The 288,358-nt window shown below is 33.4% G+C and overlaps 1 protein-coding gene across 2 annotated transcripts; it reads left to right on the top strand.

The window, feature by feature from the left end:
* Positions 1-110,703: 110,703 nt before the first annotated feature.
* Positions 110,704-252,247, top strand: LOC149409757 (zinc finger protein castor homolog 1-like). 2 transcript variants are annotated; one of them, XM_089649124.1, is made up of 27 exons: positions 110,704-110,751; positions 150,513-150,550; positions 204,489-204,658; positions 205,014-206,021; positions 206,956-207,085; positions 209,154-209,247; positions 211,513-211,611; positions 212,064-212,145; positions 230,915-231,123; positions 231,578-231,718; positions 232,106-232,307; positions 232,825-232,921; positions 234,864-234,989; positions 235,528-235,747; positions 236,339-236,481; positions 237,787-237,937; positions 238,204-238,737; positions 239,172-239,264; positions 239,915-240,395; positions 241,047-241,228; positions 241,668-241,784; positions 241,972-242,141; positions 243,273-243,413; positions 249,482-249,598; positions 249,991-250,175; positions 250,874-251,023; positions 251,558-252,247. In XM_089649124.1, exons 4-27 carry the CDS (start codon positions 205,061-205,063, stop codon positions 251,713-251,715), a joined length of 4,983 nt encoding a protein of 1,660 aa, XP_089505250.1. In that variant the 5' UTR covers positions 110,704-110,751; positions 150,513-150,550; positions 204,489-204,658; positions 205,014-205,060; the 3' UTR covers positions 251,716-252,247. The 2 variants fall into 2 exon arrangements, with proteins under 2 accessions (XP_089505250.1, XP_089505249.1); XM_089649123.1 differs by having other exon boundaries at positions 238,204-238,743.
* Positions 252,248-288,358: the final 36,111 nt, after the last annotated feature.

Here is a 288,358-nt window from a genome sequence, read left to right as displayed (position 1 = left end):
TTTAACCGGTGACGAATAATTTGAAGAAATTCTTAATCAATTAGCAATATTTTATATCGGTAAGTTTTCTGTTTCCCTTTGCTTCTTGCTTCCTGTTACCCGATTCTAGTTCTTCCTTCCGGAAGCTTCTTGCTTCCTGCTTCCTGCTTCCCACTTAGCGTTTCCAGTTTACCGCTGCTCCTTATTTCATGTTTACCACTGCGTCTTATGTATAAACTAAATAAATCTCAAGTCACTGGTTTTTACACGTATTCAAAATTAAGTAATTTATGCATTGAATTGGTCAATATCTATTTGTTTATGAAGTTGTATTTAAAAAAAACTAGGTTAATTCAGTAGCCGGTAGTCCCCGGTAAGAGGCGCGCCGTCAGGTTTTGTTTGACCCCGAGGTCACGAGTTCGACTACCGTGGAGATTTGGCCTGCTATTCGGTTCACTGGAGCACGTTTCGGACTTCTGTTATATTGCACATCTTCACAGACATTAATATCAGATGTTATCTCACGTTCATTATTTTATCTTTTTTGGTGGATTTAAAAAAATATGATATTTTCTTACGATTGTTTAAGATGCAGCAATAATATATATTTTTTAATGTTTGTTCGACAGATTATTTTTCCATTGACAGTACATTTGCCTATTAATTTATTGGACAGTTTGTATAGCGCCGATTTTGTGAGATATCACCTCAGGGGCGCTTTAAAGTTGATGCAGGTATTACAAAATAGAAGATGTAGACTCTGCAGCAAGAATCCTAGGCGGTGAAGAAACTGGACCAGCTGCTGCAGCGAGAGAGTCCACCGCGTCCATCAACAGTGCCAGCACGAGGTTCGACAACCGTCCAGGTACGTGTCTGCTGCTAATAAAGCGCTGACACAATATCCTCTCACAGATACCAGACCTTGGCAGAACCGCTGTGACGTTCGACGAAGATAGAAGATGGAAACTCTGCAGCAAGAATCCTAGGTGGTGAAGAAACTGGACCAGCTGCTGAAGCGAGAGAGTCAACCAACAGTGCCAGCACGAGGTTCGTCATCCGTCCAGGTATGTGCCTGCTGCTAATAAAGCGCTGACACAATATCCTCTCACAGATACCAGACCTTGGCAGCACCGCTGTGACGTTCGACGAAGATAGAAGATGGAGACTCTGAAGCAAGAATCCTAGGTGGTGAAGAAACTGGACCAGCTGCTGCAGCGAAAGAGTCCACCGCAGACTTAGCGTAAGGTTGTTGTCTAACACTTCAAATCCCCTAATTATGACGCAAAAAAGCCATCTCGAAAGTACTACTCGAAGTAACTATCAGAACTTGCTCAGACCAACTAACGAACTAACCATCACCCCGTTTCGGGTAGATAGAGAGGACGGACCGCCAAACAACTCGGTCTTGGCACACACTCCTTGCCTCATTCACATTCATACATACTCTTGACATGGCCCGACTGCGGTATCTGGTTTACTGGATCATGCCATGTCTACGCTTATATCAGCTTTTCATTATTAGCGGATCTCCACATTTCTCACATGATCTCCATGATGAATGGTTTTACCACATATACGCCTCGGGGATCTCATTTCTACAGCATTCAGTTTTCATTCATCCTTTCTGTACCAGTTCCATGCCTCACTGCCATACTTCAGGGTAGGTACCAGCTCTCCATTGTCGACTGCATTTTTTGTTAGCGCCAACTGCGTTCAGTCTTCCATTAATGGAGTTAACTGTATATACCCTTCTTTAAATTTTTCTGTCAGCCTTCCCATCTCTCGTAAACTTGCTCAGATCAAATTTTCATTAATCGTAAACATATCACTTCAATTCCATACCAAAACCATATTACTTATTTAGCCCAACAAAATTAATACACTTGATCTAAACGAACATACCTAATAAAAACACTATATCCTTCAATCAAAGGTGCATCCAACAAGCAAAAACGAACACAACATTTGGACGTAGAAATTTCATTTACTACAACATAAAACTTTACAACAGATTACTAATCTCCTACAAAAATCTTACAAATATCAATGTATTAAAAACATTCATAAAACAATGGATCTGGAACACAGGGAAACACGAAATTGATAGAATAATGCAACCAAACACAGAATGATTGAAGTAAAACAACTTGTGTAATATCCTAGTAATTAAGTTTTATCAAAACAAACTACGTTAGCGTTTAGATTTATATTGTAAAATTTAAAGTATGAAGAAACGCAAAAAAATTTTAGAACACATCCTAATTACGGTCTCCGTTGTCGAGGGGTAAGGTTCTCGACTCGCAGTCCTGAGGTCGCGGGTTCAAATCACAGCGTGTGCAAGTAAATTTTATTTGATTATTTTGTGTTATTTCACAATTTACCAATTTAAAATAATATATACTATATTTGCGGCACATTCCAGAGTTGAAGATGCTCTCAGTATCGCTCTGGTGTGAGACTCAAAATAATCCACAAAAAGCCTAATCTCTACATTTCATCAGAGATTACCAGTAAAACTAAATAGTTAGCTTCGTTTTTTAGTCACTTCCCATAAAAAGTATGCAAAAAAAAACCATTGTAACAAATAGGGAGTATTCCCAAAATGGACCAGTTTAGTTTTGGTTTGTGTTGGGGGTCATTCGGTAAAAGGGTGCAAGTCCCAGTGCAGGAATTCCGTCCCGACGAGTGGGTTGTCCCGTTTTTGCTGCGCTGCCAAATAATTTGTGCATCAGGAGCATATTTCAGATATCTTAAGTCTGAGCAATTTTTATTCTTTATGTCAGCTCTGTCGGCTGGAAATTGAGCTGCTAGGGTTGTCACAAAATAATTACAATAATTAATAATATATTGATAATACTTATATTTACAATTGTTGTGGGGGGTATTTTCATGGGGAAATTGAATCAACACGTGGCAGACTTAATAATAATGTAAGACTATTTTAAAACCAAATATATAAAGTATGATAGCAGAACAATATCAACACAATAAAATGTTGATGTTTATTTATGAAGGATAAATTGATTCAGTACAGTGTGGAAGAATTAAAAATAATAATACAAAAATTACTATTGTTTTTCACTGCTGTAATATCATCGAATTTCAGAGAAATGTACAGGGTTTTCCAATAAGAAGTGTTATTTTGAATAGCCCGTAATTTCGGTAGATGTTACTTTTAAAGCTGTCATTTTTTGACATTTGATAAGTAAAAACTACGCCATTAATAAAAATGGAATGATACACGCTTCAACAACACATTGAAATTATTAAAATTTACTTGAGTGAATCAAATGCAAATCATCTTGAGTGATGAGGCCCATTTCCACCTCGGTGGCTTTGTCAACAAGCAAAATTGTCGCATCTGGGGCTCGGAAAACTCAAGAGTTATTGTTGAAAAGCCTCTCTATCCTCAACGTGTGACTGTTTGGTGCGTTTTATGGTCCGGCGGAGTCATTAGACCTTACTTTTTCGAAAATGAGGCTGGAGCAACAGTTACGGTGAATGGATTGCGCTATCGAGAGATGATTAATGATTTTTTATGGCCAGAATTGGATGGTATTGATCTGGACAACGTTTACTTTCAACGAGACGGCGCTACGTGCCACACAACCAACGAAACCATTGATCTTTTACTGGAAAAGTTTCCGGACCGTGTTATCTCTCGAAGAGAAATCTCTTGTTTCATTAGGCACCGGCGCAAAATCAAAAAAGATCCCAATCGACCGCTCAATACATTTGTCGCATGTCAGCTCGACTGTGAAACGTTTCGCCGACCTCTGTGTTCTATTTCTCCAAGAACATGGTATCTTGTGGACCTGTTCAGGACCAATGTTCACTTTTTCCTCTCCTCAAAAAACCCTTCAAACAGGAAAATTATTATTAATTAACACAGATTTAGGAAATGAGATAAAAAGAATTTGGCATTCTCAGACTGTTAAAATATTACTATTTGTTTTTTCGGCTACTGGCATTATACCTAGCTCTCTCATTCAAAATTTAGGCGTATTAGATCTATCAAAAAATTTATACATGAAAATTCCAAAATCAGTCACTTTAAAAACATGTACGATAACGAAAGATTTTTTAAATATTTATATTGAGGGATCAGTAGGATTTATAGGCCCTGTTAGGAGTTCTACCGAGCCGAACCCTCTGATATGAAAATATCCGGAGTCGGTGAATTGTTTTCCCATTTGATCTCTGGTGAGTTGACGTGTTGATCTTGTATTGTTTTGTATTTATTTTGCTTATATAATGCACTTGCATAATGTTGATTGACTAGATGATCATTTGTGGAAAAGTGTGTGGAAGGGTTTAGTTTTTCCCATGGGGAAGATTTAACCCGAACATAAAGTCGGAAATTATATTAAAACAAATATTTTTCTCAGTGTCTGCTGCACGGAGAAAAATAATACTGTTAAAAAAGTGATAGCATGCTAATTTCCTGATAAAATATTGGTCATTCAGAATATACCGAGAACACGACAATATCAGTAGGTCAATATCAATATCAACACGTGCTCCGCCGTCCTTACAAAACATTCGCTTTTGACTGAAACTTTGTTATGAACTCTGTCAATTCATTTGTTATAGGCCTGCACTCCAGTTATTAGGAAAACGAATAATTTGACCAGATTTTTAATATATTAACAGCATTTCATATCAGTAAGTTTTCTCCGTGATAACGTTAGATATTGACAACCCTGCCATTGCCACATTCCCGCCAAATGGCCCATCTATGGCCGGAGGTTGAAATTGGCGGGAGAGTCTAACTAAATAAGTTTTTGCTTGACATTTTCCCGCGCGCGCGCTCCCCTCTCCACGGCCAATCATAATCGGGCATTTCGAATTTGGAATATTTCTTTATATCGCGACATTTCATCCGTCCTTTAGTCCCGATGCCGCCAGAGATGATTGCCCTACGAGACTTTTTGAAAATGGAATTCGGAATGAGTTCTTTAAATATTTTCGAATTCGGAATCCTCGCACAGCTTTTTAGTGGCGCAAGATAAACGCAGACATATGCAATCCAAGAGATTTTGCAACGAGAAAAACTAATCACAAAATATCACTTATTTATTTATAATTATAACAAATCACAAATAAACTTCTCAAAACAATACACATTTTCCTAAACATAAGAAACATATATAAAATAAAACAATTGAAAACAATATATTTTGCACTTTGCCAATCAATAATAAAATATGGAATTATTGCTTGGGGAGGAGCAACAAACTCGGCTATCAATTACATAGAAACCGCACAGTAAACGATCTTAAAGGTAATACTAAAAAAACATAGACTGACTGATACAGAACAAATATTCAACAGCTGTGACGTACTAGATATACGCCAATTATACGTTAAAACACTACTAAATTACATTTTTGACAAAAAAAAAATTTCAATATACAAAAATAACACTAACAGACCAGTTAGACAAGCGTACAAAGAAAACATAAAAACTCCGACAGTAAATTCAAGCTTTGGACAAAGACACTACCAATACCATGCTATAAAAGCTTTCAACAGTGACTTGAAATTAAAATTGAGGAAAATAAAAATAAATTCACACAAAAAATTACAAAATGGATTAAAGAACAAAAAAGACAATATTACCAAAATTTCATAGCCTAAAATAAAAATAAAACCTACACGTAACACACAAAACCAATATAAACACACATCACTCACAAACACACAAGATTATTTTCAATGTATTATTTTTTAATTTTAAATATATTGTTATGTATTTTTAATTTTAAATGTATTATTTTCTCTTTAAATGTATTATGTAGATTATATTTTCATATAATAAAATGAAGGCCTCAGCACGGGCAAGCCACCTAGTGAGGCCAACATTATTGGAAAATTTAAAATGTAAAAAATATTGTACCAAATAAATAATATATAATAATAATAATTAGTTATGGGATACACCTGTGTGTTACGGGCGTGTCTCTATGTCTCTTGAAAACTCAATTTATCGTTACTCCTGATGTAATTGATAGGAAATTATAATCAACTAGTGTACCCCGCTTTGCTAATGCGTTTCTAGGACGTCTCTGACTTCTTCTGCCATTCAATTCTGTATATCACAACATTACTGTTAAAAAACTACTTTACATCGATTTTAATTCGACACCGCATCTCATTCAGGTGCAGAGATATTGCAGACAAATGTCAACCGAGTAAAAATGTTGGTAGGCGACCATGCACCGGTGCCGAGGGGATCAATGACGCTAGTTCCTCGGAGCACCTTCCATTGAGATGCAGGTATAAGTGTTTCGCAAAGCCCAGGGTAATTTATTATCCCGACCGTCGCCTGTTATTGCGGGCAGAATGCACCACTTCAACAATCACCAGGAACTCCTGTTCAGGTCTCCTTTACATGGAGATGAATGATGGACTTGCCGAACGACACAGCAGTGCTGCCAGGGTCTCTTATCTATGTGAGTTGTCAGCGATTTATTAGCAGCAGACATATACATGGACGGATGACGAACCTCGTGCTGGCACTGTTGGTGGACTCTCTTTCTGCAGCAGCTGGACCAGTTTCTTCATCACCTAGGATTCTTGCTGCAGAGTCTCCATCTTCTATCTTCGTCGAACGTCACTGCGGTGCTGCCAAGGTCTGGTATTTGTGAGACGATACTGTGTCAGCGCTTTATTAGCAGCAGACACATACCTGGACGGATGACGAACCTCGTGCTGGCACTGTCGGTGGACGCGGTGGACTCTCTCTCTGCAGCAGCTGGTCCAGTATCTTCACCACCAGGGGATTCTTGCTGCAGATTCTCTATCTTCTATCTTCGTGTCACCTGTTCCTGTACTTCATTTAACTTAACTTCACTTTATTTTTGTAATATTTATATTTTTTGTAATACCTGCATCAACTATACAAATTGTCCAATAAATAATGTATTCCTCGGGCGTCTAAACCACTCTCTGAACACTCCCAGCACTAATGAACAAAACAGGCTGAATTTTTTTATATTTCATCGGTTTGCTCTATGTCAATACGATATTGTCGAAATCCGTTATCTGCGGTCAGTTAAGAATATTAAGGCGAAGCCGCTGCTTTTAGCGCGTCCTCCAAGGTGTCGGATAAGCTGTCGATATGCACAACTTTTTGGATAACGTCTTCCGTTATGCAAAATAACTGACTTATTAATTAATGGATGTGAACTAACTAAGCTCTTAAAATTGAAATAAATCGTATACACGATATATAGACTTAATTAAATCATCTAAGACGAGATCAATTGATTAAGTTCCAGCTTGAAGAAACAAAAGTTGTTATGATTATTGATTGTTTATGATTATGACTACAAACCTTATGAACTGATTAACTCCCTTTTTAATATAAAAAAGTAATGTCAAAGTCAATATTTTCGAAATTGTAAATTTATTAATATTTTTAGGAATGTCAATTCATAAAAAAATACCTCCAGTGTTACCAGCGTATATCCATTTGCATTATCAATATCGATCTGGCTATCAACAGCGCGATCGTGCTCGGCAAAGCGGTATAAAATCATCGATACTGTAAAGTTATCGATTTCACTCCCCTAGAACGTTCACTCCTTCCTAACAAAAATACTCTCCACACAGCATCCCCGACCACCACTCAGAATTGAAACGTTGTTTGAAATAGCTTTGGCCGTGTTTTATGACCAGATCTGAATAGCCATATACTTCCCCACCTTCCTCTTTCTCATCTCCTTACCCTCCACACTGCCTTCAGCTTCACTACATACCCCAATTGGGGATGCCAAAGCTTCACTGGTTTCAAACGATTGGGAGCAGCATAAAAATAACATATTTATAATTACTTCATATTATCCACACTACAAAATTGTTAGTTATTAATATGTAAATTAAATCCTCAGCTATCCTCATTTATCTATTTGTTAAAATATTCATTATTATTATTATTATTCATGCTTTCATAGTAACAATAGCTTCGCGCAGTTCGGAGGTCAGCGGTCATCAAGTCATAATACAATACTCATCAGAGGTTTATTAGTAAGTATTTATTACCTTCAAACTACCTGCTATCATTTGCCCCCCGCCTGCCCCTATGGAGACACCGCTCGACTGTTATTAATAATAATAATACATATTCAGATTCGTCGTTTCGATAAAGCGTTGGGGCAGATGAAAAGCCAATAATACCGAATATCAAAAATATGTATCATAACCGGTCCAGAAATGTATTCGTTCAATGGATTTTAGCATTGATTCATTGAAAGCTAGATGGCTCAAACACAGAACTAAAAAAAAAAAACAAAACGTAAAAATAATTTCATTAAATTTTATTTTATATTTTTCGAATAATTATTGAAGACAATATTAGCAATTCCTACACGAACATTTGACCAGAAAAAGTTCCGACTTGTAGATGAAGTCAATAGATGTCGCACATTAAAATAAAAATATGATATATTTATCTAAGACACTGTCTTGATTGCGTTCAGTTCGAGTTAAAGCTTGCGATCATACGTAAAGATAGCAGCCAATAAAAATGTGCGGTTAGTAAAATGAAGGCGATGTCGGTAGTTCTTATTCAAAGTATGATACAGTTAAATATGGCCGAAGGAGATAGGGTCCCATTAGCTCAGTTGGTAGAGCGGTGCCCCGGCAATGCAAGGGGCCTGGGCTCGAGTCCTAGATGTGACCGTATCCTTTTCTAATTTTTCTGTTTCAAATATTCGTTTAGGAATTGCTAATATTGTCTTCAATAATTAAATTTAAAAAAAAATTAGTGAAATAACTATTTTACTGCCGATATTTATTTTATTTATTTATTTGTTTTTATTTATTTTATTTATTGTTTATTTGCAAAAACAGTATGAACCAGAACATTGCAATATCGATAATTAACATTTACAAAAAAGTGAATAACAAATAGGTACATTTACAAGTGGGACAAAGAAAAAAGTTTCAAATTTAGATTTACAATTTTAAGTATTGAATAATAATATTTCACGTTTAAATACGTTGTAGGACATGTGGAAAATGTCCACATTTCCTGCGAGGCAGTTATTTAACCTAGTGATTCTTCCCAAGGGCATCACCATTGGTAAGTTAGTTCTGCACCTAGGAAGAATCAAAAGCCTGTGTTGGCGGCCTCGCGCGAAATTATCCGGGACATAAAATCCTATTTTAGCCAGAATGTCTGGTATTGATACTAAACCGTTTAGTAGCTTATACGCCATCAGGAGTAATGCAACATCCCTTCTGGAACTAAGGCTGCATATACCCAGCATTCCCGAGATAAATGCTGTTGGAAACAGCCATGGGTAATAACCAAACTCTCTCATGTAGAGGTATCGTAAAAACTTTTTTTGTATCTTCTCGACCATTAGTACATAGACAGTGTCCTCTGGCCCCCATACCTGAGATCCATTCTCGAGAATGCTACGCACTAAGCTAAAGTAAAGCAGCCTTATTACTGCAAGGTTGGTCAAGTCTTTCGAATTGTGTATGACAAAACCCAACATCTTAGTGGCTGATTTACAGATCTTTTCAATATGAGCGTGAAATGTTAAGCGAATGTCGTACACAATTCCCAAGTCCTTGCAAGTCACCATGTGCTTCAGTGACGTATCTTTCATTTTGTAATTAAAATATATGGTCTTGTGTGCCCTTGTAAAGCACATCACTGAACATTTTTGGAAGTTGAACCCAAGTTTGTTATCAATACTCCAGTCAATAATTGCATCGATATCTTCCTGGAGCTTTCTACAGTCTTCTATCGATCTTATTCTCAGAAAGAGTTTGATGTCATCGGCAAAAAGTAGAAAACGGACGAATTTAATCTTTCCCTGAATATTGTTTATAAAAATTAAAAACAATAGGGGTCCTAAATTGGATCCCTGCGGCACACCAGAATTTGTAGGATATGCATTAGAGTTGAACTCACCATAGGACACGAATTGTTCTCTTTCACTCAAATAGTTACAAAAGAGTTTCAATAAGTTTTCCGAAAAACCAATTTCTTCGAGCCTATTTAGAAGCACTAAGTGATCAACTCTATCGAAAGCCTTTGCAAAGTCATGGTAAGATGCGTCAACTTGCTCGTTGTTATCGAGTGCTCTCGACAAGTAATCTGTAAATACCATTAAATTTGTAGTGGTTGATCGGCCATGTCTAAATCCATGTTGTTGTTCGATCAAGAATGGTTCAACTTTGGTATAAACATATTTATGGATAATTATTTCCAATAGTTTAGCAGGTGCGGAGAGAATCGCTATAGGACGGTAGTTGGTTGTTTGATACTTGTCGCCATCTTTGTGTAAAGGGGTGACTTTCGACAGCTTCCATAATTTAGGAAGAATTCCGTTTTTAACCGTAAGATTAAATATATATAGAAGTGGCTTACATAATGGTTCAGAACATCCCTTAATAATAAAGGGTGGAATGAAATCAGGACCATACGATGTTTTTGGTTTCAATTTCTTTACTGCTAAAACAAAATCTACAATATCAACGCTATGAATAGATATATTTTGAGCTTTTGTTGATTCAGTCTGTCTTGGAACATAAGATTCAAAATCAACTTTTTTTGAATTATATATATTTTGTATGTTAACTGCTGAAATTTTTTAAAGTATAATTTTTTCGAGAGAAACAAATACGTCGGGGTGTGACATTATATATTAAATGAAAAAAAAACACACTTTGTAATACACCACTTTTATTGTATTAATAAATGACAACCAACCATTTTTCGAGTATCTCAAGCTTCGTCAGGGCTATTATATTAACCCAGTTAATATAAAATTAGATGAGATAAGCGAAACCAGGTTGGCTGTCATATTTTTTTAATTCAATAAAAGTGGTAAATTACAATGTGTGTTTTTTCATTATAATGTCATCCAATTTCATAAAAATGCACGTGTACGCGCGTGTGAGCAATAGTGTCACCAAAATAGTGTTAATTAAATGCATTGTCATTGACAACGAGTCTATCTGCTAAGTTTCAGCTCTATCGGATATCGGAAAGTGGGTTAAATTCCACTTTTGAGATTCCAGTCCATCCATTCAGATAAATCACTATTCCTTCTTTTCAGATCTGATAACAGGCAATGATGGAGAACACATCTAGCAGAGTGTTAAAGCAGAGATTGAAGATAGGGAACCTGACGCATTTATCCACCAGCTACTGACCAGTCAAGCCATGTCGGTTGGAGATGTCATCTAGACTGTCCAGCATCTCTGGTCCATTACCAATGCCTTGGTCCAGGTCCGGGGCGCAGTGATGGAGGATGTCTGTAGAGAGCTAAATGCAAGTCATCTTAAACAAAACCCTATTAATAACAATAATTCTAAACCACGGGAGTTTTCTGATATGTGTGCGAGGAGGCATTGGTGTACGGATTACTCATAAACGTGGGTAAATCATTAACGGTTAAGTTTTATTACTATATTAGCAGTTATAACCCGACTTCACTCTATTAAACACTTTTCCGTAATTTGAAAATTTTGGGAAAGCAATGTGACAAAATTAAAAAAAAAATGGTAAATGAACATTTCAAACCTTCATAACAAAATGAGCGAGCTTAACCAGCTTAGCGTTTACCTTGAAAATGCAAACAATTTTGCAGCTGTGCAAATTTATGTCATCAGAGCTTTGGCCGATTTTCAACCGAATCAATGTTGAATTACTGTTTTTACGTTGCGTGAATACCGTTACGAGAACAGTACCTCTTGTTAATAGGGTAAAGGTAGTTAATACAGTGATATTAGGAATTTTTTTAAATTTTGTAATATAAGGGTACAGCCGTAATTGACGTTTTAATTAAATGAAAAATTGATCATTTTTCTTTTCATTTATTAACAAACGAATAAAAATTAAACCGGAAGGAACTGTAGGGTAATATGATTGGAGAGAGGAGGAGGGGGTCAGGTCGATTGGGGGACTGCCGCGGAATATCATTTCTTTGTATGGGATCTGTCACCTTACATATGACATCCGCGTAATTGCGGCGCTCAGTAAATTGTTCTCACCCCTTCTCTTTCCGTAAGTAGGAGAGTTTCGCATAATTTTCTAATATAGCCTGGCTAGCAGATCACAGCGCATATCGTCGCCATGCTCACACATCATATTTTCACAACTTCACCCGTCATAGAAATAATGATTTGCTTTTCCTCAATAAATTATGGATACCATTCACCAATGTCCAGAATGGCCAGACTTGTCAACTAAAGTCAGGACTTTGAATTTTTTGGTGGAAGCTTAAAAGATTTTTGTCCAACTCCATTTTAACTCCATCAAAACCTTGTTCCTGTTTTTGTGTCCAATTTTTGTCATAGCTTTTGTCGAAGCATATTTTATTGTAACATTTCTCCCTGTAATTTCTTCGTGTAATATCTAATGTATTAATTAGACTTGTTCCTTTAATAAATAAATAAATTATATACTAACAGGATAAATGCAGCTGTCTGAACACATGTTCCGATATATTATGAAAGTACTAATAGTTTATTATGAAATGGCCTGCTATCACCTTTTTAATAGGATTTTAATACATCAGCAATACTCGTTTTTCTCTAAGGATAACACATTACAAGCTGTGATATATTTTTTTCCTTTCAGTGTGACGATTTTACATGGTCTCGTTAAATTTTCTTCACAATGTTAATTTTGTCTCTGAATTTAAAAATCGTTCGCACGCCCCTGTCCGCGGTTTAACTCTGTAAATGACTGTGCACTTTGATATGAAATGCTCCACACACAATATATATTTTTTAATCGATCAAATTTTGGATTCACGATAATAATAATATTCGGCGCTTTGTCAGAAAGACTCTAAGACCCGAACTCGTCTATACTTAATAACCATTCTGCTTCGGAGCCAATATGTATTTTTTATGATTTAACAATAATTAAAAGTACCAAGTTATAATAACCTCAAAATAAAACCCGTGTACAGCTTTTAGTTCTTTCATGGTTCTTTTAAATTCTTCGAACTCTTTCAAACCTTTTATTCCAGCATGTTTCGTTTCCTTCATGTATATTTTTTTTACATTAGCTCCACACAGAAGGCCCTGAGGAAAATAACTTCCCTCAGGGCCTATGTCATCTTTGGGGTTGCTTCGTGGAGGGTCTATTGAAGTATGGGTAGAGGTAGGGGTAGGAGGAGTGATGGACGTATGAATCCATCCCTCTCAGTGATGAGTCCTGCTGGATAGGTCAAAAGGTCTCCCTCGACCTGAGTCTCCTCGCCATAATAGGTGGGCAGACGTATCCGCCGCCAAAACCTAGACAAACCTCACCCCATGAACCCGGGCACCCTTGCTAAGTCACGAAACGTAGCGAATGGCAGAGGTGTTGGTTATCCAATAAATGGTCTGTAGATGTTTTCAGCAAAAACCTTCAGAAATATCGAACATAAATAAGGCGTACGATCGTAAATTATTAATACTAGAATGGAATGTATCAGGAGCATCCCCTTCCTTATCCTATATTCCTCTTCCTCTCCCCTTACCTAAAATTAGTTTTAAGACACAATAAAACTCCATCGTTAAGCAACATTAGCATAAGAAACCTTTTTGGCTTGACTTTAATTAACTTAATACGTGTGTATCATAAATATCTTTGTATTTTATACGGATAAGGTGTTGGTTTCTAACTAATAACCACTAGACAGTAGTGTCATCATCTGCATCGATTTGAAGTTATTTTTCTTTGTTTTCAAACCAATTTACATAACACCTGACTCTAGGCCATATAAATGTTGTGAGACTCAACAGATTGGGGGATGGAAGGAGATGTGAAAGAGGAAGGTTGGGAAAAGCATTTCCAGCAAAGTTTCTATTCTGAACGGTGTTTTTTCACAAGGGTGATACTGAGATTATTACAAACGATATTAATATTGCTAAACAAATCATTACATTTCAGAGTAATACTATCGCAGACCTGTGAAAAATCGCGGGATATTATCAATATTGTACGATTTGTGAAGCTGAAAGCATTTATTAAAAAGCTATTGCCTTTCAAAAAACTATCTAAAATTTACCTTTAGAATGAACAACTTGAAAAATTTAAACAAAAGAAACACAGTTTTCAAATAATGTATTAATTATAAAAATAAATAATTTCAGTAGTACCTACTTTACGCTTGTCTGAATCTCTCCCACGATCAATTTCAATTTTGAAAATCAAAGTAAAACCCAGTTCAAAGTTCATCGAACCCTAGTTACACATAGACACAAAAACTTGTGTAAAAATATATTAAAAAATAATAAATCATGTCAGTAGTAAGAATAACAAAAAAGGATGTACGATACGATGTATGAATGTGATTGAAGCAAGACTGGGTTCTGTGGCAGTCCATCCTCTCTGTCATTAACGCAAAACCTTCATAAAATTTTCAATTTAAAATAAAAGGTTTATTTCAGTTCAACGACCAAAGACATTAAGACGAAGATCGAGATTTGAATTTTAAAATAAGAACGCGAGCATTCCAATATTAATAAATCGAATGGAAGGGAACAATTCAAAACCAATTACGCGCGCATTCCATAAATCCGTTGATTCGATTTTCAAAAATACGCTCGAAGTTCGAACGCGAAGGGCCGAGACCATTTTTCAATTTTCGAACGAGCTTATTTTTATTTGTTCGAATCTTGTCCCGCCCTTTTTAAATTCATGTTTTATTCAAATTTATTATTTATTTTGTTTCGAATGATTTTGAAAAAAGAATAACATTATTTGAATGTCGGAGATTCGGTATTTTTGAAAGTAGAAATGATCTTTATAAAAATGCTGTTTATTTTTGATACGAAACCAATTTACTTATCAATGCAAAATATCTTCAAAATGAACATCTGAAACATTAAACAAAATGTATTGTCATTTTCGTCTCATACAAAATAAAAAAAAATTAAAATTATTTAAATGAAAATATATTATTTGTATATTGAGACAACATCTGCCCGGGGCTATTGGGAACATAGCATCCACAATTTATTGTGGATAGGATAGTATGTTGTCCGGCTGAGAGAGAAGGGAGTAGGAAGGGGAAGGAGATGAGTAGGATGAAGGTTGGTAAGTACCTGACTATTCAGATCTGCTCTCTACTGAGAGTATCTACCACCCTGCAACATGCCGAAAATACACAATAGCATGTGCAATATAATATTATGAATGTGAACAGATACCGCACGGCAGCACAGATGTTCTAGCACAAAACACTACTTAAGCCATTTCAAGCAACTGTTTCTTTCTGAATTTTGGTCAACACCTGGGCAAAACTGAGAGTATCCACTCTGAAACATGCTTACATGCATACACAATATTATGCACAATTTTATATTATGAATATGAGCAGATACCACACGGTAGCACAGATGTTCTAGCACAAAATACGAAGTAATTTCAAGAAATTATTTCTTTGTGAATTTTAGAGTATCAACCACTCTGAAACATTCCGCAAATACACAATGATATGTATAACTTTATATTATGACAATAGGAATGGTGCTATAGAATGCAATTAATCTAAAACAGTGGATATGTTTAATTACTCTTAAAATGACTTAACTTTTAATCTTCTAACATGTTAAGAATTAAATAATAGGAAATCTTGTACGTAAATCTGACGTACAATAATTTTGCTAAAATAAAAAAAATTATTATTACATTTGAAAAAACCCACAAAAAATAATTATTATAATATATATTTTTCTCGAAACCTGCATCTGGAGCCAGGGATTTTAACCGCTCAATTAGATCAATTTTGTGGGTAAAACGAATTGCGTGAAAATCGCTTCACAATGAATGAATGGAAAGTTTTAATCAAACATCCTAATCTCGACTGTCGGTGCGTGGGTGTATGCGTGAAGTGATGTGAAATATTATTGCGTAATGCGTAAATTTTTTATTTTCTGTTAATTTTGAAACTTGGTACCACTTATCATAAAAGACAAGCGAAAAAGAAGGAAAAAAATATTTTGGTTAAATGTTTGACAGATGTCATGATGTTCTAAGTTTATTAATCATAATTCGTACAATTACATTATCCCGTGATTTTTCACGTGAATCACCTTTGTTCTCGTGTAAATGGTACTTAACCATAATCGACACAATAAGTTCAGTATCACCCCGGCATCAGGCGATAAACAAATCAAATCCATCTCATTTTACATACGAAACATAACATGTTGGAGTTACAACATTTTGACTTCAAAACATTGATATAGTAATTACAAGAAAGGCCCCACATTAATTTTCTGTTTCCATAAAATAAAAAATGTGTACAAGTTGTAATGACAAAATGTACGTCGCTATTTATTTATTTTATACACAGACTACGGGAAACAAAATGTTTACTAATAACTGTAAAAAGTATGTCTGCTACTTCTGCATATTGGTTACCTAAGCTGTATATGAATGGTATAAGGGAGTTTATAAATTAATTATTGGTATTGACACGTGTTGGAAATAAGCCGACGTAGCTCAGTGGTCTAGAGCACCTGACCGGACATCAAAAGGTGCGGGTTCAATTCCCGCCGCACAGTGGGCTGAAAATCGCCTTTCATAGACATAGAGACTTGAATTTTCAATGGTATTTTTTTGGCTAGAAATGGATTCTGCTGATCATTAATATGCTATAAAATTTTGTACGAAGCAATTGCGTGTACAAATGAAGGAGTTATCATTTTTTAAAGAAAAATTTGTATGGCACTGACATTAAAAAAAGGCTATCTCTGGAAACATAAGGTTGGCCATTCTATCCTTACACACAGATATACTACTATTTATTTGTATTTTTTGACATACTTCGTATTGTGGCGCAACTTGCGATTTTTTTTTTTAAAAACCCTAAAGTTGAAAAAAACCCTTTTTAATGTTGATGATTCATTTTAATGCTTTTAGGCTTGCAGTGTAAATAAAATATTGTAAACTAGACAAAGCATACTCATATGTAAAGCATTTAAGCATTAAAATGGATCATCAACATAAAAAAGTTTTTTTTTCAACTTTGAGGATTTAAAAAAAAAAAAATCACAAATTGCGCCACAATACGAAGTATGTCAAAAAAATACAAATAAATAGTATTATATCTGTGTGTAAGGATATAATAGTCAACCTTATGATTCCAGAGATAGCCTCATTTTTAATGTCAGTTCCATACAATTTTTTCTTAAAAAAATGATGACTCCTTCATTTCTCTTATAATTTTCCTTGTCGGTTCGTGGGTGCGTGATTTGAAATTGTATTTCTGCGTATTGCGAAAAATTATTCAAGTTCAATGAACTTTTAATTTTCGTTTTCAAAATTGGAACTGGAGCCAGACGATAAAGTAGGTAAAAACATTATTTTTTTATAATGCTTTATTTGAAATTTGTATTTCTTTTGTTCAAATGTTTGACAGTGAATAGATGTATAATTTTTTGAGATTGTTCATGATTTCTTATTTTGACAGTCAATAATCCTGAAACCAATATTTTTTAAATTAAAATCTACAATTATAATATCCCGTGATTTTTCACGCGTTTGCGAAAATAATAATACAAAAATTCAGTAGTTTACAACTTACAACCAAGATTTATAACTAGTGACTTACAACTAATACTTATAGCTAGCAATTAACCACTAAGATTTATAACTACTGACTTACTACTTACAACTAAGGTCTATAACTAGTGACTCACAATTAAGATTAATGGCTAGCAAATACCTACTGAAACTTATAACTAGTAACTTACAACTAGTAACTTACAACTAATATCTAACACTAGTGACTTACAACTGAGACTTATAATAGCCAGCAACTAACTACTGAGTCTTGTAACTAGTGACTTAAATCTATGACTAGCTAGTGACTTACAACTAATGTTTATAACTAGTGACGTAATTAATGACGTACACTATCTATTTATTTATTTCGTTAGTTAGTTAGCGTAAGTCTAGTTTTATACTAACCAGACTGCTCGATATATAATATTCAAATTGAATACCATATAACACCTATCTCAATTAATCTCTTTCAATAATTACTATTGGACTTACGACATTCTGTCCGCGAAGCGAAATTAAACTCGCATTATTAAATAACAATAAGGTTAAAAAGTAAAGTAATTTATCCCTTATGATTTTCAAACATCGCGTACACACATCGAAAGACAAAGTAATGCGAAATATTTCCATCTCATTCTTAATAAACGATCGAAAAATACTCAGAAAACATTAAATTTAAAGAATTTCAAGCGAAACACAGCCTTAGCAATACAAAGAATCAAACGAATTTTAACTCAAATTGCTTGTATATAATTTGAAAGACTTGCGACGTTTTGTAAAACAGTTTTCGAGTTCAATTGAGTTTCGTCACATTTCAAACTGCGCTAAGTGATACAATCAGCGAATGGTATTTTAGGTGTTTTTCATATGAAGTTCTATAGAAATTAAGGGCGTGTTTGGCTTGTATGGGTCAGTGGCATTTGTGTGATGATGTTCTGAGTTAATTTTGGACAATTTAAGTTTTTAGAGACGTATGGATTCATCTCGATTTTACAATAGTAATAATTTCTGATATGCGCGAGGTGCAGGATAAAAGTGGTGGAATATAAAAGAATTATTATTTACTTTGTAATATTTTATTTATTTATAATTCGCTAATTCTTTACGTGATTCTTTTTCAATGTGTTATAGAGAACTTTTATTAATGTTTTTAGTGTAAATTATTGAACCAATTAAGTGAGGTAGAAAATTTAATTTCTGACCATAAGTAAAAATATATAACTATTTGGATGAGATAAGGGTCTAAACTTTACACGGTGTTCGGAAATTCGTAGTGTAAGCCGGAAGCAGGTGAATCTACATCACATAGAAAACCCAAAAAAATATATTTTTTAATTTATTTTTACTTTCATTTTTTCACAGCTAAAGGGCTTAAAAACTTTTGGAGACGGTTAAAATCTAACTTCGGAATCGATTTACTCGAAAAAAAAGTTATAAAATCGACTTCAAATGTGATGTAGATTGAACAGAGACTCGATTGTACTACGAGTTTCCAGACACCGCGTATAAACATTTTTAAGAAAGTAAATTAATGAAATCATAATTGGATCACTGATATAATGAAACACGTACGCACAAAAAGTTAATTAATGCTTTTTTTCCTTTTTTAATTCAGTATTTTAGCGTTTTGAAGATGCTCTTGTATTGCATTTTCAAAACAAAGTTAAAAAAATATATAATACATCAATTTTAAAATGTCTTATAAAACATAAAAAACAATATTTTTTCAGACAACTCTACCTACATACCTCACCAAATATCGATCGGATAAGACCGACGCTTATTTCGGATATTGCTCTAATGTCATCCGATTTCAGAGAATTAAATATATTATATAGTAAATATCAGCTTGTGTACCTACGTGATTACCACCAAAAGATAGGTTGATAGAATGCATTTTCAACGACAACGACTCTGTCTGCCGGGTTTCAGCTCGATCGGATGTCGGGAAGTGGATTAATTTTCATTCCAAGATTTTAATTATTAATTATCGAAAACAAATGTGACATTCTATTTTTATTTAAAAAAAAACATTGAAACATGTGGTTGGTTATGAATTGAAATATTAAGACCAAAAGTATTATCGTGATTAAATTTTGGGTTGTAATGCCGTGTAGTGCGTCCTCTTTCTTCAATCAACGTTTCGGTCAGGGTTTAAACCTCTTGATGGCCTCCGTGGTCAAGGGGTAAGGCCAATATCTGTGGGTAGTGCTCTCAACTAGCAATCCGAAGATAGCGGGTTCGAATCCCTACGTGCGCAAGTAAATTTTATTTGGTGAATTAGTGTTATTTCATAATTCATTAATTAAAAATAATATAAAGGATACTTACGGAACGTTGCAGAATGGAAGATACTCTCAGTATCGCCCTGCTGTAAGTCCACCATTCTGAATTGAAAAGTTGGTTGAAATGGCTTTAGCCTTGTTTAGTGACCATACCTGAATAGCCAGGTACTCCCCCACCTTCATCTACCCCATCTCCTCCCTCTCCCCACTATTTTCAGACTCACAACATACTTGAATTGGGGATGCCATAGTCTCACTGGTTTCAGACGATTGGGAGCATTTGAGACTCTTGTGCAGTACTCACTTAAAAAAGGGACTGGTATAATAATTAGTAGACTATAAAGATGTTCTAAATGTTGATCGGGTAAAGATGGAGGAAGTGTAACGCGGCATAATATCCCAAACATAATTTTTTTTTTGTTTCACAATCTCCTAATCTTAAGTTTTGTGTCAACTAAAACATGATTGTTCTAAGATTCGAAAATAAAGAATTGACTTAACCCATCTTTATGCTGCGCTTTTCCAATCGAAATAACACAAAAAGATGACGTTTCGAGTCAGTACGATCAATGTGTCTGTATTTTAAGGTGGGGGGGATTCAAGGGGGGAATTCCCCCCACCCACTCCCCCCACAAATAATGCAAACATCATACAACAGGCAGTGAGACGATCGAATAATAATTCGAATCTTTGAAAAAGGAAGGAGTTGTTGATATGAATGCGCGCGCCGCGGCTTTTCTGGGAAATATCAAATTTTTAATTTCTGTACTGTTCTTATTTTAAAATTTAAATCTTAATGTTTTCTTTGTTTGAATGTGTTTGACTTGTTCAAGTGTATTTAATTTCTTATTCTTATTTTGAATTTTGTTTGACTTGTTCAAGTGTATTTAATTTCTTATTCTTATTCTTATTTTGAATTTTGTTTGACTTGTTCAAGTGTATTTAATTTCTTATTCTTATTCTTATTTTGAATATTGTTTGACTTGTTCAAGTGTATTTAATTTCTTATTCTTATTTTGAAGTTTTCCATTTTTTACCTCGAGTTCAATTATTGAAAGTTTGGGCAAGTCACGCCGGTTAAATCCTCTACTAGCTAAACCATCCATTACTGCACAAGTAAAATTTTCCTTCTATAGTTAAATTTTGGTAGCAGAATGAAATCAAAAAAATGTTATTTTATTCGTAATCTGGAAATTTTTGTATTTCTTTAAAAAACGAAGGAGGAAAGAAATGTTAAGGAAAAAGATGTTAAAACGTTGTGATACATTTGTTATCAAATGACATGTCCTTACAAATCTCCTTTTTAATAGGAGGCAATGAGGAAAGTAATTTCACTCATGGCCTACGTCATCTTTGAGGATGCTATGTGGAGGGTCTTTTTGAGGAAATAAACGAAAGAAAGTTATGTAAAAGAAACAGGTGTAGGGGTGAGTTGGAATCTGGGTTCAGGAACCACATAGGTGTTGGAAATACAGTAGACGAATCCCGGGGCGGCTGTACCCATATAGGCCTCCCAAATTGTAGGATAATTACAATAAACGAACACTTAAAATAAAATAAAATATAAAATTGACTAATTAATGTCAAAACACGTGGATCATTTGCGTGGCGGAAGGTTTCGGGCGACATTGACAGCCGCCAAACCCCTCTTCCAACTTCCCGCACGGGAACAATATTTCACACTGATATTGCAAGGAATATAGAATCTATTAATATAAAACTTAATGATTACTAATGAATTTTGACTATGTAATACAATAAATTCCTTATTAATGAATAACTAGTAGGTAATACATATTAACAGAGTATTATAAACTTAATTTATTAAACCGTGGTTTCAACAATTCCCCCATTACTTCAAAAAAGAAATTTCCTCACTTATTCGAATGAGGATTGGGCACTGTTCCGTTCCTCCCCACCTTTTTTAAAATTCTCTTGCTACCCAAATTGTACCTTCTGTGGTCTAAAAGTGAGAACCTATTATTTTTTGTTGTCCCTCTCTAAACAAACATCCTCTCTTCTATCAAGCCTTATCTAAAATTGTCTTCCCTCTCTTCTCTCAAATCTCATTTCTTCAATGTCTGAATTCGACTCCAATCTTTCATATAATTTTGAAATTTGCCTTCCTTCTCTACACAATTTAAAAAGATGGCCTAGAACACCCTTGAAGTATGAAGTATTAAGTTTCGGAACAAAAAAATAGGTACCTACTTCATGTTCATCTGTGTAATTTTTCTAAGTCTTTTACCTAATATCATGCTTATTTGTATGACTTATGAAACTAATCAACCGACAATGTTAACCCCTAAACAAACCCTCTGCAAAGCATCCCCAAATGTGTCACCTTTCTTGACTGCCTCCGTTTTTGAGCAGTTACGGGTAACCGCACAACTCAACACGATGACAATTCGACACACCTTCAAAAAATGATGCAAAGTGATTTTTTTCATTTTTCATCACTTTTAATGACATTATATCAAAGGTGTGTGATTTGTTATTCTGTTGAGCTATCATGGAACCGAATAGTCAGGAACTTCCACATCTTCCTCTTTCTCATCTCCATCCCCATTACCTAACAACCCATTACTTAAATCCTCATGAGTTCTGGTTTTTTCCATCTAAGACAGATAAAATCAATCAGGAGAAGCCTTCCCTCTGATGGAGCAAAGTCACTCATAAATTCGTTCGTCGTCTCAAATATGGACTACTGCAATAGTGCATATGCTGGCCTCAATAAACAAATCAATAGAATCTAGTCAGTTTTTAATGCTGCTGTATTGCCGTATAACCCCACTTCTAAGGGATCGCCTTCACTGGCTTCGATGCCCTGAAAGAATAGAGTTTAAAATCTGCTTAATGACCTTCAAAGCATTGCAAGGAAAGGCGCCAGCCTATATATCGGAACTATGTATCCAACAAAACTTAAGCAAGAGACAGCTTACTTCTAAGGTCAGCAGATCTAGATGTTAGTAATCGTCTAATCGAACTTTCTAGGTCAAATCGAGCCGTTTACTATGATCGTTCTTTTAGTGTAACGGGCCCGCTCATCTGGAATAGACTTCCCTCAGCTCTTACTAATCTCCAGAATTTGGCTGAATTTAAACGGGCTTTAAAAACAAAATTATTTAAAAAATCTTACCATTCATAAATCTTAGCTTCTTTTCAATATTTTATAATAAGCCATATTCTAAAACTTCCGGTAATTGTTTGGTTTCGGTTGTCTCCTTATTGTACCTTTTAAAATGTCTGCTCAAAAGATTCTCATTTCTGAGCACAAACTGCCTCCTGTTTTATATTATGTTTTAGTTTTAATATTCATGTTTTTTCCTGTCTTTCTGTTATTGTTATTCTAAGTTTTGTCATCACTTTGTATAAACAGTATATTAAGTGTTATAATATTAGATCTGTATTGGGTAAGGCACACTGTAGAAATGATTCGACCACTAATACTAAATTACCGTTTTTAAGTTTGCTACAGTAAAGCGCACTTGAAGTGAAATGACACTAAACTGCGCTATATAAATGCCATGTTATTATAATATTAACACAATATTTCACCAGGTAGTACTGAACATAAGGTTCGTTATTACAATGTTCCCGGGATTATCGAGAGAAGGGCAGGAATTATCGCTTTGGTCCACCATTAGCCCTGTCTTATGCAAATATATGCAAATCACGCCGAGATTACTTGCAGACGAAACTCTTAGTTTGCGAACGCACTCCATTCGAATCGAGAAAAAAGGCGGCAAAACGAAACGCAAAAAGAAAGATGCCCAAAAACAAAAGATGTCCGCCCGTAAACAAAAGAAATTGAACAAAAAGAAGAAACGGAAAAATGGCGAACGCCCGCTCTCGATTTTGTTTAATGTATCCAATAAAAAAACGCGAAGAAAAAATTCACAATTCATTTGAAAATTTTATGCTCCGTGTTATTTGATTAAATTTTTGAGTTATTTTATTTATACTCGTACCTATTATACGCCCATAACATGTAATAAATTACATAATAATTTAGTGGATCAGTAATCATGAAGTAAAATTTGCTATTGAAATTATATAGAACCCATACAGAAGAATAGCATTATTAACAAAATTAGTTATGATTATTATTATTATTGAGGTGTGTTATTATAGCCTTCTTGTAACTATATTCCGTGCATTTGAACACATCTACTATTTCTGTATTGCCAACTGCATGCAATCTAAGGTACAAGCGAGTATCTAAATGTCTCAGTCATGATATATTATAGATTTTACCTAGACTCTAATTAACCGCCAGGCCGTTTCACCGCAGGGATATGCAGAGAGAATCAAACACCTCGGTTTCTTTGCACCTTGCCTCATTCACATTCGTACATCATGACACATTACCTTCTGTTATTCTGACTCTTCTTGACTCAAGTATTTGTTTACGTTGACTTTTCAGTGGTTTCTCCTTCGGATCAGATGAAACAATGTAATCGTCCAAATATGAGCAAAACCTTACCTAATATTATCTAACCTAACATTACCTAACCTAACCTAACCATACCTAACCTAATCTAACATAGCCTAGCGTAGCCTAACTCAAGCATACAACCTAGCCTAGCCTAACCTAACTAACTATCTGATAAACACGTTGTTTCCCCGAAGGAGTATGCAAAGAGAACGGACTACTCGGTCTTAGCACACAATCCTTGCTTCATTCACATTCATACATTGTCTCATGCATAACCTTATATTATTCTAACTTTCGACATAACCAGATTTATTTATTTATAGAGCTGAGACGGTTTAGACGTAGTTCCCGTGAGCACTTAGGCCATAGGCATAGGCCCATTGTGCTATCTCCCATTTTACCTCAATCCTTTAACAGTAATCCGGTTCCTTTAATAAAGTTCCCCAGGGTTGTCATTGGGTACGTGGCTATGTCTTCTGGTTCTACTGTATGTCTTCCCAGGTCTCATCTCTCCTCTCCAATACCCCTTGGTTCCATGAAGGCCCCACAAGGGAAGAGTTCACGGAGGTGGCCTCATCTCTCCTCTCCACTCCTCCTTGGTTCAATTGATCGTGCCACGTCTTCCTCGACTTTTTCTCCCATTCATATTCTTCGTTCATTTGATTAGCATGCCCAAACCATCTAAGCGTCCATTTATAATCTAACTTATTATGCTTACTGAACTATGTCAACCGGGCAAGTTCTGACCCACAACTAAATGCTCCAAAAAACTAATTACTGTCTTGGAAGATCGGAAAAAAAGAATATTAACACCAACCAAAACTAACAACCAAAACCAACCAACAAAAAGTCTCCCAATTCGGCTGGTCCCCGCGTGAGTTACAGACCACAACCCTCTAACAACAAGAAGAAACAAAATACTCAATATTGCAACTTTAAATACGAGAACCCTTAGAATCGAAGAAAGCCTACACGAGCTAGAAATAGCTCTCGAAGAAATAAAATGGGATATCCTGGGCATTAAACTCACGGCTGGATATCAATGGAGAAGAGTAGCGCGTGACAGGTCCCAATGGAAATTGTTAGAGGAGGCCTATGCCAAGAGGCAAACTGAGCTTCGGGATATATTATAACAAACAAAACATTTCTAATATTAATATACCTAACAGAAGTTCAGAATAAAAGGCTTATTATTATTATTATTATTATGCTTTCATCAGCCTTACATTACTTGCGAATATCTATATTTATCACGTGGTTTTACCACACATACGCCTCAGGGATCTCTTTTGTACAGCATTCAGACTAATCTCATCCTTCCTCTGCCACTTCCTTGCCTCACTGACATAAGTCAGTGTAAGTGAGTATCGGCACTCCATTGTGGACTGCTAGCTTCGCTTACCTAAGAATAATATTATGCAGGTACATAATTTCACTAGCGTAATGACATGTAACGATTGAGATTAAGAATGGGAGGCTTAGATAGTTTTGACATGAAAAAAACTTTGTCGGTGAGTGTCCTGGATGAACGATAAATAAAATAATGTGACACGATCACAATGGTAGAGTCGGGGTCATGTCTAGAGTTAGCATCGGAGAATGGTATGTGTATGACAATTTATGAATGTGAATGAAGCAAGGAACGTAAAAAACAGGATTGCAGACCTTTAACAAACGAATTGGTTTGATAGGTTTTAAGAAAACGTGATCCGAAATATTAGGAATGTATTAAAATTGAAACGCCCTACAATTCCGTTTTTATCAAATCTGCAATACTAATTTTTCTCCGTGCCTCATACATCTTTCTCAGCATGCCAATTGGGATTCCATAGTCCTATTGGCTTCGGTTCGAAAAAATATTAATAATTTTTATTCTATTGATTTTAACCATTAAAAATAACTTTTCTATTATTTAATTAATGTTAAAAATTTATATTCATATTATAACCATGTACGCGGTATCCGGAAACTAGTGGTGCAAGCAGGAAACTGGTGAACCAGAAAAAAGAGTTAAAAAAAACATTTGGAGAAGTATATAGGCTTCTAAGCTTTATAATAAAACACTATGCTATCCCCCATCACTGCACAACACCACTGTAACGAGGAACTGACCGTTAGATGGCTGAGTTGTAATCGGGCTTGGGTCCCACCATAGTATGTTAAATTCCTCAGCTGGCAAAGTCCTCCATCACAACACAAGCAACATTTTCCGCTTACTGTGGTGGTAGTAGGAGATTTTCAAATATTGTCAGGTGATTCGTAACCCGGGAATGTTCGTCTTAACATAAAAATATTGTGAGGTTATTCGTTATCTGATAAGTTTGTAATTAACCTAACCTAACCTACGCTCTTAAGTTAAGCCAACAGAGTTCAAAACAACGCAGTACCTACATATACCTACTTCAAACGACTCCAGATTCATTTACCGTAATGCATCTAAACATACGATCTATAAAGAAAAATTTTGATCATTTTCTAGTAAACCTAAATTTATTAAACAAATATCCTGACATAATCATACTGACTGAAGCACATTTAAACACCAACTCAATCATCCCAACTCTCCCCAATTACAACTACTTTCAGAGCTCACATTATATTAACAAAAATAGTGGTATTGTTATATACACGAAGACGATATTTAAAGACGTACTCTTTACTGAAACGAATATGACTAATGCAAACTGTATTATTATAAGACTGAGCATTAATAATAAACTACCTATACAAATAATATCAATATACAGGACACACTCTGCTGTTATATCCACTTTTATTGGAGAATTGAATAATATTATTTTAAATAATAAATGTACAAATAATTTTCTAATTGGCGATATTAATATTAACATTGCTGAAAATAATCACACTATTGAAAAGGACAATTATATTAACATGATGACCGCTTTAAATTTTAAACCCTGTATTAATAAATATACTAGAGAATTTAATAATCAAATACCATCATGTATTGATCACATATGGTGTAATTCCAACTACATTGATAATCTTCAAACAATAATATGGAGAAACAACATAACGGACCATCATACATGTATTCTTAACCTTAACATAGAAAAACAAAACATTAATAATAGTAATAAATCTAACATGCCTAAAATATCGATAAACCAACAAATACTTCATGAAAAACTGTCTCACGAAACATGGGAATCTATACTCTGCACAGAAGATGTAAATAATAGTGCTTTAAAATTTCATGACACCTTACAAAAGCATATAAAAGATTCAAGCTGTGAAATACACAAAAAAATATATAAAAAAAATTCAAAAAAATTAAACCATGGATTACCCATGGTCTAGTGGTTTCCATTAGAGAAAAAGAAAAATTATTTAAACTTACAAAAAAATTCCCACTAAATAATTCAATTATTTTACACTTTAAAAAATACAGAAATAAACTAACGGCACTAATTAAAATGACCAAAGAAGAATTCTACAAACAAAAGATGTTAAATTCAAGTAACAGTGGTAAAAAAATTTGGAAAACAATAAATGAAATAATTGATAAAAAAAGAAAGACAAGTGACATTTTAAAGCTGCACATTAACAATAATATGATGCAAGTTTCTGATAACCCAAAACTATGTGCGAACGCTTTAAATAATTTTTTTTCAAATGTCGGAAAAAATCTCGCAAACGAAATTACTAACAACATAGATAATACCACCACATCAGGAATTCCAGTAGCTTCATTAAATAAAACGGTAAAAACATTCGAAACGATAACCGAACAAGAAACTGTTGTTATAATACAAAACCTAAAAACTGAGTCCGCACCAGGTTTTGATGGGATAACCGTTGAAATTCTGAAAAAAAATCTTAACTTTTTGAAAAAACCTATTACACATATCATAAATAATAGTCTTAAAAAGGGAATCTTTCCATCTATTTACAAAAAAACTATTATTTCACCGATTTTTAAATCAGGTGATACTAAAGAAATTAATAACTACCGACCTATATCAGTATTATCAAATATCTCAAAAATTTTTGAAAAGGTAGCAAAAAAGCAACTGCTAAAATTTATTGAAACTAATAATATATTGAGTGACCAACAATTTGGATTTCGCGAAAAAATAAGCACACAGGACGCAATTATAGATTTAACAACAAAAATACATCAAGCACTAGACAAAGGCAAAAAATCTCTTCATAGACCTAAAGAAAGCCTTCGACAGCATAAGTCACAAAAAATTACTCTACAAGCTTAACAAAATAGGAATTATAGATAATGCCAAAATGTGGATAGAAAGTTTCCTGAACTCTAGAAGTCAATATGTAAAAATAAATAACACTCTCAGTGAACCGAACACAAGTGACTTTGGAATACCACAAGGCACCATATTGGGCCCTCTTCTATTCATATTATATGTTAATAATATCTTTAAATTACCATTAACAGGAAAACTCATTTCATATGCAGATGATACTGCAATTATATTTCAAGCGAATTCATTGAATGAACTTGAAATAATTGCTAACAATGATATCAATACGTTAAAAGAATGGTTTGATAAAAACTTATTAACATTAAATATTGAAAAAACATATTATATAATTTTTAGTATAAACAAAATAAACCCTTTTATTAAATTAAATATTAAAATACATTCAAAAAAATGCATATCAAAAAAATCTACTTGCCAAAATAATGACTGTTTATCCATAGGAAATAAAAATGAAATTAAATATTTAGGTGTAATAATAGATAGTCAACTTAAGTGGAAAACTCACATAAACAATATCATAAATAGATTAAGAAAACTCATTTACATATTTATTAGTCTAAGAAATATACTTAACTTAAAAATTCTTAAAAATATTTACTACGCTCTAGCCCATTCAATAATACAGTATGGTATCGTTGCGTGGGGGGGAGCTTACAAATCATCACTTTTACCGCTGGAAATCACTCAAAGGCTGTTAATAAAAATTTTAATAAAAAAACCATCAGACTACCCAACCTTACAACTTTTCCAAGATTTTCAAGTCCCATCACTAAAAAATACATATACGAAAAATACGCTACTTCAAATCCACAAAGATCTGTATAAGAAGTCACACCATGCCATGGTTCGTGTCGAGAGCAATAGGCAAAATACAATGGGTCGCTTATGGACTCCATTAATGCATACCAGTTTTGCACAACACTATTACACGTACACTGGAGTGGTATGGTTTAATAAATTAACGACTGAGTTGAGATTAGAACCGGATTTTAATAAATTTAAAAATAAAATTAACCTCACTACAATAAATAATTTAACGAATTAGAATGACGATGATATCTCACTAAATTATTTCATAAATTATTATATAAAAAAACTAAAATCTCTTCACTTTATATGTTTTTATGATTCTTTTTTTCTTCTATTTACATATGTATGTTAAGTTTTTATTATTTTCCCTTTACACACGAGTTTTAGACTCTTGTAAAGGTAAACATGTTAATTTTTATTGAAATATGTTCTTACTATGTAAATTTAAACATTATACTGTATTTTATAAAATAAATAAAAATATTAAAAAAAAAATATATTAAAACCACACTTAACCTATGCTTCATGTTATGGTTTATTATATTTTTTGTTGTCATGTTAATAATAAATATGGTATTTCCTTACAAAACCATTGAATTCATCTCACCCTAATATTAAAAGTAAGAAAGGGTAGTTTTTACCCTAATTCTGAATAAAAATAAACCTTAAAAAGCTCGCTATGACATTACGGAAGGGATGATGTTTTCGAGAAAACTGGCGATGTTCTGTTTTTTTTTTCTTCATACTGACATTTGACAAGTTATATTAAGCCCCCGCCATACCCAATTTCTACCGATTTATAACAAGTTTCTCGTTAACTCTTTGAGTTTTAAGTTCCAAAAAATAAAAAGTTAATTTTGAAGATAATATCCGAGTAATTTCCGAAAATTATTTAAAACACGTTTTGTTCTGTTATTTAATATGTAATAGGCACGAAAAAATTCACAGCGTATCTTTAAATGCAACTAAAACATTTTTTGATAGATTTTGCTCTATTTCAAACGAGTCATGTTTTATTAAATATTTTCACGATTGCTTACTTATTATCATTTTTTAATATTAGCGCGCTCCCTCTAACATTCGTATTTATATATTTCCCTTTCAAACCATCTTTGAACGCTTACTACGGGGTCTTAATTGATAGAGAGAAGTAGCATTGGACGTTAAAGAATAAGTTAATGTTAATTCGTGTAGGAATTAACCCCTCGGGTTTTGAAAACACAATACGATGTCATCAATTAACCGCTTGACATTCAATTTCAAATAGATTTGCTGTTTTTTAAAATGAAATATCTGCTGTTATCTAAAAGCAGACTCTTTCAGATTTTGATTTCGTAAATGGACATACGCAATTAAAAATATTAAAATTTTGTATGCAATTTCAGATTTTAATGTTACAATCGGTTTTGTGGAGAAAAATGAGTATTGCTAATTTATTTAGAATCTCTTCAAATTATTGCTAATTTATTAAGAAACTCTTCAAATTATTGCTAATTTATTAAGAAACTCTTCAAATTATTGCTAGTTTATTAAGAATTTCTTCAAATTATTGCTAATTTATTAAGAATCTCTTCAAATTATTGCTAGTTTATTAGGAATCTTTTTAAATGATTGCTAATTTATTAAGGACGGGTTGTTTCGGAGAATTTGAACAATTCATCAAATTTCAACGTTCATTTACGGGTTCTGTGGAAGTCATATTCAAGTTCTGTTATTATATCATTATAGGCTAGTTGCTTGCCAAAACTGAAATAATAACAGATTTTTTAAAAAATCTTTCACAGAACTTGATAAATAATATTGAAATTTGAAGAATTGTTCAAATTCTCGGAAACAACCCGTCCTTAGAATCTCTTAAAAATGATTGCTAATTTATTAAGAATCTCTTCAAATTATTGCTAATTTATTAATAATCTCTTCAAATTATTGCTAATTTATTAAGAATCTCTTCAAATTATTGCTAATTTATTAATAATCTCTTCAAATTATTGCTAATTTATTAATAATCTCTTCAAATTATTGATTTAAGGCTCTTAACTTGATTTAAGGCTCTTAACGAATGTATTGATAGGTTTCCTGATTTTATTAAATCAAAACGAATGTATTATCACGATGTCGGAACACATGTACTTTCGCAGTTCGTCATTATATATTATCAAGGCAAATGCAGGTGCATGAACACGTGTTCCGCTATATTATGAATTTACTAAAGTTTTATCAGAAAACGTCTTGTAATCCTGTTTTTAACCGGATTACCAACAATTTGCAGTACCAACAGTTTTCAAAATCACATGAAATACAGATTTTAATAATACAAACGGTTTTTAAAATCGTTTTGAGGTGTTGTCGTCTGGTAAACTGTTTTTGTAATAGGTAGTATAAAAAAGTCGCTATCCTCGTCCCACTGTTTGTGCGCTTAGTTCTTCTAAAATATTCGACGGATATTAATAGGGTTTTCACTCATTTAGAGAATACCTTCCTACTATGCATATCATATTTATAAAGGAGAGAAAAGTCGATGTTTTGTAATCAAGTCGTAAAAAATATTATCGGGCACTATATTGCTAATGCTGGCTAAACCTAATGAGATACATCAAAATAATGTACTACGGATTGTATATTTTTAAAGTGCCTTAAAACCTCAAAACTTTGCGCGAAACCATTTATAAGTAGTCCCCAGTATTATGTAACGTGAATTCTAGTCGGAATCAATGCTCGGATTCTGTTATGTTATTGGTTGGGAAGCGGCCCTCTGATTTCACTCAGATGCACAACTAGCATTGAGATATCTGCTTATTAACAATAACCAAATTACGCTTTATTGAAAGAGATAAAGAAAGGGACACTTTGATTGCGTGTACCTACCGATATTAAACGAGTTAGTCATGGTCAAGATTATGAATAACTGAAAAGTATGTCTGAATACGAATGAAACAAAGTAGGTGTACGTATCACGATACAACCTCTTTCGAATTGTCTCAATTTTTTGTCCGAAGCCTGTTGGACTATTGCAGCCCAATTTGAGGTATATGTTTAAGTGGGGAAGGAGATAGGAAAGGGGAAGGTCGGAAAGTCCCAACTGCTCACAATTGTCTGGAGCTAGTGAGATTATGGCATTCCCAATTAGGGTATGTTGTGAGTGGGTAGGAGATGGGAGAGAGGAAGGTGGGGAAGTACGTGTCTATTCAGATCTGGTCATCAAATACAAAAAAGCCATTTGTACAGGTATTATATATTTTTACATCAATGAGTTGTGAAATAACACAAATTAATCAAATATGATTTACTTGCGCACGCCGGTATGTGAACCTTCCATATTTTAGTATGGATTCGTGGTCAACGATCATAACCAATCAACCACGAAGGCCACCGAATCCTGGATATTAATATCCATATCTGGTCACTGAACACGGCTAAAGCCACTTCAAGCAAGAACTATTCGATTCTGATTAGACTGATTGGTGGTTAACCAAGACGACACCATTTTAAAATAACAAATTACAATTTGTATTTATTATTCATATTTTATTTATTTATTCATTAAATAACCCCATTTTTCGGGGATTTATATATTAATATTAAGAAATATACATTATTTGTTGTACATAACTGATTTGCTTCATTAATAACATTTTATATTTGTTTAAAGATAAATTGAAGATGTCCACTGACTTGGTATAATTGTTTCCCTCCATTATTATTCTGGGCAAATAGGAATACATATGGTAGTTAATCCCAGAATTTCTGCACTGAAATAAATCCTGACTTCTAGTATTATTACGTTGTCGAATCCGGAACCTTATCAATTCTAGCAATACCGGACTATTAACTAAATCATTTAGAATTTTATATAGAAATACCAAATCAATGAAAAATTTTCTGTTTGAAATATAAATATTATAACTTGAATTCACATAATTACGACATAATAAAACAAGTTCAAAATGGATACAATAAAGCCTCGATAACCCTAACTCACGATTCATCCAAAAACAATATTGAAATCAATAATAAATCATCAAAAGTTATTCTATTTATTATTACACAAAGTTCAAACGATGTAAATTTCCACGAAACGGATCAAAAATATAAAGCTCATCAAATTTATTCGCCATTTTGTTAAAAACATAACAAAAAATGTACAAATACATCTAAAAAAATTATAAATTTAAGTTTTGGAGGCAGTACCGTCTTCTTGACACCTAAAAACTAACATTAATTTTCCTCGAAACAAACAATTTAAATAGAATTTATAAAAGTGTTGTTTTGTTGGTATGAAAGCTTTGAGCTTTTCGAATGTTGGATCGGTGCTTTTTTGTGTGGAGCGAAAGCTTTTAGAGTGTTTTGACGTATGAGACGTGCGCGCGCATGTATGTGTTCCAATACAAAAAAATAGGTTGAAATATGCTCCTTCCGTCAGTTCTTAACGATTGTTTGAGGAGAGAGGTCGACGCGGAGAAGTTTTTCAATTTTTTTTTCATTTATCCACAATCATTACTATTATTTGTAAGACATATAATTTATTCAAAATTCGTCGGGAGTTTTTTTTCAACGCATTCGTGAATCGAACTGAATTTAAAAATCGAACGACATTTAAAAATTAAATATTTCAGTGTTCGAACTCATTTTATATATTTTCAGTGATTCGTTGTGAAAATAGAACCCTTTTAGTGCATTAAAAATTTGAAAATAGAACGATAACAAATATTTTCAGTGTTTTGTTTTAAAAATCGAACGATTTGAATTGTTTTTATTGTGATTCATTGTGCCAAAAGGATTATAATTATTTATTTATTTAAATTAAGAACGATTTTAAAGTGTGTTATAGTAATTTATTAATGTGCTTGAATTGATAATTTTATGCGCATTTGAATAGAGAACGAATTTTTGTGTCATATTTTAAAATAAGTGGATATTTTTGATTATTTGAAATCGGAACTTAAGTGATTTTGGAACCTTTATTTGAATTCAGTGTGGCCATAACATTAAAATTATTTTTGAATAATTTTGACTAGTCCCAAAGAGTGTATAGTTTTTTAGTGTTTTGACAATATTTTAAATAATATTATTTGTGTTATCAACTTGCTTCTAATCCAGATTTTAATTGACTGGTAGGTACCTACCTAATTAATTATATTATATGAAATTAATATACTGATGTAGTGCTTTAAAAAATAAATATAATTTCGACAGATGTTGAAGCTCGCCAAATTGTGGAAAAAAAATTCACTCGGCAATTAATTTTTTTTGGTTTATTTTTTAATTTTTGTAACATATCACTTGAAAGCTTTCGCAAGAAAAAATATATTTTGTTATTTAGTGAAAATTTTACTACCAAACTTAATTTTAAGATCAATACCTAATTATTAAATATTTTCATATCGTTAAGATACATACGCCTGTAGAAATAAATAGTTAAATTTTATAAAAATATATATTTATAATTATACCTATAGTATTTCTTTCACGACATATTTTGTTCGATGCGTCCATGCAAGAAAAGTTACATAATAATGTCATTGTAACTAATTTATAACGCTTTTGCAAATTGTAATTACATTTATAATTGATTGTATTGTTTAATGTTGGTTAACGCTATAATTTTTAATTTGTAGAACGTTTGCTTTTAGGTAAATACGGCTACTGATTCAATTCCCGCCAAAGCGCAACATTGTGTTGAATACCTAAAATAATTGAAATTATACAATGTTAGTTCAGTTGCTTAGGTATTTAGTATCAACAACGCGATAAACTATTGTTTTAATATAATTTATAGGGAAGGTTACGTAATGTTATACCTTCTTAGAGTTGCATTAAACAAAATAAGCACAAAAAACAACAAAAACACATACCTACCTAATTACAAAACGATCATTTTTGATTTAAAAATTACATTGATTGGATTTGAAAAATATTTATTTATTTATTTATATACTTGCTTACTTGTACCCGGCTTTGATGGGGGTTATCGTTAGGAGATAGACATATACCATCGCGTACTATTATTATTTTGATGTACCTCATAAGGTTTAGCCATCGTCCGAAAATTATTTTTTTAAGACTTGATTACAAAACATCGACTTTTCTCTGCTTTCTAAAAATGTAATATGCATGTATTATATATGCAAACCTTCCGGAAGAAATTCTCTAAATGATAGTGAAAACCCTATCAAAATCTGTTGCGTAGTTTAGAAGAACTAAGCGCACAAACAGACAGACGCGGATAGCGTCTTTGTTTTACACTATTTAAGTTTTACAAACTTTTTATATTCATAATAGTTTAGTGCAACATTCAATGCAGAAGAATAGTATTATGCTTAGCTTAGTTATTAATATTATTGAGGTATGCTATTATATCCTTCTTGTAACTATATTCCGTGCTGTTGGACACATTTGCTGCTCTTGACCATATTTTTATGTTTATTTTTGACAGATAGGTATTTTATTTGTTAATTGTTTTTTTGATAATATATATTAACATGTTTTGAAGTTTGTATTTGAAGTTAATGCTCCAGCTTAATGTCTCTCTACTTTCTCTCAGGGGTAGGCAGAGAGGATGTTATATACGCCATAAAGCTGTGTTATTTCTTACATTCCATCTTTCTACACAAGGGACACTTGCTCTTAAGAAAATCAGTCTTTACTTGTCAAGATTGACAATAAGAACATTTCAAATAAAGAATCAAAATAATTTTCAGGTAAAAAAATATTGTAATTATAGGTAGGTACTTTATCGCTTGTCTGAATTCATGACGTAAGTTCCTAATTTGAAAATGACACTTATTCAAAATCATTCGGAGTTCGTTGAACCAGAGTTACAATCACATATACACAGACCAAAAACCGATTTTAGTATGATGATGATGATGATAACAATATTAAAATAATCTTAATTTTAGTTATTATTAAGTTAGAAAAGATAAGTTAGAGAATATTACATACATACATAAAAGTAGCGAGATTTGTTGGTAAATATTATAAATACCTACTTAGCTTTTATTTTATTATCAAATTACTTGCTATAATGGAATCCACATTCAATCCTGCAGATTACAAGTTGTAAAAATCTACGAATTCAATTGAACCCTTAAGATTTAAAGTAACAAGTATACCAACAAATTATGCCAAATTATTCTGGTTCATCACCTCAAAAAGAAAAAAATGAAAACACTCCACAAAATCATAAAACCAAAGCAAAGCAAACAGACAACGTAAATATACCAAAGTGTAATCTTTGGACAAAGATGCTCTGAATTTTAGCTGTAAAATTATATAACAAACCGCCACCAAACATCAAACAATTAAAACAAAAAATAACTGCATGAAGTACATATTATAATCTTGGCTTAAGGATTTATTTTTTTAAATTCACGTGTTTGATTCCCCAGATGTACATTCTGTGGACTAGAAATGGGAACTTTGGATCACATATTTTTTGGTTGTCCCTCTCTAAACAAATATCCTCTCTTCTATCAAGCCTTATCTAAAATTACCTCCCTTCTATTAGACATCTCATCTCTTCTAAGTCTGAATTCAACTCCAATCTTCGTTATAATTTAGGAATATGCCAATTTAAACAAAATTAATGTATAAAATTCATCTTTCCTCTCTCCGTAATGTGTAATGATGGCCTATAACACCCTTGAAGGGTGAAAGCAAGAAATATTTGAAAAAAATTGACTAGTATTTAAAAAAATCATTACAGAATTCGCTGAAAACCTTATATCCGTAACCTATTCCCCCTCAGCACAGGTTCTCCTAGTGACGAGAACTATATATCTTTTAAGAAAATAGTCTATATCTCTTTTATATTTACATTTGTATGTAAATCTTCTTAGAATGTAAAATTAGAATGTAGTAATTAAATAAATTTAAAAAAGAAAAGTGAAGTTATAATATTTAATATCTATATAATATTTAATCTCCATATAATATTTAATATCTATATAATATTTAATATCTATATAATATTTCATCTCTAATATTTTCACTGGATTATCAGTTGGTGACCTTATATTTCATGCTCATCATGATGTGATAAAATATAACATATTTTTCTTGATTTTTTATCTTTAGCAGGTAATTTTACAATTTGAAGCTTTGCGGAAAATAAATTCTACATTTCATTCCCTAGAGGCAACAAAGCTCTATCAGACATTTTGAACAAAATTCACTTTTTTGCACTTTGTTTCTTTGATTTTTTTTTTCCATGTAAAATATGTCTAACTTCTATATAATTTCGCAAATAATAATGCAAAAAAAATCTAATTAAAAAAAAAATAATTTTAGAACAACAAAGTTCCATTTGCGAATTTTACGGACAACTTAGTTTCTATTACAGATGAAATATTTTTGGAGCAACGTGGTACCATTTGCATTTAACTTAGAGTTCATTCGATTTGGAACAAAATGATTCCATCTACCAATTATGTTAAACTCGAAAACAAATGAAAAATTACAATAACGTAAAAGTGAATATACTTATGCAGAACGTATTTTAATTGAATTATCTTTAGGTAAGACAATCTATGCAAAAAAGCATGACATTTAGCCAAAATGCTAATTAAAATAATCAGATAGAACCCTGTTCCACTGAGTTTAGCTGATTTTCAAAGCAACAAGGTTCTATTTGTTTGTTTTACTTAGTGTTTTAGCTAAATGCCACGTGTTTTTGCATAATATTACATTCACAAACACAATCAAAATTCAATTGCAATACATTGTTCATGCAAATTAAATTGCAATACCTACGTTCTTCATATAAATTCAATTGCAATACGTTCTTCATATAAACTTTTTCATAAATTTCAAAGTATTTAACTAAACTATACTTTTGATTGCTTATTCAGCAAACTATACCAGAATTCCTTATTATTCTTACTAGAATCTTCCTCTCGGAGCTTTTTCCAATATTCGAATAAAAACTCAAGAAACTTATTTCGTTTTTTTAAACTTTTTTAAACATATTTTCTTTCAATATCTGATAAGAATATTGCGTGCATACAATTCAACGCCTCTAATATCCAAGTAGATTAATTTTATTTATTTGAAGTAAATCAAATTATTGATTAGTATTTTTTAATTTTTTTATTATTGTGACAATTTTTTCAGGGTCAATGCCATTATCAAACTCATACAGACAGATATACAAACTAATAACAGAGTTTAGTCATGGCGTTGATTATCGAAACAGCTGTTACAATAAAAATAAATACTAAAATACTTTCAGAACTCAAATATAATATCAATAAATTGATTAGTTCCGCTAATTTTTCCGAGGAAAGTTGTTTGGCGGTTAATAATAATAACATGGCATTTATATAGCGCAGTTTAGTGTCATTTCACTTCAAGCGCGCTTTACTATACCAAACTTATAAACGGTAATTTAGTATTAGTGGTCATGTCGTTAAAATTATTCCTACAGTTTGCCTTACCCAATGTAGATGTTATATTATAACACTAAAAATACTGTTCATACAAAGTGATGACAAAACTTAGAATAACAATAACAGCAGGACAGGACAAAACAAGAACATTAAAACTAAAAAATAATATAAAACAGGAGGCAGTTTGTGCTCAGAAATGAGAATCTTCTGAGGAGAGATTTTAAAAAGGTACAATAAGGAGGCAACCGAAACCAAACAATTACCGGATGTTTTAGAATATGGCTTATTATAAAATATTAAAAAAAAGAAATTAAGATTTTTGAATCTCCTCTCTTACTGATCTCCGGAATTTGGCTGAATTTAAACGGGCTTTAAAAAATATATATTTAAAAAAATCTTAGTTAGTTGTATTGATGACGATGTTACCTGGCTATTCAGTTCTGTTCTCTAAACACGGCTATTGTCATTTCAAGCAACGTTTCACCAGGACGTTTCACTTATCGTATCTATCACTCTAGAACGTGTTGTTTTTTTGTTATTATAATTTGATTAAAAATACAATACAATGTTTATCGCTTGAATTTCGATAAAGCTTAATCAATTCATTGACGATATCATATTTTAAAATTCATTCTTATCAAAATAAGGACTCGATAAAATAATTTGAATCCTCCAAAGCGCCTATAATCGAATACCTTTCTCGGCGACAATAATTCTTGTATACGCGCTCGACAAAGCAAAGTTGCAAATTCTCGAGCTGTGAGTCATTACATTTCAATATCTAATTGCGAAATGAATAAACAATTATATTGTTTATTATAAACTATCATTGTCGTTGAACATGCGCCATTTTATTATGCCAATGTTGCCATGATTGTAAAAATGGAATAGCTTATTGTTATTATTTATTAAAAAAATGGTAAGGATATCGGTTTCTTTGGATTTGCCATTCAAATTTCAAATGATCAGGCGATGATGAAATGATGGCGTTATAGTGCCTACGTGAAGGAAATATATATTAATTTTAATATAACGTTTTATACCTAGCAATACTGTCGTTAAACCAGGGTTGAATTCGGCTAAACAAGGACAGTACTAAACAAGTTCAAAAAATCTTCTTAATTTTGATTAATTAATTTATTTTTAAAAATATGTGCTATTAACATATGTATAAAGTTACAAGTACAAAGCATAAAGAGTAAAAAATATATAAAAATACAAAAGTAAGAGAAAAAAACGTTAAAATGACTTATTAATGAAATATAATAAATTATTTTCCATTGATGCCAATCTGTACAAACCCACAAATAACCAAATTATTATAAAATTACTGGTGACTTAAGTAGCCTAGCTATAATAATCATAATATTTGGATGATTCGTAAAGCGCCGTTTTTGTGCAAAATCACCTCAAGTACATTTATATAATACATTTCTACAATGATCTATGTTATTACTAACTATTTATGGAGAATACAATACTTACCTGGTAGGTCACTCGAGATTAACACTTAATTAACATTAACTAATTGTTTATTAGCGAAATTTAGATACAGGATTTAGGACATAATTGGATATAACTGGACTTTCTCTCAGGAATGGTATATTTACTTTAAGGGTATGACAGCTTAAAAAGGTGAGTTTCTATTTGTTGTCAGAATAACCACTTATTTTTTACGGTTCAAGAAATATAATTGTAAGAAAATCAGTAATCTCTTAAGTGAGAACTTTAGTAAGGGACAATATAAATGTAATAATTATTGGATTATTTGTATAGCACCGTTTTCGTGAGAAAATCACCTCAAGTGCGCTTAACAATTTAATTTATGCATTCAATTTATTCCTATCACTTAGACATATAACTAATTACTTTTGGCTTATAACTAAGTTTCATAGATAGATACTTATAACTAGATTGTCCATACATGGAGAAAAATTAGAATGTTTCACAGAATTCGAACAATTCATCAAATTTCAACGTTCATTTTCGATTTCTGTGAAAGTCCTATTCAAGTTCTGTTATTGTATCATTATAGGCTAGTTGCTTGACAGAACTGAAATAATAACAGAACTTGAAAATTAACTTTGAATTTTCTGAAACAACACGTCCTTACAGATATTACTGAAACATTGCTAATTTATTAAAAATGTAGTCATTTTATTCGTATTCCTGTTAGAAACGGGACTGCAGGCTTTTAACGAATGAATTGACACATTTCCAATTGATGTGGATGTCGTGTTCATAAAAGTTCTAATATTGTAACATTTTTGAGAAGTACACGTGCTTGAACACTTGTTCCGATGTTTTCTGAATAGACTATTTTTTTTATTAGGAAATGGATTGCAATCACGTTTTTAAAAGAGGATTAATAAATCACCCATACCCATGTTCTCATTAGATAATTTTTAAAATTAAAAGTTTCGTAGGTTTATGATGTAGTACTGTGGATCGTTTATGTTTTAGAAATATAGAGTAAATAAACATGGTTATTAAATTGTTATAGATTTCCTTTGTTAGAAGTCAACTTGAGTACAATTCCCCCATCTGGAAGCCACATTACAATATTCACGTTCAAGCTATTGAAAGAATACTAATTAAATGATTACATTTTCTTACTCTTACTAAAATGGATATTCCGGCAATTTTATTGAACTGAATATGCTTAAATTGTCGGACGTAAGGATTTTCATTGCCTTGGTATTTCTATATAAAATTTTCTATATAGAATTGCTTGCATTGCTAAACTTTCAAATTCCACAACGTTATACTAAAAGTCGGGATATATTTTAGTGCACAAATTCTGATACTAACTACCATATGTATTCCCCATTGCCCAGAACGCTTATGGAGGGAAATAATTATACCGAGTCAGTGGACATCTTTAATTTATCACATAACAAAAAGAAAAAATTGTTACTGAGACAGTTTAATTATGTATCATAAATACTGTATTATTTTTACTATTAGTATGTAAAATCACCTTAATTAATTATTAATCTTTGTAACGAATTGGTGTACATTATGAATACCAAAAATATGCTTTAGATAAATTGAAGGTTTTCCTATCGTTTTGCTTGAGAAGAATACAAATAAAAAATAAATTATTCAATGAAAAATATAAATGTAAAATACTAAAAAATATATTTTTTCAATCGAAATGTATGAACGCGTAAAGGAAACAACTTTTAAAAAATACAGTATTATAGCTAAGATTATCTGTGACAGTTTCACTTGATTAACTTTTTGCTTTCTTATAAAATTATTTATAAAATAAATAAAAACCAGTTTTGTGCTTGAAATCGGACGTTTCTAGACTCCGTTTTTCAAGCGATTTTAATGCCTATTACCTACAATATAAGGTATACCAAGAATATACACATTTTTGGCTTGTAGCTTCCTCTTAAAATGATGTTAAAAAATAAATTTACTAATTTCGCTTGTGGGTCTGTCTGTCTGTTTGCATAACTCTGGTTCAATGAACTCATATTTACTTTTAATTTGAATTTAGTGTTGTTATTTCATTAGTGAGAATTTTATTTTAATTTATTTAATTAATATTGGTACCTACCTACTTCTATTTTTAGTCCATTTTATTTCAAGTAATTTTCTTTTTGATCGTAATTTTTCTTGTTTTTTAAACTTTTTGCTTTCTTATAAAATTATTTATAAAATAAATAAAAACCAGTTTTGTGCTTGAAATCGGACGTTTCTAGACTCCGTTTTTCAAGCGATTTTAATGCCTATTACCTACAATATAAGGTATACCAAGAATATACACATTTTTGGCTTGTAGCTTCCTCTTAAAATGATGTTAAAAAATAAATTTACTAATTTCGCTTGTGGGTCTGTCTGTCTGTTTGCATAACTCTGGTTCAATGAACTCATATTTACTTTTAATTTGAATTTAGTGTTGTTATTTCATTAGTGAGAATTTTATTTTAATTTATTTAATTAATATTGGTACCTACCTACTTCTATTTTTAGTCCATTTTATTTCAAGTAATTTTCTTTTTGATCGTAATTTTTCTTGTTTTTTAAATAACACTTTAACCATGTTGTGTTAAAAAAATATATTATTAATGTATTCTAATTGACGTAAACATCTAAGCCACTTGCAGTAGAATACACGAATAACCGGCAGAGTGAACCACATTATTAGATAAAAAATATAAATAAATTTATAACCTGTTAAAAATGGCTGCTAACAAGGCGGTTAAGCATTTTTTAAGCCCGTTATTTAATTACATATTAGTCCCAGTTTTCTTTGTTTAACGACGTTGTTTAAAACCATTTCTTTAATATATTAAATTGCCACTCACTATGCCATCATTTTATGGGTATTTCGTAGAACCATCATCTTGATAAGACTGCATAAAACTATTACTTGGCGCCGAATAATGTCAAAATTGAGAAATAATTTTTCTCACACGGAGAAATGACTATTGCTAATTTATTAAGAATCTCTTTAAATTATTGGTAAGGATTTCTGGATTGCTGGCAGTTTCCTGATAAACTTTTATTAAATTTCTAATTAATGCACCTGCGTTTGTCTTAATAATATATAATGACTAAATGGGTAATATTAAAAAGTTTATCAGGACCTTATAAGGGGCCTGCGATCTGCAATATAAAGGGTCTGCAATCTGCAATATAAAGGGCCTGCAATCTGCCATATAAAGGATCTGCAAACTGCAATTTAAAGGGCCCGCAATCTGCATTATAAAAGGTCTGCATTCTTCAATATAAATTGGGCCTGCAATCTGCAATATAAAGGTCCTGCAATCTGCAATATAAGGGTCCTGCAATCTGCAATATAAAGAGTCTGCAATCTGCAATAGAAAGGACCTGCAATCTGCAATATAAGGGTCCTCCAATCTGCAATATAAAGAGTCTGCAATCTGCAATAGAAAGGACCTGCAATCTGCAATATAAAGGGTCTGCAATCTGCAATATAAAGGATCTGTAATATAAAGGGCCTGCAATCTGCAATATAAAGGGTCTGCAATTTGCAATATAAAGGGTCTGCAATCTGCAATAATTTTTATTCTTAATAAATAAACATTACTCATATATCTCCGTGCATTCCTTTCAGCAATACAACATACATATTTTGTTTTCTTTTTTTTTCACACACATTCCCAATTCCCGTGTAATGAATAACTTGAGAATATATTAAATTCTGCTACTACTATCATTAGAGTGAGAAAATTCTGCTTGTGCAATGATGGAGGACTTAGCTAGCAGTGGATTGCACCTGCGACCCGCAGTAACCCGTAGCTTTGGACTACTCGACTAACTAAACTAACTGGTCAAGATTTATTTTGATATTTACATGACTACAAAACTAATTTAATAAATTATTTAAATTTACAAATACATATAAAAATAATTAATTAATTGCCAATTTAAGATTCGCAGCAAAACAAATTATGATAAAAATTGGCATCCGAAAAAATTGGCAAATCAACAATAATTTATTATTTAGAAACAAGTCAATAAAAATAATGTTATTTCTGTCGTCTATTTGGTATTTGCCCCGCTATATTGCTGAGTATTTGCAATGTCCAATAGCGTAGAAGTATTTTGAATTATTTGGAACGAACGTTCTATGTCAAAATTCAAAATGGCCACAATCCAATAAATGGATTATTTATAAACTTGCGTCTCATTTGAGGTTATGCTTTATTTTGATCAAATGACAAATCCATTGTAAGCTTTCAAATTTTGTTCAATTTAGAAAATATAAGGACGGGTTGTTTCACTGAATTTGAAAAATTCATCAAATTTCACAGTTAAGTTTGTTAAAGTCCTATTATTATATCATTACAGGCCAGTTGCTTCAAATAACTGAAATAATAACAGAACTTAAAAAATAACTTTGATATTTGAAGAATTGTTCAAATTCTGTGAAACAACGCGTCCTAAGTGTGTGTTTTGTATTTCAATAAAACGAATTTATGTTGGTTTGAAAACAAACATCTCGGTATTATTAATAGGTTAGTTGACAAAGCGTCGGGTGTCCATCCAGGCGTTGTAAGTTCAACTCAACTGTTAGCTAAGTCCTGCATCATTGCACAAGCAACATATTCCGCTTATCATGATGGTAGTAGGAGTTTCTATAATATTATGAGGCTATAGTAAACACGGGAATGTTTGTCTTGACCCCAAAAGCTAATTTGTTCGCTTTTGTGAACAGCTCATGTAATGATCATATTATTAATTAATTTGAGAATAATTTAGGCAACTTTAATTTTTTTATTGCAATCTATATAAATAAAAATGTTAATGTTTTTTTTGTTCAAATTGAAATTTTGACACAACGTTGAATTCGAATGCGTGTGTGTTTTCATATACATATTTTATATAGATGTTCCATGCGACAGGTAAAAAATGTTTTTTTAAACAGCGCCATCTTTTGGATTGAGTTATTGTTTCTCTATCTGCATAGACAGACTTAGCCATAGCTACGCGTGGCGGGATGTAGCTAGTTGTCTAATAAAATGTGTTTTTTTGTTATCAGTAATATTATTTCAGTGTTCAGATGAAACAATGAGTGAGTGAGTTATTTTGAAAACATTTTTTTTATGTTTGCGTTTAAAATTTAAGCATATAAAAAAAACATGTTTATTCCCAATAATAAAATTAAAGTATATAAAAAAAACATGTTTATTCCCAATAATAAAATTAAAGCATATAAAAAAACATGTTTATTTCCAATAATAAAATTAAAGCATATAAAAAAACTTGTTTATTTACAATAATAAAAAAATTAAAGCATTTAAAAAACATGTTTATTTCTAATAATAAAATTTTAAACGTATTTCATCACCTTACAAATACATTTTTAGCTTTCGGATACGTTGAGAAATATTCAAATTTATATTTAAAGAATATATATATTGCAAGGCGGAGTACTCCGACCTTCTGACAGAATATGCCAGAGGCCTGAGGGGTTATGTCAATGAATTCAATTATCTGCGAAAGAAATTCTGTCGTTTGATTTCCTTTCAATTTCAAGAGGTAGGGCAAATTTGATGTATTTCTGGCACACGGTCACGCCCACGATGTAATTCTACACATTCAGCAATTAAACAACAAACATTTTGTTTAATATATTTACAAGTTTTTTAAAGTACATATGTATAGCGTAAAAAAAGTTATACCACAAACGCCTACCATGATTTTCCTGTTTTTAAATTTCCAATTTTGAAGTGTTCAGTTTGACTTGATCGTGCCGTGTATTCACCACACATTTTTAATGTAATATCTAACACACCTTCCGTTTTTATTGAATTGTAATTACTAATTACTACACTCATATTTAATTAACTAATTACTTTAATTATTTGCATCCTCTGACCTTTGATGAACGGAGTTCACACGAAACCAGTTAGTTACCTGGCTATCGATGTCTAGTCGTTAAATCATTGAATACATCTGAATCTAGGCTTTAAACAAACGTGTTAACATGGATAATATTACCTAGTGAATATCACACCTAACAATACGATATTATTTAAACATTTTGTGCGTAATTTTTATAATGTTTTTTTTTTCATATAATTTTTTTTTTTGATGCAAAAAAAATGTCTGTTTCCAAATTCAACAGTTGAACTTACTTGAGATTTTTACAGGTTTAGCAGATGGTCTCTATTGAAGAATATATAGGGTTTTCCAATAAGAGGTGTTATTTTGAATAGTCCGCTATTTCGGTAGATGTTACTTTTGAAGCTGTCGTTTTTAATTTATATACATAATAAAATAAAATAAGTGATAAGAATGTGATAAGTGATAAGAAGTGATGTGTAATTTGTGGCAAGTGTGTGTTTATGTATATAAAATAAATACAAGTTTAATTTATATACATAATAAAATAACACCTCTTATTGGAAAACCCTACATATTCTTCCCTATACAAGACGATACAATAGTTTGTGAACGGCTCAGTACAAAATACAACACAAATTTTCTTGTAAACTATTAAAAATGGTTCCATGATAACTCAACACAGTGACAATTCAACACACTTTTAAAAAGTTATATAAAGTCATTAGAAACGATGAAAATATATTTTTTTAACCTAATCTATTTAACCCAGTTAATAAAGTTTTTGTTTCATCACTTTCCATGACTTTATATAACTTTTAGAGTTGTGATGAATTATCTTTGTGATGATTTATCCGGTCACCATTAAAAATATTGTCCAAAAACAGAGAAAAAGCACTGATAAAAAATACTGTTAATTTATTAAAAATCTGGTCAAATTAATCCTTATCCTGTTAAAAACGGGACCGCAGACATTTATCGAATTAATAGACAGAGTTCATAACAAAGTATCAGTTAAAAGGGCGTAAAAAGTCCATATAGAACGAAGGAAATTACTTAGAAAATAGTTGCATTGACCTAGAAATTCATTTCAGAAGAAGCTGTCCTAATTTCACAACGTTAGAGCTCACCTCTTTGGCCACCTCAGCACACAGATTTCTGCTTTACAAAAATGCAATAAAAAGAGTGTGTTTAATTTTGTAAGAATTCAACCTTTCCGTTGACAGGCGATATCTTAAGATATTTATAACAATAATATAGGACAATTCGCGTAGGAGTCAATCGGAAGTGACAGCATCATACATCTTCCATCTGCCACTCCCCATGCATCGTTTTCTTTTATACGCATACTCTTTTTCGTTATCCTACACAATATTAAATATTACTAAGAGTACAATCATTCTGTACCAACCTAATTTATACATATGCCAGCCCATGGAATGCTGTACATAGTGATCATTTTATATTGGTGACTAAAACTGTTCTTTTAGTCAGTGTCTAATATATTAATAATACTATTTTAAGTGTGTGCACCGCACAAGAGTCTCAATTGCCCGGGTCAGTGGAACTATAGCATTCTCAACAATATGGCAGTCGACTAAGTACCATAAATACGGGCGTGTGCCTTGTTTGGTAGACGAAAATCATGGAAAACAAAACTTTTGTACAATGAAATTACATGAAGATGAATAAAGAAAATAAAAAAATTCTCATAATAATATATGGCAGTAACAATAATATTATGGCATTATCAATAATATAGCATTCTCAAGAATATGCCTTTCTTAATAATAATATGGCATTCTCAATAATATGACATTCTCAATAATATGTCACTATAAATTATATGGCATTCTCGATAAAATGTCATTCCCAATAATATGTCATTCCCAATAATATGTCATTTTCAATAATATGGCATTCTTGATAATATTGCTTTCTCAATACATCAATGCTTTCTCAATAAGATGTCACTATTCATTATATGGCATTCTCAATAATATGTCATTTTCAATAATATGGCATTCTCAGTAATATGTCATTTTTAATAATATGACATTCTTAACAATATGGACAGCTCAATAAGATGGCATTATCGATAATACGGACAGCTCAATATCATGGCATTCCCAATCATATTCTCAATAATATGGAATGCTGAATAATATGACATTCTCAATAATATGGCATTCTCGAAATTATGATATTCTCAAAAAATGACATACTCGATAATATTGCATTTTCAATAATATGGCATTCTCGATAATATGACATTCTCAATAATATGGCATTCTCGATAATATGATATTCTCAATAATATGGCACTCTCAATAATATGTCATTCTCAATAATATGTCATTCTCAATAATATGACATTCTCAATAATATGGAATTCTCAATAATATGGCATTCTCAATAAAACGCTATTCTCAATAATATGGCATTTTCCATAATATGATACTCTCAATAATATGGCATTCTCAATAAAACTATATTCTCAATAATATGAAATTCTCAATAATATGACATTCTCAATAATATGACATTCTCAATAATATGACATTCTCAATAATATGGCACTCTCAATAATATGTCATATTCAATAATATGTCATTCTCAATAATATGACATTCTCAATAATATGGAAATCTCAATAATATGGCATTCTAAATAAAACGATATTCTCAATAATATGGCATTCTCAATAATATGACATTCTCAATAAAACGATATTCTCAATAATATGGCATTCTCAATAATATGGCATTCTCAATAATATGGCATTCTCAATAATATGACATTCTCAATAGTATGACATTCTCAATAATATGGCAAATTATTAGGTACATGCGTCGTTTAGCTAGGGAAAGTTAGGTACAATGGATCTATCAGCGGTATGCCTGTGATATTTTAAGTTCGTTCAATAATAATTTTAAAATAAAATTAGAAAGGTATGCAGTTACTTAATTACGATATGTTTTTTTACAGATTGCAGCCAAGAATGTAATTATCGTTCGCAGCCACAGCAGAGGTAACAGAGGTAAGCCGACTCACTTCACTTATTTATATTTCTGTGTTTTTTAATTCAGATGCATTATCAAATATTATTGTGATTGCATTATCAAATAAAAACTGTGTTGTTAAGAATTGGTCTTCATGTAAGTATGCATTTCGAAATAACCGAAAACTAATTAATATTCGAAATTATTAGATTGAGTAGATTTAAATACTCGTACATTTGATGAACAATCAATCAGTGCCATTTTAATTATCGATCTTTGAGCGATTCCTGTTTAACACAAATTGTTGGTACGTTTAATTTTTGATCAAATTGTGATCAATAAAGCTAAAAATTAATACAATTTTTCAGTTAAGCATGTATATTTTTTACATTACCCGGTTTTAATAGTATTTTTCAGGCATATATTTTGGAATTTTAGTGCATATTATAATCCTATGTCCGACTACGTAACCATCATGCCATCTTCCAGTAAGGGTAGGCAGTATAGACCAAAATTCCATCTCAACACACATTCCTTGCTTCGTTCACATTCATATATCGTATCATACATACTCTTGTGTTAATCTGTCAAGTATTTGATTCAATTGATCGTGTCATCTTTTTCCCGAGGGTCCCCGACTTCTTTTAGATACCTGATAGATGTTGGGTACCTATGATATGTTTCCTTGTAATGTCTGCTAAGTGGTATGTTTTTTTATTTATTTTATTTTATTTTATTTTTTATTTTTTATTTTTTATTTTTTATTCTTTAATATATTTGTTAAACAATGGTATAGTATATTGTCCTCCGCGCTAGGAGTTCACCTGTGTTGTGGAGGACTTTTTCAATTGTAAAGTTATATAATTCTAAAACAATACAGTGGAGTTGGTTACACAGAGAAACATTGAAAATTAAAATATAAAATCGATTTTTCCATAGTTATAACAGTAGTTTTTCCATAGTTATTCCAAAAAAGTGAAATATAAAAAATTAAATATTAACAGGATTGTAGCCAGTTCCATATGTGTTTTTTGTATTCTGTAAGATTAGATGTTTTATATTGTGTTGGAAGTGAATTGAATAGTTTTATAGCCTGGAATCTGTAGTGTTTTTGTCCAAAGGATGTGTTGGTTTTTGGTATTAGTAGTTGGTGTGCATGTCTTGTTCTGGTATTGCGAGAAGTTTGTGAAGTTTTAAATGTGTTTAGGTTCTTGTAAAGGAAAGTAAGTATTTGTTTTGAATATAGTTTTTGAATCTTTAACACTGGGAATTGTTTAAATATGGTTGAAGTGGGTGTTAGTATTGGTACTTTAAGTATTACTTTTATTAAGGTTTTCTGAGCTTTAAATAGTGTGTCTATGTATTTTTTACTGGCATAGCCCCAGGCAATAATGCCGTATTCCATTATAGATTGTGCTATTGCGAGGTATATATTCTTAATATCAAATATGTTCAGTATATTTCTCACGTTTTTGAAAAAGTAAATCAACTTGTTTATCTTTCCTTTAACCGATTCAATATGTCTGTCCCATTTTAAATATCGGTCGAAGTATATACCCAGATATTTGATATTTTCGGTTTGTGTGATTGGAGGACAATTGCATGGGGTGCTCGCTGAGTGACAGGAATGTATTTTAAGGTAGATGTTTTTGGCGGGTTGGCCTCTCGAGTTTATTCCTTGATTACCAGGTGACGTGTGTAGTTTATAGGTGTGTGTGTGAGACGTGTGTAATGTATGCGTGAGTGTTTGTGTGCGTGTGTGTCTGTATGTATGTATGTATGCGAAATGAATAGTTTAAATTATTGACATGATGCTATGTTTGAATTTGGGCAGTGAATCCAAAAAAAATATTTAGAGTATGAAGAGCTCGGTTAATTGTCGAATTATATGCTACATTTGTTTTATAATTTATCGTGTGGAATATATGTCGTGTACGTCTCAAAGGTGTGTTAAAGTTAATAAGGAACAGAAGTTCAGTACAGTCAATGTCATTGTTTCCATTACTAACTTCATGTAATCTATTTTGAAATGCTCAGTCTTGGCATTGTTACATTCAAACAGAATTTTGTAACGAGTAGCTCTCGTAGGTATATGAAATTCAATTAGGTTAAGTAAATCAAAACTGTCTATATACTACCTTTTACAATTTTAACATTTTTTATACTAAACGTATGCCTCAGTGACCTAATTTCTACAGCAATTAGTCTACAGCCATACATCAGGGTTGGTATTAACACTCTATTGCAGGCTGCTAGCTTCGCTTTAGGAAGCAAAATTCGCTATAACCAAACACGCTGAGCGTAACTAGTTTGCGCTAACTCTAATCAAAACACACGTTATTCTAAGTAAACAGATGAACTTACCATTTTTTAAATAATTTATATAATCCACGTTGCGTACGACGGTCTATGATCATCTAAAGGGAATGGATGCAGCAGTGGCATTCAAGCTTGTTTATTAGTTATGTTATCTTATGTTTAGTGTCTGTGTATTCCATTTTGAACCTATAGTTAAAATTGCGTGATTTCTTTTCAATCGATTAGAGTCCGAAGTCTTTCAAAAATCAGACCAGATTCTTAGAAATATGAGTTTGTTGGGAATCTAACACGAATCTCAAAATTTAATAGAAATGTAGTTAGACCACTCTTCCACTAATATTGACAGTGATCCTGCACATTTTCTAAAAATATTTGTAATGTTTTTGATATTAGTGTATGAACTCACCCATAGATGGCACTAGATTAGTCTATTAGGTTACCCATAGATGACGTTAGCTATCGAGAATAATAGGATAGTTAATAAGGTGAGAACCTCAAGGTCCAGATAATTCTAACCGAATGCTAAAATTAATCATAAAAAGGGTTTCATTGAATCCAGAGTTTCATTGATTAAGAGAGTTTGTGAAAACTTCGGAGATATAACAATATTAGCTGTTAATAATAAATTAACATGAAAAACAACAAGGCAGTTAGAAGGCAGTGAAAGGCAGTGAAAGGCAGTGAAAGGGAGTGTAAGGCAGTGACAACAGTAAAACTGCTGACAAATGATAGTAAAAAATCAGAAAAGTAGAATTGTAGCGATGACGAGCTTCGTGATTGAGTGCTTAGAATCCTTGGCTATGAATCCGGAGGTCGCGGGTTCATTTCACAATTTAAATAAAATTTGTAAATAACGTAGTTTCGATACGTGACACGTTTCGATACTTTCAGAGTCCAGTGGTAACGCATTGGACTGCCATTCCGAAGGTCGCGGGTTCGAACCCGGCGTGCGCAAATAAATTTTATTTGATTAATTTGTGTTATTTTCACAATTAATTAAAATAATATATAGTATATTTGCGGGACTTTCCAGAGTGGAAGATACTACCAGTATCGCCCTGGTGTAAGACCACCATTCAGAATTGAAACGTTGCTCCAAATGGCTTTAGCCGTGTTTAGTGACTAGATCTGAATAGCCAGGTACTTCCCCACCTTCCTCTTTCCCTTCCCCACTTACCTTCAGCCTCACAATATCCCCCAATTGGGGATGCCATAGTCTCACTGGCTCCAGACGGGAGCAGTTGGGACTCTTGTGAGGTATTCACTATAAAAAAAAAAGAGTCGCTCTGGTTAAAGACCACCATTTAGAATCATTAAAAAATGGTGTTTGGTGACCAGATCTGACTAACCAGGTACATCCCCATCTCCTTCATCTTTGGTCAGCATTTTAACAATCAAATAAACACGTATCACATCTTCTACAATTCTTCCATCCGTGATGCGCCATATTTGCCGTAAAAGGAGTTAATGTTTATGCTTTATTTTACGATGTTTGCCTTTTCATAAATACAAACTCTGTATCTTCTCGTTTCCTCACTAAAACACAGATTTAATAACTTAATTATCAGCTTCCAACGCAAGTAATCTATTTACCTTAAGACTTATTCCAAGATAGCGACAAAATCCAATGTTTACCAAAAATAATATTAAAATATCACAAAGCCAATGTACATAGATCGTCTTACATACTCTCGGTATAACCCTGGTAAAAATAATGCCATTTATAATAGAATCGTTAACATATTTGGCTGCATTTGGTGACCAGATAAAAATAAATACACAAAAATTAAGAACATGTTGAAGGAGTTAAACATCTTGTCATTTAAACAAATTATTTACTTTAATACCATATTTTTAATCTACAAGATAATCAATCCAGTCAGGCCATACGTCTAGTGAATTCCTAAGAAAAATTGATAAACTGCAGAACAAACACACACATGAGACCAGGAAAAGAAATGAATTGAGACTCCCCTTCAGGAAAAAAAAACAGAGTCAAAAGTCATTGATGTACGGAGCGTTGAAGATATTTGGAGAGCTACCAGAAGAAATAAAATCAGAAGAAAATATAAAAACATTTAAAATTAAATTAAGAAAATATGTGATTGATTCATTTTAAATGTGTTACCATAATTATATGTATATGTATATAAGGATTGTATTAGGACATAGATAACTATGTACCTACTTAAAATACCACAATAAACAATAAGATCTATACTTTAGTACTAAGCTCTACCATGAAATCCCACTCTCATTCAAAACTCACAGAACAATATTATCACACTAGCTGACGATACAACAGGCAACAGGCAACGAAGGGTACACCCTTCGTTGCCGGGGTTATAAAATATATTCCAACCAACCCTTAAAGAAAGAAAATTAGTTATGAAATATAAACTAATCTCTGCTAAGGTAAGTAGGATCCACATTTGAATGTGTAAAAATATAGTACGCACGGAAGTTATTCGAGGTTCATGAACCACAATATGGACTCACTTGAGGCGATGAAACGAGATCAATGATGCTGGTTCCTTGGTGCATCTTCCATTGAAATACCAGTTATGTTTGATTACAAATAAACTTTCAAACTTAATTATAAAGCATAAACCTTAAATATGAATGTCTACGTAGATATAAATTGTTTAAAAATCAACAAAAATGTTGTTTAAATTGGTAGTTCATTTATAAAATAACTGGCTGACGTGTACCCCGCGTTGATGGGAGCATATACCATCATGCACATTTCTGTAGGCCTGTTCAAGATATACAATTCCGTAGTACATTATTTTGATGTATCTCATAAGGTTTAGCCAGCGTTAGCAATGTAAACGCTCGAAAATATTTTGTTTACGACTTGATTACAAAACATCGCCTTCTTTGTACTTTCTATAAGTATAATATGCATGTATTATATATATAAACCTAGCGGAAGAAATTCTCTAAATGATAGTGAAAATTCTATCAAAATCCATTACGTAGTTTAGAAGAACTAAGCGCACAAACAGTGTAGTATAAAATCAAGTCGCTTTTTCCGCGTCTGTCTGTTTGTACGCTTAGTTCTTCTAAACTACACAACGGATTTTGATAGGGTTTTCACTATCATTTAGAAAATTTCTTTCTGAAGGTTTATATGTACAACACATGCATATTATATTTATAGAAAGTAGAGAAAAGACGATGTTTTGGAAACAAGTCGTAAAAAATATATTTTTGGGCGCTTACATTACTACGGAATTGTATGTCTTAAAATGGCCTCGCAACCTCAAAACTTTATTCCAAATCATTTTTAAGTCCCGAGCAATACCGGGTACAAGTCGGCTAGTATTATATAAAACACGTTATTTAATTTAAAGTTCTCATCACGCCATAAAGTCCAAAAAGGTCTGTCGATAAATTCATTCAATTTATCAAATATTACAAGTTATAGAAGCTTATGTTAATTTCTCGTATAAAAGCAGCATTTAATGCGACAATATAGTTTTTATAAGGCCATTTCATTATCGCATATCTCATAAATCTCACATTAACTTTGTCTGTTTTGGATGCTGTACAGATGATCGAATAACTTCAGATATTGTCAGATATGACTTGAGATTTTCTCGACCAAAAGTATTATAGTGGTTTATTTTGGGCTATTATGCCGTGTTGCGCTGTAATGCTGTCCGAAAGGTTAGCTAAAAAAGGAGGTACAGGACAGATATTGTTAAAACTGTTAAATTTCGTCGGATCGTAATTTTTTTAACAAATTATGTTTTGAATTTCATTTTTATAGATTCTACGTATTTTTTTTATTCAACATTCCCGGGTTAAGAATAACCTGACAATATTTGAAAATCTCCTACTACCACCACAGTAAGTAGAAAATGTTGCTTGTGTTGTGATGGAGGAGTTAGCCGAGGAATTGAACAACTACGCCTGGGTGTGGGACCCAAACGCGATGCCAACTCAGCCACTTACTGAATATTAAGATAAATTTTTTAAAAATAATTAATTAGCGCCATCTATGAACGAGCAGATTATACACTAAACTGAGTTATTTCTGTTTTAACCAGGCGGATATGTGCCACAGAATACCGCATAAAAAGTCAGTACATTATGTGTAAAATTTACTAGTGCCTCCCGCAATTTGAACCCGAGACCTCCGGATTGCTAATCGAGAGCCACATCCCACGACCAGGGATGCTGTAAAATTTTAATTTATTTCTCGATTCCATTTCGTGTCGATTATAATCTAACTCAATTGCAAGTATTGTTTCACAAAATATTACCATTACACTTTGTTGACCGTGTTGTGTAAAAAAATGACTAATTAATCCTGTTGCGTTGAGTTTGACTAAAAATACCAGAATAGCAGTTTTACGAGTTTAGCAGGCGGTATTGATAAAATATGTAATACAAGATCCTCTACAGTGATGTAATCATCATAGTTTTATGGTAATTCTTTGGTATTTATTGACTGTCCCATAGATTGTCGCCGATATGTGCCACTGAATTACGCTCCCATAGAAGTCAATTATTCTACGATATTTATAACCGTGTAAAAGTCACCGAAATTAATTCATATAAAAATTGTTATTTATTATTAAATTCATGTCACCGCGATAAAGCCACGGCGATTGACAACCATTCAGATTCAAAACTATGTTTGAAATGGCTTTAGACGTGTTAAGTGTTAAAATCTGAATAGCTAGGTACTTCCTAACCTTCCTCTATCTCATCTCTTTCTCTTCAGTCTTACAACATACCTCAGTTGCGGATGCCGTAGTCCTACTGTGCTTTTTTGTGCTGCTGCGTTATTTACCTGTAGGTAGGTACCTAATTTCTAACCACTGAAGAAATGTATGTAGTGTGCGTGTCATATATGCCCAAAGTAAGGGCAAATATGACAGTAATCAATCACCCTCCTATGTTAGTGCACTTTACTACCGGACACCCTGTATAAAAAAATAACTTTAACTATTAGTCGTTAGTTGTTGTGAAAATATTTAAAACTCGACTTATTTTAAAACAGGCGTGTAAGAATCTTATTAGTAACAGCCATACAGCCTTACTAAAAAACATGGTGCAAATATTACGCGACGTGTAAGGTCAGAACAGTGATAAACTTAACTTATCACCATGGCATTTGTTTGGTTAAAACGGTATTAAACAAGGCTAAAGGCCCGCTTTACCACACCAACGTTGAACAGGCGTGTAAGAATCTAATTAGTAAGACTTTTAGTGTTCAAGGGAAGTGTGTTATACTCATATATCGATACATTCACAATGCGCGGGTGTCACTGTATTATTTTTTAATATTTATAATCGAACCCGTAACTTCTCGATTACAAAGCGTGCGCTTTACCTCTTACCCGTAACATGAGATTACTCCCGTTTTAAAATCAATATTATTATTTAAGCATAATATCTTTGAGTTTCCAATTTTTTTCCGCTGTTTATTTTTACGTCAATGGAAATATGAATTGTTCGCAAGTCAACAATGCGGTCCATTGTTCATATTAATTGTTTGTATTTTCTTCATATTTTGTAAGGCTAATAAAAACATCATCAAAGTGCTCATTGAATACTGGAGAAAACGTATAATTACATTATTATATTGTCATATTAAAATAAATTCTTCGTACCATCACGTCATTTCTCCAGAGGGGCAGGCAGAGAGAATGGAACGCGTTGTATTGCTAGCGCAGATCCGTGAAAAATCACGGGATAATTGTAAGAGTTTTGTGGCTGGAAGCATTCAAATTCAATGATATTTAAATTTTCTAAATTATCATTTTTTTTAATAAATTATAATAATAATTCTATGTTTTCTTTTGTTTAAATTTTTGACAGATTTAAAAATCTTCATGGTAATACTATATATTGTGTATCCAGCTTTTTATTTGAGATTTAAATGTTATAATATTTTTCTTTAGTTGAATGAGAGTGGAATTTTGTTGTAGAGTTTAGTATCATTGTAAAGGAAGTTTTTTGCAAATGTTGTATTTATTTATTTATTCTCATATTCGTGTTAGTTGTTATTTTTTGTGTTTTGTATTTACGAATATATTGACAGAAATGAAAAATGATTTTTTAAGTTTACTAACGGTGTTCATTCAAATTATAAATTTCAGCGTCACAAATCCTGCATTTATAATATCCCGTGTTTTTTCACGGGTCTGTGCTATTATTTATGTTACCGTCTTTATGCAGTCGCCCATAAGTCTGGGACAAGTGTATTACATCGCATTATTCTATATACGGCGCGGTCAAAAGTCGTGGGCCGACTTTTAATAGCAAGAAGCTAGTTATATTTGTCATCTACGACCGGCCAGAAGTTATGTTGGTATCTTTACTACAAAACTAACAGGTACTTAGGTGATCTTACGAATATTCTTCCCAACAGATAGAGACATAAGATTCATCTTAAATTATTTATCGTTTATAAAGTATTAAGTTGTTATTGATTTTATTTGTCGTAAATGTTGGGAAGCTGTTATAATTTGTAGCATTTAAAAAAAAATCGAATTTTTTATTTGTTGAAAGACAATACGATTGAAGTTTTTTCGCTTTTTTTATGAAAATACAAATAATAATGGGTTTGAAATACTTTCATATTAGTTTTGTAAACAATCTTCCTCAGATTTCTTCATCTCTGGGGATGCTGTGTGGAGGGTTACTGGATAACCTAAACACTTATGACTTATAACGAAATGTTATTTTTTTAATGTGAATTTCTCACTAAAGCCCCAACTGTATTACATACCCTGTTTTTGTGGCTGTGGGGCCGGGAAGGGAAGGAGACGCGAAAGAGGAAGGTTGGGAAGTAGCTGGCTTTAGCCATATAAGGCATGTATGTACGACTGTAATTGAATATGTTACAGTCTGGCGGGTTGGGTGAAGTTGGGACTCTTGTGCGGTAACTTAAAAAATTCTTAAACGTTGCCATTAAGAGTATGAAATATTACCGAACGCTAAAAAAACATGGATCGAAACAACATGTAGGTATTTTTCCTTTGTCCACACGGAGAAAACTTACTTTTCCTGTTAAAAACGGGACTGCAGGCCTTCAACGAATAATTTGACAGGTTTCCTAACAAACTGTCGGGAAACACGAAATATTAGGATGCCGGAACTCGTTTTCATAAAAATTCTAATATTATAACATTTCGTCATTATATTCATCACGAAAAGGTCACCCGCGTGAACACGTGTTCCGACATATTCTGAATAAATTAATACTTTATTAGGAAATGGATTGAAATCACGTTTTTAACAGAATTTCAATAAATACTAACATCAGCCACACAAATTTTAAATATGAGTCGTTTGTTTCTCTAACGGACTTTAAATTATTTTTCATCGGAAATTGACTGTTGATAGTTTTATCCGTATTCCGTTGATAGTTTATTTATGTTATGCGACGCGCGTGATTATTATGATTGAGCCGAGGTTTCAAGACAGCCGGCAGTCGAGTGTGGCGGCTGGGAGAGAATTTTAATTGTTTGTTTATTTTTATATCCTTTCCAATCTTCGTATTTCAGAATTTCGAGAACCGATGGATTAGTTTTTGAATCGACAGAATCCTCCACAGTTTCTCAAACTCTCGGATTCTAAATTTCACTTTGTTATTTTTTTTTAAGAGTGACTAACGTGTTGAGATAATCCTTTTTTTAAAGTGACAAACATGTTAAGATAATCTTTTTTTTAAAGATTGATAAACATGTTAAGATAATCTTTTTTTCAGAGTGACAAACATGTTAAGATAATCTTTTTTTTAAGAGTGACAAACATGTTAAGCTAATCTTTTTTAAGAGTGACAAACATGTTGAGATAATCTTTTTTTTTAAGAGTGACAAACATGTTAAGCTAATCTTTTTTTAAGAGTGACAAACATGTTGAGATAATCTTTTTTTTTTAAGAGTGACAAACATGTTAAGATAATATTTTTTTAAGAGTGACAAACATGTTAACATAATCTTAATTATTTGATTTTTTCTACTTTCACTATTAAATGCGGAAAAGGTGGTTTTTTAAATTATTACTTAAATATCGCACAATCGTCCCAACTGCTCCCAACTATTCGCAACCTTTGGGGTATGTTGTGAGGCTGAAGGGAGTAGGAAAGGGAAGGAGATGAGGAAGGTGATGGTAAGGAAGTGCCTGGCTATTCAAATCTTGTAAAATTGAATTTTATTTACCGATATATAATGAATTTTTACATTTTTGACAAAGCGTAGAGAAGTTTTGTTTTATCTTGAAGATTTAACATTTCATCTGTCTCATTTGTTTGTTATGTTCCGGTTCAAGATGGCGACCTTATTGCATACTACATTTTTATCCCACATGATCGTGGTTTCCGCCACGAGCTGCCAAATCGAAATATTATGTATTATGGTACCTAACTTCTTGAGGAAAGTTTGAAAAAATATTGTTGGTGCAATGTTGACATTTCTTTGAAGAAATTGCATAATCCCCTGTATGAAATTAAAAAAACTTACATCAAACAAATATTGTTTTATAATTTTTTATGTAGGTAGGTACTTATATTTCTTATGTATTCAGAGAAAAAATTTAAAATCAGAAACATACATTTTTAAACAATTATGATAAATAAACAGTTTTATCGATGGGTTAAAATCCGTGCTAGACCTCCTGTAATCAGACATTTTAGTAATAATATTTGGATGATTTGTATAGCGCCATTTTTGTGTAAAATCACCTCAAGGGCGCTGTTACATGTTCCAATGTAGTTTAGATTCTTTTAGGAATCTATTATGAATAATCAAAATTTTTTCGTAAAGTTGAGGGATCCCATGAGTCAGTAATAATATGACGGGTTGGAGGGTTTATGACTGGAGACGGTCAGACCGAGTCGTAAAATGATGCAGGACTGGTTTTTGGGCTTTTCGGGGATAACAGCTTTAGAAGCTATAAATCCCACAGTACCATTCAACAATATAATATACCCAATCCCAACAAGTATAATGACCCTGAATATTGGAAACGCAATTAAATAAAGGACTCAATTATAATTATTTAAATACTAATTGCATCATCTAGATTGGAAAATACTCTCATTATCGCCCTGACAAAATAAATATCTGAATAGCCAGATACATCCTTACCTTCTGCTTGCTCATCTCCTTTCTCTTCGCAGTACTACATTCAGCCATATAACGTATCCAATTGAGGATGACATAATATCACTGGCTTCAAACAGTTGTGCGCAGTTTAGACTCCTGTGCAATAAAAAAGGATGATTCCATCATTGAATATTGATAGAATTAATCAAAAGTGAGATCCCTGAGGCATGTGTGTGGTAAAACAATGTATGATCGTGTGAGAAATGTCGCAAATAATTGCAAGGCGGAGCGTAAGCGGAATGAGTATGATTAAGAAAGGTTTGAAATAAATGTTCTGGGCATGTTAAACGAATGAAAGAGAGAAAAGAGTGTACGCAGAATATATGACGCGAATGTGAATGGTAGCAGAAGTCGGGGATACCGAGAAAAACATGGCACGATCAAGTAATGAATCAAATATATAAATCGGACAATGTCAAGAGTCAAAATAATGGAATGAAACAACGATTGTGAACCAAGGCAGCGTTGTTTGGCTGTCCATCCTTTCTGCCTACTCCTGTGCGGAAACGGCATGATGGTTAATTACTTAATAATTTTCACTGCGCTTTTATAATATTTTATCTTATTTTTTTACACAAAACAATGTTGTTACATAAGTACTTTGAAGCTAAAATTAGTTGCCTAATCTATAAATTCCAGTTAGAATCTGAGCCAATTGTTTGACGTCAGTGCTTATAGTTATTGCCGTTTCAGACAAATAAGTAGTTTTTCCGCTTTAAGGCTCCGTAGGAAGCAAACAAAGATGAACGAGATGGTGTGAAAGGGTGATTTAGGGTGACGAATAAAATCTGTTGAAGTTGCATTAGATAAACTGTGGATGGTTAAAGATGCATTAGATAAACTGTGGATTTTGAGGTTGCATTAGATATATTTTTGAAGTTGCATTAGATACACTGTGGATTGTTGAAGTTGCATCAGATACACTGTGGATTGTTGAAGTTGCATTAGATACACTGTGGATTGTTGAAGTTGCATTTGATACACTGTGGATTGTTGAAGTTGCATTAGATACACTGTGGATTGTTGAAGTTGCATTAGGAAAGCCAAACTGAAAATTCCTGAAAAATCTTCATACAAAAATCCGGATTTTCGGAAAAAAAAATCGTTTTGGACGAAACAACATCCAGAAAGAAATTCGAAATTTTTGAAAATAATTTTTGACCAATTTTAAGATCAGTGAAAAATGATGTTAGTTCGGTCACACTGACACGTCCATAGCACAATTCTACCGGTGTATCTTTCCGGTGGGTGTGTAGAATTATTATAGAATGTGGATGCATATGGAAGGAGCCAGGGATAATAATATAATGTATTCAAGGGTCCAAAACAATCGCCTTGGAATTCGGATCCCGGCCATGTATGTGAATGTTGGAGCCGGGGTCACGGAGGGGTCCTGCTGCCCTGCCCGGGCCCGCGTCCCCCGTCCCGTGTCCCGTGTCCCATAGCGCGTACACACCAACATGCATGACTGTGTATTCACGGAGAAGCGAATATTATATCGCTCATAAACTTTGGCGCGTGTTCAAATTTTTATGGAAAATATATAATTCACGAGGATTGAAAAATTTTATGTTCAGTGCTGGTGGTACGATGGAGTGGAGACGGAAAGGAGATAGGGTATGTGAGGCATAATGAAATGGGGAAGGGAAGTCAATCGGGTATATTAGGCTGAATAGAGTCGGAAAGGAAGGATATGAGGCGTAATGGGGAGGGGAAAGGAAGGCAATGGGGTACACGACGCAGAATATACTGGGGAAGGGAATGATATGAGGCGTAAGGGGGTAGGGGAGGGAAGGCAATGGGGTATATGAGGCTGAATATAGTTAAAAAGAAGATTCTCATTTCTGAGCACAAACTGCCTCATGTTTTATGTTATGTTTTAGTTTTAATGTTCTTCTTTTGTCCTGTCCTGCTGTTATTGTTATTCTAACTTTTGTCTATATTTAGTATTATAATATTAGATCTGTATTGGGTAAGGCTCACTGTAGGAATAATTTGAAGAATATGACCATACAATATTCCCTCTGCTCCCGTCAGTTAGTACTCTTGTGGGGTAGGTGAACATAAAAAAGTGGTAAAAAGCGAATACTTTGGAAATCACTGAAAGTAAGTCATCATTCTATTTGCATAAAACATATTTTCCAATACATTTTATACATAAATAATAAACCTACCTACAATTCAATGTTACGCATACCAATATCATATTATTCTCTACTGGGTAGGCCATTTACCATTTACCAGTAAGGGTAGGCAGATAGCATAGACCGCCACACACCTCTCTTCATTCATTTTATACACTCTATTTTCATAAAGTAATCGAGGAAATAAATATTATTGTTTTCACAATAAAGTTATTGAATTGAACTATGTGAGTTGAACTATGTAAATTGAACTATGTGAATTGAACTATGTGAATTGAACTATGTGAATTGAACTATGTGAATTTAACTATGTGAATTGAACTATGTGAATTTAACTATGTGAATTTAACTATGTGAATTGAACTATGGGTAAATGATATTATTTGAGATTTTCACGGCCAAAAGTATTACAGTGATTTATTTTTGGGGTGTTACGCCGTGTGTCTCATCTCCCCTGATGATAGACACTATAATGCTGTCCGAAACGTTGGATAAAGAAAGAAGTAGTGCAACCTGGCATAATACCCGAAAAAATAAATCACTGTAATATGTGGATATGTTTGTTTAGGTCAATACCTATTCGCATTTTCAGCTCAAAGTCATTTCCATCACTAGTTATGACGCTTTGAAATATCATATTTATAATTATTTATTTTTATTTGTAACATTATATCGAATACCACAGAATCTTCTACGCAAGTCCTTAAAAAATCCTGTTCGTATTGTGCTATGAAAATTTCAAAAAATCTCGTGTCACTCCGAGAATCAAGTGAGTTTGTTTTTTTTTGTTTATTTATTTTATTGACTTATCCCCGCTATTCCCGTGAGCCCTACCGCCCCTGACTTGATCCACTTGACTCCTCTGTCAAGTGTCTGACACTTAAAAACCAAAGAAGAAGTTATTTTTCATCCGGACCATAAATTCCACAGCCATTCCTCATCCAGTAAAACTTATTACATGGCTCGTGAGAAAATAACATTATTGATTCCAATAAAAAAATAAATCAACCAACTTCAAAGAAGCAAGCATTCTGAAGAAATCAATTTAAAGATGTTAGTTAATATTAAAAGATGTCGGGGACAACAAAGATATTGCACGATCACGTAAATTAAATTCTTGAGTCGAGCCTTGTCAAGAGTCAGAATAACAGAAGAGTGACCCATGAATGTGAATGAAGCATGGGATGTTTGTGAAGAGTTGTGTGGTGGTCCGTCTTCTCTGCCTACCCTTGCGGAAAAAGGCGTGATGGTTGATTTCATATTAGGATAGTTGTGAAAGCATTTTTTGAATGTTCTTTGTCAACCAAAATTGCTCCCAACCGTCTGCTGTTGTGGGGTTGAAGGAAGTGGGGAGGGCTATTCAGCTGACACCAAACACGTCTAAAGCCATTTCAAGCTGCGTTTCGATTCTCAGTTGTCTTTCATCAGGGCGGTGCATAAAGTATCTACTGCTCAGAAACGAGCCGCAAGAATACTAAAATAGTTTATAATAATTTTATATTAAATGAATTAAATTAAATTTATTTGTGTGTCATAAGATTTGAACCCTCGACCTGTGGATTCGTACCGAGAATAACTAATATTTAGTAGCCGAGAATAGAGAATAAAAATTAAAACATCTTTAAAAGAACTTTTTTCAGTTCAATGTTTCCAAAGTTCTAATTAAAGCTTTAAGTTCATTATAAAGCTTTTTTAACACTTTTTTTTATATTTCATCATATTTGACTAGTAGACATGAGAAAAACGGTATATTTTTAAATAATAACCATTAACTCACAAATATAGGCCGAAATTGTCTATAAATCGTGCAATGGCGTATATTTTATAATTATTTACACCAAAAATAAATAAAATATCAATCTGAGCAGTAGGTACTAGATATTTGTCATACCCTTTGATTAAAAAAAAGATCATTCATTATGTTTGGTGGATATTTCGGCCTCAAATCCTAAAGTTCATTCAGTTTAGTTGGATATGTTGTCCTCGAATCCTATAGTTCATTCAGTTTGGTTAGATTTGTTGTCCTCAAATTCTATAATTAATTCTGTTTGGTTGGAAATGTTGTCCTCAAATCCTAAAGATCATTTAATTTGGTTGGATATTTTGGCCCCAAATCCTAAAATAAATTCAGTTTAGTTGAATATTTTGGCTTCAAATCCTAAAGTTTTTAGTTATCAAAATCTTGTGACGAGTCAACCGGAGACTATGAGAGATGTTCCTGTATGGTAAATAGTACACGCATTACGAATAACATCAAGACATAGCGCATAACACATAAAACATCTGGAACTTTGATCCTTTTTCACAAAAGCTCTTGTAAGAGCGGACGTCTTTCAAATTATTCTCAAATGTGTAAAATTAATTACGATTTGCGCAGGGTTCGACAACCTTTTCAGATAACTTTTTGAAGTTATCTGAAAATGAAGTTGTCTTCTGCAACGAAAGGGTTTATTAAAAAATGTATCATATTAATTAGAGCACGCTGAGGGCATAATTTTTAGAAAATACCGAAGTTATTATAAGCCGCCAGAACATTGATTTTTGCAGCCGGCCAAATCTTGTGATATCACAGAATTATAATTTGTACTGAGTGTGTCATCAAAATCCACGATTGCATACATTTTACCGACATTCACTTTGAAAGCTCGTAACTTTGTCATTTTTGGAGACATCGACAAACTAATTTTGCTTTTTTTATGTGAATACCACACAAGAGTCCCAACTGCTCCCAACCGTTTGTAGCTAGTGAGATTATGGCATCCCCAGTAAGGGTATGTTGTGAAGCTAAAGATAGTGGAAGTGGGGAGGGGGAGGAGGCGGGGAAGAGGAAGATCTGGTCACCAAACACGGATAATGCCATTTAAAGCAACGTTTCAATCCTGAATGGTGGTCTTACACCAGGGCGATACTGAGAGTATCTACCGCTCTAGAACGTGCCGCAAATATGCTATATATTATTTTAAAGCGATGCACTACGTCGTGTAATATTTTAAATTGAGCCGCTATCAATAAAAACCCTTACGTAAATGGCGATAAGGTTTAAATTCCCGCTTGACACCATCCGCCTGTTTTGATTTATGCAAGAAAAAAACATGGCCAAAAAGTGCCTTTTATTTTATTTTGTGGATGTTCTGGCATAAATATTTTTTTTTCGATCATTTTATAAATAACTTAATTTGCCACATTATACAGTAAAATCGTAACCGAAAATGGGTTCGTAAGTAGGAGATTTTGAACTTTAAAGAAGTTTTCATAGGCCTTATACATTATTTTTTTCTGGGCTTATAAAAAGACTTATCTAAAAAATACTCGATTATTTCAAAGGCCAAGATGTATTCTACTCGCAGTATTTAATTGAGGCATTCTAAACATTTCTAGGCTACCAAATTTTCAAACCAAAAACACATGATTTTGCATTACTACGTATGGCATCGCCTTAAAGAATAACTTGCGAAATAATGCAAATTAATTTGAACTCGCGACCTTCGGATTGCTAGTCGAAAGCCTTACTCCCCGATCACAGAGGCCGTCTAGTTACCGTCGTAATTTATTCTTTAAATATGATACATTGTCATCAAAATAAAAAAAAATAATAATTTGCAGATAATTTCATTATAATTACTTTTAATTAAATCACTTAGAATAAAGAAGAAAACTAGAAGTGTCTTCCATACAAATTTGAATGGAAAAAAATTCCATTTATCTTTTCACTTACACTAACCTGACTAAGTGGATTACAATTCCTATTTGAACTTCGTCATTATGAAACACAGTTTTGTATAAGAAATTTAATGTCCGATTGGGAAATCATTTTGTTCTTCTTTACTATATTATTACATACTATATTATTATATAATCGGTTTAAAGACAGTTGTCGATCGCTGCTACTAAACCCTTTCAATTAAGAATCAGCATGCGTGAGTCGGTTCCAGTGAGACACTAACACATAGATACACACACTGACAAACGCATACAGATACTGACAAATACATAAAGGAATTAACAAACACATAAAAGAAACTGACAAACACAAGAATACTGACAAACATACAACACACACTAAATACACTGTCAATGTAATTTACATATGAAACAAATAAACACACACTATTCATATATCAATCACTAACATAAATAAACGTTAATATTATTCTGTTTTACTAGAAAGATTTTCAGTATGAACTATATTTTGAATAATTTTTCTGTCACAAAACAAAAACAAATTGTTTCAGAGCAAAAAACTAATCGACATTTTGTAAAAACTAATATTATAACTATTGGCAACTAATTTTTGACTTTGGAAAAATTAAATTTAGTTTTAGATTTCATAAATATTTCATAGATATAATTAACTTGATTTTGTGACCCAAGAGTTCACCGTTCGAGACATTTTGCTGCAAGAAAAAATCGACGATTTTCGCGTTTTAGTTAACTGTACTTTATTGTACTGTAAAGGTGTGAAATTAAATAGGTTTCGTATTTTTAAATTTCATATAGATAGTGACCTTCCTCTAGTTTTGAATGTCAAGTGTGCAATATTTCATCAATCTTAGAATGAATAACATCTCAAAATGACAATTCAACACACCTTTAAAGGGAGATATAAAGAATAACATCTCAAAATGACAATTCAACACACCTTTAAAGGGTGATATAAAGAATAACATCTCAAAATCACAATTCAACACACCTTTAAAGGGTGATATAAAGAATAACATCTCAAAATCACAATTCAACACACCTTTAAAGGGTGATATAAAGAATAACATCTCAAAATCACAATTCAACACACCTTTAAAGGGATCACCCTTTAAAGGTGTTTTCCTTTCTTATATCAATAAAGAATTCCATCTCAAAATCACAATTCAACACACCTTTAAAGGGTGATATAAATAATAACTCCTCAAAATTACATTTCAACACACCTTTAAAGGGTGATATAAAGAATAACACCTCAAAATGACAATTCAACACACCTTTAAAATGTGATATAAAGTCATTAAAAGTGTTATTTATGTAACCTATTTAAACTAGTTTTTGATTCATCACTTTTAATAACTTTATATCGTCCTTTAAAGGTGTGTTGAATTGTAATTTTGAGGTGTTATTCTTTATAATATGTAATAATATATATAAATAGATATTATGTAATTCTTTGCAATGTTGTTATATAAAAAAAATTGTTGAAAACCAAAAACGACTCTCAGAAAAACGAGAAGAAAAGTGAATAAAGTAGTTTATAACTGCTTTTTGATATTGTTCAATTTATTTGGAAATATAAGACTGAAGACTAAAGACTGTTATAAGTTAAAAAAAGGTTGGTATTAAAGATCTCGTCAATGAAAAGGCGTAGTTTCGGGTGCGCCCTAATGGACGGTTATGTTCACAAAAGTGGGGATAAATTAAACGTTTTAGACTTAGCTCGTTATTCCCACACATCAAGCTTAGGGACTATTCTACAAGTTAAAAAAACGGCAACTATTTTTTTGCTTTAACGATTATATTTTGCAAAAATTAATGAAAATTTTGGTTTGTTAAATAATATTTTTTGTAGGCTTTTTTAAGATATACAATTCCGTAGAACAATATTTTGATGTATCTTATAAGGTTTAGCTAGCATTAGCAATGTAAGCGCCCAAAAAATAGTTTTATGACTTGATTACAAAACATCGAATTTTCTCTACTTTCTATAAATATAATATGCATGTATTATATATGTAAACTTTCGGAAAGAAATTCTCTAAATGATAGTGAAAACCCTATCAAAATCCGTCGTGTAGTTTAGAAGAATTAAGCGCACAAACAGACAGCAACATTGTTTTAAACTATTTATTAGAAATAAATCACTGAAGAAAAAATAAATAAAAGTGTATTGTGGGCTTGTTCGTGTGCCGGAAGTAAAATATTTTCAAATATGGAAAATGGATCAACAGCTAACAATTTCATTGTCCTAAACCGGTCCTAGGAGTCGAAGATTCTTATATAAGTTGGTGAAATCAGCTTTCTTTCAAATCAGCACAGATAGCACAATGATTGCAGCAAAGTGGGTTTAATTTGTCTACATGCTTCACTCGCGTAGAAAGCGGAATCATGTTAAAAATGCTCATTTCGTATGACATAATATAATAAATTTATAATAAACATAATTTAAAATTTTATTTTTAAATCAGTATCGTAGTAGAATACCCCACCCATTTTAAAGAAGTTGGAAGCATAATGGGTCCTATACAATTAGAATGGAAGCTTTAAGATCACTCTTAAAAGAGATTTAATATTTAACATAAGCCCCAAGTCACATTCTAAGGTTCAAGTACACGTAACCGGCATAATATTATGTTCATATCAACTTAACTGAATACATTTTTTTAACGCCAGAATTTAAATATTTAATAATATTATGTATTAAAGTTATTAAATGGGGTAAGGAAAGAAAGGTACTTAAATTTTACACTACACACTGGTAACCAACTATTTACCCTACAACAATGGTTTTTTTTATCAGTTGTGTAAAATTTGAAATATGTTTATTAATAAGGCTTTTAATAATTTTGATTAATTTTTACATTTTAAAAATCTTTTTCCTTTTTCGAAACTTACATCTTATGTAGCAAGCGAAACATCTGTTTCTCATTCCAGAGTTAATATAGGTACTATCAGTATTTCCCTAGGGAAATACCAGGATTCAGAATCGAAACGATGCTTGAAATGGCTTTAGCCGTGTTTGCTGACCAGATTTGAATAGGCAGGAACTTATCCAACTTCCTATGCATCTCCTTCCCCTCCCCAATCCCTTCTGCATCACAACGTACCCCAATTTAGGATTCCATAGTCTCACTGGCTCCAGACGATCGGGACTCTTGCAGTTACTCACAATTTTTTTTTTTTTATCTCCGAAAATAAACAATTTACCTAGGCACGTCACAGAGCCAGTGGGACTAAGGCATCACCCATTAAGGTACGTAGTGGAAATAGGTAGGTACCTGGCCATTCAGATCTGGTCACTAAAAGCAACGATTCTGAATTGTGATCTTTCACCATGGCGAGACTGAGAGTATCATCCACTCTGATCCAAGGTCATTCCACGCAGCTAGTCCACATCTTCAAGAGTATGCTTCTGGGTTTAGTCAGGATTTCAGTGTCCTGTAATCTAGCACTCTTTTTGGGACCTACAGAATATATAGAAGAAATTTTTTTAACATATAAAAAATAATTCTTTAATTAAGTAATTTCATTATGAAGGGAATCGTGTACAATATATTTTGTATACGTACACAGAAAAAAAATTCTGTTAAAAAATTGATAGCATGCCAATTTTCTGATAAAATATTAGTCATTCAGAATATATCGAAAACACATGTTATTTTCCTAATGAATATCATAACTTACATGCACGTAGATACAGGGTTTTCCAATAAGAGGTGTTATTTTGAATAGCCCGCTATTTCGGTAGATGTTACTTTTGAAGCTGTCATTTTTTGACATTTTACAAGTAGAAACTACGCCATTAATAAAAAATGGAAAGATACACGCTTCAACAACGCATTGAAATTATTAAAATTCACTTGAGTGAATCAAATGCAAATCATCTTGAGTGATGAGGCCCATTTCTACCTCGGTGGATTCGTCAACAAGCAAAATTGTCGCATCTGGGGCTCGGAAAACCCAAGAGTTATTGTTGAAAAGCCTCTTTATCCTCAACGTGTGACTGTTTGGTGCGGTTTATGGTCCGGCGGAGTCATTTGACCTTACTTTTTCGAAAATGAGGCTGGAGCAACAGTTACGGTGAATGGATTGCGCTATCGAGAGATGATTAATGATGTTTTATGGTCGGAATTGGATGGTATTGATCTGGACAACGTTTACTTTCAACAAGACGGCGCTACGTGCCACACAAGCAACAAAACCATTGATCTTTTACGATTGAATATCAAAATAACACGTCTTATTGGAAAACCCTGTAGATACTTATGACTTATCAGTATTTGTATGAGGACGTATTCTGCCTTAGGAACTATGTCAATTCATTCGTTAAAGGCCTGCAGTCCCGTTTTTAACAGGAAAACGAATAATTTGACCAGGTTTTTTAATAAATTAACAGTATTTTATATCAGTGAGCTTTCTCCGTGGAGATTTGAAATTTTGACATCATGTTGTCTGTTTAATATTTTTAATACTTTACAAGAATACTAATTATCGTATCGACTTGTATAGGACTAGCAGAGTCTTCAGTGGTATTTTTCTCCGTGTATGTTCGTTGTGTCTGTTGGGATGGTACTGTGTTCCAGTATTGGTAAGTTAGTTGCTGGTTATGATTGTATTTCTTGAATTTGAATAGCGGAGCATTCTTCCAAAGATTTCAATTAACTTTAAATGATTGTTCAAATATGTGAAAACACGTGGTGCCAGGGGCGGCGCGTGGAACAATCCCTATTATTTAATTATTAGAAACATACTCGACTGAAAATTGTAAACTACTGTTCTCTCTGCCCATGACAAGTGATAAAGTAGGTACCTATAATAAACAGATTATTATTTCAATTTTTCAAAATTAAAATTATAATACCCCGTGATTTTTCACGTGTCTATCCTAGTTACTTCTAAAAAGGTAAAAAAACAAGCCACCGCAATATAAATTTCTACCGATTTATAATATATTGAACACTTTTAAAATCTAAAAACTCCTGGCAGTAATAAAAACAAACTTTAAAAATTTACTACTTTTCGAGTTTTGCGAGTGCAAACATACGCAGGCCAAGTGCTATTCAAGTTCTGTGATTACATCATTATAGGCTAGTTGCTTGACAGAACTGAAATAATAACAGAACTTGAAAAAAATTACTTTCAAATTTGAAGAATTGTACAAAATTCTCGGAAGCAATCCGTCTTTAGTTTTTAAGGTCCTGAAAAAAGAAATGTAATTTTTTATGGTAATATCTGTGCAATTATAGAGCCGAAACGGTAATTATATGAAATTTCCTTTACAGAAAAATATCCTAAAGTATGCTGTATTGTGAAAAAATCACACTGTATCTTCAAATGCAACTCAGGAATTTGTCGAGAGATTTTAAACGAGATTATTTTATTCAAAATATTTTAGTGAAAATATTTAACAAAACACGGCTCGTTTTAAATAGACCAAAAATCTCTCGTTAAATGCTTTAGCTGCATATAAAGATACACTGTGATTTTTTTTATGCCTATAACATACGAAATAACAGAACAAAAAATAATTTTCGGAGCTTACTTTGCGATTTTTTTCTATCGAGGGAATTTTAAATAATTAATGTTTCGGCATAAAAAATGTATAGATATTATCTTCAAAATAACATATATATTAAGGAACTGAAAAACTTAAATAGTCAACGATAAACTTGCTATAAATTGGGAATATGGTGGCTTAATTATTTTGGGGCTTACGTTTCCCTTTAAAACCATATTCTTCTTCTTTTGGATGCCTTCTACGGAGCTATTACTAATCAATAATATTCAATTTATTAAATAATATAGTATATCTCCACGCGCCGCTACTTTCTATCTATTAAAACCAATTTAAGTTTGGTGAGATACACGCGGCCAGCGCGGCTTCTGCCCTCTTCTCTCTTCTCTCGTCTCTCATCTCGGAATATGAGTATTGAGTTTATTTCATGAAAACTTTACGGCCGCCATCCTAAATTATATTTTTCCATAAATAATTCCCGCCATAAGTGCTCTTCTTAATAAAAATACCACCATTTGTCAATGATAAGACGGGAGATGGAATACGGAATACGATGGGTCTGTTTTTATTCATTCGCTTTTAGATTCTTGGAAATTGTTATGTTGTTTCTGTTTCTAACGAAGTTGTATTATTTTTATCCCGTGTACTCATGATTTGAAGTAGTTTATTACTAAAAACATCCGTTTAATTAACGATGAAATCCTCAATAAAATCATGAAGCCTTGACTTTGTTTGTAACAAATTTTGATGAAGGTTTTTCTATAATTATTGCAAAATCACTTTGTGGCGTCATTTTAATCAAAATATATAGTCAGCAAGGGTTATATGGTATGGTAGCCCTCTATCCCCCATCCATGAAGAAGGTTCCCGTTTTTACCTGAAGGGCATGCTTTTGTAGATACAAGGGCTGGAAGTTTCGCCCTCTAGAAATTTCCAGAACAGTCCAGAACATTTGAGAGCATTTCAGAACATCCTGGAACATTTTGGAGTGTTGTGGAATGTTGGGGAATAGTCTAGAACGTTCGGGAACATCCCAGAACATCCCAGTTCATTACCAACTAAAAACGGGATTACAGGCCGTTTCCTGATAAACTTTTAGTAAATTCGTAATCGTGACAATATACTTTCAACGTCAAGTGTGCGAAATTTCATCAAGAAGTATCAAAATTCTGCTTTAAGAGGTGGGAAAAGGAGATGAGGGTGTATTTTCGAAATCTCATGTATATAGTGACAGTCCTCTTGTTTCGTTTCTTTTAAAACAGTTGTGTGAAAAATTTCGCCAATCTCGGAATAAAACTGTAGATTTGTATAAAAAACAAATCACCCACAAACGGAAGATTATATCATCAAAAGTACTAATTTAGGTTGTCTGTGATGTGAGTTAGTTATCCCAGTGAAATCTGGTTCAATGAACTCAATTTTGCTTTGAATTTAAGGTGTAAGTTTCAAAATTGAAACTGATTGTTTGAAGAATTCAGGTACTTACCTACCGTCACGAAATTAATCTATTTTGATGATTTATTTGAAATGTGTATTTCTTTTGTTTAAATTTGTCAAAATTTGATGTGGTCTTTCACCGGGTATTCTTTCAACTGATTCAATTCATTATGATCTATGGAACTTTTAGAATAATGTAGTGACAAAATGACAATGTCAATTAATACACTTCAAATTATGAATGTGTTGGTACTGCCTAAAGGTGTTGACTGCCACAAAAATCATTTTATATACTGCTATTTCGTTATTTTATTTAGATTTCGTGCATAATTTTATAAAAAACCTTATATCCGTTTATTCTTAATACAGTGGTACGTACTACCCGGTTTTCACATAAAACCATACTAACTTCTCAAAATGTACCCCGTTTACAACATATTTTTTTATTATTCTTTCTTCAAAAACTGTTGAAATAATAATTTTGTCAGTGTCTCCTCTGAATGTCAAAGAGCATTCCAGACAATGCTTCAAACATCTCGGTTTAGTATTATTTAAATTACGATTCCCCCACAATGGGAATATTATTATAAATAGGTGCTTAAATATTAATGTTTAAATGTAAATATACACACACAACACGTACAACGCACACACCTCTGGAAAATTCACTTAAAACAAATACACTCGCATAGTTACCCGGGTAATTCAAGTACAGGGTTTTCAATAAGAGGTGTTATTTTGATATTCAATCGTAAAAGATCAATGGTTTCGTTGCTTGTGTGGCACGTAGCGCCGTCTTGTTGAAAGTAAACGTTGTCCAGATCAATACCATCCAATTCCGGCCATAAAAAATCATTAATCATTTCTCGATAGCGCAATCCATTCACCGTAACTGTTGCTCCAGCCTCATTTTCGAAATATTAAGGTCCAATGACTCCGCCGGACCATAAACCGCACCAAACAGTCACACGTTGAGGATAGAGAGGCTTTTCAACAATAACTCTTGGGTTTTCCGAGCCCTAGATGCGACAATTTTGCTTGTTGACGAAGCCACCGAGGTGGAAATGGGCCTCATCACTCAAGATGATTTGCATTTGATTCACTCAAGTGAATTTTAATAATTCCAATCCGTTGTTGAAGCGTGTATCGTTCCATTTTTATTAATGGCGTAGTTTCTACTTGTCAAATGTCAAAAAATTACAGCTTTAAAAGTAACATCTACCGAAATAGCGGTCTATTCAAAATAACACCTCTTATTGGAAAACCCTGTATATAGACGCTCTTCGGAAAATCGTAGTACAAGCGGGAAACTTACAAATTACATTACTTGGAGAACCCAAAAAACTTTTTCGAGCGAGGCCTACGACTCGACGTGTTTCGAAATTGACCAATTTTTTCCCATCTTCGTACCTACTCGATTTATTCGAAAACGAGAACTTAAATTGAAAAAAATTATTACACAAAATCATCTCCAAATGTGATGTAAATCCACCAGCTTCTGGCTTGTACTACTAGTTTCCGAACACCGTGTATGCATAGATTGGTGCGTTTTAAAGTCTCGTCGCATTTGATGACCATCAAATCAACGATCACTGCGGCTTGGATTCTTGGCCCGTTAAAGCTTTTGATCAAATGGTAACACAAATATTGACGCTAATTACACCACGGGAATAAATGGGGTACTTGAAAGATCAAGATTGTCTGGTTTACATGATCTTGTCACTAAACACGGCTAAAGCCATTTAAAGCATCGTTTCGACCAATCTGAATGGAGCTCTTTCACCAAGGTCAGACTTAGAACGGATTTGCGTCAGGGAATTTGAAAAATTCATCAAATTTCAAAGTTGATTTTCAAATTCTGTGAAGGTTCTATTCAAGTTCTATTATTATATAATTATTGGCTAGGGGCTTCACAAAAATGAAATAAAAACAAAACTTGTAAATTAACTTTGAAAAATGATGAATTGTTCAAATTCTTTGAAACAACCCGTCCTTAAGAGTCCCTACTTAAAATCATTAGGAAATTAACGACGTATTTATTAATCTTCGTCACCTTCTGTTTACAATAAAATTCTTCATCGTCATCATAGACATGTCACAGTCATTAAAAGAAACTTGACAAAATTCCATCTTTATTATAAACAAAATGAAGAAAAAATAATAAACTTAGCATTTGAACCACTTCACAAATTATAATACTGATGTTCAAAACCGATACACGCATACAATAATTTTCATAGCCGAGCGGGTAAGTACTAGGGATTATAGAACTACAGGATACAGCGTTGACATGAAAGAATGTTGATGATAACACAAATAAATCAAATATGATTTTAAAGTTGAAGATTTATTGCGCTGCATCAGTTTCAACTTGTTTAAAGGGTCGCAAACGTTACCCGAAAAAAACGTTCATCTATTTTTTTAAATATACATTTTTTGATTTAACTGAGGATTGAACCCTCCTCCCAAGGGACTGTAGGCAACCGCGCTTACAACTAAGCCAAATCCCAATTGGGTAGGACCCACGTTTATTTCGATAAGTAACTGCTGTAATGTCATCAAATTTAGGCGTGTGTAGCGTGATTGCCATAAAAATTTGCCAGAATTCATGTTCATCGGCAACGAGTCGATATGCCGATATTCAGCTCGGTCAAATTGAACCCTCCTCCCCAGGTACTTGAGGCCACCGCGCTTACACCTAAGCCAAATCCCAATTAGGTAGTACCCACATTTATTTCGTTTAGTAATTTCATCCAATTTAGTGCGTGTGTATTCTCATTAATTCATTCGTTCATTTATTTATTCACACATTCAAGAAAATAAATTGACATTTAAATATAAGCATTTATAAAGTGTTTTTTCATAACATAATTTAATTAACTCGATCTGCGCTTTGTATAGAATCTGATTGTTATGTCTATTTGTCTTTACCTATACTGATCAATATCATTAAAAACCCATAAAAATTGTATTTAAAAAAAGAATGGAATAATTTCTGAGATTCCTCTACCTGAGGGAGTATGGCTACTACGCGTGGCTCTATCCTACTGACTTTCTCTTGGGCATGCTCGGTATGAACCATCTACGGGTCAGAAGAGATGTGCATATTGTATCACACTTCTTCAAACTGATTCGTGGATGGTTAGTAAATCCGACATGGAGAGTATTAGTCTCTATGTTCCTGATGGTTATCTCCGTCACCGACAGCATAGACTGTTTTATCTCCCAGCCTGCAGGACTAACTTGCCTGCAGGTCATGCCGGTGGGGAGAGCAGTCTTGCTGTTGAACAGAATCAATTCGGATATCGACATATTTATCTGAAGGTGAAGCTGCCTTTAAAAGGCAAGCTCTATTGATGCTGGTATAGTTGATACACCGCTTACTTATTATGTAATACCATTTTACAAATGTACTTAAAAACGATATCAAATGTAATTTTGTAATGTTTTTAAAGGAATTGTCAAATTTTCATCAAATCATCAATGTAACGTATTCTCTTACACTAGCGACACATCTGAAGACTGTCGATGGATGGTACAAGACGTCTGTGGAATATATATGCATAGTGTGTACCTCAGTTTCTGTCTGTAGTCTGTAGTGTCTTCGGTGGCGTATTGGTGAGGGTGAGCGATGACTAGCATCGGCATTATCCCGCCGCGCCCCGGATTGTTCCGATGTTGTTATTAGTATTATTATCGTCATTTTACTCGCATCAGTAACTGTTGACTCCATGCATTGCGTTAACAAATTACTCGTAGACTTACGTACATACATATAAACATGCGCTGAATTGTTGTCTGTCATTGTCTTCATTATTTCTATTAAAATCATCAATAAAATGTGTTTTTTTATAACCGCCCGACGTAACACAATTAGGTAACGTTTTAGAGATGGTAAAGAGGTAAGCACAGCTGAAGTCTTTTGATAATTATTTTTTGTACTGCACAAGAATCGAGCCAAGAAAAGCCTAGATGAGCTTAAAAGGGACGAGAAGATGTAAGAAGTGCAAGAAGGGTCAAGGCGAGCCAATAAGATCGACAAAGATACAATAAGAGACAAAAAGAGCGAAAAAGAGACCATATGGTCCAAGAAGAGCCAACAAGAGCTAAAATGAGACATTAAGGTCCAAGAAGAGCCAAAAAAGACAATAAGGTTAAATAATGAGACAATAAGGTCTAAGAAGAGCTACGAAGAGTCAAAAAGAGACAATAAGGACCAATAAGAGCCACGAAGAGCCAACAAGAGACAAGAAGAGGCAAACAGAGACAAAAAAGAGGCTGAATGTAGTGGCGAAGAGAAGGAAATGGGGAAGAGGAAGGTGAGGAAGTACCTGACTATTGTTCTGAACTTATATTTTTTATATATCTTCTTTTATTCAGTATCGCTCTGGTTAAAGGTTATCACCATTTAGGATTGAAACGTTATTTAAAATTGCACTATTAGTTTTTAATGACTAGATCTGAATAGGCAACTACTCAACCTTCATCTTACCCATCTAATTCTCTTTCTAACTCCTTTCAGTCTTGGGCAGTTCTTGTGCGGTGCTTACAGACATATTTATAAACACCTTTAATGACATTAAATAGGACATTCAAAACATACCAGTTTATATTAAGTACGATATCCAAAAAGTTATGTTCATGATAAAAAATAACCCGTTCGAGTCGTGTAAACAGATCTTTATGTCGATGATTACAATAACCGACGGAAATCACTTTATAATATTTCTGACAGCCGACTTTCAAATTTGGAATGTCGCAGCCGCTTTAAATGTCAAAAATATTCGATTGTATTCCATATTTAAATTTCCATATCGCGTCTATGGGACGGGCAAAAGCGCGCGCGTTTCGATTATTATTCTCGGCTTTTTAGGTTGTCGTTTTTATGCCTTCCAGATTTCAACAGTGGCTTTTTTAACGGCAATATTTCTTATCGCTTGGATGAAAATATCAAATTTAATGCGACGAATTTTTACTTTATTTGTTTTAAATAAAAGAAACGATAGAGAAACATTCCCGATATACAAATAACCTGAAAATATTTTGAATCTGCTACTGTCATCATTATAGTGGGAAAACGTTGCTTGTGCAATGATGGAGGACTTGGACGGTGTTTGTTTTATCCCTTTTTCAACAATGACTCTTTTGCAATAATCGTAAAAAAATAATAAAACACGTAGGTACCTACGCCGGTGGTGTATGACATCCCCAATTAAGGCATGTTGTAAGGTTGAAAAGGGAGAGATCGGGGAAAGGTGATGGGGAAGAGGTATTTGGGAAGCACCTGGCTATTCTGATTTGGTCACCAAACACTGCTAAAGACACTTTAAACGTTTCGATTCTCAATTATGGTCTTTCATGGCGGTAATGACCACTGCCTACCGCTATCTACAACTATATACCACTATCTACCACTATTTGCCACTATATGCCACTATTTGCCACTATCTGCTACTTTATATCACTATCTGCTACTATCTGTCATTATCTACAACTATCTACCACTATTTGCCATTATTTGCCACTATCTGTCACTATATATCACTCTCTGCCACTATATATCACTCTCTGCCACTATATATCACTCTCTGCCACTATTTCGAATATCATGAACTATCTAGCACTATCTGCCATTATCTACAACAATATAAGACAATATAGCACTATCTAGCACTATCTGCTACTATCTGCCATTATATACAACTGTCTAGCACTATTTAGCACTATCTGCCACTATCTGCCACTATTTGCCATTATCTTCCACAATATAGCACCATCTAAGACAATATAGCACTATCTAGCGCTATCTGCCACTATCTGCCATTATCTACAACTATCTATCACTATCTAGCACTATCTGCCACTATCTGCCATTATCTACAACTATCTAGCACTATCTATCACTATCTGCCATTATCTTTATCATTATTAACTTGTTATTTTTATTTTTTATCGTTGGTTATATACGGGATACATTGGTTATATTTACACCATCTACTGTTATATTGCACTATCTACCACTGTCAACCAGTATCCACCAGTATCTAGAACTATGTTATTATTATTTTTTATCATTGGTTATTTGTAATTCGTAACTAGATGACGTTTATTTTTCTAAAAAAAAAATTGTCTTTGTAAATCTCTTCGTCGATCTGCCGAAGGCACACGATCGCCTCATGTAGTGTAGTTGGTAGGTACTTGTTTTTTCCGTGCCTTTAAAAGGCTGTCTCTTTATATATTTTTTCCACATTGCAACACACTCCGCACAACAATAATAATATTATTATCGCAGAGGAGCCACGATGCCTGGATATCGCCACAAAATATCATTTTTAAAACATCAACCATTTACGACATACCTACTAAAAATGATAGATATTTAATTTTTAAAAGTTGATTCGCCTTCGACACACGGAGAAAACTTACTGATCTGATATATTTGTTAATTTATTAAAAATGTTGTCAAATTATTCGTTTTGCTGTTAAAAGTGGGACTGGAGGACTATACCAAATGATTTCACAAACTATCAGTAAAGCACGAATATGTTATGAGGAAGTCGGAACACGTTTCTTCATAATAATAATAGTTTCGCATCTCGTACATTATATTTATTCGCACAAGCTTATCTGCGTTCAGATATATTCTGAATGACTACTATTTTTTTGGGAAATAATCTTGCAGTCACATTTTTAACAGTATCTGGATATAAAAAACTCTCATTTTTCTCAGTGCACTAATAAATTACTGAGTTAACTTGGAACGAAATTAAAGATTCTATCAAAGTACTTAGCAGCAATTAATCGTAAAAATTGACTTGGGTTAATTAGCTGTAATCCCAGGCGTTGTTCGGACCTTACACAGAGTTATACAGTAATTTTCCTTCTATGTTGAACGTCAAATTTGCAAAATTTCATCAAGAGGTATCAAAATTAGGTTTTAAGGGGTGGGAAAGGGCGGTGGAGTGGTTTTTCGGAAGCTCTTGTATATTTTGAACTACCTCTTGTTTTGAAGCTCAAGTGTGTAAAATTTCATCACTCTCGGAATAAAACTGTAGATTTCTATAAAAATTAAATCCACGCAAATCCATTTATATAAATAGAAGATAAATAGAAAAATATATATGCTATCTATAGAGTATGATGCCATATCGTTAATTCATTTTTAATTGATTGCGATAATTTACGATTTTTAATTATTGTAAAATGACATTGTCATCAAATTGCCATTTAGCACAATTAAATTCTGATTCTAGGCCCGTTTCTGCTTTTGAACAAATTGTGTTTAGCTGAAAAGCAAACTTGTGGTTATGCTTGTCAGCTGTCACAATCTGTAACGTACCTATAATCAGTGTTTAATCGGACTTTTCAATGTAAAAAAAAACAAAATAGCGTAGATTGATGACAATGTCATAAAATTTCTGTGAGACACTTCAACCTTAGACGTCTTCCGAAAAAATCAAATTCACCACATTAGCACTTCTTTGATTACTGTACAATTTGACATCCAATTTGATATTTTATCCATGGATAGTGAATTTATGCCCGATGGCATCCATTTACCCTAAAATCCCCGTTATAATGTGACTAGTGAAATTTAAAAATTAACATTGTAAGGAATCGGCGGGTAATTAATTCCTCTGTGTTTTTGAATCGAGAACTTTTGTCGTTCTTTTTTTAAAATTCAAATTAATATCTCCGCCCACTCATAGTTCTTGTTCTCAAATAGGAAGGCCGTAGAGCGGTGAGAATAGAGCCTGCACTGAGGACAATAAGGCCCGGTTGTTTCGCAGAAATTCACATGTGTTTTAGTCGGTGACCGGATAAATCATCACAGTTTTCAAAAGTTATATAAAGTCATGGAAAGTGATGAAACAGAAACATTATTAACTGGGTTAAGTAGGTTAGGTTAATTTTTTTTTCATCGTTTCTAATGACTTTATATCACTTTTTAAAGGTGTGTTGAATAGTCACCGTGTTGAGTTATCATGGAACCGATATAGTCAACAAATGGCCATTTTTTTTGGACAGTTAAAAGGTTCTCGTTAAATTTCGATTGTAAAGCCATTTCAGTTTATTTGATAGAAAGCTGAAACTCACTAGAATCGGCGTTAAACGCTGAACGGCCATTCGATATCAATGTTACATTTGAATTTCTGCGAAACAACTGGGCTTAACTGCTTAACTATTTAAAAAAAATTCAATTACACACATCACTACAATCTTAGTTTACGCATCTGCCCCGATGATAGACACTGTAATCCTGTCAGAAACGTTAGTCGTGAAAATCTTAAATAATTTTGTTTTTTTTTTTTATTTCCGTTCACCCATTCGTCTCTCTTCACCCTACTCTTCCATTTAAAAAATCTATCTCTGTTCCATTATGCACTCTAAAAAGGGAATTGTCTACGAAATATAAATGCGTGGCACATATATATTCACAAGGCCGCTGTGACGTCATCAATAATTACTAATTCTTAATTCAGATCGGAAGCAATTAAAAACATTATTTTCGTTTATTGTTTTCCATCAAATACCCCTCGAGCTATTAATTGTTCTAGATTCGAATATCAAATTCAAATTTATTTGGTTTATCGACATCACATTTAAATGTATACATATATATATGAGCATAAATAATAATTTATATGGCACTTACGCAGGAATAAGTCCAGATGTTGCACGTAATTCAGATATGAAATAAGGTTGCATGTTCAGAGTCCGTACTCATTAGTGACATTAGTAATTAAGCAAATGAATGATTCAAAAGAATTGATTCTATTTCGAATACAATTTTGAATCAATTCAGTGCATCCCTACAGCCTGTCTACACGTGACAGAAGACGGAATAGAAAGTTGACATTTAAGACATGCTAAATGAGATCAAATTTATTCGACAATATCCAATATCCATTTTCAACAAAAACTTTGAAGATTTTTGTCGTAATTTATTTTATTTTTATTAATAGATAATTTATTTAAAAAAAACATATTTTCTTTGTTTTGACTGAGGATTGAAACTTCTTCCCCAGAGACTGGAGTAAACTGCGCCTACAACTGGGCCAAATCCCGTTTGGGTAGGAACGATATTTATTTAGAATATTAACTGCAGTAATTTCATAAAATTTCAGAGAAATGCGTGTATGTCCGCGTGTATATGCGTGATTGTCACTAAAATTTGATAGAATCACTGACAACGAGACGAGTTTCAGCTCGACCGAATGTCGGAAGGTGGGTTAGTTTCCATTACCAAGATTTGCATTCATTCATGAAAACAAAACTCATATTCAAATTGATGTATTTAAAAATGTGAGTCCTTACTTCCAAAAGTTATTGATTCAGTAAGGATTGATTAAGATAACTGCCTAAGTACAAAGAAGAGTTGAAGAAATACAAAAAGGTGATCGTTCGCAATACCTGGCCAGTCATATCTAGTCTGTAAATATTGCCAAAGTCAAATAATTGAACCTTTTTTTGAAAAACTTCACATACGCCATTCATTTTATCACTCATAAGTATTTGATTAACTCGATCGTGCCATGTATTCCTTGGTCGTCCCCGACATTTTAAATCATTTACTTCCACCCCTTTCTCCCCTTTCCAGAGGTCACGGTTCGAGAGTTATTTTAAACACCTCCATACAAACGTGTTATCGTGTGATATTATTTGTGAGGAATTTCACATTTTCTTGTCTCAAAACGTGATTCTACGTTAAACTGCGTTCAGATTGCACCTGGTTAATCCAGTTTCCCCGCTCGCCCCCGACTTAAAATGTAATCCACATTCGCCTCTTTATAACACCGAATTCAAGACGTAAAAAGTCGTAAAAAAGCGTAAAAAAATACCTACGCTGGTCACTCCAATTAATAAAAATATAATGTTCTCTATTTTTGAAGCAATAATATAATTTAAAACCCGTATTTTTGGGTGTGGTCGGTGCAACCATCCTTTTCCCTCTCAAAGCTGTTGCTGTTCGATAAAATATACGTCCGTCTTTGTCTATCGCATCAATAAATCCAAATTCTAGATCTTTGATACTTATAAACTGTTTTTTTGACAGTTTTGTTATCCAGTTTTAAGAGCGATATAAAACTGTTGTATTCACCGAAGATGTAGACCTAGAGGAGTGTGCTGGGGGCGTTCCAGTGCGACAGAAGTAAGCGCATATCTTCCTCACTTATAGAAGTGAAATAAGTAGCTTATTTTCTAACGCAAATTTATAAATAATTATCAGAAATTTCTTTGGCGACCTCAGTTTTTTTACACCATCTAAGGTATATTGCGAGTTTGACGGTAGTGGTATGCGATGGGAAGAGGAAGGTGGTACCTAGCTATTCAGATCTGTTCACCAAACACGGCAAACATGTTTCGATTCTGAATGGTGGCATTTCATAAAGGCTATACTAATTTTGAATTTTACACAACTGATCAGTGATCATTACTGTATGATAAATTGCCAATAAATACGTACAATAGCATGATTTAATCGTGGTTTTCTTAGAGAATTATTGATAAGCTTCACTAACACAATAATGCAAACTGATTTTTTTTTTAATTATCTTTATTTAAGTAGTTGTACAACCCGGTTTCACTTGTGATTTTAATTTGTATCATTCATTCATTTAATATTTCATTAAAAACGCTGAAAAAATATATTTTTAAAATTTATGTTATATCTACTATGTTATTGCTAACTGTAATTACTGACTAACTGTATTGTAATTACTTACTAACGATGTTATTGTAAGGTGTTAATTCCTAATAAAGTCGTGTTTGTTATATTTTGGCAGAATCGTAAAAGGAAGTATGTTGTGTAAAATTTATATTAGTAAGGTAATATTAAGTATACCACTCTGGTCGCACTTCTAGTATCAGTATATTCAGTGGTGTATATTAGTCTGTATTACACTTAGGTATGTATTGTTTCTTCACTTGTATTAGTGAGTTGCTGTAATCTAGCAAACCCACTTTAAATTGAATTTCACTAAATTTGTAATTAAAATAACCGAGCACGAGTTTGGGCCATGGGTCGGGGGGGCTCGGATTCAAATCTCGTCCAAGTGACAGCATATTTAAATGACTAAATTACTTAAGTACGAGGGAATTTTCAATTGTAATGTTGAATTTCAATACTTATTATATATCAATAGTAAATGATTCGTTACAGACATTGTATAAAGTCTCCTAGATAAGAATTTAACCTTTATTATTTCTTTAAATTGTTTTACAACCGATTAATCATCTTTTTGTAATGTGTACAAGAATTCTTATTTTAATATATGTATATAACCCTTTCCAAGGGATGTTGTAGGCCATCATTTCAAATTATGGAGAGATGGAAGGTGAATTTAAATATTCATTTCATATAAATGGGTAAATTTTATAATTATGTGAAAGATTTGGAGTCAAGTTCACACGTAGAAGAGGTGAGACGTTGAATGAAGGGCAGAAATGATGGAAGAGAGGATATTTGTTTAGAGAGGGACAACCTAAGAATATTTGATTTAAAGTTCCCCCTTCTTGACCACAGAAAGTACAATCTAGGGAATTTTAAAAATGTAAGAACGAACGGAACAATGTCCAATTCTCATTTGAATAAGTGACGAAAATCCTTTTTTGGAAAAATGGTGGATGTGTTGAAACCACACTGGTTTAGAAATTTCATTCAGTAGCACCATTCCTCTTGTCACGCTATGCTGTGCTAGAACATCTGTTCTAGCGTGAGGTATCTTTAAAAAGTCGGCAAGTACTGACAATAGTAAACAAATTTAAAACTGGGGATGTGAATATTAAAAAAATAGTTTTGCAACGATTATTAGTTTGACATGTGATTTATTTTGGGGTATTGTGCCGTGTTGCTCTACCTTCTTCTTTAGCCAACGTTTCGGACAGCATTATAATGTCCATCATCAAGGCAGATGTCACATCTTTTTGCCGAAAAAAATTCAATCATTCTTGACGAGTGTAGTTTGTTTACGTTTAGGGTCAATTACAATTACGAAGAGGTTACTGAGGTTTTGTAAGAAGTTTTTATGCCACACAAGAATTCTAACTATCCAGAACCAGTGGAAGTTAAAAATCTTAAGTTTATGCCTTTTTAACTGTTACGTCATACGTGGTTATCGCACAATCTCACTCGACCTTAAATGGCATTTTTTATTAGAAGTTATTTTAATTTAACCTTCAAAGTTCAGTTTTAATATTAAATTACTGGTGCTTTCATTACGCCGAAATTGGGCGTCTTTTAAATAATCTACAAATCTACAAATGTAAAATATAACAATATTTATAGTGTCGGAATTCCAAGGATTTTAAAACCAGAACTAATGCACCATTTACATGGCGTTTATTTTATGTGTCATTTTATTTCATATTGGCTGACGTGTTCCCAGTGTTGCTGGGGGTTATCCTTAGGAGATAGACAAATAACACCGTAGACTTTTCTGTAGGCCTATTTAAGATATACAATTCCATAGAACAATATTTTGATGTATCTCATAAGGTTTAGCCAGCGTTAGCAATGTAAGCGCCCGAAAATTTTTTTTTACGACTTGATTACAAAACATCGACTTTTCTTACTTTCTTTAAATATAATATGAATTTTTTATATATCTAAGCCTTTCGGAAGAAATTCGCTACATGATAGTGAAGTCTTTATCAAAATCTGTTGTGTAGTTTAGAAGAACTAAGCGCCCAAACCCACAAATGCGGATAGCGACTTTGGTTTATAATATTTAAAGATTAGATAGAGATATACGCCCTTGTGGCTTTTGCATTACATTCGATACTGATAATTAATTTGCGTACATTACATTCTTTTAAAATTTAATATTTTCCAAAAATGTCTTCTAATTTCTCAACCACTCTGAACAATAGAGCCCTTTCCTTATGTCTTTCCTTTCTCTGGCGTCCCCGACTTCTCCTGACATTCTAACCACTCTCCAAAAATTCCTGGCACCAAATAAAACAAAATTTGTAATTTTCAACAAAATCGGTCCAGTATTTTTGAGTCTATATATACTCGTATATACATATATTATTCAAAATTCGTTCTTCGTAAATACTACAACGACGAGAAATCGATTATCTTAAACTTTTAAAAACTATTCTGGCTTCAATAAAACATTTTGGACTTTATTGTGATATATTTACAACGGGCTCTGAAATCTTTATTATCAGGTGGTTGGAATAATCAGGACCCCGACCTTGATGTTGCCACCGTACTCCTATTATTTGAGACAGCTAACGCCATCTTTAGGTAACCATATATATCAATCTAGTGCCATCTATGGGTGAGTACATATACTAATATCAAGAATATTACAGTTACGATTGGTGTCAATCGACAATTTGGTATCCGAAGAATTTGTCTAGTCTACAAAACAGATGCAGAAACGCTGTGATGTTTGATGTTCGACTTATCTGTAGCACTTTTTGGGAATAAACTGTCCGTGTGTTGGTTGGTCCATTGAGGTACCCGACTAAGTATATATTATTATACGTGTTCACTGTTCAGTCTAGGTTATTAATTGCCGCATAAAGTTAAATTGTATCACTTTTTGTTTATGACAAAAACGGGTTTTTGTTTTATAGAAAATATGTTAGATTTTAACTACTTTAAGCTATGATGAAAAAAACTATTAGAAGATTAGTATATTATACACCGATAGGTGTGTATTTTATTGTGGGCTTGTTATAATTTTCCTACCACGGCCTTCAAGTGCATCGCTGGGCCGGAACGCGCATGCGTTGCAGTGTGGCGACAAACGTGAAGTTGCCAGTGACTAATAGTTAATTAATAGTTCCTGTAGGAACTAGAAATGTTTGATCAGAATGGGTGTTAAATTGTTGAACACACATTTTCGAAAATAGGATTTATTTTTTGAACAATTAATCAATTTCATTAGCCTAGGAGTAGAAAGGTTTTATGTAAATTGGCAATACTCAATAGATGGATATATATGGTAATTTTTATGTTACATCAATGTAACAACAAATCCGTCTTCAGATCGTGCCTTCTTAATTATTTTTTTGTATTTATTTAAACATCTTTATGGTAGGAGACAAATGTCTTGGCTGCGAAATATACGAGAGTGGGCCGGCATTAGAAGTGTGGAGGAGCTATTCCGGGCAGCGCAAGACAAAGAGACATTTTCTAGAGTGATCGCCAACGTCGGGGGGGACCTGATACGGCGCATAAAGAAGAAATATCTATCGCTTTGCTGCATCCGATATGTAATTCTTTTCTTTAATCCTAGTTTAAGATCAAGTTTTAGTTGAATTAAGTTCGGAAGCCGCTGGAATCACGAATTCGTAGACTGTATTTTTTTGTTATCATTTAGATTGATCGGTGGAAGTGTGTTTGATAGATATACGTAGCACGACTGCTGTTCATTCCACTGCTCGGGGTTCGATCACAATTCTAAATTATAATTATGGTACTGTGTATCATCCGATCGGCCTTTGGCACAGTGGTTAGAATTCTAGTGGTTAGAATTCCAGTGAGAAATTTAACACACGAGTACTAGCCGAAACCCGTGAAAAATAACGGTATATTATTATGTTAAATTTAGTAAAAATTGTAAAAGCGGCATACTTTTGAAAATACACGAAATTATTACGTGGTTATTTTAATTTTTATGCAAGAAGTTACCGCACATAAGTCCCAACTGTCTGGCGCCAGTGTGGCTATGGCATCCCCAATTTTTTAGGTATGTTGCGAGGTTGAAGGTAGTGGGGAGGGTGAGGAAACCTGACTATTCAGATCTGGTCACCGAAAACGGATAAATCAATTTGGAGCAATGTTTCGATTCTGAATTGTGGTTTTTATCAGGGCGATACTAAAAGTATCGAAAACTCTGGAAGGTCTCGCAAAATATACTATTTATTTTAAATTAATAAATTGTATAATAATGTAAAATTTCTTTGTTTTGGATTTTCACCCGCGACCTACGTATTCGTTGCCGACCAACCACGGAGGCCGTTAAAATGATGTTATGTAACCATTTATTGGATAACCAATACTTCTGCCATAGTGTCAGTCACTCCAAGTGGTTCGCTAAGTTTGGTGACTTAGTAGGGAGAGACTGGTTGAGGGAGACAGTGAGAGGGATTGATTTAGATACCCACCCTCGTACCTTTATCCTTCCCAAAACTTCCTCTACTTAAAAAGACCCTCCACACAGCATCCCTAAAGATATAGGCTATATTAATATAATTTAAAAAAAAAAAATTATATTGCAAAAATAATCCTTTTCGGGTTGGTTTGATCTGCCTTCCCCTACGGAATGCACTGCGGGGTAATAATAATTCAAGGTAGGAAATACTTTAATAAAATAAAGAATGCGGTCCAAATACATAGACTTATGGAGGCAATGTAAAATGATTTGTTGAAGATATACTTTGCTTTGGGTCTAACCGGTTTTATCGCTTTACTACATTAGTACAAGAGGGACGCACTCACTGCCCAAACTAGCTATTATATTGTTTTATAACATAGACGATTGTTGATTGTTATACCTTTTTGTTATTATTTCAAGTATTTTCCTTAATACAATCATGCCGCTCAGGTAAATCTATCTTCTCTCGATCTATTTATATAGAAGAGTGTATATACAGGATTTTCCAATAAGAGGTGTTATTTTGAATAGCCCGCTATTTCGGTAGATGTTACTTTTGAAGATGTCATTTTTTGACATTTGACAAGTAGCAACTACGCCATTGATAAAAATGGAACGATACACGCTTCAACAACGCATTGAAATTATTAAAATTCACTTGAGTGAATCAAATGCAAATTATCTTGAGTGATGAGGCCATTTCCACCTCGGTGGCTTCGTCAACAAGCAAAATTGTCGCGTCTGGGGCTCGGAAAACCCAAGAGTTATTGTTGAAAAGCCTCTCTATCCTCAACGTGTGACTGTTTGGTGCGGTTTATGGTCCGGTGAAGTCATTGGACTTTACTTTTTCGAAAATGAGGCTGGAGCAACAGTTACAGTGAATGGATTGCGCTATCGAGAAAATGAATGTCTTCATCTGATTTCGAAAACTCTGTGTACAGCCCGGGCAATGCCGGAGACTTTAGCTACATTGATATAACTTCTAATTCGATAATGTATCTCTAGCTAACTAACTAACTAACCATCACTCCGTTTCGTCGCAGGGGTAGTCAGAGAGGACGGACCCTCAAACAACTCGGTCTTGGCACACACTCCTGGCCTCATTCACATTCATACATCGTATCATACATACTCTTCTATTATTCTGACTTTTGACATGGTCTGACTCAAGTATCTGATTCACTTGATTGTGCCATGTCTTCCTCGGGCTTCGCGGACTTACACTTCGTCCGTTCCAACCAATCCGAACCATCTAAGCGTCCCTTTCTTAATCTTACTCATCACGCTTATCAGCCTTGTATTTTTTCAAATCTTCACATTTTTCACACGGTTTTACCACACATATGTCTCAGGGATCTCATGTCTACAGCATCCAGTCTACTTTAATACTTTCTCTGTCAGTTACATGCCTCACTGCCACTGTCCCATTTATTTCATATCTAGCGCAGACCCGTGAAAAATCACGGGATATAAATATTAGATATAAAAAAAATCAATTAATTACTAACGATGAACTGTTTTAAAGCCAACAATTCTGACAATTTATTGCACCACCAACGTAAAAACGGCGGCATTAATTCATTACATGTACTGAAAATAAGAATGATGTATTTTAGAATTTTTAAATTTTACGTGTTCGCATCATATCTGAAATGATAATGTTTAAAATGTTAACTAATACGTCCCTGATATAAAATAAAGCGGTTCTAACAATCAGATTAAATTTGGAATAGTGGAATAAATGGACCAATCAGCGAAGGCCGCAAATGATCTAATTCGCGACTTCCAATTTCAAAAACAACATTCAAATCTGGAACTAACATCTTTCCAATTCAAATTTTTATTTCAATATATTGTTTTTTATTTCAATTTTTGATACTGGCAATATTCGTGATGGAATTCCATTATAATGTTTTATAAAAAAACGGTGGCCATCTTGAAACGGAACGGAACGTACACACAAATTTACGGACAGACGAAATGCAAAACAAGACAGATTACGCAATTAGACTTGATGCGAACAACACAAATATCTTATATACACAGTGATAGCGAAGCGTCACTTAGAAACAGCATTTTGTTTTGATTAATCGTACTTATTAATTATTATTAGCTAGAAATGGTCAACAAGTGCAGTTACAACATACGTTGTTCAAATTTGAATATGTATTTTATACCCGCAAAACCTCCGGTCCCAGAGCCAAAGATCTTACGGCTCTGCCACGCTCTGATTTAATATTTAAATATTTTTTCACGTTAATACCGCAACTGGAGATAGTGGGACTATGACATCTTAGTCCTAGAGACAAAGAAGATGCGAAGGAGGAAGGTTGGAAAGTACCTACCTGACTATTCGGATCTACATAATAAAAATTTTAACTACATTGATCAATCAAATCTGGGGAAACCCATACATTAAGAAAACTGTTAACGTAAAGAAAATTATATGAACATAATACATGTCTCCTTATATACAAAATTAGTAATAAACTCATACATACAAGTCCCAAGTACACTTTACACGGCAACACGATAACACACATTTAAACACCATACATACTCGCTATGACAAGCAATCCATTGGTTACGAGGGGGGCAACATATATAATTGCCTTCCAGACGACATTAAAAATGAAAAAAAGTATAGGTACATTTAAAAAAAAATTATCCACTTTTATGGAAAACAATACAACAAAACACTGAAAGTGAATAATATTGTTATGTAATGTATTAGTTATTTCTAGTTAAATAAGTGAAAATGTAATTTTCTTTTATCTAGAGTAAAAACTTGAAGCCATTTTAAGCAACAACTTTTTTTATTTTTTAAAGATAAAAAACTAATGTTTATGAGACAAGGTTTTATGCATAGCACAAAGGATAACAAATAATTATAAGCACTGTCTTTCAGACAACTAATTATTGCGACCTTTGTGAGACGCATAAAACCTTGTCTTATATACAATAGTTTATCATTAAAAAATAATAATATTTGACAAGTCAAAAAAATATTTCACCAATAAATGAAGATATAATATGTCTCGACGCCATCTAGTGAGAAATTTAGCACTAACAAAGCCTTTCCTACAAAAATAAAGTTGATTGTTTACAGGTGGAAAAAATATAATAAGCAGTAATTGTTGATTGAGGTACTAGTACATATTGAATCATTTGGCGGGTTGGAAATAAGCCGGACATCAGAAGGTACGGGTTCAATTCCCGTTGGCGGCATTTATTTTCAATTTGTATTGATATTTCAGGCGACTAATTATTGCTTATAATTTTTTGTTAACAGCCTTTCAATTCGGGATGTTCGTCTTTCATCACGGTAATACTTACACGGGAGTACCTACCTACTACAAATTTTAAACGAACATTCGTAGGTAGGCACTTTTAGTAATTTTAATTAGTTTTTTATTGTAAAAATGCACCGTCATACTACTTTGTTTCATGTTTAAACTACGTCCATATTCAAATCTGAATCAGTTTTTAATCATTTTACCATGGCAGACACGTAATATGGTTCATCTCATTTCCTCAAGTCATCATCAAATCTTTTATTTGATTTAATTAGAGTCATCTATTTGCCTGAAAACCCGAATAAAGGATTCTGGCATTTATTAATGCTCATTCTTAAATCTCGCTGTGTTTTTTTTCTCTCTCGTTCTTCGTTCAAACCGTGGAATTATTCGAATTTGGAATAAAGGAACGTGGGTTCTCAATTCAAATTCAAACTCGTTTCGATTGTTCGAAGTTTGAACCGAGAATCGGGCTGGTGGTAATTACTGGAATCAATCTCCTATATTATTTATAAACCGAGGTACACTTATGTATTCTTGAAGTCTCGTACATCGCAGTATATGTTACCTATCTTAATTAATTAATGAGGATATTCATGCATTCGACTAGCATTCGGATGAATCTAGTTAAAATACCAAACTTAAACTTAGGACGGGTTGTTTCACGGAATTTGAATGATCCATCAAATTTTAAAGTTGATTTTCAGGTTCTATGAAGGTTCTATTCAAGTTCTGTCATTATTTCAGTTTAATGATACAACAAACCAATAATGATATAATAACAGAACATTAATAGAACCTTCACAGAACTTGAAAATACACTTTGAAATTCGATGAATTGTTCAAATGAAACAACTCGTCCTTGGTAAATAGTAACTTGACTTAACTTTGACTTTGAATATTACGGTAATACAGGGTTTTCCAATAAGAGGTGTTATTTTGATATTCAAATAAAAATGCCATTTTTTAATATAAATGATCGAATGTTTATTTCATTATAAAGAGGAAGGTATGCCGTTAATAGTGAAAAATAACATCAGTCAAATGACCACCACGACCACGCCTACAGGACCATATCCTTTTCATGAAATTTTCCATAACCAAATCGCAAAGTGGCTGCCTTATGTCCTCGATAGCCTCACGAATTCCATCTTTGAGGTCTTGAATCGACGCCGGGCTGTTGGCGTAGACCTTCTCTTTCACGTGGCCCCAAAGGAAGAAGTCGCAAGGTGTTAAATCACAAGATCTCGGTGGCCAATTGTAAACACCTCTTCTAGAGATAACACGGTCCGGAAACTTTTCCCGTAAAAGATCAATGGTTTCGTTGCTTCTGTGGCACGTAGCGCCGTCTTGTTGAAAGTAATCGTTGTCCAGATCAATACCATCCAATTCCGGCCATAAAAAATCATTTTATTGCCTGAATTAAATACACATAACACCTCTTATTGGAAAACCCTATATTAAGAAAAATGAAAAACAACTATAACAACAATAATACATCAATTTTTATTGACTGAGGATTGAACCTTTCTCCCAAGGTACTGGAGTCAACCGCGCTAACAACTGAGCCAAATCCCAATTGGGTAGGACCGATATTTATATCGTGTATGAACTCCTATATTGTCACCTAATTTCATAGAAAAGCGTGTTTATGTCCTCGTGTGAATTTGCGATTGCCACTAAAATTTGTCCGAATGCATAGTTATCGACAACGGGTCTATTCGCCGAGTATCAGCTCGATCGAATGTAGGAAAGTGGGTTAATTTTCACTTCCAAGATTCAATTTTAATTCACACTCATTCAAGAAAACATAATGTAATTTAAATAGAAGTATTAAAAAAAAAAACAAATATTTTTCGAATCAAATTTTATAAGTAAGATATATAGTAAGAAGTTAGAATAAAAAAGTTTTTTTATAACTAGTATAATTAAAATTTATCAGTTAAAATTTTCTCGGTTCAATAAAATATTGTTATCAGTTTATGATCTAGCTTTTTGCTTTTTATTGGCTAACGGTCAAACAAAAGAAATATAATGTAAAGAAAACTGAAGTCGCCAAATTACATAATACATTTCAACTCATAGGGCCCAAACAGGTTAAGAAATTGATGCAAAGCTCGGCTGAGCATCTTTTGTGACTCATCCTTCAAACAAGATACAATATGTTCGCTCCTTTCCCTGCATAAAAACAATCCGTAGAGCATCTCCAAAGATGACACAGCCCCGAAGTAAACCTCAGTGTGACCTGTTTGAAGAAAACAAAAAATTTGTTTCAATCTAACATTAAATTAGAGGTAGGCAATAGGTAGAACCAAATATAATATATTATTATGTTGATTACATGGCTAGTTTTTTTTTAATTTTAAAATGATATATCTCTAAGATGATTTCTTTCAAAATTAATCAGAAATTTCTGCTAAATTACCTCACAAATACCATCGCGCCATCGGTACAGTAAGTACCTACCGTATGGCTGGAAAAAAGCTCCTCGCGTATCGAGAAAAAAACCCGTTTTTTCTGGACAACCGTTACCAACGAAGACAATGTAAAAAAAATTCAAACATCAATCAAAAGTTCAACTCATCGAATTGACGGAAAAGAAAAAAAGGTTTTTTCAAATATAGAATACTAAAGTTATTTATAATAAACATTTAAGTTTGAAATTTATTCTTTTAAGTAGGTACTTACCTACTGTACTTGTATATGTACTTTATATATATATATATATATATATATATATATATGTATTTCTATCGCAAAGCTTTTCTGTATAAATAGGTATCACAAGTACAGTATAATCGAACACAGTACTATAAAAGGTGTTTTCAAATATAGAATACTAAAGTTATTTATAATAAACATTTAAATTTGAAATTTATTCTTTTAAGTAGGTACTTACCTACTGTTCGTATATATATATTATATATGTATTACTATCGCAAAGCTTTTCTGTATAAATAGGTATCACAAGTACAGTATAATCGAACACAGTACTATAAAAGGTGTTTTCAAATATAGAATACTAAAGTTATTTATAATAAACATTTAAATTTGAAATTTACTCTTTTAAGTAGGTACTTACCTACTGTTCGTATATATATATTATATATGTATTACTATCGCAAAGCTTTTCTGTATAAATAGGTATCACAAGTTCAGTATAATCGAACACAGTACTATAAAAGGTGTTTTCAAATATAGAATACTAAAGTTATTAATAATAAACATACATACATCGACCCTGAATTTGATGCAAAGTTCACACAAACGCATCAGTGATTTTATTTGTATTTGGCTGCCACCTCTGGTCTCAAAAAAGTACCTCATAAAAACTCTTGACTTTGCAGAAACGAGTGGTCCGTTTGATATATTCGCCTCTCTTAACAATCTCCCCTCCCGCAATCTTTAAAATGCTGTCTTGTCCTACCGGTATTTTAATGGAAGATGCTCCGAGGAACTAGCGTCATTGTTGCCTTCGGTACCGATGCATAATCGGGAAACATACGGTGTAGACATTTTTTCACATGAGAACGTCGTTTTTGAGAGAAATCCAAGAAGAAGGAAGCACCTAGCCATTCAGATCTAGTCACTAAACATAGCTTAAGCCATTCCAAGCAACATTTCAATAAATTACTTTTAATAACAGAAAATTCAATAAAGTTGTAATGACTTCTTCTAAATTATTGATACATCTGTTTTCAAAATGATTCATACAACACGTCGTTCAAATCAACACATTAATAAGTAATGATAATATTAATAAATAGCATAAATATCTACAATAATAATTTGATTTTGTACATGAATAGATAAAAAAATATATATATTATACGGAGTAAACTGGGCTAACTGGCTAAGTTGGCATCGCGTTGGGGTCGCACACAGGCGTCGTACTTTCAATTCCTCGATTGGATGATTTCTCCATTACAACGCAAGCAACATTTTCCGCTTACTGTGGTGGTAGTAGGAGATTTTCAAATATTGTCAGGTTATTTACGAGGAATGCTATTTTTTTAAACAAATACAATTATCGCACAAATAGCTACCATTCATAGGTTTAAGTTCTAAATAGTACACTCGGACATATAAGTAAGTAAATTGTAAATCTAAAATATAGTTACCCCACGGATAAGCTATAAAAAGGAATGTGAAATACTAATGATCGTTGTTCGTTTTTCTCCAATCGAACAGTCACAAAATTTTGTTATTGTCAAGTTAACAATAGTTGTTTTTGATTGAATCATGCCTTAATTATCGCATTAATAACATATCGACAACATCCGTCCATGTTAAGTGTTAACATTCGCACGTAATTTAAACTATACATAAACGTTTATAGAGTGAATAATGCATTTCGCATGAGTGATGTTTATGAATCATAAAAATCTTGGAGAATTGTGATTATTAATTGTCTTACAATTTTCAAATGAGGTCAGATTGATAAACAGAAACAATAATAATAATAATAATTGGATGACTTGTATAGCGCCGTTTTTGTGCAAAATCACCTCAAGGGCGCTGTACAAATTTATAATACATTTCTACAGTGATCTATTTTATTAATAACTATTTATGGAGATAATATACAGTACAATACTTACCTGGTAGGTCACTTGAGATTAACACTTAATTAACATTATCTAATTGTTTATTAGCGAAATTTAGGACATAATTGGATATAACTAGACTTTCTCTCAGGAATGGGATATTTAATTTAAGGGTATGACAGCTTAAAAGGGTAATTTTTTAGTTTAGACCTGAATTCTGTTGGACTTGTTATGGATCTTAGTTCCGGAGGGAGTTTATTCCAAGCCTTCGGCTCAGATGCTCCGAAAGCGCGATCACCAAACTAAGTATTTGGCTTGCGCTTAGGTTCCATCAGTCTGCCTACAGCTGATGATGTTACTGATCTAAGAGTTGACTGCCTCAGACCAGTGTTTTCCGGGACGCATAGTTCAGAGATGTAGGGTGGGGCCATTTCATTGATGGATTTAAACACCATCCAGCACAATTTGTACTGGATTCTTTCAGGGCACTTGAGCCAGTGAAGGTTACGAAGGTGTTATGAAATGTGCGAATATTTAGACACCCCGGTTATGAGCCGTGCTGCTGCATTAAACACTGATCGAAGTTTTTGCAATTTTATATTGCGTATCCATTGATATCCTTGTAGTTTCAATAGTTATCTATTTTCTCTGCTTACCTTATTTAATTGACTATCTCCAATCTACAGTAATAAAACAACGCTTATTTCCGTTACCAGGTGTGTCAGCGGCATTATTCATAATATATGGTTTATTTATATGAAGCCATTTTAGATTTATTTGAAATAACGTCTTCCCGGCACGTACGGTTTTGAAAACCTTCCTTGTACGGTGGCTCCTTCGACATGCCTACACACCTTTGCAGTGAAATCGCTCCACAGCTATGACTAAATATATTAACAATCTGATAATCCATTATTATAAAACGCATTAGTCAGAAGTTACAAGGCAGGTCCGTGCTGAGGTGGGTAAACGAGGTGGCGTAAAAATATAATTCGAATTCTAAACAGAGAAAAATGAGTATTGCTGAGTTATTAAAATCATGTTAAAAACGGGCCAGGATTTCTAAAAAACTTTTTATGCATTTATAATATATCGGAACACTTGTTCATGATAATATACAATGACGAAATGCGAAAATATTAGACTTTTTAAATAAGGTCTGGTATCTATGAGAGGATATTGTGTCAGTGCTTTATTAGCAGCAGATACATACCTGGACGGATGACGAACCTCGTGCTGGCACTGTTGGTGGACGCGGTGCACTCTTTCGCTGCAGCAGCTGGTCCAGTTTCCTCACCACCTGGGATTCTTGGTGCAGAGTCTCCATCTTCTATCTTCGTGTCACCTGTTCCTGTACTTCATTTTATTTAACGTAATTTCAATTTATTTTTGTAATATTTATATCTTTTTGTTACACCTGCATCAACTGTAAAGCGCCTCTGAGGTGGTATCTCACAAAAGCGGCGCTATACAAATTGTCCAATAAATAAATAAAAAATAACATCGCCATAACACATTCGTGTTTTACTGATAGTTTACTAAGAAACCTTTCAATTAATTCATTAAAGGCCTGCAGTCCCATTTTTAACAGGAATTCGAATAATTTGAAAAGATTTTTATTAAATTAACAATAACAATATCAGTAAGTTTTCTCGGTGTGGACACGGAACACACGAACAAATTTAAAGACATGCGAAATGAAAAGTGACCAAGTCAAAACATTATTAAATTTGATTTAAGTGCTTTAAATAAATTAAATAGAGTTCAACGAGTTATTAAACACAATAATAATAAATAAATAAGCAATTATAAAGGATTAAAACGAGATTAAAGTCTTGTCAAGCATTCGAAGCGATCATTTGAAATGAGTTCTCGAAAGTCCGAGATAAGAAATCCATTTCCATTTCTTTAATCTACTCCTTTTCCTCTCTCGTTTCTCGAAGCTTGCTGATAAAAAGTCTGCCTGTTATTTTGAAGTGTGGGAGTAATTGTTAAATGCGGAATTGTTAATGCTAATCTCTGTCTCGTTATTATTATAATAATGAAACAAAAACCTCGAAGAATGTTGAAGTATTGCTATTAAGCTGGACACACACAATAACGCAACGAACTAAATGGCGTCGCGTCGAGCCAAAACTCATCGTGTGTTGGGAAAATTAGATGGCTCAGCAGGTTCGTACTTCCCTACTGATATTATTTCATTCTACTATTTAAAAAAACTTTGTTAAATGATTGTGAAACACATTTTAAGTATTTACCAATACATATAAAATATATTTTTAATAATAAAACTTTTATAAGACAATTCAGGTTTTACAATTGGTTAATAAATTAAATTGTATTATTATTATTTTATTTATTTATTCCTCTTCCGTTAGAAGCAATTAATGTGGATGGAAGAGGAGTGTAGTATATGGTAATAATACTTATAATCTAAACGAATGATATGGCCAAGTGATTAGAGGCATTGAAGACAGATATACTGGGTTCGATTCCCAGTTGAGACTGTTACCTTTTTATTTTTTGTGTCTTGTTCTGTTTCATGTTTCGTTTAGATGTATTATTATTATCTTCTTTAATGCTATATTACATCGATGGGTATAATTCAAAAGTTAGAAGAAAAATTATTCCAATAAAAATTACATATGTAAAATAATATGTTTAGAAAGAAGAAAAAAAAAATTATGAAGGATAAATAAAATATTACAGAATTATTTGTATGATTTTCAGGAGGAATTAGTGGAAGCAGTTTTTTTGTTGATGATTTCTTTAAAATATTTCTACAGTTATATAATAATAGTATTATTTTTTAATGATAAACTAATGTTTATAAGACAAGATTTTATGCATAGCACAAAGGATACCAAATAATTAATTAGTCGCCTGAAATATCAATACAAATTGAAAATATCTCCCTAGTAAAAATAAATGCCGCCAACGGGAAATCCGTTCGATGCCCGTTGGCGGCATTTATTTTTACTCGGAAGATATTTTCAGTTTGTATTGATATTTCAGGCGACTTATTATTGCTTATAATTATTTAATGATAATAATAATATTTGGATGCTTTGTATAGCGCCGTTTTTGTGCAAAATCACCTCACTCATATGTTATATTGGATGGTTGTAGTTCACAAGTTCGAGTTATTCACTCGATGGTGACATAGATCAAATTGGTTAGGCTCAGCTCAATTGTGCGTGTGTCCCTAATTCGGACCGCATCCAAATGGACTCATCCAAACGCCTCTGTCGTGTGTGTCCGGCTTTAGAAATATATATTTTTTAATGCGCAGTGCCGTGCTGCAGTTTGTTGTAATTAGTGTTAGTATGATTTAATTAATGAATTTTGGTTACACGAGAGTATGAGTCTGCAGTAGTTGCACATACCTACCGAAATACAGCCGAAATGACGTGATCATTGTGTTATTTGAGATGGTTTAGCTGATAAAGCCAATGCATGTGCAATGTGTGGAATGCTGCGTTTGATTTAATGGCATTTTTAATTTGATTGCGTTTATATATTTTTTTAAGACCGAACAAGAGTGTTAAGAAGAGATAAAGCGATTGAAGAGTGTTACGAGCCTATTTGTGTGTCTGAAGTAAGATCAATTTTGTCTTAATTCGTGCGAAATTGTTCAAAAATCAATTCCAATTTCTCTAGGGGCCTTGGAATAGAAAGGTCGATATCAGTGTTCTTTCAACTCGGCAAAAATCAAAATTTCAACCCATTTTTATGAACAAATAACCTGATTTTGAAGGGTACCGCCGCCCCGGCAACCATTTATTAATTTAGACAAAACCTCTGTAATAGGTCACCCCACACGGAGAAAAATGAGTACTTATTGCTAATTTATTAAGAACCTCTTCAAATTATCGGTAATCCGGTTAAAAATGGGATTGCAGGCCTTAACCAATGAATTAACAGGTTTACTTATATTTTTTTATTAAATTACGATTATCACGATGGCAGAACGTGTTCATGAAAATTTGAATATTTTCGAATTTCGTGCAGGTGCAAGAATACGTGTTCCGGTATAATATGAATTTACTTAAAGTTTATCGGGAAATTGCTTGCAATTTCGTTTTTCTTCGGATTATAAATACTTTGAAGAGATTTTTAATAAATAAGCGATATTGATTTTTCTCCGTGCATAGGTCACCTCAAGAGGTAAGCTACGTTTGGTGACTTAGCAGTTTTTGGGGGTGAGGTTTTGTCAAGGTCTTGATGGCGGATGCGTCTGCCCACCAGCTGCGTGGCAGACTGGATCGGAAGATGCCGGCTTAGGGAGACTCTTTGTGTTCTCCATCCGGACTCTCACGACCCATCAAATTGAGGGAGGTATGATTCATACATCCGTCACTCCTGGACTTTATTTTTTCAACTAGTTACAATATTATATTGGAAGACAGGCGTAAAATAAACGACTTACCTTTTTTATTCAAAATTCTAAACTCTAAATTCGACTGTTGCGAACTTCTGCAACGCATAAACTTACGAATACCTACAATAACAACACGACAAAATATACTATTCCACTGCAACACACATAAGCGCAATTACATTGCGAACTCCCCAATACAACGGTTTCACACTATGGGAAACCAATACTTAGGTGATGTCGATATATTTAATATTAACTTTGTTAATTTTGTGGATCACGTAAAAGACTTATTTCAACACTATTCCTAAATTGAAGTTATATTTTTGTAAACTAGTCAAATTGCTGTATTTTTTAATTTATATTCTTGTTATTTTTAATTTTGTTTCTAGCATATATTATTTTTTAATGCAATTTTATTTTTATTATTTCTTTCTCATGTTTCAAAATTGTCTGTCATTAAAATTGTACCATCTACATGTAAAAGCCCTCTGGGTGTTAAATAAATTAATTATACATAAGAAATAATACAAGGAAAAATTCGAAGTAAACTATTTTGTAGTATTATTCTCCTCCTTTTATTCAGCATCCTTAAAGATTACCACCTGTTTGAAATGACTGTAAAAAGCAGGAAATTATCTCTTAGTATAAGGTCCTAGCGCGGTGTTTCATCTCGCAGTCAGCCTCGGCCAGAATTCCAACACAAATCAATCAAGAGAGATTGAAGGAATTTAACTGTAGTCTCTTCTAAACCGAGCCAAGTCAGTTGGCACTGGTACAATTGTGCCAATAATTTAGCTACAACACACTCTTTACTAGCCAATCCGCGGCCGTCGCAATCTACAATATATTATACAGTGGACTACAATTCTCCTCCTTACAGATGAACGCACGATTACATAAATGACATTTATCTATCTTCTATCTACCTCGATCGATAGAGATCAATTTGAGGTTGATCGTTAATCCATTTATATATCTATGTAGTTTAATCTACACGTTTCATTAACATGTTTTTTTGTATTTAATTAATTTGGTAACAAATAAATTCCAGGTAAAAAGTTTTTTGCAATGATTTTTGACGGCTCCCGTAGTTGAGTGGTTAATAGTAGTATGGTCCTCTGTCTACTAGTGTAACTTTTTTCTTGTTAAATACATAAATGTATGATAGAAGGTGTGTAAATTCTAATGGCTTACCTAATTGTATAAGGTTGAATTAACTTTATTCTACATACATTAATTAAGTGCATCTAGTAGTGGTATCGTCATCTGTCTACTAGTGTCACTTTCTTCTTATTAAGGTGTATAAATTCTAGTTACTTGCTTAATTTTCTGAGGTTGAATTAACTTTACTCTGTATTAATTAAGTACATCTAATAGTACTATCGTCATCTGTCTATTAGTGTCACTTTCATCTTATTAAATGCATGATAGAAGGTGTATAAATTCTAGGTACTTGCCCAATTGTCTGAGGTTGAATTAATTTTACTCTGCATTAATTAAGTACATCATCTAATAGTAGCATCGACCTTTGTCTACTAGAGACACTTTCTTCTTGTTAAATTCATGACAAAAGACGGTTAAATTCTAGTTTATTACCTAAGTGTCTGAGGTTGAATTAACTTTACTCTGCGTTAATTAAGTACATCATCTAATAGTAGTATCAACCTTTGTCTACTAGTGACACTTTCTTCTTGTTAAATTCAGGATAAAAGATGGGTAAATTCTAGTTACTTACCTAATTGTCTGAGGTTGAATTAACATTACTCGGTATTAAATCAGTATATCTAATAGTAGTATCGTACTCTGTCTACTAGTGTCACTTTCTTCTTATTCTATGGGTAATCCAGGATCCATCCAGCATCTAAATATCTGGCGCTTTATCGCGCGTTAGCATGCGAAGGGTTGATACAAAGTATCTCAAACATACAGACTAAATGACTTGCTTATATTATTATTAATCATAATTAAATATTAACATTATAGTTCAGTTTAGATTACTATATGGCTAATTAATTGAATTACTAAACACAAAACAGTTAGAAGCTGTCTTCGACTATAATTATAAAGAATTATAATTTTAGAATAATTCGGCTAATTAAGCTAATTCGGACCGTTCATTACAATTCAGGACACTGGCAAAATAAAACTAACCTATTTAACCTAGTTATTTTTTCATCACTTTTAATGACTTTATATCATTTTTTAAATGTTTGTTAAATTGCCACTGTTCTAAGTTGTCCGATTTCTATTACTAATTTGCTGGTGAATTTTTTTTTACAGGTTATCGCTTATCTGAATTCTTGGCACATCAGTTCCTATTTTTAACATGACAATTAAAAAAAAATCTGTTAAAATATTATATTATTGGTAGGTACTTTATGGCTAGTTTGATTTCTTCACATAATGGGTTCCAATTTTGAAAATAACAATTAAACTAATGTTCTATTAATATATTATAGGTAGGTACTTTATGGCTAGTCTGATTTCTTCACATAATGAGTTCCAATTTTAAAAATGACAATTAAAATAATGTTCTATTAATATATTATTGGTCGGTATTTTATCGCTAGGTTGATTTATTCACATAATAAGTTCCAATTTTGAAATGGACAAATAAAATAATTTTCTATTAATATATTGTAGGTAGGTACTTTATGGCTAGTCTGATTTCTTCACATCATGTAAGTTCCAATTTTGAAAAAGACAATTAAAATTATTTTCTATTAATATTTTATAGGTAGGTACTTTATGGCTAGTCTGATTTCTTCACATCATGTACCTAAGTTCCAAGTTTGAAAATGACAACTAAAATAATTTTCTGTACATTACAGGTTTACATGCATCTGAATTCTTGAAATGAATTTTTCATGAACTTTATTTTGAATTCAAATAATTATCAATAAACTTGACCAAACTGAATAAAGCTTTTTTAATCAAGAGATTTTGTAAATATACAACACGGATATGTGCTAATTTATTTATTTTTAATTCAAAGGATAAAATAAAGGACTGGATTTACTTGAAAAAAAAACTCAAATCGAAAAAAGTAATGCTACAAAATCGACTTGAAATGTGATGTACTACTAATTTCCAGACACCATGTATTTCGAAATTCTTTAATGAACAAATGTTGCCTAGGAGGAAAATGATGTTACTGCTTCAAAGGAAGAATGATTTTCCGGAATCAATATATTTTTATACTGTTCGTATATTATAGTCGACAAGTTGTTCGTTTCAACGTATCTTTACGATAAACAAATATGTGTTTCAAATATTTTAAACACTAATAAATTGTTTTCATTTCACAACCCTAACAATTTAAAATCCCACTTAAAGGTACACAAATACATTCTTCCTAACACTTTGCACAATGAAAGAGAAACAATTACAATAAAAAATACATGAAGCGTTTAAAGAAAGACGGATAAGAGAACAACTTTGAAAAGGGAAGAAAGAGTTTCAAAAAACGTCCAGGAAGAGTGTTAAAGTGTTTTGAAAAACAATCGAAAAGAATATCACGGTTTTTTCACAATTGGATCAGTAGGTCTTTGAAATGTCGTCTGCGTGTAGGACCTCTGTAATGTAATGCGCGGGAATAAGGCTAAATCGACAGCTATACGGAAATAGGCTGCCAAGACAAAGTGAGCGTCGGGACGCCGACGTCTGTTATACAATTCGGCGTCGTTGCGTTTAGTTTGCGCCGTTTTGTGCAATTTGTAATTTGTTCGCCGGCTTATATCAATAGACTATACGACATATATACTATGTGCGGATATGTTGGGTGTAATGTCTAGCGCTTGGTGCAGTCTTTGTGCCCAAAATGCAATAGTTATGCAGTTTTGAGACGCGTTGACGTGATTTTAAAACGTTTATGTCATCTTAATGAAAAAGTGATTTTTTGACGCTTGGATCTGGTATTCGTATTTTGTTAATGGTTTGTTATTAGTTGTACGTAAGTTTTTTTATAATTTTACACGTGTTCATTCACCTGCATATTAGAATTGGAAAACGTAAAAAATGAATAATTAATCAAATTAACTTTATTTAATGATTTGAGACATTTTTTAAGGTAGTTCGTTCACATAGAAAAAATTGTAGGTATTGATAATTTGCTAAGAATCTCTTTAAATTATTGGTAATCCGATTAGAAACGAAGGTTTCATGAACACGTATTCTGACATCGTGATAATACTTCGCAACTTACTAAAAAAATATCAGGAAACATATTAATTCACTAGTAAGGCCTGCAATCCCGTTTTACCAGATTAAATTAGCAATATTAATTTTTCTCAGTGTACCTTTTAAAAATAACCAATTCTCACATTAATTTTTGCAATCCTGAAAGATGAACACGGAGAAAAATGATTTGAGATTTTCACGGCCAAAAGTATTATAGTGATTCGTTTTTGGGGTATTATGCCGTGTTGCGCTAGCTCCTTATTTAGCAACGTTTCGGACAGCATTGCAGTGTCCATCATCAGGGCAGATGTGTAATTTTATTTTTTAATTACACATCTGCCCTGATGATGGACTGCTGTGCTGCTGAACTGCAATGCTGTCCGAAACGTTGGCTAAATAAGGAGGTAGCGTAAAACGGCATCATACCCCAAAAACAAATCACAAATCACTATAACGGAGAAAAATGATCCTGTTAAAAAAGTGATAGGATGCCAACTTATATTCGAGAACACGTGTTATTTTCCTGATAAATATCACGACGGAATGCGACAATATCAGTGTGTCAATATCAATATCAGCAGTGGAATGAACACGTGTTCTGTAAACCTCATAAAACATTCAAATTCATTTTGACTGAAACTTTTTAAGGAACTCTTTCAATTCATTCGTTATGCGCACATTTTTAATATAAAACGAATAATTTGACCAGATTTTTAATTAATTAACAGCATTTCATATCAGCAAGTTTTGTCCGTGCAGATATCGCTAACACCAACAATACAATATACAATGCGTATTATTCTTAAAGTATAATGCCAAGATATAATAAACAAACTGATATAATATCATAGAATGAGACTTTATCTTATATTTATAAGAGTAAAATAAACAGATTAAGAGAACCTTTGTCAACGTTTTTTTTAAGAAAACATCTTGTGCGGCATTTGGAGTACCTAACGAATTGAACACTTGCGAATTAGTTATTATTTTATTAACAAAGAACATTCCTTGAAGACTGGGTGGCTCAATGGTACTGGTTAGATAAACACTGAACTAATAATCATAATGTAACGATTTGAAAGAAAACTGATATCGCCAATTATTAAGACAGTCTAATAAAATTGATGTTCTATTTATATAGGTATTTCAAAATGCTTTCAAATTAAATTCACCAGATGTAAATAAAAGTTTATTTTTTTCTTTCACACAGACACGTCCACATCCCACGTTGATTTATCTTTTCAGTGAAAACTGTAGTCGCCAATTTTAATAAGAACTTTTTGGACTTCGAGGCCCCAGATGGACTCCGTGACTCTTGACTAACAAGTTGGAGGTCGCTGGTTCAAATCCCGGCGTGCGCAAGAAAAATTCATTAGATCAAATAATATATAGTATATTTACGGCACGTTTCAGAGTGGAATATACTCTTAGTATCGCCCCGGTGACCGCCATTCAGAATTGAAATAGCTTTGTCCGTGTTTGGTGACCAGATCTGAATAGCCAGGAACTTACCCATCTCTTTTCCCTCTCCACTTTTTTCATCCTCACAACATTCCCCGTTTGTGATGCTATAGTCTCACTGGCTCCAGAAGGTTGGGAGCAGTTGGGACTCTTGTTCGGTTTCACATAAATAAAATATTAAATTAATTCAATATATAGTAATTATAATAATTAATACAATAAACAATAATTAATAAAATAAACAATAATTAATACAGTAATCAATAATTAATCCAATAAACAATAATTAATCCGATAAACAATAATTAATACAATAAACAATAATTAATCCTATAAACAATAATTAATACAATACACAATAACTAATACAATAAACAATAATTAATCCAATAAACAATAATTAATACAATACACAATAATTAATACAGTAAACAATAATAAATACAATAAACAATAATTAATACAGTAAACAATAATTAATATAATGAACAATAATTAATACAATAAACAATAATTAATCCAATAAACAATAATTATTCCAATAAACAATAATTAATACAATAAACAATAATTAATCCTATAAACAATAATTAATCATATAAACAATAATTAATACAATAAACAATAATTAACACAATAAACAATAATTAATACAATATTCAATAATTAATACCATATATTATAATTAATACAATATACAATAATTAATACAATACAAAAATTGTAGTTTCATGTTCCCGAAAATTTCACGCCATGCACAAGAATTTGATTGTTCCAAGATGTAATGCGTCTCGGAAAAATGATTCTACTATTAAATAATAGGTATTTTTCAGTGTAGACAAAAAATATGAAAGATTCAGTCGCGTATGGGAATTGAACCCAGGAACTCTTCCTTGCCGAGGAAGTGATCTGACCATTGAGATAATTCGACCATATCAACTTACTTCATTTTTAACTGTATCCTGAATGCAATTTCTAAATGGGACTAATTTTTTTTCTGATATTATGTTTCATATTTTTCGTTTGAGAGTCGTTACTCATTAATATATTCCACCATAAAAATATTAGAAATTTTTAATTGAACGTTGATAAATTTAAAATTAGTTTTATTATTTAATATATGTTTACTATCGGTTATATTAATACTGTTAATGTGCATTTAAAATGAAATAGATAAAATAGTCTGCGAAATAATTTCAATTTTTATTTTGCAAATGTCACACTGACATGCTCAGAAAACATCTCTACCGCTTTATCTTTTCAGAGAAGATATCTAATTCGTATTTAGTCCTTGATGTAAGTATATTTCTGGTTTCTAATGCATTTTGCACCTGTCCCGTTATAAAACAGAGTAAAAGCAATTAGTCGAATCGCAGGTACTGGGTACAGTACACTTAATATCATTTCTCGCAAGCATTTCCCAAATACATCTCAAAGGTGAATCTGTAAAGATAATATCATCTAATTAGATTCTGCGTTCCTGGGAATCGGGGATCTGTTGCAGAAGTTTCGGGAAGTGTTTAACTGCTTCTTCAGATCAGCGCAAAGCAAAGGGAATACATTAATAATTACTTGTTAATAATACTTGAGTGTCAACTTTAGTATAAATCTGTTTCGTGCAATATAAACATTCTACAACTGTGGTCATGGGATGCCGGTAGTTTTTATTGTATTTTTTATGTAACCTGAACATGTTTATATTGCACAAAAGAATGCTATCCACTCTTTTTTAAAGTGCGAATTTAAGGATTTTTTAAACGTATAATTTTTTCATATGTTTGATTTGTATTTAAGGTCTTATGTTCCATTTTCAATTGAACTGTAACTGAATCAAATACCTATTGGATAATCAATAAGAAAAAAATGTTGCTCTTATATAATTGAACGCTTGCAAAAAGATATCATTTGTACATACATAAAGACACACTTACAAATACTAAAATACCTGCCCTGATGATGGAGACTTTAAGGCTCCGTTATGAGAGTTAAAAATGGAAGATTACTGAAGACGGTTTGAAAGGGAGATTTATGCAAATATAAATGATTTGCATGCAAAAATCTATTGATATCTGAGTTAAGTAGTATTTAAAGAAACACTGATTTTTTTAAAATATATACAGCATGTTAAGGCTTCGTAGTAAGCTTTACAAATGAAGATGGTTTGGAAGGAAGATATGTAAATACGAATATTAGAAGGAGCGCGCAAATATTAAAAAAAAGATAATAATTAAGCGAAAATTGTGAAAATATTTAATAAAACAAGACTAGTTTAAAATAAGGCAACAATCGCTCGATAAATGCCTATGTTGCATTTAAAGATACACTGTGATTTTTTTCATAACTATAACATGTTAAATAATGTGTTTTTAATATTTTTTAGAACACACTTGGCGATTTTCTCCTATCATGAGAATTTCATATAATTACAATTTCGGCTCTACAAATTTATAGACATTATCTTCAAAAACAACATATATTTTTTAGGAACTTAAAAAAAAATCGGTATAAATTCAAATAACACAACCATATTTCACATACTTTTGTTTCTCGCAATCTGAATAAACTTTACCTTAAGAAACACATACTTTTTTAAGAGCTTTAAAGTTTTCAAAGAATGTATGTTATATGCCGGTAGAATTTGGAATGCGAGGTCTTAACGCTGTTCGAAACGTTGGTCAAGGAAGGAGGAAGCGCAACACGACATAATAACCCAAAAAAGTAATAATCAGAATGACGTGACTTGTTATTTAGCGAAAGTTGTACATTCGCTGCTCGATCAACAATGATATAAATTGAATAAAGCTGACATAGGTGCGAGCGACTACATCAAGAGTATATTTAGAGACGATATACAGAACTACAGATGCATGTCTGCATCACCCTCGGCATCCAAAGCTGTATAGCAGAGGTGCATTTGCTGCAGTTAGATGCATTCCTGTGATAGACAAATTCGTCACAGACCAGCGCTAGACATTATTCCAACTATTTTCTTTGCGAATCCACATTACCAGAAGTGCAACGCGGCAGCTGCGCATAATGGCTTTTTAGCACCTACACTCCTTTAATTGTGGCTTTAATGCGTTTTATCAGATTAAATTAAACGAATTATTTATTTTAATATATACATTTATTTTGATTGGCGATATGTTTCGAAGGGGAGATTAGTTGACTAACTGAGCAACAGATACTTTTAAACTGGAAGATACCACCAGAAATTTCATTTATTTATTCACGCTTTGAAGGCTTTTACATGCATATGTATGTATGGGAATAATCAGCCTGTTTTACATGCATAGGTAAGATGTTCAGGAGTACAATATACAACAAAATAAAGTGTGTACGAACGATATAAGCAGGTACAATACAAGTTATCATGGAGATTTTTTTTTACAAAAGGAATTCAATATAGGTACTGTACCTACTTGCCAACAATGTGTTATAGCTTTGTTGATATTTATAAAAATATTTATTTATTTATTGCATCTCACTATACATAAATCATGTTTTTTTCTCATAAAACTCAACCTCATTACGATTAAGCCTGTATCGAGGTTAACAATTTACATTTGAGTGAAGCAAACATAGAGTCATCACAAACATAAAGTAATACTACATACAACACACAAAATATTTCAAAAAGAAAGAAAATAATATGTATTCGATGAGTTAACAGATAGGTAATTTGACAGTAATATATGAACAGTTTGTTGTAAAGCATATATGTATTTAGTTTGGGTGTTTAGATCAATGAGGCGTTTGTATACTAAAGTCATGTATAATCGTGTGAGAAATAATGAGTAAAATTAAATAAGGATCTCTTAGATGGATTGGGCGTGAATGAACGAAGAAAGAAGTGTTAAGCGTGGATGGTAATCCTAGTCTTCTTCTTCTCACCTTTTTGTGGGATGCCACAGTCCTACTGGTTCCAGGCAGTTTGGAATCTTGTACGATATTCACATAAAAAAGCCTACTTTAAATTATTTGAATACATAATGTGTTTATTATATTTAGATGAAATAATAGTGGGAAAATTAACCTTGAGCAATATTTATTTATTTATTAATTTTCGGGAAATCGACAGTTTACATTTTATCAGTTTGTACATAAGTATTATTTAGTACAATAAAACCAATTATGGACATATAAACATTATTCACAAACCATCAGAAAAATATTCTTTTATGGACCTCTTGTATTTGGTAAGTTCGCAACTGAAAATATCAACCTAGGATAATACGCTATTGTAATTATTGCATAGTCTGTTCAGGCAAGAATTCTGCTTAGAGTTCGTTTTGCTATGATCAACCCTGAACAGGACACAAGAGCATGTTGAACGCTATAATAAATATGGAAGACTTAGTTAGAGGATTGTTGAATCCGCGATGCCTGGGTGGGAACCCGGCGCATTTATTCATCAATAATATGATATGTACTGAAAATTAATCTCTTTTTTTCTTTGTTACAGATTCTACCAGAAACATTGGAATTATCCACAAACGCAACCTACTTTGGTAAGTTATAAACCTATTTTGAATATCTTTTGAAATTTCAAACTTATTAACTAATAGTCACGCAGTTTCCCGCAGGGGTAGGCAAAGAGGACAGACCGCCAAACAAGTCCGACATGGCACACACTCATTTGCCTCATTCACATTTTTACCATCTCATACATACTATTCTATTATTCTTAAGACTCTTAAGATGGTCCGACTCAAGTATCTGGTTTATTTGATCGCGCCTTGTCTTCCTCGGGTTCTCCCGACAACTTCTACTATTCACAATCGCTTTACATATTCTTATTCCACTGCTTTCTTCGCTCATTCGCTCTACATGCCCAAATCCTTGCATTCTTTGCGAATCTTCCCATAACTCACACGATAATACATGATTTTACATTCAGTCTTCTTTCATCCTTCTGCCAGTTCTAAGCTTCACTACTATATATAAGGGTAGGTTACCAGCACTCCATTGTGGAATGCTAGCTTCGCTTCTTTGAACAATTTTTTGCTAGCGCCAACTGCGTTCAGTCCTCTATTAGTGGAGTTACCTGCATTTACTCTTCTTTCAATATCTCTATCAGCCTTTCCATCTCTCGTAAATTAATTCACTTAATAATTTATATCATGCCTGGTTTAGGTACGAATGAGGCAATTATTGACATGACTAGAACATCCGGAGTTAGAAAAAACAACATGTCAAGCCCATCCTTGAATACTTCGGTAATAAATTACTTTGAAATCATCAATGGGTTGTATAACCATGCTAATCATAAATCATTTAAATTGATTTTTTCAAATGACTAAATACCAAATAATAATAATACTGAGTCGCATACCAACAGTCATTATTTTAATGTAGGTAATCGATAACTGTTCAGTTCAAATAAGTTTTATGCTTTGTTTGAAATAATGTAAAACTAACTGATAAGTCGCCTGAAATATCCATACAGATTGAAAATATCTCCCGAGTAAAAATAAGTGCCACCGATGGGAATTGAACCCGCACCTTCTGATGTCCGGTCAGGTGCTCTGGACTACTAAGCTACGTACGGCTTATTCCCAACACGCCAAATAATTCAATACGTACCTACTGGTACTTCAGTCAACAATCACTGCTTATTATATTTTTATCACCTGTAAACAACCAACTTTATTTTTGTAGGAAACGCTTTGTGAGTGTTAAATTTCCCACTAGATGGCGTCGAGAGACATTATATCTACATTTGTTGGTGAAATATTTTGAATTGACAATTTTACTATTTTTAATGATAAACTAATGTTTATAAGACAAGGTTTTTTATGCATAGCACAAAGGATAACAAGTTATTCACTCTCTTACTCCACGCGCGTGCTTCTTTTACATTCATGGTTTGTCTCATATAATATGTTATTTTAAATGGTTTCCTCGGTCGTCCCGGACTTTTTCTTCCATTTACTTACTTATTTTCACATTACAATTAATTCTAATCTATTATGACTTTGATATAGCTACTTAGCTGATTATTTATTACACAAAATTTGTGTGATAAATATTTTTTTTATGAATTACTATGTATTCGTTACTGCCCGGTTTCGCCAGAGTTTAAACTCTATATCGGGAATCTATAGAATCCCGACTAAATCTGGGTTCCAAGAAACTGGGCGTCTTGTATAGGGCTAGCATATTCTATACAAATCGAATTTGGGAGCCACCTCTGGACTGGAGCGCCACAATACTTGTTAAACCTACTTGATTCTGTGCAAAGGAGGGCAGTCCGTCTGATTGACAATCCAATTGTTAACAGACCGTTTGACATCTCTTGTGCACAGACGCAATGTGGGCATGCTGAGTCTGTTCTATGGTTATTTTAATGGAGCCTGTGCAAAGGAGCCAGCAATATTGATCCCCGGTGCATCGGTCTCTCCGGGTCTCAAGACAAATAATAAATATTATGAATTTTTTTATATTTTCGTATATTTTTCTGTTGCACCTGGCGCCATCTATATTTCACGCTTTAAACAATTGTCTTTGTCATCTAATTCCACGCGCATTTATAAGTATTATTATTATCGGCATTTGCAAGTATTTATATCTCGAACGCACTCTGTGAGCAGGGCTGTCAGCTATACAATACACGAGAATCTAGCAATTAGTCATCGGGGTCCCTAGACAAGATAGAGGTTTTTATCAACAATATCGGTAATTAGTCAACACTTGCTAACATGATTGCAAATTGCTGATATTTAACTATACAATACACGGGAATCTAGCAATTAGTCATCGGGTTCCCTAAACAAGATAGAGGTTTTTATCAACAATATCGGTAATTAGTCATCACTTGCTAACATGATTGCAAATTGCCGATATTTTACTATACAATACACGGGAATCTAGCAATTAGTCATCAGGGTCCCTAGACAAAATAAAGGTTTTTATCAAAAATATCGGTAATTAGTCAACACTTGCTAACATGATTGCAAATTGCTGATATCTAACTATACAATGCACGGGAAGCTAGTAATTAGTCATTAGGGTCCATAGACAAGATAGAGGTTTTTATCCACAATATAGGTAATTAGTCAACACTTGCTAACATGATCGCAAATTGCTGATATTTAACATTTGAAGTCGACTAAAATATTGTATGTTAATCGAACCCATTAGTTCCCATGGTAAGTTTGTCTACAAGTCGACAAACATAATTAACAAAAAAGGAGACGGATTTGAACTGGGGGAAATGGGGTCTAGATAATTATTAAAGATATCACAAAAATAAACAATAATCAAAGGCCTAAAATAATTAATAATATCAGATTTGCAAAACGTACTCGTTCAAATTTGACGTTTCAAAACGACAAACAGTCTACTTACGCCAAAGGTTCAATTTCGATTATTTCCCGATATAGATAAAATTATCGAGATTGTTATACCTACATCGACAGCTTAGTTTGTCTTATCGATTCTGCTTAGTCGTATTGATAAGGTCATCAAATCCGCTATCCCAAAATGGAAAAAAATAACGACAGCGAAAACACAAACCCTGCGAAATGCTACAACAATTTCTTTATTCGTAATTATGTATATATTTCTTTTCATCGTAATTAATTGTATCAATTTCTTTAATTTATCGCAATTAAAGCCATGAATATATTTAATTCATCGCAATTAAATGTATTTATTTCTTTAATTGGTCTTAATTAAAGCCACGAATAAAATATATTTTTTTAAATTTAATTTATCCCAATTAAATTTGTGTATATCTTTAATTGATCTCAGTGACAGAATACATTTCTTTAATGTATTGCAACTAATTGTATATTTCTTTAACTGTAAAGACATGAATTTCTTTAATTAAACGTAATTAATTTAATAATGCAATTTATTTAATTTATCGCAATTACATGTAAGTATTTTTTTAACTAATCGCAATTAATGGCGTGAATTTCTTTAATTTATTGCAATTAAATATGCTTATGTATTTATTTAATTGATCGCAATTAAATGTTTGTATATCTTTAATTGATCTCAGTTACAGAATACATTTCTTTAATGTATTGCAACTAAATGTAAATGCATGAATTTCTTTAATTAAACGTAATTAATGTAATAATGCAATTTATTTAATTGATCGCATTTAAATGTACGTATTTATTTAATTAATCGCAATTAATTGCATGATTTTTTTAATGCATTGCAATTAAATGTATATATTCCCTTAATTCATAGCAATTAAAGGCATGAATTTCTTTAATATATGGCAATTAAATATGCTTTTGTATTTATTTAATTGAACGCAATTAAATGTGCCATTTGTCCACCCTGTGCAGACACGTCTCACGCATCCAACAGAATTGGTGAGTGGTGAGGCAACAGAACAACCGATAAGTATAAATAAGTCCTCCTTGCCGCGTTTAGTTGGCTAACATACGGAATATCTGCAGAAACGCAAAGGGCAAACTCTAGAATCGCGACACTAACTTGGAGAGCAGATCTTAGCCAGACTTGCGTAACAAACAAACAAACAAACCAACCAACGATGTTATACTCAGTCTTTCTCTACTAATTTATCGGCGGCATTGTTCGAACGGTTAATTGCAACGAACTCCTGCCTAAGTATGATGCCCTGGTAACTTGTCACATCTCACACAGTGCAAACTGATTGACTATATTGCTGATAGTTTTTGGAAGTTAACCTACAATGGAAAATGTTTTTTTTTTAGTTCATTCATTTTAATATGCCTACAAGAAAAATGTAGATTACTAATTTTTTAAGAATCTCTTCAAATTATACGTAATCCAATCGTAAGTCAATTTAAAAAAGGATCGATGCCAAAATGATCGAGTTATTTATGACACCCGTCCTGGTAAGACAGGAGATCCTGGGTTCGATTCCTAGTTGTGACCATTATCTTTTAATTTGTCTGTGTCTTGTCCTGTTTCATGTTTGTTTAGATTTATTAGTATTATCATCTTCTTCAATCAAATAGCTTTTTAAAATGTTCTGGCCATCAACGATTAAGTGCACAGTGTCGTTTTCAGTTTTCCTTTAATTCAATTGAATACTTTTTAATTTTGTTTCCATTTAAAAAAGGTAGTCCTATTTATAGGCGAATTACGTGGTTCGTTATTGAGTCATTAATTTTTAACGACATCTCATTTGAATATGTTTTCCTTTTATACCGTAGTGTTCCGGTGTTAGTCCTTTTTTGTAGTTGACCTAACTGGACTCCAATTACTTCCGATGTGAAAGTTTTAGCTAAATATGTACAGTTTAATATAAAAAAATTCAGTTTTTATAAATATATATTTTCTAATAACTTTATGAGTAAAACGTTAAATTGTAATATTTAATTATAAAAGACAATATTAGAGATTCTTAAACAAAAAATTGAAACAGACAAATCGCCTTGCCAGGCGTGAGTCCTGGGTTCAACTCCTAGATGCGACCGTAACTTTTTCTGATTTTAAGAATCACTAATATTGTCTTCAGTAATTAAATAATTTAAAAAATTTGGAATAACTTTTGAAGGATATACATATGAAAGTTATATATCGAAGTAGAAGATAATACTAATAAACCTAAAAGAAACATGAAATAGAATAAGACAAAGAAAAATAGAAAAAGGTAACGGTTTCAACTGGGAATCGAACCCAGGATCTCTGTCTTACTGGGACAACACCTCTAACCACTCGACTATTGGAGCGTAATTATTTTATTATCAATTAAAAAAAAAACGATATTGACAAAAAATGACGTAAGGTCCAAATCCGAGATCCTGCGTTCGATTCCCAGTTGAGACCGTTATCTTTTTATTTTTCTGTGTCTTGTTCTGTTTCATATTTCGTTTACATCTATTAATATTGTCTTCTTCTGCAATGATCTTTAAATAATTATTCAAAGTTCTAATTATTTATTTTAAAAGAGAATCGGAGAAACATATACATAACATAGACAGTTTTACAATTCCTCCTACTTCCATCATTTAAGTGGGTTAAATGTTGCTTGTGCAATGATGGAGGACTTAGCTAGCCGATAATTGAACCCACGACGCCTAATTGTCCAATCCTGAAGTCATAATAGGTTGGAGGTTGGAGTAATTCAAACTCCATTACATTATTTGATAACAATGAAATCAGGCTACCAAAAAGGACGAGGCGAATACTCAGAATAGTATACTATATAAAGGGATGAAGTACTTTGTGCAGGGTTTTCCAATAAGAGGTGTTATTTTGAATAGCCCGCTATTTCGGTAAATGTTACTTTTAAAGCTGTCATATTTTGACATTTGACAAGTAGAAACTACGCATTTAATAAAAATGGAACGATACACGCTTCAACAACGCATTGAAATTATTAAAATTCACTTGAGTGAATCAAATGCAAATCATCTTGAGTGATGAGGCCCATTTCCACCTCGGTGGCTTCGTCAACAAGCAAAATTGTCGCATCTGGGGCTCGGACAACCCAAGAGTTATTGTTGAAAAGCCTTTCTATCCTCAACATGTGACTGTTTAGTGCGGTTTATGGTCCGGCGGAGTCATTGGTCCTTAATTTTTTGAAAATGAGGCTGGAGCAACAGTTACGCTGAATGGATCGCTATCGAGAGATGATTAATATTGTTTTATGGCCGGAATCGGATGGTATTGATCTGGACAACGTTTACTTTCAACAAGACGGCGCTACGTGCCACACAAGCAACGAAACCATTGATATTTTACGATTGAATACCAAAATAACACCTCTTATTGGAAAACCCTGTATAAAACGCTGCCGGAAAACCTAAAGTCTGCACCAACTGAAAGGTTCAACATGTTGTGTAGGAGCCACATCAAGCAGGAGAAAATATAGCATATATGCAATTAATTAGTAATTTGTAACCTTAAATGTGTAAATTACTAAAATAAAATTAATAAATAAAATAACCATCGAATTGAGGAACAATTTTGACATTTGAACTTTCCCTGTTACTGTCATTAATATCTGAAATGGGCTGAGAATCGGGACCTTACGAATGTCAAAAAATTGAATTTGCACTTATCGCATAATTTGATCAATTAAAATTGACGGTGGTTGAAGTCAAGTGACAGTGCAAAGTGCCATGCGGCGTTTGAACACGCACACAACAAATAATAATATTGTATATTTGTATTCCAACAAATAATGATTGTATTCTGACAAATCGAACGCGAGAAAACCGATAAAATATGAGCGTACTTAATAAAATATGAAAACAGTAGGCCTGGAGACGTGATTTGATTCCCAAATCGGACATTTTTTAATTTCGAATTTCGAACGATTGCGCCGCTTCCACGTTTAAATAATTTTGCCGCGTGTTTTGAATTTGAAATTGGAATTTCGAAGCGTTTTGGCGCCTAACGGTAGCCATCTTTTCCTGTATAGCAGACGCTTTTGGCGGGCGATTGCCCACTGGTGATTGAGTTTGGGCTAGAGAAAACCTTTTATTTAGAAAACGCTCGAGGAATTCGCTTGGCCTGATTTTATTAATGTATTAATGACACGTAGGTAACTGAAATCATAATGGACGCTGGCTATGTGCGAAGTAATGGTAGCACATCCGCACTGAGGTGGGAGACGATTAGGTACTGACTTCAAAATGCCCTTGGATTAAACCGTTCTTACAAATTATCATCATGTTATAAGGATACCAAACAAGAGTATCAAACTACCAACTGTCCGGAATCGGTGGGAGTACGGCATATCTGTATGATACATTGCTTGGACAATGCAACCCTTAGGAGTCATTTCATCATCATGGCATTACATCCCAGAGAGGGTGGGATAAGGTCTCCTCACAAATGTTTTCCAACGACTCCTGTTCTTAACCATTCTTCTTAAGTCCTTAGTCCTTCCTGTTCTGCTCCAATCTTCTTTCGCGTATTCAGTTCACCTCTTCATAAGTTTTAGATTGCTTCTACTGGGACACCAACTTAGTCATGTTTTTAATATCCTATCATATTATAAGTGTATATAACTTTTTATTGTACAAACCGGTAAACTTTCAGGCATTTATATTTCATCCATCTATACGACATGGTTAGGTTCCATCTAAACACCCACGTTCAGTCCTTCCTCTCATTATAACGACCCTTTACACAGAATTGTCAAATTCGCAATAGGTGCGAGTTCCCTCAGGGCCTCCTGTTAGGACTTAGTTTAATTATTTACGTATTAGTTCGACTAGCTAAAAGCTCTGTCGTTATAGAAATAGATAAAATACCAATAAAATGAATCAATAATAAAAAATCACCGTTAAGACCGTTTTGACGTTATTTCAGCTTTATTATAAAGCACGTATTAATGGGACTAATATTCATGTGCGTTTTATTCCTCATACGACAAAACTCACAACAAAGGACAGGAAGCTCGTTCCTTAAACGAACGTTTTAATATGGAAAAATTGTCCGCGCTCATCCTTATAAGTCATAAATGTTCAACATTATTCACGACTGGAAATGGACAGGCAGGTTTACCCTTGGTCATTTGTTCTTCGGCCGTTCGATGTTCATTATTATCATTATTACTATTTGTTTAACGGATGATATAAAAACAAATTACAGAAATTAAAACCGAACATAATTGATTTAATGAATTTATTCGTGCTACGAAATATGAACGGTGAATTATTGAGCTCTGTTATGTTGTGATTACCATAAACGAGTCAGTGTGTGGAGGTTATGTCTTGAATCCATGCCGAAGTCAGAAAAAGCACACATTTTATTTACCCAACATTTCATAAGTCAATGAGACTATGGCATCCCCAATAATTGGGGTATGGTGTGAGGTACTATGGGGGGAGTGGGATGGAAAGTAGATGGGAAAGAGGATAGTTGGGAAACATCTGTCGTATTTGAATCTGGTCACTAAACATGGCTGTTGCCATTTCAAGCAACGAAGTTTTGATTTTTTTCTCAACTGTTTTTTTTTTTACATTAGCTCTACACAGGAGGCCTTTTGTCATGTCATCTTTGAATATGCTGTGTGGAAGGTCTTTATGAGGGAGGAAGATATCGGAAGGAAAAAGGTGTAAGGGGTGGATAAGTATCTCGGAGTCAGTGTGTCCAGAAGTGACGGACGTTTGAATTCATCCCATCCCTCCCACTGCGATGCAAGGCGATGGATTGAGAGAGTCCTGCTGGAGATGTAAAATGATCTCCCTCTAAAAACTATTTAATTCTTTATTAATTCGGTTAGTCTAAACTTCATAAACATTAAATTCTGGTTGGTGGTCTATAAAGATTTGAAAGATAACTGCTGTCGACAATTTTACTAACTTTGTCTCTCTGACTTAGCCTCAGAAACATTTATTTGTTTGAATATTTGCTTAGGCACACGAACACGCACATGACAAACTTCGATCAGTTTATGTCTTCTGTGAATTTGAGCTTTTTGTTTTGAAGGCGAAATAGCTGTCGCTCTCCATAAATAAACCTTAAAAGACTGTCTATAATAAGTATTGTCATTTTAACATGGCGAGGCCAAAGGCCATCGCATAGAATTATTTTTTTCTCAATGATGTGTGACATTTACAAGAAAAACTAGATTACATACAATTATTGGTTAAGCATTGCAAACTACATAATAATTATTTGTGCCCAAATAAAACAATACCATTCCCCCACCACCGTTTCTTAGTAACGCCTACAAATCCGATTCTCAAACTGTGGGACGGTTCATTAAAAATTATTTAATTACTGGGGATACAGAATCACAATGAAATCATTATTGACGTAAAGAGAACTAACTAAAAATTTCCCTGCAGGGAAAGTCCTAGGCCTTGGCACGCTTCTTGCTTGAAAACATATTAAAACGAAAATACGTAATTCTTGTCGTGTTGTACTTTGTTTTGTTTCTTTCTCTCTACTTTTCTATCCACTGTATTTTTAATCGAGCATAATCTATTTTTACCAATGTATTAGTGGGTAAGTACCTTCTTCTAAATTCCTACCTTGGCTCTATGCTTATGTGTATATCCCTGTCTGTTTCCTTTTTTTGTTTCTTCTTGTTCGTTCTACTTAACCTCCCTTTTTCTATTTGTGTACTGTTTTGTATTTTAAACTTATAGTTTTGATATCAAAATACAAATGTAAAATTGTACCTATTAACTCCCACCTATGTAGTGTAAGTTCCTCTCGTCTTACAATGAGTTTTGTAACTCATCGGGATTGCTCTAGCAAGATTTTGTTTTAATTAGTAAATAGTAATTTACTAAAAGTTTTTCAGGAATTCAGAAAACCTCTTAATTCATTCGTAATTCCGGCATTTTCTTTTTTTAAACGGAATCCCCAATAATTTGAAGAGATTTTTAGTAAATTAGCAATTGTAATTTTTCTCTGTGTGCATTTTAAAAATTTATTTCTAATTTTGCAATTTTTTTCTTCTTTAATTTATTTGAATAGTTTCTCACGCCACAGTTGAGTGATCCTGCCACTAGGAGTCTATGAAATTCCTTCACGCAACCTTTAGTAGCTTACGGAACAATTTCATTGTTATTTTTTTACCTCTCAACACTTACATATTTGTAATCAATTTAGCGTTCAATGCGTCGCCTGTCCTCAATAGCAATAAGCAAAGTGCGTGCGCAACTCACTCACCCAACTAAACATTTTATTTTACATGATATACGTATATTTCCCACTTTATATGTGTCGGTGAGGATAGAATTATTGAATGACTTCAGTTGTTTCAATCTTTTAAATTTCGAAGGTATTTAAATGTGAATTGAAATTTTTAAATATATCTATTTTAAATTCCCTTTTGTTTCCGTGAATGAATGAATGCAAATCTTGAAAGCGGAAATTAACCCACTTCCCGACATCCGATCGAGCTGAAACTCGGCAGATAGGCTCGTTGTTGAAGACAATTCATTGTATTAACTTTTGGTTGCAAACACGTGGACAATCGCTGATATAAAAGCATTTCTCTGAAATCCAATGACATTACACCAGTTACTATACGAAATAAACTCCAGTCCTTGGGGAGGAAGATTCATTGTTCAGTAAAACTAGTATTTTAGTACAAACTTTGTGTTTTAACGTGTTGATTTTTTACGATATGCTGTATAAATTAGTGGTCTTAATTTTATTTTTATGAACTTTAGAGATTTTCATGGCCAAAAGTATTATCGTGATCAATTTCTGGGTTATTATACCATGTCTACTGTCAAGCAGTTCAAATTTTCGTAAATCAAAGAAAATTTGAATTCATTGAACGTGAAAACTTCACACATCACAAGTATATTGAAAAAACAGAGATTTGATTTATTGATTTATTTTATTGATTTATTGTGAAAAACAGTATATTCCATTTACATTTCACAAATAACAGTTTATAAATAACAGTTTATAAATTACAGTTTATAAGAAGTAAAGTTAAGTTAAGTACATACATTTATTTGCATGGGTAAATACATCAATACTATCTGATTAACCAGATTTGTTAAATAGTATGCTTATTGCCGTCTTAAATTCTCTTTGGTTCAAATTGAAAATGTCAATCACAGAAGAAATGTGATTTAACAAAGTAGTTATTAACAACACACCTAATATTTGAAGAATTTAAAGTATTAAAATTTAATGATCTTGTCCGAAAAAACATAATAATTCAAATAATAAAAGAAAAACAAAATCACAGCTTTTTAACTGAAAGTCGTACTCGTCAAAAATACATATTTCCAACACAAAAATGTAACACCACTTTTGGTCAACATCATTACATATATCTAGGAAAAAAATACTTCAACAACCTACCTGAAAATATCAGATCAATCGAAAACGATAAACACCTACTAAAAGCAATTAAAGAGAAGTTCAATGTAAAAATACCAACATTATGAAAATATCTTCTTAATTAAGTATAAATTTAAATTTTTGTTTATTCAAATATATTTTTTAATATTCATATTTCTTTAAATCATAATTACAAACACTAAATATTCTTCATCTTGATGCTCACCACTCTTCTTAATAAAAGCGCCAGCTTATATAGAAGAGAAATGTTAAAAATCAAACAGTAACTGAAATTAGTATGTGTGATTAATAATTTATTCATCTTTCAGATTAAAATTATTTTTGTCACAAAATAACCTACTTTTCCCAACTCCCCCTTTGGTTTCGTTTGTCCACCCCAATTTTAAAAAACCAAACCACCCCAAAATAAAAAGCTTTCACATAAACATCGCGTTTGTATGGAAGAGCAGAGTCTAAAATATGAAACACTAGGCTGTAAAATCCGTTTCATCTTTGTCAACTAATTTGAATATTTCAGTGATTTATCTTGCTGACGAGACTGCACCATTAAAATGACAAATCCAGGGGGAAATATATTTGATTATAACGTAGGTAATTATTATTTATTTATAAAGAAGTATGGATTTTATAATTCAATAGTTTGATGGAAGCCAAATTTGGAAGGGGTAGATTTTAATTTCTGATACGATTTAATGATTTTTTCGTTTGATAAACAATGTACAACTGTTTTCAAGAATATGTTAGTATTGATATATTATATTCTTAACATATGTTAGTATTTATATATTATATTCAAGAATGTGTTAGTATTGATATATTAAATTGAAGAATGTGTTAGTTTGGATATATTATATTCTAAAAATATGTTATTATTGATATATTATATTCTTAAAATATGTTAGTATTGATATATTATATTCAAGAATATGTTAGTATTGATGTATTATATTGAATAATGTGTTAGTATTGATATAGTGGCCGAGTTGACATCGCGCTTGGGTCCCACTCAGGCGTAGTGAGTTCAATTCCTCGGCTGGCTAAGTCCTCCATCACAACACAAGCAACATTTTCCACTTACTGTGGTGGTAGTAGGAGATTTTCAAATATTGTCAGGTTTTTTTTAACCCGGGAATGTTTGTCTTTAATTTTAAAAAAATATATATTCAAGAATGTGTTAGTATTGATATATTATATTGAAGAATGTGTTAGTATTGATATATTATATTCTTAAAATATGTTAGTATTGATATATTATATTCAAGAATATGTTAGTATTGATATATTATATTCAAGAATTTGTTAGTATTGATATATTATATTCAAGAATATGTTAAATTTGACCTAATATCTCAAGAATTCAGACAAGCAACAAAGAATCAACTTATAAATAAGTAAATTTTCCTGATTATTTTTTTGATCATTATCTTATCATTATTATCATTATCGTGATCTTCGGCGATTAATATCCTTGTGCTCATTTGTTTTTTTTTCTTCTTTTTAGATAAACTTTCAACCTCACAAATCCTACAGTTATAATATCCCGTGATATATATATTTATTTATGTGAATCCCGCACTAGAGTCCCAACTGCTCCCGACCGTCTGGAGCCAGTGAGCATCCCCAATTCAAGTATATTGTGAGGCTGAAGGTTTTGGGGAGGGAAAGGAGATGAGGAAGAGGAACCTGGCTATTCAGACCTATTCACCAAACATGCCAAAAGTCATTTCAAACAACTTTTCAATTCTGAATGGTTGTCTTATACCAGGGCGATACTGAGAGCATCTTCCCCTCTGGGTGTTAACTATTGATTAATCTTTTGTTTTTGATTCGAAAACATTTCTGAAAATCAAGATTAATTTTGTAGCATATTTTTATTAAAAATGTGTCGAGTTTCGACAAAAATCCTTTTCACAGATGGGGAGAGTCACTATTTATTATTATTTCGGAGGGGATGATTTCAAAACACATGCAAATTAGGGAAGCAATACTCCCCCCTCCCCCTCCCACCCCCCCGGTGTATCGCGTTAATCTTTTTTAAGCAAAAAAGGGGTAAATGCTGCGCTGCCCTTCCAAAATATGGGCGGATTTAGAAAGAGGGAGCGAAATTAAATATCAGGGCTGACACAAATTTATTTCCCAACTTTTAGTTTACCAAAAATCTTATTAGTTTAACTAACCATCACGCCGTTTCGTTTCAGTAGGCAAATAGGACGGACCGTCAAACAACTCGGTCTTGGCACACACTCCTTGCCTCATTCACATTCATACATACTCTTCTATTATTCTGACTCTTGTCTTGGCCCGATCCAAGTATCTGATTCACTTGGTCGTGCCGTGTCTTCCTCGGGCGTCCCCGACTTCTGCTACCATTCACATTTGCATCGTATATTCTCCTTACACTCCTTTCTTCGCTCATTCGCTCTACGTGCCCAAACCATCTAAGCGTCCCTTTCTTGATCTCTTTGTGGATCTCCACATTTCTCACACGATCATACATGGTTTTACCACACATACGCCTCAAGGATCTCATTTCTACATTCCGATTTTTTAATTAATTTTAATTTGTTTTACGGTGACTTCATTAAATTTCTGTCCGTCCTAATTGAAGATAGAAGATTGAAGATCTTGCTTCATAAAAAAACAAAATTGGTATTTTTCGACAATTCTATGTGTATTTATGTTCTTGTAATTAAAAAAATTTGAGTTACATTTATATTTACATAAATTTTACCAAAGTATTATTTTTAGAGAATAATTAGTCATTTATCATAAAAGAAGAACTTTTTTAATGATACTTTTGTATTCCGGTTCAATGCTTGACAGAAATTTGATTTCTCAGTAAAAATTCAAAATCACAGAATTTGAAAAATTCTTCAAATTTCAAAGTTAATTTTTAAGGTCTATCCATGTTCTCTTTTAATTTCATTTCTGTGAATCAACTGGCCCATAATTAAACAATAACAGAACTTAAATAGAACCTTCACAGAACTTAAAAATTAACTTTGAAATTTGATGAATTGTTCGAATTTTGCCAAACAACCCGTCCCAAGAGAGTCAGAGACTGCAATATGATTATTCAATATAAATATGCTCAAATCGTCAAGACAGAAGAATTTACACTGACTTGGTATTACTATATAAAATTCTAAATGATTTAGTTGATAGTCCGGTATTGCTAGAATTGATAAGCTTTCGGATTCCACAACGTAATACTAGAAGTCAGGATCTATTTCAGTGCAGAAATTCTGGGACTAACTACCATATGTATTCCTCTTTGCCCAGAATACTAATGGAGGGAAACAATTATACCAAGTCAGTGGACATCTTCAATTTATGTTCAAATATAAAATGTTGTTAATGAAATAATTCAGTTATTTACAATAAGTAATGTATATTTCTTAATATTCATATGTAAAAGGCCCGAAAAAGGGCATTAATAAATAAATAAATAATAATAATCAACAGGTACTATGTTAGTGGGGACATTTGTTTATTTTTATTTATTTATTTATAAGTACGTGTTACATGATTAATACATTTATTTAGAGAAGATACATTAGAGCACCATACTAGGCAGCTGCCTGTTTCATGGTGACCAATGGAGGAATAGTTAGTTTGAATTTAAGTCTAGTGTAAACATATTTTGGTAGAATTATAAAAAAAAAATAAATTGGTAAAAAAAAATATTTTTAATAACTCAAAAAGTTTTCTATAAAATACACACAAATATATAAAGTAGTACACATATGTACATTCATACATACACATACACACGCACATATATATATTTATATACATGTATCTTCTTCCTCACACATGTAAACAATATATACATTAATTTCCATTCAAATCTATAAAATTTATATTGGAAGGTATCCTTGTATTGTGTTTCTATTCTATTCTATGGTTTAGGTACAGTTAGTGGCAACCCTAACTTAAACTTGTACCAAATTCATGCATGCCATGTGCGTCGTTTTTTAAGTACTTTAAAGTTTAAATTGGGAATTTGAAAGGGTTGTATTGTACTCAGTACCTACGTTACTACCTATAATACCTATACACCGCCTCTTATTACGTAGGTATACTGGCTGCAGTGGTATTGGTGAAATGCATTACTCGCCTGCAATGATATTTGTAATAAATGTGTATAACTTGGCTGCAATGGTATCTGTGATAAATGCATTACGTATGCACGTATTGGTGTAATATTTCAACTCGGATAAAAGATGTGCAGACGTATTTATTTGTTTTATGAATGCATATCACGAAAACGCATTAATTTCATCGTTTTTTAGGCACTCGTTATTTTTGGTTAACTAGCTGTGGATTTGGTAGTCTTTGAAATGAAAAAAGTACACGTAAACGTAACGTTTTGTTATATTCGTGTACTTATTGAAATTTTTTAAATTCATAACAAATACTTATTTGGGTTGGGTGTATGTTTAACTCCAGTTCAATGAACTCTTCGATTTGCTTTGAATTTAAAAGTCACGATTTTCATCAATTAAGATGTTTATTTAAATATTTAAATTCAATTCAGAATTTCTACCGATTTAAAACATATTTATTAACACAATTTAAGTTTCGTAGTTCTTAAAAAAAATGTTATTTTTTAAGATAATCTCTATACCTTTGTAAAAGCCTTTACGGTAATTATATGAAATTTCCTCTATAGATAAAAATTGCAAAGAATTATCCGAAAATTATTAAAAACACATTTTTTTCTGTTATTTAATATGTTAAAGATATGAAAAAAGCACAGTATATCTTTAAATGCAACTTAGGTATTTACAGATAGATTTTTTAACAGCTCGTGTTTTCTTAAATATTTTCCCAATGCTTAATTATTAATATTTTTTAATTTCAGCGTTCTCTCTCTTACATTCGTATTTAAATATTTGCCTTTAAAGCCATCTTATTTTTTTCAACGCTATTGCAGAGCTTTAAACACAAATATTATTTTAATTGTCTTTTTTACTATCCCGCGATTTTAATAATGTCTCAATTTTTTTTTTTTGTGAAATTCTTGAAGTTTTTATATTATTTTTGTGTATATATTGAAAATCTCCGACAATTCATGAAATGACTTCAGCAGTTTTTAGTGACCAGATCTTCCCAACCTTCCTCTCCCCATTTCCTTCAGTTCCCCACTTCTTTCAGTCGCACAATACACCGACATAAGTATTGCCATAGTCGGGCGGTTCTTTTCTCTTTGTGGTATTCACATAAATAATAAAATAAACTCATATTTATTGTAAAAAGAGATTTCTTTAGACCACAGGCGTCAGGCAGGTATGCTGTCCTTGTTCTACCGGTATTACAATGGAAGTTGCTCCCAGGAACTTGCATTCCTTCGGCACCGGTGCATAGTCGGAAAACACACCAAACGCGCACTTAACACGTATATATTTGTCACATGAGAACTGGTCGCTTCTACGCGACTCGTTCTTGAGTTCAACAATTCAGCTGTGGAACGGTTTTCGGACCTCTGTGTTTCCTCCCTCCTACAACATGGATCTCTTCAAGACCCTGAGCCCATTTTCCTCAGGACCTTTCGTGTGGAAATAATGTTAAAAAATTCTTGTATTATTCACATCGTTATGGTTACAATGCAATTGTAACATACATAAATACGAACAAAATATAATTTCAAGCCAAATGTTGCTAGGTATATACTTAATGAATTGTACTAAAAACCCACCCTTATTTATAAGTCCATTTTAATCATTTCTTCAAACAAGACTCAATTCACGTTTTATATTTAAAAATTCACAAAGGCTTTTCCCCCCAACTAAAATAATAATTTCATCTTTTTTGTTAAAAGGGTAGATTTTAAAGGGGTAGTTTTTTAAACGAACGGGTTCAAATTAATGTGGATTCAGTTGAAATCAATAATGATCTTTATTTTTAATGTTAATAAGGGTGAAGGTTGAATGAACGTTGCAGTTGTTATTGTAAAGCGCATGTGTTTATAAACCAGCGGGTGTTCATGGCGAAATTATGACTTATGCATATAATTTAAATAAAGTCGACTACAGATTTTCATGAATTTTATTTCTACATCATTTATCTACTTAAATTATCATCTGCCAGTTCTGTTCCTCTTTGCCACATATCAGGGTTGGTATCAGCACTCCATTGTGGACTGTTAACCTCGCTTCTTTGGATAATTTGTTATTCAATTGAGTTTCTTGCATTTGCAGATTTTTCGTCACTCGTAAACATAATACCTCCTAAATGCATAAAGTCATCCACTTTCTCCAAGTTTTCAAATCGGATTTCTAAGGCATTAGTTATAAGTCTTTGTCACTAGTCACTAGCTCCAAGTCTTGGTTGTAAGACACCAGTAGTTATGAATCTTAGTTGTCACTAGTTATAAGTAGTAGTTGTTAGTCTCTAGTCATAAGTTTTAGTTAAAAGTTGTATATTAGATAAATTAGGTTGTAAAGCGCCCGTTAGGTGATTTTGCAAAACGGCCATATTATTATAAGTCTTTGTCATAAGTCACTAGCTAAAACACAAGTCACTAGTAAAACACTTGTAGTTATGAGTATTAGTTTTCTCCTGTCATAAATTTTAGCTAAAAGTTGTAGATTAGATAAATTAGGTTATAAGGCTATTTCTTATAGCATGCTGCACAGCATAAATTAGTTCTAATGCACTATGCATGTCTTTTGCAGTTCTTTGTGCAAACAATATAAGCCATCAACTGCACCATATCCAGCAATCTGCAGCTAGTCATCTATTGCAATTCCTTCACATAGTGCACGTATTACGTGTGATGAATGCGCTGATATCCGTGCAGTGAAGTTTCTAGACATTTCTAAGATACACTGTTCTAATACATAGATTAAGACAACATAACTGACGGAAAGCTATTGAATAATAAAGATGTCGAACAAATTGACGTGAGCTTTTGCAATATAAAGTTGAATTAATGAAGGTGCTATCTCTTGTAAAGAGTATTCATTAGTATTTTGCAATTAATTTATAAATCTTATATCTAGTGCATACAAAGTGATAGATTGACGTATTATATTATATTGAAGTGCGTTTAATTCATTTCCTTCTCATTTCATCATTTTCTTTGGTAAGAAGGATGAGTGATAATAATAATTTTGTTACGAAGAGGATTACGACTGGGATTTTCCGTGCTTAGGATTTCATTAAAATATTTTTTATCTACCTTTTTATTTGACTTTAAAATTATATAATGCTGTCGTGATTTTTGAATGAGAGTGGGATTTTATTATAGAGTTTAGTATAATATTGATAATAAATTACTGTCCCGCATTTAAAAATAATAAAATAAGTGTCGATCATAATAAAAAAAAATATTTCAACAAACGATTATCAGTGTTGAAAAAAAAAACTAATTGACCGATATAGAAATAACTTTCAAACCATGATCTCTGGCGTCATGAAATTGAACCAGCTTAATCCGTTTCTAATGTTTAGTCTAATGCAATTATTTTCGGTTTGCAAAACAACACAGAATAGGCTACATGTCATGGACCAAGTGAATAAAATATTTACAATAAAAAGATTAAAAATTATATTTGAGTTTTAATATTCTCCTGACAAAGGAAGGGTGCTTCCGAAACCGGTAGAGTACAATTAAAATTAAAGTGGTCTAAAACAAATTTATATCTTTTTTATTGTAAATTCTGACGAGCCACAAAGTAAATGCTTATTACAAATATGGAATAAAATATTCACTCAAGTCATTCATAATCGTGAAATAATTTTATTGGAATAATTTTACAGTCACCCTGTCATTTTAAGAATGACTGACGATGCCCAGAAATAATACGGGTTTACTTCATTTCAAATTATGACCCGCGTTCCTTGTTTGTTCAGTTGGGACGGATTAAAAAATACTTGTACATACCTCTAGCTATAGCTCTGACCGGCTGCCGAATTAATTTAATTATTTTTATTATTGTAACATTGTTAAATTTAATTCCGTCTGTGGACAAAATGACACGAGTTCTTTATTTGCAATCGGTCGAATTATGACCCTGCAACGCCGGGTGCATGGACTAGTGTTAGTTTGATAATAAATTATGTTTAAATAATATAAAGAAGTTCAAAAATAATGTATCAGTTATCATCCAATGAGTAAACCATCAATTACTGATTTAAATTATGGTACCTGACTTATTTTCAATCCACTTTCGCATCAAATGCATCTTGTTCTTGAAATGTATCAATTTCCACAGTTACGAGATTATCAATAAGGATTCTGTGTATTGGCGCATTATGGTGACTAGATGGCAGCACTTCTGTTTGTAGCTGTACGTGGAGCGGGTGCGTACGGCAGATGATACCTTAACAATATTGTAAATAGAATTGAACAGTCTTGCTTTCTCTTACTTGTTTTTAGCTACAAAGAGACAAGTGTTCATATACCATCATCGATTTAAAACCGTTGAAAAGTTTTATATTATGTTATTTTTACTTTTTTTCATTTCATTTCACTAGATTGTTCTTTTCTGAAGTTAAATAACACGTTTTTTAAATTTTTATAATGAACACACGGACATAAAAAAATTACAAAGAATAAAAACCAACCGTCTAACATCGGTGTACAATATGTAAGAATAAAGCAACAAATCAAAACAAAAGAACTTTTGTAAAGTTCTGGATGCTAAAATATATCCAGAATCTTGCAACTAAACTGGAATAGTCGACACATTCGCACGAGAGGTTGGTAAAAGATTAAGCTGGTTATTTGGAAAGGAATATGGAAAGTTTCGGGGTTTCTTAGTAGACGGTTAATGATGTAGATTTTGATTGTGGCCAAGAAGGAAGGAAAAGAGATTTTGTCATTCTTGATATGACGCCGACGTTCAAATATTGTATGCATTTCGTCGGTAGGCAGTGTGGACAATCCGGTTCTATAGGAATAATAGTATGCCCGAGTTGATCTATTTTGAACTGATTAGATTACAACACTAAACGTATTTTAATTCGTCTGTCACAGATCGCAAAGTAACCGCAAACACACGCTTCTAAAGCATAAATATCGGTACAGTTCACATCTTTGTGCGTCAATCTGAATATACATCATGCAGCATATTGTATGTGTTGTATATTATACATTATACGTCTGAGCGTTATACATGTAATCTCAGAGTAATGATCGACCCAAGACTAAACAATAGAATTGTCTTGGATGACTTGCGCGTTCCTGGTTCATATCCTACGCCGGCACATGTACCAGGTACCTACCTGTTTTACCAATGAAGAGATTCATCAGATAGAAGTGTACTATGGTCATTTTCGTGTGCAAGAATTGAGCTGAATTCTATCTTACTTCAATCTGGAGACGTTGATCAAACCTACCTGTTTTACCAATGAAGAGATGAATCAGATAGAAGTGTACTATGGTCATTTTCGTGTGCCAGAATTGAGCTGAATTCTATCTTACTTCAATTTGGAGACGTTGATAAAAAAAGTTTCTCTAACAGAAGAAGAGAACTAGAAGTAAAAACTTCTTCTTCTTCTATATAAATTGACGATATTAATTTCCTCTTTTTACTGTTCGTAACATTTTAGAAGATTGCTATCTACACAAAAGAGCAATTAAATATATCTAATAGTTTTAGAAATTTATTTCAGTAGCTCCATTTATCTTGTCATGCGATGCTGTGCTAGAACATCTGTTTTAATGTGCGGTATCTTGAACAAATCGTTTTTCAAATCGATCGCACTTCTAGTGTCATGTTCTTCGTGTGCCATGTGCGTGTGTTATAAGTGGTCGTTAAATGTATTTTCAATTGATATCAATATTGCTTTGAAACATATTTTCGAAGATGTCCGATTTTTATGACACCTAGTGTATTATGGTTGTTCTCCGCTATTAGACGGTTGGTAGCGATGCACTACGTCGTTTAATATTTGAATATGAGCCGCCATCAATAATAACCCTTACGTAGATGGCTATAAGGTTTAAATTCCCGCTTAACCCCATCCGCCTGTTTTGATTTATGTAAGAAAAAAACATTGCAAAAAGTGCCTTTTATTTTATTTTGTGGATGTTCAGGCATAAATATTTCATTTTTTTTCGATCATTTTATAAATAACTTAATTTGCCACATTATACAATAAAATCATAAATGATAATGGGTTCGTAAGTAGGAGATTTTGAACTTTAAAGCAGTTTTCATAAGCCTTATACATTATTTTTTTCTGGGTTTATAAAAAGATTTATATAAAAAATACTCGATAATTTCAAAGGCCAAGATGTATTCTACTCGCAGTATTTAATTAAAGCATCTGAAACATTTCTAGGCGACCAAATTTTCAAACCAAAAACACATGATTATGCATTAGTACGTATGGCATCGCCTTAATAGGAATTTTTATAATGTTAACCCTTGTCTGTTCGAAAGATTACACTCTAGGGATTGTCTGTTCACTGGCTATACGGTACCTTCGGTGGAGGTAAAGAGTGTACCGTGTAATGTGTGTGTGTACCTTCAATAATCATACCACATTATATTATTAATGTTTATAGTCTCCATGACATCGACGCGTGCCATTTTGTTCTTCGCCAGAGATGAACGAAATTAAAGCTCTTTTCACAAAGGGAGCTTTTCTTAGCGCGACGCAATTTTTGTAACACTGATTTCAGAAATGAATTTTACGGTTTATTTTTGTGTTAATAGCGCCCATAAGTTCTATTTACAGAAGCCAGTGATTCTATTACACATTACACCTCTCATGAGACTTTTTTTGGTGAGCGTCCTATTTAATTCTACTGTTTTGCGTTTCATGTCAGTAAATTGGTTTATACGTTCCATTACAAGATGGTGGCCGTTTTAATTGTTCAGTAAAGAGTCTTTTTTCAAATGTGAAATCGTCGTGTTTTTTGAAAATGTTAATTCAAGTTTTTTCAATAATAATGATATTATGGTATGTACCTACCTGAAGAAAGTTTAAACAAAGAATTGTCATTAAGGCGATGCACTACGTCGTGTAATATTTTAAATTGAGCCGCTATCAATAACAACCCTTAAGTAGATGGCGATAAGGTTGAAATTCCCGCCTTTTTATTATTTTGTGGATGTTCAGGCATAAATATTAATTTTGTTTAACATTTTATAAATAACTTAATTTGCCACATTATACAATAAAATCATAACCGAAAATGGGTTCGTAAGTAGGAGATTTTGAACTTTCAAGCAGTTTTCATGGGCCTTATACATTATTTTTTTCTGGGCTTATAAAAAGACTTATCTAAAAAATACTCCATTATTAAAAAGACCAAGATGTATTCTACTCGCAGTATTTAATTAAAGCATCTGAAACATTTCTAGGCGACCAAATTTTCAAACCAAAAACACATGATTTTGCATTACCACGTATGGCATTTATTTATTTATTTATTTATTTATTTATTTATTTGGAAAAGTTGACAGCAAATCTGTAATTATATAATGATACAATAATAATATTATTAATTATGCCAATTATGAACTTTCCACTGATGAATAGTTAATGGTGTTACAATGGTGTACAATGGCATAGAGATGTTCTCTTAAATTAATTTCTTGTTTAGTTAGGAAATATTAAAAATATTAAAATAAAGGAGGGTGGGGGGAGGAGGGGGAAATATAGGATAAGGATTAAGAGGCAAAGGACGGGAATATATAGGAATTGAACTAGTTTGAGTTTTGTTGATTATTGAGTTTTTGTTTTATGTCGCGTAAAGTCGAGTTAAATATGTCAATATGGTTATAATTTAAGTTAAAAAAGTGTGTGGATCTGTAGATAAATGAGTTTTGTTTGGAATTTGTCTTACAATGAGGGAGATTAAAAGTAAGCGACTGTCTGCTGTTGCGATTGGGAACATGGAATAATAGGCGTTGAAGAAGATCAGGACTATCGATTAAATTGTGTGTAATTTTGAATAACATTACCAAATCTGCTACATTTCTTCGGAAAGTTAACGTCTGTATATTGAAGAACTTTGCAGAGTCTTCATTACTGATATGAGATCGAAAAGAGCGGAAATTAAGGTACCTTAAAAATCTATTTTGAACACTTTCAATTCTATTTTTATGTATTGCATAGCCTGGGTTCCACACTTGTGATGCGTATTCAAGGATACTACGAGCGTATGAGAAATACAGTGTTTTGAAAGTAGCAATGTCTTTGAATTGTTTACAGGAACGGATTATGAAACCCAGCATAGAAGATGCGTTAGTGACTACGTGGTCAATATGTTTATTGAAATTCAGTTTACTATCAAGTATAACCCCAAGGTCCTTAATTAAGGCATCGCCTTAAGATAGTGACGTTTATTTAAATTTTTAAAATGTTACATGGAATATATGTTTTATTATTGAGTAGGTAGGTATTGAAAGAACTAGGTAAAATCAAATGATTTCAGAGAAAAATTTTGGTATTGATTTATTAAATTAAGGAAAATTACAAACATTATTTTATATACGCGAGGTTTACTGTTCATATAACTACAAGTATAGCATACTTTTATGCCTACTTGTATATTTGTTTTTTTTTTTAAATATAGGTTAGGTATAAACCTATGAAACTATGTATTTCTTTACAGCACAGTAAAGGTTGTATGAAAAAGACTGAATCCAATTGAACTGAATTCAATTTACAACGCTTGAAGTGTGCATACGGTGTGGCCTATCTATTTCTACGGTATTTAGGACCAATGGAAAGCTTGAAGGGAATAATGAATTACGTTAAGAAAGGGAGGCTTATACTATTTTATTAGCTTGAGATATTTAGTGTTTCACTATTCTGAAAAGCGAAGGACATGCTTGGCACCGTAGTCACATTATTTGGAGAAAGACATTTTTTGAACCTTCGTAGTAAGTGTTCAAGATAATATGTAAATGAGAATGTAAGAGGTAGCGCGCTAGTACCTATAAAAAATCATAATTAATGGGCGTAATCGAAAATATTTAATAAAGCACAACTTATTTAAAATGGAGCAAATATTTCTTGACAAATTTCTTAAGTAGCATTTCAAGAAACACTGTGATTTTTTTCATACCTTTAACACGTTAAATAACAGAACCAAATGTGTTTTTATCATTTTCGGAACTAAATTTGCCATTTTTTTTGTGAGAATTTCATCAAAAATTATATAATTATTTTATAGTTTTAAAATGTAAACTATCTTAAAAAATATCGATTGTTTTTTTAAGAACTTAAAAACATATAAAGGAAATGCGTTATGAATCGGTAAAAATTCTGAATGTGGTGATTTGATGAAAAATGGATCCCGCACGAGAGTCCCAACTACTCCCAAGTATCGCGAGTCTGTGGGACTATTGTATCATTATTGTATCATCAATTTGGGTACGTTGTGAGGCTGAAGTGAGTAGAAAGTAAATGAGATAAGAACGAGGAAGGTCAGGAAGGTACCTGGGCATTCAGATTTTTTCACTAAACACGGTCAAAGCCATTACAAGCAACTGGTTCCGAATTGTGATATTTTACTAGGCCGATATTAGGAATATCTTGCACTCTAGTGTCGCACATATACTAATTGACTTACTAACCAACACTCGGTTTCCTCGTAGGAGTATGCAGAGAGGATGGACCGCCAAACATCTTGGTATTTGCACACACTGCTTGCTTCATTGACATTCATACGTCGTCGTATATATTAATTGAATTAATTCATTTTGAAATAACATCAATGAAACAGGTAACGTGTATTCGCGAACGCCAGAATTTGAATCTGTGACCTCTGGATTCATAGTGGAGTATCTTACCTCTAACTGATTAACTTTATAATACCATCCTGAATTATAAAGCACACTGTAAAAATAAGACCGAAAGAAATACGTTTTGTATCACAAAAGGTGAGGTTAGGTTAACTATGCGATGGAGAGGTTAGGTTAGGTTAGGCGTGGAACACAGCAAGATGGATAACCTAGTAAACAGCGCCACGGTGAATGGTGGAGGCATAACGGGTAAGGGTAAGAAGGGGGCGCGGAGCGGGAGGCCTCGAACAACAGGATTCCGTGGATTTCCATTTATGATATCTTGATTTTGATTAATGGTCTTCTTCTTCTTGTGTCAAAGCGAAAGGGAAGAATACTAAACAGAGTTTTGGATGCCATATTTGTAAATTAAGATTTTTTTGTTTATTCAGAATACGGTGATGTCAGTAGCCGCCTGGCTACCACGTTAGACATTGATGCAATAATACACGTCACACGAAAAATGACAACTCGTATATTAAATAGTGTGTTTATTGACAGAATGGCTAAAATTTTACGTGGTAAAAATCCACATTCCACGACTACTCAACTCAACTCTATGTTCAACTCAAATATTGTATCATACAGTTTAGTCTAAACTCTATCGCCCTCTGTTGATCTCGACCGCTTAGTCAGCGATCTTGGGAATTCCTCCAGCAGTAAGTAGGTCGTCATCCAGAGAATTCTATAAATCAGAGCCTTGGCTTCTTGAGTTCGATAATTTCAAGAAACCAGATTCAATAATCTTGCTTTTTTATCAAATTAAATGTTTCTTGTTTAGGTCGTGCACAAAGAGACGTTGACCTCTACGGCAAAACAGCTAAAATCTTTGACTCCGCATCCTGAGTGTTAGGTAATCTTACTATCATCCTGGTGACAGACCACCATTTCGTTGGCCTAGTTTGAAATGACTTTATCCATTCACCGTGGCGCTGTTTACTAGGTTATCCATCTTGCTGAGCTCCCCGCCTAACCTAACCTAACCTCTCCTTCGCACAGTTAACCTAACCTCACATTTTGTGATACAAAACGTATTTCTTTCGGTCTTATTCTTACAGTGTTTACTTTTTTAAGTCTCACAACATACCCCGATTGGAAAATCCTACCGGCTGCCCCAGTGTATTGTGAATGACTCTTGATAATAAATACAGCTTCTTCACAAGAAAAAACTGTATTTTTTATACAAAAAAACTCCTATCATCAGCAACAATTGCGTAGGACAGCCTGCATCGGATCCATCAGTCATCTCAAAAACGACGACCACACAAAACAACAGTCACCAAAAAATTTACACAAGCCGAAAGGACGACTTCTCCAGCGATTTTCTTGGCATACTGACTGGAGAAAGGTAACATGGTGCTACAAAAACTAAGTTCCCCGCTACATCAGTTCGGTTTCTTTATTAAATCTAATTAGCATAGGAACTTCATAGTTCCACATATACAAAAACACATCTAAATTTGAATATAGTCGGTTATCATTTACATTTTTCAACACACATCTTGATTTACAACATAACTTCGAATCTTCCCAAAATGATAATTAGTATTACACTGTAAATTTTGTAAAAAAATATGAATATTTGTTATGCCTTTTAGTATCCCTCCTTTACATCTTTTTATTCGAATTTTTAACCATTTCAATACGTCCGTACAAATCCATTTTATTCCCTTTTTATTCTTTATATAGCCTTTTTTCTCCTTTCAGCCGCGGACAAAAGTTGGATCAAAAAAGGAACAAACCAAAAGACCTTTAGTGTGGTTTAGTGAACGCGGGGAATCTCCTTACATAAAATATTATATTATCTTTAATATTATAAATTATATTGAATAATGGAATGAAATTATTATACGCACCCGCATGCTTCAAAATGTGTAGAAGAATCTTTATTGTCTGCTCTATAAAACAAATTCTCTTCTGTTTAAAGTGGAGCTATTTTTTTTAAATCACAGACAAAGAAACTCGCGAATTTTTACCGATTTATAACAAGTTTCTCGTTAATTCTTTAAGTTATAAGTTCCAAAAAAAATTATAATGTTATTTTTGAAGATAATATCTACGCATTTATTATGCCGAAATGTTAATTATATGAAATTCCCACGGTAGAAAAAAATCGCAAAGCAAGCTCCGAAAATTATTGAAAACACGTTTTGTTGTGTTATTTAATATGTTACAGTTAATTATTTTTAGTGCTAAAATAATGTTTACGAGACAAGGTTTACATATTATTTTTATGCAATAATTATAAGCCTGAAACACATATTTAAATTGAAAAAAATTTTCCGAGAAAAAATACATGCCGCCGACGGGAATTGAACCCGCAGTCTTCTGATTGCCGGTCAGGTGCTCTACCGATTGCGTTACTACATTTAATAATGTTACTTTTAAGTTATGCAATTATTTTAGTTTTTATTATTGTGAATAATAATTTTTATAAAAAATAATTTATTAAGACAAATTTTGTAAAGTGCCTCAATCAATTAAATATGATTTAAAATTTTCTCGGCCAAAAGTATTTTTGTGATTTGTTTTTGGGGTGTTATGCCGTGTTGCGCTAACTCCTTTTTAGCCTTTTGTCTTTAGCATTTTGCCTCAATCAATTGACTTTCTTTCCTATGTGAATCATATAAATAAGTCATCTCAATATGGATAACACTAGTTTCATAATGATATTGAATATCGAAACAGCTGTCACAATAATAGAAAAAAACTGAAATACTAGAGGGGGTCTTTGCCACATCCTTGGGGAATCTGCATGGATTTTTTTTTAAATTAAGGATTTAACCTGGGTCTTCAAGCAGGAAGGACGTACACAGGTCGTCTAATTATTCAGCAGCCGAGCTCTTGAACTCAAGAACGAGTCGTAGAAGAGACCTGTTCTCACGTGACCGATTTCAATTCGAATGTAAATTGACTGAGTGGGAGATACTCGGTGTAATACCACCATCCAGAATTGAAACGTTGCTTGAAATGGGTTTAGCCGTGTTTGGTGACCAGATCTGAATAGTCAAGTAATTCCCAACCCTCCTCAATACCTTCAGCCTCAAAACAAAACATACCACAATTGAGGGTACCATAGTCTCTCTGACTCCAAACTGGATGGAAACACTTAAGACTTGTGCGGTATTCACATAAAAATATAATAAACTTACGCACAACAAGTTTTACTTGATCGTTACCACTTCAATTAGGTACTGCAATTTATTATTGATTTTAAAAATCTCCTCCATCTCAATTGAACATTGTTAAAATTCACAGTTGTTGTCCGATTTCTAATGTATTGTGTTTTCAACGTGGGATTACATAGCTGTAGAAATATCATAACTATTTGTACTGTATTTAAAACAATTTTGATGCTAAGCTGTTATTTTATCATTTCAAACCAATTAACAGAAAGAAAGTATGTATATTTTGCGCTTTAGATACTCATAGCATCGCCATGGTGAAAAGACACCATTCATAAACCAAACGTTAACAATCATATCTGAATAGCAAGACACTTCTCAACCTTCATCTTTTTAATTTACTCCCTTTCCTGTTACATTCAGCCTCACAACATCACAACATCACAACCCCAATATCGAGGATAAACCTCGGCCCATTTCAGATTCTGATCAAATTGTTATCTTGCTACACGGAGAAAAATAAATATGCTAATTTATTAAGAGTTTCTTCAAATTATTGGTATTTCCGTTTAAAAACGGGATTGCAGGCCTTTACTAATGAATTAATAGGTTTCCTGATAAACTTTTAGTAACTGACGAACATATTATCACGATGTCGGAACACGTGTTCCTGGAAATCCTTATATTCTATATCATATATTATCAAGTCAAATGCTGGTGTATGTTTATACACTTGTTCGTTCACATGTTCTGATACATAAAGAATTTACTAAAATTTTATCAGGAAACGGCTTGAAATCTCGTTTTTAACCGGATTACAAATAATTTCACCAGATTCTTAACAAATTAGCAATACTCATTGTAGACCGTTGAAAAAAAAAACACTCACAAAAATAAACAAAAACTGACTTTACAAATCATACTCATTTCAAATATAGAATTAGAATAGTTTTCTAATAATAATTTGTATTATAGTTAAGTACATATTTGGTTGTCTGATTTCTAGACACTCAATTCAAAACATACCAGAGTTGATTGAACCTGAATTACAATTACAGACACAACCGAAATTTTATTGATTTTAAAGATAGATACTTACCTTGGAACACATTCATTGCAGTGTTTAGTTCGTCATTGTTTTCTTGATGTTAAAATACATAATATCCTCTGTATCTACGCTGTACGGTGTAGTGTTGGCCTGCTTGCTTAACACAGCTGTAATTAGGGGACGCTGCGATGACTCTGCACAAAATACAAGTTTCTTTTTACGTCGTTTTCAGCTGTATATTACAATATCTCCTAGAATTATTAATATCGAACAGGGCTGCCAACTGAACAACCTAAAATTTGTTAAAATTTGGATGTTTGGACGTTTCGGTGTGCCTGAAGTTAGTCCGAATTTTACTACTGTTTCAGGCTAAAATTCTGTTATAAATTAGATTACATACCATTAGTAACTCCTATGCCATGTTAGCTGATGTTTTTAATATGTCTCTATTGAACTATAATGCTGTACTAATTACACATTTTAGCATATTTCAACGAGGACACTGCGTGACGGGTTTTTGTTTCTTTTTCATAAACTTTGCACTAAAGTTTTTCTTTTGTCTTGTTATATAATCTATTTCGTAAATCTCTCTGGGGCCTAGGAGTCGAAAGGACTTTGTAACCTGACAGCAATTCGGTCGATCACCTGACCCCCTCCAATTCGTTTTGTCCGAGTAAGCCATTTTGGTTTCCACACTTGATCAAAAAATATTAGCGTAATTATTGACTGAGCGAAGCCAAGTACTGTCATCAACTTATTTGGCATTTTACCTGTGTGTAAATTTGTTTGTTACATTCCGGTTCCTATTTCAAGACGGTAGTCGTTCTAAAAGTTGTTTATTAATTAAGTAGTAAAGTTTAAAAAACGATTTTAATTAATATGCACTAACGAAAATATTTTATTAAGCATGACTTATTTAAAATATTTAAGAGGAAGCTACAAACCGAAAATGTGTATATTCTTGGGATACCTTATATTGTAGGTAATAGGCATTCAAATCTCTTGACAAACGGAGTGTAGAAACGTTCGATTTCAAGCAAAAAACTGTTTTTATTTATTTTGTAAATAATTTTTTAATAAGAAAAAAAGATAATCAAGTGAAACTGTCACAGATAATTTTAGCTATAATACTGAATTTTTTTTAAGTTTGTTCCTTTATGCGTTCATACATTTCTATTGAAAAAATATTTTTTTTAGTAGTTTGCATTTATATTTTTTATTGAGTAATTTATATATTTATTTATTTTGTACTCAAGCGAAGCGATAGGAAAACCTTCAATTTATCTAAAGCATATTTTTTGGTATTCATATTGTACACCAATTCGTTATAAAGATTAATCAAAATAGTGATTTGGCATTAAGCTTCGCCTTAACATGTTAAAAAATAACAGAACAAGATGTTTTTTTATAATTTTCGGAGCATTCGTTGCGATTTACTTTTGTATCAACGGAATTTCATATACTTACATTTCAACTCGGAAAATATATAAAGATTATCTTAAAAATTAACATATTTGTTTAAGAGCTGAAAACTGGAAAAATGCTATAAATCAGTAGAAATGCGGTGTTTTTTCTTCTTAAACATAAAGAAAATCAAGTAGGTACCTTCTACAATATAAGCATATAATGGGCAGCCCTGAAAAAGCTAAGATTTTTATCAAAAGCATCCGATATTACCAGTCAATCAAAATTCTTTAAGTTTTTTGTGTTCTAACGATCAGATGAATTTAAAAATGTTGAATACTTCTTGAGGAAGATTAATTCATTCTCATTATTCATTCACTTCTATTTTCCGCTTATAAACGTATAGAATATTATTATTATAAGTAATACAGGTCTGAAGATTAAAATACATTCAAAGATACATGTATTATTTGTACCTCTTCTTCAGTCAAATACACGTATATTTTAATATGTGTTTGTATATTATTTTACATTCCTTTTCAAATGTAATTCACAAGTTCAAGATAATTTTAATGAAAAAAATATGCCGCAGGCTTTTTCTTGCAAGTCTTAATATAACATGTATATCTTCTATGATTGTGTTTGTAATTTTATGTACGTGTAATAATTGTAATTGCTTTTAAAGTACGTTTTTCAACCTACTTACAAAACATCGTGTCGTTTCGCGCATGGGTAAACAGAAAGCAAAGAATGCCACATCAGATGACACAATTCCCTAAAATAAAGTTGGAATCTGAAAGAGGCGTCTACAGATATTGTTTTCGCAAACGCCACTGAGAAACAGCATTTTATCTTGATAACGATTACTTATTGCTTTTAGCTGAAAAGTGTGATCGAATTTGAATAGGTGCCTACTAAAAATACTAATTTCGATTGTTCAATGATTTCAAATTTGTTTTTAAGTTAATTTGTCATTTTTAAAACTGGAACTGATTGTTTGATGAATTCACACAAACGATAAAGTGCCTACCTATTATATAATTAATTTGTAATTTTTATAAAATATTTATAATATCCAGTGATTTCTCATCGATCTGCGCTATTTATCGAACGTACTAATTTCGGTCGTCTGTGAGTTAGTCCTGAGTGAAATCTGGTTCAATGATTTCTCTTTTGCTTTAAATTTAACTTGTTTTTTTTTCAAAATTGGAACTAATTTGTAAAGATTTCAGACTATTCCGTGATTTGCACTAGTATCCATCTATATATAAAAAAATAATGTTTCCGTGTTTATCTTGTATGCATTCCTATACGATTCATCCGATTTAGCTGAAAATTGCAAATTTTGTTCTTAGTTAGATAATAGAATTTTCTAGCAAAGTAATGCATGTTTTTTTGCAATGTTTAAGTAATACATAGTATATGTTCTTGTTTGTCTGCGAGACCTAACTAATATTCAAATCGGTTCAAAAACCCTTTGAGTCCGTCTTTTATATGTTTTTTTTGTTTAATTCCAATAACCCCTTGGTGATACAATAAAAATAATATTATTCAGAATGTTCTTTTGCCGTCTCGCTCGCTCTTCTACTGTCTGCAATGCGTTTGTCTCTCTCTAAGGACATTGTCACTTCTTGGTGCTGAATGTATTAAATAATTTATTTCGTAATGAATGCGCTATCACGTTTTGAGCAGTGCTTCTCAAAATGTGAGGATATTTTAATACTATTTTATTTTTTTGTAAGTTTCGCACTAGAGTCCCAAACCGACCGAAGCCAATGGTATACTCAAGAATTGGATTATGTTACAAGAAAAATGGCTTTTGCTAATTTATTAAGAATCTCTTCAAATTATTGGTAATTCCGGTTAAAAACGGGATTGCAGGCCTTACGGATGAATTAACAGGTTGCCTGATTAATTTTAGTTAATTACGAATCATAATGTCGTAACACGTATTCATTGTTGAATTTTTGCATTAAAACGAAAATTCTTTGTATCGCCGTAGTATATTATCAAGGCAAATCGATAAAAAATTCTTGAATTGATGATTTTTTTTATTAATGACCTTTTAATTTATCGTGAGGAAAACAATCGATTTCGTTGATGTTCAGTTGAAGAGAGTTGGCAGGGGAACATGATAGAAAAGCAGAAGGTTGCGAGCTGATCTGGTCACCAAACATAGCTAAAGCCATTTCTCGCAAAGTCTATTTTGAACGTTAATATTTCATCAGAGCGGTACGGAGAGTGTCCAAACGTAATATTGATGAATTTTGTTATTAAATCACGCGATTTTTTAGTATGAACGCCAATTTGACCACAAGTCGCTTTTTATTGTCCAAAAAATTCAATTATCTCTTTATCGTCGACCGCGTACCCCGGCGGAGAGTACCTAGGCTGGTGCCGAAAGAATATCTACATACCTGCCCAACAATAAAACTTTAATGACATGTAAGTTTCAAAAATACACGGTGTCTGGTATTTGAACAGTCAAACTTCGATGCAAAGTTAGAGCAACCATATTTATTGTACATTTATTTATATTTACTGTAAATACTTTCGCCTATCAAACAAAAAAGTAGTGACAGTAGACTTCGCGTCCATAAAATGTTGTTTTTTATTTTATTAATAAATCAAAGCTAAAATTTTCTCGTAGGTACACATAATTCAACATATTTCTACTTAATTAAAAACCATTTTATTTCAAATAAGGAATTATACAATTTGTCCAAAGAAATTGTCTCAATGAAAATTATTTTATTTAAAAAACTTTTGGCAGGTAGGTAACATAACATTGAAAAAAAAATCGAATAAGAAAGTCCAAATAAACACAATGGCTTCATATTTGAAAAAATAATCTTTAGTGACAATTGAAACGGCCGCCATCTTGAAATGAAAAAAGAATTATGAACATCTAATAAAAAAGGACTTAGACAATTTTTTTTTAAATGGATATTCTTGGATATCCGAAAATTAAAAACTGTTTTTGAAAGATGATGAAGCACGCTTTCAAATCTTATTATCAAAAATAAACATATAATAACATTTGAAGCATCAACATTTTGAAAACAAAACTTAAAAAAAAATAAAATTGCTCATCTTACGTTTTTTTGTCTAAACACCGAACTAAAATTACTGATAACAAAAAAATACACATTTGACTAAATACGTGAATTATAAACATTGGTGATCGGATATATCATCACAATGATAATTCATCACATCTTTAAAAGGTCATGGAAAGTGATGAAACAAAATCTTTATTGACTGGCTTAAGTAGGTTAGGTTAGGTTATTTTTTTATCGTTTCTAATGACTTTATATCACTTTTTAAAAGTGTGTTGAATTGTCACTGTGTTGAGTTATCATGTAACCATAGACATTATGATCACCTCACTTTTTTTATCGTTTCATATATAATATAATATATAATTGATATAATTAATTTTTTTTCATTTTTCAATATTCATTCAGATAACATTGAAAAGATTCAACGGGAGTTTCTAAGGTTTATAAATTATAAATTACATATTCCTATACAAAACACAAATTACAATCACCTCTTGGATAAAATGTCTGTATTGAAACTTTCAGAAAGAAGAATAAGCACAGATTTAATACTGTTACAAAGAATACTACATTTTAAAATTGACTGTCCCGAATTACTTCAATGTATCAATATCCATGTTCCCAAAAAATCGTGCCGACATTTCTTACCTTTTTACTTCAATAACACCAGGACACTAGCTTACCAAAATTCTCCGATTCCGAGACTTCACAATCTCAGAAACAAATATTCTGATCTGGGTGATATATTTCATTTGAAAACTAATCAGTATAAATGTTGTATATTCTATCACTTTTATTCTTCTAGACACAAATAGACCTATATACCCATATAGTTTCTGTTTGTTTTGTTGTTCTAGTTTTGTTGAATCTTTTAAATTCAATTATATGCGTGAGGATTCATTTTTGCCATTATGTTTACATTCTTCTTTATTGTATTAATTTTTAAGTGTTTACTCTGATATAAAATGCTTGTATTTTTTTTAAAGAAAAGCTCACTAGGGCGTGTAATAAATAAAAAAATAAATATTTTTTTCTCAAATTGCGGTCGTAACCGTTGTTTTTAGAGATGTGTACATTTTAATTAGTCTGTGGTGAACTTCTATATTTGAATATAAAGCTTGGTGTTTTCTCTTTCTAACACCATTTATTTCATAATTCTAACTACAACGGTAAGGGAGACAAAGCTCCGAATCAATGATCCGTAGTAAGCGTTCAATGATGGTTTGAAAGGGAGATATATAAACACGAATGTTAGAGGGAGCGCGCTTAAATTTAAAAAAAACTGTAAGTGTAACTCGTTTGAAATAGGGCAAAAATCTCTTAACAAATTCTTATGTTGCATTTAAAGATACACTGTGATTTTTTCATACATATATCATATTAAATAATACAGCAAAAAGTGTTTTTAATAATTTTCTAAGCTTACCTTGCGATTTTTTTTCTATCGAGGAATTTTTAATATAATTACCGTTTCGGCACTACAAATGCATAGATATTAACTTCAAAAATAACATAATATTTTTTAGGATCGTGAAAATTTAAAGTTTAAGAGGAATGTGCTGTAAATATGGAATGTGGGGTTTAATTCCTTGTATTGTAATATTGTAATGCGGATTTTAATATTTTCCTGATTCAGTTCCTTAGTGTGTCGATAACCAAACGCCCTGTAAATTTTTCTAAATCTGCATGTTTATAATATATATATATAATGTGGTATGTTCTTTGTAGCACACATTGGCAATTTTGGCAATCAATTTTATATGGATACATAATTACGGGAAACACAATAAAATACTATTGTCGAGAATGACCGACGAATAAAAACTATACGTACATCGTTTAGTAGCGCGTTCTGGGCCAAACTCTACGGGAAGATCTGCTCAGCATCACCGGGTGTTGGTGAAGTGCTTGAAATAATGATACAACAGTTTTGGAAACAAATCCGAACTTTTGTTAACCTGTTTTGGAATTTGTAGCTAAGTTTTTTTAACAATTTGGGCGCCATTGTAAAATGGACTAGTTTTTTTATTTTATAACGATATTGCTACGCGAGTTGCTTGTACTGTCAGATTCATTTATTCACAAATCACAGAAAAATACTGAGTGCGAATTAGATTTTCCAAATTAATTAAAATGTTAAAGGAGCTAAATTGGCTAAAAGTAAAACAGATGCTGAACTTGAACGCGATGATATTTATACATCAAATAATAAATAACCTGTTACCAAAATACTTTTCTAACACAATTATATACACTAAAGACATTTATAAACATTACACAAGGACGTGCAATGAAATCAGACTACCAAAAAGGACAAAGCCAATACGCAAAACCTTTTTGCACAACAGAGGGATAAAATATAGAATCACATTCAACAGGAGAAAATATATTGGAAGAACTACATTCAACAGAAGAAAATTTATTGCAAAAACTACATTCAACAGGAGAAAATATATTGCAAGAACCACATTCAGCAGGAGAAAATATATTGTAAAAATAAATAGTACGTTAGTTTTTCAATTTGGGAGTGGGTACCGCCGCCCCGCGAAGCATTTATTGGATAACCAACACCTCTGTAATAGGTCACCCCAAGTGGTTCGCTACGTTTGGTGATTTAGCAGGGGTGCCCGGGTTATTCGGGTGAGATTTGTTCAGAATGCGCCTGTCCAACAGTTGCGTGGGGTGCCAGATCGGGAGCGATCAACTGGTCTATTGACCTATCGCATTGCGCAGCAGTGACAAATGTATATGTCCGTCACTCCTGGACACACTGATCCTTAGATTCCTACCCAACCTTCGTACCTTTTACCTACCCAAAACCTCGTCTACACAGCATTATTATTTTCCTCAGGGCCTCCTGTAAATGTAAACGTAAAAAAGTCATTTTCAAACTTTAATACACAAAAAAATCAATTAAAATCAATAAATATATAAGTCAATCGTTCGGCTTCCCGCCATAATTTCACATTAAAAATATAGTTGAATGATGTAGATCAATGATACTCAACCTTTTTCTTCTGCGGGCCACATTCATATGTTTGTAAAGCTACGCGGGCCGCAACACTATGCTGGTCAGTGTTGCCAATTGATCTTGGCCTAATGTCGCCGTTTTTCAAACATTAAGTAGCCTAATGTAGCCGAATTTCAGTTTGCAGTAATTCTAATGAACTCGCATAAATTCTGCCCACATATTCCCCACAAATATTGTACGTGAGCTTGATTCCCACTTTTATTATTCGAAATCCATGGGAGAGGGGTTGTTAGAGAATTTCTGTAAAACATAATTCCCCACAAAAAAATTTCTCCCGAAAAAAATAAGTGCTCCCCACAAAATATTTTAAATCCATGGGGGAGAAAAAAAAATATCATGAAACCCACCACCCCGTTTTTTGGCAACAATGTGAATGTGACGCATTTAACTTTGGAACTGTCAAAAATGTATGTGTTGCCACGAGCAAAATTATTTGCGCGCATATTTGTCTGTCATATCTTTGTTTTTTGGAGATAGATCTAGCGTGTGCAATACCAACACTCTTATACCAGATCTAATGTTGACATGACAACGACTATCCTCTTCGGTTTCAATGTCTGTACGTCAAAGTCGCAATTAATCTCAAATTAACGTGATATAGAATGCCAGATTTTGTAAACCATGTTCCTGATATTAAATGTATTGAGGGCCACACAAAATAGCTTGGCGGGCCGCAGGTAGAGTATGACTGATGTAGATGGAATATATTTTTAAAATTTAGAGTTTGATCATCATTTTTGTATCACCCAGTTAAAATTGAAACAACTTTGATGTGTAGTGAGACGGGCGAATAGACAATTAAGCAGTGGGATAGAGAGGGAAATAGGCAATTTGACTGAGGTGCGCAACAAAAGTCAAACCCCGAGGCGATTAAAGTAAATAATATGTACGCTCAAATATTGTATTTTTTGTCGAATTTTTTTGGGTTTTTTTAATATTTTACTCCGGCGAGTTGTTCCGCAGATGGTTTTTTGACCGCGGCTTTAAAATAATTAATCTTACTGCTTATGGAATTATCTGAAATTTACAGAATTTCAATTTGTAGGTGAACGCATTTATAGGAATTCAAATTTAAATAGAAAAGTCAGTAACTTCTTGAACTCTCAGGTTATTACAAACATCGTCACATTATGTGGAAGCCGCGGGATCAAATCCCGGCGTGTACGACTAAATTAATTTGAGTTATTTCACAATTTATTCATTAAAAATAATTTACAGAATATTTGCGACACGTTCTAGAGTGGTAGATACTCTCAGTATCGCCCTGGTGTAAGACCACCATTCAGAATTGTAAAGTTGCTTGAAATGGCTTTAACCGTGTTTGGTGACCAGATCCTAGTAACGAATGAGACGATGTATGAGTGTGAATGACGCAAGGAGTGTGTGCTAAGACCGAGTTGTTTAGCTAGTCCATCCTATCTGCCTACTCTTGCTAGAAAACGGTCTTGATAACTAACTAACCATCACGCCGTTTCCCCGCAGGGGAAGGCAGAGAGGACGGACCGCCAAACAACTCGGTCTTGGCACACTCCCCTTGCCTCATTCACATTCATACATCGTCTAATACATACTCTTCTATTATTATGACTCTTGACTTGGTCTGACTCAAGTATCTGATTCACTTAATCATGCCATGTCTTCCTCGGGCGTCCCCGACTTCTGCTACCATTCACACTCCTTTCTAGAGTGACGGTTAGTTGATTAGTTATTAGAAGTTTTCCTATTAAAAATGAAACCACATTTGATAAACCTTCCCTGAATGATTTAATTTCTGAAATTTCCTTACATTTTGTATGGGAAAATATTCCGAGATTAAAGCTATTTAACGATGAATAATAATTGTACAGCCTATTGCCTATGGACCAACGCCTGTCTTACATTGCCTACGTACCTTACAGATTAAGCACCTATCTAGCCATGTAAAATCATCATTTTAATCCCGAGATAATGGATCGTACTCTTGAATTATTTACGTAAAAACAACATGGAGATTTTTACTAAAAGCGTTGAATGTAAAATTCTTAGAATTCAATGAACTCTGAACTTAATATTTTAAGTGTTGTTTTGTTTTGTGTTCAAGGATGTTTTTTATGTGTCCTAACTGTCCGGAACCAGCGAGACTATGGCATTTCCATTTGGGGCATTTTGAGATAATGAAGTGAGTAGGAAGGGAAAGGAAAGTAGCGAGAGAAAGGTTGGGTATCTAGCTATTTCAAGTTCTGAATTGTGATTTTTTACTCACACTCCCCAAAAATATATTTCTAATGGTAAGTATACATTTATGCGAGCCACGAATTACGGGAAAGGAACGAAGCAACTGCAAGCTGCATTTCGCGCACTTTGGGGTTGCTTTGTTCCTTCCCCATAAGTTGAGGTTCAGTTCGGCAGTTCGGCTCGCGTATGTATACGTAGCATTATATAAACCATGTCTTTGCACCGCTTGATAATTAACCTAACCTAACCTAAACGGTAAAGACTGAACCCCTTACTTATAAACGCAGTGTAAATGGACAGTCAAAACTTAACTTATTACCGCGATTTTTGTGTGTTTAAAACGGCATTAAACCCGGCTAAAGGCCGGCTTTACCACACCTACGTTGAACGGGCGTATAAGTAAATCAAAAGTACCTAACTCTAAAAATGTCCAATCTAAAGATAAGTGAACAAAATTATAATGAACTTTAATTGTGGAATAATTTTACATATAAAGATGATGTATTATTTTTATATTAATTTATTGAAAGCTTCGATTCATGTCGTTAGTTAAAAAGATAAATTAGCTATTGCTAATGTCTTTCTCGAGCGTATCCGACTTCTTTCATCATTTACTTCTGTATACCACAAAGTAACTGTTAAAAAAATACATTACATCGACTTAAATTCGATTCCGATCTCATTCCAGTCCAGAGATATTGCGTTAAGCGTCCCTTGGATGTCCTCGACTTTTTATATCATTCAAACAACTCTCTAAAACCACTCTTGGCACTAATAACTACAAACTTTGAAATTTTCAGCGTTATCGGTGGACTACTTTTCGAGTTTTGCGCAAATATATGCACCCTAATTTTTTATACTAAAATATATTTTTCTTTTTATTACAGATTGAAGACCGCACAGTGCATCAATAGATTACATTAAGGTATGTTTGTTTTTACACTAATTTATTATAATTTACATCAATTAGATAAATTGTAATTTTTACCGAAATTAATTTTGTTTACAATATTTAGTAGGTAATAACAACTTTCTATTTAATTAACAAACATACGTACAGCGTCGTATAAAGGTCAGTAATTTTAATGTTCGATTAACGTAATGTGAATCGACAACTCATTAGACACGCGCCTCGATAATACAAATACTAGATATCGAAAAAAAATCGACAATGGACGTAGGTAGAGTATAAGATGTAGAATGCTTGCGGATTTTTACGAATAGCAAACTAATGTCAAATAGAAAGTGGTGAATGCATACATGTTATTATTATATATGTGAGAAATTAATCGGTTCTCGATTAAAGTCGAGTTAACTGGAGCACGGTTTGGTTATAAAAATGTGGTAAAATTATGTTAAAAATGTGATATTAGATTAATTAGAGTGTTTAGGAAATGTGTTTTTATAGTAAAATAGAGCGCGACGCGGCATAATACCCCAAAAATAAATCACAAAAAAATGTAACTACTTATGTTTTAATTCTTGGGAGTGCTCGAATAGTTCTATCGGTTCCAAAATAACCCAACACACCTTTTAAAAGTGATGTAAATGACGAAAAAAAATTTGTTCATCACTTTTCATGACTTTCTATCACTTTTTAAAGGTGTGTTGAATTGTCATTTTGATGAGTTATCGGGTCACCAGTTCTAGCATTGACGCGAAAATGTATTGTAAAAGTAGTCGAGGATGCCAGAATATCTATCACGGTCAATCGATAAAGTATTAATCGATAATTTCGATAACTTGTCATCATTCCAGGGTACGACTGCAGATCGCAAACGTACAAACAACACTTCACGTCGAGTAGTTAAAGCACACATAGTCGTTGTGATCTGGTTTTTTGTTCGTTGGCGATCTGCAGTCATGCTCGGTAACGATGAAAAGTTACCGAGGACACGGTTGATCATTCATCCTTTCTACGCCACTCCTGGAAAACGTCCTTCGTAATCGTAGGGTGAGGCTATCGACTGGTAATCCGGAGGTCACTATTTCAAATCCTTTTATTTACAATTAATTCATGTTAAATAATATAGAGTAGCCCCTCCATACAGAATTTAAACGTTGCTTGAAATGGTTTTAGACGTGTTTGGTGACCAGATCTGAACCATGTACTTCCTCTTTCCCTTCTAATTCCCTCCCCACTACCATCAGCCTCAAAACATACCCCAATAGTGGCTGCAATATCCACTTTTGCCTTCAGACAGCTGGGAGAAGTTGGAAATTTTATAATTGATGGTTGCAACAAAGGGATAAGTATGGTATATTTATCATAGCATAGAGTTGTGCGGTGTTCTATCCTCTCTGCCGACCCCTTAGGAGAAATCACGTCATATTAAAAAGCGTCTTGAAAGTCACATTATTAATTAACAAAATCAGCAAAATAAAATAAATTATCTACTAATTTGTGGCGGTTTTTTTTACAAGTTGTTTTTCCCAACCCTTTTTCGATCGTAGAAATTGAAGTCATATATCATATTTAGATTCTTGAATAGCGGCGATGCCGCTTTTGATCGCCGATAAAGATACATATTTATTAGTTTTATTAATCGTTTGTCAATGGTAGTACCTACGTATAAACGCCATTTCATCGGAACGAAATCAAAATGTCCGCCTGTCTATGACGAGATTGACAAAACAAAGGATGCCATAGACAATTCAGAAATCCGAGAAAAAAATGTATATTCATAGACAATAAAATATCCGAGGTATCATTTGTAATACGTAACCATTATGGCTATTGTTTGTGTGAGGGGTGGTTTGTCAATTATAGTTTAAGAAATTTTTCCATTATAATATTATTAATACATAGAACGTTTTTTCTACCAGATACGTAAGTTTTCAGTTTTCCCAACTTTATTTACTTACTCGAATGAGAAATTTGTCTCCCCAGATTGTACTATCTGTAATTAAAAGTTGGAGCTTTAGATCATAATTTTTTGTTAGTCTCTCCCTTCTATCAAGCCTTATCTAAAATTACAACATTCTCATGTCTTCGAAGTCGGAAGTTGATTCCAATCTTCCATTAAATGCAAAAAAATGTTCACAAATTTGGCTTATTTCCCTATCTCACACACCCTTGAAAGGTAAAAGCCATAACAATAAAAAAATCTTGATATGATAAACGAAAAATCTTGATGTGATACACCAAAAATTTTGATGTGATACACCAAAAAATTTGATGTGGTTCACCCAAAATCTTTATGTGTTACACCAAAAATCTTGATATGATACGTCAAAAATCTTGATGTGATACACCAAAAATCTTGATGTGATACACCAAAAATTTTAATGTGATACACCAAAAATCTTGATATGATAGGTCAAAAATCTTGATGTGATACACCAAAAATTTTGATGTGGTACAGCCAAAATCTTTATGTGGTACACCAAAAATCTTTATATGATACGCCAAAAATCTTGATGTGATACACCAAAAAATTTGATGTGGTACACCCAAAATCTTCATGTGTTACACCAAAAATCTTGGTGTTATACACCAAAAAGCGCTGTAAAATTAGCCAAGTCAGTGTTGTTATATATATATTTATTTATGATTAGTTTTGCCGACCGACAAACGAGCCCGTGCCTCCATTTGTAGTCATGACAGTGTATCTATGATTTCTTTGACGGATAATCTCGAAGTTGGGGTCATTGTCCTCTGAGTTATGTTCACCATGGTAACTCCTAGGCACCATACCCACCATAGGACTATTATAGGCACGGACCAATGATACACATAATGTGTACGAGACTTCTAATGGTATAATGAGTTTTTATTATCGATTTCGATTCTGATAATAATTGCAAAAATTCCGACATGTTTTTTTTTTCAATAATTTTTTGCGAGAGTTTTTTCGATACTGTAATTTTGGGCAGAAATTTTTGGTTTGAATCTTGATTCGGAATTATTTTTAACAATGTAATTGTTATTCAGATAAGATGTTATATTATAATTTGTTTTGGATTTATACAACTCGTTTGGTGTATTGAAAAAATGCTGGTAAACATGAATTACCACTGTCCTGAATTGCCCGGTTACTATTATTAGATCACGTGATCAAAAATCCAACTTATTAACATTCCCATTTCACAACATTTGGGGTATATTGTAAGGCAGAAAGGAATGATATGAGAAAGAGGATGGTTAGGAAGTACCTGGCGATTCAGATCTTGTCACCAAACATGCATAGTGCCATTCGAAGGCGATATGCCATGCCAGGGCGATACTGATAGTATCTACCACTCTTAACAAAAATACATGCTTCCCAACCTTCCTCTTTTCCACCTTCTTCCCATCCACACTCCCTTCGATCTCCGGGCGGCCTCCGGCGTGCGCAAGTAAATTTTATTTGATGAAATTGTGTTAATTCACAATTTATAAATTAAAAATAATATAAAGTATACTTGCGGCAAGTTCCAGAGTAAAATATACTCTCAGTAGCGCCCTGGTTTAAGACCACCATTCAGAATTGAAATTTTGCTTGAAATGGGTTCGGTGACCACATCTGAATTGCCAGATGCTCCCCCACCTTCCTAATCTACATCTTCTTCCCCTCCCCACGACCTTCAGCCTCACACCATACCCCAATTGGGGATGCCACTGTCTGACTGGCTCCAGATGGTTGGGCGCAGTTGGGACTGTTGTGCGGTATTCACATTAAAAAATCACAAATTTATGTATATATCAAAAGCCTGAAAACTCTAGTCAAAATAAAAACTTAATTTATTATCAGTTAGTTATTCAAAACAGATTAAATATCGAATCAACATTTTTTGTGTCATAAAATGATCGAATGTCGCCAGAAAGCTTCAAATCGGTCGAGAATTCGTTCGTTTTTTTTTACCGTAGAATTCTCGACATTAATAATTTTAGAAATCTACTTAATTTTTTTCGGTCGTTTCGCCCCGAGAATGAGATCAACCCAGCGGCCTTGGATTTATTTGACCAGTTTTGTTTTTGATTTAATATGTAAAAAGGCTTCATTACCCGTGAATAAAACCGGTTTGTATCTACGGCCAGTGAGTAAACATTAAGAGGGCGGTACCAGCCTACCTACCAAATAACCAAATCACCAACTCACTAACAAACTAACCGACTCTATCCGTCGAATGCGTGGTTTTTAATCATTTTTCAAATTGGAATTATCCATCCATCGCCACACATAAAACATACTAGATGTTCCCGACGCCTTTTCTTTAAAACGCAAAAGAAAAACATTTCCGGGTTGCGAAATAGCCTGATAATGCTTGAAAAACTCTACGCAAGAGGTCCTTAGGAACAAATTTCCCTTGTAATGTCAATTTAGCACGGAGAAAAATGATTATTGCTAATTTATTAAGAATCTCTTGACATTATTCGTTATCCGGTTAAAACGGGACTGCAGGCCCTTTAGAGGAAGCTACATGCCAAAAATGTATATATTCTTGGGATGCCTTATATTGTAGGTAATAGGCATTAAAATCGCTTGAAAAACGGAGTCTAGAAACGTTTGATTTCAAGCACAAAACTGGTTTTTATATATTTTGTAAATAATTTTATAAGAAAGCAAAAAAGGTAATCAAGTCAAACTGTTACAGATAATCTTAGCTATAATACTGTATTTTTTTTAAGTTTTGTTTCCTTTACGCTTCATACATTTCTATAGAAAAAAATTTTTTTAGTAGTTTACATTTATATTTTTCGTTGAGTAATTTATTTGTTTATTTGTATTCTACTCAAGAAAAACGATAGGAAAACCTTCAATTTATTTAAAGCATATTTTTGGTATTCATAATGTACACCAATTCGTTATAAAGATTAATCAAAATAGTGATTTAGCATTAAACTTCGCCTTAAGGAATGAATTGACAGGTTTCACGTTAAAGTTTTTGTAAAAGAGGAATTTATTATCAAGACAAACCATAATTTTTTGCATTTCGTCATAATATATACATTCAGGTGCATGAACACGTGTTCCTATTAATTAAGATTTTGCTAAAATTTTATCAGGAACCGGCCTGCAAGCCCGTTTATAACAAGCGACGGTGAGCGTTATTTAGCTTCCTCTGATAATATACGCTACTCGACAAGTATCTACTCAGAGGTGATGAAATATCACCTCAATCATAATTTAAATATAGATATTTGTAAGTATAAGAAACAAATACTTTATATAATAGAAATATCTATACATACGAAGTTAATTAAAGATAAGTAAAAAAAGGTTCTTTCGCCAACGTTGCTTAGAGATGAGAGTTTTATTGTGTCTTAAAACTAATTAGTAGATAAAAGGGAGAGTACGATGCAATCCATAGTTATTACTGCGCACATTTTGTGTTACATTGCGCACATTTTGTTTTTTATTGCGCACATTCTGTGTTATATTGCGAACATTTTGTGTCAAATTACGCAAACTTTGTTTTATATTGCGCACATTTTGTGTTACATTGCGCACATTGGGAAATTGGGGATTTTTTTTCTAATATTGGTTATGAATTTCGGCAAATGAAAGAAATTCGTTTATCGTGTTGATCTTGACGATATATGAATCTTTATTATGTTGGTAAGCTCAAGTGAGTCCAGGCAATTATTGAGAATTTTAAATAATAAGATTTGATCAAATATTGAACGAGTTGAAGTTGAAATGAATACGGTCATTTTATGAGGTGTAGAGGCCAATCTTTTACGTTTTATATCACAGCGTGTATTTTAGAAGTTATAATGTTAGATATTTATGTTGATATAATTTATATAATTTGTCTTTTAATGAAAATACGCTTTTTAACATGTTTTTTGAAACTTCACTACAGTTAGTCTATACCCAGTCATAGACTTTAGTACACATGCACTTTTTTCTAGAAATCTATCGATTTTAAATTTACTAAGAAACTGTTAGTAATAAAAAAAAAATGTGAAGTATAAGGGAGGGAGTGAACTAATTAAATATATAGACTGTCACAGTGACTCCTAGGCCCCATACAGGCTTATGTAGTGCTATATTTAAATTTATACATACTACATTTATCTGTTTAGTTACCTACTGATAGTCATGAGGGAAATTTGTATAAAATTATATTTGGTTTGAATTCTAATTCAAATCAGTTCCAATTTTTTTTTATATGTGAAACCGAACAAGAGTTCCAAATGCTTCCAACAGTCTAGAGCCAGTGAGACTATGGCATCCCCAATTGGGGTATGTTGTGAGGAAGAAGGTAGTGGGAGGGGATGGAGATAGGGAAGAGTAAGGTGGGAAATGCCTGGCTATTCAGATCTGGTCACCAAACATAGCCAAACCCATTTATAGCAACGTTCAAATTCTGAATGGTGGTCAAACACCAGGGCGATACCGAGAGAATCTTCGTAATTTGTTGAATAAAACATATTAATCAAATAAAATTTACTTGCGCACGCCGGGATTTGAACCCGCGACCTCCGGCTTGCTAGTCGAGAGTCTTACTCATTTATCACGGATGCCATCAAAATGGCAATTAAAGTAATTTTCTGTTGATTATTTATTTTATTATAGCCATCTTTGACAATGACTATAAAAATGTCAAAGTAGTTGATTTAACCGGAGTTACAGAGTAAACCGAAATCAGTAATTTAATAAATTAAATTGATTTGTTAATTTTTAAATCAGTAATTTTAATAATAAATTAATTTTAATAAATTATTCTAGAGTACGACCTCGCCGTTAAAACTGCATTAAAATTCGAAATGTAACGAAATGTCTACACAAACTTTCAATTATGTTTTTGATTTAGAATTGCAGATATATAAATTTACATAAAACTACTAGTTATTAGGATTAACTTACAAACGTTTTTATAGAATCGAGTTTTTTTTCAGTAATAATTTAACATCATTAAAATTGTTTTACTGATTTCCCAATAAACAAGTCTTGCATGTGTAGGTACCTACCTTGTAATGCTAACTTTGGACGGGTTGTTTCAGAGAATTTGAACAATTCTTCAAAAATATTTTTCAAGTTCTGTGAAAGGTTTTTCAAGTTCTGTTATTATTTAAGTTTTGTCAAGCAACTAGCCTATAATGATATAATAACAGAACTTGAATAGGACTTTCACAGAACTCGAAAATAGACTTTGATGAAATTTGATGAATTGTTCAAATTCTCCGAAACAACCCATCCTTAGTATTCCATCAGTGCACAGTTAAAATTATTATTATATTTTAATGATTTTTATAGCGCTATTTTTTGTAAAAAATCACCTCAAATACGTTGTAAGGCTTGATATAATAGAGGTGGTAAGAATTCAAATTTAATATAGTTAGGTCCAATTATTATTTTTAATTTAATATTGTTAGGTCCATTTATTTTTTTATTTTTTTTTAACTTCCGATTTAGTTGTCCGGGTTAAATCTTCCCCAAAGGAAAAATTTAACCCTTCCACTCACTTTTCCACAAATGATCATCTAGTCAATCCACATTATGCAAGTGCATTATATAAGCATAATAAATACAAATAATACAAAAACAACACGTCAAATCACCAGAGATCAAATGGGAACATAATTCACCGACTCCAGATATTTTCATATCAGAGGGTTCGGCTCGGTAGAACTCCTAACAAGGCCTATAAATCCTACTGATCTCTCAATATAAATATTTTAAAAAATCTTTCGTAATCCTACATGTATTTAAAATGACCGATTTTTGCATTTTTATGTATAACTTCTTTGACAGATCTAATGCGCCTAAATTTTGAATGAGAGAGCTAGGTATACTGCCAGTAGCCGAAATAACAAATGGTAATATTTGTATAGTCTGATGGTAATTATTATTGAATTTAAATTTAAAATTTAATCATGTTTAACTTAATATTGTTAGGTCCATTTATTATTTTTAATTTAATATTGTTAAGTCCATTTATTATTTTTAATTTAATATTTTTATGTCCATTTTTTTTCATTTATTTGATAAAAAGTAGTGCCTAACAATTTTATTTAAACAAGATTGGTTTAAACTAGATACTCTCAATAACGCCCTGGTGAAACATCATCTTTCAGAATCGAAATGTTTCTTGAAATTAAACGCGTCAGATGACTAGATCTGGGTTGCCAGGTACTCCCAACCATCCCCTTCCTCGTCTTCATCCTTTCAATTTACCCCATTTCGGGATGCAATAGTCCCACTAGCTCTTCTGGAAAAAAATGCGTTTGACACTGACAATAAGGTATTTTCGCTGTTTTTTTATAATCGAAGTAATTATGATAATGAAGTCATTTTTATGTTGACAAATAAATTTTCTATAACGATTTAAAATATGCCATTTTAAGTTTGCCGCCAAAACGACAGGTTCGTTTTAATTCGTGAATACGACGGCTTTGACGTCACGCATTGGCGTTTTGTCATAATGTCATAGTGATGTTGTAGCCAGTTGGAACCGTTCAGAAATTTGCGGCTTTAGATCGTCTTTAAATGCAATAATAATTGTTATATCTCTGCTTACTAGCAGATTTGTGTTTGTTGGGAACTCTTGATTAAGTCAAAGGTTCTTTACAATAATTACGTTTATTTACGTTACAATAATTCAAGTCTGGATTTGTCTACACTGTTCATTACCCAAGGGTTGGTAATTCTCTGTTTCTAGAAGCTTGTTGTCTGTCAATAATATCCCACAGGCAATTGCTACACTCTAGCGACATCTGTCGGACTCTGGAGTAAGCTTTCTGACTAGTGCCATCTATCGCTTGAATACCCAACTTATTACCATACATCACAATAATTATGAATGAACATATTAAAATTACACATTTCTAGTACAATGACCAGAATCAGAAAAAAATAAGCTTGAATTCTTCCACACATTTTAACGGTATTCTTAGTTTGTGAAAATAACCCATTAAAAAAAAATTATTTCCTACCTACTTGTTTTTTTCAGGCTAAAAATAAATCATAGATTATTAATTTATTGTTATTTATTTTTTCCACACTCACGTGCCTCCCGGCACACGTTAATCTGTTATCACAATTTCCACAGAACTCGAAGCGTTCTCAATTCGTTCCAATCCATCATTCCACTCTTTTAAAACATAGCAATTTGCGTGAAACGGGCACAAAAAATAATACTGCATCATAGGATATAATTAATTTGCTACTAGTGGTTAGGAATACAGACGGCTCACTGATAATTGGGAGTGTGGCAACCGGAATGCGGATAGTTTGGCAAATTAAAAAAAAAGCGAAACACTCAAAATTAATTTTTCAGCACTGTACAAGAAGACATTTATTTAGAATTAACGGCACAAGTGCAATTTACATAAATGATAGTTATTGACAGTCATAGTATAATATACAGGGTTTTCCAATAAGAGGTGTTATTTTGATATTCAATCGTAAAAGATCAATGGTTTCGTTGCTTGTGTGGCACGTAGCGCAGTCTCGTTGAAAGTAAACGTTGTCCAAATCAATACCATCCAATTCCGGAAATAAAAAATCATTAATAATCTCTCGATAGCGCAATCCATTCACCGTAACTGTTGCTCCAGCCTCATTTTCGAAAAAGTAAGGTTAATGACTCCGCCGGACCATAAACCGCACCAGACAGTCACACGTTGAGGATAGAGAGGCTTTTCAACAATAATTCTTGGGTTTTCCGAGCCCCAGATGCGACAATTTTGCTTGTTGACGAAGCCACCGAGGTGGAAATGGGCCTCATCACTCAAGATGATTTGCATTTGATTCACTCAAGTGAATTTTAATAATTTCAATGCGTTGTTGAAGCGTGTATCGTTCCATTTTTATCAATGGCGTAGTTTCTACTTGTCAAATGTCAAAAAATGACAGTTTTAAAAGTAACATCTACCGAAATAGCGGGCTATTCCAAATAACACCTCTTATTGGAAAACCCTGTAGAAGGAAGGAAGAAAAGAAAAATTATAAGACCTTACAATTTACGCTACATTAGTGCAGAGTTAATGAAAAAAAGAAAAAGAATCGGAAACGAAAACAATAATGTGTTCTGCTAAAATCGCCGCCCCGGGAACCATTTATTGGATATCCGACACCTCTGACATAGGTCACTCCAAGTGGAAAACTACGTTTGGTGATTTAGTAGGGGTGTCCGGGTTCATCAGGTGAGGTGTGTTCAGGATACGCCTATCCACCAGCTACGTGGCGTGCCAGATCGGGAGAGGCTGGTTTAAGAAAACCCTATCACCTCTCTAACTGGTCTAATAAACCATCGCCTTGCGCCACAGTGGGAGGGATATATGTATATGTCCGTCACTTCTGTACACACTAATCCTTAGATTCCTACCCAACCCTCATACCCTTTACATTCCCAGAACTTCTTCTCCTTTCTTTCCTTAAAAAAATTGTCAAAAATTGTCTTTTTTACCGTTTTGTCGTGTTTTCAATGTACTTTAAATTGAAATTTTACACCTAAATTGCTAATTTTCTAGTGAAATAATCAGTTTTCTTGTACATAATGGTTAGTGTTTCTAATTTATTTCTTCAAACGCAATCCAGTTTATTTATTTTTCAACGTTTTATCATACTATATCGGATTTTTAAAGTTCTTTTTGCAGAATTTCATTGTAAATTTCAACAAAAAAATATTAAGTTTTCTTCTGCCTAATGCCTACCGAACGGCAATGACCACTTGTAAGATCCGTCATCTTTTTAAGCTTGCTGTCGTTAGCTTTTAAATTTCAAAGTCTTTTCAACAATATAACCTTTGGAACAATTACCTAAGTGACACCCAACCACTAAGCCCCAGTTAAACCGGTGGATCCATGTGTCCGAAGTAACCTCCAAATTCTCCTAACTTCTTGTTAAAATGGTTCAAAATATTATCGAAATGCTGTCTCGAAAGGCCTCAAAAAACTGGTGATGTCGAAAAACAAAATGGCGCTGAATGGCGATTTGATAATGGACACTTACTGTACCTAACTACATATATATTCAAATCACAGCAAACCGAGATTGCCCTGTTATAATTTGGATTTTTTTTCTACTATCAGGTTTTCCTATGCAATGATCCAGTCAATCTTCGATCTGGTGGAACCCCGGCTAATAGGATCTAGTCAATTAACACGTCGAGAAGTTGGGTGATACACATTTTTTTGAAGATGCTGCCGAAAATAGTTATTTTGTCCAGCGTATGATTGCGCTCAAAGCAAAAGATCGACGCAGTAATTTAAGTAGAAATCAACTTCAAACTGCTTGGCCTAGATATTTTTTATACATATTTTTAATATGATGATGTATAGATTGTAGAACATGGTACTCGTGGTCATCTGCTAAATTAATCATCATTTATCAAATCTCAATACTATCCAAATGGAATATCATCACTCAGTATAACTTTATACTAACTAACAGCCGAACCGTTTTCCAGGAAGGGTATCAGAGAAAATATACATTGGCGCAGCCTACCTGATAAATTCAAGAATAATAATAGATTCTCTAAATAATTTGGCAATCTCAGACTATAAAAATATTACCATTTGTTATTTCGGCTACTGGCATTATACCTAGCTCTCTCATTCAAAATTTAGGCGTATTAGATCTATCGAAAAATTTATATATAAAATGCAAAAATCAGTCATTTTAAATACATGTAAGATAACGAAAGATTTTTTAAATATTTATGTTGAAGGATCAGTAGGATTTATAGGCTCTGTTAGGAGTTCTACCGAGCCGAACCCTCTGATATGAAAATATCTGGAGTCGGTGAATTATTTTCTCATTTGATATCTGGTGAGTTGACGTATTGTTCTTGTATTGTTTTGTATTTATTATGCTTATATAATGCACTTGCATAATGTTGATTGACTAGATGATCATTTGTGAAAAAGTGTGTGGAAGGGTTTAGTTTTTCTTATGGGGAAGATTTAACACGGACATAAAGTCGGAAATTAATGTTAATGCATGAGCATTGTCTCATATGTATTCTTCTGTTATTCTTACTCTTGACATGACATATTCTATTTGATAAAATAAAATATTAACTAATGTTGTTCTCGGGCGTCTTCGACTTCTTGCACCATTCACTACTGTATACCACAATATTACTATTAAAAAACTACATTACATAGACTTTAATTCGACTTTGTATCTCACTTCAGTGCAGAGATATTGCGTTAAGTATTCCTCGAGCGTCCCCGACTACTTCTACCATCCAAACCGCTCATTAAACACGCCTGCCACTAATAAAAACAAAGTTTGAAATTTTCAGCGATATCGATCGACTACTTTTCGAGTTTTGCGAGCACAAACAAACGCAGCTGAATTTATATATATGTTAAGATTTTTTTGTTAAAAACGGGATTGTAGGCCATTAAAGAATGAATTGATAGGTATCCTGACAAAATCCTGGTAAAATACCAATGTTTTATCACGATTTCCATGATATGTTATTAAAAAACAAACCCCGACGTATGAACACGTGTTCCGATATTATTGTGAGTTTACTAAATCTTTTACAATAAAAGTTATACATTTGTTTTAGACCACTTTAATTTTAATTACGCTTTACCGGTTTCGGAAGCACCACTCCTTCGTCAGGAGAATATTACAACTAACCTATGATACAAAATATTATCTGTCACTATTTTGTATCATAGGTTAGTTTTAATGTTATCCTGACGAAGGAAGGATGCTTCCGAAACCGATAGAGCGTAATTCAAATTAAAGTGGTCTAAAAAAAATTAATAGATATACTTTTATTGTAAATTATGGCGAACCACAAAGTTAATGCTTTTAACAGGATTATATATCTATCTGTATTGATTTATATTTATTAGATTGAAAAAATGTTTTTTAAGCTTCCTACATTACTGAGAGAATTAAGAGAGAACAGTAGTAGTATGGTGAAACAATTGTTTTGAAAATTAATAAACTTGCTTTTTTATCGAAAATTCTTCCAAAAAAAGAACCTTAGTCTGCTAGTTTCATGCCTAACTGCCACACACTATTTCACGTGTAACAATATTACTAGTAAATAATAATTTATATTATACAAATCACGTTTTCAGGCTACCTGCGTATATATTACTATCTTTAATATATTCATTTTAAATAATACATTTATTATTTGAATCTAATGGTCCTCGTATGCCGAAGTCTGTTGATTAATAGTGGTTCGCAGTGGGAGTGCTTAGGTAATCACGGTTCAGGTACAGATTCGAACTCAGACCAGGTAATCGATTGAATTCGGTGAAAATATTTACTTGTACGGGTCATTTATAACTTCTGGTAACGTAGCTTGTATATTATATGCGTTATATGTGTCTACACGGAAGGTTGTTTTTAGATTGTGGAAATTTGGGGGATGCAGTGATGTTATGGTAGGGATAACATTAAATAGGTTCTTTGATGTTACTAATAAAGATAAATATCTGACAAACTATAAAAATACCTCACCTAGCGTAACTAGGTTATGTTAATCGAACATAACCTTACCTCTAATTTTATAATATTCTCTTTTATTACTGTTATGTTATCGTGTTATCAATAAAATGAATGGGACACGAATCGTACAAGAATGGTACAAGAAAGGGACAAGAATGGGACAATAATCGTACAAGTCTTGTATAAGAGTGGAAGATACTACCAGTATCGCCCTGGTGTAAGACCACCATTCAGAATTGAAACGTTGCTCCAAATGGCTTTAGCCGTGTTTAGTGACTAGATCTGAATAGCCAGGTACTTCCCCACCTTCCTCTTTCCCTTCCCCACTTACCTTCAGCCTCACAACATCCCCCAATTGGGGATGCCATAGTCTCACTGGCTCCAGACGGGAGCAGTTGGGACTCTTGTGAGGTATTCACTATAAAAAAAAAAAAAAAAAAAAAAATAAGAAAGGGACAAGAATGGTAAAATAATCGTTCAAGTCTTGTACAAGGTAGGGACAATAATCGTACAAGTCTTTATTTATTTATTTAATAAATAAAGACTTGTACAATAAATCAAATACAATGACATCAGAAAGTATAAAATGATCAGAAACTCTAGAATGATATTAAAGTAAGAGATGCAGGTACACGCAAAACTTGTAAGTAGACTTTCTATGTTTAGTTAATATTTATTGAAAATATATGATATTATAGCCTTCTTGCAGTTAAATAGATCCGCCACATCTGCTTATCTATTACTAACTTCATGTAATTTAGGTATAAGTGAGTATTTTCAATGCTCAACCCTGGTATTGATACATTTAAACATTATTTTGGAACGAGTAGCTCGCGCAAGTACATGAAATTCATTGAGGTTAACTAAATTAGGGCTGCCTATACTACCAATTATGATTTTGAACATAAATATTAAGTCGGAGAATTTTAATTATTTTAATTCTTTCATTAAATATTAAATATTTATTTATTTATTCACGTCTTGAAGGCTTTTACATGCAAACATTATTGTAGGTAAGTTGTTCAGGAGTACGATAATGTTGGTACATTAAATTTATATTAGGTCAAGGGTAAGAAGGTCAAAAATCCTGACGACAAAGCGAGTCTAGTGACCTAAATTATGTCGTTGACTGATAAAAACATTGATTAATAATTGGTTTCGAAACCACTACCTCTGGGGCCAGAGCCTAGGATTATGCCACTCAACCACAGATATAGTAAAAGTATAGATTTTAAATGTTTTTCTGCGAATTTCTCTAAAACAATTATACATCAATATATGAATACTATCATAATTGTACAAGATAGGGACAAGAATGGGATATGAATGGTACGGTTCCATGATAACTTAACACAGTGACAATTCAACACACTTTTAAAAGGTGATATAAGATAAGTCATTAGAAACGATGAAATTTTTTTTTAACCTAACCTAAACTACTTAGCCCAGTTAATAAAGTTTTTGTTTCATCACTTTCCTTGACTTTATATAACTTTTTAAAGATGTGATAAATTATCATTGTGATGATTTATCCGGTCACCGAATGGTACATATTGATTGAACAGATAAATCTTTTTTATGTGAATATCGCACAACAGTCCCAACTAATCCGTGTTAAACTATGTCCGAAAGCTGAAGGGTGTGATGAGGGGAAGGATACGAGGTAGAGGAAAGTCGGGAAGTATCTGGCTATAGTGATTATAAAAAAAACGGCTAAAGCCATTTCAAGCAACGAATCTATTTTTTTGTCTTTGGCCAGGGCGATACTGTATCCACTCAAACAAAGAAAAAATTAGGTACATTAAAATTCACAGTAAGACAGAAAAAGTGTTTTAGACGAAATCAATTAATCGTACTGATTTTTCTGTTAGGCAAAAACCTCATTTCTTCCAAAATTAAATTTGGCGCCCAACGTGGTGTTTTCTGAAAATTGGTATTTAACACATCCCCTATGGTTCTTTCATCATTGACTAAGTAATTTTTTAAATATGTCCCTGTCACAAATCAATCACGATGTCACGTTGTGTGTGTGTTTGTTTGCTAGTTTGTATGTGAGGAACACAGGGGATAGAATGTATGCATAACGGAGAATTGACACCACTGACACCAAAAATCAATTGGAAGATAAATCAATACATGAAACCACAAAATATTTAATTATTATTATTGTTGTTTATGTTTAACTCTCAATCTGAATTTAAAGCTATAACCACGTGTTAAAATGTAACTTCTTAAGGCAAAATTAAACAAGGAAATTTGTCCACAACACAACTGTAGCATCCCATTAAATTAAAGGTAAACAAGGATATGGGTCCACAACACCACTGTAGCATCCCATTGAATTAAAGGTAAACAAGGATATGGGTCCACAACACCACTGTAGCATCCCATTGAATTAAAGGTAAACAAGGATATGGGTCCACAACACCACTGTAGCATCCCATTGAATTAAAGGTAAACAAGGATATGGGTCCACAACACCACTGTAGCATCCCATTGAATTAAAGGTAAACAAGGAAATTGGTCCACAACACCACTGTAGCATCCCATTGAATTAAAGGTAAACAAGGAAATTGGTCCACAACACCACTGTAGCATCCCATTGAATTAAAGGTAAACAAGGAAATTGGTCCACAACACCACTGTAGCATCCCATTGAATTAACGGTAAACAAGGAAATTGGTCCACAACACCACTGTAGCATCCCATTGAATTAAAGGTAAACAAGGAAATTGGTCCACAACACCACTGTAGCATCCCATTGAATTAAAGGTAAACAAGGAAATTGGTCCACAACACCACTGTAGCATCCCATTGAATTAAAGGTAAACAAGGAAATTGGTCCACAACACCACTGTAGCATCCCATTGAATTATTGCACAAGTGTGTTTTTTTCTGAGCAATTATACACAAGTTAAAAGAATGGAAATAATTAAAAGAATATAGGTGTATATTGTGTTGCAGCAGATTATACGGATAAAAGGGTACTGCTACTTTATTAAGAATCTCATCTAATTATTGGTAATCCGGTTAAAAATGGGATTGCAGGCCTAACGAACGTATGAATTAACAGGTTTTCTGATAAATTGTTAGTAAATTACGAATATATTGTGCGGGCAAATGCACGTTTTCCGACATCAGAACACGTGCATTTGCCATGATTCATTCGTTAGGCCTGCAATCCCGTTTTTAACCAGATTACCAATAATTACATGAGATTCTTATAAATTAGCAGTACTTATTTTTCTCCGTGCAGTTATTTGAAAAGTTTTGCAATCTGCTATATTTCTTACATTAAAAATGAATACATTTTTTAATCGTTATTTGAAGTAGTAACACAGATCTGAATAGCCAGATTATTCCACACCTTCCTCTTTCACATCTCCTTCTCCTCACCACCCCCTTCATCCACACAACATACCACACTAGTACCACTCTTTCCTGACTCCAGACTCTTCGCGAAAAGTAAATTCATTTAAAAAAATATTATTGCTTTATAAACAGCTGCAAAAAATGAAATATCAATTTCAAATGGTGTCTAAAATAATACAGATCAAAAAATGTATTATTTTAATGTAGATACATTAAGTACAACGGTTTTCTTATTGATTTTTTTTTTCTTCAATATATTTATATCAACCCAATTTTTATTTCTATTCGCATTATTTTATGTTAATTTTCAAAAGGCAGTCGTTTATAACTATTAAGGACACCAATATATGCACACAGATGGACATAGCCACACACACACGCCCGCTGATAGACATGCGCACACACACTTGCGCGAGGACATTTGCTACTGATAGGTGATTTTGATTAATGGCTTCGAAAAATTTTCGGGTCATTCCTGAGCACGGTGGAATTACAACACGGAATTGGTTTTGAGATTAAAAGATAAGATAATTTTGACACAGCATTCAGAATCCAAATGTTGCTTGAAGTGGGTTTAGCCGTGTTTGGTGAACATATCTGAATAGCTTAGTAGGTTAGTAATTCTCAAATCCTCCCTCTTTCGCATCTTTCCGTATGTTATGGAGCTGAAAGGAGTAGGAAAAAGCAGATGTTAAGCAATTTTTCGATTCTCCGAATATCGCTAGCGCATCGTAAGCTGTTTAATATATCGACATTTTATCGATAGTGGGAAAAAATCCCCCTGCGATACCGATGGCATAATGATGTTTGATACGTCAAATCAAACGAGTTCTAATTTGTCTTCGATTTTCAAAAATCAGAATTTATGAGCTCGACAAACTAACAACATTTTTTACGATGCCAACTTTCAAACTTTAAGAGCGAATCCGGTCTTGCTGGCAAGTGTCGACTAATTACCGATATTGTCGATAAAAAACTTTTATCTTGTCAACGTTGCTATTTTTAACTCTTAACAGGCCAAGATGCCAAACAAAAGTCTGTAAGTGGGTCTTCCGACGACCCCACGCATTTTTCTGTCTTATGGACTTTTAAACTATAGAAATCCCAATTATTCAGTCAATTATCAATGGTAACTTATGTATTTGCGCAGAAATACGTAAAATACTAAAATGATATGTCAAGTATTTAAGCCAATATAAGGAGGATAGTAATTTTGGGTACTACCTACTCCCCCACTTGGCTGCGGGATAGTTATCCTTAATCGAAAACAAATATAATTTCAAGTACACGTTACTCGTGCCTTTGTCTTTTGAAATCGAATTTCAAAATATTGTTAGTTACGACGTTCATAGGGTCGAAGCAGAGATCATATAAAAAAGGGGAGATGAACCATTATTAGCATGAAAACGCATAGCGTTTTTTTCATCTACACACCAAACAGATGATTCTCATTGCATAACCACTGTTATAGTTTTGTCGACATTCGCCACGCTTCCATACCGTGTATAAGTTGTAATGTCGTTGATGATGGATATTTAAGCCAGTATCGTCTTGTAGTTCAGTCCAGTTAAATGTTTGGTAAATCTGTTCGAGCAATGATATCCAAACTGAAGCAGTTATAGATAAAGACAAATGGCCCGTGAATTGCACGATTTTAATGTGAACTTTTTACCTACGCGTGGGGAGAAGCGGTCAAATTTAACGCTTCGGTTTAACTTACAATTACACGTTTATTACTTACAAGTACGTGTAATTCTTTAGTGTAAAATGCGCGAGGCTTACAATATTAACACACAGATTTTAACAGGTAGCCTTCAATTGAAATCTAGTCCTCAATTTCAAAAATGTGTCATTTTTTCGTGGTTTTCCTCTGTTCTTCTGTGAGTTCTAGAAGTATTGGAAACCAAACTAAGCATTGCCTCGGAAGATTTGTGTCAGTGTGTCCTGCGTAACTCTGGTTCAATGAAATTGAATTTAAGTGTAATTTTCAAAATTGTTACTGATTGAGAGAAGAATTCAGACAAGCGATAAAGTACCTACCCATAAAGTAATAATATTTTAACAGAAAATTATTTTAATTGTCAAAAATGATTTGTCAATAATTTAGACTTTCCCGTGATTTTTCACGTGATAACCGTATAAGAGTCCAAAGCGTCTGAATCCAGTAAGACTATGACATCCCCAATTGGGGTATTTTGTGAAGCTAAAGGTATCGGGGAGGGGAAGGAGACGGTGAAGAGGAAAGTGGTCTAGTTAGATATAAAAATAAGAAAATATCCATACAATTTGAAGGCCTTCATTTTGGAGGTTTAAGAAGGCTCTAGACTACGAATCCATCGGTCGCGAGCGTTGACCGGACTTAATGCAGAGTTTTTAAAAATCTTCTCGTATTTTTAAAGTCAAAATTTAGCCAATAAATACAAAAATTCCGCTTTAAGGCGAAGCTTAGTGCTAAATCACTATTTTGATTAATCTTTATAACGAATTGGTGCACATTATGAATACCAAAAAATATGCTTTCGATAAATTGAAGGTTTTCCTATCGTTTCCCTTAAGTAGAATACAAATAAAAAAATAAGTTACTCTGTAAAAAATATAAATATAAACTACTAAAAAAAACATTTTTTCAATAGAAATGTATGAATGCGTAAAGGAAACAATTTAAAAAAAATAGTATTATAGCTAAGACTATCTGTGACATTTTCACTTGATTGCCTTTTTTACTTTCTTGTAAAATTATTTACAAAATAAATATAAACCAGTTTTTTGCTTCAAATCGAACGTTTCTAGACTCCATTTGTCAAGCGATTTTAATGCCTTTACCTACAATAAAAGGAATACCAAGAATATACATATTTTTGGCTTGTAGCTCCTTCTTAAGGGGTAGGAAAATGGGATGAGGGTAGTTTTTCGAAATCTCACGTAGACAGTGACCGTTACTTTGTTTTGAAGTGTGCACAATTTCATCAATATTGTAATAAAACTGTAGATTTGTATTAACATCAAAGGCCACTCTGCCCATTCGACCGCCACATACAACATTATTTATATGAATAGATTTTTTTTTTTTTTTTTTTATTATTTTAATATAGATCATAGTTACATTAAATCATACATATTTTGCAATATATCATATTTAGGTACATAGTTGGTCATGTATACCTTATCAGAAAAGAGGAGCTCTTGTGCCTGATAAGGGAGCCACGATTCTTACTTAGATTCAATGTTATGTGTAAAATATAAATATTATATATATATATACATATATATACATATTTTTTTTAATATAAGTTTTTTTGGAAAAAAAGTTTGATTTTATTTATTTGTTCTTGTTGGTTCGTAATACAGCGCAATTCGGAAGGGAGATTATTGTAGTTTTTTATGGCTTGGTAAATATAATGGTTTTGCATTTGAGTTGTTTTAAAGATTGGCGTAATAAATTGATTTCCATTTCTCATCAGTTTGTAAAATTCTTGATATTCTGTGTTATTTTTTTCTTTACACATTTTTATTATTGAAGTTTGCTTAAATATATCATCAATATTTGGTACTGGAAACAATTTAAAAAGCAATTTTGTTGGGAAAGTAGAGTTTTTTTTAAGTATTACCTTTATAATAATTTTTTGTGAGACTTTTACTGAGTGTAGGTTGTTTTTATAAGATAGAAGATAGATATATTTATTTATATAATTGTATCTAGTTGGGGTCATTGTTTTCCCGAACTCTCCCCTGGAAGCGTCCGCTCTAGAATTGCTACCGCTTGTTAGTTTAATTATTAATTATTTCATTATAAATAATATAACGAGTGTACCACAGTTTGAGCGCTGATCCAGTTCCCCGAACAAGAGTACATAAATCCGTAAAATGGTATTCCGGTTTTGACATTAAATTTTTTCGATTCATTTGTATTTAACATTATTACCGATTTGTCTCGGTGTTAGTGGCATGCTGATGAAATACAGGATGATCATAACACAATATACGTCTTCTAAATACTTATTTATATTTTGGTATCTTTTTGACTGGTTTCACCTGAGTGTCAACATGTGCGGCTAAGGAGTTTAAACAATCAGTTTCCTCACACAGCCGTCGGGAAAGGGTGGGTCCCCTCCAATGAGTGTCAACATTTATCCAGATAATATAATAATCAAAAATGTTCATTTGTTCAAAATCTTAAATCTCTGAACGTTCTTCGCTGATTGCTTTGAAAGTTGGATTCGAACACGCGTGTGTTTTTATATAGATTATATAGATGTCCCCTGTGGCATGCTTTTAAAAAAAACAACGCCATTCGTGGGACGTCAAAGTAACACGCTCTATTGTTTGCACAGACAGACTGAGCAACAGCAACACGTGGTTCAGTCTGCAACTGGTGGGGTAACGCGATGATATTTATGCATAAAATAATAAATAATATTTTACCAAAATACTTTTTAAACTAAATGATAAACAACAATGACATTTACAGACGTAACACAAGGACGTGCATTGAAATCAGACTGCCAAAAAGGACTAAGTCAATGTGCAAACCAGTTTAAAAATTATTCATAAATATATACATATAAATAACTCACTAAATTGAAGACAAACGATATTTTTTACAGAATAATACACCACGCGTCTGGACTATTATTTGGTTCCTTCGATCAGTCAATCTGCCTAGCAGGGTCAAATATCTACCTGACAACACGTAATAACACTTTTAAACATATTTCAAATATTTTCAGTTGTGTTAAATATTCTCAATTGTTATTAGTTATTCTACAATATTTTTACTGCTTATTATGTTGTCTTCTAATATATAAAATGGAGTGGCGGGTAGGCAGCCGGCGTAGCCTGATTTGTATAAAAAACTACAGTTTTATTCCGAAGTCAATGAAATTTTGCATACTTGACCTTCAAAACAAAGAGAAAGTCACTGTCTATACGAAATTCCAAAAAACTATGTGTGAAGCCCGGGCAACGCCGGGAAATTCAGCTAATATTTACACGAAGAAGATTGTGTAGCGGCGGGCTGCATGGTTTTTATTTTTTATATAATCACAGTTTTATTCAAAGATTGATGAAATTTTGCACACTTAAGGCGATGCACTACGTCGTGTAATATTTTAAATTGAGCCGCCATCAACAAAAACCCTTACGTAGATGGCGATAATGTTTAAATTCCCGTTTAACACCATCCGCCTGTTTTGATTTATGCAAGAAAAAAACATGACCAAAAACTGCCTTTTATTTTATTTTGTGGATGTTCAGGCATAAATATTTAATTATTTTTCGATCATTTTATAAATAACTTAATTTGCCACATTAAACAATAAAATCATAACCGAAAATGGGTTCGTAAGTAGGAGATTTTGAACTTTAAAGCAGTTTTCATAGGCCTTATACATTATTTTTTTCTGGGCTTATAAAAAGACTTATCTAAAAAATACTCGATTATTTCAAAGGCCAAGATGTATTCTACTCGCAGTATTTAATTAAAGCATCTGAAACATTTCTAGGAGACCAAAAACACATGTTTTTGCATTATCACGTATGGCATCGCCTTAACGTTCATAATAAAAAGAAAATTACTGTCTACATCTGATTTTGAATAACTCAGTGAAAAGCCTGGGAAACGCCGGGAACTTCAGCTAGTATATTATTAATACATTTTATGACGTCGTAATTTTTGCACTTTTTTAAAAGTTTACTTATTTTTCAACCATCCTGTATTGATTTCCATACGTTTATATGTAAGTAGTGGTCGTATGTCTCTTGCTTAAACCTTCGAATAGAATAATATCTGGAGATATTTGGCCTCTTATCTCAGTCGTGCATCGCACTGTGTAGTTTTTTTTATTTGTTCTTTCTTGTGTATTTTTTTAACACTGTGCGCTCTCCTTTGGCCGCGCTCGTTTTAATATTATTATTAATTTTATTGTTGTAATAATTTATAATTCGGGTACAGTGAAATCGCTGTTAATGTTACTAGTCCAAACAACATCCCGGTTATATTATTTTACAACAATATTATGGCCTCGTAAATAGGAATGTTAGAGAGAGCGCGCTAATATTAAAAAACGATAATAATTAAAACTAAAATATTTAATTAAACAATATTGTAATAGAGCAAAAACTCTAGAAAAATGCTTTAGTTGCATTCAAAGATCCACTGTGATTTTTTTCATGCCTATAACATATTAAATAACAGAACAAAACGTGTTTTTAATAATTTTCGGAGCTTAATTTGCGATTTTTTTCTATTGTATGTATTTATATTTTGAATTTCTTTTGTTTCAGGTAAGCCTCAATTTATTCCATCAAATAATGCAAAAGTCACTCGGATTCCAAACACCTGCTTAGGTTTGTGAACATTTAAATTTGGAACAATTAGGTTATTTCAAAGAATTTTTAACAATTCTAAGTTTATTTTAAGGTTCTGTCAAGGTTCTATTCAAGTTGGGTTATTATTTTAGTTTTGTGAAACAACTGGCCAATAATAATAACAAAACATGAATAGAACCTTCACAGATCGTGAAAATCAACTTCGAAATTTGATGAATCACTCGAATTCGCTGAAACAACCCATCCTTAGTATAAATTTATAATTTGAATGATAATAACATAATAAACAACTAAATATATAAACCAACCGGTTTCGGTTCCGCCTGCACCTTCCTCAGAATTTATTAAAAATTATCTTAAAACAATTACAAATTACATTGCATAGGAAACAGAAGAGTTAGAAAGAATATCAACTTTTTCGGGAGGGGGAGTGAGGGAGAAGTAGGTAAGAGAGGGAACATGTTTAAAATTGGGCTATTCGATAAATATATATGTTTATTTAATAAATTTAAAAAAAAATCGTTCAGAAAAATAGGAAAAGTTATATACTCAATAAACTAGTATTTTACTCAAATTAAAATTATTATAATAATGTTTGTTAATTCAGCTGACAAAAAGTATACAGATAAATAAAATACCTGTCATAAAACAATGGATAAATAAAATAGCTAAACATATTTAGCACTTGTACTACGGTGGGTTGAGGAAAATTCCCCATATATGGTGTAGGGGCGCGCTCTGCCGCTGGGCGACAGCCTGGACGAGAGTATTTTGCGATTTCCGGTAGCGCTGATTCGTCTCGTCTACTCTGTGGCACATCACAGCACCAAATCCATTGAATTATGCATACCCACAAAGTGATTGCTGTATGTTAATGTTTAATAATGATTTATTTCATTATTTTAATAAATTTGTAAAAAGTTAGGACTTGGTGAACAAGAGGTAGATTCTTCATTGTAAATAAAGCACTTTTGAGAGGTTGAATTCCATCGATTAATTGTTATGTTTTTTCAAATTTTATATTGCTACCGACACTCTGAAGAGATCACTCAACCAACGGACAGTGAACATAATAATTACTTGGTGTTTATTTAGCTAGAAATATCGAAGAGAAGTGGAGTTCTCTAATTAAATTCGGACCTTAAATAACCTAGTTTCACTGCCCGTAGAGAAAGGATAAAAATAACAATACTGTTAACTACTCAACTAGCGCCATCTATGTTCTAAATCAGCTAATCTATATTAATTCTGAATTGGTTTGAAACTCAGAGCAAATTCTAACAATATTATGTAGGCAATAAAGTTTTTTTTTCATTCTGTCGGTCCCGGTTAATGTTGTGCCATATCCCAGAGATCTTAGTGTAGTTTAGATATTTTTGGTAAATAGCTTCCAGCGTTGGTAAAATACTAACTGGACAGTGACAAAATCGGGGAAAGGAAATTATTAAAATTAGGCAAGCAACATTTATGTAGGTTATTTTGATGGATGTTAGAGGGGAAGTGGATGCCATTAAATCATTTACTTGTAATATCAAATTCAAACAGAGTTTTTTTGTTGTAGACCAATAATAATATAGTATTTTTTTATTTATTTAATAACCTAAAATCATTCTACTTCATTTGATCTAATATAAGCATACATTTAAACATTTTAATTTACACTTTCAACATGTTTAATCAAGGTATATATTTATTTCACTGGGAACTAAGCTATACATTTGATTGACATTATACAGTAAACATTTCTGTGTTTTTGATTTGTTCTTCTTAGTCTAATATTTTCGTACTGTCTTGTTTGGTGTATGTGGAAGTCATCATTGTAATTTTTAGTCTGACTCTCAAAAGGAAATTGGTAGTCAATGGCTTAACACTTATTACACTCACTGATTACAGTAATGATCATCAAATGGACGACCAGCACCATTTGAAATTGTTGACATTTGAAATCGTTGATATTTGAAATTGTTGATATTTGAAATTGTTGACATTTGAAATCGTTGATATTTGAAATTGTTGATATTTGAAATTGTTGACATTTGAAATCGTTGACATTTGAAATTGCTGACATTTTAAAATGTTGATATTTGAAATTGTTGACTTTGAAATCGTTGGTATTTGAAATTGTTGACATTTGAAATTGTTGACATTTGAAATTGTTGATATTTGTAATTGTTGACATTTTAAATTGTTGATATTTGAAAATGTTGACTTTGAAATCGTTGGTATTTGAAATTGTTGACATTTGAAATTGTTGACATTTGAAATTGTTGACATTTGAAATTGTTGACATTTGAAATTGTTGACATTTGAAATTGTTTCTTTCAGTAATTGGTATTGAAATTATTGTTACAGTGAAATATATGTTTAGTTCGCGTGACTCTATTAAAAATAATTAGAATATGAAATGAAATCAATTGCGATAGTGAAGGGCCATCAATAAGGGAATTGACGATTTTAAAAAGAAAAATGTCATCACGTACCTCAATCAAATACAGAGATAGCAAGCATGACAGTATGACCCAACCATTATGCTTGATAGCTGATCAAAATTTGATCAAAAGGTGAAATGAACCGAGAATTGGCGTTTAACGTGAACCTTAAATTAAAAATTGACTCAAAATTGTTCACGTAGAAAAATCAATCACAACTTCTGATAAAACTGATCAAACTTTTTTAAATTTCTAATTTCTTCCTATGAACTTATATGTGTATGTAAATTCGGGAAATAGGTTTTTTTTAAATCTTGGATCCTTTTAATCAGAGGTGCAAAAGAACTCCGGAACTCTGGTACCAAATTATACATATTATTGACGTATCCATTATGCAAAACCTCCTTATTTGTTAATAGTATAATATATTATAATATCATGACATCAATTAATTATTCTGTGTGTTTGTGACGTGACTAATCCCAGACATGTGACATTCGAGTCTGCTAAACGTATCAATAATTGTAAATATTAAAACATATTATTTATAAATAAATTATTCACAAAATGAATTATTATGTTATAGTTTTTTCGCACAAGGCTGAGTTTGGCTCGTGTCTGAAATGGACCAACAAATAAATTATGCACATTTAAAATTTATTATTATTTTCTTGATGTTTTAATCAAGTATAAAATTTGATTCACAGTGGTAGATAGATCAGTATCGCAATGGTGAAATTAAAAATCTAAGCTTTTCGTTGTTTATTTGATAACTTTCATCTGTCTCATCTGTTTCTTCTCTCCACTGCCAGCAGCCTCACAACATTCCCCAATTGAGGATGTCATATTTCATATCATATTTCTCACACGGTACACATATGGTTTTACCACACATACGCCTCAGGGATATCATTTCAACAGCATTCAATCTACTTTCATCCTTTCTCCCCCAATTCCATGCCTCACTTCAATATAACAGGGTAGGTACAAGCACTCCATTGCGGGGTCTGCTAACTTCGCTTCTTTGGACAATTTTTTGTTAGCACCAACTGCGTTCAGTCCTCCATTAATGGAGTTACCTGCATTTTGCCATAATATTCCAACAATCGAGTTCGAGTGGTTAAAAGCGTGGTATTTAGAGATTTGAAAGAAAAAAGTCAATACAATATCAACCACCGTCTACAGAGAAACCTCAAAACTTTCCATATTCTTGTACAAAGAAACAGCTAAACCTTTTTCCAACCACTTGCGCGAATGTGATGACTATATATTATTTAACCATCCACTGCAGTGGCAAGATTTCTGATGTACTAAACGATAGCCTCTAGAACTCAATTTTTTTTTTCACTTGACTTCACTTGATTGCAACATTATTTTCTCTTGTTTTCACTTGACTTCAACGAAAACGATCACAGACAGAGACCAAGACCATTTTTCTCCATTTTCTATCTTCATCGAACGTCACAGCGGTGCTGCCAAGGTCTAATATCTATGTGAGGATATTGTGTCAGCGCTTTATTAGCAGCAGACATATACCTGGACGGATGACGAACCTCGTGCTGGCACTGTTGGTGGACGCGGTGGACTCTCTTTCTGCAGCAGCTGGTTCAGTTTCTTCACCATCTAGGATTCTTGCTGCAGAGTCTCAGCTATTCCTGTTCTTCATTTTACTTAACTTTAGTTTTGTAATATTTATATTTTTTGTAATACCTGCATCAACTGTAAAGCGCCCCCGAGGTGATATCTCACAAAAGCGGCGCTATACAAATTGTCCAATATTATTATTAACAAATTAAAGGTTTTTCTGTCAAAGAAAGAATTTTTAAATTTGAAAATGTTACATCAATTTTACAAGAAGTGAGGAAAAATTAGCTTAGGTACTTCTGGCACATTGACACGCCCAAAACAAACTTCTATCGGTATAATATTATCGCTTCGATGCTATTTTAACCATAAGGTATTCATTATAAGAAATACATCCATTGTTCATATGAATAATGCTGCAACTATTTTTGGCACGTGATCTGTATTAATAAATATAATGATATGAGATTCAGATATTTGATAAAGTCTACAATGATAGAAATTTGACCGAACACTGTACGTATATCTGTGTCTGTGTGTATGTATGTAGAGTTGTTTATAGACATCACACATAGGTAGATTAACGGTATCAAGTTACTAATAAACCGATCACCGGATGCCAATAAAATATTTACCAAATTAAAAAACTAGCAATTAAACTATGTAAGTTTTATTATTTACATATCAAGCGAAGTTAAAGATTGAGTATTTTTTCTAAAAATCACGGGATATTTTAATAGTAAGATTTGTGAAGCTGAAAGTATTTTAAAAATATTTTCCTTGGGATCGTTGCCTTTCAAAAACAAGTATTGCTATCCTTTGCTGTTTTGCACGCTCATAACTGTTCTTTATTAATAATAATATTTGGATTATTTGTGAAGCGCCGTTTTTGTGCAAAATCATCTCAAGGGCGCTGTACAAATATAAAATATATATTACAATGATCTATGTTATTACTAACGATATATCGAGTACCATACTTACCTGGTAGATCACTTAAGATTAACACTTAATTAACATTAACTAATTGTTTATTAGCGAAATTTAGATACAGGATTTAGGACATAATTGGAAAATTGGATATAATTTGACTTTCCGGTATTTTTTTTAATAATATACATCTTAAATTTATGTAGTTAAATGAGCGTGTTTAGTAAAGGAAGAGCAAATTTTATGTTGGGCGGTACTTACAATACAAGGTTTTGATCAGAATTCACTTTACTAAAGGTGATCCGTCCCTCGGTATATAAGACCAATTTCGCATAATTTAAATCCAAAGAAAAGTGATTAGGATGTATTAAAACAAAATCTCTTAGATCACAAGGCCTGGGACACTCATTCAAAGCAACCTCCTAACATGTATGGGATTTTACAAAAAATTTCGTTTTTTTTTTCAATTTAAAAAAAAAAAAAAAAAAATTTAAAGTTCCCATACAAGTTAGCAGGCTGATTTGATTCAGTGTACTGGCCTTATGATCTAGGAGGTTTTGATTATAGGCAATATAAAAATGCTACTCTCAGGAATAATGTATTTTTATTTTTCAATAATAAAATAATGTTTATAAGACAAGGTTTTTACGCATAGCATAAAGGATAACAAATAATTAGTCTCCTGAAATATCAATACAAATTGAAAATATCTCCTGAGTAAAAATAAATGCCGCCAACGGAAATTGAACCCGTACCTTCTGATGTCCGGTCAGGTGCTCTGAAACCACTGAGCTATGTCGGCTTATTTCCAACCCGCAAAATGTTTCAATATGTACTAGTACCGCAATCAAAAATTACTGCTTATTATATTTTTTCCATCTGTAAACAACCATCTTTATTTTTGTAGGAAAGGCTTTGTTAGTGGCTAAATTTCTCACTAGATGGCGTCGAGACATATTATATCTTCATTTATTGGTGAAATATTTTTGACTTGTCAAATATTATTATTTTTTAATGATAAACTATTTTTTATGAGACAAGGTTTTATGCATATCATAAAGGTTTTATAAGCAATAATTAGCTGCCTGAAATATCAATATTATTTTTACTCAGGAGATATTTTCAATTTGTATTGATATTTCAGTCGACTAATTATTACTTATAATTATTAAATATATATTTAATTTAAGGGTATGACAGCTTAAAACGGTCAGTTTTTTGTTTAGACCCGAATTCTGTTGGACTTGTATTACTTACGCAATTCTAATTGCACGACGATATAGGTTATGTATTATAAGTTATATTGTATAAAATCCGAAAGGCGTTAATGATAAATAAATAAATAATGAAACTATGACTGATGATAACATCTCGCAAAATTCCATCAAGACTGTCAGACACCCGACCTGAGATCTGAGCAATAAAAATATAAAAAATAATAAAAAACAACGTATACCTGCCAGGAGAATAGGTATAAGTTCGAATAGATATGTTTCTTTAATTAAAGTCCCGTTAGAAAATTCTTTCAAGGAGCGTATAAAATGGGTTCCAAATTGTACAGTAATTGGACTTACACCGCAGCCATTTAAGTATGTATCCCGAAATATTTTTGGCTGTAAATTTCTTAGCAATCATTTCCAAAATATCTGGGATGTATTGTAATAAAGCTAACATTAAATACATTTTATTAAATATTGTCAAGTTGTTCGTAACCTAGTAATAATTGTTTGTCGTTGTTTGAAACAAAGAAATCAGTTTTCAATTATCTTTTATAGTGGATTAAAGGAACTATTACAAAATTACAAAAAACCCACAAAATGTCATTGTTTGTCATTAATTTATTTGTAGTTCTGTGATGAAAAAAATTCTCGTACAAAAACGAATGTTTCTAATTTGTAAATAGGTACTTAATTATGAAGTATATATTTTTTAATGATTTTTTTTTTGTTTCAAATAAGGAATTATATAATTTTTCTAAAGAAACGTTACTATCCCAATAATGACCAATTATTTTTTTCACACTGTCTTCCGTTGTTAGATGTGTACCATAATATTGAATAAAAATGCGTCTAAGAAAATCCAAATAAACGCTATGATTTCTTATAAATAATCTCTACTTTACCATTAAAACGGTCAGAATCTTGAACCTGAAATGGAACGTACTATCAATAATAAATTTTCTGACATACTATCAATAATAAATGTTTTCAACCACAAATTTAGTACGATAGTAATAATTATAATTAAGCCACCATTCTAAACGTCAATTGAATCAGGTTTAACTTTGTTTAGTGACTAGATCTTAATAGATATAAACTTTCCAAATATCTCCCACTTCTCTTTCAGGCCAACTCCACTACCCAAACTTGGAAGCCAAAGTTCCACCATTGGCTCAGGGCATTTGGTAAAGTTTAGTTCTAGTTTCGTAAGGCATAATTTTAAAAAATACGCACGCAAGTATTAGTTGTATTGGTGCTACGGTTTTTTTTTTTGCAGTTTTACATCTTTATACTCCCGAACCGGTAAACATGGTAGGCAATTAAATAAATTCGACCGCAAATCCAAGAGTACAAGAACCGACCAGCTAGAGTGCCAAGAACTAGTTTGGACCTACAATACATCATCAATAATTTTGCATTGCGAATGCGGTAGATAGCTGATAATGTCTATTAGCAAGAATCTCGCTAACTGCCTAACCCCTCGGGCAATCTACAAATATTTGCGGTCACAGCTGCTTTTCAATCCATTCTATACGTCGCACTACAATACAATTCTATATAACTTCTTCGTTTTACTGTAACTCTATTTTGGCATGAACAGTATTCATGAAATGGTTTAGCAAATGACCATGAACTCCACTGATATAAAATTAGATTTTAATGGTGTATCTAAAACGAAAAGACACCAGGAAATTATGAACGAATGGGTGCCTCAGTGGAAGTGACTCTGAGGGGACCAAAGAAGAGGTAGATGGGGTGCGGAAGAAGATTGGAGAAGGACGGGAAGTACTGAGGATTGGGGATGAATGGCGAGGGATTGCAACCGTTGGAGATCATTTATGAAGGAGGACAAATCCTTGTACCACAAAGTATCTGGATATTCAAGCGATATACTTAATAAAAAATGATCTGTATACAGTCTACTATGCTCATTGTCAATCACGCGTAGAATATGGAATGATTAGTTGGGGATCTGCCTCAAACTCCCACACGAAGCAGCTCTTTAAAAAACATCAATAATCATAGTAAAAACAAGCCTGAGTATCCATAAGGACAAAAGAAATTTTTAAAACATCGATGTCTTCAGAATTCTAAAACTCTATTCAAATTTAGAGGAAAAAATTGATCTTACCTTATCACACCCACATTATAACGACGAAAACCTCAAATCTTTTGAAAAATCATAAATTCCACGCTACTAAATTATATAATGGCATTAAAAATTAATAATTAAAATATCACAGATATAAAAAAATAAAAAATAATATCAAAATATGGTTAAGGAAACACGAATATGAGGAAATCATAAAATATATGAAGTAACATCAACTCAACCTATAGTCAACAAACACGAAGATGAGGAAATCAACAAACATAAAGATGAAGAAATCGACAAACATGAAGATGAATAAATCAACAAACATGAAGATGACGAAATCATGATGTAACATCAACAAAAGAAATCCCTAGTGAGTAGGACTGTAAAAAACTACTTAATTTTGTATTTAAATAGTCATTAATAAAGTAATTCAGATCTAGTCGATTTAATGAACGTTTATAGTACAGCGTCCATAATTTATCAAGGTGTCTTAAACATCGTGTCCGGAAATTAGTGGTACAAGCGGGAAACTGATGAATCTACATCACATTTGAAATTAATTAGCATTTTAGAGCCAAAGTTGGAATTTTTTAACTCAAACTTTAAAAAAACTTGGGGGTTAATATTAACATTTGCACTTAATAATTATTGACTAATTAATTATGCACATATGAATGACTGAGCATATTTTTTAAATAATTATACATTATACTACTTACAATTTTTTTCCGACACAAAAAAATTACATGTGAAAAATTATTTTATTCTATTATTAGGGACTTCGACTAATAATAATAACGTCGTTGTTAAGCTTACTAGTTCTCGGTATCGGATATTAGACGACTACACCAAAACTAAACGCAGAAAACCACAGTGAGAAAATTTATAAATTTTAAACTGTTTAATCGATTTTAGCAGAAGTAGGTAAAATTTGAGTTTTCGGGAACACAGGTGGTAGATACTCTCAGTATCACCATGGTGAAAGACTACCATTCAGAATCGAAACGTCGCTGCTTGAAATGGCTTCATCCGTCTTTGGTGACCAGATCTGAATAGCCAGGTGCTTTCCCCACCTTCTTCTTTCGCATCTCCTTCTCTCCACACTTCCTCAGGTCTCTATACCTCAATTGGGGATGCCATAGTCTCACTGGCTCCAGACGGTTGGGAGCAGTTGGGACTCTTGTGCAATACACAATTCAGTGGTACCAAATGACGAAAGATCATCGACACTTGAGAGAAAAATCATTGAAATGATAATCATTATTATCCTATTATAAGTATTTCCATTGTGTTTTGTTCGCCCGATGTTTGACGTACGAATGTAAAAGACAAGAACTATTTGTATCTAGGAACTGTTTTGGTATTTAATCTGAAATCTGAAATGTAACTCTGTTTTTTTCGACAAAGGAAACGAGGGACGTTTGTTTAGTTGTAATAATAAAAATCTATAAATATTTGAAGAAAATGGCACGTACTAAAGTACTAATCAATATCGATAGCAGATACTTCGAAAGAACTTACAAAAAAGCATTCACATGATTTTTTTAAACAGTTCTTAGTTCAGATTTTGTTACATTTAGCCTGTTTTGCACTGTGCAATTGTTTTAATATTTTATTCATTGTATTTAAAGGTATCTTTAAAGGAATTAAAAAAATAAATAATTTAATTATTACTTATTTTTTATAACGAACTACGTGTTATATTGCTACAACATTGGATCAGAGTTTTAATTTTATTTTGCAAGCACCCATCAAGCAAGTTAAGAGTGAACTGTTTTATTAAAGGTAAAATTTATGCGCTTGCTTGCTGTGCACTCTGTCCACTATACTATGCATTATTAAACCTACATATCTTCCCGACCTTTCTCTCCCCATCCACTACCTTCAGCCTCACAACGCACGCACAATTGGGGATGCCATAGTCACACTGGATTCGGGTAAATGAGACTCTTGAGAGGTGTTCACTTATTGAAAAACATCTTTACTGCAGGTTGCAACTTGGAACATAACAGCAGTTCCGCAGTCGTACCAGTCACATAACTTTCAAAGATATTAATAACGTTATCTTCCTTTGTTACGTATTTATTTTATTTACCAATAATGTACATAACGGATATGGGGTTAAAATTTAAAAAAATTACAAAGAATAATTACCAACCGTCCAGTACCGTTGTGCAAAAATATGTTGGAATAGAACAATAAGTGCCTACGTAAAACAACAAGAACAACAACAAAGACAAGAAACAATAACAAAGTTTGGGTCAGTTAAAGACAAATGAAAACAAGACATTTGAAAATTTTAGTAAAGTTCTAAGGCGTTGGTTAAATATTTCAGGAATCTCGCCATTCACGTAATTAGTCGGGAGAAGGTTAAATTGGTTATTTGTAAAGGATTATGGAAAGTTTCGGGGTTTCTAATTAGAATGTCTAATTAGACAGATATTGACTTTGATTGTGGCCAAGAGAGAAGATTCTACGTGGTAACTTATAATTTTGAAAAGAAATTGTAATTTTTGTCAGGAAACGACGTTTATTCAATGTTTCTAAATTTGAATTTGAAATATTCTATACGTTTCTTATAGTCGGTAAGCATTGTAGACAATCCAATTTTTTTGATCTTTAAAATAACTTAAAATAAATCTGTTTATTTTTTGAACTCCCCTCACCAAATCCCAACCATTGTAACAAGTTTTGGAGCATTTTAGATATCTGAATAGTTAATTATAAATATTTATACGTGGAGAAGGTCACACTGAATGTCGCCCGACATATTTCTGCCTGTACACGACTTATTCGGTAATTCCTACAAAAAGTGGCTGACAACAACTAAATTATTATTAAAATAATTTTAGTGTGGGCAGTAACATTGCGTCTCTACAATGCACGGAAAAATTACTTCTCTTGACGCGTTTTTCATAAATTATATTGATTTTAGGTTGCAACGGTTACCAAACATAAAACATGTTAATCAAAGCAGATCTTTATTTGTTTTTGTTAAGGCGATGCACTACGTCGTGTAATATTTTAAATTGAGCCGCTATCAATAACAACCCTTACGTAGATGGCGATGGCAAGAAAAAAACATGGCCAAATAGTGCCTTTTATTTTATTTTGTGGATGCTCAGGCATAAATATTTAAATTTTTTTCGATCATTTTATAAATAACATAATTTTCCACATTATACAATAAAATCATAACCGAAAATGGGTTCGTAAGTAGGAGATTTTGAACTTTAAAGCAGTTTTCATAGACCTTGTACATTTTTTTTTCTGGGCTTATAAAAAGACTTATCTAAAAAATACCCGATTATTTCCAAGGCCAAGATGTATTCTACTCGCAATATTTAATTAAAGCATCTGAAACATTTCTAGGCGACCGAATTTTCAAACCAAAAACACATGATTTTGCATTACTACGTATGACATCGCCTTAATATTATTAGCTCCACACACGCGGCCCTAAAGAAAATAATTGTTTGTTATCTGTAGGGATGCTTTGTGGAGGGTGTTTTTGAGTAAAGGAGGGAGTTAAATGGGTCTTGGAGACACCCTTATTGTAGGAGAGACAACAACTAAGCTGTTGAACTCAAGAACGAGTCGTAGAAACGATCCCTTCTTATGTGACAAATTGAAGTCACCCGTGTACAAATGTTGGGCGCGTTATCTTTGGGGATGCTGTGTGAACATGGGTTTTTGTTAGAAGGAAGGAGAGATCCCTGTTGTAGGAGGGAGAAAACACAGAAGCCGACAAATCATTTTTGGGAAGGGACTTATACAGTTTATAGTGTAATGCATGAACAAAAGCAGGTATCTAGAAATTGTGTTGAAATTTAGATCAGAATAATTTAAATAATGTATTAGTGTCGAGTTAAACGTGATTACTGATTGTGATTACAAGTGATTTTTTCCTTTATTTTGACTGTTACAACGCTGTGTGCAATTTGAAAATTTATCATTTGTATGTAATTATAAATTTGAACATATCTTATAACTCTAATACACATTTAAAATATAATCGCCTAAGGCATAAATATAACATAAAACTTCACAAATAAAACTCAAATCTTACAAAACACATTTTCTTTTGCGTTCTACTTCAAATTTTCACCATACATATTTTCTCTGTATAAAAGTCAAAAACACAACAATAACTGCTTCGTATATTTCCCGTCCTTCATCTTGAGTCCCATCTCGACCTGATATAGTACACAATGTACGGATAATAATAATAATACAATTCCTGATCTGATTTGACCTTTACCTTTCCCCGGCTACATGCTATAAGCTGTGATCTGTATGTATGTAGTTATGTAGGTACCCCTGTCAATCATTCCGCTTATTATTTCTCGGCAGCCGCCATCTTTGTCAAGTGACATTTACAATACGACAATGTGATTTTTCCCGCCTTTTTGGGGGCGGCCATCTTGCCGAAATTCGGAACTATTCAAATGTGACAATTCGAAACTGATTGGAACGATGTCCAATTTTGAGATTCTTTAACTAACGGATTTTTCGACAAGTTCAATATCGACAATGTATTTGCTAGAACAACTGTTCTGCCGTGTGGTATCTTGAACAAGTCGTGGTGATAATAATCATAACTAACTAGTAGTTCTTTTAACAGTAGACGTAGTGTACAAAAAAGTATGTTACTAATGTTCTTCTATTTAATAAATCAAAATTTCCTCTGAAATAATAAGATTTGTAAGTAGGTACTTAAATACCCACCGAATTATACAATTTTTCCGAAGAAATGTCACCATCTCAATTACAATTCTTTTATCAAACTTTCTACAGGCCGGTAGGTATTATAATATTGATTATTCCGATTTGACAGCTCGTAGCGGAACCACGATCATGCAGCACGATCTGGCTGGATAAAATGTTAGTATCTAAAACGGCTACCATCTTGAATCGGAACAACAACAAGATTTAAAACAGGAGGTCTTGTAATATTATAAGAGGTCTCAAATGCCTATCTAAACTTCTTACTTAATAAATAATAAACACGAGAATACGTATAAAAGTTCTACTAGTCATAATTAATATTGAAATTATTATTATTTTGTTTAAAAAATGTGGGCCCATGGTGTTATAAATGAATCGAAATCAGTCATCGCCTTACAGGGTGTTGCGGAGATCTGTTGACTGTTTTGTCAGAAAAGTCGGAAATTAAAACTAACACTTTGAGACCAAATTTTAACAAGAAATTAAAGAAAAATCTTTTCGTTTTTGACGTAATTTATAACCTTTTTTTAATGTCCATTTTTCTTGAAGTTTCGACATATTCATATATACATATATAATACAGGGTTTTCCAATAAGAGGTGTTATTTTGATATTCAATCGTAAAAGATCAATGGTTTCGTTGCTTGTGTGGCACCTAGCGCCGTCTTGTTGAAAGCAAACGTTGTCCAGATCAATACCATCCAATTCCGGCCATGAAAATCATTAATCATCTCTCGATAGCGCAATCCATTCACCGTAACTGTTGCTCCAGCCTCATTTTCGAAAAAGTAAGATCCAATGACTCCGCCGGACCATAAACTTCACCAAACAGTCACACGTTGAGGATAGAGAGGCTTTTCAACAATAACTCTTGGGTTTTCCGAGCCCCAGATGCGACAATTTTGCTTGTTGACGAAGCCACCGAGGTGGAAATGGGCCTCATCACTCAGGATGATTTTTCGATGGAATTCTAATAATTAATAATAGTTAATTTTAATAATTTCAATGCGTTGTTGAAGCGTGTATCGTTTTTATTAATGGCGTTGTTTCTACTTGTCAAATGTAAAAAAATGACAGCTTAAAAAGTAACATCTACCGAAATAGCGGGATATTCAAAATAACACCTCTTATTGGAAAACTCTGTACTTCCAAAACATTGAAAATACGTTATTTTATCATTTTGTAAGTGATTAATGCACACGAGTTTCAACTGCTCTCAACCGTCGGGAGCCAATGAATCTAGGTATTACCATTGGATTATGTTGTAAGGTTGAAGGTAGTGGGGTAGGAATGGAGGTGGAGAAGTACCTGGCTATACAGATCTGGTTAAAAAATATGAATACTGCCATTCAAGCAAACGTTTTTCATTATTTTTTACATGAATTCCGCTCAAGCTAATAAATAGGACAATGGTATCCTCAATCAGGGTATATTTTGAGGCTGAGTAAATTGAGATGGGGGAAGTGGAAGGTTGGAAGATATCTGTTATTTAGTTTGTTTTCAGCGGTTAGTTTGTCATAATTTAATGAAAAGTGCAGTCACTCCAGCAAAACTAATATTATTCACAATTATTAGTATCCTTCCATTTAGCACCATGCTGATTGAAATGGGGAACTTTATCAAAAAATCAACTCGTAAATTAAACTCGCCTAAAAATAAACTGCTGGCGTTGATATGTTGAAAGATCCCCGATCTCGCGATGATATTAATTAGACAGCATAGATAGGTAAACCATTCACATAGATAGTAGTTTGGTTTTAAAAAGAAAAAATAAACACGTTCCTCTATTAAAATTATAGAAAATAGTGTAGTATTGCCGAAATCTAAACTTACGCCCTACCCTACCGATTATGTTCCAAGCCGTGCTAAGCTCGACATTCCAACCAAGACGAGCTTAAAATTAACTGACATACCGGGCCTATCTGGAGTGATCATATACATTTTATCGGGCGGGGTTAGTACCTACATATATAAATGATATATATTTAAAAAAATATGCGGAATTTACGAGTGTGTGTGTGTGTATGTAAAAGTGTATATGTACCTACATGTTCGAATTGTGTTAATTAGTGTAGCGTTGTGAGTGCGCCTTGATTAAGAGGAAGCTACAAGCCAAAAATGTGTATATTCTTGGTATGACGGCCGGCATAGTCCAGTGGTAACGCATTGGACTGCCATTCCGAAGGTCGCGGGTTCGAACCCGGCGTGCGCAAATAAATTTTATTTGATTAATTTGTGTTATTTCACAATTAATTAATTAAAATAATATATAGTATATTTGCGGCACGTTCCAGAGTGGAAGATACTACCAGTATCGCCCTGGTGTAAGACCACCATTCAGAATTGAAACGTTGCTCCAAATGGCTTTAGCCGTGTTTAGTGACTAGATCTGAATAGCCAGGTACTTCCCCACCTTCCTCTTTCCCTTCCCCACTTACCTTCAGCCTCACAACATCCCCCAATTGGGGATTCCATAGTCTCACTGGCTCCAGACGGAAGCAGTTGTGAGGTATTCACTATAAAAAAAATATATATATATATACCTTATATTGTAGGTAATAGGCGTTAAAATCGCTTTACAAACGCAGTCTAGAATCGTTTGATTTCAAGCACAAAACTGGTTTTTATTTATTTTGTAAATAATTTTATAAGAAAGCAAAAAAGTTAATCAAGTGAAACTGTCACAGATAATTTTAGCTATAATACTGTATATTTTAAAAGTTGTTTCCTTTATGCGTTCATACATTTCTATTGAAAAAATATTTTTTTTAGTAGTTTACATTTATATTTTTTATTGAGTAATTTATTTTTTTATTTGTATTCTACTCAAGCGAAACGATAGAAAAACCTTCAATTTATCTAAAACATATTTTTTGGTATTCGTAATGTACACCAATTCGTTATAAAGCTTCGCCTTTAGACACTAGTAATGTTTGTCTTAAATTTGTTGAGTTGGGGTATAGATTATTGAATGTTTGAGGATTACGTGAAATTGGTAAGTTTAAACGATATTCCGATCACCCTGTAACAGTTAACCAAATCCCGCCTCGGCAGACGTTGATGGATTGAGGCTGGGCCGACCTTGGACTCCCAAATGGAAATCCTACGTTTCTTACAATTCTCTCACTTAGAATAATAATAATAATACTTGTAATTAAAGAAGGATCGCGCTATGAAAACAGATTAAACCAACAAACTTACCTAACAAAATATACTCATCAAGGAAATACAGATAGATACCATCTAACTACAAATAAATGTTGATGTGTTATTCTTTGCGTGAGAAAGTACCGAGTAAATTTTTACTTATTTATTTTTATTATTCTACGATAGATTATCAATCCCTAAATAGTATAAAACAAAGTTTCTAGACGAGCCTGTGTGTTTCTGCACTTAGTTCTTCTAAACCAGAGGTTCCCAAACTTTTTTGCCCCGTAAACCACTTGACAATTTTTTTCAGTAGACCCTCTGCCTGCCGAATATTAAATTTTCCTAAAACTATTAACGTCCCATATGATAATCATTTCTCTTTTTCGTAAGAAGATTCCCTTCCCTTGCCTGTCCATTAAACGGGTGGTGATAAAGTTCCTCTGTCTTTACATTGCACAGACAGGGGCACCCTTGTGAGGTATTACACCAAATGAAAATGAAGCAGGATAAGCAACGGGAATTTCTTTCTGTAGCTGGCCCTACAGAACTGCCCCTTAAGTTCTTTGTCAGTGCTTATTCCGGTCATTTCTTCTTGTCACATGATTTCCGATTCTTCAACGTTCCATTTCAATAATCAAAATGTCCTCAAACTTAGTTTTGAAGTCTGTGTAATGTACATTTAAATGTTGTCGTCATTATTACCCTGGACTTTTTTCAAAAACAAGTTGGGGAACTAGGAAAATTCACGGCTTCCAATGTGCAATGTTTTGCTTGAATATATTTATTCTGACGAGAAAAGGAACGTAGACTCTATTTATATACCTCAATAAACAACTTTACGAAATATAAAAATGCAAATATCAAATAAGTAATTTCTCAGTCTATTATATTTGTGTTAGGTCTATTGTGTCATTTACGAAACCCCTAAATATTGAGTTGATGTAAATAGGGGTCCGCTCGTATGTACCCCCATTTGAATCTCGTAGACCCTCAATTTTTTTTCTCGCTGACATAGACCCCCAGCAAGCCGATATCGACCCCTGGGGGTCCATATAGACCACTTAGGGAACCTCTGTTCTAAACTATGCAACAGAGTTTGAATAGGGTTTTCATTTAGAGATTTTTTTCCGGAAGATTTATGTACAGGGTTTTCCAATAAGAGGTGTTATTTTGAATAGCCCGCTATTTCGGTAGATGTTACTTTTGAAGCTGTAATTTTTTGACATTCGACAAGTAAAAACTACGCCATTGATAAAAATGGAACGATACACGCTTCAACAACGCATTTAAATGATTAAAATTCACTTGAGTGAATCAAATGCACATCATCTTGAGTGATGAGGCCCATTTCCACCTCGGTGGCTTGGTCAACAAGCAAAATTGTCACATCTGGGGCTCCAAAAACCCAAGAGTTATTGTTGAAAAGCCTTTTTTTTCTCAACGTATGACTGTTTGGTGCGGTTTATAGTCCGACGGAGTCATTGGACCTTACTTTTTCGAAAATGAGGCTGGAGCAACAGTTACGGTGAATGGATTGCGTTATCGAGAGATGATTAATGATTTTTTATGGCCGGAATTGAATGGTATTGATCTGGACAACGTTTACTTTCAACAAGATGGCGCTACGTGCCACACAAGCAACGAAACCATTGATCTTTTACGATTGAATATCAAAATAACACCTCTTATTGGAAAACCCTGTATAATACATGTATATTATATTTATAGAAAGTAGAGAAAGGTCGAGCAACTCCGGGTTCATGTGAGCTAATATTTATATAAATTAGAATCGGAAACAAAAGATAATCATTGTTTTGAAAATAGAGCCTTGAGGAAAATTACCATTTTAAATTACGTCTTTATTAAATTCAATTTGTTATTATAAATGATTGCAATAATAATATTTGCAATAAAAGGCAGTTGACACACGTGCAAGGAGCTGTTAACGGATATTTTATAAACAATTGTTTTACATTAACTGTTAATTAAATTAAATATCAACGTTTTATAACAATGCGATGAGTTTTAAAGTCGCAATAATAAAGCGTAACTAGCTCAGTGGTGCGCAACACGCGGCCCGCGGGCCCATTTATAAATAAATCATATTAAACAGTTTCGGTTCTGTTTTTTAAAAGGGTTTAACAGAAAATTTTATTCTTAATATCTTGATATTTTCAAAGGTTTCCATTTTAAAAGGATCCATACGTTTCCAAATTATGTTTCTGATTAGTCTGAAAAGTTTATTAAAAAATCTGTATATTATTTCGTTAAAGGCCTGCATTCCCGTTTTTAACCAGAATTGAAACAGTTTAATTTAACAAATTAGCAATATTTTAATTCATTAAGGCGAAGCTTAATGCCAAATGACTGTTTTGGTTAATCTTCATAACGAATGTACATTATGAAAACCAAAAAATATGCTTTAGTTAAATTGAAGGTTTTCCTATCGCTTCGCTTCTGTAGAATACAAGAAAAAAGAAATTACTAAATAAAAAATATCAATTTAAAATACTACAAAAAATATTTTTTCAATAGAAATGTACGAACGCGTAAAGCAAACAACTTTAAAAAAATACAGTATTATAGCTAAGATTATCTGTGACAGTTTCACGTGATTAACTTTTTTGCTTTCTTATAAAATTATTTACAAAATAAGTAAAAAACAGTTTTGTGCTTGAAATCGAACGTTTCTAGACTCCGTTTGTCAAGCGATTTTAATGCCTAAGAATATACACATTTTTGGCTTGTAGCTTCCTCGTTGGATGAACGAAGAAATTATGCGAATGCGAATGGTAAAATAAGTCGGGATGCCCGTGGAACATATGGCAAAATTTCAAAAGTCAGAATAACAGAATGGTTATTTATGAGACGATGCATGAATTTGACTGGACCAAGGAGGTTGTTCTCTCTGTCTACCCCTGCGGAGAAACGAAGTGTTATTTGTTTGCCAGACTAATTATTTTTTAAATCTAGTCATTGTTTATTATGGTGTTTGATCCTATCAAAGTCATTTCCGAACTTTCACAAGGGACATTAATAAATAAATCGGACCACGCTCCGGGTGGCATAGTTTTCTAGTAATTTTGTCCGTATATTGTTGATTTTATTGATTGTTAACACGCAGTATTATACCTCAATCAATATCAAATTTAAATACTTGTTATCGATAAACGTATTATCATTACCAAGTATAGAAAAATGACATCTACACCGACTTCAAATATATTCAGCAATCGATTGTTAAAATCCTTTGAGAACGTGCTGATATAATCTGTATTATATTTATTTATTTATTCATTTTCGGGAAATCGACAGTTTACATTTAATCAGTTTGTACATAAGTATTATATAGTAAAATAAAACCTTTACCTCTACTGAGACAGCAAAATAGGAATAAGTTATTTAAATTTGTGAGAAAGGAATATGAATTAAGAAATTTATGCAAAACATAATATACAACGAAAAAATTACAAAAAATACATTTATAGCCATGGAGAGAGGTTGTAGATATAAATCAAATCAAAATTGAGATCTAAACAATACAGACATAAACATTATTCACAAACCATCAGAGAAATATTCTTTTATGGACCTCTTGTATTTGGTAAGTTCGCAACTGAAAATATCAACCTTTGATAATACGCCATTGTAATTATTGCATAGTCTGTTCAGGCAAGAATTCTGCTATTACACAATTAAATTAAATTGAATTGGAATTACACACACATTAACTATTTTTTTATGAATAAATTTCGTTTTGTAATCATATTTATAATTCACTGGCGCACACCAGTGCAAAATCACGGGACAATATCATTGTAGGATTAATGAAGCTGAAAATATTAATAATTTTGTTGTTGTTCTTGTTATTCAACTCCCGTTGTCACTGTATTATGAAGCAAATCTTAAATATCATGTAAAACCCATCATGGCGTTTATAATAAATAAATAATTAAAGTATTTGCTATAAGTCTATTAGAAATTTATCTTTAGTAAACTTTATGATTTTTGAATTCACTTGTCGGATTCATCTTAATTACTACAAGAAATAACTATTTATGTCCTGGGAGTTGGTAACAGATGCATTAAAATTTTATTTTTCTAAATCAAAATTATGTTTGAAGTTTAGGAAACACGCACAAATTATTAAAATAACCCAAACTAACAACCTAAATACCTATGTTGTGCATGTTTCCAAAAACCTTCGACTTAAATAGTTGTCTCCATCAGATATTTAAGTTGAAATTAAGCGTTATTTTTTAAAATCGTTCAGATTTATATCTGTCAAAAATTTAAACAAAAGAAATACTCATTTCAAACATAGAATTATAATAAAAATTTTAACAAAAAATTGGTAGCTACTTTATCGCTCGATTCCCACAATCAGTTCCATTTTTTTTAAATTCATTGATGTATAATGATTATTTAACGCATTACATTATGCAAGAATATTTCACTCATCACAGAAAACCGAAATGTATTGATTAATTGCAGCCAGCAGCGCATGTCTAGCTTCAGCCTCTCTGCCTACTCCTGCGAAGAAACGGCGTTTAGTTAGTTAAATTAATATTATTTGTGCTTGTTGGGAATTGAACCCTTTAGAATTCGATTCGATCAGCTATTTATAGGTCCCTTGTATAATAGACCTCAAAGGCCGTAAAGCAGAACATGTCAAATGAACCTCCATATTTCTGCAGTGCATGTCTGTTAGTCTGTTGGTTGGCTGGTTGCTGGCGGTTACCTTGGTGTTGCCATCATTGCCAGGTATGTATCTGGCCGTATTGTATATTATTGTATCACATTCGGATGGGGTGGTTCAGTGTTACCATGCCCTGTTATTATTATTATTCATGTGTTTATTCTTTCCAGCGCACTATGTTTCGATGTGATTTCAATAATATGTATTAAGAGGAAGCTACAAGCCAAAAATGTGTAAATTCTTGGTATACCTTATATTGTGGATAATAGGCATTACAATCGCTTGACAAACGGTGTCTAGAAACGTTCGATTTCAAGCCAAAAACTGGTTTTTATTTATTTTGTAAGTAATTTTATAAGAACGCAAAAAAAGTTAATCAATTGAAACTGTCACAAATGATCTTAGCTATAATACTGTAATTTTTTTAAAATTGTTTCCTTTACGCGTTCATACATTTGTATTGAAAAAAAGTTTTTTTTTATTAGTTTACATTTATATTTTTTATTGAGTAATTTATTTTACTATTTGTATTCTACTCAAGCGAAGCAATAGTTTAACCTTCAATTTATATAAAGCATATTTTTTAGTATTCATAATATACACTAATTCACTACAATACACTAATATACAGAAACTTCATTATGGCCAGACCAAATAATGTTGAGGATGACGTCATAAACGATTGATATGTTGTAATATTGGCCAATAAATTTGAGATTATTTCGGTTACCATTTCCTATTTCTCCAGAAAAAAGTACCCTCCACACAGCATCCCCAAGTCTATCATAGTCTATGATGGGATTGATTTTATATTCCTGTGTCGGTTCAATGTAAAATAGATTAAGATTTTAATTAAAAAATACATTTTTTATCACCTTTCCGATATGTCTGCTGAACCACCTCCGATAAATTCGTAACAATAATATTCCGAACGCATTCTCTCGCCCGGCATTGTGAGGGAGGGAGAGAGCTGCATTCCACAGAGGAAATAGTGGGGGGAGAGGGAGGGGATAAAATTATCGAGGGAGGGGCTAATGGGTCCCAGGGGTGCCGGAATAATTTTTAAAATGGGTCATAATTAAAAAAATCTATATTTTTCTTGTTGCGGGACGTATTTGGTGACTTTTTTGGATCCAAAGTCCACCGTTTGGTCAGGTGCTCTCAATCTTCGCTTATTCCTTTATTCCGCCTCACAACAGGACTCTTGTGTCCTACGGGAGACGATTATAAATGAAAACCTCATGTTTTCAATTATTAACAAAATTATTTATTGATTAGTTAAAAGTTGACATAGCAATAATTACATTCGTGAAGCTGTGAGGTGATTCGGTTCTAATTAAGGATAAGGAATTTTCCTTAACCTTAAAATTAACAACTTTTCCGCTATCATCCAAGAGAACTGAGGTTTGATTTCGGTTCTACTTAAGGAAAAGGATTAGTCCTTAACTTTAAAATTAACTACTTTTCGCTTGAGGCGATTTCGGTATAATTATCCTTGAGTATAAGGAATTGATAATCAGTAAAAAGTAAAAGATTTTAATTTGTATAATATAATGAACAACCACAATTTGTTTTGTTCTGAATAAAATAGTAGATAATAAATTAATTGCTTTGGTCGGTTTAGGGTCGGGGAGTCAAAAGTTCAATCTTTCGATCAAGTTTAGGCTGGTATATCAGTTGTTCTTTATCCTCGCTTGGTTGTTATGGCGAGTTAAGTTCTTAATCCGTATACTATAGGTCATAAACATACATATTAAATATTTTGTCTATGATTTGAAAATAGGAAGAAAGAGTGTTTCTTTGCAAAACCAAACTTCGATTAGCAGAGAACAATCAGCGTATTCGAGGAACCTAACTTTTAATAGTATTTGTTTTGCTAGATTCAGTGCATTGTTCACGAAATTATCACAGAGTCACTGCTGATAACAAGCTGTTATCACATTGGACCTTAAAAAAACCCTTTTATACTTCCCAGGCTGTTTTAGATAGAATATCATCCTTTAATAATAATGGTGTCTCACAACTATAAAACTCATGGGTCATCAAAACACGTTGGACTTTATTTGTGGTAGATAACAATTAGCTCGGATTGCTTATATGGCAGACGGTTGGTATTGTTTTGCGTTGGAATAGTATTTATTATACATAGTCTCAATCTCTGCATTATTGACAGCACGGAGAAAACTCACTGATTAAAATATAAATATAGCCAATTAATTAAGAATCTCTTCAAATTACTCGAAACCCGATTAAAAACGGGATTTCAGGCCTTTAACAAATGAATTGATAGGTTTCTGATAAACTTTTAGTAAAATACCAATGTATTGTCACGATGTCAAAAAATTTATTCATAAAAATCTTAGCATTAGGCGCATGAACACGTGTTAAGATATTATTACGAATTTACTAAAATTTATCAGGAAACAGCCTGCAATCACGTTTTTAATCACGTATTACCCAATAATTTCAAGAGATTCTTAATTTTTATAATTTCCTATGCAAGATGTTAACTTGCGTACAATTCTCCTGTCTGGAACCCACATTATAATACACATGTACAAGCTGTTGAAAGAATACAAAACAAATGTTTTATAAATTTTAAAATGGGTATTTCAGCAATTATGTTGAACTGCAACACTCTGTTAAATTATATGAATATGCTCAAATTGTCAGACAGAAGAATTTTCACTGACTTAATATTTCTATATAAAATTCTAAATGATTTAGTTGATAGTCCGGTATTGCTAGAATTGATAAGCTGTCGGATTCCACAACGTTATATTAGAAGTCAGGATTTATTTCAGTGCAGAAATTCTTGGACTAACTACCATATGTATTCCTCTTTGCCCAGAATACTAATGGAGGGAAACAATTATGCTAAGTCAGTGGACATCTTCAATTTATCTTTAAAGAAATATAAAATGTTGTTAATGAAGCAATTCAGTTATGTTCAATAAATAATGTAAATTTCTTAATATTCACATGTAAAAGACCCGAAAAAGGGCGTTAATAAATAAATACATTAAATATTAGCAAAAATCATTTTTTTCCGTGTGCCATCTATAGACAACCTTTAAACAACATTGTAGTGCCATCTATGAGTAAAACTACTCTCTAGGATATCACAATACTGATAAAAGTAGGCTAAAAAAGGGAACTAGTTCCAAGTCTGGAGAGGATTGAGCGGCTGAATTAGCACGCTTAAATTTGAGCAAGGATTAACTTAGCGAGCATAAACAATTAGTTAATCGTTCCATTTTATTTAATTGAACATTTTGCCAGCCCTGCCGGTTGGAGAGATACCCAGGCACGGTGCATATCTCGCCGTTGCAATAATTTCATACACACAATTCTCGGATTACAACCAAATGTACAACTTGTACGCTCATACCACGAAACCGTCCCGCACCAAGAACTGTTCAACTACAAGACAATGATTGTAGACTGACCGAATGAAATATTTTAAAGAAAAATGACAATTCTTCTTCATAAAAGGCAGCTTTTCAGATCTTACAATATATAATATCCTATTATTTTTCATAAATATAAACTTATTACAAACAATTTTTATTGATAATATATTTAGAAATTTTGTTTCATTTTTAATTTAATAATATTACCAATTTCAGTATTTTTTGTTGCAATTTGACTGTAGATTGTATAGATCAAGAGCTCTGGCGTCACGACATGACCTCTGGCGTCACGAAATTTCCACAGATTTTTCTGTGTGGACTTTATATGAAAACGCAACAACTCGCAGCATCACGAAAATTAAAAAAAATATCCCTTTCCCATTCTCTTTCCATTACCACATTACTTTTAGATATTTTTATTCATAAAAAATTATTTTTAAATTTGGCGCCCAACGTGGGGCAAATTTTTTTTTTCATTGTAACTGACGCAACAAATATCCTCTATAGTTCTTTCATCACAAATCAGTACAACGACATTAAATACAATTGTTCGTCGAGTTGAAGCAAGTGATGCTTGACTAATTCGAGCTTTTTTCACTTCATGAGCCCTGTGCCGAGGTTTGTTTCATAAACTTGAATTATTATCACAATGCGATACATAAATAATAAGTAGGTACCTACATAAAAAAAATACATCGGGACAGTCCCCGCAGGGTTAAGCAGAGATGATACAACGTCACAAATCACGTATTTACATGGTTTTGTTTTCCTCATCTTTTCTTTCATTTTCATCCTTGCTTCACTCACATTATTCACTACGCAAACAATAAAATATGAATACTAGAGCAGGTAACTGAAACTTATGACTAAATACTTACAACTATTATTTATAACTAGCGACTAGCGACCAACAACTAATACTTATAACTACTAGTGACTTACAACGAAGACTTGGAGATAGTTACTTATGACTTAGTCTAATAACTAGTGACTTACAACTATGATTTATAACTAGCGACTAGCGACCAACAACTAATACTTATAACTACTAATGACTTACAACGAAGACTTGGAGCTAGTGACTTATGACTTAGTCTAATAACTAGTGACTTACAATTAATGATTGAACTAAGACTTATAAGTAGTGACTGAGAAACTGCAATTTGAATACTTGTAGTGGGTGAATGAGTTTGTATCTTTGGTAAGTATGTTTACGAGAGATGAAAAGGCTAATATAGATGTTGAATGAAAGAAAAATTCACAATAACAATAACAAGGCCAAAGAAGTGAAGCTAGCAGTCCATAATGGAGTCCTGGTTCCTATTTTGATGTGTGGCAATTAGGCATGGAACCGACACATGAAGGATGAAAGCAGATTGAATGCTTTAGAAATGAGATCCCTGAGGCGTGTGTGTGGTAAAACCACGTATGATCGTGTGACAAATATAATATGAAATATGCTAGGCTGATGTAAGTGTATTAACTAATGAGTAAGATTAAGAAGGGGACACTTAGATGGTTTGGGCGGATCCATGATAACTCAAAGTTAATTAATTATTGGTTTAAAACCTCGTTTGAAGTATTTTATTGTCATTTTGTAATGTGATTTCCAATGGAAAAATATTTCGTATATGAATAATTTCGTTACGGTTTAAAATACCATAGAATTATACCACTTATCCAAATTCCAAGGCACGCGCTTCGTGCAAAATGTACTGAGAAATGTGAATTATCCCGATAAAACGTCGTAAACGCCGAACAATCACCAAGTAAATTTAACATTTATCGGCAATAATTGAATATTTCATGTTCAATTATACATTAAAAGAGGCGTAAACAAAAACAATACTTAAATCAATCAAAAATAAAGCACAATTTTGCTTGAATTTTTAAGGAGAGTATTTAATTAAATTCATTTCCAAACGATGCTATGCATCTTTAATGAGTAAGCGATTATACGTCTTAATCTGGGAAGATTTCATTGATTCAAGAATCATTTTCGCTTGTACTCGATGTTGACTTGCAATTTTTTTCGAGAACAAAAAAACAAACAGAATCAGTGGGAGTGTAATGATTGAAAATGATGTATACACGTAAGAAAAACGACAATGGATTGAAAGAATGAGACGGCGCGATACAAACGCTTGCAAGATAGTAAGAGAGGAGTATAATATAAGAAGTATGTTCACTACGAAATGTGGTATACGTGTATTTTTTTGGTTTTTTAAATATTAATTGCTTCGGTGTACTATTATTTTTTTTGTTTGTGTGTGTAAAAATGTCTGAGTGTTGGTGAATCAAAGATGGTTTCTTCAGATGACAGAGCGTTTATTTAAATTTTAATATTCACTAGCGAGAGTGTGAGTGTACTCTCAGTATCGCCCTGGTCAGTCAACGGCCATGACTCGTGCATTGTCGCTTGAAATGATTTCATTTAATATAAAATAATGATGGATTTGGCTTTGGCAGTCTTTGGTGACTAGGTCTGAATAGCCATCCCCTTTCCTTCCGCGTTCAATTCAGCCTCACAGAATATCTCATTTTCTGAATGCCATAGTTCCACTGGCTGCGGGCAGTTGGGACTCTTGTGCGGTATTAACACAAAAAAGTGCACGATAGAAAAAGGTCAAGAATTACGTATTTAAGAAAACTGCAAACCTACAAAAATTAAATAATTACGAGGATTACAAAAGTACAATAATTACACATTTAGGAAATTTACAAAAGAAAACGAATCACGCATTTACTACAAAATTACAAGAATTACAAAATTATCTTTTACGAGAATTACAAAAGCACACGAAATAAACATTGTCAAAAATTACAAAAGTAACAATTACACAGCTGTAAAAAGTACAACAATTACACAGCTAAAAGAATTACAAAAGTACAACAATTACACAGCTACAAGCATTTTAAAAGTACAACAATTACACAGCTTCAAGAATTACAAAAGTACAACAATTACACAGCTACACGAATTACAAAAGTATACCGTAGTATTGACCGGTCGGTGGCCGAGTTAACATCGCGCTTGGGTCCCACTCAGGTGTAGTGTGTTCAATTCCTCGACTGGCTAAGTCCTCCATCACAACACAAGCAACATTTTCAGCTCACTGTGGTGGTAGTAGGAGATTTTCAAATATTGTCTGGTTATTCGTAATCCGGGAATGTTTGTCGATCTTTATATAATATATATATATATATATATATATATATATATATATATATATATATATATATTTATCAATTACACAGCAACAAAAATTACAAAATACAACAATTACACGGCTACAAAAAATGTTAAAGTACAACAATTACACAGCTACAAGAATTAAAAAAGTGCAACAGTTACACAGCTACACGAATTACAAAAGTGCACAAATTACACACTTACGACGATTACAAAAACCAATTGCAAAAATACAATAATTACATATTTACTAAAATTACCAAGCACAATAATAGTTTAAAACAAAGGCGCTATCCGCATCTGTCTGTTTGTGCGCTTAGTTCTTCTAAACTATGCAACGGATTTAAATAGGGTTTTCACTATCATTTAGAGAATTTCTTCCGGAAGGTTTATATATGTAATACTTGCCTATTATATTTATAGAAAGTAGAAAAAAGTCGATGTTTTGTAATGAAAGTGGTAAAAAATCGCAAAGGTAAAAAAAAAACTAAATTCCGCAATGGTGTATGTTTATCTCCTAAGGGTAACATCAGGTACACATCAGCTAGACTTTAATATGTTGGTGCAGTATCTCGTTGGCAGTATTATTATTAATAATATTAAAACTTTATTCCAGAATGTATGCAGGGGTAGTACAATGCAATACATTCCACATTTTAATTCAAATAACAGACAAATAATAACAATACACAGATGGGCAATGCGGAATAGAAGTGAAAAATGTGTGAAGATTATTATAACATCTCTTTTAGTCATGGAGAGAAAACTCTTTTCGACAAAATATAAATGAATTTTCGTGCTTTATTCGATAGAAATAAATACAGGGTTTTCCAATAAGGGGTGTTACTTTGAATAGCCCGCTATTTCGGTAGATGTTACTTTTTAATCTGTCATTTTTTGACATTTGACAAGTAAAAACTACGCCATTAATAAAAATGGAACGATACACGCTTCAACAACGCATTGAAATTATAAAAATTCACTTGAGTGAATCAAATGCAAATCATCTTGAGTTATGAGGCCCATTTCCACCTCGGTGGCTTCGTCAACAAGCAAAATTGTCGCATCTGGGGCTCGGAAAACCCAAGAGTTATTGTTGAAAAGCCTCTCTATCCTCAACGTGTGACTGTTTGGTGCGGTTTATGGTCCGGCGGAGTCATTGGACCTTATTTTTTCGAAAATGAGGCTGGAGCAACAGTTACGGTGAATGGATCGCTATCGAGAGATGATTAATGATTTTTTATGGCCGGAATTGGATGGTATTGATGTGGATATCGTTTACTTTCAACAAGACGGTGCTACGTGTCACACAAGCAACAAAACCATTGATCTTTTACGATTGAATATCAAAATAACACCTCTTATTGGAAAACCCTGTATATACTACACACATAAGATGTATGCATGTCAATGGTGCGAATATCACTGCACAAAGCGCCCAAAATTACGGTTTATAAAATATAATAACATTATTTATTATAACAGTATTCATTATGGTTAGATTTGAACTGTAAATTGGTTTATATGGTGTTTTTTTTATTCTCACATCTGACAGGGGTCACGACGATAGGTTTTAGAACGTCAAAATTTATATAATTATTAGGTAATAATAAGATAACTGATGTCACAAATTTACATAAGACCTTCCGACTCCTAGGCCCCAGACAGGTAAGTAAAATTAATTATCTGGTCAAGAAAGAAATTCGATATTTTATTTTTTTTACTACACAATAATATTTTTTTACAAGTGTAAATAATTTTAAATAACAAAGAAAAAGCTTACATTTCAATACTATTGAACTAATAAAGAATCAATTAAAATTACTCATTTGGGTCGTGTGCTTGTCTGAAACTCAATGAACTCTTGGAACTCGAATTTACTTTGAGTTTAAAAGAAATTTTCAAAATTGGAACTGATTGTAACAAAGCGATAAATTGATAAAGTACCTACCTACACAATCATATTTTAGCAATTTTCTGTAGTACTAACAGGTAATTATATACTAATTTCAGCTTTGTTTCTGTCTGTAACTCTGACTCTAGAACTTGTATTTGCCATGAATTTAAATGTAGTTTTCAAAATTAGAACTGAATATGTGAAAAATTCAGAGACGCGTAGGTAATTTTTTTTTTATAAATTTTATTCCGTGTTATTTCAAAATCACCCACATTAGTTTAATTGTGTATTAGAAGTCTCTTCCCGAGCGTTTTTATCTGTGATAACATAATGTGCTTAACATAAATAAAATAATATTTCCGCTCTCGAATTGGTCAGTTGTCGACCACGGAACGTCGGAAAAAAATCCCCGTAATGAAGATGACAATTCAGAATTGGTTTCTAAGAAAATTATCGGTTAATAATATTCCATTTTGGAATGGCGTGCTCCCATTGGTCGACCCGAGATGTTAATTTTTTTCTAACATTTTGTTGGCAGTTAGATTATTACCTTCGTGTTATTGAGTTCGAATTTTGAAAAAAAATCTTCTGAATTCGAATTTTAAAATTAGAAACAGAACGGCTTGTTTCGATTTTGTATTTTCATTAATAGGTATTCCAACTAGAGTTCTTTCGAACTTAGTAGGTACTCACGCTTATGCATTGCTTGCGTACAGCAAGTGGTACCTTTCTCGTTAATTAACAATAAGTAGGCGTAAGCAATGCAAAATACTGTTTCTCAGTGACGTTTGGCACCACCAAATATGATAAAATAATGAACAATTTTTTTTGGATATGATTTAAGATTTTCACAGCAAAGATTACACATCTGCCCTGATGATGGATACTGTAATACTGTCCGAAACGTTGGCTAAAGAAAGAGGTAGCGCAACACGGCGTAATACCCCAAAAATTAATCACTTTAATACTTTTGGTCGTGAAAATCGCAAATCATATCCAAAAATTGTTATTTTTTAAATTTCATATATTTGGTGATTGCAAAGGTAACTGAGAAACAATATTTTGCCTTGTTTACGCCTACTTATTGTTATTAATGAGAAAGGGAGCATTTGCCATACGCAAGCAATGAATAAGCGTGAGTACCTACTATGTTTGAAAGAACTCTAGTTGGGATACCTAAATAACCCAAAAATAAATCGCTATAAGAAAAATATTTCCTCATTTTAGTCAGAAAGCTGTCTTTTTGCTTATGACGGTAGTATAGACTATTCAAAGTTTCTATTGTTTGAGTCAACTCTTATTATTGCGCTATCCTATAGATTTTGAGAATTTGGTCACTAGATTCTATCAAGTGGAAGTTGCCGTCAGTATAACTCTGTTTATAATCCTAAATTGAAAATACAGAAATATTACCATTAATCAGGATAATGAAGACTTCTTTAACAAATATCCTTTTTTGTCCACAGGTACTCGAGTAACCAAGAGACTGATTTTGGTGCCTGCATATCTGCGTACAAAAGGACATCTGTGAACCCTCAGAGATTAACTAGGAGTATTAAGGTCAGGAAGTGTTAAGATCGAAGATGACAGCGACAGTTTGATGCGAGAAACGGGAGCTCATGTCGGTCTTGGAGAGGTATGAACAATGAACCATTTATTATTAACATGTTTGTTTTTTTTGTTTTCTTTGGAAAGTTCCAAAGTTCCGAAGTTCCATGGAGCTTTATGTGACATTTGAAATCTTCCAGGCTCTCTGTATTTGAAAAGCAGATCACCTAAAACATACTGATATGTTTTTCATCTTCGTGTGACTCTTTTAAAGATCGCCAGTTTATCTATCTATCAGTTTTACCGACTAAGGACGTTATCTGATGAAATTTTCCCAGCAAAGACCCTTTGAGTTTGAAGAACCTCAGGAAATCTTTGAATCTTTCGTATCCTAAAATTCTATTCTATATAACGTATTGATATGTTTTACTATTCTTCCCCAGCTACATTGGTGTCCAGAAGCAAGCGGCTTCTCAATTCTACTTCTGCCATGACTACCGCGATGTCCGCCCATCAGGAGCCGCCCAGAGAGCGCCTGGGCCCCCCGGCCGCCCCCGGCTGGCAGCCCAAGAGGAACAAACGCAAGGACTTCAAACCTCGATGTGCCCCCGCAGAGGCCAGCAGCCCTAACCTTGGAACAATCCCGACCCCAACCTTGAACCCTGGGGCATACTCCCCGCAAGACAGATCGGACTTCGCAGAAGAAGAAGATTATGCAATCGCCGAAGAAAGAATGGAAAGAGACGATCATGAAGATAACAACGATGATGCTATCTCAAAATGCGTGAAAATTGGAGTCAAAAACATGGTCATGCTTAAAGGAACAGGAGCTGTCGATTTATCAGGAAGAAGAATCAGCACTGACTCAAACGAAAACATCGAATCCACCGACTTCAGAGGAAACATGCTAGACTTTGCAGAACACCAAAAAAGGATGGAAGCATTACGAAACTTGAACGCATCTTCACAGTTCCAGCAGAGCTACATCCAAAGTTTGCAACTGCCTAATTTGAGTCAGCAAGCCAAGAATTTCGCTATGAATAGCGGCATGACTCCCAGTGAGTATAAATCCAAGAATTTTAGTACAAAAAGTCCTTTCGCGATCTCCCAGCTTATTAAAACAAATTCGCCGACCAGGAGAAGGGATTCTGACAACTCGGATGAGCTTGAAGACGATGAAGAAAGCCTTAAGAATGAAGATAGTCCAAATAATGATCTAAGTGGAGGAGAGATGACACCAGATCATAGAGAAAAAGATGAACCCATGGATGTAGAAGATGGCGATGAAGATAACGCCATCCAAAACGGGGAAAACCCAAATAATAACAAGGTTTTGACGGACTATGCCGTTAATACCATGAAAGAACTCCTAGGAATTTATGGACTGTCTTCGAACGAAGTGGCTGAAGCTTTGACTGGACAAGTTAGAGCTATTGAAGCACTGCAAGCAGGTTGGTACTCGTACACAATTATTACAAAGTACTTTTTTTGAACTAGTCATCTAAATTCATAGTAATGTCTCGCTCGAATTGTTGGAATATAATCCCAAAACTTAATATAACGCAAATGGGAATGGTATAAGAATTCGGGGACGCCCTAGGAAGACGATCAAGTGAATCAGATACTTGAGTCGGGCCATGTCCAGGAGTCTAATAAACTAGAGAGGAGAATAATAGAAAAGTATGTATGAATGTGAATGAGGCAAGGAGTGTCTGCCAGGACTGAATTCTTTGGCGGTTCGTCCTCTCTGCCTACCACCCCTGCGGAGAAACGTCGTGATGGTCAATTATAATTTATCGTACTTTCGCATAATATTCGCATACTTTACACTTTACTAACGTCTTTCTTCCTATCATCGTCATCAAACTTCAGTTATGTCAGTCTGTCTGTCTGTGAGTGTTTGTAACTCCGGTTTATGAACTCGGATTCGTTTTGAATTTAAGTTCATCTTCGGAATTGGAACTGATTGCGTCAAGAATTCAGACAATGAACGAAGTACTCACAGTACCTACCAAATAATAAAATATTTAAAAAAAAAAAAATTTCATGATTGTCATTTTCAAAATTAAAATTGTTCAACTGTCAAGAATTCAGACAAGGGATAGAGTTCATGCCTACAAATATAATGTATTTTAATTTTATATTTGATATTTTTGTTTCTTTTTCAATGATTGAATCTGAATGTATTTCGAAATGGTGTGATCAAAGATATTAGATTCTTCTAATATCTTTGGGTGTGATCATATTGAGGAGTTATATTCGACTTGGCTTCGAGCTGAAGATGTATCAAAATTATTTAAAGTTGAAATATTCCTGAAGTGGAATTACGAAGAATGAAACCAAGCATACTTTGTGGCTAAATCTAATGGTTTTTATTGTTTCCAGGTAAACCGTATCCAGCCTGGCTCCAGAGACGATGGCAGCAAGGAGCCATGGGCCATTTGGGTCAGCTAGGGATGATGGGAGGTCGATTCCCCGAAGAGAGAGAAACCCAGAGTCCCGTAGAAGCCCATAGGTGAGTCATCAAAAAATCCTAACCCTTACTATGTAACTAAAACTCGCTGACGATTCACAAAACAATTGTCTTTGCACACTATTTTTGCTTCACTCAAATTCATACATACCATTCTGTTATTCTGACTCTTGACATTGCCCGACTCAAGTATTGGATCGATTGTGCCGTGTCTTCCGCAAATTACTGTAAAAGAAAATCTTCAAATACTCTAATAAGACCTTCTTGTTGACTGAGCACACCAAAGTCCTGTTGTAATTTGTGACAGTTTTTCCATTACGTCTGTCTGTAAATTTGTTTTTACGTTCCGTTTCCGGTCTAAAATTGTGGCCGTTTTAATCGTTCAGTAAATATAATTTATCAAACATCAAATCGTCCTGTTTATTTGGACGTTCTTTGGTTCTTATTAACATTTTTTTGAATATCACCTGAAAGAAGGTCGAAATTTCTTTGAAAAATTGTATGATTCCTTATTTGAATTACATAAAATATTTACGATTTAGAATTATGTAGGTATATATTTAAGTACTTACTTACTAATCTTGTGTTTGTAGTTTTTTACCTAAGTATTTTAAATTTATCTGTCCTTTTTCTAGATTTAACGAAATTAGGATAAAAATTTGAGTAAATAAATAAATTACCACTAGGTATCGGCGGCCACCTTGACTGCCAAGCATTCAGTACATGAACCTAAATATATAAATATAATAGCGAAACGCGTAAATATTTGAATTATTATGTGTTCCGTCATCCCTATCAATTGATTCGTTAAACGCCTATAGTCCCGTTTTTAACATGAATTCATATAATTTGATCAGATTTTTATTATCTCATTTCATTTTTATTATCTCAGTCCATTCTCATACAAATTCGCACAAATGCACTGTCCAGGGTTTTAAGGTGTATGCATTTGTATGGTGAGGTTTTGCTCCGAGACCCGGCTTTACCCAAATTACAAGACTACTTTTCTTCAAAATTATTGTTCTTACTGCAGAAATGAAAAATATGATAAAAAATATCATGTTTCTTCTTATTTTATTGTTACCCATTGCGGTCTGATACCACAGTGCAATTATTTCCACCTGTAATCATTAGTAAATCATAATTGCGCTGGCTATAAATGGAACAAAAGATATAACTAACTAATAACTCTAATAACGAACAGAAGATAGTAAGCGCATTCTTCTAATTATTTGCCACTGCACAATAAATAATACTGTTTGATTCTTTTATGAAGAAGAAGAAAATGGTGGAAGATAATTTTTTAAACTATTAACGGGGAGATGAAATCTTGAAGAATTTGTGCAATTAGTAAATTTAATGTTCAGAATTCATAGAATCCCGTGAGCAAGAATTAAAAAATCTAAGCTAGCAGTCCACAATGGATTACCGTTACCAACTCTGATGTATGGCAGTGAGACATGGAGCTGGCAGAGGAAGAATGAAAATAGACTGAATGCTGTAGAAATGAGATCTCTGAGGCGTATGTATCGTAAAACCATGTTCCTGACGTATTAAGAATCTCTTCAAATTATTCGTTATGCGGTTAAAAACGGGATTGCAGGCCCTTAACGAATGAATTGATAGGTTTCATGATAAACTTTTAGTAAAATACCAATGTTTTATGACGATGTTCATAAAAACCCTAACATTTTCGCATTTCGTCATTATTTGCTATCAAGACACACGCAGGTGCATGAAAAAGTGTTTTTAACCGGATTACCAAAAATTTTAGAGTTTCTTAATTCTTAATAAATTAGCAATACTCATTTTTCTCCGTGTAATGAATAGATAGGATTAAGAAAGAGACGCTCAGAAGGTTTGGGAATTAAATAAATAATGATAATGTACGACGCCAATGTGAATGTTACAAGAAGTCGGGGATGCCCGAGGAAGACAAGGTACGATCAAATGAAGTATGATGAGACGATGTATGAATGAGAATGGAGCAAGAAGTGTGCTTCTACTAGACCTAGTTGTTAGGCGGTCCGTCGTTTCTGCATTTCCTGCGTGAAAACTTAATTAATAATCAAAGATAAAATTTGTTAAAAAAATAATTAATTTTTCGCAGATTGAATTCGATGCAAGATGACAGTGCCTCAGGAATGGACTCGGATGGAGATCGGACCCTGGATCTCAGTCTCTCCAAAGATCACGATGTACAGGTAAACAAATCTATCTAGTAATATTTAAACATTGAAGACAATACTAACGACTTTCAAAAATGTGAAACAGAAAAAGATTCAGTCTTATTCTAGGAAACGAACCCAGGACATCCTTACTGGCAAATCGCTCTGACCACTGAGTTAATTCCACCCTATTAACCTATGTAATTTTTAACTGTATCAACTTAACTCCGAGTGAGATCTACCAACGTTATCTTCGTTTTCTTAACACGTATATTTTTATGTATGATTGCAAGATTCTATCTGCACTAAATGCAATCATCTAGATTGTGTCTTTGATTATTATATCCATTTTTATTTTTAAAATGCGACATCTATTGACTTTGTTACAAAATAGGATGAATCTCAATGATAAAATTTAACAATTTAAGGTTTTACTCATTAAGTTATTCCACCATAAAAAAACTATATTGTTTTGTTTCAATAACACTGAAACAACTATCGCGCGCATATCTACCTTTCCAAATCTCATATTTTTGGCATACAGCTCTCTGTATGTTTAATTGTGTGGGCCCCGTGAATATTTTTAATGAAACAGCCCTGTGGGTATATAATTATTTTAAAAATAAGTCAATAAAATTCAACAGATCAGAGATATTCATTGCGATGGCGTTTTTCAATGATAATATATAAATTAACAAGGTCACTGAACAAAAATGCAAATTTTCTGTTATGGATATTTTGACGTGGGATTATACGATAACACTGTAGAATTCGTTGAATCAAGGTTATATAAAAACGAAAATACGTAATAATTCTTTGTGATGTTGTCCTTTGTTTTGTTTCTTTCTCTCTCCTTATCCTCTGTATTTGTAATCGAGCATAATCTATTAGTGTAATGTATTAGTGGGTTAGTACCTTCTTCAAAATTCCTACCTTGGCTCTGTGCTCATGTGTATATATCCCTGTCTGTTTCCTTTTTTTGTTTCTTCTTGTTTGTTCTACTTAATCTCCCTTTTTAAATTTGTGTGCTGTTGCTTTTTATATCTGAAACTTATAATTTTGGTATCAAAATACCAATCTAAAATTATACCTATTATCTTCGACCTATGTATGCCACCTATGTCAGTTCCTCTCGTCTTACAACGAGTTTTGTAACTAATCAGGATTGCTCTAGCAAGAAATAAAAATAATGTATATATTTTTTAAATTGGTCTTTTGTAACTATATATAGGTATTAGACCTTTTTTTACATATGTGAATTACGGACTGTGGCATTAACAATTGGAGTATGTTGTGAAGCAGAAGGAAGTGGAGAATAGAAAAAAATAGAGAATAGGTAGTTTGTAAATTACTTGGTTTTCAGATCTTGTTACCAAACATGGTTAAAGCCGTTTTAAGCAACAAAATTTCGATTTTGAATGGTGTTATTTGACCAGGGCGATACTGAGAGTATCTACCAGTACCTAAATCCACTGGCTCTAGATTGTGGAAGTCTTCCAAGGTCTAATATTTAAATTCAAACCTCACTCAAAATAAACAACGACGGAAGATACACGTCATTTGTCTACTGCGTTCAAAGCTATTTTCCCGGATAAAGAGTGCATAGATTCTCTCGACTATTTAGTAATCTGAATTACCTTACCCTTTACCTTTCCCATCTCCTTTTCTTCTGTTAGTATCGCCCTGGTGAAAGACATCCATTCAGTATTAAAACATTGCTTGAAATGACAATAATTGCCATCTTTAATGACCAAATTTGAATACCCAGGTATTTCTCAACCTTCTTCTAGATCATCACCTTCCCTTCGCCACTTCCTCCAGCTTTAAAATATGCTCTAATTGAAGATACCATAGTCCATCTTATCCTCGCGTATTCCCAATTAAATCCTCTGCGTGCGAACCGTATCTAAATTTCTCTAATAAACAATAAACGGTGTTAATCTCAAGTGACATCCCAGGTAAATATGGTCCTGTATATTATCTGCCTGTATTATATATAAATAATAATATATGTACATTCTAACGCAGCATCACGTTCATTGGTCAAATGCATTGTACATATAGTTTTGTATTCATGATCGACGAACCGGTGGATGCAATCTGTTAGCCATAAGTTGATAATAATTTGTCTAGTCTATAGTTAGTAATAAGGCATTATAGAAATGTATTACATATTGAGATGAATTTTCACTAAAACGGCCCTATTCAAATCATCCAAATATTATTAAGAAATCTGTGGTCTGTGCCGATCCAAAAGGAGATTAAAATTGAAAGAAATGTAACATTAATTGTTTATTCTAGGATCTGTCGACAGCATCCAGCGCTGGTAATAGCGTGGCTGAGTTCGAACAGCAATCCCTCATGATGAGAAGAAATCTAGAAGACTTGGCTGGGCTGCATGTGAGTATAACATCTCAAATCTTAGGCTAATTTCAAGAAAGGAACGATTGTTGTCAAATATTTCTCTTTACGTTACTGCGCTCTTGGTATTCATATTTAGTAGAAAAGAATCCACAATCTACAATTTGTACAATTTTCTAGTACCGCTCCGCACTCTCTCGATGTTATGATATTTTGAACCTTAAAAAATACTCCTGGCATACAATTTTTATTTATTCGCTTGACAAAGACATAATGTATCATGTCGTTATCCTAGCTTGTCGTTTCGTCACTTGCAATTATGTTTATTTTATCTGTGAAAAAGTGCTTCGCAAAACTCCATGTCAAATATCATAATTTTTCATTTTCAAAGTCTACTGTAAATTGTTGTTTATCAGTTGTGTTAAATTTGAAACACGTTTATTAGTAAGACCCTTAAAATATTTATTTGAATTATAATTTTTTTATTTCAGGGAATATTTTCAAAGCCGCAATCTTCTATGGAGAACGAAGATTCGTCGGGAGGTGAACTTAGGGCTAAATTGTCTCCAGCAGGTGAGTTTTTCACATTTTTTTTCTAGATTACTGAGAATTAATTAATTATTAGGAAATACCACTCATTTGCAATCTGGTCACTAAACGCGACTTAAGCCATTTCAAGGAACATTTAGAATCTACTCTCTTCTAGTGTCATTGAACTATATGGAATGAAAACGCCGTCGTTTAATAAGTGTACAATGAATAATGAATACTTAGCATAAAGTATAAACTTTCTTTTCAAACGCATTTTTTCACGACGAACAACCACTTTAACTCAACATAATAAAGAACAGGAAAAAACAATTTTTATTGTACGTGAACCCAAGAAACATTACGGGATTAACACCCTACTGTCTTGTGAAATCCATAGAATACCAGATCAGAATCCTTCGCTTAGAATTCCGATTGAATCAATTCCACAGTGGAGTAATTTAATGAAATCCTTTTATGAGCGATTTGTAAAAGAAAATGATCCTTATTCATACGGTCATTATGTGGCAGTTTTGTTAAGCGGGAATACTCGTTTGTTAGTGCAACGTATTTTGGTCCTTCGAGCCGGATATTTTAAGGAGTATTTTTGATGTCACGCAGTTTAATACCCGCATCCTTTCATATTATATTATGGTACTTGATGTAGGATGCTTTCATGAATACATAAGTGGACAAATCACTACTGAACGGAGATTTCTGTGGAAATTGTCCAGTGGTTCTCAACCATTGATTCAAATCAGGGGTTCACAACAATTTGAATTTTTTCAATGATCATTATTCGTGATTTTTTTTAGTGCCTGGCTATTCAAATCTAATAGTTCGATTTTGTCTGGTGGCTTTCCGGGCAACAATCACCAGAGAGGTAATACAAAACAAAATATAGGCATATAAAATAGGGTTAAAAGTTAAAACGTATTTTTAGAAATAATTTGGATAACTATGGTTAGGTTAGGTTGGGTTAGGATAGGTTTGTTAGGTTAGATTAAGGTAAAGTTTTAGGGTTATAAGTTATAACGTATTTTCTGAAATAATTTGGATAACTATGGTTAGGTTAGGTTTTTTGTTGAATTGTTCTTATATTATTTAAATCAAAAGTTATGGGAAATATTTAGTACGGATGCGAGCTATTTTTTTTTTTTAAATTAAAAAAAAATAATAATAATGTTGTACAACCTACTATGTAAATATAATAAAATTCAAATACATTTAAAAAAAAACGATTAAAAAAAGGCGTTTTGTTGGGTTTAATTTTTAATTACAAACTACCGTTTTTCGTTGGAATAAAAATTTGTCGTTTTTAAAAACACCTCTTTTGTGAGTTTTTTTTTTTAAATATTTTACTAGCTGTTTTTCAACATGTTTTTACCCGCCACAGGTAACTATCTATATAATATAGCTATATAAAAACACACGCGTATTCAAATGCAAAGTTGTGTCAAAATTTCAAAGCAATCGATGAAAAACTTTCAGAGATTTTAGATTTAAACAAACGAACAGCTCCATCTGTTGGAAATAAATCTATTGGACGTAAAAGCAACAAGCGCTATTGTTTCTATATCTGCACAGACAGACTGAGCCATAGCGACGCATGGCGCGGCACAGCTAGTAGTTTTACAGAAATGACGATAATACTTGTACACACTAAAATACAGTAAAACTTTCGTCATTTTGCTCGAGTCATTTCGCCACAGAACTAACCTAGATAAAACTAACGGCCGTTCTTCCCAATCCTACTGATCAACTACTGAGCCGAAATTTTGGCTCAACACTGCTCAAACGCACAACTATGCTCTTTCCAACGGAAAAGTGACAACTGAGTGATCAACCAATTTAAGGAAGCCAAACTACTGGATTAAGCTTGCCTCAGTAAATGACTACTTATAAAAAGTGTCAACAGAGTGAAACATATTTGCGAGGCCAAGGCACGGTGGCATTAAAGTCAAGCTAATACTTTATTTTTAACATATTTCATACGCTTAAATATTAAATATCGGTTTACGTATTACAGTACTCAAAAAAATATATGCATTAATAATAAATACAATAATTAATTCGTCAATGTTAATTTAGCATTGAAAGTTTTAACTTTGATGTCATTTTATTGTCTATGAAAGTGGGCATGGCCACTTAAGATAATCAACAGTAAAGATGTTTGTAAACAGGCGAATCGAACGTTACTGAATAAATCACTTGGCTGATCGGACCCTGAGTTTGATCGTTCGAAATGTTGGGAACAACGGCCGTAAGAGTCTAAAATGAGTTCTTTCACCATAGAACTTGTCTCCTAGATTCTAGATAGTACTAGTAGATTCAAGTAGTGACATACAACAGTTAACATATGTTCATGACATGTGTAGATTGTGTATTACTAATATGTACAGTGTACTTACGTATACCCAGTGTATTGTATATAGTCGTACATACCTTCTGAGGGCATCAATCTATGGACGGAGAATCTGGGGAGTGGATGCCACAATTGTCGGTAATTGTTTACAGCGATTTTCGTATTAATAAAAACTGATTTGTTTAAATTGGTCGAGCGTAGTCCCCCCTCCTCCTGCACCAGTTCTTCCCCTTGCTATACCACTGTGCAGGATGAGGGAATGCAGCGGTTATGGACAAACAGATTTGTATTTATATATATATTTTAATGTGAATACCGCGTCAGAGTTCAAACTGCTCCCAACCGTCTGGACCAGTGAAACTATAGTATCCCCAATTTTGTTGCGTTGTGAGACTGAAAATAAGTACAGGTAGGGGAATAGAAGGAGATGGGAAGAGGAAGATGGTGAAGTGCCTGGCTATAACAATTATTAGCTACGTTTCAATTATTCTGAATGGTAGTCTTACACCAGGGCAATACTGAGAGTATCTTACACACTGGAACGTACATAAATACACTATGTATTTCTTTGAATAAATTAATTATGAAACAACACAATCTCCGGATTGACAACGACAACGGTAGTTGTTAAAAAACAGACTAATTTATATAATCAAATTGTTTTTCCCACGAAAACCACGAAAACTTCATTAAAATTGTCACTTATTTCGCATGTTTATCACCTTGATGCTCTTGTTTTTTGTAATTGGGGGCGACCCTACCTTAGATATTGGGTTACCGGTGATTTTTTGTTAGTTTGTGCGACGGTTACTATTTTGATAAGTTCTTTGGTAGGTTATTGTAGGTAAATTATGCATGTAGAAAAAAAAAGAACAACACAAAAAATTTGTGGTTTGACATAAAATATATTTTTGTTCAATGAAACAAATTCCGTTCTATAACGGTAAAATCTTCAAAATTGAACTCAATTTTTTTTACAATTTATTTTCACCAATGTTTTTTATACATTTTTTGAAAAATTCTCAGTGACTTATTTTTATTTTTATTTTATTTATTTAAACGCCCATTGGGCTTTTACATACATTGTTATTAGTGTTATTACATTAACTATGTGACATTTAAAAGTTTACGTACATATATAAATAAAATAGTTATTATATCTGTAGTACATAAATGTTTTACAAATAATACAGAATACCATTATGGAGAACAGTTTTTTTTTCTTTTTTATTTACTTAGAAAAATAAATGGATTGAAATTAATCAGCATTTATAGGGACTTAAAATCATATTCGAATTGTTATTTAAATTACAATATTAATTTGTAAAGTTAAAACATATATATTAAAGTTAAAAAGTCATAAAAGAAAAGAGTGAAAAAACAGAAGCTAAAAAATGGGTTTTTCACTATGGAGTGGATAAGTCATACATTTCAGCAAAGTGTTTATGTAGATTTCGTTTAAGCACTGCTACGGAATCTCTAAATATATCAACAACATTACCAAATTTATTACCAAAATTTTGTATTCGATTTAACGATATGTGCGCTTGATAATTAGATTTGAAATTGTCACAGAAAAAGGTGGAATTTTGTCTCGTATTTTTGGAAGGTACAAATAATTTTATTGTGAGACTTATTAACAATGCTTTGAATAAAGACAAATACAAAATATATATTTATCTATTTTTAACACATTGTTTGCGGGAGACGCTTGGACGCGTCTGTTGCGTACAGTTCGTATAAAACAAGAGACGCTTAAAAGCGTTTTTTTTTGTATTTTCGTGCTATTGCAACAAAAATACAGATATTTAAATAAAGACAATGTCTATTTTATTTTGATTCGTGTGTGCCCATTACTTGTGCCTCCCCCCTTTAGTACTGTAATTCAGTCCGATGCACAGAACGGCCTTAATAAGGAAGCCAACCAATCAAACGCAAATACATTTCTAGTCGAATTCCACGTTTCCCAACCACTGCACTAATTGGTACCTACTTACTTAGTATAGTCGGAAAAAAATATCTCTAAATAGTATAAAATAATGTCGCTTTTTTCGTCTGTCTGTTTGTGCGCTTATTTCTTCTAAACTACGCGCCAGATTTTGACAGGGTTTTCACTATCATTTAGAGAATTTCTTCTGGAAAGTTTATATATATAATACATGTATATTATATTTATAGAAAGCAGAGAAAAGTCGATGTTTTGTAATCAAGTCGTAATTTTTTTTTATGCAGCTTACATTGCTAACGCTGGCTAAACCTTATGAGATACATCAAAATAATGTACTACGGAATTGTATATCTTAAAAAGGCCTACAGAAAATTCCGCGGTGGTATATGTCTATCTCTTAAGGATAACTCCCAGCAACCCCAGGTACGCGTCAGCCAGTTATAAAATAAATGTACTACCGATTTAGTAGATTTGTAGATTTTTAAACAATTTATAACCACGTAGACATTCAGATTTAAGGTTTATGCTTTATAATTAAGTTTAAAAGTTTATTTGTTAATCAAACATCAACTGATATTTCAATGGAAGATGCTCCGAGGAACCATTTCCATTGATCTTGTTTCTTGGCTATATGATCTATTCATCGCCTCAAGTAAGTCCATATTATGGTTCATGAACCTCGAATAAGTTCCGTGCGTCCGTGAGTGTGTCTTTGAAATGGTGTGATTTAGAGAAAATACTAAGTTTCTAGTTCATAACTAATTTTCTTTCTTTAAGGGTTGGTTGGAATATTTTTTTAAAGTTTTTTAAGAACCTCTACTCACACCAACTTGTTATTTACACCACATTGGTAAAAGAGATACACATTACAAATAATACTTCAATTGTGTGTTTGTCTATGATTGTAACTCTGCTTTATTGAACTCGGATTTGTTTCGAATTTAAGTGTCATTTTCAAAATTAAAACTGATACAATTTCTAGATATGACGAAATCTTTTTCTGTTTCAAATCTTTGCGTGAGAGTTGCTAATTTTGTCTTTAATAATAAAATATACATATATTAATTACTGTTTTTAGTAGTCAAGTTATTTAAAAATATATAATGATTCTGTTAAACCATTTTTCTTGAGGTTTTCAGCATTTTAATGGAATCAGATCATCGTCTTGTTTTGTGCATTATCCAACAAATCTATTATACAACGCTTCAATTCATATCTCGTGCATTGGCAATGGAACAACTCACAGCACGAATACTCTGGTAGTCGCACACTATTAAATCATAATCACAGGCAATTGTCGTGAGAAGAGAACTGGTGGCGATGGATGGGTCCTGGCAGCTTCCCTCGGACCCATACATTGCCTTCGCATTCGGAATTATCCCATTTTACAAGCTGTGTCGCAGACTAATGTGTCGCATACGTCAATACGCTGGATCTAGGGAAGATTGGGGCAAAATAAATAAAAATAAAATATACACTTTTCACAATTTACGTAAAAAAATTCTTGATAGGTATTTTTCTGTTTTATCGTAAGAACATTGTTAATACACGGGGAAAACTTTGGTTACAAAATAATTATACAACTTCTGTTATATTAATTACTAAATTATTAACTGTTTTAAAAAATTATGTCAAATTGACCGGTCGGTGGCCGAGTTGACATCGCGTTTGGGTCCCACCCAGGCGTAGTGCGTTCAATTCCTCGGCTGGCTAAGTCCTCCATCACAACACAAGCAACATTTTCAGCTTACTGTGGTGGAAGTAGGAGATTTTCAAATATTGTCAGGTTATTCGTAACCTGGGAATGTTTATGTATGTTTTAGTTCGTGTGACTATATCAAAATCAAATCAATCACAATATTACAGGTCTGTCAATAAGAGAATTAATGATTCTGAAAAGAAAAATTACATCAGATCTTCTGCCGGACAGTTTTATTAATTTTAATTTTTTCATTCAACAGTTATCTTCTTACTAATTAGATTCTTACACGTCTGTTCAACGTTGGTTTGGTACACGTCTCAGTAATTCATTTCTTCAGAATTTCACTTCTATCCTTCCTTCGTCAGTTCATTTTATCGACACTAATAATGTCACGGAAGGCCCTATTGTTAATTCGTAATTTTTTTGTCGTTAAAATCCCACTTGTAAAAGGATTAACATTTTTAAAAATACAATTTATTTCATGAAACAGACCACTTTTTATTCATTTATTTACGGTACAAGTGGCTTTAACCTCTTGCGTCATAAAGTACACAGTCTTTACCTGTTTTATTATTTTTTTCTGGCGATGTCAAAACATGTATGATCGTGTTAGAAATGTAGTGATTGGTAAAGAGCGCAAGGCTGATGTAAGCATAAGTAAAATGTACGATGCAAATGTAAATGGTGGAAGAAGTTGCGGACGCCCGATTAACTGAACCAAATACTTGTCAAGAGTCTGAATAACAATTGAGTATGTATGAGACGATGCACGAATGTGACTTTTGTGAATTTTTCAGATATTCTTAGAATGTATACAGTCAAAATCGATTCTGGATGATATAAATTCATGAATTGATTTTTTAAAAGTCTTTCACAATATTTATTTCATTTTACCCATTGCATTTACTTTCCCCATTGTCCCCCAGAAACAATTATTTAAAGTAGACGAGTTGCAACAGTCTCACAACGCTATAGTACGAATCCCGGAGTTCCTCTGGGAGGAGCATACTCCTGATTAGAGGTCCTTCCAACTCCCCATTCCCAAGTGGACATTGTCATTACGTCTGATATAACCTTCCTGCTCCTGGTGCATTATCCGCATTACTACCTCTATTATGACTCTCTCACTGGACGCTGATGTACCTCTGATTGTATCCTGGTCACTTAGAGACCAGGGAATATTAGCAAGTACTTGTATTACCATTGATTGAGAGTTGAGGGTATGCATCTGAGTTGTAGTGAACCAAAACGTCCAACTGAAATAAATCTGACAACTTTTAATTTTATTTTCTTCAACGACTATTATAAACCATTGTACGTACAAAATATTATGGTGTATTTAAGAACAGAAATGGTATTTCTTAGTCCGCCTCACTAGGAGGTTCTGTGTTGTAAACTAAAAGGTTTGCCTTCTGTGTCGTTTTTAGTGACTTTTTTAGAGGATTTGAACAATTAATTAATTTTCAAGTTCTGTGAAAGAGTTTTTCAAGTTCTGTTATTATTTCAGTTCGGTCAAGCAACTAGCCTATAATGATATAATAACAGAACTTGAATAGGACTTTCAGAGAACCCGAAAACGAACGTTGAAATTTGATGAATTGTTCAAATTCTCCAAAACAACTCGTCCTAAATTTTTTTTTAAGTCTCTTTCGGTCCAATTTTTACTCATAATTTTTTTCTATTCGTTTTATATCCGTGTTGTTGCAAAATAAATGTGGTTTCTTTGTCCAAATGTGGTTTTATAAGATGTTTTTTTGATTCGATCTTGTGTGATGGATACGTGGTCTAGTAATGATTCGAAATCGTGGAAGGTTGCTTGTTCGATTGCTGCGTGCTGCGCAAAAATATATATTTTTATATAAAAGCCGCACAAGAGTCCCAACTGCTTTCAACCGCCTGAAGCCAATTTAAATATGGCATCCTCGATTGGGGTGTGTTGTGAGGCTGAAGCTAATGGGGAGAGGAAGAAGATGAGGTAGATGAAGGTTAGGAAAGAGTACCTGGCTATTCAGATCTAGTTACCAAAAGCGGCTAAAGCCATTTCAAGAAACACGCGCACACGTTTTTCCAGGACTATTACTGGGTATCGATACTGATGCTGTGTGGAGGGTATAACATAATATATCATTATACATATATAAATCCGTGTTTTACCTGTATTTCAATGGAAGATGCTCCGAGGAACTTGCATCATCGATCTCGGGAAACACGCCAAACGCCGCCTAATATTTTTACAAGGTTGACATTTGTCACATTATAACGGGTCCTTTACGGCTTGAGTTCAACAGCTCGGCTGTGGAACTATTTGTCGGCCTTTGTGTTTCCTCCCTCCTACAACATGGGTCTGTTTAAGACACATTTCCTTCACCCACTTCCTCTCCTAAAAAAATACCCTCCACACACTACCCCCAAACACGGACTTGATGGAAATTATTTTTCTCAAGACCTCCTGTGTCATGAAGGAGATAGCAGAGAGGAACGAACCCTAAACGTTACGGTTTTGAAACACAAATCTTGTTTCATGCACATTCATATACATCTCCTGCCACACGCCAGTCCGACATTATCGTTTTCTGTCGCCAATACATTATTTAAAACTCTATTAAGCTCGAATAAAAGGTGGCTTAAATAAAAATGGCGAATTAAAAAGAAATAATGAACGTAAAGTGTAGAGAGATACGGCAGGTAACGAATACCTACTTTGGGTAATGGCGCAAAAAGAAGAATACGACCCTGTATATCGCTGGACACAGTATATCTCGGACACCCTATAAAATAAACCCCGGCTCACGCTGCATGTGATGTATTAGGTATATATTATATTATCACAATGTAAGAGGTCGCGTTTTCAGCTTGTTTCAAAAGAAAGCTTAAGTTTTAATTACCAAAAATATTGTCTGTCTGTCTGTTATTGTAACTCTGGTTTAATGAATTCGTTTTGAATTTATTATAGTTAATTTCAAAATTGGAACTGATTTGTCAAGAATTGAGGCAAGCGATAAAGTACCTACCTACAGTATAGATTTTAATTTGTCATTTTCAAAATTGAAAATATTGTCAAATAATTCAGACAGTCGATATAGTAGGTACCCACAATTGATTTGAATTTTTTTTACCAGAAAATTATTTTATTTTTATTTTCATTTTTTTTTAAAGAATGACAAACTTTCCCGCGTTACGAATAACCTGACAATATTTGAAAATCTCCTACTACCACCGCAGTAAGCAGAAAATGTTGCTTGTGTTGTGATGGAGTACTTAGCCAGCCGAGGAAACACTATACGCCTGGTTGGGACCCAAACTCGGTGTCAACTGAGCAGTATTTCTTTTGTTTAAATTTCTTATGATTTATCTTAGCGAAAAAAGATGGTCTGTGCATTTTAGCTAGTAGCTATGATATTATCAATCTTAAAATTATAATAATATCCCGTGATTTTTCACTGGTCTGCGCTATTGATTTGCAAATTTCACATCTACAGACTTACAAACGATAGCATGTTGGCTAAAACACACATTCTACCATTATTTCGAGATAAACGAAGAACGTTCATTGAAATATGTAAATATATTTAGAATGGTGTAAGTTAACCATATTCTTAACCAATTTTGGGTTCTCCTTAGTAGTGTATGACATAATTCATTTTTACTGAAAAAGTGGAGATACAACGTCTTGACTTTAAGCCATTGATAAAGCATTAGTATATCGGCGTAATATTAGTTTTTGAATTGATTGAAAAAGACCACAACTATATCGAAAAAATCAAATAAAAAAATACTTTGGTGAAAAAATAGCAAACTCCAGTCATACAAATGTATAAGTTAATAATGCGACAAGTTAACTTTTCTGTTACGTTAAGTTCTGTACAAAACTATAATCTAACCTGGAACATATCGGAAATACTAACTGCTATATTGTTATGTATCTATCGTATTTATATTTATAAATCCCAATACATGTTTATATATTATTGCTGCCAATTAAAATATTATTCTATATGGGTGACTTGAACTGTGATTTTGATTCAGCAGAAATAGATTATGAACGCACGTCAATTTTTGAAAACTGGGCTACAAAAAAACATGTGTTAGGAAATAATAAAATATCTGCCCTCAACTTAAATATACGATCTTTATCTAAATATTGGGACACTTTACTATTAATTGTTTCTAGCTCTTTGAGAAACATCGACTTAATTTCGCTATGCGAAACGTCTATTAATGAAAATAATATAAATCTTTATAAATTACCGGGATTTAATTCGTACCATTTTTGTCGAACAAAAAGATCGGGTGGCGGTATTATTGTGTACGTGAAAGATCACCTTACATTTGAAAAAATAAATATTATGACTAATAATTTTGAATGCGTTTACGGAACCATTTCAGTAAACAAACATATTCGCTTACATCTTTTAGCAATATATAGACCGCCAAATACAAAAAAAAAATTATTTCTTGATGAGCTGGAGACAATATTGGGAAATATTGATATAAAAGAATCCGTATTGGTTCTAGGTGATACGAATATTAACTTATTAAATGTACACGAACCCATAACTATGCAATATGAAAACCTCATGTCTCATTTTGGAATGACCAGATGTATAAATGATGTGACTAGAGAAGCGATATTGACTAATTATGTAACGGCTTCATGTTTAGACCATATCTATGTAAGAGTGAAGGAGACGACCGAAATCAGTTCATGCGTATGCGATTCAATAATAGCTGACCACTACCTAACTGCAGCTAGTATTAACTTCTGTTACTATGATAAATGTACCGTCGACAAATCGCACCAAGAGTATTACACTGCACTATCGGACAAAAGGATTGATTTATTGATCGAAATCACCGATTGGAATGCAATGTTAAAATTGTCTGAACCAAACATTATTTATGCAGAATTAAAATCGATTTTTAAAAATATTTATGAAAAAAGTACCTTTACAAAATTAAAAACAAAAAAATTTCGAAATAACCAAAAAACTTGGATGAATGACAGTCTCGCTGAAAGTATTCTAATACGAGATGCCATGTGGAAAAAGTGGAAAAACACGCCTAATAATAAAAAATATGAAATCTCTTTCAAAAAATATAGAAATAAACTTAATAAACAAATATTAAACACAAAAAAGGCATACTATAATAACAAATTTAATCACTGTTTCAAGAACATTAAAAAAACATGGAATGAAATTAATACAATTTTGGGTAGGAAAAATAAATCTGGTTGCGATGAAGTCTTATCTAAATATTTCCTAAAGTCACAATCTTCTGATGCAGTGGCAGAAAATTTTGCTAACTTTTTTGATGAAGGAGTTAATAAGTTGTTACATGAATGTGATTTCCGAGCGTCTAATCACTTGCAAGAATCCCTACCGCATTCAATGTACTTACCTAGAGCTAATGCTAAGCAAATTGAATATATTATCGGAGGTATGAAAAATTCAAAGTCACCGGGCATAGATCTAATTCGTATGTTTGATTTAAAAAAACATGTCAAATTACTTAGCCCTGTTATTGCTCACTTTATCAACAGAATAATCGATACCAGCCTCATCCCCGATGAATTAAAAAATAGCATTGTAAGACCTATTTTCAAAAATGGAGATCACTCCGAAATTAACAATTACAGGCCAATTTCTATTCTCCCGGCACTAGAAAAAATTTTAGAAAAATATATTTCGATAAATTTAGATAAATATTTGAATAATTTGAATATTATAGATGAATGCCAGTACGGGTTCCAGAAAAAAAAAAGTTGTGATAAATTGCTGGAAAAATTTTCTGATTTTATAAATTCTCAACTTAATTCTAAAAAACATGTACTGGTGCTTTTTATTGACTACTCAAAAGCTTTTGACACTCTCAGCCATATACAATTAATTAAGGTTCTTGAAAACATTGGAATCCGGGGTAAACTCCTCTCATTCTTTAAAAACTACTTAACTAATAGAAAAATGAACGTAAAGATTTTAAATGATATGAGTAAAGGAAGACATATTAAATCAGGAGTACCGCAAGGATCAATTTTAGGTCCAAAATTGTACATTATATATGTTATTGTTATGTCAAAACTCTTTAAAAAGGCCTTTAGATTCATTTTTGCTGACGATACTGCACTTGTAGTATCCAATGAAAATCCTATCATAGCTATTCAACAATTGCAAAGTGACTTTAACGAGCTACTTAAATGGGCTCATGATGTTGGTTTAATTATTAATGTTAAAAAAACAAAATGTATGTATGTAAAATCACCAAGCCTGGGAATATGGAATATACCCAAAATAATTGCTCATAATTCTGAATGTATTCATAGAAAAATTGAAAATATTTGCCACTGTGAAACAATTGACTTTACTAACGAATATACTTATCTGGGACTAATAGTAGACAATAAATTTAAATGGGATAAACAAGTGGCTAAAATCTGTAACCAGCTCCGATCTTTTGCAAGTAATTTTTATAAACTGAAATTTGTTTTGCCTCATTGTACTCTTAAAATAATTTATTTTTCTATGGTCGAATCCATACTCAGATATGGCATACGAACTTGGGGGCACTCAAGCAATATTTATATTAAATATATACAAAACTTACAAATTGCTATAATAAAAAAAATTGTACCACCGAATATCTACAGACAAAGAAGTAATCTAAAACTACTGTATGGTTCTGAGGGCCTACTTCCAATAAAGGGTCTTCTTTGGTACATTATTATAATGGATAATGAGGGAGATAGCAAATATAAAAAGCAACCGGTGCATAATCACACAACAAGATTCACTGAAAATAAGGGCCTCATTATTCCAAGAGTAACAAATAAGTATGGAAGCCGAACGCTTAAATATTTAATACCAGAGATATTCAATAAATTTAATAATTATTTTAAACCTCAGAATAATGAGAGACCCTGCCCCAAAAACACTAAGCGTTGGCTAATAAGCGACGAATCAATGTATCTCTGAACATTATTATTGATGTATTCCTGAACATCTCAACGTACCTGCCTAAATAATTTGTATATAGGTAGGTACTTTGATATATATTATTTTGTGATATTGTTTATTGTATAATTTTGTGTCATACATGTATTAAAAATTAAAAATGTTTTATATATATTATTTGTAGAACCTACAGACAAGCCGTCATGTGTGACAGCTTTGTGGGACTGCATATACCTGTATCTTTAAAAATTTATAATAAATAAAAAATAAAATAAAAAAAAAGCTATTATGCTAATTTATCCATCATAAAAAAAAAAAAAAAAAAAAAAAAAAAAAAAAAAAAAAAAAAAAAAAAAAAAAAAAAAAAAACCATCACATTCCTCAGGGGTAGGCAGAGAGGAAGGACCGTTAAAGAACACGGTCTTGGCACACACTCCTTGCCTCATTCACATTCATACATCGTCTCATACATCCTCTTCTAGTATTCCGACTCTTGACATGGACCGACTCGAGTATCTGATTCATTTGGTCGTGCCATGTCTCCCTCGGACGTCCCCAACCTCTGCTACCATTCAATAAATTCATTCATTAAATGACAGTAAGCCATAATATTTCGATATAACTTAGTCATACAAATAAAAATGTCTGTTGTTGTCGTCTATAATAGATGTTGAATTGATCGTGCGAAAATACCATAACACTCTATCGATAAAATATTGTTGATAAAAAATGGATAAGTCCAGTTGTACACGTGTTAATAATGTCATTCTTGAAGTCAATATTGCGATAAATTATATAGATTATACAATATCCTTTAGCCACTATGATAAGTCGAAATAACTTAGTCATACAATTAAAAATGCCTGGTTCGTTTTGCTCAATATGCAATAATAATAATGATATATATGTCATGTATGTCCCAATGTGTTTGTCCAAACTGTCCAATGTCCATTGTCCAATGTGTCTTGCGAGAAAACCACATGGAATGTATCCACCCAGATTTATTTCCCAATAAGCCGATGTTTGGGAGTTAAATGGGACATTCTGGGAATCGTGCATATTCCTTCGATGTCGTTTTACCATACATACTTACATTCTCTCAATAAACCAATACAGCCTGAGCACAAATACCACTCTTCATATAATTGCCTCTAAAATTCACATTATTTCGAATATAAAATTAATTAGATTTTTTTATCATAAGAAAGATATAATTCTTATGTTACGAATAACATTACAATATATGAATTCTTCCTACTCCAGAAATTATACTGGGAACATGTTTGCTTGTGCATTGATAAAGGACTTAGCTTTTTGTTTATAGTTGTGTATGATTTAAAAAAAACTTATTTATTATTATTGATTCCACTACACAGTACTAGTACTCTTCCGTATTTTAAATTTTAGTAAAGTATGACTTTTGGATCACGATATACGCATACAAAATAATTGATAATTATTGACCATTGGTAATTATATTGATGATTGATAATTATCGATAAATGATAATAATTGATAGTTGAAAATTATGGATTGTTGATGATTATTGATAATTGATAATTATCTATCATTGATAATTATTGATCATTGATAATTATTGTTCATTGATCATTGATAATTATTGTTCATTGATCATTGATAATTATTGACAATTGGTAATTATTGATGATTGAAAATTGTCGATAAATGATAATTATTGATAAAATATAATTATTGATCATTGATCATTATTAATCATTAATAATTATTGATCATTGATAATTATTTTTCATTGAAAATTATTGATCATTGATAATTATTGAAAGTTGGTAATTATTGATTATTTATAATAATCAATAAATGATAATTACAGATAGTTGAGAATTATGGATAATTGAATATTATTCATTATTGATAATTATTGTTTATTGATAATTATTGATTATTGATAATCATTGACAATTGGTAATCATTGATGATTGATAATTATCGATAAATGATAATTGATATTTATTGATCATTGATCATTATTGATCATTTATAATTATTGATCATTGATAATTATTTTTCATTGAAAATTATTGATCATTTATAATTATTGACAATTGGTAATTATTTATTATTTATAATTATCGATAAATGATAATTACAGATAGTTGATAATTATGGATAATTGAAAATTATTGATAATTGATAAATTATTGTATATTGATAATTGATAATCATTGATAATTATTTATCATTGATAATTATCGGTTTATTTTGTTCAGTGATTGATTTACGAGATTCGTTGGTCAAATTAATGTATCATGTTAGGATCATTTTAACGTGTTATATTTAGTTAATTCTTTCTTCATGATCTCCATATAATGATATTTAAGGTTCTTCCTGATTACCTTATGTCGTGTCACTTGACCCCTTCTTCCTCTCTCCATTCCCTTTGGAGGTTTAAACCCAAACTGGTTACAGGATACCGAATGCAAAAATACGTCTGCCGATATAGAAACCTACATTACCTATATAGCACTATCCCAAAAACAGAACTGTATATTATTTACAGAAAGCTGAAGGTTTGATAAAACTAAAAATTATTCCTGGTACAATTTGAGGTCAACAATCAAAACACACTAATTTCGGCTGTGGGTCTGTCTGTGAATGATGGTAACTCTGATTCAGTGGACTCTGTGGATTTTCTTTGAATTTAACTGTTGTTTTCAAAATTGGAACTGATTATGTCAAGGATCCATTAGAAAACTATTTTTATTCTATATTTGAATGCGAATATATTTCTATAAGGGACACTGTAAAAGAAAAACCTTTAATTTTCCTAATTTAAAGTATAATAATCCATTACATGAGCAAGTTGTTGGTTAGGTTAGGTATTGGAAGAGGAGAGAGCCCCTGCCCCTGTTGATAAATGACCAGTGTTCGGACCCTGCCGCGACAATAATGGGGTCATTAAACCTGGCTTAATAACGCAACGCGAACATTAACGTACCTTTACGTCGTTAGATACACCACTTATAACTACAGGATGTGATCCAAATAACCATTACCGATTATTAGCAATTATAAATAATTATCGATAATTATCAATAATTACCAATTATCAAATATTATCAATATTTTTATAAAGCAATAATTTTCATTTGACAATAATTTTCATATGACAATAATGATAAATATCAATATTAGTTATCAATCAATAATAATGACTATTAATTATCATCGTCATCAATAATAATGCATATTAATTACGAATGAATATTAATTATCAATTATTATCCATTATCAATTATTATTCATTATCAATTATTATCCATTATCAATTATTATCCATTATCAATTATTATCCACTATCAATTATTAGTAAAAATGCAATTATCAATCATCAATGATCAATTATCATCAATTTTAAATTATGAATGATGACCAATTATCATTGTCGATGATCAGAAGTGACCAATTATCATTTTCGATAATCAATAATGACCAATTATCAATTATGACCAAAAATCATTGTCAATGATCATTAATGCCCAAATATCATTCTCAGTGATCAATAATGACCAATTATCATTGTCAATGATCAATTATGACCAATTATCATTGTAAATGAACAATAATGACCAATTATCATTGTCGATGATCAATAATGACCAATTATCATTTTCAATTATTAATTATGACCAAAAATCATTGTCAGTGATCAATAATGACCAATTATCATTGTCAATTATTGATGGTCGATAATCAATAATCATCATGATTCAATAATCAAATGAGATTGCGAGGAAAAAATACTTGACATTCCAACAGAAAAAGCAATACATGTTTCGGCTGGATCATAGTTTAGATTACCTTAATGTATTAATTTTTGTAACAAAATCAAATCATGTATCTCGTACTAAAACTAAATACCATCTCTCTACTTCAATTATCTAAAAACATGACTAATATTGTTGTTCCCTCTCCGATGATAAAACGTGCCTATTGTAATAAATACAAAATACATGATAATACATTAAATAAAATCTTTGAATAAAAAAATTGCATAATTTGTCTATCGAACCATCTGATAATTATTTATGACCCAATAATGGCCATAGAAATGTAAAGATCAGAGCAGTCATGAAAAATCATTAAAAAAAGTTAATTATAAATTGCATTAACTCTCTAATGGTGTTTTCTGGCATCCTCAAATTTCTAGGAAAACAACCATTTTCAGGTCGCAAAATCACGTAACGAAATTTCCACATTTTTTTGTCTCCGCAATTTCTAGGTTAATCCAACTATTTACAGTTCGCAAAGTGATTTATATCTATGAAATATACATCCAACTGTTAAAAAAATAAGGCAAGACGCCTTAGACTGCTAAAAAACCCTTTAAAGGTGAGTTCTGGCATCATGAAACTTGCATAGGTTTTTCTGCTTGCAATTTTTCGGCTAATACAACCAATTTATTCTCTCAATGTCATTTCAATCACGAACCACGTACGTTTGTACGTTTGAAACGTTTGTTTGTGCTTTTGTCGGTAGGTAGACATGTATACATTTTTTAGTTCTTACATCGTTGATAGACTAGCATGAATCAATTTCTGAGAAATCTATTTATTCACGGGAGTATAAATTTGAAGAAATCACGGTATTTGGTATTTTATGACATCACATTTCCGTTTTCATCGCACCATGTAGTAGTTCTCATTGTACTCTGATGATCGTTGATTTTGAGAGTTTGCAGGATGCGTGGGAGAGACTTACCTGAGGAACTAAAGTTCAAGGAAAATTCCTCTAGCAATGCATTATTATTTTTATCAATATTACTGTGAGTTACAATTTATAATATCCTACTTTTGTGGGTAGAGTAACCAACTTAAAGAGTAAGGATGAAACGCCGTAAAACCTTGTCTGTATTCACAACCCTGATTCATAATTCATACCGTACATCTTATATTATGTCAATCATACCCTATATTGACATGACATGACTCAAGTATTTAATTCACTTCGACATGTCTTCCTAAAGAGGAGGTTAAAAATTGTATAAATTTCCAAATAGATTATCTTCTCGATGGGCATTGAAGTTAATTGAATTGTTTTTCAAAAACTAGTGTTTGTCTCTGCATGAGTAGTCAATTAACACTTCGTTCATTCTCATTAACTTCTTGCGCATTTTCCACATTTGCTACGGAATGTCTAATTGCTGGCATCTGCTAAATCCATTAAACAAATTAACACAGCATTGCTACACTTATTCTAGATTCTTGTTCTTCTCCGGAGCTGTTAATCATCTCAGTTTAAATAAATACGGATGCTGTATAATCTTAATAATTGTCAGTGGTCTGCGTTAATATCTCTAATATTTGGCGCTATTTTGGAACAACATTTTATCGGTAATTTATAGACTCTGTCTTGCTAGCACGACTGAAAGTCGCCCATACGATTTGACAATAGACATCGACTAATATATTGTTAGTTTATCGATCCCGTTCACTCCTTAGTCTAGCTTGTTTATTTTTTTTCTGTTTCGATTCTGCTTAGTTGTCGAAGTGACGGTCCCATGCCCGCTCATGTATCATTGCATAAGATCCCCACCTTTTTATATTTCAATTTCTTAATATCGACCTTGTGCTTTTTATTCTCCGTGAAAATCATCCCAAGCACAAAAACTGACGTCATTGTCTTCTTCCTATCACGAATTCCCAATTTTTGGTGTAGCAACCTAACTATCAATTGGGTGTTTAATTCCTTTGGTGCGTTGCTTCATTCTTTCAGAAGTTATCTAGTCTTTCATAGATTAACAGCTCTGTGAACATTCTTCTTGGGTTTTCAACATCGTGAATAACGATTTGTTCTTCTCTTTGTTTCAGCACTCTTGGCGTCTTTAAGTCAACTGGATGGAAGGAGGCAAGCTGCGATTCCTGCTTTGGATTACTCAAGATACGTCAAAAGATACGGATCAGCCCTCGAATGCGGTTCCTCGTACTGCAAAGACCTTGGCTATCGGGAGCATTTCCACTGTCTTGACTGCAGCGGAAGGGTTTTCTGCAAGAAGGAAGAGATGATCAGACACTTCAAGGTATGTACCATTTACACCATCGAATATTATCTAACACCTTTCTTTGTAGACGTATTGGAGGCGCAATGTTGCGTGCAATGAGACTTATTTATCTAAACCAGTCTTCGTAATACATTGATTTAAAACTACACATCACATCAATTTACACTATTTAACTTGCAGATACAGTTTCTAATTATAATATTGCTTTGTTTATTTAAATTGCTGTATAATTTTAAGACATGTATACAATAAAGAATGATTGTAAAAACAATACTAAAAATATTATTAAAATTAAAAGAAAAAAGGGTCCAGAACGCACCCTTGGGAGACTCTCTTTTTCGCACAATATCAACAATTTGATTTGATGTTATTAATTTAGTATTTTTTAATTCATTTAAAATGGTTCTTCAAAAGCAAGGCTGCTTCTGCTGTAATTTTATTGATATTTAAAGGTGATTTATTTATTTTACAGTGGCACAAGAAACGTGACGAATCTTTGGCCCATGGATTCATGCGCTATTCCCCCTTAGATGACTGCGGCGAGAGAGGACCCGGCTGCCCTCACAACAGAAGTCAGACCCACTACCACTGCATCCAAGATGGCTGTGATAAGGTAAAATAATTTATTACAGTTTGGAGGATCTTCTTCAATTTCCCTGCTGAAAAAGACTCCTTCACTCCTCGCGGTCCTGCACTGCATGGAGAATGAGAAATCACTTTAACGCATCATCGGTGATCTTCATCTGCTTCTGGCGCCAAACACTTTACCAGTGACCGTAAGTGTCTCCAAGTCAGAGTCCTCAGTTTGGCGAGCAACGTGTGCAAACTATCATACGACACGCTGTAGGCAGACAGTTGATTGCCTATACTTGTGGATTCCTAGCTCTTCAAGAAAATATAGTGAGGAGGTTCTAGTGTGGAGCCTATTTTTTAATTTTACTTTTCTCCAATGTTCTATTTTGTCATGGAACTATTTTAATCAACTCTTTATCTTTCTTAGGTCTACATCTCCACATCTGATGTTCAGATGCATGCCAACTACCACCGCAAGGACTCCGCCATCCTCCAGGAGGGTTTCCAGAGGTTCCGGGCCACCGAGAGGTGCACCGCGCCCCACTGCGCCTTCCGGGGGCAGAGAACCACTCACTTTCACTGCAGGCGACCGGGATGCAGATACACCTTCAAGAATAAGGCTGATATGGGTGAGAACATTATTACTTAACTTTGTTTTATCTACAGTTATGAAAGTTTCATGAAAGAAGGAGGAAATACAGACTGGGTGAACCCTCTCGTTGAACCACCCTCAATGTTGCTAAATTCGGGGACAGAGCATTCAGTGCGCTGGGTACACATTCTTGGAATGACCTGTCATTTGGTTTGAGGTCAGAAACCAGTTTTTAAACAATTTATGAAAACACAATTTTTTTGAAAGGATTACCTATAATAACCAATTTCGAGCACCCTTAAGGTTATATCACTCTCATTGTCAGTATCGTAATGACATCTCTTTGCCTCGGGACAAGCTAGAGAAATGAGGTGATCCGATGCCAAGCTGATCTGTGCGATAACCATTAAGGTGATTGTATCGCTAAACTGCGCTATATAAAACTGACGATTTAATACTATTATTAATATAAAAGAAGTGACAAATGATTACTTGGTGTCAGGAGCATATTTTATTCTCCTTTGTGCTTATATCATATTTTTTGTTGTTTACAGAAAAGCACAAAACTTATCACATCAAGGACGAGCAACTAGCCAGGGATGGATTCAAGAAATATATGAAGAATGAACCCTGTCCCTACAGAGATTGCAGGTAAACTATCCCATAGAATCCATCTACACACAGCACACATACATAGCATGACATAGGAACTGAGGGAAATTATTTTTCACAGGGCCTCCTATGTGGAGATAATGTAAAGAACAGAATAGAAATTAATCAATTTATATTATATTCAACAATAATTTATTGAATTCAATAATAATTTATTCAATTCAATTATAATTTATGAACAATAGAAACAAATTTAACCTTACATAAATCCACTACTAAATTAAAACAAAATAAGTAGACACCTACTGGTTTTTTAACGAAGGTCTGAAAAAACTGGAATTATTACTGTGCATGTTTTTATTTTGTTCCAATTATCTGTTACCTAAACCCAGAATAGCGCAAAACATGTTCTGAAATAAATATCGAAAACAACAGTTTTTTTATAATATATCATTTCCATAATTTAAAACAATTTTGTAGGTAGATGTGCCGATGTGGTATTTAAATGCCCTTCCTTATAGCGATGGGTCATGGATTTTATTAAGAGCGGGAGCTACGGTATCAGCTCAATATTTTCCTACTGCTTAAAGAGTCAACTCAATTAAACAACAGCTTAATTGAACGGGAGCCTCATGGCTCAGAACTTATGAGCAATGAGAATACTACGCTCGTCCGATCCGGCTCCCTTCGATATGGCTCCCAGCTCCCACCATAAGCGTACGAATGGTTGTACGCCTCTTGGTACTGGATAAGTGATAAGATGCTTAGTAGTTAGTAGGTGTAGGTCCATATTAAAACCATTCAATAAACCTTTTACACTTGAACTACTTTATATGGCATACGTAAGATCTCATCTTGAATTTGCATCTGTCATTTGGAATCCACAATACCAAACTTATATTAACCGAATTGAAAATATTCAAACAAAATTCCTGAAACACCTGTCGTATCGTTTTGAAAATCATCAATGTAATCCTATTACTCTTTACAAACGAAGAAAAAAAAATTTCGTACTGTTTCTGTACAAAATTGTGAACTGCCTTATTGACTCCCCAGCCCTGTTAGAAAGGATTGCATTTCATTGTCCTGAACGCAATACCAGATCAAATACCTTATTTTATATACAACATTTCAAATCGAAATACGCACAAAACTCCTTGCTCGGGCGTATCTGCAAATCTTATAATGCCTTAAGCGATATTGACATTTTCCACTGTACCCTTAAATCGTTTAAAATCAAATTAACCTTACTATGCACCTAAGTTAAAAATATTACTTCTGTATTGTTTAGTATTCTCTTTTTAATCATTTTTCACACACACTATGTACTTTATTACTTTTAATTAATTTCTAGCTTTTATAAATACTATAAATGGAACTTAACTGGTTTAAATCATGTTCTATATTTTATGTTCAATTATTTTTTTGTAAAACTGTATGTTTCCTAAATACACGAAAAAAAAAAAAAAAAAAAAAAAAAAAATGTCCAAGTCCAGACGATACTTCTGTAACCATGTCTCACAACATTGCCCTATTGGGTAGAGATATAGTTCTCCTATATAGTGCTAGAGAGGTGTCGCATTGAAAATAATCATTCATTATTGAAAAATCAACCTACAGTTAAATTGGTGGTTTTTTAAGTTTTATGTTTCTTTATTCATAGAATTGTTTGTTACATGCATTGAGGATTTTTCGACCACCATGCTAGGCACATGCCCGTGTTATGGTAGTCGATAGTAGGATGTAGGGTAGTGGTAGATGGTAGGATCATATAAAGTCCTGCATTCAGAATTGAAATGTTGCTTAAAATGACAACAGTGGTTTTTAGTGACTAGACCTAAATAGCAAAACTTCTCAAAATTATCGATGCTTCTTATTTGCCATTTATTCCACTCCCCTCACAAAATGCTCACTTATCAGTTATCCCTTATCACTCATCACTAGTCACTTGTCACTAATTATTCACCATTTATCACTTCAGATTCAGCAGGATGTGCAACCATATCCACTGCATCCGACCTCGCTGTAACTACGTGCTGCACTCCTCAAGTCAACTATTCTCCCACAAGAGGAAGCACGAGAGAAAGGATCAGGAGTTAAACTACGGGTAAGTTTAATATACATATTTATGGTAATTGCAAATTTCAACAAAGACTTTAGTTTAATAAGTTACTTTTAATTTGTTTTTGGGGTATTATGCCGTGTTGCGCTACCTCCTTCTTTAGCCAGTGTTTCATACAGCATTGCAGTGTCCATCATCAGGGCAGATGTGTATTTTAAGGTTGTTGTGAAATGTGTGCTTATGTATGAAGATGTGATACCGTTTCTTTGTTTGAAGACTTATCTCTTCACGGGAATGAAAAGTGATGAACAAAGAAATAGGTGTGAGGACAATATATGACTTGGAAGTGAATCCTTGAAGAAATCGAGAACGCCCGAGGAAGACATGGCACGATCAAGTGAAACAAATAACTATCCCAAACCATTCATAAGTCTCCAAACAAAGCTATTTATTGATAAATTTTCAAAAAAATTTCTTTCTCTCTTAGAGAGTTGTTATTGTATATTTTGCAAGATTAGTCCTATACCGAGTAAATCATTTTGTCTTTCTTCCGATCAATTATTTTTATTTGTTTGTTGTACAGAATACCATCCGCCGTGATGCACAGCTCCATGTTCCAGCAGTCTCCGGAGGAACTGTCCATGAAAATGAAGCAGTCCTTATCCCCGAAGAGCGGCAGTCTCATGGGGGGGGACATGGACGACAACAACTCCATGGGGGGACTGTTCGGCCCTCCACCCCTAATTCCCCTGCAATCCCACCAGGATATGGGGGGAGATGTCTTGGAACATCAGCACAACTTGGTGAGATACGAAATTTCAATTATTTTATAACTAGTAGTTACTACCGACTTCGTCACGAATTTCTCAGCCTTATTTACTGATAATTAAGTGGATATCTCGAAACTACATAGCTCATGATGGAAATTACGTTTCGACCTACAAACAGGTACCTTCTTCCTGAATTTGCCTCTAGTTTAATATTTATTTAAAGTTACATGAATATTCACGTATACGAGCGGAACGATTTTCGGTTCATTTTCGGGGTTCGTTTCTTCGAATAGTTTTTTTATATAAGTCGGCTCGTATGAGGAACGAGTTATCAGCATTTGTTTTTCTTCCTTCGCATTATAATCCTAGCATCTTCAAGACCCGGATTAATAAATCCCTTCCTACAGCCTCTACCAACCGGGTGGCTCTATATTTCCCCTGTCTTTACATTGTCAAATAGGGGCGCTCTTGTGAGGTTCATATAGAAAAATATAAAACTTATTTCAAATCTCATAATAATTAATAATAACAAAACCCTCAATATCAATCTAATGTTCCTGCTGTTACGAAAACTGAAATTTTTCCAATGAACCAACTAACAAGAAGTGTGTATCATCGTTGCAGAACCAGTTGGTAGTGGAAGAAGTCTGTCGGAAGTATATCCACACCTTCAACGGAGGAGCTGATGAAGACGACAAATGCCAGAAGTGTTCCGCCTTCAACAAGCACTACCATTGCCTAGCAGAAGGATGCAATATGGCTCACAGGTTAGTCCAACTTCTTTTAGTATATTGAAGCTGGTTGATGTGGTTCGTTTTGAGGAAAATATGGTTATTTCTTTCTTCTTGCCAAAAACAAAATAACTCGATTTTTCACCTTCTTCTGTTACATTTTTCAAATAGTTTATAACTATGTAGTGATTAGTTAGGAAGTTAGATAATGTGGTTAAACACAGGTACGCCCCTCCCCGCCTGTAGATGGTCCAATGCTCTGTAGCTTGCACAGTGCGGGTATAAACTACTTTAGTACTTTAAAGTTTATGTTTAAACTTACAATTCAACATTACTTTCAATATCCCTTTCAGTAGACTCAGAAATAATTAATTGCTTTTCCTCAATCAACACTCCACAAATTATGGATATTAACCTCTCAGACAAAGACTTTTATCTACTATGTGTTCCTTTGAGAACTGTCAAAATGTGATAATTTTTGTGTTATTTACGAGTTTTGCTAAAAACTTTATAACTCACGTTTTGGGAAACGTAGCCTCATACTAAAAAATGTTTTGGAAAGATTATGAAATCAACTATCGCATTGTGTTGTAATACGTAAATATTTGCGTTTCTAAATATACATTTTATGAAAACGTCAAAAAAATGTAAAAATCGCTTACAATTATTTCAAAGCTTTGAAAAATTTACTTTTTTCTGAGTATCATAAAGAAATAATACTTTATATATTGAAGAAATATAATTAGAAACTATTAGTCACCTCAAAATATTAACCGTTCAAACTAAAATATTTTTAATAAATTATTTAGAAACGCAATAAATTATGAACGAACAAGATGACAGATTCAATCGGCTTAGATAATGCAACTCTAAGTTCCATAGATATTCTTGAATACAGACGCGTAGCGTTATTCATTATCGATACTCTGTTTTTTAAATCATGGCAATCCGTAAACTAGTGATGGAAATAAATCGATTTTTGTAAAATCTCGCGCGTTTACGTGAAAAGACGTTCTAATGTCTTGACCGCTATTATCATATTTACGTCTTTTGACGTTCTAATGTTCTGAGTGGTTAAGTAATATTTTGTATTGATGTGGCAGAAGTCGTGAACTCCATCAAAGTTCCTATCTGGACTTGACATTTTCTTTATTGTTTTTGCATCCTCTTTATGTCATATCTGTAATTTTTTAAATTATCCTAAATTGTAACATTTCTCCTTGTATTTCCTTTGTATAATATGTAATTCATAGTAATTTGGTATGGTCCGTCAATAAGTAAATAAATAACATAACCTCAATGTTTGAAGTTTATCTAACGCCGTCTTGTCTTGTTTTGTAGTTGTCACAGCACCATGGTGAAGCACTCGCTGGAACACGAGCACCAGTGCCAGGTGACGGAGGCGTACTTCCAGACCTTCGGGCGCTCCAGTCCGTGCAGTAGTTCGTCGTGCCATCACATCCGGGACCAGACACACTTCCACTGCACTTGGGTAAGTCCTTCCTCTCCTCTCTATCTAATACAAAATCTCACTACAAAATGTGTACAACCAACTCGCGTCTCATCACGTATGACACACTAAAGTGGTTTACAGAATACATCAAACTAACATTTTAATGAAAGACATACTCTATACATTACTACATAACACGGTCTCTCATCAGGGTACTATTTGTATTGAGATTACTTAAGTAGACCAGCATTAAAAGAAAACTGATGTGTTTACTCACAAACTAACTCTTTCATTTCTTTTTCCAGGAAAACTGTGGCTGCGTAATTCTCCCGTCCGAGGAGCAGCCCTTCCGCCGGTTGGAGCACCACCGCCAGCATGCCCTCTTGTCCCCCCTTTCCCCCACCATGGGCAGGCTAGCGCACGCTCTCGCCCCCAACCCGCTCTCTTCCCTCAACCCTAACCTACAAAACATCCCACAAAACGCACTTAACCTCATTCCCAACGCTTTCCAAAATCAAAACATTCCCCCGTCGATTCTGCAAAGTCTACCGCCGAGCTTACTTCAGAACTTACCGGCGAGCGTTTTACAGAGTCTTCCAGCTAACATTCTGCAGAATCTACCTGCCAGTGTTCTGCAGAGTCTTCCCGCTTCTGTTTTGCAGAATCTCAGTCCTAGTTTGCTGCAGAATTTGAACCCCAATCTGCTGCAGAGTCTGAATCCCGGTGGATCTATGAATCCCCAGGGACACATGGGTCCGGCCAGCTCTCTCGATGAGATGTTTAGTCGGAAGAGAGGAAGACCCCCAAAGAACCGTGTGGTGGAAGTATGGGCAGATCATGTAAGTGTATGTTTGTATTCGATATTCATTTTGGATTTTTTAAATTGTTATCTTATTGCTTTCCATCTTTTCTATTGGTCACATTAAACAATTGTTTTATTTTTAAAAATGACATCTGTTTAATATTTTCAAAGCTGTGGTCTTCGATTGAAATAAAAGTGTAAAAATAGCACTTCACCAGAACCAGTGCCATTTTTAAATTTTGATATTTGTCAAAGGTTAAACATTTAACGCCGATTATCAGTCTTTCAATTAAATTGTGATAAGCTCTCATGTTGTTATGCATGTAAATCAAAAGCTTAAATGCTGGTCATCAAATGTGATTGCGTTTGAAACACCTTAACTTGAGGTTAGGTCATAAAATTGATGTGTTAACATTAACAAATGCAATGAAAAACTATAATTAATAATTAATTTAATTGTTGTGTTTGCAGGCGACTCCACAAGCCATCTTCACTTCCTTCAAACTACCAAAGAGTAATCAAATGATGCCTCAGTCTCCTCTACCTCCCCCAGAAGAATTCTCTGTAAGTATCAGACTTCATAAATGTACTATTAATAATTCATTGTTTTTTATAACTTATTAATCTCCTGATAGAAAAATCGACAGTTCATTTAGATTCATCCCAGACAGAAGCAGAGTGTTTTTTTTATTTTTAAAACGGAGACGGTTTACACGTAGTTCCCGTGAGCACTTAGGCCATAGGCCCATTGTGCTATCTCCCATTTTACCTCAATCCTTTAACAGCAACCCAGTCCCTTTAATAAAGTTCACCAGGGTTGTTATTGGGTATGTGGCTATGTCTTCTGGTTCTACTGTATGTCTCCCCAGGTATCTGAGCCTAGTTCCCACCAGGGCAGGACATTGGCACCATAGGTGAATTGGAGTCTCTTCATCCTCTTCACATTTCCTGCATCTGTTGGTGTTTTCCACTCAACAACTGCATGTGTCTCCTGAGATGGCAGTGTCATGTTAGTAGTCCTACCAGTTCCCTCAGCGAGTTTCTGTCCATATCGAGTAGTTTCTTGGTTCGTCTAGGGTCTGGTCCTTTTATGAGTACTTTGGATTGTCTCATTCCAGGGGCCCTCTCCCATTCAAGCAGAGTAACTTGCAGAGACAAACAAACAGATTAGTTTTTATAATGTATTAATATTGTGTTTTTTTTTGTATTTCTAGAAGATAAAATTCCACCATTTCGATGTGTACACGACGCCCGACGCATGCGGTGCCCACCACCCTGCCTGTCAAATCCGTTCCTCCCGCGTCCACATGCACTGCTCTCACTGTGCCTTCACCTCAGAGGATCATCCCTCCCTCGAAACACACAGCCGAGAAACCCATTCTGTTAACCGCCTGCTCGAAGGATTCGATTACTATCAAAACTCTGACGAATGCAATGTTTCCAAGTGCGTACGATCTCAGACGCGAGCACACTTCCACTGCAGCGTTGGGCAGTGCACCGGCGTTATGACGCAGTATTCATCGCTCATCGGACACAAGCATAAGAGTCCCGAAGCAGAGATGGACGTTGAAACAGTGGTGAAGAAAGAAGAAGTAAGGGATTACTCTATGAAAGGAAGGGAGGCAGCTTTGGATGGGTTCCACGGAGGGAGTCTTGTGGTTAAGAGTGAGATTGATGCGGATGCCAGTGTATCAGGTGAATATTTCTTATTATTGTGATTTTTTTTTAATCCATTCTGATAAATAACTACTTAATAATTACAGTGTCGCATCTTGTTTGTATTTCTACTTTTCTGCTATATATAAATAAGTAATGTGCCTTCAGTTTTATAATCTAAAGTTACAATTCAGCAACATAAATTTTACTAGTAAACTTATCTTTAGCTTCAAAATGCCTACATAACCTCGAATCATCTATATTACTTATCCTGAATATAACCTGAACTGTTAATTTATTTATTCTATTAATATCCCAGCTAATAAAATTACAACATCCAATACATACAACACAATGTCTATTTCAATAATCGTTTAAATACAACATTCTAGTACAAATTAATTCTAGCTTCAATATTCTAGTTTAACCTGAAATTATCTACAATATCACAGAATCAACTGATATTTACAATATTTCAATATAACCTAATTTACATTATTGCAACTTAACCGATGCTTCTGTTGCTGAGAGCTCTATTGTAACCTCTCTTACTGACTAGTGAGACACTTATGAGAAAGAGGGAGAGGTTACCGCAGAGCCATCAGCGTATACTATGTTTACAATATCTCAACATAACCTTACATTATTTTCAATATTCCAACACAACCTAACTTTGGCCATCTGTTGCAGTAGTGAAAGCAGCGGGCACATTCTACCCTTCGTCCCACGAGCGCTCTAGCATATCACCTTCATCCTCTCGGGGTCCCGGCTTGTGCCAGCTGTGTCTGGCGCGGCCTCTTGAGAACCAGGGGGTCTGCACACACCTCCCCGTACAACAGTTTGAGGGGTCTATGGGACTGGCGGCCACCAAGGTAAGAATTTTAATCAAATTAATTAAAAACAGGCAGATAGGATGAATCACATTCATACATTATCTCATGCATAGGTACTTTTCTGTTATTCCGATGATGAATGCTTCATTTCTTATGTTTTGTTACATGCGAGTTTAGTTAAAATCACATAATTAAACTACTTCAACACATTTGAATATTCATTAGCTAAGTGAGGTTATGTTATTGTCAAAATTTTCCACACATACATTACTAATATAAAGAATTGTCTGAGATGTATTTTGAGGGGAAGAACAATATACATATTACCAAAAATCGATTTTAAAAGATTTAAAAAATCCTCGGCTTCAATTGAGCTGCGAAATACCAAAATAATACGAAAATTCAAAACATACCTAACATATCTGTTTACCTTCTGACTCAATAATGTTTTTCTAATATGTAGTATCTGTTCTTCCAGGAAACATTAGAGCGGGAATATCCTGAGATCTCCATTCTGCCGTCCACTGCTTCGTCTACGCCATCCCCATCTGCTCAGAGGCAGAGTCAGGGAACTCAGAGCTCGCCACTTAATCAGGTAAAGAACCGAACGCCATTATTAACTGTCCCCGTAACAATAAATACGTTCTTCCTTAATTGTTAGTTCCTTCTATCGCATTACATTACGCATTACACACTATTTGAAACTTTTCAAACGCTCTTTTAAGCGGTCACGTTACGTAGTACAAACTTGAATGTTATATTAATATTATTTGATTCCCCAGACCCCATCACGCGCCCAGCAGCAGGCTGAGGGCCCTATGCGCCAGGCAGTGCACAGTCTCTTGCTGCAGCAGTACCTGGCACAGGCGGTGGGTAAACCCCCTTCGCTGGACCATATCAAGTACCATGGCATGCCGCCTATGGGGCACAAGCAACAGCTGCCATTCATGAGGTAATTATATCCTTCACTACTTTCTGTTACCCTGATACACAATTTATTATTTTTTTATTTAACCTTCCCATTGCCTTTCTCCAGGCATAATTTTAAGTAGAGAGAGACCTTACAGTTTTGGGGATCTATTAATCTCTTATTCGTCAGCGTTTCCTTAAGGATACTACAGGGTTTTCCAATACGAGGTGTTATTTTGAATAGCCCGCTATTTCGGTAAATGTTACTTTTGAAGCTGTCATTTTTTGACATTTGACAAGTAAAAACTACGCCATTAATAAAAATGGAATGATACACGCTTCAACAATGCATTGAAATTATTAAAATTCACTTGAGTGAATCAAATGCAAATCATCTTGAGTGATGAGGTCCATTTCCACCTCGGTGGCTTCGTCAACAAGCAAAATTGTCGCATCTGGGGCTCGGTAAATCCAAGAGTTATTGTTGAAAAGCTTCTCTATCCTCAACGTGTGACTGTTTGGTTCGGTTTATGGTCTGGCGGAGTTATTGGACCTTACTTTTTCGAAAATGAGGCTGGAGCAACAGTTACGGTGAATGGATTGCGCTATCGAGAGATGATTAATGATTTTTTATGACCGGAATTGGATGATATTGATCTGGACAACGTTTACTTTCAACAAGACGGCGCTACGCGCCACACAAGCAACGAAACCATTGATCTTTTACGATTGAATATCAAAATAACATCTCTTATTGGAAAACCCTATACTAAAAAATCAATTTTTTTGATTTTATTAAGTAAATAATTAATCAATTTACAGAGTATAATCAACAATGTTAACTAAAATAATTCATACAATTAGTTTTTAGTGCTTTTGATTTTTTAATTTTCCTCTTCTATAGAAGATAGTGCTTATGTCATTAATAATATTCTCCGAATTCGTAGAAATGTTTTTTTAAACGCTTCCACTGACACGGACGTTTAAGAGTTTAAATACGAATGGTGACATAATTAATTTTGCAATCATTCCAAAATGTTCATTATTTAATTAATTAAATTTGACTAACTCAAAATTCAATCTCTATTTTTTTGTTTATTTTGCTTCCTAGTTAATCTTAAATCATTTAATACTTAATTATTTTACATTTACCTATTGATATTTCTCTCCTCAGATCGCCGTTTCCCCTATACCCCGGTATGATGTACCCTCCAGAGCTCCTGATGGAACAATCTGGCCTGATGGGGTCACCTCAGTCCATGGCTTCTTCGTCGGCAATAAAAAATGAAAAGGATGCTGATCTTATTAATAAGAGGTATGAATAACTTAAATTTCATCAATAACAAATATAATTTTATGGTAAATCAATTAGGTACTGGATGTTTCTTAATGAAATCTGATATTATCTGTGTTAGATTTTAAAGTTAGTCACAGAAGAAGGATATAACCTCAAAATGTACGTGGGCTTGGCCTATTTCACAATATCACATGCCGTACAATCCCATGCAGTCATCGCAGACGAGTAAGATAATATATATTACCTGTGGGCATGTACTTCATTAAAACAATGACATCTCAAGTCATGTGTAATCAACTCTGAAGTCTTGTACTTCATTAAACTAATGAGTTATGAAGTTATATATTTCGTTAACCTTTACAACTCTACCTTTTCAAAATAAAATATTCCATTTCACAGCGGGTTTTGACTCAGTGTTTTAGTGAAACTTCATTAATCACATATACAATATTCTCTAATGAGGATAGCCGCAGATGGATCAAATACTATTTTCTTATTTTTTTTTAAAAGAAAGACAAACATTCCCTTGTTACGGATAACATGACAATATTTGAAAATCTCCTACTACCACCACACTAAGCGGAAAATGTTGGTTGTGTTGTGATGGAGGACTTAGCCAGCCGATAGCGTAGGGAGTGTGGCGAACCCATCGCTCAGGGAGTGGAAACACGACCTGCAATAGCCATCCCAAGCTAAGGTGTGAGATACCGTGCTCAGGGCTGAATGACACTGGGGAACAGTGTCACGAACGGTTCCTCCGAGACACAAGGTCGCATCTCGGAGTATACAGACCTTACCCCAGCATTCGGGGCTCTGCTGGGGTGGACCTTTTATTTCCCTAGATACTCGTGGGACCAAATATGGACTGTAAAAACAAAAACCAAAACAACACTGACGAGGGACCTTTAAGGAACCTAGGGGGAGTGGAAGGAGGAGTTGAGGCCGCCTCGGTGGACTCATCCCTCTTGGGGCCTTTGAGGAACCAAGAGGAAGTGGAGAGGAGAGATGGGACCACCCTGGTGGACTCTTCCCTTGAGGGGCCCTCTGGGAACCATAAAGAAGGACCTCCGACGGACGCAACACGGCGGGATCCCCCAGGGGATCCAGACGTGGAAATGCAGGGACCATCAGGGGACCTGGAAAATAACTTCTTTAAGAACCCCCGACTCCAACTGGGGCCCTCGGGGAACCAGCGGAGAGGGGGGGACTTAAAGAAGAGACTCACTCCAACAACCACCGCTGAGGAAGACAAGGTAAAGTCCCTGTCAGACGATGTGAAAAAAATTCACATCAGTAAGAAACTCAGTGGGGCTGCGAGGAGAAAACTCAAAAGAGAGAAGCAGGGGCGGCAGGAAGGAAACCGGGAACAACCAGGGACTGTAAAAGTCCGCTGGGGACAACCAGGGACCTCGAAGGCCGGAACCAGGCAAGGCAAACCAGGGACAGACCGGAAGCTAACGGGGACCGCAGAAGGTAACCGGGAGCAACCTGGAACGCCCGGGGAAAAGAAGGCTGGGAAGAGGAGAAGAACCTCACCAAAACCTAAACCCTTGGGGCTTTCACCGGGAAATTCCAGGAAAAAGCCCCGAGGAATTCTCACCTCTGCTACCTATGCGGAAGCCGCTGGAAATAAAATTCGAGTGGCTGTTGTACATAGGAACAGAGAGGAAGAATTTACAAAAGAGCAGGAGGCCCTCGTGAGTGAGGCGGCCGCGGATCTGATTTTGAGCATCCCAAAGGGGCAGTTCAAACCCAGATTCGACGAATGCTTCACTCAGAGGGGCGTCCTGAAAATGACCTGCTCCGACAAGGAGTCAGAGACATGGCTGAGGGAGATGGTGCCGACCATACGGAAATGGCAGGGCTGCGACCTGGAGGTGGTGGGGTTGCAGGAACTGCCAAAGTACGTAAAGGTTATGGCAGTAATCCCCGAAAATGGAGCAGTAAGCACCGAGAGGTTGCTACAACTGCTGGAGAACCAGACTCCCCGGCTACACACAAAAAAATGGATCGTCCACGACTCGATCAGGGATAAGAACATGTATCGCCTGATCATGAGTGTGGACGAGGAAAGTGTGAAGGTGCTGAGGGAGATGGGGATGACGGCGCATGTCGGGATAAGGAAGGCCACTTTCACGGTGCGCTCTCCTAACACCGAGGAGCGTAAATAGGAGGAATGACTTAAGGATTAGGCAGTAATGGCTAAAAACTTACAGTTCATTCAAATAAACTTGCACCGCAGTCCGGCAGCGACTGCAGTGCTTAGCAGTAGAGTCACTCGGGACAGTGTGGACGTCGCGCTGATCCAAGAACCCTGGACTTATAGGGGGAAGGTCAGAGGACTAAACATGAACCAAGGTCTAATCTATTATAACGAGTCGGGGGACAGACCCAGGGCCTGTATTCTCATCAGAGGGATACCTGGCACACTGCTACCCGAACACTGCAGTAGGGACTTAGTGGCTGTGAAGCTACAGGTCACGCTGGACCAAAGAAGCAGGGAAGTAGTTGTGGCATCAGCATACATGCCCTATGACTCTGTGGAACCACCACCCTCAAGGGAAATAACGAGACTCGTCCAAGACTGCAGGGAGAAGGGTAGGGAACTGATACTCGGAGCAGATGCTAACTCGCACCACACTGTGTGGGGGAGTACGGACATCAACAAACGAGGACAGGACCTCCTGGAATACCTGATGACAGTGAACCTTGAGATTCTTAATAGAGGTAGGGAACCCACCTTCGTTATAAGTAACAGACAGGAGGTGATAGACCTGACCCTAGGAACATTAAGAGTCTCAGGATGGAGAGTATCGGACGAACCATCCCTGTCGGACCACCGACACATAGAATTTAAACTAGAGGGAGAAACAAGCAAAACGGGGACCGATACATATAGGAACCCAAAAGCAACTGACTGGACTAGATACTCGGAGGAACTAAATATAGGAATGACAAGATTCCCAGCTAAATACGGCTGCCCCGAAGAAATTGAGGACGCAGTAGAAGTACTGAGGGACTCAATGATAAGGGCATACGAAAATAGCTGCCCTCTGAAGACAAGTACCAGGGACAAAACACCGTGGTGGAGCAGAAGACTGCAGGAGCTACGGAAAATAGTAAGGCAAGCTTTCAACAAGGCCAAAAAGTCAGGAAACTGGGATGCCCACAAGCAATACCAGAAAGAGTACAAGGTGGCAATCCAGAAAGCCAAAACATGCTCCTGGGAGAAATACTGTGGGGAGGTGGAAACCATCCCACAGACTGCAAGAATCCAAAAAATTCTTGCAAAAGACCCAGGGGCAGCAAAAGGCCCATTCAAAAAAGCTGATGGAGGATATACCAACAGTTGGGAGGAGGAGTTGGAGGTACTGCTGGGGAAACATTTTCCCGGCTACAAAAAGTTAGAAGCAGATGATACCGGTCCACCACCAGCCCGAGTTACACGGGAAGGTAAGGACTGGGACACTGCGGCTAAAATAGTTACTCCCTCCAGAGTTAAATGGGCAATCAGAGGGTTTGACCCTTTTAAAAGCGCAGGAGAGGATGGAATCTTTCCGGCACTTCTACAGAGGGGCCTAGATACAATCCTACTTCCGGTGACGAAGATCCTGAGGGCATGCTGTGCCCTCGGATACATCCCCATACCATGGCGGAAGACAAGGGTAGTGTTCATACCCAAACCGGGGAGAGCTGACTACGACCAACCAGGTGCATTCCGCCCAATTAGCCTCACCTCATTTCTTCTGAAGACAATGGAGAGGCTAATGGACAGGCACATAAGGGACGGGGCACTGAAAGAGAAGCCCCTCCACGAGTTACAGTTTGCTTACCAAGCAGGTAAGTCAGTCGACGCGGCACTGCACAGGTTGGTGTACAAACTGGAGCAGGCACAAGCGACTGGGGAACTGGCGGTAGGGCTATTCCTGGATATAGAGGGAGCATTTAACTGCACCACTATTAAATCCATTGATGAAGCGGCAGAAAGACATGGACTCGACAAAACCACCAGAAGGTGGCTGAGGAACATGCTCTCAGGCCGGATACTTACGGTGACAAGGGGTGAGGTAAGCATCAAAGTGCTGGTGACACGAGGGTGTCCACAGGGAGGGGTCTTATCACCCTTGCTGTGGAGCCTGGTGGTGGACAACCTCATCCGGAAACTCAACAACAGGGGCCTATATACGCAAGGGTATGCGGATGACATTGCAACCATAATAAGGTGTTGGGATGCAGACACAACCCGAGGCCTTATACAGTCAACACTGGCAACAGTGGAAGAATGGTGTGAAGAAACAGGACTGTCAGTCAACCCAGACAAGACAGAACTAGTAATCTTTACGCGTAAAAGGAAACTAGAAGGATGGAGCAATCCAACCTTCTATGGAAAGGAATTAGAACCCTCTGACACGGTTAAGTACCTCGGAGTCATCATAGATGCCAAACTGAGCTGGAAAAACCAGGTGGAAACTGTAGGCAGAAAGGCCTGTGCTCTGATGTGGGCAACTAGGCGAATCTGCGGCAGAACGTGGGGTCTCAAACCTAAAATGATGCAATGGCTTTACACAGCCGTTGTAAAACCAAGGATCATGCACGCAGCCCTGGTCTGGTGGAGGAGAACAACACTGAAAACAGTGATGGTCACACTCAATCACATACAGGGACTTGCATGCAGAAGCATCACAGGAGCCATGAGAACCACTCCAATACTAGCCATGGGAGTGCTGCTGAACCTACCCCCACTAAACATAGAAATAGAGGGGGCGGCGATGGCGGCAGCCTACAGGTTACATTGCAATGGCCAATGGAGAGGAGAGTTGCCCAGAAACAGTCACACGGAGATAGGAATAAGACTGAGGGCAATTAGTCCGACGGCTGGGATGAAGCAGGACGGCAAACAAGCCGAATACTTCTTCGGACAGCTGTTTAAAGTGACGTACCCCACAAGGGAGGAATGGGACACGGTCCCAGGTCCAAACTCCAAACAGGAACTAATCTGGTTCACAGACGGGTCCAAGATGGAGGAAGGAACAGGGGCCGGGGTCTGTCTACAGGGATCTAAGAGGGAACTCAGTATACCTCTAGGAATGCACTGCACTGTGTTTCAAGCTGAGATGAAAGCCATCTTAGTCTGCGCACAGGAGAATATGAGTATCGGGTACAGAAATAAGAACATAAACATATGTTCTGATAGCCAGGCGGCCTTAATGGCACTGGAAAGTAACCGATGCGACTCCAGACTGGTGATGGAATGCAGGACTATCCTAATAGAACTGGCGACCATCAATAAAGTAACCCTGCTCTGGGTACCAGGACATAAAGGTATTGAGGGCAACGAGCGGGCTGATGAACTAGCAAGGAAAGGGGCGAAAGCACCACTTGTGGGATCTGAGCCGGCCGTAGGAGTAGCAGCTTGCCACACCAAACTACATATCAAGAGGTGGGTCAAATCCCAACACTGGAAGGAATGGAAGAAGGCACCCGGAATGAGGCAATCTAAAGTACTCATAAACGGACCGGACCCTAACCGAACCAGGCAACTACTCGATATGGACAGAAACTCACTGAGGGAACTGGTAGAACTATTAACGGGACACTGCCATCTCAGGAGACACATGCAACTGTTGGGAGTGGAAAACACCAACATCTGTAGGAAATGTGAAGAGGAGGAAGAGACTCCAATTCACCTATGGTGCCAATGCCCCGCTCTGCTGGGAATAAGGCTCAGATACCTGGGAAGACACAGTGTGGAACCAGAAGACATCGCCACATATCCAATGACAGCCCTGGTGAACTTCATAAAAGGGACCGGGTTACTGGCAAGGGAATGAGGTAAAATGGGAGATAGTACAATGGGCCTATGGCCTAAGTGCTCGCGGGGAACGTAAGTAAACCGCCTCCGACTATAAAAAAAAAAAAAAAAAAAAAAATAGCCAGCCGAGGAATTGAACACACTACGCCTGGCTGGTACCCAAACGCGATGTCAACTCAGCCACCGACCGATAAAGTTAAAACTATGAATTGTAATGAACCAAATCATTATGTACCATTAAATCTATTTGCTAATAATATTGTGACACTTCCAGAGTCCACCAAGTTCGGAGTACCACCAACATGCGCATGCTGAAGGACGAACCAATCCCCGAAGGCTACCTGAGATTCCGTTTCAACGAAGATTGCGCCTATCAACATTGTGGCTACAGGTAAATACATATTTATATTTATTATTCCTTATTCTTGCTGCTGTCCTGGTAGGATTACATATATTTACATTTATTATTCCTCTTATTCTTGCTGCTGTCCTGGTAGGATAACATATATTTATGTTTATTATTACGTATTCTTGCTGGTATCCTGGTAGGATAACATACATTTATCTTTTATAATGGAATGGAAGTCCTACCGAAACATCTGTTTGCCTTTCATCGGGGACCAAGAAACTCTTTAAGAATTAATAATTGTGTTTATTCATGAATTAATATTTCAACAAAAAAATTATTTATCGCTCGACCTCAAAAGTACAACACTTGTTTAGGTGTTTTATTTCAGAGCATTTCGCTTTTTTTGTTTATTAATTGATGTATTTGACTTAAAGGGAACACCAGACGCATTTCCACTGCACGCGTCGCGACTGCGGCTACTCGTTCTGCGACAAGACACGCTTTGTGCAGCACACGGCGCGCCACGAGCGTCTGGACACGCTCATGGGCGGGGACTTCCAGCAGTATAGAGCTAACGTCTTCTGCGGCCGACAAGACTGCGCTCATGCCAGCAATTTCGGTAAGTGACCATTGCAACATCATAACTAGCATTGATGAAAGCTTCAACAATCTTGACATCATGTCAATTAAACTAAAAAAATACTCCTTTACATTCATAAATACAAAACAAAAGAAATAACAACTAACACATATATTAAAAACAGTAGATCTCAAGGTCAAAAACATATCCAACTAGCAACTACGAATACAACATTTGTACAAAAAGCTTATTATGCTATGATACAAAAAATCACACTCACATTCCAAAATCAAAGAATATTATAACATTTTAAACTCAAATAAAAAGCTAGATACAAAACTTACAGAGATCAGAAATAGAAATCATACTGACACTAAATGGAGACCAAAACATAAACCACTCAACCGCAATTACAAAAACTTCAAACAAAATAACTTAATTTCACTGGTTGGAATTTTTCAGAGAAATTCAATGTAGCGTTGTCATCAAATGGCCCATCAATGTTATTATATTTTTTGATATTTGAAAGGTCCCTGTTAAACATCTATTCCAGGTCCATTTCAGCGTTTAAATAAAATTGTGATCGGCAGAAAAGCTCAACAATCATGTTGTTATGCTCGTTAGCTGGAAACATTTTGATAGGAAGCAAAATAAATTCTAACTCAATAACACGTAACCCAACCTAACCTACCCTTACTCAATCTAACATAACCTAACTTATTGGTATTTCTGTGTAGGTGCCAGCCAGAACAAGGCATCTCACTTTCACTGCCTGAAGTGTGAGTTCGTCTGCACTGACACCAACAAGGTGGTGGCCCACCGTCGTCAGCACCAGAAGATGGACTCTATCCAGGCTGCCGGCTTTGACAAATTTCCTCCCAGCAAAGGTAACTATCTCATCATATAACTTACTGGCTTGTTTGTATATTTCTCTACTGTAATTCCGAACGCTGATAATTATGTGCACACCTCTAATAAAAAGACAATTTCGAAGCAGCGCTCAACATAGTTTTTGATACACGGAAAAAAAACAGACCACGAAAATACAAATTTTATAGTTTTGCGCTGTCTTTTACTTCAAAAAGAGCCTTTGAAAAAATAGAAAGTTAAAATTTTTAAATCATTTGTCTTTTGCTTTATTGTCTTTTTTGTCTTTACGCCTTAATTTACTCAATGAATGCCTCCAAGAAAGGAAACAGATAACTAATAATAGTTGAAAGCTCAATATCTGATCCAATCAAAAAATATTTAGGTGCTCCTCAAGGTTCTGTATTGGGTCCAATTTTATTTAAAATTTACATAATTTTTTTTATCTATTAGGCGATGGACATGTTGTTAATGCAGGCATTGTCATTGTCATAAGACCAGTCGTAAGGTTAATATTGCATTTGATTTTAATTTCTGACTTATGTTCTTTACAGCTTGCGGTTTCGATCCCCAGTGCATCCACTCTAAGAAACAGACTCACTACCACTGCCTCCAGTGCGGATTTGCTGTCCTTGGACTCTCTCAGATGACGTCTCACAAGTACAGACATCAAGAGAACTCTCATGGAGGTGCAGGAACCAGCGGCACTTAGAAAATTCTGCCCAATGTTGGCAGAGAAAAATAATCTCGCAGAAAAATACTGAAAATCGATTAAATTGAAGATCAGAGATAGAAATAATTGGAGACAGCACAAGAAAAAAACCAATTAAAATTTGAAGATGGTGGTTTTAATATTATTGTACATTAAAATTGTGAAGTACATATTGTAAATCATATCAAAAAATACTCTTCCAAGCAATATGAGTTTAAATTTGCTTTTTTTTATTCTAAAAGCTATTATAAAAAGATTTGAAATAATATTTTACGTATATTTAATATCCACCGAATAGCGTGAAAGAATTTTTAAATTATTTTTGTACATTTTTTAAATTTCTAAAATTGTTTTTTATAAAGAGAAATAATATTTTTCTTTAAATTTGGGCACAAACGCAGTAGAGAAAAAGCATTTTGAAATTTTTGTAGGACAAATTCAAACTATTAGTGACTTTTATGAATTTATTGTAAAATAGTACCTCCATGTATTTTATAATATTTATTTTATTTAAAATAAATAAATGAACAGGGAAAAATATTCATAGATTAGTTTGTAATAAATAAGAGTTTTAACAACAAAGACAATTATTATTAAGCAATAAATAAATTATTCGACCAAGTGTTCTTCTAAATCATTTACTTCGAGCGAATTGTAAAAAAAATTAACTTTGCACAGTAGTTACAAATAAATTTTTTTTGATAAAATAAGTCATGTAAATAAGTAATATTAACTTTTATTAGTTTAACATTTTATGAAAATGTCTCTTTTAGCATTGTTTTAAAATTGTAAATAATTTTTATTAAATTGTACATATAAATTAGAAATTTTCTTCATAAAATTTTGTTTTAAATAATTTTTAAAAAATTCAGAATTATTCGGTTATCTTTATTGTGAGTGTGAACTATTGTAAATATTTTAAAATAAGCGTACGTATCTGTTTGAATGATTAAAATAAAATAAAATAATAGTTATTAATACCACATAATGTTAATTAATTATTGTGAACCTTATAGTGCCTACTTAAGTGTTAAAAAATGTTGCCGTTTCGGAAAAAATTCAGCCTTAAACACCCAATTAGACTTGGTTTTTGGTACTATTTTCCCGAAGCTCAAATTAATTTAAATGTAATGATAAATATTTTGCACTGTAATTTAAATTTGCGTGTCATAAGATTTGAGTAAGTTTTATTTTCTGCATTTTAAGAATAGATTTAGAACTTTTTGTTTTTATGCATGTTTTAATTTATTTAAACGATTCAAAAACGTGGCCATATTTAATTTTTTCAATACTTTAAGACGTAAAATAGTCAATAACATTTCTACAAAATTCTAAAATAAATCAAAGCCATGACAACTAAGTATACGAACAAAATTCATAAATTAATTATTCTGGAAGTGGTTTTAGCTTAGGTTTATTTTGTATTACTTAAGTATTAAATTTAGTATTAAATATTTCAATCGTACTAATTATTTGTAAGTATTTTTGAGGCTCTGCGATGTCCTTTATTGGACTTAAAATTTTATTTTATTTATCAATTTAAATACCTCCTTAAGCAGTCATTTTCAAATATAATTCTTGTATGTGTTTCTAACCTGACATATTATTACATAAAATTGAAAGAAAAAAACATTTCTGTTAGTCAATTATAATTGATTCTATCAATTTAGTACTCATTTCTAGTACAAATATAAAAAAGTGTTTTTTTTTATATGTAGAGATTTTATAAAAATCCTAACATTAATGATATGGATAAAAATACACACTTTTGCAATTTATTTTTATTATTATTTAATTTGTTTGTTGGAAGCATGTTTATATAAAGTTTTAAATAGTTTTAATTTTTGTAATGAAATGCTGTATATATATATTAAAAATTATGACACATTACTGAATAAAATATTTTCAAACAAATAAAAATAAAAGAAATTGATCAATTTAGCCGCTCTAATAATCAAAAATTGAAATCTCCTTCCAAATAAAAATAAGCCACTGATACTTAGGATGGGTTGTTTCAGAAAATTTGAACAATTCATCAAATTTCTAAGTTTATTTTCAAGTTATTTCAAGGTTTTATTCAAGTTCTGTTATTATTTTAATTTTGTGAAACAACTGGCTAATAATAATATAATAACATAATTTGAATATAACCTTCACAGAGCTTGAAATTCAACTTTAAAAAATTGATGAATTGTTCAAATTCTCTGAAACTACCCATTCTAAGACCCATTTGTTTTTGCAGAAATCCATGTGTGACAAAGTCATCAAATAGCCATTCAGTGCGTATTGTTTTTTTGACAGTTAAAAAATCCATTTAAGCTTTTGAACAAATTGTGATCAGCAGAAGAAAATAACTATCATGTTGTTACTTATAAACTTATTACGATTTTGGGACCTTTCAAATGTCAAAAAACAAAATTGCGCTGAATATTCATTTGATGACAGTGTTACATTTGAATTTCAGTGAAACAACTGGGCCTATTTGCAGAGAAACATAAAAAATGTTTAAACCTAGAATTTTACATTATATAAACTTCAATTTCGTTTTTTTAAATGATCCATTAATGACTAATTAGTATTTAGACATTTTTAAAGTGTGAAAAAATCAATTTAAGCGGTGTTTATTAATTTTATAAAAATTGTAATTTTAATAAAACATAATAATATATGAAATGATTACAGTAAGCCTTCATGTATGTGCCTACACGAATGATTATCTAAAAGTAATAAAAAAAATACATATTTAAATGGGTGTGGAGATAACTCTATTTTGTCAAAGATATAAATTTGCAAAAAGAAAATATTTGATATTTGTAAAATTTTTATAGAAATCTATGATGTAGTTGTATAATACATACTCCTTTTAAGCAGAAATAATTTTTTAATACCTTTACGTTATTTGTTGGAAAATAATATATTTGTTTTATATTATACAAACAAAACATCTTTAAAATATATTGATTCCCTCAGAAAAAAAGTTGCTACAGTAAAGGTATTCATTTCTGTCAGTAACAAGTATTTTAAATCCCCTTTTTTAATGTTAAAAATGTCCAATTATAATGTAATAAATATTTAAATTCAGTGCTCATGCCCTAGCATTACCAATAGTTTAATCAATGTATTGTGATTTTTATCATATTATGTGCGTAAATGTAAAACCATTCCTCCCAAGTGTGTTTTTTGTATGTTGCGTATATCTCAATATAGTGGAACAATCCTCCAAATATGATTATATTTTCTATGATTGCTTTCTATTAAATTATACTACAATGCATTCATTACGCAAACTAAAAAACGTTCCATAATTTTTCATGAGTTTCAATTTGGTTATAAATTTGAAAATCTCGTATATTGGTACAATAATCTACCACCAGAGTGAAGGTGAAAAATTAGTAAGTACTTTTTTCTACCACCTGATGACATTTTTCTTTTGAAAGTTGGTTCAATGTTTGTTTTATTTTGTTTGAAACAAAAATAACTGTGTTTTGTTCAATGTGTCCATAAAGTAGAATCCCTGACTGTGTTATTCTTTCTGTATTTTAGTTTTACATTCCATTTTACCATGTTTTGTCCTTTTCATAATGATTGTGATTATTTCTTACAACTTACAATTTTAAAAACATTGACACGAAAGATCAAATCGTTTTATTATGGAGTTCCACAAGGCTCTATACTGGGACCGCAACTATTTTATTATTCTTAAACGATTTTAGCTGTGTAAAATCTAACTCAAATTTTTATTTTACATGAAAAAATAAATATGTTTTGATAATGTATCAAAATCCACAAGAAATAATCACAATTTGAAAACATTTCTCTCCATTTGTGCCATATATTTTGTATATTAATATATAATCCAAGTGTCATAGTTGTTTTTTTCTCTTTGTGTTCTATATCCGTTGCGTATGATTATTTATGTTTTACGTTTAGTACTATTATTTTTCCTTAGAAAGTTTCACCTCCTCAAAGATATAACGTGTTTTGAGTTTGATTGCAAACATTATATTATAAGTTTTAAAACATAGTGGAAACTATCTCAAATTCGATTGAGAAACCAAATAATTTTGCATTTATTTAGCATAAATTTGGTAAAATATTATTGAATATCATTCATCTATAAACATTTTCTCAAAAACTTTAAAATATATCAAATCATAATATGTTTTTTTCATTTGATAATTTCTTACAAAAAGGAGATAGTATGTTTGAGAGTAATTTGAAAGAAGAATGTTTTTAGGTTGTGTTGCCATATATAAAAATAAATAAGTCCCTTCCATGTGAAATAATTTTATATTGGGGTTATTTGTTTTTAGTCTCACACGGTGCCAATTTAGGTTTTTGTATCCATTTTCAATTCTCGTGTGTCATGTTTTTTTTTGTTTTTCTTTTTTTAGTATTTATATGTTGTATTAGATGTCATATGGACTATTATTTAGAAATATAGATAGTATTATATATGAGTCATTTTATATAAATATGACATATTTACAGAATTATATAGAAACAGTATTATTTTAGAAAAAACTTGTGTTTCATTTTTACCTACCAGTTTTCCCTAATTTTATACAATAATAATTGTAAAGCGCTGTTTTTGTGAAAAATCACCTCAAGGGCGTACTTAAGTATTTGAATCAAGTCATTTCTCTGCCTACCCCTGCCGAAGGATGGAATGCACCGTCTGAGATCCGTTATTTGTTCTTCCGAATGGGTGGCTGTAAGGAGGGCGGCTCTGTGCTCGAACTGACCAAAAATTGTGAATTTTTTTCTTTATTCAGTGACATGGTTATTACAATTATAAGGTATGTTTAGACCACCAAGCTAGGCACATGCCCGTCTTGTAGTGGTTTTATTTTTTTTATTTTATTTATTTTTTATTTTATTTATTTGGGAAAATCAACAGATTATTTACATATATAAGAATAAACTAAATAATAAAGATAAAATCCAATAACAGATTTTCACTTAAAATTATAATAATAATAAAAAATATTAAAACAAGAAACTAAGGGTTCTGTACCCGTGGCCTGAGAAATTTACAAAAAATACAAAATTGTAAATAATAAATAAAAAATAATAACAGATCTAGGAACACAAATAATATACTAATAACCAGCTAAATTTCAAAAATTTAAATTTAACTGATATACTAATAACCAACTAAAATTCAAAACAAAATGTATTGTAAAATTTCAACACAGCAGCAATCAATAACACTACACAATAGCAATAATAACAATATAATAAATGTATACCTACAACTAAATTGAACACATGAGTATAAATTGGAAGGTAAGTTACTGGAAAGGATTCAAAGCAATAACATGATAACTTCAAGTAGAATATTTAAAATTATTTAATGTTAGTTATTACATATCTTTTAAAGGTTCCTAAATTACTTGAGAATATGTCCATATCATTAAAATTCTTATTAAATATACTACAGGCTCTGAATATAAACGCATTTTGTCTTATATTAGTAGAACATTTATGGAGATGAAAAAGTGATTTTTCTCTAGCTCGGAACTCTAAAATTAATTTCAGACAGAAGGGGAGAACAATCAATAAAGCCATTGATAATTTTATGGAGATATATTATATCTGCGGAGTCTCTTCTAGTTTTTAATGGCTTAAGTCCATAAAGGTCCATCGAGCTGTTTACGTCAAGGTTTGAATTTAGTTTGAAATTTAAATGATGGACAAATTTTCTTTGGATGGCTTCAATGCGATTTATGTAAATATTATATTGAGGATTCCATATGGGAGAAGCGAATTCAAGATGACTGCGAACATAAGAAAAATACAATATTTTAAGTGTTATGATATTATTAAATTCTTTTCCAATACGGAATAAGAATCCTAGCATTCTAAGGGCTTTCTTAACAATCATATCAATATGAGCCTCAAATGTAAGTTTACTGTCAAGTATAACACCTAGATCACGAATTTGTGTAACTTTTTTGAGTAGTTGGCCAGCTATATGATAATTATGGTCAAACTTAATTTTATTTCTAGTGAAGGTAATTACATAACATTTAGAAGTGTTCATGTTGAGACGATTGCGGATACAATAATCATTAAGCCTATACAGATCTTCTTGTAGTTTAAAGCAGTCAATTATAGAATTAATAGGCAGGAATATTTTCATATCATCAGCGAAAAGTAGAACATTTGCATAATTAAAGCATTTTATAATGTCGTTGATGAAAATTGTAAACAGTAACGGTCCCAGGTGAGATCCTTGGGGCACACCTGAGGGTATATTTACAATCTCAGAGATGAAGCCATTTATTGTTACTCCCTGAGTGCGCCCATTAAGATAGGAGACTAACCATCTATATAAATCCCCATGAATTCCCAAAGCTAGTAATTTGGACAAAAGAAGACTGTGGTCAATTTTATCAAACGCTTTTGAGAAGTCTGTATAGATTACGTCAACTTGGATTTGATCATCCATTGATTTAGTAATATTTTCAATGAAAATGGCAAGATTAGATACAACCGATCTTTTTTTCATAAAGCCATGTTGGTTCACGAGTATTACAGACTCGATGCAGTTATATAGTTGTTCATGAACAATTTTTTCAAAAATTTTACTAAAGATTGGTAATTTAGATATCGGTCGATAGTTCTGGACATCATTTTTAGCCCCAGACTTAAAAACAGGTGTGATGAGAGCACTCTTCCAACGATCAGGAAAGATACCTTCTTTCAATGAGGATTGAAAGAGCAATAATAGGGGCTTCGAGATTACCTTGCTACACATTTTGATAAAGAAAGCCGGAATTTTATCACTACCCGCACCCAGTGAGCTAGAAATAGTATCGATTATTTTTTCTATTTTTTGTTTTGAAACTGATACCGAGGAGATATTAACTTGATTTTCAAAATGATAGTTGGTAGAGTGTACATCGGAAATAGTGTTGTAATTAAAGGTGGAGACGAAATGCTGTGAGAACAGGTTACATATTGCGAAAGGATTTTCAGCAGTCACTGGTTGATTACACAGGTCTGCAAATTGACATTTTAATATATTTTTTAAATAGTAATGGGTGAATTATATGTATTTCGGTATGCTGAATTCGAGAATGCTATCCACTTCGACCCATCACGTAAGGATTTTCCGTAAAGTGGAAATTTAAATATAGGCAAAACCAGCCTTACACTACTTCTGTAGGGAATGTTCAAAAGAAAAAAAAATATACAAATTTAGTTAATTTTAAGTCACAAAATATTTTATTTACATTATATACAATTATAAAATCTGTTTTTTTTTTTTAGTTTTGAAGCTTCGTTTTGTGCTTCAAAAAATGGAGTTTTAAACTCATTGAGCATCCCAGATTCTTAAAATTGCACAACATATTTTCTACGATATTTTCAAAGTCCGGGTCCTTCTGATTCCCTAGAAACTTCACAACTTTAACATAACATCTTTAAAAGAATTCCATGCTGACCTCTCAACATCGTTCATCACATTTTCAAAGTTGTTATCTTTCATCAGCTTACGAATGTCAGGACCAACAAAAACTAAACTTAAACTAAAACCAGGAAACTTGCTTGAAAGGTATATAAATGTCTCGCCATATTTTGGCAATGCCTTCACAAACTGCTTCATCATGCCAAGTTTGATATGGAGCAGTGGTAGAAGGGCCTTTTTAGGATCAACCAAAGATTCAAAGTGCACGTTTTTCTCTCCGACCAATCCGACCATTTCAATGTTCTTTTCGGCCACACTTTCTGGTTCCAGTGTTTAGCTTTAGCACGACTATCCCATCCACAAAGAAAACAGGGAAATTTTGTGTAACCACCTTGCTGTCCAAGTATCATAGAAATTACTTTAAGATCCCACAAACTGTGCACTCGAATTCCTTGTACTTTAACTTATCCAAGATCAATGCCAAGTTACCATAAGTTTCCTTCAAATGCACTGAGTGACCAACGGGTATTGATACGTACTTATTACCGTTGTGGAGTAAAGCCGCTTTTATACTTCTTTTCATTTTCATTTTAATTGTATAGGTAGTTGTATCTAGTAGTTAATTGTATCCACTGGAGTCGCCTACTTTAAATTCTTTTGATTCACTTTCTGATGATGGCAAATCGTCTAGGCTTTGGGGTGCTTGTAGTGTTGGAATGCCAGGTCCGTGAGGGACTGGGCGGAGTGCCGAATCCATGTTTGGGTAGCAAATTTGTTTTTTTTATTTTTGGTACTATACCCTTGCACATTGCACGAACAAAAGTAGCAGTCATCGCTGTGGTTTCGAGGCTCTCTCCAGATCATGGGAACACCAAAACGAAAAGATTTAACTTTACCTTTTGACCACATTCTAAGTCCTTCAACACACCCTGAACAAACTCCGTGCGGGGCCCAAGGTTTGTCCTGGTCCCCTATCTTCACACCAAAACACGCAAAATTCACCTTTTTTAACAATTTGACGATGCCTGCAAAAACCTTTTCACGGCTCAATCGGACTCTAGAACGAAGCTTGGTGACGTCGGAACTATGGACGGATCTTACCAAATCACGCAGGGCCTGATAAAAGTCAGCCAGTGCCTTTAGCAATGGATCCTTTCTCAGTACAGACAGAAAAAACAAGTTCATATGTTTGAGCTTGGTGTGAGCGGATATGAAACACATCAAACAAAACCCAAGATTCTCCCAAGGCACCGCAGAATATGTAGACTTCAATAGGTACTTGTTTTGAAATATGCATATGAACTTGGCAATTTATATAACCGACTGTCTACTTCCTTGTGGGAGTATTCTGTCGGAAGAGTTGAGATATTTGCATCATTAATTGAAGCTTCTGTTGGATGTTGTCTTTTTCTGGAGTAGTGGGGAGTTCATTGTCTTTAGAGTAAAAACCCAATTTAATCAGCTTCGATTGGACAAATAATCGCATCTCTATTCATAACGTTTGTTTGTTTATTTGTGCTGTTTATATACCACTCAGTTCCAAAACAAGCGTTTACACGACTTTTTTAGAAATGCTAATTAGTAATTTAAACTACCTTGTTCACAAGAAAATTTTAGTAATTGGTGATTTTAATATCAATTCTACAACAAAATCCACATGCTGAAAACACCGAACTTTCGTATGTTATGGAACTACTTCAGCTGAAACAATTTAATATAGTTCTGAACTTATGTGGTCGTACTTTGGATCTAGTGCTTAGTAATTTTAACATGGCCATAGAAATATCCGATTTCTGTCTTGTTCCAGAAGACAACTATCATCCCACACTTTTGTCAGAAATTAACCTTAAACAAGACAAACTTAACACTACGTAACATTGTTAACCTACATTTGAAACTTTTTTTTTGTCCCACTTGTAAATGTATTTGTTATATCACTTTTTTTGTAATTTTTAATTACCGATATTGCAATGTACTGGTTTATACTGTTTTTGCAAATAAATAAATAAAATAAATATCATCTACTATTAAGACATTTTTCTATCTGGACATGCAGAGCTACAACTAATACGAATCAGGTTCACCTGATTCACCACATAGCACTTGTGGAAAAATCATTATTCTTACGAGGACAAATGAAAGACTTGAGTTCGAACTTTTGAAACCGTTTTATAAGGATCTAAATAGCCTAAGCCTAAAACTGAAATTTTAAAAACGTACTGAAAATAATGATCTAAACCTTAATTGAAAACAAAACATGCAGAAAATAGCATTTATAGAAAAATCATTATTCTTACGTGCACCAATTCAAGACGTGGATGGGTTCGAAATTTTGAAGCCCTTTTCTCAGGATCTACACAACTGAATGGATTGAAATTTAAAACTGACTGAAAATAATAGTCTAAACCTGAATTGAAAAAAAAACATACAGAAAATAGCATTTGTGGAAAAATCATTATTTTAATTTCTTTTGTATTAGGCAATTTACCCACCCTAAAGAGAGTGCTTTGTGCCGATTGAGTTAAGATATATGGTTAAACTGATGTGAATTATCTATAAGAAGACTGGACATATCATATATTAAAGTCATTCAAATCTATAAACTTATAAAGAATTGAATATACGCGAGAGTTGTTGAGGGACAGCAAATACGGAATACTAAGGGGAGACTGGTGGGTGATTTTAATAAGCAATCGATACATGCCTTTGAAAGAAGAATGATTTTTACAATTGAAGAAGACATGGTCAAGAGTCTCATCCTCCACACCACACTGGCATAATGAACAATCCTCATTCTCGAGATACAGGAAATAAATCTTTTGGACTTTTTTTGTCGTGGAACCAGTTTACTTGGAATATGATTTTGTATTCCAGAATAGAAAGATCCAGTTTGAGTTTTCGTGACTATCCAATTTTCTTCCCAGGAACGAGACATGTTGGATTTAAGAATAGAAAAAGACGTCAGAGACAGGAAGTTTAAAATCTATAGGAATAGAACCAGATAAAGTTTACCAAGTTTAGCGAGAGAATCAACTTTCTCGTTACCCTCAATTCCTAGATGGCCAGGCACCCAAACCAGTATTGTCTTAAACTTAGATTCGTTTAAAGAATCGAGGATGTTATTAATATTACAAATAACACAGTCTTCTGGTCAACGAACGATATTAGAGGAAATTTTTAATACTGCACTTAGAGAGTCAGTACACAGTAAGGCTCGACGAATATAAACCGATCCGCCATATTCTTTGTTATCGGATTTTGAACCATCTCTGTATTTTTATTTATTTATTTATTTAATACATGTTACATTGTTTCGAAATTTACATAAAGTAGATATAATGAATCACCATACTAGGCGGCTGCCTGTTTCATGGTGACCAATTGAGTGTAATTACTTTGTATGAAATATGAAATCTAGTGTAAACATATGAAATAAGTAACTATAGATGAAGCTAAAATTTTGGAAAAATTGTAATAAAAAGTAGAAGATAGAAATTAGAAAGGAGAAATAAGTAAATTAGCATTAGATTGTAAAAATGTACATAATTATATATATAATTTTTAATATGTGTGCATACAAGCACACATGTGTATATAGCAGCAGACATACCTATATACATATAACAACACATGTATACATACAACCATATGACGCATCCTCACGCATATAAACAATATAGTATACACCTCTATCTGAGTACTTGGAATAGGCTACTAACACTATAACAATCGCACATCAAAAAATTCCCGAGCGCTTTCCTGAAACTGTCGTATTTGGCTATTGATTTTATTTCTAACGTTAAATTATTGAATATTTTTGGAGCAAGAAAGTTAAATTGTCTTTGTGCCATTGAGGTTTTTATTGGGGGAATAGTATAATTGGATTTGTTGGAATATCTTGTATTATGGGTCGATTCAAAAATATTTTTTTTCGTATGTTTGAATTTATAGTAGGAGGATATGTTTTTGACGTATAAGGATTTTAAGTTGAGTACTTTGAAGTCGTTAAATAAGTCCTTCGTGGGGTGAATATAGTGTACTTTGTAAATAGTCCGCATTATCAATTTTTGAGCTTTAATTAATGGATCTAATATCGTGTTAGAGCATCCTCCCCAGACTACTATACCGTAAGATATAATTGATTGGCATAAAGAAAAGTATACTGTTTTTAGTGTATTTTTATTTAGAATATTTCGTAATGACCTGAAGATATATGCCAGTTTCCGTATACGGTTTGTAACATTTATTACGTGATCTTCCCATCGTAGTTTATTGTCAATTATTACACCCAAATATTTAATGGAATCTACTCGTTCTAGTGGATTGCACAGACAACTAGAGTTATCTCTACAAGAATGTATTTTTAGTGTACGATTGATTGAAGGCTGACTCGGAATATTAAGACTAAACGTTATATATTTCGTTTTAGTAATGTTTAGGGTGAGTAGATTATCATCCAACCACTGTTTAATAATTTGCAATGTTAGATCCGCTCTATGAAATGTTTCTTCCCATGTCTTACTTTTTAGTACTAGGGCAGTGTCATCGGCGAAAGTGATTATATTGCCATCAATAATAGATAGTTTACATAAGTCATTGATATAAATGAGAAAAAGTGTGGGACCGAGTACACTGCCCTGTGGCACACCAAAGTTAATGCTAGTTGAGTGGGATGGTTTATGCGATGGTAGCTTAACACATTGCTTTCTGTCTGTGAGGTACGATTTGAACCAATCAAATGCCTTATTCTTTATTCCGATTTTTTTGAGCTTGGCTAGAAGGATTGGATGAGATACTGTATCAAATGCCTTAGCTAAATCCAGAAATACTGCCAAACATTTATCACCTTTGTCTAAGGCTTGTGTTATATGTGATGTTAGTTCTAAAATAGCTGAATCTGTATTTAGTCCTTCTCTAAAGCCATACTGGTTTGACGAGAGTATGTTATATTTTGTAAGATGGTCGATAAGTCTTTTTTTTACTATTTTTTCAATAATTTTTGATAGTGATGATAATATAGAAATTGGTCTGTAGTTTGTTATGTCAGTAGGATTTCCGGACTTAAAAATTGGTTGAACTAGGGCAAGTTTGAGTTTGTTTGGGAATTCACCTTTAGTGAGACTAAGGTTAATGATATGTACTAATGGATGGATTATAAAGGGTTCAACTGTTTTTAGTATAGTTGAGGAAATTTTGTCATGATTGCACGAATGAGAGGGCTTTAATTGTCTAATAGTTTGAGAAATTTCATCGTAGTTGGTCGGGTTTAAGGTGAGTATATTATCTGTTTCACTGGCACATTGATTGATAATGTCGGCAAGGGCATTTTCATCGGTTGATGTCTTATTTAAAATCTTTGATGCTAGATTTTTACCGATATTGCAAAAGTATTCATTTATGTGATTGGTCACAGTGTCTGGATGGTCATTTAGGGAGGTGTCTTGGCCGTTGATGTTTAATTTATTGATTGGTTGTACTGGGTGGTCAGTGTTAGATATTTCTTTGACGATATTCCAAATTTGTTTGTTATTATTACCGACTCTGGACAGTTTTTCTTTGTAGTAGTTTTCTTTTGTGGTTTTAATGATATTATTACATATATTTCTGTACTTTTTATAAAATATTTGGGCTTGAATGTCTGGATTATTGAGTAAGTTTTTGTGAAGCTTGTCCCGTTTTTTAATACAAAAAATTAGGCCATCTGTTATCCATGGTTTCAGTTTTTTATTTTTTGAATTATTCACATGGGATTCTTCAGTGACATCCTCAATATGTTGCAAGAGAGTTTCAGAGAAGGTATTAAAAGCAATGTCTACGTCTGTGGAGTTTAGAGTGGAGAGCCAATTTTCTAAAATAATTTTAGAAGTTAGTTTCTCGAGATTAATGTGTTTCTTTTTTATATTACTACGTGACGTTTCGGTAGTGGGTTTATTATGCATAAAACCAATTGCTATTGAGAAATGGTCCGTTATGGTTGATTGATATATAATTCCCTTTGCATTTTTTTTTGATCGTAGAAATATGTGATCAATACATGAGTTACTAGTATCAGTTACTCTAGTAGGAGCATTAATATAAGAAATAAGCCCGTGTTGAGTCATGAGATTTTTATAGTCGAGTGTTTGTGATGCTTTTGGTTTAAGTAAATCTATGTTAATGTCACCGATCACCATTAGCTCTTCATTTGGTGTACAGTTAAATAAGGCCAAGTCTAAGGATTTAAGGAAGGATGAAATATTTTGGTGTTTAGGTGACCTGTATAGTGCAAGAATTGTGGTTTGGATGGTTTTTATTTTAAGGCAGTTGGCATTATCAATGAATAATTCAGAGATAATCGGGTCCAGCTCAGATTTTACATAGACAATTACTCCATCTGACTGTGTCTTATTATTTTGTGTATTGAAAACTGTGAATCCTGTAATGTTTTTGTGAGTGTAATTTGATTTGATCCAACATTCAGTTAAAATAATTATGTCAAAAATATTATTCAAATCTGCAAGTGTTACAAGTAGGTCATTATAGTTCTTATCAATGCTTCGAATGTTTGTTGAGAATATTTTTAATCGTTTATAGGGTTTTAGAATATTTATGCACTTTGAGGCATCATTGGTTTCAGTAGAAATCACGTTACCGTGGTTTTCTATTTGTAGATTAATATCAATCATTTCGTTTGACTAGTACCAGCTAATTGTATCACGAGCATGTATGAAGAGTATGAGAAAGTGTGATAAATAGATAAGAACAAGGTTAGTGAACAAAGATGTAATTAGAACAGAGTTAGAGCATTTCCAGTAACTTTCTTTCCAAGATAATAGTATTGAGGTAAATGTATTAAGTGTTGTCAAGAACCAACCGCAAATATTAATACTGGTGAGAAATATTCGTGTTAATAAAAGTGGTATTATTTGTTTATATGGTGAGAATATCGAAAAATAGGGTAAAGCATTAGAATTTGTGACAGTAGTTATGTCAAAACTAGAGGAATCTGTTAAGGAAGGTATGAACACATTATTTTGGGTAAATACATTATTGATGGTGGTGTAAATCATATAAAAACATGTGAGTAGGACAATACGTATGGAATGATCTACTGTTTTCTTATAGAATATTAAAGAGGCTTTACTTTTTACCAAAATTAATAAACTATGGTAAGAGTAATTACAAGATAGATTAGCAATTTTTGCAATAGTTATGCTGTTACAAGAAAGTACGAATATGTTAATTTGAATGGTTAATAAATGGAAAATAGTTGTATGGATCATACAAAAACATGCTAGGAGAAAAATATTTACAGAAAGATCTATTTTTTTCTTAAATAATGTTAAAAAATGATGTGTTTGGGTGATAAGAAGTAAAATATGGTAAAAATGTTTAACAACAATATTAGCAGTTATTATAAAAATTATGTTCGTACAAGAAAAATCTACTAAAGAAGGTAAGAATACATTATTTTGAGAATTTAAATTGTTAAGAGTGATACGAGACAAATAGAAACTTGCAAGGAAAATAATATTTACGGAATGAACAAATTTTTGCTTAAAGGGTACTGAAAAAACTCGAGTTTCAAACAAAAGAGATAAAATATAGTAAGAATAGTAAGTAGCAAGATTAGCAATTATTACAATAATCGTTCTGTTATAAGATAAAAATACTAAAGACAGTAAAAAGGCATTATTTTGGGTATATACTTTGTTACTAGAGATCCGGCACATATAAAAACTTACGAAAAAAAAGATATCAGCCGAATGATTATTATTATTATGCAGCACAGTAAAGAATGAAATACCTTTTATCAACCGTCACAGTGATTGACGTTTTTGTCGATCGAGATCAAGGAGATTTTTTATTGTGATGATTTTGGAGGTGTCTGTTTGTCTCAGCAGAATACGCCCTGAAGCCGTCCAGGAGTGTTTATAATCGTTTTCTTTGGAAAATTTTTTTGCTTGCGAAAGTAGATATTTTCCTTTTTGTGTCAGGTGTTCGGACACATAAATACGTTTGGCTTCTTGTGACAGTCCTAGGTCCGCTGTGTTTAGTTTATTTGTGGTGGTCGCAGTGGATTTTTTATATGCTTTAATTTTGTTTAGAAAATCATCACGTGATTTAATATTATTGAAAGACACTATTAATGATCTGGGATTCTTCTCGGACAGTTTCGGTCCTAGCCTATATATTTTCGTAATTTCAGATTGTAAGGGTTGTGCGGTATCTCCATAGTTAATAATTTTTGATATTTTTTTTAGTGTTTCAATATGATTTTCAGTGTTTGATTCTGGAATACCTCTTATATCGATATTGCATATTTGGTTAAGGTACTCCAGTCGGTCAATTTTGTCTTCTTGTTGGGATATGGTATTTTGTAGGATAGAATTACGCTTATTTAATTCCATCATATCAGTATTGACTGTTTTCTGTGATTGTTCAATGTCAATTATGCGTTTTTTTAATTCATCGTGTTGTTCCGATATGAATTGTATGGATTTAATAATTTCTTGATTTTGTAAGATAATCGATTCATATTTTTGGGCATATGAGTCTAGTTTTTTTCAACAAATTCCATTATAGCCGTTTTAAAATTGGATAGTTCATTAATAAATAATTCTGAAGTAAGAAGCCCATTGCCATCTGTGGTTGTAATTGATAAACTATCTGTGCCTTTTGGCTGGACGGGTGCAGTTTTTGGTGATTCACTCATATGTTTACCTTGTTTGACGATAGATGGCAGTTCATCACTTAATAATAATATATCATTTTTTGTCGTCTGCTTCAGTTTATTTTTTGGATGTTGAATGCATTTTTTACACTTCCATTGTGTATTTCTTGCACTTCGACGGGAGGATTCCACAATTTCCGCACAGCCGAGATGATAATTGCTTTCACAGAGACAACAGCATACAAAGTCTGATGGGGTGTCAATATTTTGTTGACATATTATGCACTGAGTATTCATTTTGGAATATGAGGGATTTTGTATATGAGGGAAAATCCAGGAAACTTTGAAAATATAATGTTTTTAAAATGTTCCTCAACATTTTGAAAGTTATTAGCTGATGATAAAATGTTCGTCCGGAAGTCAGAAATTATTAAGTTGGGGATAAAATTGATATCATTAAACGGGGTACTGTAAATAGGAAGGATTGGATCATCTTGTAGATTTTGGAGGGAAGAAGATAGAGATCTAAATGATAGAAAACTTTTTAGTAGGAGAGGGAATCGATCTCTATCTATTACTTCTGTTATTCAAAATACTGAACAAACGATCGAGACTCTGTTCCAAGGAGTGACGCGATAAAGATATATCTATCCGCGAGGAATTGTCTTCTGAAAAATAAGGGAGGATCTACACATTCTACCCGCAGAGCATTAATTGGAGAAGATTTCATTGCCCCAATAATCATTCTGAGCGCTTTTGATTGTATTCTTTCAAGTTTTTTATCCAGATATTTAGGAAATGTGCCATAATCCAAGTGACTTCGAACGAGGGAATTATACATTAGTTTAAGAGTAGTAGGATGGGATCCCCACCATACTCTGGAAACAGCTCGCATCATATTAAGCCCCTTTTCACACTTAGCAGAAACGTTCTGAATATGCGGGAGCCAGGAAAGCTTATGGTGCAAAATCAGGCCAAGAAATGTTATTTGCTTAACGATTTGAAGGGGGAAATTACCAAAGAGACTGTAAAGTGAGGCAGTTTTCTTTTGCGAGTAAAAGCCACTACCTTGGTTTTTAGAGGTAGCTAAATTCATTCCATTTGTCAACATCCCAACTTTAATATTATGTAAGGCCAAATTTAATTCCTTCGCAGCATGCGATAAATTTTTGTGTGATAAAAATATGAGAAAATCGTCCGCAAAATAAAGTCGCTTGATAGACGAAGGGATTACAATGTCCTAAATCACTCATATAAATATTAAATAATAATGGACTGATTAAAGACCCCTGGGGTAGCCCTTTCCAAAGTTTGCACTTCAATATGTTTGAGGAAGAGTGGATAATAATGGATCTGTCTGTTAACAAGTTGATAATAAATTGAACTAATTTTATGGGGATTTTTATTTTAATTAATTTTTCCTTCAAAACATCATTTAATACATCGTTGTAAGCTGAAGAAAGATCTAGAAATGTGGCCAATGTACAAGAGTTAAGGGATTGAGAAATACGGAAATCTGTTGTTAAGACGTAACCGGGCGTTGATTTTTCCATACAAACGTAGTCCCCATTTATCTTTCTGGATTTTAACCCTAGAGCGAAAAAAAATTATTAACATAAAATAGATATCGGCGACTTGCGTGTCGGTACGTTTTTTTTTTTTTTTTTGATAAATTGCTTCTTATAGAAGTTATGACCTTCCAAAAATCAATAAAATTGCCTGATTTAAACGCAGTCAAAAGACGTTCAGTCTACAAACTAGACAATATATTTTGAAAAAAAGCAAAACGGTCCAATATAGAATAGTTTCTTCTTATGTAGTAGGTAAAAAAAATTGAAAATCGGTTAACTTTTGGAGGAGAAAAATGGGGAATACAAAACCTCGATTTTGAAGATTTCATTTAGGTATTTGTAGCCCGAGCTGCATGTGTCCCTTTCGCTCAGTATTCGGGAGGTAATGGTCGGGGGGACAGGGTTTAGATAAATACGTATGTATTTGTGCGAAGTGATGTCACGTAGTCATAAATCGATATTCGATATTCTAGTGTTGTGTTGTCCCGAGTAATCGATGTTTTTTTATTATTTTTTTCCGTTTGGTCACTTTTGTGTTTGTTTGGTGAAGTATTCCGATATTCTTACTTTAATTTCATATGTTTACGTAAAATAATATCTGTAAAAAAACATCCGTTACGGCCAGACCGACTCCGAGGTGATTTCGTTCCGTATTGCCAATATGGATACAAAACACTCAATTGGATAATTTTTTTAAAAATAACTTTTGGGTAACTAGCATAATATTATAATTCTTCAATAACCTATAATGTATATTGTTTTTTAACTTCTATTTCGACAAATAAATATACAGCAAAGTGATGTAGCGTAGTATATCGAATTGTGTCGGTGAACTAGTGTTGTCTTTTCCCGAGTTATTGATATATTTTATTAGTTTTTTTTTTGGTTTAGGGACTTATTTCGAGTATACCATACTTGCCGATCTTACTAAAATTGGACCAAATTCAATTTGTATACGTCAAGTACTATAATAATTTTCAATTTGGGAGGTGGTTATGGGTACCGCCGCCCCGGGAACCATTTATTGGATAACCTCTGTCATAGGTCACCCCAAGTGGTTCGCTACGTTTGGTGACTTGAGCAGGGGTGCCCGGGTTCATGGGGGTGAGGATTGTCCGGGTCTTGGCGATATATGCATCGGTCTGCCAGTTGCGTGGCAGGCCGGATCCGGAGACCAGTCTAAACGCACGCTCAAGTCGCGACGCGACTGAGATGAGTTAGCAGCAAGAAGCCACCTGACTATTGTATGTGCGCGCTCAAGTTGAGACGCGACTTATTTGGACGAGTATTATAACAAAACCCTGTAGCAACCCGATACAGAATTTGGTCGTAACACGGACATGTACCTAGCATGAAAGTCAAAAAATCCTCAACTTACAATGAATAAAGATTTTTTTTGTTAAATATATATTTTTAAAAAGATGCCATTTGCGTGGTGATCTGTTATAACAAAACACAGTAGGAAAAGTTGCGCCGTTTAGTCATGACATTTTCTATTATTTTCGAGTTAAATGGATATTTAAATACTAGTTCATTTTTACTCATGATCCGATTTTCAGAACCCCGACATGTCTGGAGGTAAAGTGGAAAAAAATGGAGGTTTCCTCCACACCATCCGATTTGCAGTGTGGTGATTGGCAAGGGTGTTATGGCTTTCATGTCATTTTCAAAATTTCAACGAATGGCATTGGCGTTGGCTCTATTAACAAAACACAATAATAAGATTCGTAAAACAAAATAGTGAACAAAAAATTGCAATATTATATCGAAAATTGGTCACTTGCGATGTTTATGTGGTAAAAATTGGTCATTTTGGCCAAATAAAAATCGCAAGGGAATTAAAACCTGTTGATTTCAGGAATTTTACTAAAATAAAATTTTTATTTTAATACTTTTCCCTGTCTCAAACAACTTGAATGGTTTAGTTAAGTTTTGATAAACAAAAAAGATAACTATCTGTCCAAACAAGTATTTTATATTATTTTTAATGGATTAATTTAGCAAAACGACACAAATTAATTTAATAAAATTTACTTGCGCACGCCGCGACCTGCGGATTCGTACCCAAGAGCCTTACCCTTCAACCACGGAGGCAGTTCAAATGTACGCACCTACATATTTTACTAGGTGTACCTATATGGGTAGTAAGATTTTTTTTAATTTTTAAAAGAAACACAAACATTCCCTGGTTACGAATAACCTAACATTTGAAAAACTCCTACTACCACCACACTAAGCGGAAGGTATTGCTTGTATTGTGATGGAGAACTTAGCCAGCCGAGGAATCGAACATGGGACGCCCGGGTGGGACCCAAACGCGATGCCCACTCAGCCACTGACCGGTCAAGTAAGTAAGAGCAATACAATTAATTAGTAGTACATTATTTTGATGTATCTCACAAGGTTTAGCCAGCGTTAGCAATTTAAGCGACCGAAAATATATTTTAAATCACTTGATTACACAATGACTTTCCTCTACTTTTTATAAATATAATACATATTTATAAATTACGTGTGTAAACCTTTCGGAAGAAAATCTTTAAATGATAGTGAAAATCCTATCAAAATCCATTTCGCCGAGATTATACGCCGAGACAAAAACAGTAAACGGAGACAGGGAAGTACTCTATGACGGGGGGGGCAAATTTGTTTAGTCACCCTCTTCCTTCAGTCTCCTCTCCAGTCAATCAACTAGTTATAAATAAGACAAAACGGAGATGACTAGGTCAAACAAATAACAGGTTCATTGAATAAAAAACTCTTTTTTTTTTAATATTGCTTTACTGCATTCATTGAACGATACCAAAAACGTTGCGTCTCTCAGCCGTCTTTGAAGCAAATTCCCTAAAAATTTCATTCAAATCTAAACTAAATGTTTCCGCCTTATGCACGTGCCGTATTGATTATTTAAATAATCAAAGCTCTAATGCTATCTCTTGACAATTTTTCTTGTATACAACAAACACTTTTTCATTTATGAAAAAAAGCACTGTGAAGGATACAGATAATCTTTACCAGCACAGATAATCCTTCTTTATCCAGGTAGTAAAATTGGAGGGGGCGCGGCCCCCCCCCCCATTTGATTTTAGGGGGGCATTTGGCCCCCTCTGCCCCCCACTTCCGCGGTCGCTGAACGGAGAAATAAGTCGGAAAGATACATGACACATGACGAAGGACGGAAGACGGGAGATGCGGGGCGGGAGTAATAATAATCTCTAATATTAAATATGGACTCGGGGTCAGGAGGACAATTTTCGTCATCTTTCATTTTAATAAATTAATTAACAAAAAAAATAATACAGTATATTTAATTGACTGTACACACGAATTTACCAAAACCTAAATATAACACACAAATAATCGAAAACAAAAAAGTAACAATAATTTGTTATCTGTACGAAGTCCGCAACAGCAGGTAGGTAATTCGTCAAACACAGAGCACGACTATCCACTACCGTAGTTCGATGACTCGAAAATAATGGTCTGAACCTTAATTGGGCTTTTTTGGAAAAATGGTAACCAATGAAAGACTTGGGTTCGAACTATTGCAGCCGTTTTTTCAGGATCTGCACAACCGAAAGGACTAAAATTTTAAATACGAACTGAAAATAATGATCTAGGTCTCAATCGAATACAAAACTTGCCGAAAATAGCATTTGTGGAAAAATCATTATAGGGGAGACCGAGGGGAGTTGAAACAATTTTCACATTTTGTTTCATACACCAAATACTATAGACAGAAATCGTAAGATATTAGTACCAATCGATAGGACATTCTTTACACTTGCGAATGACTAACATAAAGAAATTGTAAGCCTTAAATGTTGTGGTTAAAAATCGACTTAACCGTAACAAGTCAACTTGTTTCAACTCCCCTCATACCGAGGTAAGATGAAACAGGGGTCGAGGAGAGTTGAAACATATGATTTTCAAGAAGTATTAAGGGCTGTAAAATAAAAATGATGATATAATTTAAAGGTATTTATTAAAATTAAACTTTTCAAGTACAAAACAAACTGACAAAAATAAAAATATTATGAAAACAAAAAACGTCAGTCTGAAAAGCAGTTGTGGCAAACATAAGAAAGTTCCCCACTAGTGCAAGCTTCATGAGCCCAGTTTCTGCATTCCAGACATAGCACCCACTTTTCTTTGGCTCTGCTATTTAAATATGGCTCTAAACAACAAAGGCAAAGGGATTCTTCTTCTGCTGCACTGTCTTCGTTTCTTGAAAACCTTGACCTTTTTAAATTTAGTGCCTGGTTTTAATCTTTTCGTTGTTTTTGTTTCTTTAAAGCTAGGCTTTTTCACCTTTTTCTTAGCCGTTCTAGCTGCTTCGATTGCAGCTAGTTCATCCTTTACGGGAGTGTCGGTTAAGACAGCGGATTTCACTTTGCGTCTGTTTGTTTGATTTCCTTTCCTTGGTGGAGCTTTTGGCAAGGGTCTAAGAGTTTCAGGTGAGAATGGAATTGCTGTCACAGTAACTGAAGTATCTCGTGATGTAGATGCTACAGGTATTATATCTTCAGTTGTTGAAGGCATCGTGATTCGTATTAAGCATTACTTCAGATATCGCCAGATCAGGTGAATTCTTATCAGAGTTTTCTGCAGACTTGGGTACGTCTTCTGTTTCGTAGCTGATTTGAGGAGGAGTAGCCGGTAAATTGAAGATTTAAAAAACGGTATTTTCGGGATATCCAACCGTTGGAGCAGTTGCCATTTCCTTAGCTTCATATGCAGTTTTTTTTAATATACCTGTAGAGGGAGGTATGGTTCAGGTTGTAACTCGAAGCCGCGTCACGGAGACTTTTCTGTCGCAAAGTTACTTTTTCTGCTGCGAGATCATATATTTCGAGACTCATCATACCTCTGTCAGTCTTTCTTTTATAAAAAGTAGGCATTCTGAAACGAAAGAAACAAATTAAATCATCAAAAATACATTTTATGTGCCCGTAAAATAATAAACAAAAAAATTTAAAACGAGGAGAGTTGAAACAGTCTGTTTCAACTCTCCTCAGTACGAAAAAACCTCTCATTTTTTATTGAATCCACAATAAAAAGCAAATACACAAAAATCAATTGTACCATACATATGTAATAAATTGTTAGTTAATGAGCTTTTGAAACACATATAACTTAAACCAAAATACAAAACCATTATCAAAATATAGGCATCGTAAAAAAACGTTAAAAACTTACTTTTGACGATTTTTGAGACACGGCACGCACAATTCCATAACCGCTTGACTCGCGGCACCGAAGCGAACTGACGAGCCAGCAAGCGGAGGTAAACGGTTGAAAAGCGACGTTGCCAATTCGCCAACGATTTTAAGTTCGGAGAAATCGGTACTGTTTCAACTCACCTTTGTTTCAAAACCCCTCGGTCTCCCCTACTAACGGGCCCTAAGACTTAGGTTCTAGACTTGGGTTCGAACTTATGAAGCGGTTTTCTCAGGATCTACATATCCAAATGGACTGAAATTGAATGAACGCTCTGATAATACTGGTCTTAACCTGAATTAATAACAAAACCTGCAGAAAATAGCATTCGTGGAAAAATCATTTATCTTACGCTCACCAATGAAAGACTTGGGTTCGAACTTTTGAAGCGGATTTCTCCGGATCTACACAACCGAATGGACTGAAATTATAATTCGGTCCTAGAAATTCTGGTCTGAAACTGAATTCAATACAAAATCTGTAGAAAATAGCAATTGTGGAATTTTTTTTTTATTTACGGGCACCAATGAAAGACTTGGGTTCGAAATTTTAAAGCCGTTTTCTCAGGATCTACATATCCGAAGGGGCTGAAATTGAATGCACGTTCTGAAAATAATGGTCTGAACCTGAATCAAATACAAAATTTGCTAAAAATAACTTTTTTAATAGATTATTACTCTTACGGGCACTAACGAAAGACGTGGGTTCGAACTTTTGAAGCGGGTTTCTCCGGATCTACAAATCCGAAGGGACTGAAATTGAATGCACGTTCTGACAATAATGATCTGAACCTGAATCGAATACAAAATTTGCACAAAATAGCCGTTTAAAAAAAATTATTACTCTTACTAATTATTACTTGACGGCCGGCATAGTCCAGTGGGAACGCATTGGACTGCCATTCCGAAGGTCGCGGGTTCGAACCCGGCGTGCGCAAATAAATTTTATTTGATTAATTTGTGTTATTTCACAATTAATTAATTAAAATAATATATAGTATAGGTATTTGCGGCACGTTCCAGAGTGGAAGATACTACCAGTATCGCCCTGGTGTAAGACCACCATTCAGAATTGAAACGTTGCTCCAAATGGCTTTAGCCGTGTTTAGTGACTAGATCTGAATAGCCAGGTACTTCCCCACCTTCCTCTTTCCCTTCCCCACTTACCTTCAGCCTCACAACATCCCCCAATTGGGGATGCCATAGTCTCACTGGCTCCAGACGGGAGCAGTTGGGACTCTTGTGAGGTATTCACTATAAAAAATTACTAACGAAAAACTTGGGTTCGAAATTTTGAAGCGGTTTTTTCCGGATCTACAGAACCGAATGGACTGAAATTTTAATTCGGTACTAGAAATACTGGTCTGAACCTGAATTAATAACAAAACCTGCAAAAAATAGCATTGGCGGATAAATCATTACACTAACGGGCCGTAATGAAAGACTTGGGTTCGAACTTTTATAGCCGTTTTCTCAGGATCTACATATCCGAAGGGGCTGAAATTGAATGCACGTTCTGAAAATAATGGTCTGAACCTGAATCAAATTATATTTTTTACAAATGTTTAAAATGCCTGTGTAACTTGTACACCTCCTCAGCGGTAGTGAAATAAAAACTATTTGGGATATGCTACCACTGGGGAGATATTAAAAACGCCTTTTTTACGAATTTAATGTAACTAATTTTTTCCATGAATTTTACATATTTCCTCTACAAAAATCCAGAAACCTTGTAGCATAGTGAATATGTATGAGGATTAAATATCTTAGCCAGGTTTTGGGATAGCCAGGGGAGGTAGTTGAGAAGTGAGTTAGTTAAAAGCTTCATAGTTGCACTCATAGAGGGCAGTTCGAAGAGCTTGCTTGGAAGTCCGTAAGATGGCAGCTAGTGGCCAGTAGTCGCCATTGAAAATGCTCCCAGACAATCTTACTGTTCCCAAATTTCATTTAGCCAGTTTCTATTTAGGTCGACTATCGAGTCACCATTGTAATACGCGAAGTATTAATAATTCCCTGATTTATCACAAAGAACCAATTATTTATAATCTCCTTCCACGAAGAGATGGAGAACTGTTTGTGGGAACACAACAAACAGCAAACATTTTACAATTAATCAATTCATTTTTACAAACGAAACAAGTATTTTACTACTTGAAAAATGACTCCTGATCACCACCTGCCTCATCTCGCCTAGTCTTCGCTCCAAATCTAGGCCCTGTTAGGCAACCGCAAAACGCCAGAAGCGAGCAGAGACGAAGCACACCCAGTGCTTACCATTCACCAAGCCATGGGTGCGGGATGCAGTCCTATTACAATAATCATCAAACGACCTACTATCATCCCTGTCGACCGTAAAGGAGCATTCTTATCGGTTGAAGACACGGTTTGGACCCGGCGCTCTAAATCTACAGTCTTATGCGGACAAACGTCCAGTACATAGATTTTTTCTACAGAATTTTAAACCGTTTTCTCAGGATCTACCCTGAGAAAAAGGCTTCAAAATTTGAACCCAAGTCTTACATTTGTGCCCGTAAGAATTATATTTCCACAAATGTTGTTTTCTGCAGATTATGTCATTGATTCAACTTGAGACCATAGTTCATAGTACGTATCCGGAATATCAGTCCATTAGGCTATGTAGATCCTGAGAAAACGGACCTTTAAGTTCGAAAACAAGTCACTCATTTGTTCCCGTAAGAATGATGATATATCCACAAATGCTTTTTCACAAATTCAATTTAAGAGATTAAAATTTCAGTTTATTCGGTTGTGTAGATCCTGAAAAAACGGCCCTAAAAGTTCTTTTTTTTTATAGTGAATACCTCACAAGAGTCCCAACTGCTCCCGTCTGGAGCCAGTGAGACTATGGCATCCCCAATTGGGGGATGTTGTGAGGCTGAAGGTAAGTGAGGAAGGGAAAGAGGAAGGTGGGGAAGTACCCGGCTATTCAGATCTAGTCACTAAACACGGCTAAAGCCATTTGGAGCAACGTTTCAATTCTGAATGGTGGTCTTACACCAGGGCGATACTGGTAGTATTTTCCACTCTGGAACGTGCCGCAAATATACTATATATTATTTTAATTAATTAATTGTGAAATAACACAAATTAATCAAATAAAATTTATTTGCGCACGCCGGGTTCGAACCCGCGACCTTCGGAATGGCAGTCCAATGCGTTACCACTGGACTATGCCGGCCGTCAAACTTTCGTTCGACCCCAAGTCTTACATAAATGCTTTTTCTTTCAGATTTTGTCATTGATTCATGTTGTGACCAATTTGTGGTACGTATCCAAAATCAGTTCACTCGGTTGTGTAGATCCTGAGAAAACGGCTTCAAAATTTCGAACCCCAGTCCTACATATGTGCCCGTAAGAGGAGCTATAGAATCGAAGATATCGTCTACTGAACCCCAACCCAAACCATCCATGAAAATGATAATTTTTCAGAAGTAGTGAGACAGTTCGATAGCCTTTCTTCAGAATCGTCTACAGAAGGCAAATCCATCATTGGGATCTGAAAACTGTTTTCTAATCGGAACCATAGAATCGAAGATATCGTCTAGTGAACCCCGAACCTAACCTCGCAAAGCATTCATGAAAATAATAATTTTTCAAAAGTTGATCTTTATCGATGAAATTCATTTAATTCATTACAATCGTCTTTGGGAAAAAATCAAAAAAAGGATCCGGAAAGCGTTTTTGAATCGGATCAATACAACCGAAAATATCGTCGAGTGAATACCGACCCCAATCTTTCAAAGTATCTATTTTCAGAATCGTCTTCAGTATATAAAACCATGTATGGGATCCGAAAACTGATTTTGAGTTGAGTGAATCCCGACCCCAACCTCATGATTTTATTTATTATTATTTTATCACTTGACAAACTGACATGAATGTAGACGATTTTTCAGATTACAAAATTATGTATGACTTCAAAACGTCCATTGATTCGGAGCCATAGAACCAAAGATATCATGAAACGAATCCCGATCCCAACCTTGCGAAAATCCGTAAAAATCATAGTTTTTTTTTTAATTTGTGGATATTTTGAAGATTCTTCATAAAAACAAAACCAGGACCGGCCATAGTCATAGAGTCTCAATTGCAAAACAAACTGCAATTACAAAAGAAGATCTTTCGGTCCGTCCTTCCACGCTATTTGTGGACAGATCCATCCGCCGCCCTGAGTCAAGACTTGAATAACTCACCCCATGAACCCGGCAATCCTGGTAAGTCTGGTGACTGTGTGAGTGGACCACTTGGAGTGGCCAATGGTGGCAGGGCCAGTCTGAGTCAAACTGCGCCTGGCGCTATTAAGAACTTCAAGGGCGCTGGGTGTTAGGTATAATAGGAAGGCTCCATGGCGCCTGCACAGGACCAGCCCCTAGGTGTAGGTAATCCAATGAGTGGTTACCTAACTAACCATACCCGTAAGTCTGACGATTGTATTTCTCCCGACTCTTCAAAAATTTCTATTTTAAATTCTGAATACAGAGACATGGAACTTACAGCTCTGTAAAAGATGTTACATCCAAGTTTACAAATGTCTAATTTATTTTAACTTACACATATACATTATTACATTTTGTAGCGCGTATTATTGCTAGTATACTATCTCTGTCTTCGCATATGCTGTCCCTGTCACGCTACACTGAGGCCACGAGATGCGCAGAACGGTTTCTACGCATCCCCCCACGCGGCCGATCATCCCTTACGCTGCTGACATGGGATGAAACCCTTATAAGCTGCAACACAGTTCTCCTATCTGCTCGCCTTGGCTAGTACCCTCCCTCAGCTAGCTACCCGTGCCCCACTAGGCCCTCTGAGGACAACTTGTTGGCTACTAGACTCGCTCCTCTTCTTGGCTACCTGTACAGACCTCGAGAGACAGCAGTCTGTCCTAAGCAAACCTAGTCTAGTTCCGGACAGTTGTGCCGCGACTCGATTCTACTACTCTGTTGCTTCCGAATATTATCCCGCAAGGATCCTGCACAAATCCTTGCCTAGTCGATAAGTGTTATTTTAAAGTGTCAATAAATATATTGTGTAAATTGTATACTGTGACTATTTTACTATATGTGATCCGTGTAACAGAACAATAAATTGTGTTTTAAGCCACCAAAAGTCTTATAGTTTTTATTATTGATGGTATTTTCTTTTCATTAATATGGCTCCTACAATCCCGCTTGTAACTATCAATTGGGGAAGACTTTACAGTTTCCGGCAGCGCATTATAATATTGCATTCCTTTGTATTGTTAACGTTTTTTGTGTATTGGTTGTCCTTTTTTGGTAGCCTAATTTCTGACATGTCTGTGAATGTCCTTGTTGTGTATAATTTCTGCAATGTCTGTGATTATCGTTGTTGTATGTAATTTCTGCAATGTCTGTGAATGTCCTTGTTGTATATAATTTCTGCAATGTCTGTGAATGTCCTTGTTGTATATAATTTCTGCAATGTCTGTGAATGTTGTATATAATTTTGATTGAAAAGAATTTTGGTAAAAGGGTGTTTCTGTATAAATATCATTGCATTGAAATCAGTATTTTTTTTAAATAAATGGATGATAATTAGGTAGTAAAAAAATAAGAACAAGTCAGCTTGCAAAATCATTATATATTATTTTGTTCGAAATTAGCATCACAAATTACAAGCCCTTATAAATAGGTACAAATATGGGATTGGCTAGAAATTATACATACTGCAACAAACCACATTACATAATACATATCCATTATCCAAACTTCCCTCCCTCCCACAACAACCTTAGCTGCAACAATACATACTATTTATACAATGACATGCTCCAACCAACAATCAACCAATGTGTTCAAAGACAACTTCTCCAAAGACAATAAATATTATTATTTATAGATTACCAAATAATTAATTATTTTTCTTTTTGTCCAAACATGAACCAAAAAGACCCCGGACAGATATCTATTCGAGAACAATTTGTATGAAGCCGAGGAGTGAGGGGGAAGATGTATGAAAACGCCTTAATTTTGTTAATGACATGTCCCATTCCTTGTCTAATCAAATACCCAAAACAATTTCAAAAGCAGTCATAAATGTTTTTTTTTTTTTCAATAATACTAAAATAGTTCAATTTATATCACTTTACATACAAATCACTTTAAAAGTTTGTCATAAAAGATGGCTGCCAGGCAATTTCCCCTCACCCTAGATTTGGCTTCAATGTCATTCACACAAAAACGCACTAAGGCTCTGTCCGGGGTTTTTGAAGTTCATATGTCCAAAGCTCTTTTTAAAATATTTTCAAAGCCTCCTCGTTAAAATCTTTTGTTTATTTTTTATTAACTACTTTGGGGATGCTGTGAGGTGTATCTTTTTAAGGAAAGGTAGAAGTGAACAAGTTTTAGGAGGGAGGAAAAATAAGAGACCGACAAATCATTGCACAGCCAAGCTTTGTTGCACATGAGAATGAGTTGTAGAAGCGACCCGTTTGGCGTGCTTCCCGACTGTGCACCGGTGCCATAGGAAACGATGTCTTATTAAACTAATATTACAGCATGGAAACCGTTGTTCGAACTGCAATACCGCAAACGAAACAATTTAAGTGATATTTTAATGCCATTAGATTCGTAATCATTTTCTCCGAGTATGTATAAACATAACCAGAGAATGGCCAAAATTAAATATACACAACACAGATTTCCAACAACATTATATCGTTTCTTCGCTCTCGTGAACAGTTCGTGGTTATTGCATGCCGAACGATGATTACAGTGGTTCCCGTTTAGTGGTACACACACCCCCAGGAGTATGTGAGATTGCTCGAAGGGTGTGTGCACGCACTGTACGGACACCGTGTGGTACGGACATTTGGATACAAGCGCAAACGAATTCGGACTCTTTCTCAAAGGGCTACTAAGGAAAAACTAATTGGGAATATCAGTGACTGAGGACAGGAGGTGATGGTGAGGGACCAGTCAGTTAAGAGCAATTGCAGAGGAGTTCAAAAACCTTCCCTCTTCCTCTTACAGGTGTTTCTATCGTTCTTTCACTCCAACTAATTAACTATTTTCTTTCATCCCTTATACGATTCTGTCGCTCGATCCCTTTCTTCGCTGGAAGCCGCTCTCAGACATAATCATGCTTTCTTCTTCTCTAAGACCAGTGGTTTAATCTCTTCATCCCACCATGCATCACCTTTCCTTGCGTACTTATTCCAGACACCTCTCTAGCAGATTCACTATCTCTGCACATTTCACATACTTACTTCACAACTTACAATAAAATGATAATATTTCAATTAAATTCTTTCAGAATCGTCTACATCGATTAACAACCAGTTAAGAGAAATTGCAGAGGAGGCCAAAAATCTTATTAATCTTGGAAATAATTGGTTTTGGATATATTTTTGGAACAGAAGATGTTATACACAGCGTTTGTGTGCAAAACCTGGCTTTTGGACAATATTTCATTAGCTTTAGAGAAAATTGTTTTTGGACAAACTGTGAGATCACCTCTTACATGCTTTATATTAAAACAATAATATTAAAATACATCATTAAATATGAAAATAATATTTTTTGCTATAAAAATCACAATATGTATACAAATGAACGCAACACAAACATGGAATATTTTTAGAAAATATTACAAAATCAGTACCATTTTTACATCTTCCATATTAAGTGTAATATCTTTTAATGTGCGTTACTTTTAATCTAATATGTGATACCTACAGTAACGGTCACAGTAACGCACATTCAAAGATAGACACTTAGAACAACTTATATCACGCATTTCAAAATGAACATTTTCCTATGTGAATTGAAACTTGGTTTGCCGTAATTATTGTATTAACCTTCAGAGTGCCGGCATTGACTGCACACGACGGGAATAAATGTTGCATTGCCGTGTGATGGCAACGGCATACAGTAGCAAATAGTTTCATTACCTATCCCTTTCTTTTGAGCAATAGAGGGAAATATCCCACTCTAACACTTTCATCAAATTTCAAAGTTAAAATTAAAGTTCTGTAAAGTCGTCTTCAGGTTGTGGTATTTACAAAGTACTGTGAAACAACTGACCCATGATGAAATAATAACAGAACTTTCACAGAACTTGAATTTCAACTTTGAAATCTGATGAATTGATCAAATTTTATGAAACAACCCATCCTTTCAAACCAGTTTCAACTTACGTGCAATGACCGTTATGCTTGACGGCTGACTACAAGTTGATCGAAAACTGAAATAGGCCGAAAATCGAAAAAATTGACTGGTACTACTGTACAAACGTCAAAAGGCAGTGATCATTAATCAAATTGACAAAGATTGAAACAACCCAACCTTAACGATTCCTTCTTTAGGTGAAGTTAATTTAACTTTTGTCGCAATTAAATAAATTAAGGATATCCGTGGGTAACTTTACCCCCATAATATGTACTTGCACAAACTTCGGGGGGTGATTCTATGTGATGTAGAAGTAAAAAAGATTAATAACCTTTTCCGAAATTCTGTTGTTTTTTTTCCATAGAAGAATATTATTTTCTATCTTAAAACGATGAAATTTCAAAAAAAATTTTTTTTTTTTACTTGTACTACCATGTAGAATCACCTCCCGAAGTTTGCGCACTTTACCTCCCGGACACCCTGTATAAATATAATTTTTTATCAGCAATTTTAATATTTATACAAAATTCATGACAAAACCTTTCGAAAAATCAATATATTTTTTGATTTTTAAAACACAAAACAAAATGGTGAATTAAAATTTAGGATGCTATACAGTGAAAACAAAAGGATACTGGCATGAAATAAATGCAAAATTGATTGGTGCTTAAAATGACAAATTAAAAAATAAAATAAATTATAATTGTTAATGATCATTATGTGAAATTTAAAAGAAATATTTTATTCTTTGAATCCATTTTGAAGACATTAAATAAAAATTATAAAACTCCAAATGACACAAATAATTTTCTAAATATCACAATTTGTTTCTTAGAAAAAAGACCGATTGATTACAACGTATAACAAATATTTCACATATAAGTATAGTATGGTTTTAAAAGCAAAAAACATTCATACCACAACCATATACATTTGTTTAAATCCATATCTCTTAACGCCTTGACTTGGTTATATACAAACATACATATAAATTATTGTTTACATTAATAACAGGCGATGGTAAAAAGTTGAAAATTTCAGTAATGGTATAAAATTTATATTTTTATGACATTCAAATAAAATTCAATTGAAATTTTTGAATATTTCTAAAAATACAATGTGGAGCAACAAAAAAGAAACAAATGTTTTACTTGGTTCAGGATGTTGTACAGAAATTCATTTGTCATCAAATGACCATTTTGTTTTTTTTTTTACATTTCTAAGGTCACCGTTAAATGCCCATTCAAAGTCAGTTTCAGACTTCTATCAAATCGTGATCGGCTGACAAGCATAACGTCAAGACAGTTGTACTTTTCTGCTGATCAAAATGGTTTGAATGTGGATTGAACCATCCTACTCAGGAACTGTAGTGAACAACCTCGCCAAATGCTGATTGGACATTTATTTTGTATTTTAACTGCTGCAATATCATCCGATTTCAGAAAAATGCGTATATGTTCGCGTGTACGTTATTGCCACAAAAAGTTGATAGAATGTATTGTTAACGATAACGAGTCTATCTGTCGAGTTTCAACTCGATCGGATGTCGGGAAGGGGGTTAATTTCCGCTTCAAAGATTTGCATTCATTCATTCATTACCGAAAACAAAAGCGAAATTCAAATAGATGTATTAAAAAACAAAATGGCGTTGATTTGCATTGAATTTCTGTTAAATACGCCAATATTAGTCGCATCAGATACTGTATAATTTCATAATAAAGAGTTAAAAAACCCTTATCAAAGGATTTACGAAAGGAAGAAGTAACCATTATTGAAAACCAATAAATAAGTTCATTTTATGTATGACTTTCTACAACTTTACTCTTTCACCTATTCGATTCAAATTTGGATCCTTCAATAAATAAATACGAAAATCAGCAAACAATATCAAAAAATCTATTCACTGTCTATGTTTTTAGACAAAATCTATGTATTTCTTTATAACATAGACTGCATCTACAAATTACAACTAGTTTGTATGTGTGCTATATATAATATTATTCACAATTCTACGGGGGTCAACAATAATAACCTACACAGACATCGAATCATTCAATTGTCGCACCACTTGAGCATTTCTCAACAAGGCAATGCATATTATTTCATATTTCGCTATCGTCAACATTACGAGACGGGAAATTAAACATCTCGTGAATAAATTACAACAAACACAAAGCGATAGAAACTTTTATTCTATCGATCGATCCATTAATTTGATCAACTCGAAGGGGCCGGCAAGAAGCCTCAATAAATAAAAATACATTTTTGTTAAAGCCAATGTGTAAACTTAATGTAGTTTATTTTCGTCTTTAACTAACCCAGTAGAAAATGAATGTATAAGGTCGACACTGCAGTAGCAGTGCTTCGTACCACACCGGGGCACGATTCTTCAACACTGCAAACGCAGGGCTCCGGCCCTTAAGGGTTAAATCTCTGACCCATTATAACTGTTAAGGTTGACGCATTTCAAACTATTGTCGCATTTGATGGCTGTCAAAACGTCGACCAATGTCATTTTTAATTTTTTACATTTGAACCGTCATCAAAGAATGGTGAACTTTCACTAACTTTATTTCATACTCTCAGTGGAGAGTAACTAACACTCTGTTATGAATATTAGCTCATTAATGATCCAAAGTTTCTGATACGAGAATCAAGAAACGAACGAGAAACGAGAATGATAAAGAATGTAAAAAATTTAAAATGGAACTGACTGCCGATTTGTGACAAGAGATTGAAACAAACTGACCTAAGACAGTCTAGCAAACAACAGGAACTAAGTCAGACAAAGACAAAGTGTCGATTGTCTCGGAAAGGCCGAAATAAATCAAAAAATCCTGTGATGACCAAAGCGAAATAGCTTCAACAAGGAGAACCTCTTCAAAAGTTGTATTCTCATCAGAAATCAAATAATTAAATAGGCTATTAAAGAAAAACGAAAAATTGACTTATTTAAACAAACAAACACTTGGTTCAAAATCATATTGAATATTTCAGTAAATAACAGTAGAAGTGAATCAATTTTGTGAAAAGTTTCATGCAGTTTCTGAATGCCCGGACAAACTCAGAGAGTCGTAGTTTTCTGAAAAATCTTCCCCAATGCTCGCACAACCAATATTTTCTATATACAAACTACATTTTATTCGGTTGATACACAGAATAAAGAATAACTAGAAATGCCTTAAATATAGATATGAATGGAAAGCAATGTGGCCACTGACTTAATACATTTTGGTTCTAGCCCATTTAGCACACTCTCTCTCTCTGTTACACTTGTTTGCCATCGTATAATGAAGTACGCCCATGTGGCATTTCTCGTGTTATTCTTTATTCTATGATAAATAAGGCCAGAAGAAAATACTCCCCAAGGAGTATGGCCGTACTATTACGGCCAGAACAAAATACTCCCCAAGGAGTATGGTCATACTATTACGGCCAGAAAAAAATACTTCCCAAGGAGTATGGCCATACTATTACGGCCAGAACAAAGTACTCCAAAAGGATTATGGCCGTACTATTACAGCCAGAACAAAATACTCTCCAAGGAGTATGGCCGTACTATAACATCCTTGACTCTTATGATTGAATAAATAATAATATTTTTACATTGCTATAATTTGAGAAAACTGGTTTTGCTTTTAATTTTTTTTATTTGTGTACTTCTAAAATGCTCGCTTCTGGACACAGTTTTGTTTGAAAAAGCTCACTCTCCGAGAGTTTAAGGTAGTGAGGAGAGCAAGGAGATGGAAAAGAGGAAGGCCGGGCTATTCAGACCTGGCTATTCAGATCTGGTCACCAAACACGGCCACTAAAGCCACTTCAAGCAATGTTTTGATTCCGAATGGTGGTCTCTCACCAGATACTGAAAGTATCTATGAAGTCTGTCTTGGTAACCAAAAAGGCTATGAAATTATGCATCAACCAATTATTATAATAGTAAAAATTTGACATTGTGTTTTTATTTATGCACCTAAAATTGACAACACACAATAACCATTGATATAAAATTATAGAGAGGTCATTAGATACTCGTAGTCTTGTGAATACCGATCAAGAATCACAACTGTATGGAGCCAGGAGAACTAAGGCATCCCAATTGGGGTGTGTTGCGAGTGGGAAAGGGAATGAGGTGGAAAAGAGGAAGATTGGGAAACATCAGATTGGTCTCCCAACACGGCTAAAACCATTTCAAGTAACGTTTCGATTCTGGGCGATACTGAAAGTATCTACCACTCTAGAATGTGCCGCAAATGAACAATATATATTTTGAATTGAATAAATTGTGAAATAACACAAATTAATCAAATGCAATCTAATATTATTATCTCAAATCGTAATACTTAATTATAGAAGATAATATTACATAATAACTCTCAAACGAAAAACGTATAACAGAAAAAGATTCAATCCCAGGATGGGGATTTTCTCTACCACTGAGCAAAATTTTTTTGGCTGTTATCTTTGTATGTGATTGGATCTTTTCTGATTTTTCATGTAAGAGTTGATAATATCAGTTCACGCCAGAATTCGAACCTGCAGCTTCTGGATTCGTAGCCAAGGGTCATATCCACTCATCCACGGAAGCAGTCACATATGTTAAGTAACTTTTCAAGTTCATGAGCTGTGACTTATCTAAGAATTTTATATCAATGGTAATAATAATACAGTTTAGAAAAATAAAAATAATTCTCAATGCTAAACACTGAATTAAAAATTTACAAATAACGTTTGATTATTTTGCAACTACATTTTAATCTAAGTGATGAATTATTTACGTATTGCTTTTTTAAAAAAGGCTTTTTTTGGATTCAAATATTATGTACTTGTTTCATAATGTATTATTTTAGTAAAATAATTGTGACTACAATAGGAACATAGTATTATTATTACATTTGGTAAGTTGTGTACTATGTACACAGTTTATAGTGCAATGCTCCAATTAATAAATAATTATTACTCATTGTGTTGTTTAAAAATTATGTTTAAAGTGATAATTGTGATCTGGTTGCAATTTTATATAATATTATACATATTACGCACTCCCACAACTACAACGCCATAAGTCAAAATATGTCAAACTGTGATAGTGGACTTAAGTCTTTTTAGATACACTTTTTGTGGTTGTTGTTTTTTTATTCTGTTAAATATCATGATAATGGACTAGTCTTTTTATATACACTTTTTGTTGTAGTCTTTTTATCATCCTAAAGTGTCATTATAATGGACTTAAGTCTTTTTATATGCACTTTTTGTTGTTTTTTTTTTTTCTGCCAAATGTCATGATAACGGACTTAAGTCTTTTTAGATGCACTTTTTGTGGTTGTTGTTTTTTATTCTGTTAAATATCATGATAATGGACTAAAGTCTTTTTAGGTGCATTTTTTGTTGTAGTCTTTTTATTATGCTAAAGTGTCATGATAATGGACTTAAGTCTTTATAGATACACTTTTTGTTGTTGTTTTTTTATTATAGTAAAGTGTCATTACATTATGATGATAATGGACTTCTTAGATAGTCTTTTTAGATGAACTTTTTGTTGTGTGTAGTTTTATTTTTATTTAGCTAAAGTGTCATGATAATGGACCTAAGCCTTTTTAGATGCACTTTTTGTTGTTGTTGTTTTTTTATTCTGCCAA

The sequence above is a fragment of the Hesperophylax consimilis genome, chromosome 29, assembly GCF_061612785.1.
Source record: "Hesperophylax consimilis isolate HC1 chromosome 29, BYU_Hcon_1.0, whole genome shotgun sequence".
NCBI classification, from domain to species: Eukaryota; Metazoa; Arthropoda; class Insecta; order Trichoptera; family Limnephilidae; genus Hesperophylax; species Hesperophylax consimilis.
The sequence above is the reverse complement of the archived record's forward strand: the minus strand, read 5'-3'. Positions and strand labels throughout refer to the sequence as shown.

Coding starts and splice junctions, on each gene's coding strand:
- LOC149409757 (XM_089649123.1), top strand. CDS start 205,061: ATGACTACCGCGATGTCCGCCCATCAGGAGCCGCCCAGAGAGCGCCTG. Junction 238,744..239,171: donor TATGGGCAGATCATGTAAGT/GTATGTTTGTAT, acceptor TTGTGTTTGCAG/GCGACTCCACAAGCCATCTT. Junction 242,142..243,272: donor CAACAGCTGCCATTCATGAG/GTAATTATATCC, acceptor TTCTCTCCTCAG/ATCGCCGTTTCCCCTATACC.